Raw genomic sequence first — 270,237 nt, 5'->3', positions numbered from 1 at the left:
AATTAAGTAAGGTATTTGCAAATTTTCAATAAAATTACTAATTCACTATATTACGTTACTGGCTTAAAATTAAAATTGCCATTCGTATCACCTGCTGAAGTAACCGATGAAACAATAATTACAAAAGGTTAGACCTACCTTCGCTTATTGATAGCACGGGCGAGGCACATTCCATCCTCGAGTCGCTGCTATCCGAAGATATACGACGAGAACGCTTTTTGCGTTTGCGCAATTTCTTTTCGATTTTTCTCATCTTGCGCCTAATGTATTCATCACAGTCTTCGTCACTACTCCTTTTCGGCATTTTCTTTGCAAGGCGGGTAGAATTTGAATTTACGTGTAGACTAGCGAAGCACTAAAACACGAATGAAGTTTGAACGAGCGACCGTTATGACGATTGCTTGGGGATACCAGTTTAGGATTTTATTTTACCTGTGTTATTTTTTTATTACTTTAAACTATTGTGTATGATTAGCGAGTAGTTGCACGAAACTACAATTATTCTTCTAATTTCGAGGAATGAAGCTCGATGTATAATTGAGAGACTCCGCTATGAACTTGAACCTTAGATTATTTATTTGCATGTCACATAGTGAAGTCAGGTCTAAAAACTTCACAGATCACAGAAACTAAAGGTGAAGTATATCTCTATGAAAAACTCAATAGGTACTTTAAGACGTCATGATGGTGGGAAGTGACTGGATGCGGGCAGCGCTGGCTGTACGGTCGTTGTGAAAATCAGTGGGGGACAGACCTTTATGTGAGTCACACTTTTGGTGGAAAGGATCAAAAAAATCCAAAAATTTTACTTCTATAATTCTTTAAAGCATGCGTTTAAAAATCCCATGGTAGGTATGCAGGTATTTAACTCGGAACGTACGTGTATTTAACTAGGGAAGACATTAACTTATTTTCCTGGTTATAGTTTTAACAATAAAGGCATAACTTAAAAATTGTACACTAGTACAATAAATTCAAAAATCTTGTGCAACTTGCACGTTTAATTTGATTGTGTTTTAAATCATTAGATTAAATATCACAGATTAAAGTCTAAATGTTATCAATCTGTAGTGTTGAGTCATTAAATTACTGAAATTAATAATGAACGTGATAAGATTTGACTATCCCATTTATATTAGCGAGTGCCTGATGTTTGTTATTAGACGCTGTCTGTGTATGAATGAGTGTAGTTTATTATTAGTGTTTTAATTTATTTTAAAATGATCTTATTATTTAAATTATTTTTGAGTGCACTCTGTATAGTTGTTGTAAATTCAAACCGCAACAATGTCATGGATTGGGATCTTTATGAAGAAGTTATTGATTTGCAGCAATGTGGAGAACAACTGGCCTATATACAAAACCATACTTTGCTAATGAGTCGATGTAAGTTTTAAATAATTTAAAATCACTATTCAACTATGAATGCTAATAATAAACAAGTCATCGAAGTAATTTATTTCAACTGTAGCATTTTTTTTCTGTATTCTTTATGTAAAATAATCATATTATTATGGATTTAAATCACTCACATTCCTAATAAAAGTTAACATCCATCAACATACCAAAACTTAAGTCTTTCTTACTAGATTATAATAACTCCTTACGATTTTTTACAGTCATTGACGCCAGCTTCAGATTTCCCCCTAGAAGTATTCTCAAAGGCAACACGAGAGACACGGGGAGCTATTTCCAATGTCTCGATATCAGTCATCAGACAACAGACATGGACATCAGAGGAAAGTACTCTGTTGTACGAATACCCTTACAACAAGACGACTTCGAGTTCCCAACTTTACCTGATATACCTGAATGGCCTGAATTACCCCCTTTACCGAATATCACCTGGCCTATAATTCCAAATCCAAATAGCACTGAAGAAGAATCAGGTGAATCCACTGAGGAACTGTTTGCCAAATTCCATGATTATCAGATGATGCGGTATGGTGCGCATTTTTTGTTGGGAGACGGCATCGAACCAAGGTTAGTTTGCTTATTAACTGTAATCCAGTTTCCAGTATACCTACCTATCATGTAGTCTTTCAGAGTTTAGGTCTGAGAAACCTGTATCAGACTTTTTAAGTCACTAAAGATGTCTGAAATGACACTATCAGATCAACAGTTGATCTTAACCTCTTTTATATTTACACTAGCGGCCCGCCCCGGCTTTGCATGGTTGCAATGGAATTTCCCGGATTTTCTCTTCTATAATATACATGTTTTATACCCATAAACATTCCTCTTGAGTCACTCTATCTATTGAAAAAACCGCATCAAAATCCGTTGCGATGGTTCTAAAGATCTGAGCATACATAGGGACAGACATCGTAAAGAGACTTTGTTTTATACTATGTAGTGAAGTTTCAAGCAATTAAACGGAACCTTAGACTTACGAATAAGATTTGAAAAATCAGATTAATAACTTAAATCTAAATAAATAATGATGATTTCAGAGCTGCAGCGGATAGTCCTTTAGCTGGGATGCAAATGGAACTGGCTATGTGCATCCCAAAAGTGTGCACATCAAAGTACGCTTTGGATTTCGTGACTTACAATGCAACTAGCAACTTGACCATGACTGAAGCTTTCGTCCGACTTCCAAATGACAAGCCGTGGGTAGCTGCTGATTACGTGGCAATGTAAGTATTAAAATCAAAATTCGAATCAAATGAAAAAAAATAACATTTTTACACTATCGAGATTCATCGTTACAATATTTTGCTGATTCATTAACTAAATTTTATTTCAAAAGTATTATCTCCTTTTAGCACCTGCATGGTTTTAAAATTCCGAGACAGATTAATAAATGGTGGTGTTATCTAAAGTTTGAGGATAATTTTATTGTTTTGATTTGATTTGATAAGTTCAATACTATTACATATTCTGTGGTTCAATCTTATTTTACTATTGAAAAGGGAACATGCTGCAATGGTTGCTTATCCATATAAATATGTATAAGAATTAGTCTATACCTACCATAATATAAGCTCATTATTTTGTTTAGAAGTTATTTAGGTTTTTTTTCTTTTTACAGAGTTATATTCTCCATAATTGGTCTTTTGACTGTGTTGAGCACTGGATATGATGTCCGACATACAATACTACTTGAAAGAGGTAAGATATGAAAATCATACAGAAAAATAACTATCAAGAACAAAATCATAATAAATAGAACCTCTATTGCTTTAAAAATTGAATTTCCCAATCGGTTTAGGAAATAATATTTAGTATTTTATCATCAAAGATTATCTAAAAATTAATTGGAAATTCTTATTTCGTGTAAATTATTATCGTTAAAGATTAAAATTATGATTCACTTGCAAAAATTTTAAGAAGAATAGAAAAATTGCTGTAAGAACTTGGATGCCACCATAGTATTGTTTATGGGAATAATTCTACGTTTTTTTTATTTATAGATCCAAAGAGAGCCAATAAGATCTGCACACTATTTTCTGTCTACACTAACACGAAAAACTTTTTCGTTTTCGCTTCGAATCCCAATGCGATTACTTGCCTTGATGGAATCCGCTCCTTCGCCATGATGTGGGTCATCGTGGGACACACTTTTGTCACACAAGTGACTTATATTCCAGAGAATCCTTTGGATATACTTGAAGTAAGTAGCAGATATACTACCAAGAAGTTTATGTAAAATTCTTATTCAAACTTTCCCACATTTGCTCCCGCGTGACTTTATTGTATTTGAGATCTAAAATTTAGCTACTCGTGCCTATACTTTGCTTGTTTATTCATTCATCAGTGTGATTGAAAGCAGGATTTTACATATTTTATGAGATTTATTAAAATTTTGCATCTTTGTTTTAGTTTATGAAGTCATTTTGGGGCTTATGGATCACTAGTGCAACCATCACCGTAGACACATTCTTCATGATCAGCGGTTTGCTTATTGTCTACACGACAGCAGCAAAAGTATCAAGAAGTAAGTTGAATACACGTTTTCTGTTGTTTCGTAGTTTGTGACGTATGTTGATAATCATCTCCGTAAATTGATTTTGTGATATCTGGCGAAGACTAAATTATTTTCGAATCAAGGTAGATTTTAAAGATTTAGTGTTTAAACTGTAATTTGTTCTTTAAATAAAATCTAAAATTTCTAAGCAGGCAAATCTGGCAATTCAAGGCATGTCTTATCGTCACATCTTTTTTTGTCTCCATCTACCACTTCATCAATATTTACCTAAACTATCACTTGACTAATTTTTAATCTTTTCTTCCAGGATCTTTGATAAGAAAAATCCACCTCTTCTACCTTAATCGTATTCTGCGTATGTTCCCAATATTAGCAGCTATGGTTCTGATCGAAGCTTCGTTCCTTCATAGAACCACAGACGGTCCATACTGGAACGTGATGACCACGAACGTCAACGATTGTAGAACGAATTGGTGGAGTACTTTGCTGTTTATACAGAATTGGGTCAATCCTTTGAACCAGGTGAGTTTTGAAATTCTGTAGTCGTGTTTACTCTTGAAAACATAAGAAGTGTGTCTAATATTTTCTTATCTCAGTAGTCTGAGCAGTCACCCAGCAAGTTAAAGGTTGTAGATTTAAATCCCACCGCAGAAAATACTTCAAGTACAAAACATTAAAACTCCAATTTTTTTTCAGTGCCTGTACCACACCTGGTATCTTGCCGTGGACATGCAACTACATATTGCATCTCCCATCATATTGTTCTGGATCTTGGGACAGCGTTCCTTCAGTGCCTGGTGCGCCATGGTCGCATCTCTCATCGCGGCAATTGTTGGAGCCACAACGTACAACTTTATCAACAATTTCCAATCTGCCGTTATTCCTTTAGGGTATGTATTATTAGTATTAGGACGTCCACTGCTGAATATAGGCCTCCCCCAATGCTTTCAATGTTGCCTGGTTGGTAGCGTCCTGCGTCCAGCGCCTTCTTGCTACCTTTATGATGTCGTCGGTCCACCTTGTGGGTGGACGTCTCACGCTGCGTTTTCCGGTACGCGGCTTCCACTCCAAAACATTGCTGCCCCATCGGCCGTCAGTTCTGAGTACTATGTGCCCCTTGCCACTTCAGCTTGCTAATCCGTCGTACTTGTATAGTCCACATCAAAATAATAGTTTAAGTATTGTTAGCGTTACTTCCTTTTGCAATCAACGATTCTGTATCAATTCTGTGGCTTCACCAACTTGTTAGAGAAATGCCAGTTTTTAATATCTCGGACTATAGATTGACAGACTTCTTGTTCTGATACAAACTAGGTACTTTACTGTCTCCATCTATTACAGACGACCTGCTGGAGATTTACCTGTTTACTTGAGCAGTTATTACTTCCACACATTAAACCGAATTTCGCCATTCATCATCGGAATGATGGTTGGGTACGTGCTTCACCTGTATCGGGGGAAGACGGTCCGGATGCCAAAGGTATGTTTGAGTTATATTATAGTGAACAATTCATTCATTGATCCATCCAATGTGGGATAGGCTTGGCCACGGTAATACTAATACCGTGGCTTGGCGTCGTCACCGTCATCATCATCACAATTGCCACTGCAGACACTTCTATTTTTCCAAAAGCAAATGGAAGACTTGGTCCAGTTATTTGTCCTACTTGACAGGCTTATAAGGACTTCGTAACGCTTAATGAATATAAGTATAGGCCTTTATGAACCGACATAACTACGAGCTGTGGGTAGGTACAAGTACAGATAAAAATTGATCTGTACGATTCAATAGGATATTCAGTTTTATGTGTCATCAAACAATGAATAAGTTTAAACTAACCGTAAACCGTAATCTTAATCTTCTAATCAATGTTTACATTGTGCTTCCAATAAACGATATAGTTTCTAAAACTAAGTACCTAGCATTAGAAGCTCGTGAGTGGCATTAATTTTATCAAATTTCTCATAAAATTGATCCACGTGCCAAAATCTATATCATAATGGCCGATTTATGTCATAATCTGATAGATTGTGTAATGGATAAGAATAATAAAATTCAATATAATCATACTCGTACCTATCTAATAGATGGAGATATAATATTTGAATGTTAGTTTAAAGGAAACCATAAATATCTCAATTACGTATAAGCCCGCAGATTATTAAGGCCCAAAACAGACGGTGAAACGCAACTGCAACTGCTAGTTACTTTTGAGTTGCATCTAAGTTTCTGCCATAGCGTCCGTTGAGAGACCACACGTCATGACGCGACCAGTTTGAAAGTTTCAAACTGGTTTCATAATGCAACTCAAAAGTAACTAGCAGTTGCAGTTTCGTTGCAGTTGCGTTTCACCGTCTGTTCTGGGCCTTACTCTTAAGTTCCCAGATGAATATGTAGATTATGTACATGTTAATTAGTAAAATCCTCCATTTGCATCTGGAAAATTAGAGAGTCGTGCACCTGCGGCGGAGACTGAACTACCTGAGGATGATGATGTTAGTTAGTAGAATGATATTATTTGTTCTAAGAGATCGCAATTTGAAGCTTTACACAATATTAATTTAACACTAGCTATTCTAGCGAACTTCGTACCGTCAGTAAAAAGTTGTCTTAACTTATCTATAAAATCGCAATATTAATTTCTGAAGGCAGCTTTTGTTTAACATTTTTTAATTTTCCAGGCATTAGCTGGTTTCCTCTGGCTCGTAGCAGCTGTAGTGTCATTCATGATCATCTTCACCACGTACTTCAACATCCAGCCTGACTGGGACAACCAGCTGGCTGATAACATCATCAACTCTTCGATTAGACCAGCCTGGGCTGTTTGCATTGGTTGGCTGGTCTTCGCGTGTAAGAGCGGCTATGCAGGTGAGTTGAATTTCTTGGTTCAGTTTTTATAAGTGGCAACAGTGTGTTATAATATCAATAGTATGATGTTCTTCACTTTTGTGGTCACTTAACTGATGGAAGTTTCTTACCATGTAACTATCAGTTAGTATTATATCCGTTTGCCCAAAAAAGTATAGTATACATGCTACTTTTATTGTGCTGATTTTTCCATCGTCGGATAACTTTTAAACTGAAGAATAAGTTTGGGACATTGACAATTTCAGTATGGAAAATATGTCAAAATGACAAGTTTATTCTTCAATTAAAAATTATCCGGCGATGGCTAAATCAGCCCTTTTTGACACAAATCTATACTAATATTATAAAGCTGAAGAGTTTGNTAAGATGTATGCACTCGGCATATTATTTTTTTCAATTGAATGTTCATCCCAGTGAACAAAATCAAATGAAGGGTTAATGCGAAAAGAACATATTTAGTTTTTCACCCTCGGTAACATTTGTCATGGAATGACCCTTTATAGTTCACCTGTGCCCACGATAGTAGCCTTTCCCCAAAATACTCAAAAAACATCGCGTGACTGACACCACCCTCGATTGCCACCCTCCGAAAGTCAACAGGTGTCGTTCCATTGAATAATTAAAGACAACACCGACGCGGGCGTTTCCTTGCTTATTCTGGCATCATTATCCTATCGTGACTTCACGAGGAAAATAAGTAGGCTGGCTGCACAGACTACGCGTACGCAATATAAAACTTACGCCCGTATTCACAAACAATAAGGACATTAAGGACTCACAGTGCGCGTGGACGCACAGGGTGACACGAACAACCAACCAATCACAGAGCTCTATTCAATGCTGTGCGGTCGATTTGCTGCTTCACTTAAGCAAGCATCGTTTGTGAATACGGCCGTTAATATATTTTTTGTACACAAATCAAAGTCTTTTATGATACAGAAACTATGAATGATTTCATCGCGTTTTCAGATCTTACATGACGTGTTCAGCGGAATTACTTATTTATTCAACCTTGGAATTGAAATTCGTATGATAAAATTACAATGCATTATATTCAGACTACGAGTATTTGAACAAAGCAAAGTTGTTCAATATCCGCTGTTTCGTGAATTATCGCCAAATAAGAAGCTGGAGTTGGCCTTAATATCGGAACAGTAAATAAAAAGGCACAAGGCCAAAGCTCTTTCCTTGCTAAAGCAAGTTGTGAACACGAGTAAAATCTTAATAGGATTCTGAATTGGGTCAAGGAAAGTTATCTTCAGACCTCGGCTCCTAGTTTTGCGACTTTAGTTTTTAACGAAGAAGAAAGCGAATAACGATAGTCAAAATTTAGCGATGTTTACCAACGAATACACACGCAACGGTTAAGATGCGAGTAGGGCATGTAATATCGGAAGGTTTTCAATTCCGATATTGGATTCCGATATTAGATCTCAATATCGGAATTCCGATATTAATATCGGAATTGAGTTCATGTGTTATAAAATTAATATTTGGTTATATTCGTAAGAATTCTGGATTGTTTACAATAAAATAATGATTTTAATCAAAATATTTTATTTGGTACAAAACAGCACTTCATAAAATTGAAGTATTTTAAAACCATTTTTACGTTATGGGTATCCATTGCATTTGGTTTTTTATATGACAAGAGGCAAACGACCAGACGGATCACCTGATAATAAATGATTACTGATAATGAGCCTATATGGACTAGCAAATAATTAAAGTGTTTTTGTAAAACCACAGGTATCAAACAAACTTTTACTCCTTCATTATTATTACCCTGTTTTATGTTGGCGGAACGAATTTTAGAGTCATTCAAATCACGTGTTACAAAAATTGTAGAGAGTGGTAAAAAACTTGAATATGCTCGAGCATTTGTTCCTTTTTGATTATCGATGTACAACTCACAAAACCACGAGCCATCATCATCATCATCATCATGTCAGCCATAGGACGTCCACTGCTGAACACAGGCTTCGATGCTGATTTTCACAATGGCCGGTTGGTGGCGGTCTGCATCCAGTGCCTTCCTGCTACCTTTATGAGGTCGTCGGTCCACCTTGTGATTATGAGTCCTACGCTGCGCTTTCCGGTACGGGCCTCCACTTCAGAACCTTGCTGCCTCATCGTCCGTCTGTTTTGCGTACTAAAGCAGAACCATTGGAAGACCTTATCACAATGCTTGAAGACCTTAATCGAGTATCCCAACAGGTAGGCCTTCGGATGAATATGGAAAAAACGAAGCTTATGTCGAATGCCCATGTTGCTCCTTACCCAGTTTCGGTTAGGAGCTCGATTCTCGAGATTGCTGACAAGTAAGTATGTCTATTTCGGACAAACGATCAGCTAGGTAGTTAGATGCAATTTCGAGAAAGAGGTAAATCGTCCAATACGAAGACAAAAGTCTTCAATTAGTGTGTGTTACCAGTGATGATATACGGCTCGAAAACGTGGCCTTTGAATATAGGGCACGACGTGCTATGGAGAGGGATAAGCTTGGTGTTTCTTTACGAGATCTAATCAGAAATGAGGAGCTCTGTAAACTAACTAAGGTCGCTGACGTAGTCCGACGGATTAGCAAGCTGAAGTGGCAATGGGCAGGGCACATAGTACGCAGAACTGACGGTCCATAGTCCAGTAAAATTAATGTTTGAAAGGGAGTTGAGACATTGTTCTTTGTTGACCAAGTACCTATGGCAAATGCTAAAATTGATCTAGAACAAGTTAAATTAACCATTAATAGTAAAGATATTAAAAAAAAAAAGCGATGGTGAGAGACATGAGAAAATCATTGGTCGTTGCCAATCATGTACTTTGGGCTTTGTGGCAGGTTGTGGCGAGTTTAAACGCTTTGTTTAAAATCTCAATTAAAACTTTTATCTGATTCCGATATTACGATATTGGGTCGCTCAATATCGGAATTGAAATATCGGATCTCGCAGTCCGAGATTCCGATATTACGAGATTCCGAGATTCCGATATTCATGCCCTAGATGCGAGCAAAAAGGGGCTACATGTAAAATACCTACACAAAATAGTTCCAAACTTTAAATTGATGTCCTGTTTTAGAAGTAAGTCACACAACGAAGTAATTATAAAAATATCATAATTTAGTGTAGTGTATTTCCATCCACCCACATTGTAAATATTGTTTTTATCGCCCTAACTCCATGACATTGTCGTCGACCTGTAAAATTGGTCAGCGGATCTGAGTGAGACGATTGATAAACCCTCCGTCTATTAAACTAACTCTTTGTCCTCAGTCAGTCGTAAATAAAACTTCACTTACGTAAGAGATATACCTACTATCTAAGTAGCATAGTCAAATACCGAAGTAGGTCAAGGAATGTCCTCATCCCGAAGGCGACAGCCAGACGTGCGCTCGGCGAGGCTAAAGTATCGCACGTTATCCTTGTGAGGTCACCACAGCTATGTTACTGAGGACATTTGCATTGACGCCTCCAGCTATAAATCCTGGCCTTAATGCTTGTTGCTGCTTAATGTCCTTAATAAAATGATAAAGTCGTCCAGATAATATTCTGCTTGTTTGTATCGTCATGTTATTGTTATGATACTTTTAGACTTCTTCTTGGAACGCTGAATATGACCATTTGGCTGAGCAATAGCAACATCATCACATCATTAATAAACACCATGAATAATTCGTAAGTTTAGCTTCACATCTAACGATACCTAAAAACGTTTCTGAATACAAAGTAAACGGAATGATGTCAACAATGACTCAAAGTAATCGTTTCAAACCTATAGCAAGAAGGAACAATGGTGTTGATAAGTGTACGGTTGTGTTAAAATTGGCCTTTTAATCATTTATTTGCACTTTATGCGCACAGTGGGTGTCTGACGATGTAACTAGTTATCAATTGTTGTTAGTTGGAAGTACAGTCTTTGTACTTTGATGATGTTATAATAAAAAGGCACTTGTAGTCTGTGAGATTAGTGGAAAGAGTTGGCCAGTTAAACTGGCAAGCGAGCGTTGGCAGGATTATTTACCGCCCAAGCTTATAAACCCCAACGAGGCAGTCTCGGCAACAAGAAACTGGTTGTTACACCTAGTTATTCGAGTAACGCACACAGACGCGTTCTTACTACGTAGTGAAGTGACATCATCGACCGTCGCAGGCGACGCGAAGGCGCCTATTTTGACTTGCACGCCTATGGAATTAGGGGATATAACTTGGCTCTCTATTGCATTATCTAATTAATATTCAAACGAAATTACTTCGTTTCTCCCTCTATAGTCTTTTCAAGGTAGGAATTTATTCCAAATCTTCCTTATTAAACTTGCTAATCTAAGTTTATAAATCAACTGGTACACGCAGACTTACCAGACTCGGATAGAACAGTAACCCGTTTTACATCAACAGTAAACATCAAACATAATAAGTATGTATAATGTATAGGTAATACAATGTACGTCTCGTCTCGGTGACCTTAGAACATTCATTTCCATTTAAGCTGGGGGTAAAACTTGGATGGGGTCCTTCGGGATAACAAGTTTCTGATGTATGGGAATTTTATTATTAATGTTGTTCAGACACATATCGGTTGTGTATTTTTGTTGCAAAATCGGCTTTATTGCAACTTCTTGAGATTCCGCAGTGTAGAGCTTGATATCTTGTATGGACTTAAGTAAATCTCAGCATTCATTTTTAATATATTTGTAAAGAAAACCTATTTTGAGGTTGTCTTTGGTTTATTTTTTCTTTAAGAGTAAAATGTCATGTCACACGAGCATGTCATGTGTCATGGAGATGTATTTTATAAATTACCGATAAAATGTTAATATTGTTTTAAATCGGTTAATGAGACGGAATAAGAGCTTTGAATGTTAATTCTGTTATTTATTTTCAGGTGAGCTAACATTTTATTTAATAGAAAATTGAATTTTGTTTTGAAAACTGTAAAGTTAGGTTTTGAGCAATAAATCTGTTATTTATTTTCAGAAACGCATAAATGCTTTTATTTCGAACAATATCATTATAAATTAACATTCGCTGCAATTATTTCAAGAAAAATGGAGAAGTTGAGATTTGACTTTACTGTGAAGCCATCGGCAGATGGAAAGTCAAACACCATTTGCATTACCTCAATAGGTACACCTGAAGGAAAGGTTTTTGAAATGCCCCAAGAGTACCAACCTGTAAACCTACACCAAGTAATCTGCAATACGTCTAACTATGTCAAGGTAAAAAAAACATTGATCAAAAGACATCAAATAAGGAGAATTTGGATAACCTTGACGAAAGATATCTCAGATGTATATTTGGATGAGGAACAGAATTGTTATTTATTTTCAGAACGGCATAAATGCTTTTATTTCGAACAATATCATTATATTTATTTAGATAATTATATTTATCTATTGTCAATAAACATTTATTTTTTAAATAATTGTTAATGTCAATTACATGGAATTTGCATTGATTATATGTCAGTGTATTCAATGTCAAATTCAATTTATATCTTAAATTATTTTCCTCCTGTGGCAAGCTTCTACTGTAGGGGAATGTGAACAAAATTATTTTATCTACATTAAGTAAACATAAGCTATCAAAAATATTTAGTAGGTCTTTTTTGCCTACATTGCCTTTACAACCATTTACCATTTTGATTTACAACGTTCGTTCGTTCGTTCAATCGCTTGTTTATAATCGTTCCACATTGGAACGATAAATAAAAGGCGCGGATATGCAACAGACTGACTTTAATGACAGGAGGCAAAGACATTACATCTGGCGGCAAAGGCAATAACAATATACAGCCTAGATGGCGCAATAGTCGCCTCAACAACGTATCATCTCTCCCCACCTAATCTACATTAAACTGACTAATACTTAACTAAACTATCAGATTAAAATTACAAACTAAATCGCCAACAAAATCCTTAAATTAAGATATTAAATTATTCTAGTACAGAATTCAAGCGGAGGCGCCTTTCACGGTTAAAGGCACGCAGAGCCCGAGCAGACGCGCCTGGTGGCGGCGCCGGCGAGCTGGTCTCCGCGCCCGCGCCCTCTGCGGCGCCCTCACTAGCCCCCGGCGCTAGACCAGCCGCTTCGGCCTCACCACAAGCCGCGTCGCCGCGCTCTTCCTTAGTTACATCCTCATTTANACGTGTAGACTAGCGAAGCACTAAAACACGAATGAAGTTTGAACGAGCGACCGTTATGACGATTGCTTGGGGATACCAGTTTAGGATTTTATTTTACCCGTGTTATTTTTTTATTACTTTAAACTATTGTGTATGATTAGCGAGTAGTTGCACGAAACTACAATTATTCTTCTAATTTCGAGGAATGAAGCTCGATGTATAATAATAAAACAAATACCTGTTTTTCTGTTTCGGGTGTTACATCGCCGAAGTAACAAGAAAACACACTTAAAACTTGATGATTATCCATTTTTTTTGGGCTATGACGCTATCTACCAATACTATGATAAATACCCTCGAATCATATAGTGGCAAAACGTTTCACAGATTGATAGTTTTTTTTTAAATCGTATTACCAATAATTAGAGAGAAAATGATCATTCAGACAGTTGACATAAGTATAGACTTTGAAGACTAATAACTTATTTCTTTTTACTATATAACAACTAATAAAATTACTTGTTTCTTTCAGATTTTTTTTGTTGCACATTATAATTTGGAATGTTTACTTTCAAAATTCATCAGATTTAACCCTTAATTTGGCAGACTCATTATTTATCAAAAAATAAAAATACATCGTCGGATTTATGTTCTTAGGGTTATTTATAGGTCAGAAAAAAATATATAAAAAATCGGAACTTCACCAAATAGAAAAAAAACAATGTTCATCCCGATGAACACTGCCAAATATATGGAGAATTTTAACTGTTCATTGGGGTGAACATTGCCAATTTAGGGTAGCGGCATTAAATTAAAACAATTATTCATATAAAAAGTAAAATTTATATTATAAAACGCTTTTTGGTGCACAAAATAGTAAGAAAGTGACTATTACCATACAATTTTGTGTGATCGTTGAGGTAAAACAATGTTTAATGTTTTTAAAGAAAAATATCATAATTTTTTATTCATGTAACTTAAAAGTGGACAAGTCGCACTAAATAATAAAAAAACAGCTCCCACATTTATAAAATATATTCTTCAGGGTTTAAATAAAAAAGTAAAAATGATTTTAATCAAAAATATTCTTTGGAACTACAAACTTTGAATCTACAAACAACCGCTAAATTAAAATATGTAATTATTTTGCATGAAAATTTAGAAAACAATTATGTCCACTTCTACCAGTAACAAAACATTATTCTGATATTACATTTCATGCAATATACAGTATTAAGCTGCCAACATCCCAAACAAAATAAAAAATTACTCTAAATAAAGAAATTAGTCCACTGAAATAAAATTAAGCAAAAATAAACGTTTCATAGCCTATTTGACAACGTTCACTGGGATGAACAATCAAAGATTATTAGTAATTTGGCAATGTTCACTGGGATGAACACTCGACTTTGACCTGGTATAACATGGCTTATTTATTAAATGAGCATTGTAAATCAATCAAGTTATTAATCATGAACACTATGCAACACGTTAAAACCCCTGTCATTACTCAATTATAATAAAAAACATGTAAAGCTTGAATAAACACCTTGACACTAAAGCCTGGTCTTCGCTATGGCCGGCATTTTGGCTAAAATTAACACTTTCAGACTGTGACTAGCACATAAAAATATTTTTCTACCAAAACTTAAGTATATTTTCTAGTGAAAAAAAAAAAACTTACCAGAAATTAAGATGNAAGTCGCGAGCAAAAGCTATTTGTAAAATAATTAGACTAAATTATTAAAAGTGCCTACCCAAAGTCATTATTCCACGCGGACGAAGTCGCGGGCACAGCTAGTTACAAATAAATAAAGCGTTGTCCTCAGAGAATGAGTCTTGTATTTTATGTTTTTTTTTTTGTTTTGAACCTATCTGATGTATAGCGTCACGCTAAAAAAGCAGATGTGACTCTACATCGTATCATATCTACACTTTCTAAAAATCGTTACGTTATCGAAATACAATATTATCCTTTGTGTTTCAGGTCCAATCAACTGGGTGTTATCGCTGCACATATTCAAGATCCTTGGCCGTCTCTCATACGCAATGTACATCGTACATTTCCCGTTAATATTTTTGATGAACGCCACTACACTTCATCCTATTTACTTTGCTGTGAATTACTCTGTAAGTTTATCGCAATCAACATCATCATTTTAATTTTCAACCATTGCACGTCCACTGAACATAGACCTCCCTCAATGATTTTCACAATGGCCGGTTTGTGGCGGCCTGCATCCAGCACCTTCCTGCTACCTTTATGAGGTTGTTGATTCACCTTGTGCGTGGACGTCCTACGCTTCCATTTATTACAATATTTGAAATCTATTATGATATTTTTAATGTTTCATATGCACTTATTGAACAAGGAAAATAATTGAATTTTATTTTTCTTTCAGATGTACAAATTCTTTGTGGATTTCACACTGACCGTAATTGCGGCTTTCTGTTTGACCGTATTCATAGATGCTCCTTTGACAAGCATTATCAAGATCTTCTTGGGTGGAGGTAATATTTTTTATTATTCAGCAAGTTTTATATAGAGAACAGCTGAGCACGGCAAGCTAACACACTAGCATCTTACGTCCTTCTAATTGGTTTCATTTTGCAACAAAAAAGTATAGTCTAATGTGATGTTGGCTGTTCTAATCGAATGTGACCCTAACATTAAAAGCTGCCATAAAAATAGTTTCAGGTTACGAAAAAATAAATGTAACTACGGATAAAAAAACTGGCCTTAAACTTTATACAGAGCCAAGAATACAAAGTTTTCGTTTAACCTTAGCTTACCTGCCAAATCTTCTCTCTTTTTTTGCAGGATCAAGACCACCACTAAAAGTGGTACCACCTTCTGCACCGAAAGATCCAGAATTGGCTTTCAAAGCTGTGGACGTAGTGGACAACTCCTTACCAAATGATTACATGGCTAAGACGAGAATGTAACTGACGTTTTTACGGTTACAGAGAAACCACATTGATCTTTTCTCATTATTGGTTTAGTTTTGAAAATCAATATTGATTTTGTGGCAGGAGTGATCTGCAGTTTAATTACCTCCTTTTTATAAGGTTTTGTTTAGAAAATAATAAGTGACAATGATTTTGTACTCGTAGTTGCTTATTTATTATTTGACAATATGACGACGGCACCATAAGTTAAACTGTGGTATCATAAGTGTTATTTGCTTTTTTGCAACAAAATAATAATTATTTTGTCACAATTTGTAGATCTATTGCTATACAATGCAAAATATTTAGTCGTAAGTTTGTAAATATTAAAATAGTTCCTATTTATTTTAAGTAGTTGTTCATTTGAATTTATTGTAATAATTGTAAAAAAAATATTGTGATTTAGTTTTAATAAGTATAATAATAAATAAAAATATATTGTTATAACTCATTGTTATAATTTTATTACACCAAAACTCAGTAGTCTTTACTCATGTGGTAGCAGTAACAATATTTTACAAAGCATAATGAAAACAAATGATAATGATAAAAGTGATTCCTCATTTTCGGTATTTTAAATTGTATGACGAGTGACACTGATAGAGCATTGATTAAAAGTGATAATACTCGTAAAGGTTGGCCCAGATAACCCTATCTCTAATACATTTTTTTACTTTACAAATTAAATGACACCTTAATGTCACGACTAATGCTGAGCCAAGGGCACAATATGACACTCAAAACCATTTTTTGATTTTAATCTTATTATGTATTGTGTGCTAAATAAATTATATTATATTTTTCTATTTTATAAATATACTCAACGTCAAATAAATCGCACCTTCCGCGACGCGAACTTTAAAGATTTTCTTCTGACACAATCATGGCGCCCCAACAATACTGGTGTTATTTGAAAGCCCAAAAAATATCCTTAACCTTTAACTATGGACGTGAAAAAATAATCACACTCCCATGGACGTCGGGTCTCACAGACCCCTATCTAACATTCTTCTTATTTTCATATCTGAATTAATTTGAATTTATTAAAGAGTTGATATATATCTAATAACTATTAATAAAGGATATTTAGTAGTAAATGTAATCAAATTCTTACCATCATTTATTTTTTTTTGCAAATTTTAAAAACTTAGACGTTTTTCAGTGTTAATTGACTTGCCATCACATGTAGGCTCCTTGATTACAGTAGACTATTAATTAATAATAGTAATATTTTTTTCCTTGCTAATTAATAACCATGTAACTTAAAAACATGAACAAAATTTCTGAAGGACATAAAATAAAAATTTTGACAAGGGTTAAAGTTACAAAAATTATACACAGTAGCCTAGAACACTTAAGACAAATTATCTCTACAGGCATGTGTTAATCTTTCTTTGAGAGCTTTGATAGGCAAAATGTACACCATTCAGAATTGGAATCTGCAGCAATGGTGAATTCTAAGACATCTAAACTCAAAGGAAGAATCGTCTACAAGAAATACCTTACTCCTGAAATTTTCTTTAAATAGTTGGGCTAATAATATAGCTAATGTACTCAGATACTTTCTGCCATTATGTATTCTTAAACTAGAACAATTTACTTAATATTATAATAATATAATATAAAAAAAATATAGTTGACCAGTCACATCCATACAAGTATGTTTGTATGGAAATTATAGTCATCGGGTCTCCCAGGCCCGGACAAAATTTTGGATGGTTATTACTCACGTACTAAGTGCCGGAAGACGCGATTTTATGCCTCCTTGGTCCAAACACAGTTAAAACTGAAGCTACTGAGATGGTCGAGAGCAGCACGTGGCGGGAAGGTGTTTAAACCGAGAAATTGGAAAGGGGGGTGGGCCTCTGAGACCCGACGTCCATAGTTAAAGGTTAAAGAAGAAAAAAACAATATTTAATTTCTTAATAAATGATTAACATATTAGTATACCATAAGAAAAATGGCCTCACTTGGGGCTCACCTCTGGGACCAATTAGACCAATTTTTGTGGTTATAAAACCAAATAATGATCTTACGTTTCCTTTTTAACACATGGATAGCGATTAATCCCATTTTAACAGTTTTATAGCCATAAAAGTTGGCTCAAGCGTAATTACCTATTTTTGAAGAAGTGACTCTGGATCCTTCTAAATCCACATTTTTGGGGTAAAAACCTTTGCTTTAATGAATTAATTAAGTTTATAACTAGGCTTTCAAATGGAACCAATGTTGGTGGGAAGTGGGGATGCATACGTTTGAGAAGTGCTTGTAGGGGGAGGAATTGAAATTGAAATTGAAGTGTTGTAATTGAGATACGAATAGGTTACAATATTGATTTTTATTAAAGGTACGGGCAACCAAATATTTCTTAAATTAACATTAAGATTTATCATTATGAGGAAAGTTTCGTATTTTTATTAAATACCTATAACTTATCTGTACCCATGTGATGCCGGGGCGGGCCTCTAGTCTGGAAATAATTAGGTACCTACTTAAGCTAAATCCGATTAGTCGGAACTCAAGGATTAAGCGTGTCTGGGCGAAATTCTCGTCGCGTGCTAATCGCGTGTTTGTAGCATGCGAAAAATTCGCATTACTATGACAATGGAAAAAACTACAAAGGTACAAATTATATCGCACATCGACATGACAAAACAAACGAGCGTGATTTTCACGCGTTGATTCTGTTGGGGAGATAGCTATAGGTACAACAGCTTAAGATGTCCATCCAGAAGGTGAACCGACCTCATAAATGTAGCAGGAAGCGCCTTGCAGGCCGCTACCAGCCGGGCAACATGGAAATTATTAGGAGAGGTCTATGTTTAGCAGTGGAAGTCCTATGGCAGATAGATGAAGATGATTTATTAGGTAATTTATCTGATGATACCTAGGTGTAAGGTCTCGATCTCTTTGTTCCGGCGTTTCTTCTCAGCACTTGCCATAATGTTTGTTTCGAAGCGCTGGTGGGGCCCAAAAGATAAGGAGACATGTACAGTGCCCTACCTACCTACCTTTTGTACTGTATTTTGACGTTCATAAGTGCCACTAGTGGTCTAAATTGAATAAAATATTTTTGATTTTGATAGCCCTGTCTTCTTTTATCTTTGAGCGAAGCTTTTCTTTATTAAAAAGTGCATCACATGCGCTTTGTTTAGAGCTTTTTTAGTTTCAATACAACTTGGACGAAGCGTTTGGTTTTACTACTCTACTATACCTTCTTTTAGTATGAGCGATGTGGGTTGTAAGCTAATAACGATACAATATTTAGATTTTATGGGTATTGATTGACATTTGACATGGCAGTTAGGACCGAAGACCTTACTCCAAAGCATAGTTTCTCTCTGAATACTCATTTTTGATTTTGATTAAATCCTAAACAAATTATAAAAAAACTAGCTGCCCGGAAAATTTCGTACCGCTGTTTATCAGAAATAAGTAAGATTCTATTGGAGAAAAAAAAATCCAAATCACTTCAGTAGTTTCGAAACCTATTTAATACAAGCAAACAATGAAATCAGGAGAGATTTGATAATATTAATATGAAGTATGATTTGCGTGGAAATTGAACCCGGAATCTCTAGTACTGATTGCCAAAAATCCCTCAATAATCTACGATCTAATCAGTGGGCGTATGACCAGCTATTTCTATTATGATAAAATCTACAAAATACCTAGGTACACAGTTTAACTGTTTGGAAGTAGGCAAATCTTTTTAATATGGATCGAGAGTTCATTCTAGTTTTTTCTGTGCTGATCGTAATTACATCTTACTTGTAAAAAATCTTAAATTAAAGAGCATAATCTCTTTAATCTATGACATGACTAGTTTTTGGCCAATACATATTTTAATAATCATGTTTAAAAAGGGAGTTAAATAACAATTTTTAATACTACTGATTACATTATCCATGTCCGAACTTAAATTAATTGCTAAACGAATATAACAAAAGTCAGGATTTGATTAGTAATAAGTAGTTCAATTACTATTTTTTATTGCAATAAAACAAAGCTCTTTCTGAACTGCTTATCTTCGAGACGTCATCATACAGAAACTGTGATGCAAACGCCACGACCTATCTTTAGGACTTCGCGTCGGCTATAATATAACTACATTCATCCATAACCAACCAATGTACTAATCTTAAAATAATGTTTTTTAAGCGACATAATTATCCAACAGTGAACAACATGCGTGGGAAACCAGTTCAGGTTTCAAGGGACACAGTTAATTATTACAGTAGATAGACTCTTTTCTATCTGTTGTCAGACATCATGTTCGTGTGACGTCATCTGCTGACTAGAAAACTTACGTAAATCATTTCTGTGCCATTTTTCTGTGATGCGGATTTTGTTTCCTGTGGGCTACACGCACGCGGAATGGAAAAACATGTATCATGAAATAATGAAATGGGAACCAGATCCACACGCGTTTTTTTATGGGACAGGAGGCAAACGAGCAGACGGTTCACCTGATGGTAAGTGATTACCATAGAAACCCGTAGTCCCGGGGGCGTTACATGTGCGTTGCTGGCTTTTAAAGTGTAGATAGGGTAACGGCACCAGTGGTCAGCCAGGAACCAGTGATCAGCCTATTGCGTTGTTTATTGGCCATAAATATCGCTGTAATCAAAATAACCAAATCACGTGCACTTAAATAGAAGCTCTGTTTCCTTATTGGTTCATGCATCACGCGATAGGAGCGGCAGGGGGTCAGGGGAGAGAAGTAAACACGTTCATACAGGTGCTGTCCGCCGACAAGAGCAGAAGTGTCATGTCCGCCATATTTTTTGTTACACGTGGTGCTCTTTTGAAATGTGAGAAATAACATATTTTAGTATGAAATGTGATTGTGTTTTATAGATAATAACTTTATACATTACTTAGTGCATTTAATTTTATGAAATTTTATAAAAAATATTGTTTTTTTACTTAAAAATTTGAGGGGCTGACCATTGGATACTGATTTTTTATAAAAGATCCAATGGACAGCCCCCGGGGCTGATTACTGGGTTTTTCTATTTTTTTTTAACAGTAAAAGCAAAACGACCCATTAAAACCGTTAAATTTATATTTACATATTTAGTGAGACAAGTATTTCCTAATTGTTAGAAAACCCAGTGGTCAGCCGCATTTCAAAATATTATTTCAAGCGGCTGACCACTGGGTCTCAGTGATCCAGTATTCAGCCACGATGTTATTGAAATAATATTTTAAATATAAATGCGAACATATTATTATAATATTGCTGTTTTTATGATAAGTAATAAGAAGTTCCTAGAAAATAAGAAGATACAAAGAGATTGTAATAGTATGTTTAAAATAATATTTGTACAGGGTGGCCCAGAAGAAAGTTAACTTTTGAAAATTCAAGGAAACGAAAACTGTACGTTTTTATAGAACTTTAACTATTGCAATTCAAAGGAAATTTAATGCAATTTATTTTTAAATTTACCTTTATTAAATTACATCGCCCAGGAGATTTCCTTGACGCTTACAACATTTGATCAACATACATCAAAATCTTGAAATGCGTTCGTTAGAATTACTTCGAAACCTATTTTCAATTTTTTGCAGAACGCTCAGCTTGCTCTCATTTGAAGTGTAACACGTAGTCCCATCTTGATGAAACTAAGTGCTTCGGTCATAGCCTTGCGAATCTTGCAGCTTTGATCTCAAAAAGCTTTTCAGCCTACCAGTATAGCGCTCTCAAAAATTAATCATCCTTTCAATGCAACAAACCAATTATGCAGGGGTGAAATCTCACTGCCTCTAAGAAGCGCTAATCTCCTTCCAGTAGACTTTTCTTTGTGGGGTTACCTTATGAGCAGAGTGTACTCTCATAATCCAAAAACTCTGCAGTATTCATAGTTATTTAATTTTTAGCGTTAAGAGTCGCATCTTTTAAGTCGCAATTCCCGCCTTAGGCAGTTCGATTTTTCAAGTTATTTATAATTTTCAAATCTGCAGTATTCATTCATCCTGAATCCATTTCGAGGCAACTCTAACGAAAGTTTTCCAAAATTTTTATGTACCTATGTTGACCGAATGTTGTAAACGTCAAGGGAATCATGTACATGTACAATAAAATTTATAAATGAAAGTATATTTAAAAAAAATTGCACAAAATTTCCTTTAAATTGCAATAGTTAAAGTTCTACGAAAATTTACAGTTTTCGTTTCGTTGAATTTTCAAAAGTGAATTTTCTTCTGGGTCACCCTGTATAATGTGCGATATAAATTTTTGTGTGCTAAGTGAATCGTTGCTATAAAAATGTGATTAATATCGTTGATTTTGATATAACATTGTTTATTTTGATCTCATTATTAGTTATACTTACTATAGGCTGAACACTGGGTTCAACAAGGCTGTTTATTGGTTTTTAGAGGCTGTTCACTGGGACACTGGGCCATTTTTTGTTTAAAATTAATTATATATTTTACTAAAAGAATTATTGTTTTTGATAAACGTTGATTCGAAACTACAATAAACAATAAATCCATACATGTTGTACCTACGTTTTTTTATTCGACGATTGTTGTAGAAATGGCAATTGTCAAAACTTCAAAAAGCTGTTATGAGGCTGACCACTGGTGCCGTTACCCTAGATACGATCTGATTCTCTTCTTGAAAGTTTGCTTACTGAAATTCGCATCACGGAAAAAAGGCATAAAATATCAAATACATTATATACATTTTTCAGAAGACGTTTACCTGTTTCAAATCAGCACAATATTAATGTAGGTACCTAAGTAAGTATTAAGATAAAAAGATTTACAAGTCTAGGAATTTGAACCAGCAGTATGATTCAATTATTTTATCAAGGACGAGTGATAAAACCTAAGTCCGTGAATTAGTCAAACTGTTGCGCAAGATATTAATAATTATTTTTATCGAACAAAAATGAACCTTTAAAACTTGTTATCTATCTCGATCTAATTTTAAATGTACAATGTCCAAGTCAGAATAAAAATGCCGTTAACTGTAAACCGGTCAGTGATGAAAACATTACCTAGATTATTTTGAACTTAATAGTTTGGTGTTATGGTTCAAAAAATAATAATAAAACTTTGAAAATTATTATTTCCGATTAAGGGGTAATTCTATAATATTCTATCTTTAAATAGAGCCATCTAGTAATAAAACAACCAGAATCATCATTATGTAGAGCAAATGGGAAAATGGTTTGTTAAAGGACTGGTAGAGGGCGTTATTATTGCAGGGTGTGATAGCGCCATCTATGGATATATCTTTGAGATACAACTTTAAGATGACCAAAGCGTCATCGTTAGTTAACATCACAGTCCACAGATGGCATTAAAATATATTTTTCAGATGTAGATAGCTTTTATTTAGACTAGCTCCTGACTGTGGTTTTATCCGCGTGGATTTTGTTATGACTCTACTAGTCTACACTCTATTATAATTATGAAAATTAAAAATATTGTCTCGTTCTACGTCTCATGTTTTACAAGTTTTATTTATTGCGATAAAATATTAACTCTAACTTGTTAAGTGCTTCACAAAACTATTGAATAATATTCCCTAATAATATTGGCTACTATTATCTCTTTACTAAAATTACCAATCAATCCAGTTCTGACTTTAAAGTTTTCTGCTAATAGTCAACTCTTTCTTATACACTAAATGCTCGACGCATTGCCAAAAGTCATGGAAAGTTCAAGTCCTTGATTCCTTTTGGATTCATGACCTTAGTATGTAGAGACCCCCCTACAATATTGCACATGAGTAAAACCAATACTTGACACGTGAACTAATTACCATAACTCCCGCGTATCAGCTAACGAGGTCCAACAAATTTTCTAACAAAAACGCAAAAACTCCACAACGAGCGACTGGTGCGGTCAATTAAAACGATGTAACAAGACGCTATAACTTAAGTCGGCAAGCAAATCGGTAAGCTCGGTAATTATCGGCAGTGCTCGAGTATAATGTCTCATTGTTAATTGTTGGGGACGGATATCGCAGGCGGATCTCTTTGGGGCTGTCCTGCTTATCTTGGAGAGACGCAGAGAGGTTGCGGTAAGGCGGCCTACTCACGAAACGACTTTTTTACAAGACAAGTCAGCTTTTTGACCGCAATCGCACCTGGTGTTAAGTGAGATGCAGTCTAGGATGGTACATAGCTTTCACTGTCGCCTTGAAAAAGCCTGGGTTATAGTGTTCAGGAAAGACAGCAGCAGGCAACGTATCTTAGATATGACTTTGATATCAATTTACAAAAGGAAAAGTAAGACTAAATTATTTTTCTCAATTTAACGCAGTTGCCTAAGCTACCGTTGGTATATAGTTACCACATATAAAATTTTATACTTTCGCGTACTATTTCGACTTAAAATTCACTCAATCAATAATAAATGTCGCGTTAAGACCCGTGTCTTCCTATTTAAATATACCAGTTAGTTCCTACTTAGTACTTAAAAAAAACAAGTTTATTACTTATACGAGTATTATCTGTATCGGAATCCGTAAAAATACAATCCGGAGTAGTCGTAGAGCTATATGTATGGAATCTTTTCAGTAAGGTTGTGTTATAAAGTTCTACAATGGGAAATGATTAAAAGTTTTCGTGTTAAACGTAACCGTGAATAGGCAGCCTTATAAGTCCATTTTGCTTGCAATTAGTACGCGTAAGTGAAATGTGCGGGCAAACCTTTAAAGATCGTTTACTAACAAATAAGTATTCATTTATAAGTGGAAAGGGTATTTGGTGGTATTTAGTTAAAGATAATAATAATGCAGAATTCTAAGAATGTGGCATGTGCCTAGGACACAACAACATAACTGTTTAACTAAGTTCAAACAGCTGCGCTTTGTGTCTTGTCTTGTACATACTTTGTTATAATGTTAAATTAATAACGTAGAGTAGGAAAATTAGTTTCTTTTCAAGACGAGAGTAAATAGGCACTTACAGGGTAGATATGTACCATCCTAGACTGCATCTCACTTAACATCAGGTGCGATTTTGGTCAAATTACTGCCTTTTTATGCATAAAATAATATTTAGCTAAAGAATGATAGATACCATTTACTTTAATTTTTTTCCTCAGATTTTTTCGGCCTCAAACTAATAAATTATTCTTTTAAACATGAAATAACAGACCCAATCAATTAGATATATACTTTTATTTGAATTACTAGCGGCCGCCCGCGACTTCGTGCGCGTGGATCTCGTTTTACCCCCCCTTCATCTATCTTACGCGGTTCAGATTTTTTCATACAAATGTTTTTTTCCGCTAACTCCCGTTCCCGTGAGAATTTTGCAATATCCTGTTGTAACTAAGCTTTGAGTTTACTAAGGTACCTGCATGCCAAATTTCAAGCGTCTAACTTAAGCGGTTTAGATTTTTTCATACAAATGTTTTTTCCCGCTTACTCCCGTTCCCGTGGGAATTTTGCAATATCCTGTTGTAACTAAGCTTTAAGTTTACTAAGGTACCTGCATGCTAAATTTCAAGAGTCTATCTTACGCGGTTTAGATTTTTTCATATAAATGTTTTTTCCTGCTAACTCCCGTTCCCGTGGGAATTTTGCAATATCCTGTTGTAGCTAAGCTTTAAGTTTACTAAGGTACCTGCATGCCAAATTTCAATCGTCTAACTTAAGCGGTTTAGATTTTTCGTACAAAAGGATTTTCCCGCTAATTCCCGTTCCCGTGGGAATTCCTAAGTATTCTATAACCTGCCCAGGAGTATGAAGAATAATTGTACCAAGTTTCGTTAAAATCCGTCAAGTAGTTTTTGTTTCTATAAGGAACATACAGACAGACAGACAGACAGACAGACAAAAATTTTACTGATTGCATTTTTGGCATCAGTATCGATCACTAATCACCCCCTGATAGTTATTTTGAAAATATATTTCATGTACAGAATTGACCTCTCTACAGATTTATTATAAGTATAGATTTCAATAATACCGTTTGTGATATTACAACGCTATCACAAAATAACTACAGAAGAGAGGCACCAGTGCCAATTACTATGATTTCGGACCATAAATGAAACTGATTAAGAAGTCTCCATACTTTTGATCAAACTCTATGTGTACCTACCTACATTTTAAGTACCTACTGGAGGTACAGTACCCACAACATACTACATTTATTAGAATACTTGGACTATCAAAAATCAACAGAACTGTATAGAGATTTAATTCCAGCTGTTGATAGCTGGAATCTAAGTGTATTTCTTATATTTTTGTATGGTGTAATAAATGAACACTTACAAATAATTATCAGTCGAGCTTTTTTTGCAAGTAAATTGTAAGAAAATACCCTAATTTTATAACTAAGTATTTTTATAGTATCAATAAAGTTCTGTACATATTAAGTCATGATCTAAAAATTAATAGATCTTCCTTAACATCACCTCTCAAAAACGAACCTTCTATCTATACTTTGATTACAATCTAATACCGAAAGAATCGTGACCAATCGATTCGGATTCGTTGAAATAAGTTAAAAGTTTCTAATTCGTTATACGTTTTGCATACGAAACTCCAAATCTGATTGCCGATTACGGATTCCTCGTGCAACAGTAGTCATCATGGTATTGCTTAAATGGCGGTTGCCATTCCCCCACCGTCGGCGATGTTTTAAAAAATTGTTTCGATTTAATTTCGGGATGAATGCACGCGAGTATTTTTGCATGTTAAGACTGGAAAAAGAAAACAAGCGTGAAATATGTTTTGAGACTTGAGTGATTGCAGCAGCTCTCTGTTTAGCTCTATCAATCTCTATTTTTATCTAGATTATTGGAATGAGAGAGAAATAATATTACTGAATACAACAATGTTTATGAGAAAATCGAATGGAATAATGGAGATTTCTTCTTATCATCATCACCATCATCATTTCAGCCACAGAACGTCCACTGTTGAACATGGGTCTCCCTATGGGCTGTGGCCTGCTATTTTATTGATATTTTGAAGTCCATAATCAGTTCAAGTACCTACTTCAAATATCAATTAAAGCATTATCAACTGATTTAATCACAATGATAAATAGACTTGCACAACGCACGAACGGAATGGATGGGAGTAATCATTAACATCTGGTCTATGCGTTTTTAATGGGAGTCTGCGTACTGTATGGGTTGAAAAATAGTAGTGTGTGGTGGCTAACATTTATTATTTTTGTAGGCGGACCCGCCGACGGCGATGACTTAACTTGATGTGATGTTGCTACTGACAAGATGGGAGTTAGTAATGGACCGGGATATGGTAGGATTGTTCTTTCCTAGTAATCTGTAGATGCTGAAGAGCCCACCCTCTTTATTGGTTCAAATCTTTTCTCTACATTCAGAAGATATGACAACAGTCATTACAATGGTCATTAATGCCCTCTTCCGCCATCAATCTCTAATTTTTAAGAGACCTCTAGTAAAACAGGAATTTCGTTTCCATATGGGTCACTTAAAAATTAGGAATTGATGGTGAAAACGGGCATTAGAGTTGCTTTTGAATATCCGTTTAGCATGCTCCAGTTTAACATTGACTCAATCACTGCTTCATGACTATGAAGTAGGTAAAGCAAGTAACAGTTCGGTGCTCGGTGCAATTTCACACATTCTGTTTTAAAATATTGATTTTTAAGTTTATCGAACTATTAAATTAAAGTAAACTATTAATTGATGTCGTTGGTTCACCTTGTGGGTGGACGTGCCACGCTGCGTTTTCCGGCACGCGGCCTCCACTCCAGAACCCTGCTGCCGCATCGGCCGTCAGTTCTGCGTACTATCTATGTGCCCTGCCCATTGCCACTTCAGCTTGCTTATCCATCATAAAGGTAGCAGGAAAGCGCTGGACGCAAGCCGATACCAACCGGGTAACATGAAAAGCTTTGGGGGAGGTCTATGCTCAGCAGTGGACGTCCTATGGCTGAGATGATGATGATGATGATTATGAAACCATTAATTTGATTTTTAAAATATTTTTTATCAGGGTCGTATGCGTATTGTACAATCTTAAGCAACTTAAGAGTGGGTCTACTCTACTTACGTCCCTTACACAATATCCGTACATACCAGTAAGGTTACTGAACTTAATTTGTGTAATAGATCTCTTTATGGTTCTGTCTAATTAACCGTGGTAGCTTTGTGTAGAGATGATAATGTATTGGGTGGTACTACTACCATTTGACAAGAGTGACCACCAAAATCGTTTAAAAGATGCCTCACATAATAAATCCATTGTATAGTTTAAAGGTGGACCGACGACCTGATAAAGCAGGAAGGCGCTGGATGCAGGCCGCTACCAAACGTGGGGAGGCCTATCTTCAGCAGTGGACGTCCTATGGCTGATGATAGTTTAAAGTGTAAATCATACATATTATTGTAGTTAAAGCCAGTTTCATAAAGAACTGAAAAGTCTAACTAAACTCAACACTCGAGAAAGAATTATTCGTATTAATATTTAGTTAAACGCTATAGAATTCTCAAAGCAAAATCTTTTAATATCGTTTGAACACTAATTGGTGCATTTTATCATTTAAAAGAACGTACCTACCTACTTTCTACATATTCATTTTGTTTAGTCAAATTATTCTCAGGAAGACAGCACGTAGCAAGAAAGAAGACGTGGACGTCATTATTCGCTTGAATGTATAAATTTTTAACTCTCTATTAATCGATTTCATGCTGTGATCAATATTTTTAGCTAACACTTTGCCCTTTACTAGTTTTTTTTTTAAATATTAGTCATTAAGCTTAATACATAAACGTAGCTTTATTCTTTAGTCAAGTAAAAATATATTTTTTTATGTTTACCCACAACTTACTAATATTATTAGCAGAATTATTGTTAATTCATTTCCTTTTTGAAATCTATTTAAAAAAATATAATTAAATATAAATTCAAACTTTGTGCATAAAAGAACTACATACATTTCAACCTTGTTCGCTATAATCAATTAGTTGTTTAATCAGGCTATAGTTTTAGATCTGAACAAAGACTTAACAGGTGAAACAAACAGACAATATTCGCATTCCAAACATTAAGTATCATCGTAATTTAGCAGATCTCTAAGTGGTCTACAAAAACTAACTGATGGTTCCAGTGAATAGCGGCCATTTCACATTCAAATTTGCACCCGCGGCTACGCGGGATCTCTAATTGTTCTGAGACGAATTATAAATTCATTATGGCGGACCCCCGGTGGCTATGGATATTTTTCTTGTCCCTATGGAAGGTTTAACCGAAAATGGTTCTAAATATAGCCTGGGCTTACTGTTTTCTGGCTAGTCTGCGCTGGGGGCTTCGCTTGTGTGTTCCTTTAGGAATGGTATTCAAACTTAGGGTAGGCAGTTGAAAATACCTTCAGACAACAACAAGCTTATAGGAAGTGCCAACATTACACCGATTTGGTATCGGTCGATCCCTCATACAAATTCGAAACCCAACTATCGGCTGACAAAAAGTCTGTAGCCTAGACACAGACCACCGATTTTTTTATCAGTCGATAGTTTAGTCGGGCAGTTAATTAGTATAGGCATTAGGCATGTATGGAAGTGCGCACATTACACCGATTGATTCTTCATACAAATTAGAATCGGGCCCAACTGTCGGCCGACTAAAAGTCGGTGGTCTGCACATAGGCTTAAGGTCTGTGTCGTGCTACACAGAAATACTCTGTGTGTAAAGGGGATTTAATAGCTCAAATACCAGTGTTTCTACTCAATATCCATGACATACATACGAGTATCAGTTCAATTAGTAAATACTCCGTATGAGTATTCATACTTATTTAGAATGGCGCAAAGAGACGTTAAACGAATCCATACGCACGCACCAAGCACCCATGGCACTAATTATATTTTTTATATTTTTTCAGTCTGATATTTTCTGATCCAAGACTCGAACCCTAAAAGCACAATCGGTCAACTTTTTGTGCTGTTCAAAAAACAACCTTAAAAACTACACTCCTTAACTGGCTCCCGCTCCCGGCGTTACGCAGATCGCATGTGGAACCTTCGTGCTGTCCACTTCCGAGCCTGGGGCAAGAAGGATATCTATCGAAGACGCTCCAATATGCATCGTACCATAAATTAGGAAGGTTTTATTTTAAAGAGAAAGATATATTGGATAGTTCACAAGCAGATTAAAAGCTATGTGCATTGCAAATGATGATTTAGATTTTCCTTGACAAAACAAAAAAATAGACACGTACATAAGTTTTAGCAAGTGAAGTTGCCTGTATGTTGAGCACTCAATATGAAAACAAGTTAACAATGCAATAATAAACAATAGGCATGATGACTGGATAATGAAATCGAAATTGTAAAAATTCTACTCAAGCGTGACGTAACGCGCCATTTCAATTCGATGTGTAGCACTGTTATTATTTAATTATGAAAGAAAATAAAAAATATGAGTCTAACAATTTCTAATTACTGTCTGACGGACAAATAATTGAAATTTTGAAAGATAAAAGGTTTATTCAGTATCATCGACAATACACTTACAACAATAGGTACTTAAAATTATTTAGTGAGTAGGTAATTATTACAATGATACTGAAAAGGTATCCACTCAGTATCATCATCAGCATCATTTTGTCATCTAGCCTATTATAAGGAAGACTTACAATATTCTTAAGAGCGTTTACGCGAAGCGCGGCGTTTCAAGGGTCGTCATTGGAAATGATTCGCGCGCGGCGTTTTTTAATAGTTTTCAAATGTTTATAGCAAAACAATAACAATGAATTAAATATCGCTTCAAAGTAAATATTTTAAAGAAGATGTTGTTTTATTATATTAAGCTATTTTTATGTTGAATAAAGGAAGAATATTGGTAAAAAAATCACTTTGATTTTTGGGTATTTCACGTTCTTTTAATTTGTGATTTCTTATTGTAAAATGCTTAAATCTAAAAAATTTCTCAGATAACTATTTGCCCAAGGATCTATGCTATAGGATATAAATGTTTTTTAAATAGTTTTCACAGTATTTTTATAAAAATTTCAGCTTGTAAACTGACGCTAAAGTGGAAATTTACAAAACCTGTGTGGACTTATCTTGATAGAATTCTTAAATACTAAACTAATCTCAATATTTTCTCAATTAACTATTTAGACGACGAAATTGCCTAACTTTTTATGCCTATAACATAATTTTGTAGTATTACTGGTTAATGATTGTGAAATGATGAATGTTGAAAAATTAGATGATCAAACGAACTTACCAAGTGAAGTTCGATCTGAATTATCCTGTTTTCGCCGAAGAGATTTAATAACGTCAAAAACTAACAATCATTATTTTATCATAAAATCATTATAAAATATCAAATTTGTCAAATTATTATGAAAACAGCCTATAAGCCACTCGCTCAAATGTTAAATGTGTCCTATCCCGTACAAAACATGTTTTCGAATTGTACCTATTCATGCCCGTCGCCGCGCCGCGCAGTGACTTACTGGATGGCTTGTATTTTATTTGCACCTACCTGCTTTATAAAAATAAAAAATCACTTTTGATAGAACTGCTGCGCTAAATCGTTTTTGTAATGTTTTATTAAGACAAATTAATGTTTCTCTGTAAGTGATTGCATTGTAATCTTTTTGAGAAATAAATATCTTTAACCACAAATGCCTAATTCTGGTCAAAAAGCCAATTCTGTTTTGAAAGTATTTATGGATTTATTGGTTTTTAAACTATTTTAAACCTTGCTGTGACTCATTGTGTACCCTCAAATTTCATAAAAACGCTATTTTTGTATTATTAATAGTTTATGTTAGGAACCCCTAAAATAGCAATTTATAAATTTTTTAAGGACAGGTAGAGGCCTCAAGATGACAGATATCTCATTAAATTTAATGCTAATCGTAATCTATATGTCAAAACGCAATTTTTGATACCTCTTGCGTAACCGTAGCTCAAAAAAAATTTTTTCCCATACAACGACGGGACACCCTAAGGGACAAGGAGAACGGTTCCTTCCACCAGGACAGCAGGATAGTGGAAAAAAGATACCAAGGTACTGGCTGTTGGACTTTAATAAGTGATTATCCTGAACAAATCCATAACAGAAAACCTTACAGAAAAAGTTTTTGTAGGTTTTTTCTTTATTTGATAAAAAGCATATTTTTTATAGGGTAAGAGTCCCTATCTATCTAAGTAAAAATATTTTGAATGCATAAAATTAGTATTTTCATGTCGGTTTTCTCAGAGAAATAGCTAATAGTCTTTATTTTAATCTAATTCGACATATCTAATAATTTTCTAGTATTCAGCACCCTACTCTNCATTATGTTCTGTTTTTACGGCTTTTTAAAATGGCCGAAAAGAAGATACTTAACTCGTAAAAGTGAATAATATTACAATACCTGGCTATCTCGGTAGTTAATATCTCGTTTTTACTCGCTAGAGCAAAAAACGGCTACTGGTTAAAAAATAACCGAACATAAAGTGGCTGCTGGTTAATATCTCGTATTAACGCTACTGGTTAAAAAATGACCCGCAAAAATGACCGAATATAAAGTGGTTGCTGGTTAATATCTCGTATTAACTCGCTAGAGCAGAAAATGGCTACTGGGTAACATCTCGCATTACCTCGGAGAAAAAAATGGCTACTGGGTAACATCTCGCATTACCTCGGAGCAAAAGAATGGCTACTGGGTAACATCTCGCATTACCTCGGAGCAAAAAATGGCTACTGGTTAACATCGCGCGTTAACTTGGAGCTAAAAATGGGTCAAAGTTACGCGTCGTGTCACAACGCTTATAATAAAAATGTACAAGCACTTACACAAAATAGTTGTTACAACCAACCTTGTGTTGGGTCTAATTCTCGTCACTACACTGCACAACTTAAAATAATTACGTTTTTTGTCGGTAAAAACGTCCTGGTGACGTCACTTAAGCATTTTTCTTATACTGCGTGCGGTCGTTGCGCGTGCGCACAAAGGAAATGAGACCGCTCGGACACCGAGCCCACAGCGTGGTAGGGGTGGGGTTGCCCGCTCTTTTGTTTTTTACTACTACTGCGCTGAATATTGTGTGCGGATTGGCTTGTCGTACAGGGGTACTACACGGTAAAATAAATCTCGGAGGCGAAAGCAGGATAAGTACTGTTTTTGCGCCAAACGGCGTAAACGCTCTTAAGTGCATATCTAATAGAAGTTGGTTTTCACTTTGGCCAATGTGAGGTGTCAACGTATCGAACAATAGGTACTATGAGGAAAGCGTTGATGTCTAATGTATGAATTGGTTGAGCTTGGTATTTCCTTCCACAAGACGTATGATTTAGAGTTCAAGAAATACATTTAATTATAATATTTACATTATAGTACACTACTAGATTATATTGCAACTCTATGTAGATAATTTCAATGGAAATCTAGGACCTAAACACAAAAAATAAATACGTAGAGCAATATCTCTACATGAAGACGTTGCCTTCGTTTGATTGGAGGCGTTTATGGTTTGTTACATATTTTTCTTGGACGAGTAATTTATCACCCTTATTTTTATGAGACATGACATCTGGGTCTTCGGATCAATGACATGTGATTCTTATCCTGATTGTAATAGGGATGTGATTTGTTTGTCCTTGGGAACCGGTGTCAAGTTAATTTTACTGGTGTACCTACAGTTTGGTTAGTCAAGGAGTTATGTGTTGTCAAACTGAGAAGTGTGCAATTGTGCATCTTATGTAGTTGTAATAATAATGATTTGGCAAACACAAATGTAAGTATAGTCTGAAGAGGTATCAGTTGTAAGTTTTCAAGGGCATGGGCATTGAGGGGTTTGTATATTTGTTGTAATTCACTAAGGCGAGTGAGCTTTACATGTGTGGTAGCTCGCTACTGTTCGTTTTCTCAAAAGTTTTGATAGACATTACACTATCGTTATGTGCATATACAAGTACACAAACAAGTAAAGCTCACACTCGCCTTCGTGAGTTGCAAGAACTATATACCTACATGCAATATGTCAATTTTGAGAAGTTCATATAATTATCTCACAACTATTGTGGTGGTTCGAAAACATTTATTAAAAAATATTTAAAAGATTTACATTTTTAAATCCATACGCGTCATTAAAATTGAAATAAAATGACTTAATCGGTTCAGAGACGTCACAAGACTCCATCGGACAATACTGGTTTAAAGTGTTACAGTTGGAGTTGGAACAGAAAGACCATTGAAAGTTTACGACCCAGCAACAAAGAATAATGGGGATGTTGCCTGGGTCAAAAATCAAGAGTTTTAATTAGTCCGTCAGTTAACTTATAAAAAAATACTCTACACGTATTTTTCACTTTTTCAAACTAATGAAAATTTAAAGAGATAAAGCGCCCCAAAGTTCATAAGAAGAGGCCCGTGACGTCAACGCTTGCTTAAAAATGCCGCACGTTGTGACGTCGTGCGCAACTTCAACGCACCATAACTGTGTAATTATTTGTTAGATTGTCAAATAAAAATATATGTGTCCAATATTTTTTGATATTAAACATTACGGACTAAAAAAATTTTTTTAGGCAACTAGCCTATTGCTGGGTTGGGTTAAAACAAAAAAAAAACTGTTTTGAATAGGCATTTTTTGAGTTTCTATGGTGTTTTGACTTAACAAGTTATTAATAAAAATATTATTATGTTGCTCAAGATTTTAAACTTTAGCGCTCCATTTCGACGTCAAGCCATTTTTTTAGTTTATTATTTATTTATTAAGGAAATAAACAACAACATTCTTAAATCATATAAACAAAAACAAAATAATAATAATAATGCCTTAAATTATTTGCACTGTACATAATGTAACTCATTAATAAATTTCACGTTAAGACCCGTGTCTTTCTATTTAGTTATGCTATTTGCTGTAAAAACAGCCATTTTTAACCGCATTTTGTTTTGTGATTAAAAACCCATATTATCTGTTGTTGGTACTATGATTCAAGGGTATAAATTAATAAATAATCCCATAAATCTAGATTTGTATAGTAAAAACATAGCTAAGCGATTGAAAAGATGATAAAAACTTACTTTGAATGAACAACGAGTGTAGTGTCCGCGAAAGGTGAACCTTCTGCCACCAATTTCATTTATGCTTATAATCTTTCGGCATGTTGAATCGGGATCGGTGCTACACAGAAATGAGTCAAAATCAATGACGGTTAAGCTGACTGCACACCGGACGCGTGACGGCATGAAGCCGCTTAACGTCATTTCAAACGGTCAAGCAGATAACATACGGAATAATTTTTGGAGCGGTTCCGACACTCACTTAACATCATGTGCGATTGCGGTCAAATACCTGCCTTGTTCTGCATAATATAAAAAACTAATTTCGGAAACAATTTTTATAAAAGTTTATAAGTAATTATTTTTAATCAAAAGAAGCATATTTAATTTTGTACATTTTTCTTTTTTTTGTCTTCGGCACTTTTTGCGTTTTTGGTTGAAGTACCTACGTAAAAATGTGCTCAAGCTCAACTTCGGAAGCTCTGAGCGCAAAGGGCGTTTGATTGCAGTCTGCTAATGGATACAGTCTTCTACCAAACGTGAAATGCGAGAGATCAAACAATGCATTTGCATTGCATGCTATGTTTTGTTGATACTTTGAGTTGATGGACTATTGAGTTAATGAGGGCTATCATAGTTCATAGCATATTAATTGTACATGGCTTCATTTAACTTTGTTTTATTTTACATTTTTTGATTTCACTATTGAACTATAAGAAGTATAGTTTTGTAACTTTGCTATTAGAGTTTATTATTGAAATTTATTTAAAAGCAGCATGAAAACTACATTCAAAATTTATTATTTTCTTACTAATTTTGTAATATACTTACTACGCCTTTTGGCCTGAAAATAGCCATCCTGTAAACTTTTCAGGCAATAAATAAACTAATCAAGCCTCTTCTTGCATTCAATAACTTGTTTATACATATAACTCTACGTTTGAAGCTCAAAAAGTAGTCTGTGTGTCACCGGGACTAAAGTTGACACGGCTTCATTCATAAACCAAAATAAAAGACGCTATTAAGTACTGCAACAGGTAAAATTTGGATAATAATTTTGGTATACTTATTTGTTAATATCTTCACTATTTAAAATGACTTAATTCTGGCATTTGCTATACATTTGAAGCAACAACAGACCTGCATTTACGCTTTACGAGTAGTAAGTAGAAAGAGACGTATAGAAGACAGTGTTGTTTTAAAACGGTCATAATAAAAATGACTTAGGTAGTTTCTTAAATGCATGCATGCTTACGCCTATATTCACAAACATTACTATGAGGTCTCACAGTGTGCGTGGACTCACAGAGTCACACACGAACCAATCACAGAGCTCTATTCAACGCTGTGCGTTCGATTTGCTGCTTCATTTAGGCAAGTAACGTATTTTTTTTATTTTCTTCCCCTAAAATCTTCAATCTAATAAACATTGGAAAGATTAATTATACAGTCTCATCGAAATTAAATGAGAATTTTATTTAAGAAAAGTTTTCTATCAATTTAGATCAAAGATAAAATTTTCATCGCTATCTATTCCTCTAATAAACCCGACAAGTAAATCACCGAAAAGCAACAAAAACTGACAACAATACCGCACGGCGCGCGCGCAGAGGCCGGCCAGTCCAGGCCACGCCCTCCCGTTGACCCCGCCCTCGTGATACTTGCGCGGATGTGACGTTGATTTTTTGATCGTTTTGCCAAAAAACGTCACAACATGACGTTCATTCATCGACATGTGCAGTATTGTGCCGGAATGCAATACGTCGTGCATTGTATAGAGTTGACATGGTTATTCGAAGTAAGGACTTCAGTTATTTATGGAGGGTTGAGATTGTTGATGCGTTTTTGTTTTTTGATTATTTATGACTTGTGATTTTTAATGCATGCTTAAATTGTGGCGTCACATGCTTTTGTACTATTTATTTATTTATTCCAGATAATGACTAAAAATGAAAAACGATCAAGTTACCGCAAATATTTGTCAAGATTGTAGCGATATTTATTTCAAAAATGTTGAGGGATCTTCAAGTCTCATTTCAATTCCCCTTTCTAAGATCCATATTATTGAAAAACTAAATTTCTGTGAATTTGGCTAGAATCTAAGATCAAAATTATATAATTTTACTTGGCTAGCCTTAATTAAAAGTGGCGTATCTCAAAATTTTTCTTTTTTCAGTTATCCATCTTAGCATAAGCTGGAGCACATTGCATTAATTGTCAAGTCATTTATTATGTCTGTCCTGTCATTGATATTAAACTAAACCTGTTTTATAAGCTTGACTGGATGCAGTTCAGATTAAACTTTAAAATTCCGCGGCTGATGAGGTATAGTTTTTAAAATCGTGTTTGGATTAAAAATGCAGCGGTTTTATTGTTTTTTTTTAATGATCATTTTTTATCACTCGACGCACGTGTTGTAATGGATGTAAGATATTTTTAGTCGATTGAATGTCGTAAGTTACCTAATTAGTATGTATTTCAAATGTAAGTGAGGTACATCTCTATGATAGACTGAAATCGTCATTTAGTTCTTAAAATATCGTTGGACTTGTCCATATTTGGGTATCGGTATACATATTTAGTATCAAATCTCTAATAAGGGTTTAAAAAAATAATGAAACAATTTGACCACGCGAACAATTTTGAGTTTATTTTAAATTATTTAAAATAGCTCGTAGAGACGATGGCCGTTGGGGCAGGAAAGTTCTCGAGTGGCGACCACGGGCTGGAAGACGTAGCGTGGGCAGGCCTCCTACTAGGTGGACCGACGATCTGGTAAAGGTCGCGGGAAGAGCCTGGATGCGGGCAGCGCAGGACCGTTCATTGTGGAAAACCTTGGGGGAGGCCTTTGTCCAGCAGTGGACGTCATTTGGCTGAAACGAACGAACGATTTAAAATAGATTGATACTTTTATAAAATATTTCATTCTTTGTTTAAAAAAAGCTTTAGCGTAATAACCTGAACAAAAACGACCTTTAATATTTTTAACATCCATCTAGTTTAATAACTAATCATATTTTTATCGTGACGATGTTACAAAAAGGATGCAACACCAATTTTCATAAAAATCGTTATTATAATAAAATTTGCTTCTAAAGATCTTGTTTTACACTTAAAACTCCGACATATACCAGTAGCCGAGTGGTACTGCGGTTGGCGGCAGGTGCGTTTAGGTCGTCGACTTTCTGTATCATGTGTAACCTGTTTTGTTTTATGAAACTGAACCTAAAGTTCAGCTGTTTAAAATTGTAACTCGATCGTCACAAAACGGATTCTGCATTAGAGTTTGTGATGACGATGAAGATGAGTCTCGCGCAAATATGCCTAGGTTCATTCATTACATTGAATTATCTTACTATTTCCGTGGTTGTATGGGGTGCAATAAAAAATCGTCCGAAAAAGTTTTATTAGGCCGGTTTTTTTTATAACCCTAGAGTGAGTGCGGAGATTCACACGCTATTTATAGTCACGTGTAATTAATTGCAATATGACGATAATGATAAAAAAATTGAATATGAAATCAAAAAAGACAACAAGATAACAAAGTAACCATTTTTTGCGAAGTTTGGAAAAGCTCTATAAAATTAATAAACGTAAAAAGCCCTTTTCAATCCAAATTAAAGAAATATTTTGATATGGAAAATAAAATCATTAGCTTGAACTTAGCATATGCATTACCCCTAAATCAAAAACCCTATAATTAATTAAGATTGACCGTAACAAACACCCTAACCCGACACACGCCGTGTGGATCGCATCTAACAAAAGAAAATCACCTGCTCATTTCAAAATGTCATCGTAAAAAAACACGTTGAGATAGCTAATCGTTTAAAAAACGGACAGGTGGTATCAAGTGCGGCGACTGCGCACGGCGACGCTCTGTGCCGCTGTGAGACGGGAGGCGCGCAAAGGCAGGTGCCGCCTTTGGGGGGGCGCCTTACTATACACCTTACAAACTTACCTTCACCACTCCCAAGACTCTTAAAGTTATGGGAGTAAGGATGAGAATCAAACAGCAGAAAAACTCCTCGAGTTGTAGGGCTATACTCCTCTCCTTTTTATCGAACAAAAAATGAACTGTAAACGCGATCACGGCCGCCACTAAGGTCAATGTTAGCGCTTCCTTCAGTGCACGTTCAGAGAAGAACGCGCGCGCATCCTGCGTTGCGCACCGTGCAGTACCCGCCAAACTAATATTGTTCCGAACCGCCGGTCGGCATTGGACGGGTTAACGAACTTTTTGACACCTCCAAAGACAATTAGTGGCACCGAATTAAATCGGATTCTGGATCAGTGAATTGGACAGAGATAACACGTGATAAATACACTCCGACGTTTCACTGGGCGATCGATCACGCAACGAACCGATATTTGTTGGTGACATTCTCGTCCGATAATCGGAACGACGTCCCTTTTTTAATAAATTTATCCTCATTAAGTGTGATGGACGAGACTGGTCGGATTCTTAAAGATTACTCATTTATGACACGTTGAGGACTGTGGGTGGATTTGGAATAATTGTTTTTATTTTGATAAGAACTTTTTTATTTGGTTGCAAAGACGGTATGTGCCTGTGAGAATGGAGACGCTGGTTTTGATTCCCCAAGAGTTGAGTCTGGCCTTGACGCCAGGGGGTGCAAGGGGGCGCGAGGCCTCGGTCAGCGTGTGGACATCATCAGAGCTCCAGAGGGGGACACTGCTCTACCCCTTTCAAGGCACCATCAGGATTGATAAGCTCCATGTCTACTCGTACATTCCAGATCATGACGTAAGTATTTTTAATTTTTTTCGTATTTAATTTTAATATTCTTTTACTTTTTATTTACTTGCATCTTATTTGGACGTCAAGTGGGCAGGCAGTAACAATTAAAAAAATTTAATCATAACTTTAAGCTTAACAATTTTCGAAGAGAGCTTTTACGACGTTTTCAGGCTCTCAATACAAAATGGCATACGCAACGCATTTTGTTACCGTTTATAAAATTTCTTCAGCATTTTTTATTTTTCTCCCATTTTATTTTCGGACTTCATGTACTTGTAAGTGCAAGTAGCAGAGCCAATTTGCATAGTAATTTCTCGCTAAGCATTTCAGTACAGGCATCTTCAATTTTTTTTCAATGTTTGCTGAAAAAAAGTTTAGCTTAGAAAATAATTTTCCACGTTGATTTTTATCGCTTGTGCGATCATAATTATGTTAAATTAAACGCAAACGAGACCTTGATGAAGTGGTTTGTCATTTCAGACGACATCTTTGATTAATCAGTGAACCTGAGACTTCCTTTGATTTTGTTTTGCGTAAATATTTGCATGTCTTACAATATTTCTTGTCTTTTTAATCAGCATTCATTTTTTTTTCTATTGTTTTGGATTTGATATTATCTTTTGTTTATTTTAAGATATCAAACAAAAACTGTTATCTTTATTTAACGCGTTGTTAATTTGTCCCTCACTGTACCAACGTATTTTTTTACCCGTTTGACATCAATGAGATTTTTACGGTAATGTCGCAGGTCCAATAATTATTTCAACGATATTGTTAGGTATACTTTTGATTAGTTTTGATTATAATTTAATCTGCTTTCTACAAAAGTTAATTAAGAGCCTAATCAATTTTAGTGTTAGATAATTCTACAAAGGCGTGCTAATGAAAAATTTATCGCCAATCAAATTATGCGGGAAGCTGTCATTTTCTACATCATATAAATATTAACAACTTTGCCGCGGTTCGGTGAGAAATTGTCACTTAACTATTAAACCTTAATTAACAAGATTTACTTAAGATTATCATTACTATTATTAAATATCCATGTTCATTTTGTTTTTAATTATATCAAGCGTTACTTCATCGTAGATATTAGAAGCGTTTATTGCGCCGGCCTTATGTAAATGTAGTATAAAAATGCTAAATTATGCGAAACGAGCAAAATTAGTATAATTATATCACATTCGTGCTTGGGTACAGTGGACCGAATGTTAATTTTTGACAAATTTTCGTATTATCTCAAAGGGTAGAACTACTGGTTATGTTTTAATCAAATTGTAATTGCTTTTATGGAATGTGGAATATGGAGTTTTTATCGTGGTAGACATTTTATTACGTTTTTGCGCCCCGAAGACATAAATTGTATCTCTTGCAATGTTTCAGTAAACACTTTATAAGATTAATAGTATTTTAAAGTTTTTTAGTGTTATAAAATAGCTTTTACATAAAAGTTGTTTAGCGATCTCTCTCAATGTAGAGTTTTTAGCCACCACCACCACTTTCTATTAATTTTAGTCACATCGATATCTAAGTTTAAATAAATAAATTATATATTTAAGGTTTGATTTTAGTTATATTAACTAACATTTCGTAATTTGTGTTTTTTATTTGAATATAAGCACGACTTTACTAAAAGCATTCACTGGTTTAATTGCATCCCTAGTTTAGATTACGCACAGAACTTATACACTTTTTTCACAAGTTCTATTCTAGTTCTAGCAACGATTTCCTATCAAACAGTCGATCTAAAAGCTAGATGTACCCTCATTATCATTCAACCTTCTTGATCGCTGTTTGTTTTCAATCAGACCCTACAAAACGAACGTCTACTTGCCGTAAAACCGCAACGGAGGTGCAGTTAAACCCTTACACAAATATAACAGACAGCTCATTTCGAATGAAATGATAAAAAAAAGTTGAAGAGCACGGATAAATCAAAATAAATCAAATGGGGTTGCTTTAACTCTACAGTTTTATTAAAACTTAATCTTTTCGTCCTCATTGTTTCTTTTCGGTCGTTTGGTATAGTGGTTCACAACGGACTACTATGCCGAGAGGTCCCGGGTTCGATTCCCGGCCGGGCAGAAATTGAAATGATGAATTTTAATTTCTGCGACGGGTCTGGGTGTGACTATGTATAATATTTATGTATTTTAAAAAAAAAGTATAAAAGTAGTATATCCGTTAAGCTAGCACCCATAACACAAGCATTAAGTTGCTTACTTTGGGGCTAGCTAGCGCTGTGTGAAATTGTCCAAAGATTTATTATTTATTATTTATTATTTATTTATTTTCGCATCGGTCCAGTACCTACTTTTGAAGCCTATTCAATAAAAACAAACAAAAAATCTAATCTTTCCTGTTTATCATATTAGTATAGATGAGATAATCCCATTAAGTATCAAAAACACAAATATCTTCCAACAGTCCACACGACTCATAGGGTATGTCGACTGTATTGGACTGGCTGTTCTATTCGGCAGAACCCAATACACTGGCACGTACAGTGTGGTTACCAATGAGATAGAGCCTTTTTACAAACCAAACAAAAACTGCTTATCATAACCCAGACCGCACGATCATACGCTTACCGGAAATCTGCTTTTTATACGCATAGACTGGAAATGGGGCCCTTTTTTGTATGGGTGATATAGTTTTAGTGTGTCATATTTGTTTTTGGTGGCAATAATATTTGCCATCGGAATTTCGTCGATGTAGCAAAAAACCTTAATAGGCAATCTTCTTTTTCAACGAATTCCATGATGACAAAAAATTTAAAAAAAAAGTCTTATTGCTAGAAAATAGTCCCTGTCAGAAGAATCGGGAAAGAACAGTTGAAAGTTGAAGTAAATATTTTATGCTATTAAATATGATTGTATCTTTCCGAAGACAATAAACCTATAAATATCTAAGACAATAAAATCATTGTGATCATCACCATAATAAATCCAGTGGAAAAATCCACGGAAATGTTCATGATTAAGGAAAACTCGATTAATTGAACGCACGCTTGTAAAATATCGGTTGGAGTCGTTTTAATAATTGATTTAATATTGTGATCAGTCAGTAATAACGATTATTGTGTTTATTATTTTTATTTGCATGTTTACTTGGTACGGTCATAAATATATTATTAAGAACAGTTACAGTATTATCTCATTATTGTATAGTAGGTATTTAGCAGTTTTTGGTGTAGAAAAATATTTGTCAAAGTATGACAACACCCAACTTGAATTTTTCTTCATTGTTTGTTCTAACTAAAAATAAAGATGCGATTTGGTGTAATAATATTTTGTTTTTAATATTACTATGTCTTAATGCCTCGTTTTATTTGATTTTTTCGTAATGTACCCATGATAAAGAAGAATAATCTTGATAGACTTGCATAGTCACTTCACTAAAATTAAATATTAATTAGAATTATTTTAAAGAAACATAATTCACAATCTCAATAAAATAATAATATTTACTCAAGTACAAGATTTCATCGTAGTAATCTACATATTATTTACAACCGAGACAAATGTCAAAGGATTTCCGCTATTTCAACTGATTACGTTGGGTTTGTCAATGTTTATAAAATTAGCATGTCGCCCTAGTAAGTCAAATCACGTAAATGTGCTCACCAACTTGTTTCTAAATTATATCATTTTACACAATCTAATCTAATTCTTTATACCGATTGCCAACATGCACCAAATAATATATTTCAGGGCGGCTCTACACGTTAGTCCCGAAGTTAATCACAACGTCACTTGTCCAACGTGTGAATCTAGAAAATATAGCTAGCTAGTCCCTTTGGTGCCAATAGGTACTATTTTAGGTTTTTACGTTAGACAAGTAGCATTGGAACCAACGTTGGATCCAACGTGTGAAGCCGGTGTTTAGTGATCGTAGTATATTAAATTTTTTAGTCCCGTTAACCCCTTGTGGTATACTTAATATACTTATGTCACGAGTGGATTCACCACAATAGTCCAGCGAATGACTGGGTTTTAACCCGCGTTCCTCGGATCACGATTCGGCCAGTCTGACACCGACACCGTTGGGCTATTACATCCAGGTACTAAACAAAACGTCTAATTTTCTGTCATCAAAAAGACTGGTATAAAACGGCTATAGTTACAAAAACTTATTTGAGGAAAATCTGTCACTGAAGTAGTGGTAGGGCAAATCATAATGTTTGAAACGTGTAATGGGACCTTACATAATAGAATTTCAATAAAGTATTTTGTGCAGTCTACTTACTCAACAAGTAAGCGAAAAAAAAATAATAAATGAGCTCTTACTATGGCAGACGGTCTAAATAAAACCTTAATACAGTAGGTAATTACCTAAGTAACACCCAAGGCTCTAAACAACCGGAAACGATCAGGTGTCGAATGCACACGAACTTTCACTGAATGGACTGGTTTGGGCGAGCGCAGTCGGGGGCTCAGCGTAGTTCAGAGATGGCTCATCAAGCTAGCAATCTTATGTGGTAGCAATAAATGGTGTTTTGCTGCAAAAAATGTGCCAAGACTGATGCAGTATCGATTATACAAAGAGCGATATCGCAATTTGTAACCGCAGATTATTCCACCTAACTATGAGGTCTCATAGTGCGCGTGGACGCACAGGGTGACACACGAAGCAACCCCAGAGGTCTATTCAACGTTGCTTGTGCGTTCGATTTGCTGCTTCACTTAAGCAAGCATAGTTTGTGAATACGGGCGAAAGATACTTTTGATTGACTCAAAATGGCGCTATAGTTTTTTAAGCATCTAAAACTAATCTAGCTAAACTAAATTGGCAATTTAACAGACGTAAATGCAAATCCAAATACTGAAGCAATTTGGCATAGAATACGGTAGTAATGTAAGGTATGTTATTTTGTAACAACGATCATACGAGCCGCCGGCAGCGCCAAACAATTGATTTCCATTGTACCAAACACGCATGACGTATTATAAAATGACAAGAAAGTGCAAATCACGGTGCAAAGCGGAACATACCATCGCAAGTGGCTATGAGGCGCGCACTCACGTAGTACTATGTAAAAACAAAAGCACATAAGCTTTAAACTTTAGAACCATATGTTCTTGGATTAAGAGTTATTTTGCAATAAAATGTATGACTTGATGTGCACTGTATGAGTAAAAAGCTTCGCAGTAGCGTCACGATGTGTGAACTTTTGTTTTATTTTGAATACCTTGTTTAAGCCAGTCTACATAACACTTCCGATTTTAAATGATTATGCGTGGTTTGATCGTAACGGTATCTCATCATCGTTTATTATAAAAAAAACATATTAGCCGAATTATGAACCTCCTCCTTTTGTTGAAGTCGGTTAAAAACGCAAATGTTTACGATATAGTAAGTATGGACGACCTGCTTTATAGAAATGAAGCTATTCGTGCCATCGTTGCATGATAGGCGCAATTTTTCAACATAAATGTTATTAATTATTTAATTAAATCAAATAATTTATTCAGTACTTAGGTCCGTTTCAGGGCGCTTATACACATCCTAAATATAGCGTGCCCTACCAATACTTCTAATAATATACACACTGCAAGCATTGCAGTATGTTATGCTTGGCTAAAGTGATTAAGTGATCTTTTCAGTTAGATTTTCAGGTTCAGTTTTACACCAAATCGTCCATTTGCGACGACAATGTGACATCTTCTATGTTAATCTAATTGAAGATGTCACACTGTCGTCGCAAATGTACGAAATATTCTCTGGTATACTGAGGCCCTGATAATGGATAACTTATTAGATTGCAACTAGAATGAAAATGAAAAAACATTTATTCAGTATCTTTTAAGTTAACATAATTGAAGGAATCTCAAGTTGTTTTACTTCTCTCATTTATAAAACCGCCTCTGTGGTCTAGTGGTAAGACCACCTGCTTCAGACGCAAAGGTCCCGGGTTCGATTCCCAGTGGGGGCAGATTTTCCTGTTCGGTTTGGTTGGTGGTAGGGGTTGTTCTAAGTCCGCCAGGCTAGCTACCTGTCTGTCTGTCGCCATAACAACAATGTTAACAGCATTATTGTGTTCCGGCAGTTAGAGGTAAGATAGCCAGTTCCTCCGTGGTTAAGGATTCCGGGTGAAGCTCGCTTCCACCTTCGGCCTGATCGTCACTTACCATCAGGTGATATACAGGCCAAAAGCTTCCTCGTTGTGGATTAAAAAAAAAACTATTTTTAAATTCTCGAAGTCTGACAGATGGTTCACTTAACATAAGTCCCGCAAACATTATACCACTATTTGCCTAGACCGTCCATAATTAATTTACCTTCGTTAGCCATACATTGACTTATCTGCGCGATAGCACAGAACTAGACAGAGCGGAAGCGGAAACGGCTAATGAAATACGACATATCGTTTTCTATTTTTCGGTAAATAGTGAAATAGTGGCTGTGCTTAACGGTTGTTTGACGTGTCAAGTTGCCACAGTGCAGGTAGAGGCAGAATAGCAAGTTTGAACAGGAATAGATAAAATACACTTTATTGTACACATTGTGTTAAAAAAATGAAGAAATATACCTAGAAAACACTTTATTGTAGGTAAAAAAAAAGAAATATACCTACAACAGAATGTGTAGTGAAGCATTTAAAGGAATGTGTAACGAATTAAGTGGCAATTGCAGTGCTTTCCTGAAAAAAAAACACTCGTATTTGAAGGCTGAGATTTTAGTACTGTATTAAATAAATGTATGTAACTATAGTATTTTGTAAATAAGTAGGTTAAGTAAAGTAGGTACCTTAGTCAGAAAACCATTCAACGCATAGCAATACTATGTATAATTTGCTAATGTCTGTTAGGTACATAATAATATGTCAGTATCACAATGCAGTTGCTTTTGGATCTATCTGTCTGTAAGTATTATTTTTATTGTCACCATTTTGTTTTCTGGATACAAAAAAAAAACAAATTAAATAAATATTATACGCAAAAAAAAGGTGGAATAGTGTCCTTACTGTCAATCAATTTGGACTGTGTTAAAGTTGTTATGCTAGTGAGTGAGTCTAATTGATTTTATTTATAGAGTGATGATAAATTTTAGTTATTCGGATCTTCATGTGAAATTGTAGTAAATTATTGTTTATTTTATAGACTCTAAACAGGTATGCTTAGAATCTGTCAAATGACCATTAAAAAGTTGAGGAAGTGTACTGAATTTATAATTATAGTTTGAAATATTGGTGCTTGTTTAAAAATAATAACTAGGTACGTTCATGATTTAATATCTTATACAGGAACATACTAATTTATTATCTTTAAATGACAAAAAGGTAGAAAAATAGAAATATCACATGTAAAAAATATATTTAAAAAATCTGTCATCTAATTTTTTTAAATCGAAAAGTCCAAACTGCAAAGAAATATTTATTATGATCCCAATACCTACAATCCCTGATGCCTCATATGATCGGCATGATTACAAAAAATTTTAAATGGTTCAACAAATCGTCTCGTCACACTCGTCTAACTTTTTTGTAATACCTAAGCCATGTCTTTCTGTAGTGTTCGAAAACCACCCAAAATAAAAAAGCCTTTAATAAATAATTACACCAAGTTCGTGCAATAAAATCGCTCATCTCACCACCGAAGCCACACAGCCTGGTAGCTTTTTGTGCGGCGCACGCGCACGCTGATTACTGCGCGCTTTGTTCGGCACAAGGGGCTAATTACGATTGTTCCGAATATTTTGACACCGCCCATTTATAATGGCATTTATTGTCGACGCCTCAATGGATAGAAAGGTTTGGATGTTAGGTGCTTTGGTATGCTATTTATAATGATTTTTGTTGGTATTTTTTATTGTGGTGACGTGGTGAGGTTAGAAATAGGCAATAGGCTTATGTGACTGCACCAGACAGTCTGCCAATAGAGAGAGGTGGAGAGAGATCGTGCGGAGAGTTGTATCCGCCTCTACAACCGATTTGAACAACGCCTCAAGCCTCAACGTGACCACGACCGCTCTGCCAAGAACGTAACGAATAAGAAGAAGGAGAGGTTAGAAATAGGTACAACTTTAATTTAATTTATGTAGCAAATAATATTTTTCGAAAGCCACTTTTACTTCACTCCGGAGGTTCAAGCACAGAATAATAATAAGTACTACCACAGAATAACAATAAGTACTACGTACAGAAGTTTTACTTCGCGAAGGTATTTAAAAAAATGTATGCTCAATGTCATTAACAATATGGTGTAATTTAGCCTGTCTCAAGAGTCAAGCACCATTTTGTTGACAAACGTCAGTGATCGGCACTGCGCCGAAGCTATAGGGCTGACTTCGGTAAAACGATGTGACGTGAGGTGCCAAACTGCGGAAAATGGCGGAGGAAATACATGATTTAGCATGAATTATCATGAATAATTAATATAATGTCAAATTATGAAATAGTCAAATCACAAAAAGTCAACATACATTATCATTTTGGAATTCCGTAATACTATAATAGCATTTTTTTATCAGCCAATCTCGTAGATTCTTGGTCATCAGTTTTAAACATCCTTGTTTGAATTGCTTTGGGATCCTATTAAACAGTTTTACACACATGCAGTAACAACCTTTCTGGCAAAAAGTCGTTCGTAATTGACGATCCAGAACAAGCCTGTCGCTATTTCTTGTGTGTCGAGGATAGACCTCGGCGGCCGTTTTAAATAGTTCTGGATGTTGCTTGACAAATTTGAATACTTCCAAGATATACATACCCGGGACGGAAAGTATGTTCAGCTTAAGGAACAAAGGTTTGCATGATTCAAATGGACCCTTACCACAAATTGCTCGTATGCACTTTTTCTGTGCGATAAATACCCGATTTATATGGATACTATTGCCCCATAGAAGAAGACCATAATTGATATTGGAGGCGACATATCCATAATAGGCAGCCAAGGTTACTTTGAGAGACGTCACCTTTCTTAGTCGCCTTAAAACGAAGACAAATCTATTGATTTTGCTGCACACTTTATCAATATGGCCGACAAAGTTTAGATTCTCGTCCAATACTATACCCAGAAAAGTAACCCTGTTAGTTTTCTGGATATTTGTTTTATCATATTGTATATTTAGCATATTTGTTGTTGGTCCTTTTATANTACTTCGCGAAGGTATTTAAAAAAATGTATGCTCAATGTCATTAACAATATGGTGTAATTTAGCCTGTCTCAAGAGTCAAGCACCATTTTGTTGACAAACGTCAGTGATCGGCACTGCGCCGAAGCTATAGGGCTGACTTCGGTAAAATGATGTGACGTGAGGTGCCAAACTGCGGAAAATGGCGGAGGAAATACATGATTTAGCATGAATTATCATGAATAATATTAACTACTTATTTACCTCTCAGTGTCTTGAGGCAACTTAAACAAGTACATTCTGTGTTTTTATTATTATTTAGGCAGTTAAATACTGCACAGTATTTAGTACACCATTTTCTTTATTTTCTTCCATCATACACAAGAATACGCGTGCGTGAGTCAATGTTCGCTCGTATGTGAGGCCTTGTCGAATAGTATCCTGTAGGTGGGCCATCGTGCGTGTTTTGTTTTCGATGTAAACTCGCGGAGATGAACAGGCCTGGTTCTAGCTTCAATTCCTTGGCAGGACAAAAAAAGATTGTATTCTGTTAAAACTAAGATTATCACATTAACTATGAAGACTGTATCATGACAAAAACTACATTAATACATAAAAAAAAACATTTGTTTTTAAGTCGATTTAAACAGCGTGCGATTATCATTAACGAAATAACGAGTGAAGAAATTGTTGAAAGAAAATTTTATTTATATAATTAAGATTACTATATTAGGAAACATTATAAAACGCATTGTAGAAATATGAGAAAAACGTGGGAAACTCCATACAATAGGATTGGATTTGTTAACGGTGGACAAGAAAGAAATCGTAGAGCATTGACATTGGGAGAATAGTGTGATAGTTTGTTAGCAGAATATGACTGGTGTATTATTTAATACTAGCATTATCACGCGACTTTACTCGTGAAGATTTTGATCACATAAAATATAAAGTTAAAATAAAAAAAAAAACACTAACATGTTTTCTTTCCTTTAAATGCTATTAATTATTTTATTTGGAAAACATACATAAATATTTAATTTTTAGCGTTAAGAGCCATTTCACAAAAATATTCCGCGCGAATTTAGGTAAAAGCTGTCAACGCAACGTCAAAAGAGTAAAAAGAACGCTGAAATGGACAAAAAAATCTTGAGCCGTGACCGTATTAAGACTTGATTTAAGTTATTAATTTTATTCAAATTCAAATTCAAATTATTTATTTGCAATAAATAGGGTTTACAAAAAGGTGTTTCAAAGAGATAAATGTTGCTTTCACCTATTTAACTATGATGACACAGCATGCAAATTTTCGTCTTAAAACGACTTTTTATAAATTACAATAAGTTTTCAATTAGATAGTACAATATTATTAAATTAACGATTACCACTCATATATAATTGTATTCCGTATTAGGTAATTATTTATCATGTCAATTTAAAATTTATTATCCTTAATAAATCAATAAATTTAAGGTAGAATTGTTATAATATCTTTGACTTATAATATCTATGACTTGTATTGTCTGTGGTCTATAAAAATAAAGCGTCAGTGCGTTACCGAACCTACGTGTGTTTTAATAGGTTATGGGCCCAGTCCCGCTAAAATTGTGAAAAGTAGGTATTATATTAGTCTTTATACAGCACAAGGAAAATGACTTCAAATTATTCCTTAAANCAAATCACAAAAAGTCAACATACATTATCATTTTGGAATTCCGTAATACTATAATAGCATTTTTTTATCAGCCAATCTCGTAGATTCTTGGTCATCAGTTTTAAACATCCTTGTTTGAATTGCTTTGGGATCCTATTAAACAGTTTTACACACATGCAGTAACAACCTTTCTGGCAAAAAGTCGTTCGTAATTGACGATCCAGAACAAGCCTGTCGCTATTTCTTGTGTGTCGAGGATAGACCTCGGCGGCCGTTTTAAATAGTTCTGGATGTTGCTTGACAAATTTGAATACTTCCAAGATATACATACCCGGGACGGAAAGTATGTTCAGCTTAAGGAACAAAGGTTTGCATGATTCAAATGGACCCTTACCACAAATTGCTCGTATGCACTTTTTCTGTGCGATAAATACCCGATTTATATGGATACTATTGCCCCATAGAAGAAGACCATAATTGATATTGGAGGCGACATATCCATAATAGGCAGCCAAGGTTACTTTGAGAGACGTCACCTTTCTTAGTCGCCTTAAAACGAAGACAAATCTATTGATTTTGCTGCACACTTTATCAATATGGCCGACAAAGTTTAGATTCTCGTCCAATACTATACCCAGAAAAGTAACCCTGTTAGTTTTCTGGATATTTGTTTTATCATATTGTATATTTAGCATATTTGTTGTTGGTCCTTTTATATTAAAATTCATAAAATTAGTTTTAGTCAAGTTAACATGCAGATTTATTGTATTAAGATATTGAATTATATTTTTGATTGTGTCATTGATGTCATTTTCAAATTTATTTAAATTGTCATTATGGGTGGATTTAATTATAATAGAAATATCATCAGCAAACATTATGCACCGATGTTTTGTCACTCTCGGAAGATCATTAATATAAAGCAAGAACAAAACTGGACCCAGCACACTACCCTGAGGTACTCCAAATTTATTTACTTTATAGGTAGATCGATATGATGCATTTATATTTTGTTCATTTACCTTATTTATTTCTACGCATTGATGTCTGTTTTCTAGGTAAGTTTTTAGCCAGGACAGGCAAAGGCCTCTTATTCCACTCATTTCCAACTTGTCTAATAAGACCTCATGAACCACGAAATCAAATGCCTTGGACATATCGAAGAAGAGCACCGATGTATGCTGTTTTTCATCAAGTCCAAGGATAGTATTGTGAACTAGATCAAAGCATGCAAGGGTAGTTGATTTTCCCTTTTGAAATCCGTATTGTTCAGGTGTGATGATATTGATATTGATATTGAAGGTAAGTCAGATGTTAAATAATTAGAATTAAGTATGCACTGTTATTTGATTGTAACTTAATTCAGAAAATTATGAAATCAACAAGAAGTCAACAACAGTGAAGTTTAGTCACTTTCCGATAGGAGTAGTTGTGTTTTGTGTATGTAACATGCCCCAAAGAAGGTCCCCAGTCTCCGATTAGGTATTGTAGATTCATTTTTATCAAATCCTGATATTATTTCTGGCAGTAGCAAGTAAGTAGGTTGAAGACGGTTTTGTGACTAAAAATACCTATTATTCATAGGCCTTTCTCCTTTAAATCTATTATAATAAATGCCGAGGTAAGTAAGTAGCTTTCTTAATCTATGTGTAATGTGAATAAGATGTATGTGTGTGTGTTATCTGGCTACAGCTGGGTCTACTAGGGCACAATAAGTTCCATTTTTAAAGCCCAGGTAGGCTTTATTAGAAGGTTTTAGGAAGGTGTAATAATTGTCTAAAGTAAATAAAACAAAAACAGCATATAATTTTTTGGATTCATTTTATTTTCAATAACATAAAAATGTTATGTTTTTCCATTTTACACATTTCGAAATGTATGTCAGTGGGTATCAATCAGATTGCTAAAATGTTCACATTAAATTCAAAAGTTATACTACAGTAGGTAGGTAGGTACAGTTTGGCTGCATGAACTCTGGTCATGGGTCACATTTTACCTTATTTAGAATTCTTCTTTCACTTATTTCCAAATGCTGCATATTATTTGTACGAGCACAAAATCTACTACTCCACAGCAGTTCATTATAATTTTCAACAAAATATATTGTAATCATTTACTCATTTGGATGGATCATTCAATTTGATTTTTGTGCTTTTTTTTTAAATGTGATATGCTATACATTTTTTGTGATATTTTTGATTTTATATAAAGAAATTCATTATTTATATTACCTAAAACAGGTAAATGTGTAAAAAATTACTATTTGGTCTCACAAAAATCTTTATGATGATCCATCCAACAGCAATATTCACTACAATAAATAGAACTAGCTAACTGGAATTGAAGGTCCCTTAAAAGTATATATTTTTATGTAAAGCTGTGATCAACTAGACATACATGACAAACACTTAATTGTTTTAGTCAATTCATGAAACGATAATTGAATGGCATTTGGCCATTTGTTCTCACCCTCTTGTCTGAATAATTGACCACTGCTTTGTATAACACTAATTTTATTGTTTTTCGTAATATTTTGACTAACTCTAAAGAGGCGTCCATATTCATAGCTTGAAGTAAAGATGCGCAAATCACCAATTTTTACATAAGTTAGTGAAAAGATCGACAGTTTTACATACAACTCTAAGTTAGAGATAACTTTATAAACTGTTATTTTAAATCTTATAAACAGTAACAGTACATGCTTGATAATTTTACAACATCTAAATGAATTATGGAGTAATGATTTGAATTTTATGGGAACTTAATTCCATTTAGAATTTCTTTGATTGTTGACAATCATGCATTATATTAACAGTAAGCTTATAAATAGTATCAAAATAAGTATAATTCCCAATGTAAAACAAATATAGCGCATTCATGTCAAGATACAATAAAATGAAAACATTTGAAAATATGTGAATTAAGATACTTTTGTCTATAAAATGCTCATCATAATTTTTTTGTTGAAATCATACTGATTTTAGTTTAAAATTATTGACAGACTCATAATACTTTTGTTAAAGTTTTTACGATTTAATTTCAAATGAATTATATTTTCTCAAAAATATTCAAAATCAGGATGAGCATAATAATATTGACATTTTACTAATGTATGTATATTGGCATATTTGCACTTGTGGAAAGAAGAGCATATCAGAGCACAGAACAAATTTTCTTTTTAAAAACCATGTAATAAATATACAGTATAATTATGTATAATTGAATTCTAAAAGTTTTACTACTTCCATAAATATTTGACTAAAAATGCATAAAATGACGATATTTATTCAAAATTTTATACTATATATATTGTGAAATTGTGATGTTTTATAGCTATGATTAATTTATTAGAGAAAGTAAAGTAAGTACATACCAATACATAGTTTCTGTTATAAAGTGGGCAAGTAATTAAAGTTCAATAATGAAATGCTTTGAGATCACTGATAAGTATTATCAGAAAATTAATTAAATAAAATTAAATGTGATTTGTGATGATGATAGTTCTAAAAACTGGATAAAAGGAGATCTCCATGGTTCTTATGAGATTAGTCTGTGACTCTGTACTCTGAATGCATGTAGCCTTGAATTATATGGTATTTTGTATTATGTACATGTAAAACCATGTGTAGATTTTAAATTTTTAGTAATACTATACTAAACTGGCCGTCATATAAGTATCTGCCATGTTCTCTTAAATATAACTAGGTAATATAATATTCTTAACTAAATTCATATTTACAAATAATACAGTTCATTATTTTATATAGAAATTAAAATATATTCTATCATTCTTCGATTCACATAACGCAAAATAATTTAACAGAGTTCATTTTTGCACTCACATTTACAATATAGTTTTGTAACTAATTTGTTACCATTTAATTTGTTGATTTCAAACAACTCATTTAGATTATATCACCCATTATGCGAGTAGCGCTATACTCACTAATCCTATCGTTTCTTACCATTTAAAAATGCAGAATATGCGAAAACGTCAAGGAATATTTTACAATTAATGGCAATTGAACATTATAGTTCGCTCGCATCCAATAGGAACTATAAGATTCATAATGCCTCCGAGCGTCCCGGCGGCGCCTACGCTATATGTACACCGCACCGCGCCCGCTCTGGGTTACCAAACCAACTAGCACAATAAAATAACTCTTTATTTACACCCGGCGAATTATTCACAAATCATGGACACAAATCTAATACTCTAATCGATTATATTATATCGAATAAGAACTTGAATTATCAATGAAAATTTGTGTCACAGTTTATGCTAGAGTTTAGAATATAAGGAGCTCAGTAGCGCCGCCGTTTGCGGCGGTGCGAGGAACTATACATGCACAACACCGCAGTGTCTATGGCCGACGCGGCGCACGCCTCGCCTCAATACTTTACCTAAATACCTAATAAATGTTCTCCAACATCATTGTTTGAACAAGACGTTTGGTGCGACTATGTTGAACGCTGCAGTCAGGACTGTGCAGCCTGCGGTGTCAGATCCTGACAAGGTTAATTCACAATGTTCAACGTAGCCGGCAGCGGAGAAGGAACTAAAATCTAGTATCACAATGTCGGGCATCTCTGGCCTGAAGCGAGTTAAATCAACGCCGCAAGAACACAGCGATCGGACAGATCGCGTAACGAAATGAGTGAATGTCAATTATTATGAGTCAAGTGTTAGGAATATAATTGACATTGGTTGGTGATGCAGTTCCGCCGCGGCCCTACATTGGATTCGTGTGTAGATCAAAATTTCCGGATTAAACGTGAAAAACAACAATCAACTGCACCACGGTAATACTATCATACAGTATTGTAACTTCATATAAACGGACGAAACGCGAGCTTTCCTTCGAAATTCAAATCTCGGTATGCGCTCGACATGCAAATNTATTACTTATTCTGTGCTAACACTAGGTTTGATTGTTACCAAATGTCACATTTCAAAAATACGTAAGAGACTTCAACTCTAACCATTTGTCGATATATCGATAAGTTCGATAACATAGATTACAACGTGACACTGCACCGCTCGCTGCACATACTGAGATAGTAACATTCGGTGCACGTACCCGCTGCGGTCGGTACACTGTCAACAGATTAACGTGTCGTAGTTGGTGTGGAATCTTATATTTTCGGCCAATCGATAACCAACAGTGCCGGTACGCATAATATTTAATCTCTGCATATTATCTTGATCACGTTCACAGTGTCAGCACATTTAACACGTAGTGTTAGATGCTGTGACGTATTTTATCTTCAATCTAAGTAGGTATATCGTATAAATACTCACGTAGTTCACGTTAATAAACAGAACAATAACAAACTTTGTCTCATTCATACGCTCCCCTACCATGGCACATCTACCATAGACTGTACGATTCAGACCTGCAATAAGGAATCAATAGTGCCTACCCAAAAAAAAATACATCTCAAAATTAGTCACTTATGTGACAGACTCCAATAATGTCGTCAGTGAACCAGTCGTCGATGTCGATAGCATAGAATAACGTTCGATAGCACGTATTGACAACCATATTCAGTGCACGTCCTGCTACGGCCGCTGCACTGTCAACAGATTAACAGTCGTGGCAGTCGTGCGGTGTAATATCGGCCTGTGACGTCATTGATCGCAAACTTAATAGACGACAGCCTTGCGGATATACACTCGACATCAAATAAATCGCACCTCCCGCGACAAGCACTTTCAAACGTATGCATCCCCACTTCCCACCAATATTGGCACCATTTAAAAGCCTAGTTCTAAACTTCATTTCATTAAAGGAAAAGGTTTTTACCCCAAAAATGTGTCTTTAGAATGATCCAGAGTCACTTCTTCAAAAAATAGGTAGTTACGCTTTAGCCAACTTTTATGGCTATAAAACTGTTAAGTTGAGATTAATCGCTATCCATCTGTTAAAGAGGACACGTGTGATCATTATTTGGTTTTATAGCCATAAAATTTGGTCTAATTGATCCCAGAGGTGAGCCCAAAGTCACTTCGTAAGTCACATTTATGGTAGGTATATGTTAATGATTTATTAATAAATTAAATGTGTTTTTCTTTAAGGATATTTATTGGGCTTTCAATTGACACCAATATTGTTGGGTCACCATGATTGTGTCAAAAGAAAATCTTTTAAATTCGCGTCGCGGAAGGTGCGGTTTATTTGATGTTGAGTATAGTTGTACGCTAGTTGTAGTGTAGAATACGCTATTTCATTTGCGGAGCGAGAGACCTTTGGCTGAGACCGCAGAGGACCTAGATTTACCACTACAAACGCCGCCCCCATGTTACCAAAGCACGGAATCTTCATTCTTTTGTTTGATAAATGATAAGTAGATTAGGAATTCCCGCAATGAGTGGGAGGCCTGCCCACGTTTCCGTCTACATACGTGGCCATCGCGTAAGAACTTATCTGCCACAACGGTCATCCATTCCACGAGCTAAAAAACTCCTGAAACTCATTTATTTCTACAAATAGGCTTTAAAGAAGCACTTTTACACGTCCCAGTATTAACTCTACCACTGCTTCAGGACAATAAATGGGCCAGTGCTGAGAAGGTACCTACTAAGGGTTCCTAACCTGATTGTGACCCTAAATAACACCATATCACATTTTTTACTCTTTTTTACAGATTTTTACTGTTTACCACTTCACGTATAGATTTGGCCTTATGAGTTACAAACCTTAGTTATTTCAGTAACTAAAAGACAAATGAAAACTACCCAATACAGTCGGCTCAAATATTTCATCCGTGAAAGCCTGCCGTTTTGTATTCAAGATGTCACCCGCAATTAATATCAGCTGTGAGCCATCTCCGCCGAGGTGGCGTCCTGATTAATGGGCGGGATTACGCAGCATTTGTCCGCCTGTCGGCTGCGGACGAGTCATAACGCGGGATTGGGAGGTGCAGGCACTGAACGGGTTATCATATCATGGTGGAACTATCATGCCGGTTTGCTATAATATAATCAATCCCTATGCAATCCGTCCGTCAACAATCACATTTCAATATGTTTTTGATCAAATATCCACATTTTTTCTTATTATAATCTATCTTATACGGAAATGAGCAAACATCGAAATCTGAGGATATTTTGATTAAAAACAGATTAGCATTTGATAACTGACGGACGGATTTAAATAATTTTGACTGTCAATTGTTGGAAGTACTATACTTAAGCCGGTCAGGGAAAATAAAAAAAATCTCTAAAAATTTTAATGGATGTGATTCTTTCGGTGTACCATGTTCGATCCGTCCATGGTAGGTAAGTAACTATGTCATAACCGATTTGTGCCATTGCATTATTATTTATTAACACGAAAATTAAAACTCCATGAAAATGCAGTTGAGTAAAAAGAACGTTTCCTTTACTTTCTACATTTTCAGTTACTTTTCAAGACTTTAAAATTATTTTAACACACGGCTGACTACAACGGTTGGTGTGATAGTGAAGTGAAGTAAAATCTGTCGACTGTATAAAAATAAAGTAACTAAAAACTAAGTTATCGTAGATTATTGTAAATTAATTTGCGTTACAGTTCGAAGTCTTAATGAGTCAGCACATAGTTAAGTATCTAGTAAAGTAGTTGAAACAAAAAATTTTGCTGAGTTAGGCACCCATATCCTTAGAAGCTTGGAAAAGCTCCATCACCGTATAAACATAAAGATATCTGCCTACCCGTCGTAGTTCATTATAAACCATTACCTGTGCGTTCAGTGTGATGTAAATTAGACTATCTCCCGTAAACCACGGGTCATTTAACCACTGATGCGGATTTCCGACTAGTGATGGTACTTACTTACTGTAAATAAGATAAGAGTAACGATAAGTAGGTATATTAATAAAATCTTATTCAACTTTCTCCCGGGACAAAACTTGACCTGCATTGGTGGAGTTTTTATTGGCGGTCAAGCTGTACCTGTAGCGGCTACAGACGAATTGCAGCGGTGGGAACGTAATAGTAATTTACGTTACGACGTTACGTTACGAACTGTAACGTAACGTCGCGTAATAAAAACTTGTGGAATAATTAATTAAAGTATAATGTGTCAAATCTTTAGTGCCCTGAAAACGACCGAAAAGTAGTTTTGTTTTCAAAATACCTAACCAAAAGTGATGTTAACCATATCGATGTGACTGCCTAATACCAATGATGTCGGCTGTCGAGCTTAAAACCAGTTCCAAACCAGGAGAAAATGGACTGTTTTATTTTGACTTCATGCACATTGCACATTATTACGAATGCGGCTTGCGCTCGATGTCAATAGCGCTTATCGGCCATGTTATAATATTATCGATATCGGGACCATTGACGACATTGTCACATCACTACGCCTGTCCAGTTGAATATTGCTGATGCTCTTTGTGACCGGCGCTCTGTAAATCCGGGTACACCCGGATTGTCCGGTTTTGATCAAACATACGCAATAATTGATTAACAAACACTATAAAAGATGTGGTGGTCATTTGTCCGGTCTCTTGAAAAAGCTGCGATAATTTCTTGTAAATTAATTTCTTCAAACGTAACTAAGCACTTCATCGGAATCAAACGTAAGTAGGTACACCTTGATGAAACATAAGCAGTATAATACATACGTAAACTTAAATAGCTTTGTTCTGTATCCGTACGTCTGTCTGTCTTTTACCATTTATCAGTTAGCTCTCTCATTAACCGTATTTTGGGTAGACAGTTAATTTTCACAGCAAAATACTTATGTATTTTATTGAAGCTTAACCGTTGTCCATAGTATACTCGTATTTATCGCTATAACAAAAATAAATAAAAATATCACAAATAAAAGAGGTGAAAGGGGCAGGGGGCTTCAGTAGAACGTGCTTTTTCTATTCGATTTACGAAATAATAAAATTTATCGATCTCTTTTTGACAATCTGAGGAGATATTATCAGATGTTAAAGACCAACTTCACTGACAGATGTACAGTGTAAACTGTAAAAACACCAAAACTGGGAATTAAACCACTTTTTTAGTTCCAGGAGTCAATTGCTATCCTTTCCAAGTTAAAACTATGTCAACAAATAAGCACCGAATTAATCGAACAATCTTTATAAGTCATTACACAGTCAGAATACAAGCTTTGAAACTAATCCTATCGACAATCTCATGTCAAAGGAAGTTAAACAATAATTACTACACATTCTGAGTAAATGTAATGGTTAATGGCTCGCACTGTGAAATACTTACTGATCGTAATCGAGGGGGCTATTCTAAATGAGGAAAAGAGTAATACTTGTCAAACAAACCAAGTCTCGCAACTCAGTTGTTCTACGGTAAAAAGTTGTGAGATCCATGTAATACCAAGTCCAGGCCAGGAAATCTTTAACGTTTTACATAAATTATTGACTTGGCCATCGCACTAAATAATTTAATTTACACGTGTTTTAGTTAATTAGTAGTACAGCTGTTATTAGACAGCTTTCAAAAATCTCGTATATACGTCCCATTTTTTAAAATACCACAGCTTCTGAACAATAAAACTCATATTAACTAATTTTATTTTTGCAAATGGGCTTTTCAAAAGCACTTTTACACGTCCCAATATTAACCCTACCACTGCTTCGGGACAATAAATGGGCCAGTGCTGAGAAGAAGCAGCACAAGAAACTGCTACTCTCCGTTTTTTAATAGACATCATGCACGCGTACATAAACGACTCTGGGTGTTAAAAATTAAATTGATGATGATTCGTTAGTCTAATATCGAACCTCTATCCCTAACTATTTCTTATAAGATCGACCTTTTTTAAAGAGGGAGAGAGAGAGAAACGCAATGAACGAATACATCGAAATCGATTTACAGAATAGGGTCACAGATCGTAATCACTTGTAATAAAGGCTAACAAATATAAATGGGCATTCGTAATTATTGTTGTGGTTATGTTAATGACTGAGAACCGTAAGTTTAATTAATCGTGAAAGTAATTTGGTTAGTTTGGATTTATGGGCATAAAAACAATGAAACATGCTACACCAAAAACATAATTAATTTAATAAATTGGAAGCTTGTTAACAATAGAAATGCTAGATAGAATAAATTAAAATATTTGAAACTAGCTTTTGCCCGCGGCTTCACCCGCGTGAAATTTAGTTTGTCACAGATCGTCATAAATTATAGCCTATGTTATTTTTGGTTATAAACAATCATACTGTAAAGTTTTATTAAAATCCGTGTAATAGTTTTTGCGTGAAAGAGTAACAAACATGGTAACATCCAGACATCCATACAAACTTTCGCATTTATAATATTAATAGAATAGGATGAAGTCTTGTAAAAAAAGTTCTTCAATCCGTAACAATTTTATTTTGTAGAAAGATGAAATCAAAGATGCTCATGACAATCATTTTCGTAGCAAGACCGTAGCACGACCGTAGCTACAGCGCTACAACGCTACGAGCTCGTAGCGCCGTAGTAACAAACAGCAAATTAATGCTTCCTACGAAAGCGTATTAAATTCGTTAAATTAATAAATCTCCAACCGCCATTTTTCCAATTACATACAAAACGATAAAACTGAACATTTAACTGTTCGTGTGCCTACAAAAATATGGCTAATTCTGGCCACTATTCACCTGAGACCACGCTATTCTCGCCCTTATATCTAGGCACATAGTGACCTGTCCATGTCGTCAGTTCCCAAAGTTTATTATACGTAAACTTTGCGCTTATCTCACTGCCCGCAGTGCCTAAAATTCAGTCTAGGCAGACTGAAGTTAGCACTCCCTTTTGTGAGGACTGGATTTATTTTTTGCCTTGCGTGCCTTTAAAGTGTAGGAAGAATGATGGGGTAAAAGTGGATTGTGTGGTAAAGAGGCCAATTTTCTGCTCTTTGTGAAAAGTCTTGAAAGTCTTAATACAAAAATACTTTTAACATACATATTGACTGTAAAATATACATTTGATGAGATTCATACACATTCATTCGTAATGTAACTTTTTTTTTTAAATTATGCATTACTAGCGGCCGCCCGCGGCTTAATACGCGTGCATCCCGTTTTACCCCCTTAGGGGTGGAGTTTCGTAAAATCCTTTCTTAGCGGATGCCTACGTCATAACATCTACCTGCATGCCAAATTTCAGCCCGATCCGTCCAGTGGTTTGGGCTGTTCGTTGATAGATCGCTGTCAGTCAGTCAGTCACCTTTGACACGGTAATACTATCATACAGTATTGTAACTTCATATAAACGGACGAAACGCGAGCTTTCCTTCGAAATTCAAATCTCGGTATGCGCTCGACATGCAAAAGTCGGGGGTGTCGCGAATGTGCCACAGTAATAAACGGACGATGTGTTGTTTTTTAAACAGTTTTTTTTATAAAAAATAATTACAAGTACCTTTTTATGCAGGGTGTTAGGTTTTACAAGCCGACCCATGTTAACCAATAGTCATATCATTTGTTTTTTAATTTTCATTCAAAATAAAATTTATAAAATCAGATTTGTATGACAATTAAAATTATTAAAATGATGATATCAATTTTCTGACTTCAATACAACCAGTTATATGCACATGTTAACATGGGCTAGTGTCCGCTTATAAACCCATTTACCTAACACCCTGTATAATAATCAAGCATTTTGTACGCCTCAGTCGAGGCGCATACATTTAACTGTCGCAAATTCATAACATTTGTTACTAAATCTTAACACAAATATATTTGTTTAATTAAATCTACTAATGACAAGACAACATGCATTTTTATCCTATTTCATTCACAAAGTATTTTGTTTGTCAAAATAAAAAAAAATTACAATCACAAAATACATTCACAATACTAGATAGAAAGATGTGTCAGTAGGCAGATGTAATGAAGATAGGGTCTGCATATGGGCAGCCCTAGCGCATGTTGTCATACGGTGACGTACCGCGCGGCTGTTGACATTTATTTCAAAAATATGGCCGAGTTGGAATACTGTATAGATAGTATTACCGTGACTGCACTTCCCTTACCGTTATGGTATTAAAGGTAATTTACCAACTCGTCTCCAACATGAGCGAGGTGAATGTGTGGCCGCGGCATTTTGTCGTTACGTGTCTGCAAGGAGAATCTGTGTGTTGCAGGTTCACTCGAAGAGCGCTAGCAGGTCGTCGGAGGAGGGCGCGCGCGGGGGGTGCGACCCGGCCGAGGAGGACGAGGAGGGGGGCGTGGCGAGCAGCTCGCCCAGCGCCGGCGCATCCAAGTATGATAGCAGCTCCATCGGATCTACGCTCGTTTCCGGCAACAGCTGAAAATGGAAACAGGTGGGTGAGACTTGATTTTAATTGCTAACTTGCTTCATGTAACTAATGTAGAATTGTAGAATATCATCTGCAAATTCACTATTAGGCAAGGATTTCGCAAGATGCTGTAGGCGAATGTAGTTTAATGTCGCTTTGGCAGTGTGAAGTATGATTTATGACTTTAGACTTTCATATCAACCTTGGATGATGCACGAGACTATGCACCTATGTTTACCTTATATTATCTAATAAAGCTTTCCTATTATTATCTTCTAAACTGTGCTTATGTAGTTATTAAATTTTTAGCGTTAAGAGTCGCATCTCAAACTAATTTGAAAATTATAAATAACTTGAAAAAAATCGAACTGTTTTTTCAAGTTATTTATAATTTTCAAATTAGTTTGAGATGCGACTCTTAACGAGCTGTTTCATCTTAACTGACAGTTAAATATTTGCAACAATATTTCTGTTAGATGTAGGGTAGGTATACTCAACATTGATGAAACAAACGCTGGCCGTAACAGCGTATTACACTTGAAAATTTCGACGGGTTCATCCAGTGTGCTTATGTATTTTGGAAATAGAACTCGTTTCTCAAACCGCGCCCTTACAAATACCAAAACTACTTACATTGAGATTATCGGTGCCCTCTCCGTCGATGACGGCCGCCGGGTCAAAGTTGAGGTCGGCGGGTATATCAACGTCGGTCAGACTGTGGTGCCCGACAGATGGCGGGCCCGGCGTGTGAGAGGAGCCCGGCGTATGCGCGCCGCCGCCGCCACCCGGCGTATGCGCTGATCCAGGTGTATGTGGCGTATGAGGTGTGTGAGGCATCTGCAGGTTGAACGAATCGTCAGTTTTGTGCTGCTTTTTTCAATTTAGTTTCTAATTCAGGTTTCAAGCCTCATTACGGTCGAAGATATCCATATTTACACACGTTGGACAGATCAATGTAAGATATATTAGCGACATGATTAAATAATTTATCGGAGGTATCGTGTCGATGTAATTTTCGTTCTTAAGTGAACGTCGTGATTGCTCCCTAATTTCCAAGGTGTAATTTACAAGGTGGTTATGTTAATGTGAATATCCAAAGCGTTCAAAACATCTGGCCTAAGATAATTTGAAAATTAAATTAATATTAGTGATAAACACATTAATTTATTGCGTAAATGAGCTTAGTACTCTATGTAATTGAAAGGGAAACTTCCATTTATACACGCAATAATTAATAACAAAAGAACTGGATATCCTTTTACTTAAGGAGAATGGAAAACGGATTTGTCATTGAAATGTGTACATACCTGTTCGTTTAGACTCTTCTCCATCGCGTTCAGTGGGTCCAAGGAATTGACGCTGTCGTTGAGGTGTGATAATGGTCCATTGCCTGCAAACTCGTTGCTTCCAGGGCCATTATTCATCCCGAAGTCGTAATTCTGATTGTTCGACCCAGGGTTTCTATTCTGACCGCTTTGGTTGTACGAGGAGATCATAGAGCCGCTAGCAATGGTGTTCATGTCAGGTGGCAGGTAAGGAGATAACGCTTGGTTCATATCCCAGTTATTCATGGTGGGCATGTTCATGGAGCCTGGCGACACCGCTTTGCTCCTCTTTCCTACACTGTTGTCATTGCTATCATCTTCTTGCTGCAATAGCATAATCATTTTAGTACAAGAATCAGTGCAAAATCGCGATCTTCCTTTTAATAAATGTATGTACTCTTTACTTACCTTAATGCCACTATTGTTAGGACTCTTTGCCGCTTTCCAGTTCGCACCACTGTCGATAGTCACCTCGTCCACGTCAGATGTGTTAAGCGTGTTGAGAATGCCCCACATGTACTGGTCAACTTCTAGACCTTCTAGCTGCGCTGGTTTGCTGTAAATAGAACATCCGTTAGTACCAGGTTTACGAAATTCACAATTAACTATTAAAAAGTACAAGTTAATAAATCATGCTTACTTGCAAACTGGACATCTCCATGACCCCCGTTCGCAATTCAGTTGTAAGTACGACTCCAAATCGAAGCATTGTATGTGTTTGCACTCATGCCCACGCGCAGGTAATGTGATCTTTTTGAACGTGATTGGGCATTTTAATGACACTTTTAAGGCGGTTTGCTCGACACTGTCCCTATCGTTTGCTGTATTAGATCCATTGTTGTTTGCCGGCGCTTGGTTGAAGTTCATCTTAATTTTGGCAATGCAGTGATCAGCTGTCAGTAACCTCTTCCTTAGCAATCCTTGGAGGACACTTCGGACGCTCGGTCGGTGGACTAATTGCAGTACGAATAGATGTGACTGAAAAAAAAGAGTTATTATAATTTTTGTAATTAATCACAATTTGTACAGCTGGCTAGGTATTTTCTATTTATTATTAATTTTATCTATTTCATAGTTTAAGATACTTACACAACAGCATGCCGAAACAGTGATCTGTATCGTGTTTCTGCCAGGCTGGCATACTTCTTTCAGGTACAATGGTTTGTGTGATGTTTTGTTCTCGCCTCTATCTATTATTAATGGTGTAGCATTGACTGACACTTGAACACTCGCCGGCCAATTCGTGTTCATCTGTCGATCTTCGTGGTGGAAGCATTTTAGTTGTAATTCAAGGTCCGACCTGGAAACAACGTAAACTCAAATTAGTGCCATTTTACTAAGAGATGGATTTCAGATCATCTAAAATTGCAAGCATATCTTAATAATAAAATAGAAGTCAGTAAATTACCTCCACACTAACGTTGAATGGACCGTCTGCTTCAATTGGAATACATGATTGCTAACTGCTAAATTGTGTTCTAACCTAAATGGTGGTAGTATAATACCATCTCTAACAGGGAATGTTAACCGGAGCTCATCGTCTGTAACAAAAAATATAAACAAGTTAGTTACGATTCGTCTTCTTTTATTAAATGTAAAAATGTTTATCTCTTGTGGTTTTCAAAACTTACTTTGGATACCCATCGGTGGTTTGAGCTCGTTAAAATGGGGTTTAACATCGGCGTTAGGGCTGATGTATGGTGGCATACTGCTGGCTGGCGTTAAAGGCGGCGTAGGATTCCCAGGCACTGGACTATGCTGGTAACTCATGTTAGTTCGCATGGCCACTTCTTGTGCGAATTGTCCACTATATTGTCCTCCATATTGTCCGTTGCCACCTGGGTGCTGTGGGAATTGGCTCGGCACGCCACCATTGAAGTATTGCCCCTGGTTTGAGTAAGGTGGCGTCGACTGCCTCATAGTTCCTCTCATGTTACCACCGAAATTCCCAGATGGACCTAGCGGTTGCTGAGGTGGGTATTGGCCCTGGAATCCAGGCCGACCTCCGTAACCAGCGGGATATTGCCCAGGGCCGAAGCCGGGTTGTCCCCCCATGTATTGGGTTTTCCGGCTCATGATCATGGTTCCAGAGGGGTAAGGGTTGTGTCGCTGCCGGTACCCAGGACCCATCTTGGCTGAGCCTGTCATTTGCGCCGGGCCCATTTGCGAAGGCATCATGTTGCCGTGCATCCCCATATTGGCCATCTGCGCCATTGGGTTCATGCCGTTCATCCCCCCGTTGCCCATTTGGCCCATGCCAGTCATGCCGTTCATGCCATTCATGGCGCCGTTCCCGCCCATTCCCATGCCCGTCATGGCCGGGTTGTGGCTGCGCTGTTGGCCGTAGCCATTCATCGCGCCATATTGGGGATTTCCCATAGTCATATTGTTCTGCATCTGAAACAGAAAGAAGGCTTATGACTTTTTGAAGACAAATCATTGATTTGTTGTTCAGATTTAAAAGATCTTTTGTGTCTTGTCAATGTGCTGGTAGATGGTTACCTGCGAGAAGGGCTGCGAGTCCTGCATCGCGGCCGTGGTGGCCGCGGCGACCATTGCGGCGGTGGCGCCGAACTGCGCGTTCTCGCCCCCGCCGCTCATCGCGCCCGTACCGCCGGCGCACCCATAGCCGCTGATAACAAAATATAACTTTATATTTGCAGTTCCAGAAATTACCTATACCATCATCTTAAGTTTCACAACTCGTGTAGAAACAATGCCAGTCGAATTTCACATCTCCGAGGAATTAAGATGTTTGATTATCAAATGTTTGTAAGACGTTATTTATTAGAAAATACCGAGATCAGTTAAATATTTGATAGACGCAGTTTGTTCTACAGTTTTACCAGTGTAATGTTACAATTATCAACGGTTACTTGATTTCACAGCAAATCGTCGGTTAGTTACAGAGCAAGTAGGTTTTGAATGTGAAATCGGTCCAGTTAATTTTATTTCACTCACGATACAAGCAGTTTCTATTGCAAGCGGCCTTGTAGAGCCGAACATTCCACACGTTAACGCTTCGATTATTAATAAACTGAGACTCAATATTCGACCCAAATCCTATCGAAGCAAGATCTTTTTTTAAGGTGTACAGAGATTTTATTATTTTACTAACAATGAAAGAAAAAAATCAATATGGACGTAGAGTGACGCGCTGTTACCCCTGTGTTTCTCTCGGGATGTGTTTGATTTTTTGTATGGCGCCGCGGAGTGGGAGCGCGATTCATGTGAACTGCTTTTGGGGCGAATTCCCGAGCCGTCCCGGAGCCCTTCCTAATAATTCCCATTCGACAAATGCACGACAAACACTCGCACGGGCTGCCCATTGTTACCCGCGTCTCTGTAGTAGTGCAACAATATTGGGCTATTGTGCACTTTTATAAAATTATTTTAATGAATGGCAAACTCGGTTACATCACAACAAACATTTCTCGTATTTCGAAAATATGAGTTGAAAGTTTATGTTACTCTGCTGCTCGTTATCATCATTATCTTTTGGCCCTATCTATACATATTCATTCAGTAATCAATAAATGATTCATCAACGTGAATCATACAGCCATTTCATGCCTTCAACGGCTTGTACTTAAGTGTTCTTCAAAATTACTTAACAGATACTTAGTAGCGTCGACAATCAATAAACACACAAGTCAACAACGCTCAATCCGACGTCGCCTCTATTCATCGACACTGCGGATGATTTACAAGGGCCCTTCCTTAGGTAAACTCGGCCCGACCTGCACTTCTTTTATAGTTATGTCTCAGCCTTTTTCTTTTTGCCGACCAGAATGTGTAGCCCACAAAAAATCTGTGTATTCTGGTGCACTTTTTGTAAAAGTGGTACCACATCCGAATAATCACTTACGTTCTGTTCAAAATATTTGGGATCTTGAATGTAAGCGCTCGACCCAGGCGTTCCTTTTGCGACAATTCGTGGAACATTGTTTTTTTGATGCTTCTTTCGGAAGACCATGAATATTTGGAAGGTATGTACTGTATTCAATGTTTTTTTTTCGATTACATCAAATTCTAAATGCCTGCTTGTGATTACAAAATCGCTAGATTTTCTTCAAGGTGGACTTTGTATTTCTTCCATAACGCCCAAATAAATCAATATGAATGAGTAGGCATGTCGCTATTTCGAGAAGCTGGAAGGTGTTTGGCATAGTATTGAGAGATGTGCGAGTAACGCGTTGGTATTTTGATACATAGGCTGCAGTTAATTTTAGATTGCTGCGCAGACGTGTTGGATTCCTTGTTAATTGGCAGTGGGGATAATCGTGCACTGAATCGATAGTAACGACAGCTCTTCATGTTTTCATAGTTTGAAAACTTTTCTACTTTAGTTTTCATACTTCCAATTATTTTGTTAGGTGAGATAAATTAGAATAATTTGATATATCAGTTTTCTTATTCGTGTTAGAGTGTTAAATAAGGCATTAATTGTAAGTCCCGTATAGATTACTATCAGGCGGAGTGAAGCCGTGGCGTGTTCCACCCCAGTGTTTCGACGACAGTTGGTCACCCCCATTTAAATGCCACTTCACATTGTGGCTTGTGCGCACATTGCCATTGCTATAATAGCGTTAACGTTATTAACAGAATGGTTTTTGTGTTAACTAGTATATAATAACGAACCGTGAACTGTAATCCATATTTTTATCGTATTGATTTTAATAAAATTTTCAACAGTATAAGACCTTAAAGTTAATAAAACATCTATAATCAAATAAATTGGATTAAAAGTTCACCGGCATGTCAATAATTAGAAGATAGAAGTAATGGCGACGAGGATAGATTAGATTAATTGGTTAATTAATATTTCGATATCTATCTCATTCTTTTCAATTGATGTTGGGATCGGAGAGAATGAATCACGCTTCAAGGAGCGGATTCCGGGGGTTTACAAATGGAGGCGAGCGTTCCGGGGTAAATACGACACAATGGCCGGGGAAGGGTCGGCTAGACTCGCCCGCTTAGGGTAAGTGGGCCCGGTCACGTCAATATGGGGCTTTATTATTATGCTCCCGATAATAATTTGTTTGTCGGTGATAAAATTGAAACGAAAGTGTCTTGATGCGGCTTAACTATGTTTGATGATTGAAATTGATATGATTCGATTTAAATCAATATCTCAATTGAGCTATGAGTGAATCACACTGCTCTATTAATAGGTGGTTCTATAACTGTTATCATTTCAGTTTATGAGTCAATCAGGACATCATATTCACATCTCTTCGACCTTGCGAGTCACGTGGTGCAATAGTTGTCATTCTCGTGACAGTGCATCCGCCCCCAACCGCTCGGGCCGTTGAAAACATTTTCCCACGATAACTTATAAATCTGTTAAACTGGGCGTGTTTGTGGTTCGTTGTTTTATGTTTACATTGGCTTTAAAGTTTCATAAACCCAATTGTCCTTATTCATAATATTTCACTCGGTAACAGTTTGCCCTGTTACCACCCTTGAAATGAGGTAGACTTCCTGTGTTCTGTTCACACAATCTCGTTGCCGGTCCCGGTTTTATTATTATTTACTTATTGGTTTTGTATAGAGGTAGGCAGCCATCAACAATATGTCGTTTGTAAAGGTGACTACAAAACAAAGCCGTTGAGCGCTTCGACTTAGCACCTGCTCGGTTTTTTATTTATTATAATAATATTTTATAGTTCACAATAATTATATCGGCAACGGTTGGCGTTAAATTAGAAGTTTCTTGTTTCAATTTGTTATTTTATTTAGACTTTTTCTTTTATATCAAATTATTATTTTACTTTATGATTCGAAAAAAATGCATTTGCGTTTCGCGAAGCGCAATGTACTCGTAGTTTCAATTCTTTAGTTATATTTTTAGTTATTATGAAAATTTTGTTATTGTGACAAGTTAAATTGATTCGAATGAAGAATTCTGAGTTAAGTGAAATATTTTATTTGTTGTGTTTATTGTAAGCGCTTAAGTGCAGTCACCGCTTGCATTCCCATTGTGTGGCTGTGTGAGTGCGCACTCTAATGTGTGCGAGCTTCTTTGGCAGTGTGAGTTCGCTGCGTGTTTGTGTGAGTTCTGGGTGCCCTGAAGCGTTTGTGCGTGTGAATGGAAGAGCACATTTCATTTATAATAGCAGCGATGCGCGGTCGACAATGTCACACTTACTTGTATACTTTTAAATCACCCTCCGTTCATGGAGGGATTCCGTACGTTTAATTCTCTCTCATTTAAAGTTAACTAAATTATTTAATTAGGCACTTTATTAATTTGATTACCGTTATAATTTTTAATTGACAATTTCAAGTGTCTTTACAACACTAAAGTATTTACATAGTCAGTATTTTTGATTTTATTGCTTGTTAACAACGATAAGGCTACGCAGGTAAGCCGAGTCACGTTTCAGCGTTTTGTTGAAATGTAAACAAACTTGTTCCGGATAAGATAAAAACATGTATGGTGTTTTGGTACGTTACTGATAAAGATTAAGACGCGGTTTAGGTGCATTTACCGAAACTATCAAATTTACATGTACCTACACACAGTATGAAATATTTGTGAATATCATTTGCATATTATTATTTACTTATATAATGTATTATGAGGCTGTTTAACGGTCTAGTCATGTTCAAAACAGAAAATTTTTTTTATAAGTACCTACATATATTTTTTTCAGTTTCAATTTTGTTATTATTTTACGCGTTGGCAAATGGCATACCTACTACAATAATTAAAAATGTCATTGTCAAAAGTTTGTCTTATCAGTTTATCAGTAGCGTGTAATCGGTTAGTTAGATTAACGTTTAAAATTACAAACTGGATGATATTCGGTAGAACATGAAATTTCTCAATGTTTGTTTTATTATTATAATTATTTTGAGTTTAAAAAAATCTAAGCATTGCATTGCTTATATACTCGCATAAATTTTAATTAATTCATCTGACTGGCATTGCTCTAAATAAATTATAGTTAGCACTTACCTAGGGTTGTTGACTCTGTATCCAATTGTCCCTTGCTGAGGGTTGTGTTTGCCAGGGTCAGGAGCCTGCGCTCCCCCGTAGTGGACAGACGAGTTCACGTACCCTGCCGTGCTACCAGCGTTCGCCGTCCTGTCGGTGGTGAGACACCCCCTGAAACACGTTCCACGTTGTACCACCATACTCATCACAACAAACTGACAGCGGCAAAAAATCCATCCGATTCCAATTCCTTCCAATTTTGTATTCGTGTCTGCTGCGAGCGTAACATATTTTGCTGTTATCGAGTGGCACGCGTAAATTACGCTCAAGCCGTTCGCTATTGAACGTTAACCATCGTCGAAACGTTCATCGTTTACAGCGCATTTTTTGTTATTATTTTTGCATCGAATATTTTGGATTTTGTAAATCCAGAATTTTTTTCTCAGCACATTTTTCACTCTTTTCCAATTTACAGATTTTTTTGGATTTTTTCACTTTGTCACGCAAATAAAATACGTGTTATCACTTTCTTGAAAATTCTCCATTCAGGCAATAATTCACTCGTTTTGCACAACGATGAACGCTTCGAAGATCCGTCACTCGATCAGCTGAGGCAAAATCCAACGTGCGCTAGTCTATGACAGGTGGCAGATGTGCAAGTTGTTTTATTTAGACAAGTTTCAGGAACTTTTAAGGTGTTTAAATTTTCGTTACTTTGATTCATTATTTTTATTGAATCGGAAAAACACTTAGAGAAAATTTTAAACTTGTCCAAACAAAATCAACAAACTTCTTCCAAACTTTTCTAATAATTCACTGTTATTTACTTTGATTTTTCACTTCACAAGGCGGGCACCGTTTTCCAAAAAGCACTTCAGTTTCATCCGATCAAAATCCAATGTTTGTCACTAAGTTGCAATCCTTTTTTGTTGGTACACTGCACTGTTTAGATTCGCAAAAATCCAAATTGTCACTTTTCACAATCCATAAAAACATCCAAATCCAGGGTAGTTTGATTTTTATTTGTCACTGTGTTCCAGTATTTGATGGGTAATGAGTTAACGTCCACTCACAAGTCCGACTTTGAAATCACCGAAACATCATAGACGTGTTGCACGAGCGTCGACACCGACCTCACTGACGGCGAACGACCGCGCGTTCGACCGTCAAAGGTAACACTGGATGATGGCGATAGCGAGCCGGCGACGGTGAGTGAGAGGTTGCGGCGCGGGGCGCTCCCACCCTGATGGCGACGTTGCCAGCTCGCCGCGATAAAGTGGCGCACCCCCGCTTCCCCCGCTCGTACGACGTCTCGGCACTCGGCGATCGGCCGCGCTCGGGCGCCACCGTCGCGAGTCGCTGTATCGGCTCTCTGCCCCGCCCCGCGCGCTCGACGTTTTCACGTAACGGTCCTCAATCGAGCGCGATACTGCGAGTGCGATAGTTGCAGCGTTCTGTCGTCATTGAGATTAGTTCAATGATCAACTAGAATGCCTTTATAAAAAATGTATGCTTCTCCCCAAATTTTAGGTCGTTGGTTTTATTTATGATGTCGATGAGATGATCGTCGAGGACGCTGATGAATAAGGTCGATGACGAGGTGAATAAAAATAACTCATCGTATTATTCTCAGGTAGACGTGTATCGAGAGTTTTTGCGCAGCGGCTCGGCGACGCGGCGGTCTGCAAACGTCTGCGTTGGGGCATAATAATTAGCATCGATAAACAATGGGCATGTCGTCCTCTGGTCGCTACCTGCGCGTGACGATGGAGGACGGATGCTCGTCCTGCGCTGTCCTTGCGGGTTGCGACCGCCAGCGCAGCGTTGCACGCGATCGCAACACTATTGTAATCGGTTCATTTACATTCTGATTGATTAATTGAGACGACGATTTCGGAATTCAAAAGTCCAAATCTATAGATGAATTTGTCGGTGTGGATTCTATTATCTGACAAATCTAGCTGTTTAGTATTTTATTCAGTTCCTAATTTTCATTTAGACTCCTATAGTTCCCCATTCTCTTACTTCTTGGGAATTTTCCAAAAATACCAGAACACAATTATTCATGATGACCAAATTCCGTCTTTTTATGCTCAGTAAGACCCAGTTTCAATATTTGAACAAAATTTTGTATTAAAAACATTAACTCTAACCACAATGTAACTAGCTAATCAGCAATTAGGCTAAATTGGTCAGTCAAAACGACTTTACTGCCATTGTCAACTGGATGGGTGACATTAAATAAATATACACCAGATGGTAATTTAATATCAATAGCGACAAAACATTATTTCATATTGATATCAGTGGCAGTTCTGGTAAAATCTTTTTGTCTTTTATTTCTGGCTAATGATTTATAAGAAAAGAATACTAAAACCCGTCATTGACCTTGAAATCGTTTAAGCAAATCTACAAGAAACAAATTATTTGGTTATTTATTTTGCTCAAAATATTCAGTGTCACTTGTTTCAGTGTCGCATATATTTTAACTGCTTAAAGACTGATCACACTGGTCATTGATACCAAAGTGCCCTCTACCTGAGCGTCATTTTATTGCTCATTGCCGGTTAACAAGCTAACAATTAAAAACGTAAAGTTAACCCTAAAGTGAAATCTACCTGCCATGCCAGTACCTTGAAAAAGTGTGACGTCACTGTATCCTACACTTTGCCTAATGATTACCTGTAGTCGTACCTACTTTAGAAAGTAAAATTAGGGAATGTTTACATTCAAAGAAAGACACACGGGCTGGATCCGTCTTGTAGTGTAAAGTTTTGTTCTCGCACGAAGTTTCCTTTGATTTTAAACCTAACTTAGTAAGGTTAATTTTGTTAGGTTAATTTTGTGATAATGACCTATATTATTAAGTCATGGGATATCAGGCTAACAATTCCTTCTTCGGTGATTTAATATTTATTTCACGTTAACATGTGTAATTTGGGTGATGATTTATCATTCGGTTGCTATCCCAGAAAGATTTTCATTATTTCTCGAAGTTAGTCTGCGGAGAAATTCCTACATGGTTAATTTCAAGAATATGAAAAACTGCGACTATGAAGTCCCTTTTCCGTCCTTTCGCATCCAAACTATCCTGGCATCCATGCTTAGAACTGCGTCCGTATTTTATCAAGTGGTATTTTGCTAATTCGAACTTGCAATAACAAGTACCGTCGACTCCAGCCTGTCTACCTGAGTGAAGGACTGGACTGGTGAAGGGTCCGTTCCTTATCTCTGCAACAATAGACATTCCAGACCAGTTGTGGGATTATCGTGTTAATTTTGGAAAAGTACAACGTGATCTTCAAATGAACCGTCGGCATTCGATACTGGAAGACTTAAATAGACGACACAAACAAAAGAAGCTTGAAAAACATTTGTTATGAAATGAATAATTTGCACCTGAATCATAAATACTCTTATCTCCAACTGCAGATAAATATTTTTAAATATTACGTACTTAGTACCAACAAGTGTTTACTGAACCTTCTGCTAAGTCATTACGACTTGTGGAGAATATCGTAAAATTCTGCGTTATTATCGTTAAATAACTTCTTTGAATAACCAATGATTTATAACCAGTAGTAGGTATAACATCCGGAAAAGGAAGGTTTCCAATATAAAATAAGATGTTACAGTCATTGCGGACATCGTTGAGTAATGCTACCTCTTGCCTATTTAATCCAGTAGCTCAAGGAAATATTCATAAAAGTGTTATTTTTAAAACAATGCAAAGTAATTATTATAATAATAATTTGCTAACTACGAGTAGTTACTGGGTGTAATAATCAATGTTTGTGTTATCTACAGAATCTAACAATGCAGAGCTAATAAATTGAAATATATTTGTAGAACACAAGTTAAAGTCCTAAACAAGCTTGTAAAATAAACCTGAAAACAAGGGCGATTTATAGTTCCTTTACCCGTGAGCAGCTTCTATTTAGAAGTGCTACAGACCCGCTGAAGTGTAAGTTGTTGTTATAAAACTGTAAAAATAAAATATACAAAAACAAGTAGTTTATACGCGGAAGAATATTACAATCAAACTAAACGAGGAGATTCGATAACAATAGACTAGGAAATTGACTTTCTCGAGTGAAAATGAAAGAAAGGCCAACAGGCATTTTTCGTCAGCGCACACGCGCGGCCGGTGGAAAGTCGGGAAAGCGGCGCGGGCGCCGGCGCTCGTCCGTCCGCGTTCCGACGCGCCACGACCGCCCTCGGGCCCATTCATAAAAATATTAATAACCCACCGCCTTGCTGACGCTGCGTCTGTCACCAGGCTTTTATGGGGACAGTTTATAGGTTGACAGTTTGACACGTAACTTTCGAAGGTTTTTCTGCGTAATGGTATACTATGGCTGAGTTGCACCACCTAACTTTAAACCGGTGTTTTTTGTATGGAGTTTGACAGATTTTCTACGTTTGTTAAAGTCAAAGTAAGATGCCGTGCAACAACCCAGCCTAAGTAGTGCTTGATGCTTACTTAATAAGTAAGAAGATATTTAATGGATTCATTCATTATTTTGTTAAAACCAAATATGTATACTTCAATTGAAATATCAGTTAATAATTTACAGTGTCATTTAGGTACTAGAAAACATCTGCAAACGTTACTGTGGTAAAAATGTGATTTTTTATTACTTTGTCTACCTGGCTCTATCTGCCTTAAACCGCCGGTGGATATTTGCCTAAAAATTACTATAAAGATAATAAAGTGGATGGTAGACCAGCACAATTGTAGACTTAAACAAAACAATTTATGACGTCTCCAACCGCTTACCTGATACGGCTGACGTTTTGCTCGTCGTCTTCGACGTGGTATTAATTTTATTGTATTGGTCTCTCCACAACTTTTTTTATTTTATGACATCAAGAGCGGACTATCCCACAGTGATAATTAGGAACTGTGCTATTTTTCTCAGTTTGCTTAAGTATTTGAGGGCTTGAGTTAACTCGGTTGTTCGACAAATTATATTAATGCATTTTATGTCTAGGCAGCCATAGCTGTTGAAATCTCATATCCATGTTCTTATAGTCCACCACACGGTAGAAAAGGAAAAGAAGCTGAAAAAAGCCAATTGCCAATTCCGAATAAATATTCATTAAGTAAAATTTCAGGCACTATTTATAGATGTGACTATGACACTATGGGGCCGTCCATAAATTANTCAAGTCCAAGGATAGTATTGTGAACTAGATCAAAGCATGCAAGGGTAGTTGATTTTCCCTTTTGAAATCCGTATTGTTCAGGTGTGATGATATTGAATCTCTGAAAAAAGTCCATGAGCCTCCCTTGCATGGCTTTCTCAAATATTTTGGATATTACAGGTATTAATGTCACTGGACGATAGTTACTAATATCTAACTTGTCGTTCTTTTTGTAAATTGGTTTTACTATAGAGAACTTCAGAGCATTAGGGAAGCATCCTGTTTCAAAGGATAAATTAATCAGAAAAGTTAGAACCTGTGCTAATTCATGTTTACAAAATTTAATAACTTTTGTAGATATTTCATCATATCCACAGGAGTTTGAATTATTTAGAGATTGAATTATTTTGGTGGTTTCTGATATGTTCATAGGTTGTAGAAAAATAGAGTTTGGTACGCAATTAATTGTTGATTTTATTAATCGTTTTTTATCAGAATCATATGAGTACCTATCATCAGTTAAGTTTATATAATAGTCGTTAAATANCTAGCGCATGTTGTCATACGGTGACGTACCGCGCGGCTGTTGACATTTATTTCAAAAATATGGCCGAGTTGGAATACTGTATAGATAGTATTACCGTGCCTTTGAGTTATTATTTTAGTTAAGGACAATTAGTAGCCTGAGGCAAATAATTAGGTTATTAAGTTCATTATTATTTTTAGACAGACGAGTATTAAGAAAATGTCATGTTGTATTTGAAAAAAAAAACTGTTTCAAGCTAAGCTAAACATGAATTCTCCATAAGATTTTGCATAACGATAAGAACCAATAACACGTGTTTGCGAACATAGCTGACTTTATAGTAAATATAGTTTTACCTCGCTAATAATGGTGTCAAATACACAACAAATTTTGTATTGTGCCCAGAATAGCCGCAGTGAATGTATTAAAGAACAAAATTAGTTCTCCGCCACGAAATTGCGTTGTTCTGTAATAAAAACCGGGTCCTGACAGCGGTGATTAAACCGTTGGTTAGCAAGAACCGGGCCAAAATCCGGATTAAACCGGTGTTTAGAGTTAATTAGTGGAGTTTAATATCGCAGGCGCGATATACAGTTGCATTTTTACCAGCCTCAATATTGCAGTCTTGCACAGATTTACACCGTAATGTAACCTCTTTTGTTTAAATATGATTTATCTCACTTTATTGACTAGAGTTTGCAAACTGGTGACGTTATAATCTCTAATACTCTTTGCGCCCCAACAACGAAATGCGTTTCTAGAGTCACAAAAGTTAAACAGACGCATTTATTTATAAATCTAGGCTCTTAAATTAACAAAAACAAATGTTCTGTTAACATTTCACATGAAACTTAGGCATACAACACCTATTTGGGCTCATATCTGGTTGTTTAGGCTTGGGCCAAATTCCGTGCCGCTGAGTTTATTATAAGCCCATGTCTTCCTACAATGCAGTAAGAAAGTCCGCGTAGGGTCTACTTGTCCCCACCACATTACATCTTTGTTGAGAAATTGCAATAAGTATACTCCGACGTCCTCGTATATTGAAAGTACTAAATTATTAAACTCTACGCATGGAGAAACACTAGCATTTCTTTGATTTTAATCGAATAGGTACACAGTATTTTCCACACGCTTCGTTACAGTGACACGCTACGGTGTGACAGTGTGCCGGATTAATCCAACTAGCATCGCCACTCACTAATTTGGCAACATTTCTCTTTGTTGTTTTAATATGCCAAAATTATTGGTTTCGCGTGCCATTTGCGCTGCAGTGGTGCTACATTAGCAATGTAGGAATTGAGTTGAATTGTGTTCATCGTGAATACATGCGCAATTCGAATGTACTGATGTTGTTTTGTTTTTACAAAAAATTTAGAGAAGAAGTTAATGTTAACAAACGCGTTGACTAAGGCTGAGTTGCACCATCTTACATTAACTTTGATAAACGTCTAAAATCTGTCAATAGATACTTCAACGTTCGATAGCAAGTATGACACCCGTTTTTTACACCGGTTATTGTTATCGTTACGGTTAAAATAAGGTGGTGCAACTCAGCCTAACTGTCTCCCGCGACTTAAACCGCGTGAATAATTCGAAAGTATATCGGTTGGTCGAAGCGTGAAAGAGTAACATTCATCGGTCCTCGCAAACTTTCATATATTAAGTAGGAAATGGGAAAGGCAGTTAGTTTTTCATGTAAAAATATATTGAAAATATTGTTGTAGGTGAAGCCAATAAAGATAGAAAAAGATAACTCTCCTTCTGGCAGAGTCGTATTCATTTTAAAATCCTTTATTTTCTTTTAAATGTATCAATGATCAACAACAATCACAATCGATGTACAAAGTTAATTCACTAAATTAAACCCTAAACCAAAACTAAGTTCAAATTTTCCCCGTTGATTTCTCGAATCTCGAAATAATAAATAGACCTCCGTTAGAATACGCAAACAGTTTTTCATTAAAGCGAGAAAACTTCGAGTTAACCGCACTGTTTGTCCATATTAGTTGGCGTTACTAAACGCTATTGTTTGTCTACATGTGTGTACAGATCAAGTAAAACAGCCAGATCAATTGGCCAGGCACATATTCTTACTGGGGCAAAATACTGTGTTATTTAAAAGACCTAAAAAACGGTCGCCGCTCTCACGAGTTTGATGTGCGAGTAGATATGTTAAAAATACCAACTAAGCGTTCCAAATTATCTATCAATATCCTATAATAACTTGGGCTTTGTAAAACTTTTTTTTACAAACACAAAGAGCCCCGATTTTAAGCCCTCGAGCTAAACCAAATAACTTGAGTAACACAACGAATTTACTTAATAATGTCTCAGTCGGGTAAAAACAGACTCTAAAATAGAGTGCCGAATAGCGTTCGGTATTTAGAGATGCAATAATAATTATTTTTTGTATTTTTACATACATACTATTTGAATTGGGCTAGCTGTTCTCCTTGACCTGTGTCGTCTGTTTGTGCAGACGATGAGACGGAGTTGTTTGCGTCGACAAAGGACGTTAATAACGAATGAATGAATTACTCCCGGTTAATATTTTATCATTAATTTGGGAGTTTTAATTGACTCCCATTATACGTGTATTTTAAGTAGTTACAATTTATTAACAGTAGTTTATTTTTCAATCTACATAGGTACTACATTCTTATCTTCCATATTCCATACGTATTTCTATACATTATTATGTAGGTTTTTCCCACATTTCCTACTTTTTCGTAGCTAGAAAACGCAATCTGTAGTGAGTAGTAAGTAACTAAGATTCTTGTGGTCATATTATTTTCGATGGTTTTCAAGTGAGATATAAAAGGGACACTAGTTTAATTTTAAAAAATGCCAATATAAAGAAACTATTTGCGAGTTTCTTAAAAGTCCGCCGTAACCGCGTTAACCGCCTCTGTGGTCTAGTGGTAAGACCACCTGCTTCAGACGCAGAGGTCCCGGGTTCGATTCCCAGTGGGAGCAGATTTTTCTGTTCGGTTTGGTTGGTGGTAGGGCTTGTTCTAAGTCCGCCTGGCTAGCTACCACCATCTTACCTAAGTCTGTCGCCATAACAACAATGTTAACAGCATTGTTATGTTCCGGCAGTTAGAGGTAAGATAGCCAGTTCCTCCGTGGTTGAGGATTCCAGGTGAAGCTCGCTTCCACCTTCGGCCTGATCATCACTTACCATCAGGTGAGATACAGGCCAAGAGCTTCCTCGTTGTGGATAAAAAAAAAAGTCACGTCAATAAATGGTATCTTTTTCAAATCAAGAGCGTAATATGTTAATTTCAAGCTAGCGGTAATTTTCTTCAAAAATACGTATGAAATAAACGTGTAACCTGTTAAGCTCCTTCATTTCTGTCGTATAAATTGAGAATAACCCCCGATATCATTATCAGATAAACATTAGTTCCCGAAGTCCGTCCCTGGCCGCTTGAATAAGTAACACCGTCAATTTAACTTCGGAAATGAGTGCGAACAGTCCGTCCCTGGGGCGGACTTGGGGCCGGATTAAAAACGGATGAACACCTAGTCCGGCCCTGAAGAGTTTACTGGAAAAATGAAGATGAGCAGAGAAGCTCGATTAAGTAATAAATAAATAAATATTGTTGGACATTACACAGCGCCGCCTAGTCCCAAACTAAGCAAAGCTTGTACTACCTATACCAGATAGGTAGGTAGGTTCATAAATAGTCATTTTTAAATTTCTGTATGTATTTAGAAAACACTCAGATCAATAGAAACCAAACTGTCCACACGAAAGGCGGTACAAATATGCGTCTTCATCACACCAATGGGACCGGTAAGTCCAGAAGACGAGTAGGCGAACCACCAAATTGATAAAAACTTATAAAAAATCTAAATGGCAGAGGTGATCAAAATGGACTTCAGGCGACACTTTGGTGACCTTTGATCACCTATGGATAAGAAGTCACTTTTGATCACCTGGGTGATCAAATCCAGGTGATCAAAATGGAATAGGCCTTGCTGATGACAGCATGACAGTGGTACATGAGTACCACTATTTGGGAACTGTATCTACGTAGTCATTAGGTATGCTTTTGTAGTCTAAACACATAATGACTACGTAGGTACACACAACATGTGCAATAATGGCCCTGCCGGAACAGGCCGATTGCAGCACTCTGGGTCAGAACCCCTGAAAGGAGCCCTGCCAACTACAAATCGCGGTTCGCTCGCCCACCACCAATAAACAACCACTTACCGGTGGGAGCAGGCTTTTCTTCCACGTACGAGTGGACAGGGTGTTTTCTTCTGATCCTCTTCTAAATCTAGCGAGTGCGGTCTGCAGCCACGCGGTTTTCACGCGCAGGTCGGATCCCAGCTGGTAGTCTACGGATTCAGGTGCAAACGATGGGGCACAGAGATGGTTCACCCACACACCACAACACTTCTCAGATGGAAATACAGTCAAAATGTAGCGAAATTAAATATATTTGCAACAGCAATTTACACGTTGCAGCTCGCGGCGAGGACGGCCATCACACTCGTTTTCTCAGCCAATCAGGATCGACTTCCATCGATATGCTCGTAGGAACCGAGCGTTACTATTGGTTGAGTAGAACGAGCGAAACGAATGAACTTCTAAACGAATGTTGGCGCGGCATAATTTGAAATACATAGTTACGTTTACTGTACACAACAAATTACACATTTTCATGATAAAATAGCTTCTATTCCAACTGCTTAAGATCCCACAGTGCAGCAGTGTTTAGCTTCTGTTCTTAAATATTTCAGCTCTCAGCAACAAACCAAACTCCACAATGCATCGAGTGTCCATTACTTCGCGTTGAGCAAATTGTGCGATTGTCACTTCCTATAGACCCCGTACCTTTCATTTCCGTCTGCTCCCCCGAGTGGGGCGGCAAAACATGGGATAACACGATTATGAAGGATACATCAAGTTTGGGTGTGTTGGTGCCGTTATATTTATTGTTAATCTCTTTATAAAGTAAATGAGCAGATGTCTCCAGTCTTCTTCTTTTCAGTCGAAAAACTTCCACACCTGGACAAAGGCCTCCACCAAGGAGTTTACATCGACCGGTCAGCTGCCCGAAATCAGACGCTTAAAACTGGTAAAAATAGTATGTAAATTAAGCGCTTATTTAGTCTCCACTGCAGGAACATGGCCGTCTCTAATTTGCCAGGTGCAAATTCGAACTTCAGTTCCCTTGTTGGCCTGGAGGGAGGCCTGATGTTCCCCTACTTGTCCTTTTCACGACATCCCCAGGAATAATTGATGTATGTTTGTTTAAGTCTAGGCGCAGACCACCGATTTTTAGTAGGCCGATAGTTGGGCCCGATTCTAATTTGTCTGAAGAATCAATCGGTGTAATGTGCGCACTTCCATACATGCCCATACTGATTAACTGCCCGACTAAACCATCGGCCGGCAAAAAATCGGTGGTCTACGCCTAGGCTAAATGGAATAATAAATCGTTCAATTTAGGTCTAATATTACCTAAGTTTCAAGTTACAAACGTAAAACTGAGAATGCAAAGTTCCCAGCTCTCCTGCAACTTGTACCAGCCGTCATCTCCAGATAAGTAAGTTGATTTCCTTTACGGATCCTAGTTATAACTTTTTCCGAGGACGATTTTTGATTGATGGCCGTTTGATTAAGATCGTTTTTTCGTCTCTAATGGCCTTTGATTAGTAAACTTCCCGATTGTTAAAAGCATGTTAAAAGGCCCATTTCCGAAGCAAGATGGATGTAGCTTTCGTAATGCTTGCTATCTGATTGGAGACTTTGCATTGAGTTTTCGGTGGTTTCTTTTGCGTCATTATGTGTATCTTTTTTAAACCAATCTATCGATCAACATGGAAAGCATTGGGAGAGGCCTATGTTCAGTAGTGGACGTCCTATGGCTAAAATGATGATGATGATGTTTTGTTCGTTACCTTAAAGTACTGTTGTAATGAAAGTTTATGACAAACAATAGACGAAATTAGACGTATTGCGCAACTTTTCAAAACACAGCTCAACGTTTGTCTCCTGATGAATAGTAGGGACTTTATCTCCCATGAGGACGGAGTATATTTTTTTTAATATTAAGTAGCAAATACGTTTTAATGGACGTTAAAATAGCATAACAGTGTTAAAATCTAAGTCCAAACGTCATGTAGGTATAGATGGGAGTAAGGTATTAGCCGTTCACTATCTATCATCTCATATTCCCTTGGTAATCATAGATAGTTTAAGCAATTATTATAATTAAAGTTACAATAACCACCAACCGATGCGTTAAATAATTTGATTGAGGCACACAGCTGCGACAGCGACATTTGTGGGTGAACATGGCGATGCAACGGTCCATTTTTTCAGAAAATACTATTTGATATGAAAAATGTTGTGGTTATACAAAAAGGTTTCATTGCGATTTAAATAGAACTTTATTCTGTTAATACATTACAAATTCGTTGGTAATAAGCGACCGCTAAACCTAAGTTTAAAAAGGAAAACGTCTCGCATTGTAAAAAATATATCAGACTTCATGTAGAGCCTTTTAATTCTAAACGCTCTAATTCAACAAACTCTACACCTTAATCAACATTATGAGACTTGACCGATTCGTTACTACGTTACTAAAGAGCTATTGATGAGACATCTTTATCTGAAATTCCATATTAACCCCCTTACTAATAAAAGATAAACACATGCTGAACACAGTTTTAAAATCACTTTTCCATAATAAACGTCACTAAAGCGAGCGAGCGTGTTTTAATTACAAAGGGAGTAATTATTTCCCTTAACGTTGCGACTTATGGACGCTGAAAACAGCATGTAATATGAAATTTAATAAATATCAACCACCTTACTAAATCCAATCCAGAAATCCACCGTGGGCAGGTTTATGAAGGCTATATTCATAGCGGCACGGGCCGGCGATCAAGGCGCGCCATTTTCAAAACTCATTTGAATGCGAATCGCCTAACATCTGCGTTGATTCCATCAAAGCAACTTTAAAACGCCACCGAGAATCCCAATTCAATCTAATACACACCTTATTCTTTAAAGAATAGAGTCCTACGCTTTTGGCGGAGTGTAAAAATTTTGTGAAAACACCACGACAACGTAAAATCTAGTGTGAAATCTAAAGTTTAGGCGCGAGTGGGTTTCTTGTGCCTTACTATTCCTCGCGAGGCAGAAACTGGAAAATGGCGGAACGAAATAAATGTAACTTAGAGTACTTTACTGCCACGTTGCGTTGGAGGAATTTCAATCTTAAAACTAATATTCTTACACCAACAACTTTTAACCCTTTTCTTGGCACTGTATCCTTTAGGACACATTCAATTTTAAAAAAATCTCACTCAGTATTTATGCACGTAAAATGGAACGCAATGTTACTTTTTAATAGAATAGACGTTTCCGAACAATTTGTCAGATTTTATTGTCAAATTCATTCAAAATCTGTCAAAATGCCGAGCCGGTTAGATGCAACCCCACGAAAGAAGATAAATTTTTATTTATTTAAATCATTTGTGACTACTAATTATGGTGAAAACTGGTTTTATGATGCTTTTTATGTTTTTATGTGTGTTGTAAAGTAAAAAAATGCAATGAAAGCTGCATTTGGCTTCGCAAACACACGACAAAGTAGACTGTATCTTGCAAGATACGTTGCCAGGTGTCCCAAGATTTTGTTTGGACGGGTAATGTATCCTGTAGGATACGTTGCCAAGATCACTACAATTTTATTTATATACTAAATTGCGCGGAAAAGGCAATTTGGGTATACAGATAACAGGTATATGGCATCTAACAACTTAGTAATAATAACCAAATAAGTTTTAATTGGTATGTACTACTACTTACCTAATAGTTTTGCATAACCTAATGTACCAAAGCTTTGCATGGGAATGAGAATGGGTTTCTTTTTTAGAAGCAACCGGTCTTTTCACCGTGCTAGAAACATAATTATTATGTGCATTATCTTGTACCAAAACCGTCCAAAAAATCTGATAAAGATAAAACGGAATCCGAAGATGAACTTCAGCAACATTCAACTAGATTGCGCCATGTTGAAGTGAATGATTCTGATGCGAACTTGGATGATAATGATTCTTCACCTGCAACATCATTACCTCACCATGCAAAATTTGAATTTGTTGTTAGAAGTAGAAATAGTAGATGTTCATGATGCCCTCCCCTCAACCAGTCCAGCTTCTTTCTCAACCTCAACAAGAAGAACGACAATGCCCCTCTCTTTTGAATAAAGTCTGCTTGTCACCGATTTCTGCTCCATTGTCCCCATCTAACAGTCGATCACGAAGAACCTCATTAGTGGCAACAAGGACCTTAGTCCTTGCTATTACGAAGAACCGCATTAGTAGCAGCAAGGACCCGAGTCCATGCCGCTACTAATGCGGGTCTTCGCACCCACTGAGTTGTTTCTTTCTATTCTCCGAAGAATAGCTCGATAGCCAGTTATTCGTCAGAAGCTACTTGGTATTCTTCGCGAATACCAAGTAGCTTCTGAAGAAGAAAAAGAAGAAGAAGTCCAAATGCGATTTCCATCATTGTGCCGAGGTTTCCGATAAAGATCTTCCCCTACTTGAAGTAGCCAAAAATCCTCTTCAATATTTTAGCAATTTTTTTCGATGACATTTTTTATTAGATAACTGAACGAACTAAAGCGAACATCACTGATTTTATAGCCATAAAAACCTGATGGGAATGAAGAATGTTCACTAATTTTGTTTTTTAGCTTTCTGTATTCTCTGTTAAAAATAAAAAATACACGTGAAAGAATTATTTCGATACGTCAATTAGTTTCCAAGATATTGAATATTAAAAGTGCGGGCGGCGGCCGGCCCGCCATTTTATGCGCGTGACGTCATATTACAGTGACTGGCTCATATTTGTATGGGTGGAATCTTGCAAGCTGAATTAAGACCCACTTCCAGGCAACCGATTAAGCTGAAATTTCGCAAACACATGTGATTTGGATGACCATGCAATATTATGATGACATGGAGCTGATCTGATGATGGAGCTGGAAGGTGGCCATAGGAACTCTATAATAAAACGACTTAAATCCATCGAGTTTGGGCTCGTTCGTTTTGTATTGATGAGTACTTTAATTCTATATAGTAATCAGGGTCTAATGATGGAGCTGGAAGGTAATTCGCAATAAAACGACACAATCGCATCAAGTTTGGGTTTGGTTCAATTTTAATTTCTGTGATGGGTCTGGGTTTTAGTATGTATAATAAGTTTGTATTTACAAAAAAAAATTTATTTAAGTATGTTTATATCCGTTTTCTAGTGAGCGGACACTGTGAATGTACGTCACGCGGGGTCACGTGACCGTCGGCGGGACTCAATATTTAAGCGAACTTTGAATGCCTATAAAATCATAACTACTGGGTATTTTTGAATGAAATAAAAACTAATGTATTTGTAAATGTAAAATCCTAACTGTAACATAGGTTTCAAGTGATTTTGCATACCTAGTAACATTCTCAATTGTCGACTTCCCCGCATACACAGATTATAATTATTGGTCACATGAATTTCGCTACTATTGCTAATAATTATTATGCCACTAAAAAAAAATTGCAATATTTTTTTTAATTTTGCTATAATTTTCACTGATTTAAATGAGTGATTAATTTGATAATAAGTGCAAATTTCAAATAAATATTGTTATAAAATATCCTATTATTTTACTTCACATAACTTGGCAACGTATCCTCAAAGATACTAGTCTACTGAGTTATTTTTTTCTAGTGTCTTGGCAACGTATCCTGAGAGATACAGTTAGTATCTTTTTTTTTAATAATGTGAGTTTTTTTTATACATTTTTCCCTGGACTTTAGGATCATAAATAAGTTGTGTTTTAAATATCATTTGGAAATTCATTTTTTTTTATTCTTGCCAAGATTAGGGTTAAGACTGTGACAGACTGTGCTAAACTACGGTATTGCTCTCAAGTTGTTAATGAATATCTATAGCTCAATGATGAATATCAACAACGCATTTAGTAGTTTGGGAGTGAGCTAAATTGCCGCGTGGCCCGCGATGGTCGTTTTGTAGGTGACAAACTAAATACAAGATCGATTAAATATTGTCATTACTTATCTTACAGATGTTCATTTTTGGAATTTTGAATTCATTTTTCACTTGCATGATTGGAAACTACAATCGCTAGCAATAATAAAATCACTCATCACTATTATTTCGAACGATCATAAAAAGTACTCCATGATTCTATACTTTTGCTACGAGTAAAAGTATATTTTAGATAAATAGCACTCACCCGCAAATCCAGTAAGTGACACAATTAATTATTATTTAAATTCACACACACTGATAAAACACTCAAAGTAAACAAATAGCAATCTATTTTAAATATAATCACTACTGGCCGATGATAAACTGTCAACATTTTGAATAATAAAACAAACAAAACGCAAACCACTCTCAATTTAAAATCCGAACAAACATCAACTGCAAACGACCGCAATAAAGTTTCAATTATGATTTGCAATTCGAACCTCATTCGGCGCGAATTATGGCCAGTACGCGGCCAATTGCAATTAGCTAATGGATTTGAGCCAATGAACGGTATCCGGGTGGGATCCCGGACATTTTCGAAATACGAACTCTTTGTTCGAATTCTGGATTGAAAAAAAAAGGGAAAATAGTTTTTTGTTGTCAAGTATTTAATCTGGGTCCATTTAAATAAAAGACGTCACGTTACACTTGTTTACGATAATTTGCTAAATTACAGGAATTTTTTTATAATACGCAGAAGTTCATTCTTAAAATATGATATCAGTACAATTTAATGTAGGCTACTGTACAGTACCAGCAGATCAAGCGCCGCAAGTGGAACTGGATTGGCCACACTCTCCGAAGGGACCCTGATCACATCCCTAAGCAGGCTCTGGATTGGAATCCCCAAGGAAAACGCAAACGTGGTCGCCCCAGGCAAACTTGGCGGCGCACTGTAGCGGACGAGGCGAAGAAGATCGGCAAGACCTGGAGCGAGATCAAGCGAGAAGCTCAAGACCGAACGAGATGGAGGACTGTTGTGGACGCCCTCTGCCCCATCTAGGGGACATAGGACCATAAGTCAAGACTGTACAGTACAGTGTCTTTTCTATAATAGAGCTTTGTTAATCAAGATTCAACAAATATAGAGTAGAGACTTAATTCAAAGCTTTTTCACAAGTTTTCCAGCTCTAAATGTATTTACTTACTCTACATTTGATTTTCCAACTTAAAAGCAGTTCCATGTAAACATCAGTCTTCCTGGAAACGTTGCGAGTGTATATTAATTTCAATTTAATGATACTTTCGTAGTAAAACAGATATAAATTAAAACGTCTTTATTGAGTTCGTAGAGAAACTTTTAACAACTCAATTTGTTCATCCGCTTTTGACGCGACTTGCTTGGTACAGTCGAGTGCAGAAAGACTGGTAAGTTTGAAAAAGGATAATAAGTTCAAAAAGTTTTAACTGGTGGTGGACAAATTGATGCCATTCAAATTTTGAACTTTAGTGAGATAAGATAAGGTTCAACATCAAGAAAAATATGCTGTCCGCCTGAATTCTTACCAAACGATGGGTTTTTTCAATGCAATAGTCAGTAAGTTATGTGACTAGGCATGTGTGTTAGTATCTTTTGATGAAAGTCAGCTTCTTATTCAGATTGTCAGTAGGTAGTGCATAATCATAAGAATTAGGTATATCAGGCATTAATTTATCCAGTTACTTATATTATCAACCGCTGGACTAAATTCCTAACACAAGCATATTTAACTTACCAGGAGGCTTTAAGTTAAGAGGGAAAACAATTTGTTTACGACAAATTAAGAATTACTTTTTTAAAAAAGCCTTTTTTGCCTATTAAAAAACCTTGTAGGTATTTCCTTATGTTCTCCAATCCTTAACGCGATTCTTCATTACGCGGCAGACTGTACCTACAAAACATTTTCGTAGCAAAGTTACAGGCGAGTGCACAATGGTTAACTACTTTCGGGCTCATTAAGGGAGTTGTGCCTGTTTATTTTAAACCGATTTTTATATTTTTTCTCTCCTAAGGCACTATGTACACCAAGCCGGAGCGGAGCAGCGAAGCTTTTTGAATAACCAATCAAAGGTGGAATTGTGTAAAGCAATCATAATCATTTGACAGTTCATAACGTACGATAAAGTCAGCTAAACAAAGCGTTTGACAGAATAATCGTACGTTATGAACTGTCAAATGATAACGATTGCTTTACACAATTCCACCTCAGATTCCATTATATGCACATATCTCCATTTCGCTCCGTTTTGGTGGAGATGGATCGAGCGGAGAAGTGTCGGGCGTACTTGTTTTTCTATAGAATTTGACAGTGGTGCGGAGAAGAGTGAAGATGAGCGGAGCGGCGCGGTGTTTTATAGGTAACAAAAGACTGACAGCTACGCACTGGGGACGTAGTGTGAGTTTACGTCAAACGCTTTCGATGTCGACTGCGTAAAAAAGTGACATTAAATAAATGTATGACGGATTGTACAGCGCCCCTAGCGGAAACTTTCAAGAACTAAAATCTTCATTTTATTAACGCGCTCTCTAGTGATGACGTTTGCTGTAAAATCACACTAAGTCCTCAGCTCACACATCTCCTCTCGTCTCCGCACTGCTCCGTTCTTCTCCGCTCCGCTTTGGTGGAATAGCCTGCCAGCTTCGCCGCACATCTCCTCTCGTCTCCGCACCGCTCCGCTCTTCTCCGCTCCGCTTTGATGGAATAGCCTGCCAGCTTCGCCGCACATCTCCTCTCGTCTCCGCAACGCTCCGCTTGGTGTGAACCGGGCCTTAAGCCCAGCTCAGACTGTATAAGCCGTTTTCAGGGATTTTTCCATCGACTCGCCTACACAATGTTTAATGAAAGCTATTTTTATAAGCCGTGTAGGTTGTCCTTTATAAATGTAGGAGACATTTTACAAAAAAAGTTGTTTTGTAAAAGAGGAAAATCAGAAATATCTCTGTAATAAGATCTAATAAGAAAAGATCTTTTTGATGTTAGGTACGAATATTGCTCATAAATGTTGCAAAAACCTGCGATTGTATAGGTCTCGCTTAACTCAGTCCGTTCCTGAGGTGTAGAAGCGACACAGGGGAGTGACATTGACATTCATGACAAGACAGAGCATACAAATCTGAATCATCTGAAGCCTTGCTGACGTTTGTCTCAACACCCCTCAAACACCTTGTCGTGCCGCCCCCGTTAGACCTATAAGTAGTCCTTTAGAATTCACTGCAAAACAACCCTCTCTAATTACCAAAATCAAATGAAGGATTTGTCCCTTACTCTCCCTAACTGGCCAAATGAGTTAAGTAAGAGACGCCTTTACTACATCCACAAGAACGGGAGTGCTAATATCTGGGGGCACGGCAGTGCCCCCACTAAGTCGAGCAAAAAAGCGGCACGGCCGTACCATCCTTTTCTCGAAGCAATTCAGGCCATTTTCGATCGCCTGTAACTTCGTTGTGGATAAAACTAGAAGGCTGAATTTTCATTAGCTATGCAGGCATTGTAAAGACACGGTATATTTAAAATTTCATTCAATTTGAACCAATTGTAGTTTAAGAATTATAACGGGTCAAAGTTACTTAGTTTTGTCACTCACTGACTCACTGACTCACCGATCCGTTTTACATAAATATATTGACTTGGCCATCGCATGAAAACACGTGTAAATTAAATTATTTAGTGCGATGGCCAAGTCAATAATTTATGTAAAACGTTAAAGATTTCCTGGCCTGGACTTGGTATTACATGGATTTCACAACTTTTTACCGTAGAACAACTGAGTTGCGAGACTTGGTTTTTTTGACAAGTATTGTTTTTGATGGGATTTTACTTTGCCTGAACCATTTACTTATCCAAACCTAACTGGTTACTTATTCAAACCTAACTGGCCAGTTAAGAAATTATTTATAAAGGTCGTAAATATAGGAGTACCTTTTTTTTACGGGGAAAAAATGCGTTGAATCGCATACCTACCCTGCGGGGACAGGGTAGGTTATGTGGGGCTCACCAAGTCAGAAGGACGAGGCATACCCACTAAAAAGACCCCGGTGCTCCGTCACTCGCCATAAGTGGGAGGAAACTGTGGGTTTCCGGACAAAGCCTTCTCTACCACAGCCCCTCCCGAAATATAGGAGTACCTATTCCAACCAAAAAAAAATTACCATCACTAGTAGCGCCAACTGGTGGCAAAAAGCTGAGCTGTATCCAGCCAAGGATTATTGGGGTCTAGCTTTACTAAGATAAGTGTGCGTCTGTCTGCTCCGTTCATTAACAAATGGCGGCCATTTGTTCACTTTCGGCCGGTACGGCTGCCTGCCTACACGTCAGATGCAGAAAAGAAAAACCTTGGAGAAACGAGGTCTTTTTGCCACCAGGGCGGCGCCACGGAAACTTGGTCAAGCTTTAAATTTTTTTGTTGCTAACAATTACTAATAACAGTTAACCTTTTCAAGTAATTTTAAATATGCTTAGGAGTGGTTTAACCACATTTAGTGTTCAAAGGAGATCGGGGATTCTTCGATTCTTGAATCTGAAGACTATTGTCACCTCACCTATTTAATTCAGTTATGAATAAAGGTCCCGGAACGTTTGACCGCAATGAGGGCTTTCGCGATTGAAAAATCCGCCAGATGGCAATACGTAGACGTATTTTTGACATGACATTGACAGATATGTCAAAATCCACCAATCTACGTATTGCCATCTGGCGGATTTATCAATCGCGAAAACCCTCATTAAAAATGCCTGTAAACGTTCATCTTGAAAAGTCTCGTTTTTATTACAATAGGTGTGGTATTGTGTGTCTCAAATACAATACTGGCTGATCGAAATAACAACCGAAGAAAAAAAACAAAAACAATCTAGATCGCCTCCTACTAAAGAAAAACCTTGAAAAAAAAGAAAAGATAAAACAAAACACAACATTAACGAACTCTTTTGTGATTCTTCGTACAAGCAATACTTTTGTTAAAAGCAATCTAACCTGAACTCTACTACCTGAACATAAGAGTTAATGACTTTTCGAGGAAAATGTAAATAGAAAAATAAGAATTAATAGGGATTCCAATTTCAGGTAGTCAAGAATCAACAAGCCCGAATTGAGTAGCCTATTAAGATAAGGCAAAAAGTTTAATTCTGAGAGCTCTTAACTGTGTTGTATTTGCTCTGGCGGAGGTATAAATTGACCTTTCTTGTTTCGCGCGCTTGTACGTTCGACTTTTAAATGTTTTTTCTTTTTTTGCAAAGAATTAAAACAGCACGGTTTGTGTTTGAAACTTTTTAGAAACTTTCTTGGTAAATCGGTTTANCGAACTTTAGCGCGAGAACGGTTTGTCCAAAACATATGAATTTGGTCTTATTCAATGCAGGATTAAGTGCCCTTCAACCGTCATGAAGACCACTTTTTGATAGGGTAAGTCCTTTACGCGGTATAACCGGAAAACCGAAAAAATGCCTCTTTTGGGGGCCCCCACCACTTAAGCACAACTTCGTCGAAGTCGAAAACTTAGGAGAGTCTTAATGGGCAACCAATGAAGCCATTAAAACAATAAAATATTTTGTAGGAATTATTTCCGATTTAAAAGCTAATTCTACTGGACTATTAAAAATGTTACGTTTAGGTGTATCGTAACGTAAAAAAATAAAGGAATTCTAAAATGTTTTTTTCTTATACATTTTAAAATTGACCTTTTGAGTACAAGTCCGCCTCGCACTTGTCCAAATTTGACTCAAAACCTTCAAGGAAAATTAAACCTGCACTACCTAACTGAAATTTTTAACACAACTTTAAAACATTTGCATGTATATTTAAAATAAAACGGTTTCGTGTCCATCTAGCTGGATTAAATTACGGTTGAAACAATTACAAAATAAGCCGGCCGCACGCGAATCATGCTAATCTGATTTTAGCACAAACTGGCTTATGTCCGTCAGAGAGCCAGTCACATTTGATTACTGCCGTGTACGATGCAAATGCTGTCTTTCGCCGGTCACGGCAGCCACGTCGGCCACGTCGGGCACGCCGGGCACGTCACGGCTTGTTTGAACCTGAAGTGGTGGCCGGCAATCCGGTTATAGCACGGTACGAAGTAAACCGTAAATGAATTCTAGCTATAATTTCTCTTAGAACATGAAATTCAGCTGAGTGAATTAGGTAAAATAATACGTTTAAGTTACTGATGAATTACAAAAAAGGAATAACGACATAAAACGTCTTGACACCATTGTACCGAGCTGTCAGACTCAATACCCCCGTAGCTCCTGAAAAGCAATACGACTATATGATGTGACTGATAATTTTACATACCAAGCTGTTGAGTTTTCAGGGCAGCAAAGAAGTGTTTTCTGAAAAGAACTGGTCTAGTTAATACGTTCCACGGAATAAGAAAACACTAACATTAACTGGTCTAATAAAGTGTTTTATCGCTATTGTGCTTTGGAATGTGGTGTTAAATGCCCGATTTTTTGACACCACATCCCAAAGCACGTCATAGTTCAAAATATGCATCCATTAATTCAGCTGCCAGCTGTGGGCAGCGGCCATTTGCGTGGACAGATGCACTACTGCAATTTGCATGCACTTGTCGGTGCTATGACGACCGCATATTCATTTCTAACCACGGCTCCGAATTTACAGTGTTAAATATTCATCTAGCTGTAGAAATTAAGGTAAACTAAAATTTGAGTTGAAAAAGAATTAGCTACAAGACAGTATCTTTGTTCCACTTATTTTAACTTTTTACAATGGTAAACCTCGCAATCGCAAAAACTCTTGCTTCTTGGAAGAAATACAAAGGACAAACAATTAAGTAGGACTTACTTTTCCACAGAAATGTTTTCCGATATTAAAATTTAAATAAAGCGACAATAGCCCAATTGTTTCGATGTGGGACTGTTCGAACTAAATTCGAGGAACGCCGCCGGATTTGGTTCTGCTTTTGTGGTACACTTTCTATCAGGTGAGATGCAGGCCTAAAATTTCCTCGTGGATAAAATAATACTCCTGACACAAGCATATTTTGACCGTAACTATAACGATAATCTGCGTTTTTATATGGAGTTTGACAGATTTTGGACGTTTGTCAAAGTTAAAGTAAGATGGTGCAACCCAGCCGGAACCGAAAAAATCTGTGCCCTCCACTATTGCACATTGTTTTAAAGATACTGCAGCCTTAATATGCCATCTGTACTAACTTCCTCAGCGCTTCGTTCTCAAGACGCCACCTCTACAAATGGCTGGGAGCTCAGCGCTTTCGCTTTAATAGCTCCGAACGATAGCTCAATCTGTTGCCGCTCGTTTGGCAAACAAGAGCTTCCTCCGCTCGACCACTGGAATCAATGTAACATTTATAAGCCGGTCCTACTTATGCCACCTTAGAAGAAAAATGTGTGAAAACAAAAAACAGTTCCAGTAAAAAATCGAGATCTTTATTAAAATGCCTAGTCTTTAGTCCGCTACAACTAAAAAAATATATTTTTAAAAGTAGGTACCTAAATAACCTGGATATAATCTTTTGGACCAACGACAAGATTTCAGCGCATTTTTCAAATAACATTTTTTATCGAAGTTTTGTCGCATTTGACTATATAATAGGAACAATTTCTCACTTAAAAAGTATTAAAGCGAAAAAAAAAACAAATAAAGATTTACTTTTTTTTTCGATTGCAGGCTAATAGGGTAAGTCCAGGATAGATGCCCCACTTTTTGAAATAGCTCTGTAACTCAGTCAGTAAGTTTTTATCAACAATTTGACCTTATTATCTGTAAACTTTGGTCTTTCGTCTATGATATTACTATAATTATTTTAGTTTATGTTATACCGATTCTGAGTAATTACCATTTTAATTGACCTCTAAAAAGTGGGATAGACGCCTAATGTGGGGGATAGAAGACTCACTGTATGATTGCTTCAAAGGATAGATGCCTGATGCAGGGATAGATGACTCGTTAATACAGTTTTTGAATTCTAAAGATCAAATGCATTTTGAAATCAAACAAGCCAAGTATTATTATTTGAGATTGTTTGTTATTAAATGAATTAAAAATGAAATTTAATATTTTTTATTAAAAATAGTACCTACATAGTACATTCACCCGAAGTCGGGTAAAAAGGTAATTCGATCAGAAGGGCACCCTATTTATTACTTTCCTAAGGTTAGCCGTACTACAATCTTTTTTTCTTCTTACTTGCTACTTGTGACAAAAAGAGCAGGTTAGGATAGATGCCCCAAGGTGCATGGGACATGGCCCTAAGGGCATCTATACCCAAAAAAAATTAGGCAACTATCCTTTTAGCATAGGATAGGTGCCTTTTTTAATAAAAAATATAATTACACTAAAAATCGAATTAAACATAGCTATCCCGTCTAATTTATAAGATAGTATATCAAATTATATAAAAATCTGCTTCATTTTACAGCTGACAAAAAAATTATCCATTAGAAGATACTTACCAATTTTATTTCGACGCTCGCTAAGGTTTGGCCGCGGAAGATTTTTGCTCTCACTGGCTAAACGAACGCACTCTTTGATGGTTTGCGAGGCGAAAAGTGGTACAGGGAGATCCCTTTCTATTATACGTACTATAACTTTAGGCTAAGTTGCTTGTAACATAGTGTACTTAAAATCGCGGCACCTATCCCACTGGGGCATGTATCCTGGAATTACCCTATCCTGCAGAGTTGCGTCCTTGTATTCTCAATTCGACAGTTTAAAAATTGAGATTAAAGTATATATGTTACGGCTAAAGATAGGTGTGAACATAAACTTAAGATTAGCCGGCTAAACTTAAGTTTATCTTCGACGAGGTGTTAATGTTAGTTTCTTCTATCTTTAGCCGGCTAAACTTAAGTGTAACCGCAGGCCCTTGGCTAAAAATGTAGAAGTAAATGGAAAAGGAAACAATGTATAATGTTTACTATTTCGACACGAAAACTTACTTTTATGTGCCTATGTAGGTATTCAAAATTACAATTATTACAATAACAAAATATTAATTACTTAAAACAATATCTAACTAATCATTAAAATAAAATAATAAGGAACCATTTGGTCATTACAGAATCTTGTACTAGGTATTTAAAATTACAAAATAAAACAAAATAAAACTGCGCGCGCGTTGTCTCCCCACCGCCCCCTCAAGCCCTCCGCCGGCCTGGCGCGCCTATCGAATACATTTTTAGCCGTTTCGTTTTGGCTAATGTGCACATTAGCCGGCTAAAGATGGAATATCACGACGCAAACTAACATGTTATCGAACTTTAGCTGCTTCTCGAAGATAAACTTAAGTTTAGCCGGCTAATCTTAAGTTTATGTTCACAACTATCTTTAGCCGTAACATATACATTCGACCCTAAGTAGCTAAGTTCCAAAAAGTTACAAGCATCGGTAACTTTTGTTGCCAAGTCAACTGGGACTAAAATGTCATTGTTCTATTTACCCTTAGAACTTAGTTTCAAGAGGTTTAATTGACGTTTCAGGTGCCATCTTAACCCTCAATCAGGCAACGGAATTTGGAATTGTTAAATAATTTGGTTCTCTTTAGTTCAGGATAGCCTATTTAATGGTAGAAGCCTCCTACCGCCTGTCCCTATTAGGAAGAATTTGCAACAAACTAAAGTCTGGTCGCCGAGCACATAGAATTTTGTCCAATGACCCCAAGCTACCCATCCTTATCGCTTGCGCGTAATTATATTTCTGTCGCGACTGTGCGACGGGCGCCCGCAGTGAGTGTGCGAGCGCGAGGGTCATTGGACAAAATTCTACGTGCTCGCAGGCCAGACTATAGTTGGTTTGTTTGTGCTATTTTCTTCTCAGTATCAGCCGATTGTCATTGTTGTCCCGAAGTGATGATTCTTCTTCTCAGTCGGTACACTCTTGCCAGAGTGGTCGTCGTGCTCATCACTTTGAATCATGATGAGTGATACGGCGCCATTCCTAGCTGACTGCAGCTTTCCGCGCACTTTCGTTAACCGAGCACTTACTTGCGGCCTTGATCTGGTCCATCTCATTTGTGATCTGCCACGTTGTCTGGTGCCCTCAATCTTTCCCGGCACCACGGGACGCTCTGTGGAGTCATTACTGCGGCGAGATACATGGACATAGTGGTGATAGAGTGACCTGTATTGGGACGTGTTCTAAGTGCCCTGGAAAGGGCCTCGTTCGTTCGTTCGTTTCAGCCGTAAGACGTCCACTGCTGGACAAAGGCCTCGCCCAAAGATTTCCACAAAGACCGGTCCTGCGCCGCCCGCATCCTTCAGCAGATCGTCGGTCCAACTAGTGGGAGGCCTGCCCACGCTACGTCTTCCGGCTCGTGGCTTAATACGAGTACATACTAATAAAGAATTTTAATTTTATCCCCTGTTGTCGAAATAAAAAATTCAATTGCCCTACTCTAGAATACAAATTATTCTTTCTAAACAAACAAAAACTCCAGCAAAGCTGTGATTCATGTTTTAGTATTAATCACGCAACTTTGATGGTCCGTAAACTCCCGCGCCGCGAATTAGCCATTCAGAGTCTAATATCGCAAGCAATTGTTGGATTTATTGGCTGTTCTGTTGAATATAAAAATGCGTTAAGCGTGTTTTGTTTTTCAATTTATTTTTAACAGTCCACGCTCTGCTATTAATTCGAGATTTGTTTTTTTAATTTATTATATATGTGGTAATCAACGTCTTTATTGGTGGTAATTAGTTATACCAGGCCTGTTCATCTCCGCGATTTTACATCGAAAACAAAACACGCACGATGGCCCACCTACAGGATACTATTCGACAAGGCCTCACATACGAGCGAACATTGACTCACGCACGCGTATTCTTGTGTATGATGGAAGAAAATAAAGAAAATAGTATACTAAATACTGTGCAGTATTTAACTGCCTAAATAATAATAAAAACACAGAATGTTCTTTTTTAAGTTGCCTCAAGACACTGAGAGGTAAATAAGTAGTTAATATTATTCATGATAATTCATGCTAAATCATGTATTTCCTCCGCCATTTTCCGCAGTTTGGCACCTCACACGTCACATCATTTTACCGAAGTCATCCCTATAGCTTCGGCGCAGTGCCGATCACTGACGTTTGTCAACAAAATGGTGCTTGACTCTTGAGACAGGCTAAATTACACCATATTGTTAATGACATTGAGCATACATTTTTTTAAATACCTTCGTGAAGTACAACTTCTGTACGTAGTACTTATTATTATTCTGTGGTTATACGAGTAGATTGCATACCACGAGTGTTGATAGAATCCAAGCCAAGTAGAGACAAGTAGGCATTCTCATGCAAGCAGGCTCCAAAACCTCACTAACGTATTCACAAACGATGCTTGTTTAAGTGACGCAGCAACTCGAACGCACAGCGTAGAATAGAGCTCTGTTATTGGTTCGTTTGTGACCCTCTGCGTCCACGCGCACTGTGAGACCTCATAGTAATGTTTGTGACTACGGGGGTGAGTCTAAAGCCAGTTGTGCACGCTTCAATTATTAAAATCGCTCGTCAAGTCGTCACTCGATGCGCGCTCAAATTAAAAAAAATATTCGACAGCGTGATTTGCCATTTTTCGGATAATTTTGTTTACAAATGTAACCTTAATACCAAACGCTAAACAAGAATAAAAACTGCCATGTTTAGCCCATAAAACGCTAAATTGGCAACACTGACTTCAAAAGAGATATGTCTAAGCGATGGTTCCCATCTCCCCCGGGACGAGCACAATCCGATCGGCCGATGTTTTATTGCGTGTATTTGTTTCCGTAAACTCAATCATACCGCCGAATTGCTGGTTTTGAGAGATATACAGCCTGTAATGTTTGTGTTATAGCGTTTTTGTGAGCCACAAGTAAATGGTTTTTATTTGGTTTGACTTTCTTATGTTAGAAAGAGTATTGTTGTGATAAGATGTACTCGTATTATGATGCAATTTACAAGACAATATACCTAATCATAGAATGTTGCGCAATGACGCAAAAACAACAAAAGCAACGCGAAATGACGATACAAAACGCTACAAAATGCTAAAAACACGAGCTGTGCATGTGATGCATCCCTACTACGAGCGTCTTGTAGCGTTTCGTAGCATTTATCTTGAAATCAATAAGGGTAAACACAATGAGACAATTTCTAAAAGTATCAGTCGCAGCGGAACCTAAAATCTATGAATAACTAAAGTCAGACCTTTTAAACTGTCTGGTCTGACTTTAGTTATTTTCACGCATATACTTAGTCGTCTACTAAAACATTATCAATCTACAGACCCCTAAAACAAAACCTACGTACGGGGCTACTCCAAAAAACGTTATCCAAAGTTTCGAATGGTGCCATCCTTCTCACGCAAAGCGAGATACCAGCATGAGCGAAGGTGACACATAGACCCGAAACTACGTGAACAGTATTTCGGAGTAGGCCTTCTAATCTCCGCCGTCCAGGTCCAGGATGCATGCTCCCAATTTCCTGTCCCGAACGAGTGCCCAGCAGGAAAAACTGGATGCCTTGTGATGCCAGGATATCAAATGTTTTCCACCATCTCGATAAGCCTATGACAGTTGCTGACTGATAATTTTCAAGAATGTTTTCTAGTACAACCTGTATACAGTGTCCCTGATGAAATAGAACAAGTTCAAGAGATACAATGTTTTTTATTCCAAGGAACGATTAGTTAGTATAAGAATAAGTTGGAAAAACTTAAACAATGAAAGATCGGTCGAATTTCATTGAAATTATTTCTCCTTTCAGGGCACTTTTTACACGTCCCATTCAATATAACTTGCCTTTATCCTCGAAAAATAAATGGTTTAGCCCGTATTAAAAAACCAAAGTCCAGTTTTGCTGGATCCAGTAATGTAGGATCATCGGTTTTTTGCATCGTGTGAAGTGAACGTTTTACATCGCGTTTTTGACAGGTACACGTTTGCGAAGCGTATAGATTTTCTCTCTAAACTATCCTTACAAAACCATATTTTTTCACAAAAACGTATTATAACACCTTACTAAACGGGATTCTACAAAAAGCAGTTCCTGCAAAAAAACGGGATGTCTTCGAACAAGCTAATAGCCAGATTATACCTTTGTTTTCATATTAAAGTTATTGAATAGAAGTAACAAATAAGTAGTGTTGTAAGAAACACTGACTCTACTCTTGTAGTCTTATTTAATAAAACTTAGAGCTCAAGTCCTTAAGAATTTTGAGTCTTTTGTAAAAAGACTTAAGTCCTGCCAAAAGAACTCGGACTCATGTGACTAACGAGTCCTAGTCTTGAGAATGGACTCAAGTCTCGAAATGAAGACTCAAAGAGTCAATTTTCTACACCTCTACAAATAAGCCTTGAAATGTTAGGCCTTCACCCAGATTCCCCTAAAGTGCTTCGTGAAGCACAAATCGTATGCAATGCAATTTCCTGGAGCAGTCCCCAGGTGGAGACATTAAGCAACCCAAGTTGGCCGTTTAAGTCCGTTTTGAAGTTGAAAACTTTGCGAGTTATGTGTTTGGAGCACAACTATTTAGCATAGAAATCCTTTCTTGGGTTTGTTGTGCGATGTTCCTGTTGTAACTTTACAGTAGAGAGATTTGAGAAACGGAGAATATTAGACTACCTTAAACATAACAATACATACTTTACACGATTGTATCTAGTCCGAATATGTAAAGCTTGTGTTATGTGATACTATAGGGTTTGTTGTGACAATGATTTTTGATTGTTGCACACAAATGTTTAATGTATTGCGTACTTCTGCGCGTTCAGTGTAAAGTTTAGACTTCACTGATCCTAAGCTTGTTTCTAGGCTTTTCAACAGAAAAAAAAGAGTAAAAAGGTTACGAATTGTTTACTAAATACATACCTACAATTTAACTACTGTAATGTAATATTACTATAAAAAGTAAGGAGTTTATTCTAAAACTTAATTGTAGCTTACATACGGTCCTCAAGTCAATAAGCCGAAGCTTGTTGCACGTCCTAAAAAGTCTCACATGGCAGGTGGTGGGACATCCAACTTGGCAGTTCGCCGGCGGTCGCCGATAGATTCACTTGAACGCTGCACAATGCAGGCATATGTCAGTGACACTATTATTAACAAAAAGTCGCACATGGCAGGTGGTGGACATCCAACTTGGCAGTTCTTGAAAGTTAAAAATAAAAATTATCTAAATTTTAATTCTTTACAAATATTATGAGTTAGATTAAAATCTAAATTAGATTAAAAGTGTTTTAATCTATTGAAATTCTCCAAAATCTCGTGGTTCGGGTTCATCAAACAATTTTTCCCACATTTGCCCCCGCCAAGGGCCATGCCACATATTTTGACTAAGGTATAGACTATAGAGTTTGTGAAGTTAGGGCTTATAAAGTTAGAAGATTGGCTTTACATAAGCTCATTTGACAGTGCGAGCCATATGGTCTTGGCAACATTTAACATAAAAAGTTTTCGGTGGGATTCTGTGGGATGGATTTACTTTATCCAATAGAAAAACTAATTTTATTGTTCTACTGATATTTGACTCGATTATGTTTTCAGTCCGATTGTTCAGTTTAAGTTCGAAGGATAAGGACGTTCGCGAGGTTACCGTTGATTGAAATATTCAAGAGAATTGGATTGAATTTGAACTCCGAACTAAGGATTCGTTAATGGAGGCGCTTGACTGCTCCCTCGGAAACTTACCAGTTTCTGCACTATTTACCTACCTACCTACTTAGTAAGTAGGTTACTACGTAAGTAGGGTTTTCATCCGACTAGAATAACTTAACTTCAACTTACAGAAAGTTGTAGCATTACAGTCGAAACAATGCCATGTAAGAGCGCTTCACATTTAGGCGATTTAGCAGCGCAACAAACGCACGACAGACGCGCTGCCGAAAATTTCATACTATGTGACAGCTGATGCCTCCCTTCTCATTACAAAAACGCCGCTGCCGCGCCGCTGCCGCGCTGCTGTCGCGCTACTAACGCCCTAATGTGAAAGCGCTCTAACTCATTTAAAAGCATTTAGACCCATGTTTCTTTATTTAATTACAGAAATAAGTACGGCCGAAGATTTATCAGAAGTACATCACCTTTGACCTTAAAAAATCTTATTAAAGCTTACATTTTTTTTTAATTCAAATCAATCTTCAATAGTATGTTAGACCTTTTCAGGACATTTATAAACGCCCCAAATAGCTTGCTCTACCCCAACATCCAGAACCTACACAAGGCTTAAAAATGCTTTACGCTTCGGAAAAGGGAAATCCCCACAATCTTTTAAAACACATAGTCATGGCCGCATTCAACAAGTGAGCTATTTATGGCGTCTCTAAACCGATGGCTGCAGCTTGTTACAAATCGATTAGCGATAAATCTCCGTTAAGACACGCCGAGGGACGTAGCGAGGTCAGCGAGGCTTCTTTGTAACGAGTGGGAGGTGACAAGGTTACAATCCTGAAGACAGGCTTAGGCTTTTAAACAAAATGTGAAACTTTAACAAACGTCGAAAGTTTGTCAAACTCCATACAAAAACGCTGGTTTATAGTTACGGTTAAAGTTAACGTGATGCAACTAGGCCTAACTATTTAAATTTTAAAATATAGCGTTTCGCTCATCGACTCATTCGTGAACAGCTGATTCGAAACGAACGCTGCGCGCGATAACTCAATGTAGAGTTAGCGACTTACATGCCGTGAGTTAGCTCGCTTAATGGGAACATGGTCTTACAGCATGATGCCTATGATGGTGATGATGATGGAATTCTTTCATCTAGACCTTTAACACCGTCCCATAATATAAATAAGTCACAGTTAACTAGCCGTCTCGACAACTAGAAAACGATTTCCACGCATGCAAAGTCGAGAGTAGAGCTAATAATACGTATACAAATCTCTGCAAATTCGCCTCTATCACAACTACATAAGATACAACTATGTACACCTTGATGTGCTACAATTCTTTCCCCGTGTTCACCGCAGCTTAACACCGCTCTTAGGCTAAGAGTTGTTAAGTAGCTCTCCATCCTTCTCAAGTTTTGAAGGGCCAAGATTAAACGATCCGGCTGAGACGAGACCTCTCCAGTAGGCACTGAGAATTAATTGTATCGGTTTGTAGACGTTTAGATGGGAGATAAGGGAATATAGTTAGGGTGTGTTACACGGCTTCGTCTGACAAGATAAGTGTGGTTGAAGTTACTCGATCAAACGGCAAGAAATCAGGCTAATTACTGCAAAATATCGCACGGTTGGTAGCGGCCTGCATCCAGCGCCTTCCTGCTACCCTTATCAGGTCGTCGGTCCACCTTGTGGGTGGACGTCCCACTGCTGCGTTTTCCGGTACGTGGCCTCCACTCCAGGACCTTGCTGCCCCATCGGCCGTCAGTTCTGCGTACTATGTGCCCTGCCCATTGCCACTTCAGCTTGCTAATCCGTCGGGCTATGTCAGTGACTTTATTATGTCATTGGGGGAGGCCTATGTTCAGCAGTGGAAGTCCTATGGCTGAAATCATGATGATGATGATGATGATGACTGCAAAATAACACTTATTACAACTAGACACGGTTATAACTTATAGCAGTTAGCGTCATATGTCTGCAGTTTTGTTCGAATGCATATTTTCAACATACTAATATTATAAAGAGAAAAGATTTGTTTGTTTGTATTGAATAGACTCCAAAACTACTGAACTAATTTAAAAAATATTCCACTATTGAAGTCCCACATTATTTCTAGTCTAATGAACGTAAGCGGTACAAAGTTATCCCATGCAGCTAGTGTGTCAAATTGTAAAACATTTTTTATGTATAGGTAAAGATAAATCTGTCTCTTACTTATATTTGAACAACAATTCTGTTCTTGTGGCTATGAATAAAATATCTTTATTCACTAACGTAGGTACTTAAAAAAATGTATTTTTCTTTATCATCAAGTAAAGGTCTTTTACGAAAAATAAACTTGAAAAACAAGGTGACAATAAAACTAATCTCCGAAAATTCGCAAACAATATTTCGAGGCGAGAAAAACTTCTTAGGCCCGAGCAAACAGTGTATATTAATTAATAAAAACTGGCCAGTACACGTATTATTCTAGTGACAAAGGCTCCGTATATTGCATTTTTCATGGTAGTATGTATTATGTAGAGTCGACAGCACATATTATGTACAATTTGGTGAAAAATGTGTATAGTCTTTAATTTCGTTATACATAATTAAAATACTACATAGTTTTCAATATACATTTTTCGTAACTAACTTCAGTAAAAAGTAAATGTTATCTGAATGAAGTGATATAAGTAATATATAAATTCGATTACATTTTATAATGCCATGGATGCAGACTTCTGCTAATCGATCAACCTAGAAGAAGCTTGTTCAGCAGTGGACGTACGTCATGTGGCTGAAATGATGATAATGACTATGCCGCAACTTTGAGTTAACTCAACTTTAGTCGGCCGTTTGGTGTAGTGGTTCAGAACGGACTACTATGCCGAGAGGTCCCGGGTTCGATTCCCGGCCGGGCAGAAATTGAAATGATGAATTTTAATTTCTGTGACGGGTCTGGGTGTTTTCTATGTATAATATGTATGTATTTACAAAAAAAAAAAGTATATAAGTATGTTTATCCCGTCGTCTAGTTCCCATAGTACAAGCTTTGCTTAGTTTGGGGCTAGAGGCGCAGTGTAAAAATGTTCAAGGATATTATTATTCCTTTATTCATCTTACTTTCTTATTTTTAATTTTTTCTTTTTACAATGTAATTATTATCAAAAAATAAAAATACATTATAAAAACAAAAATCTTAAAAATAGTTAACCCGCTGGCAGCGGAGCAGGGCCCAGGCTACCGGTGGTCAGGGTCACAGGCTGAGGAACCTCCGGACAATGCGTGCCGTGCTGAGGATCACCGCCTTTTGAATCTGACCCTTGAGCCAACCATCTAGCAAGAGCTTCTTTAGATGTTGGTCGAAGCTCTTCGCTATTAGCCCGTTTGCCGAGACAACTATCGGGACAATGATCGTCGAGTCAATTAATATTATTATTATTATTATTCCTTTATTCATCTTACTTTCTTATTTTTAATTTTTTCTTTTTACAATGTAATTATTATCAAAAAATAAAAATTATTATTATTATAAATCAAGCAGTCAAGCTGCGCCAGAGCTACTGAGTGGATGTAAAAAAAGCTCTCTGAATTACTCATGTCTGTGGAACCATAAAAAAGTAAGAAATGTTTGTTTTGTCATGTCTCGACCATTAAATAGCGGGCCATTTGTGAAATTAAAGCTGAGCTTAGGGTCTTCTTAATGAAAGAAAAAGTGTGTCGGGCCAGCGGAGCGGATCAAATTTTTCTTCTCGCTTGCTTTTAAATATACATCTTGTGGCGTAAAATTAAACTTCAAGCGAGAAACGACTACTCAATAAAACAAAGTTCTCCGATCTGTCTTTTTGACAGTTTACTTTAAACTTAAAACCGTTGAATTTTCTGTCTGACTGTCGTCTACGGTGTTTTCGGACCGATACGACCCACAAACTTTCAAGAAAAGAGCGTATCTACATCTAAAAGGCCGGCAACGCACCTATAACGCCCCTGGGACTGCGGATGTCTTAGGGCAACGATAATCACTTTACTTACCATCAGGTGATCCGTCTGCTCATTTGCCTACTGTCATAAAAAAAAATATACCAAACTCCTTTCGCTTCTGACACGAGCCGACCTCGAGCTTAAATAAAAAATACTTGGAATTCTCAAGGTCACGGTCAAGCATCTCTTGGTCTGTGAAAAACAACATTCGTGATCTAAGTAGATTTAGCCATATAAAGTGTATGTTGTAATTTTTTTTTCAATTCAATCCTTCATTTTCAACTTTTTTTTTTCATAATATTTACAGTAAATTATTGGCAATAAGGCCCCTGTCTGTGGTCTTCCTAGTGGTTAAGAAATTGGACTCTGGACATGTAGGCCCAGGATGCGCGCCGCGTTCACGGCGGTTATCACGCCATTTTATCGATTTTGCCCATACCAGGCCTGTTCATCTCCGCGAGTTTACATCGAAAACAAAACACGCACGATGGCCCACCTACAGGATACTATTCGACAAGGCCTCACATACGAGCGAACATTGACTCACGCACGCGTATTCTTGTGTATGATGGAAGAAAATAAAGAAAATGGTGTACTAAATACTGTGCAGTATTTAACTGCCTAAATAATAATAAAAACACAGAATGTACTTTTTTAAGTTGCCTCAAGACACTGAGAGGTAAATAAGTAGTTAATATTATTCATGATAATTCATGCTAAATCATGTATTTCCTCCGCCATTTTCCGCAGTTTGGCACCTCACGTCACATCATTTTACCGAAGTCAGCCCTATAGCTTCGGCGCAGTGCCAATCACTGACGTTTGTCAACAAAATGGTGCTTGACTCTTGAGACAGGCTAAATTACACCATATTGTTAATGACATTGAGCATACATTTTTTTAAATACCTTCGCGAAGTAAAACTTCTGTACGTAGTACTTATTATTATTCTGTGCCCATACCTACATTTTGACGTCGATAAAATATCACGATGCGCAGCCTAGCCTGGCTGGCTTCGAAACCACCTTAAAATTTTGATTAATTTATTATGGAAAGTAAAAACAACTTTTATTACGGTTCTCTCCTTATTTGTTATTTTGTTTTACTGAAAGTAAAGCGCAAATTCCTCATCAATTATTTACCAAAACCATAACTTCGAACTCAACCTCAAAACGTAAAGTTTTGAAGTCTGGTAAAGGATTTCAACTGAATGGCTGAAGAGTTGCTAAAAGTGTTAGAGCTTGTTCTATTAATAGACGTCGAACTACGTACAGTACCTCTAGCACGAAAAACTTTCGAGTTCAAATCGTTAACGTATTTGAATCGCCATCGAAAGAGTATCAAAACTCAAACAGCGCCCCAGTGAACGTGACGTTAAGTGAACTTAGCATGAGAAATGGTAGCAGGAAATTAATTTTGACAATGGAAATCGTCTTATAAGATTTTAAACTTTCGCGTTCCATTTCAATTAAAATAGTAAGACACGGGTCTTAACGCGACGTTTATTAATGAGTTACATTATGTACTCACGGCTTGACGTTTCGGCTGCGATGCTGCAGCCGTGGTCACAAGCATGGTCATTAATAAACTTCGCGTTAAGACCCGTATCTTACTATTTTAATGGAAATCGTCATGTTATCGTTGAATTCAACGGCTGGGTATCAAATTTAGTCGAATGCGTATTCGAAGACGAAAGTGTTTCGTGCAAGAGGTACAGCAGCTAGCTTTGAAAATTCCCGATGGAACAGTTTGGGGAAATGTCAAGGGTGCCGTCCTCCCACGTTTCATGGAAAGTTTCGAAGCTAAAAGTAAAGAGAGCTTATTATATTTTACAGAACATAATAACTTGACTACGAGGAAGTTAAAATGCGAGTTATTAATAATGTTGCCTTGTTACTACCAGGTAGTAGGTCTAATATCCGTGTGGTTATTATGGATGGACTACCTGGTAGTAACAGGAGAATAGAATAGGTATGCTCCTACTCTTTGAGATATCGTAAAAGGCGACTGACGCCCTTTTCACAAACGATGCTTGCTTAAGTGAAGCAGAAAATCGCACGCACAGCGTTGAATAGTGCTCTGTGATTGTTCGTGTGTCACCCTGTACCTACGTCCACGCGCACTGTGAGACCTCATAGTGATGTTTGTGAAATGGGCGTAATAATCCGTGTGGTTATGGCAGAATAGATTAGTACCATTCTAGGCGACTTAGGCGGTTATCACACTCCGCCGCGGAGCGCGTGATTTTCATATAAAAAATCACGCGCGCGGACGCGTTGTCAGTGTGAAGTGCCGCGCGTGTTTTCTATACAAACTGAGGTACTTGCATACAATGAAAAAATCTGTCGCCCCGCGCTCCGCGACGGAGCGCGGCGCAGTGTGATAACCGCCTTAAGGACAAATATGCGAACATCAAACCTCTTTAATCTGTCTGGCCAACATAGAGAGTGTAGGACAAATCCTCCATTTGCCTTTACTCGTAGTATTATGGAGGGTCTAATTTTATTATGGCAGTGGAGACTGAATGGCTCATTATCATGATGACGATAAATATGGCACAATCCGTACTAAAATAATTTTGAAACTTTAATATTAAATAATGATCTGTTACTTTAATTTCAGGCGGGCGAAGCCGTGGGAAAGGCTGGTTTATACAATATAATTTCAATTTCAAATCAAACTGACTGAAAATGACTACTTTTGACAGTTAATGACTAGGTTTTGACCAATTTTACAATGAATGACAGTCAGTCAAATTCAACGTCCGTTCGTTACGGCGGCACATTTGCGACACGCCCGACTTTTGCGTCTCGAGCGCGTCCCGAGATTTGAAGTTCGAAGGAAAGCTCGCGTTTCGTCTGTTTATATGAAGTTACAATCACATGTTACAATACTGTATGATCTATGAAAGCTTTTGAAAAACGAACAGTAGCGAGCCACCAAACATGTAAAGCTCACGCGCCTTCGTGAATTGCAACAACTAAACGCTTGTTTTGAAAAAAATATCGGTATTCCTGAGCCGCTGGGAAACCAGCCAACTAAAAATCCCCCTCCAAATACTTACAAAGCATATTTTCAAAAGCCAACATAAGCGAATTATGCCTAAAATAAATTTGACCAAATCGTTCAGGAATAACATAATCTAATAACCTTTTTATGGTTATTTAAGCACCTCGCAAACACTGCTGAACGGTAGAAAAAACTATAGAAGAAGACCTCGATCTCGATTTTTATTATAATCAACTATTTCAAGCTACAATCAAACAGATCGCCATCGCCGACGCGATCATAGGCCAATGACAGGTCACGCGTCCTTTGGTCATTGGTTTCTTCAATGAAGGTTTATGGAAATCAAAATATAACAGAGACGCTGACACAAATGGACACAATGTAACATAGAAATCGATAATACTAGGTGCGTAAGACTGTAAAATCTAAAAAGATTTAGTTTGATTTGTATTTTCCATCGCCCCTGTTATGTGACAGGGCCTACAACAAGTAGGTGACAGGGCCTACAGCTAAAGCTTTGCTATTGCCATTTAATCCAATCAAGATCATTTTTCAAATCAATTCCTTGGTTATCAATGTGATGTATTCTCTTGACCGTTTAAAGTCCCACTGGTTCCACTTCTATGCCTTCGTCTTTCACCGCTAAGAACCAATTTCATTTCTTACGGGAGTAATTTCAGAAAGCGCATAACTTCTAATTAAAATAAAATAAACGGAATTCTGCGAAATAGCCGAAGCCGCTTCGAATACGCACTCTGTCTGGTTATTGTGGGAAATTACCGGGGCCATTAGAATTGCCGTTTTGGGGCAATTTGTTTGTTTGTCCCCGAAATGTCTGTAAATAGCCGCGATTTGTGGGAGACTGGGGTTTGGGGAAAATCTGTTGGAAGTCTAGATTATGTTTACTCGTTAGAATTTGAACAAAGGCAATATTATTATCATCAATAATTGTGACTTTGAGTTTGCTCGCGTATTCATTGTCTTTGTTTCTCGTATTATTATGCTCATTAAGGTTTTGTTTAATAATAATAGGATGCTTAATTAAACCTCACGAATGAAATTAAATATATATTTACATAAAACTTGAAAATGAAGTAACGAAGAGCTTTTGGCTGTAAATATCTTTATCGCCAAAATAAATAAGTGTTGTTGTATGGTTTCAAGTATTTTTATTATACCTATTTTCTTTAATTTAAACACCTTTTCGTACTTTCACCATAAATACGCACATCATCCACCAGTTCTATGTAAAGTAAATAAATAAATAAAATATCGCATCGCGTGCAATATCACAAAACTCGTGCCAGCGGTAAGTTTGTTCAGTCTCCATATCCTTTGGTGCTTATTACTAAGGACTTAGGGTTTAAAATGAGGTGGTTTTCTCTGTATTTGAGTATAACTGTGTTAGGGTGTATTCTGTACTGGACAGTAAACAGTGGGCCCTCGTGAATTATTCATACCATCCTCCTGACCTCTCGTGGAGGACCAAATTTCAGAACGTCGCGTAAGTTCTTTACCTTTATACGTCAATTTCTAGCGATTTTGATAATCGAGTATCGAACGATCCGTAGGTCAGGGCTTTTATCACTGTTCTTCAATTTACAGCTGTGCATGGTAAATGAGGAAACCAGACATTTCGCAACACTAAAGATTTCAAATAGGTATTTTTGCTTTTTACATTCAGGATGACAAATGTTTAGGGATAGAAAACTAATTCTAAACTTGACATACAAAAAAGTAAGTTAGGTATAAGTAAGTACCTACTTCCTTTAAGCATTTATATTACAGAGTGAAAACTATAACTGATCTCACTCGATTACTTCTAAAACTATACAAGATATCGAAAAAATGGTTACTGATCCTGAAAGTGCTTCACGAGCTCTATTTGAATCATTCAGCTACAAGAATGTTACCCTAATCTAAAACCATAAATCTGTGCGTGTTTTCATACGTTGTTCATAATAACACTTGTTTTCAAAATATGTCACTACTAACGCAGGAAACATGTACCGACATACATCACAACCGTCCAAACTACTGGAAACAATAACACCACTTTCATTTATTTCTAATTACGCACACATTCATCAAACTAATTTATGACCCTCTGTTCCTGGTTCTACTAAAAACTGACCCTCCATTTTAAACCCTATTTCTATAAAAATAAGGTGCAGTGCAGTCGGATGATTCTAGTAACTTGAGAGGAACAAACAACGGCATGTCAAGGTTGACACAGTGCCTCTTATGTACTTCTAATAAGGGTAATTTTACAGCAGAAATGTAGAGTCTGATTTGCTGTGGACGGTACATTGAAATGTGGGGCCTTTGAAAACTTTTTGGTCACCCCAAAACAAAGGACAACTAATTTAAAAAGTTCCCAACACGCAGTTTGGGGTTAATTACGCTTTTGTTACCATAGAGTACTCTAGTACAGTGTAAATAATAGAATATCACAACAGAAGGTTGAAATATTACGCTGTGCGTTAAAATAGTTGTCACAACAGAGTTATTATGATGGATGTCGGCAAAAGTTAGCTCGCTAGATCTGCATTGACTTGTCTTTTAAAGCTAAGTTAATAAGTTGCATACTTTTCCCTAAAATGGGCTCTATTAAATCTGTGCTATTAACAACAAAGTTATAAAATCTTGTTGAAAGGAAAGCTTAGTCGCAACTACACAATACCGCCCTAGTAGTTTTAAAATTATGAATGTCTCTACATATATAAAAAATGATTGAATTTTTTAAATATAATCTGTAAATACATAGTAACTCATTTTTTGAGAAAGTTAGTAGTTCGTTAACTTAGTACTAAGTACTAAACTAAAATAACTAATTGGCAGTAAAAACTTAGGGGTATCAGAACAGCTTTAAACTTGTTTAAAACTGGGTAAATTATATACGAAATTACTATTGTCGTGTTCAATTAGGCCATAGGAAAGTATGTAAATATAATTAATCGTTGTCTGCCATCTGTTGTCTCTGTTGTTGTTGTTAATTTAAGTATTATTAATATTTGTTAGTTTTGTAGTTCTTTTTCTTTAATATTGTTCCCTGTTTTAAGGTTTTTTATTCATAACAAGGCAGGTATTTGACCGCAATCGCACCTGATGTTAAGTGAGATGCAGTCTAGGATGGTACATAATAATATCTGCCCTGTAAGTGCCTATTCACTCTCGCCTTGAAAAGGCCTGGATTATACATAGTGTTTGGGAAAGCTAGATATACAAATTGTATTTTCATTGTTTTAATTAACAATAAATGTCTATTTGCTTGTACAAAGTACTGTCAGCCAGTTTAATGCAAGGAAACCTTTAGAAGTGCCTTTAATAACAATCATCAAATTGAAATTTTCATAAGAATCTTTCACAAAGACAAAGGATCTGCCATGAAAACATCATATACCTATTGAAAACTGAATCCAGAATTCAATATAAATAACTAGGGAATATGAAACTAGGACAGCTAAAATCAAGTATACACAGTTCTCATTCGATTTTCAACCTTAGTTACTAAAGATCAGAATTCAAATTGTATTGGAGGTATATTTCAATACAACACCTGTTGTAAAGTCTGTCCTTTTGTCACTGGAACTGCAAATTTCCTGAAGTTGGAGGACACACTTTCAATAAACTTTATTAACACGTCAGGTAAATATGGGGCGATTTATTAAAATCTAAAGTCAGGAGTTCAGGATTCAGGATATCACAGACTGAAGGGGTAAAGGAAAATCACTTTTGATCTATTGTATTTCGGTACTATACTGTACTAGATCTATTGTAGGTATATCAATAGGAGACGTAACAGCGCAGTTAATTGACATCCTATATAGCAGCTGTCAAAAATATGTAATGTCACTTGTAAGTTTTTGAGAGTTGACTTCTTTTGTTTTCTAACAGATTGAAAGGATTTCAAGAACGAAAGAGAAAATTCGGGAGAAAATACGGAACCTTAATATTTTGAACATGTGTAGTAGTGCCCACGTAGAAAACCGCAGATAAACTGTGTGTTATAATTGTAGGTTCTACCAGAGCATGACATAATTATGCTGAGTGGTTGCCATTTTGATTCTGAACTACCTACATCTTAATGTTTATGAACCAAATAATCATTTTTCTTCTTCCTCTATTACATTAATTTTCGCCCATCACCTATTAACACGGTAAATTGCTACAGAAAAGACGTCATTGTACCAATATGACAAATTACAGGGCGCGAGCTCGTAAAGCGTAAGATCGCCTATTGCCAGCCAGCCAGTCGTAAAGATAAGTGAATAGTCCGACGGCCATGCCACCATCAAATAATATAGCAATGGGGAAATGTACTTCGATTGTGGATTTGGGTCAAAGGAACTGCAATATAATCAAATTCTAATACTTTAACGCCCATATTGCCCATAGTGAAGCAGCAAATCGTTGAATAGAGCTCTGTGATTGGTTCGTGTCCACGCGCACTGTGAGACCTCATAGTAATGTTTGTGAATACGGACGTAAGTATTAAAAATGTCCCTTTCAGGGCAAATATCGCTTGCCCTAGCCCTACCACCACTTCTAATCTCTACTTCACTATAAAAACAATTGACTGATGTGAAGAAAATGATAAAATTTGAAAACCGAGCTATGACAAAAGACGAGCGATCAAAAAACCATAAATAGAAGGAAACAAAATTAAATACTTTCTCTATGTTGAATAGGTTCCATTTTCCAGCAAGTCAAGATCTTTGGAATATTTTTCTTTTTTGCAAACACCTCAAGTTGTCTTTCCAGCCAGCATTTAAAGTTTTTTCTACTAACTTTTTAATTCATAGCAAGGGAATACATTTTTAATTCCTTCGTGCATTATTCACACACTGACATGCTTCATCACGTTTTATTTTTTAATCCTCTAAAACAGCATTTTTTTAGTAGGTAATTTAGGTAAAGGTATAGAGTGACTTGGGTAATTTTATTGATTTCTTGTATGCGGCTTAATTATTATCTCATTGTAAATGAAAAACAACAGCAAATTATACGTTTTAAATCAGAATATTATGTTCTTACATCTTTTCAAAACTTCAACCACAACGCCACCTCCCGTGATTGCAATCATAATCATCACAAAACGTAGCATCAACTTATTTTCCTTTGTTTTTCTTTTCTGGCAAGTTTTCATTACGGCCAGCATTCTCAAACTCTAGTTTCTCAAGGGCTGAATAAACAAATCCAGGTTGAGAGTGTTCCCGTGTCTCCGGCAATTTGCTACTCGCTCGATAAACATTTTACAACGAAAATCGATCCGCCATGTTGGTTAAGGTTTTGACTACTAAAGGTGTACAGTCAACAGAGCAGGCTATAGTTTGATTACAACTATATTTTGTAACCAATTTCTGATGTGTCGACTTTTACACTAGCTGACTCGGCGAATTTCGTACCGTAAATAAAAAGTTGTCATAACTTATCTACGATACAAATCGCAATTTCAATTTATGAACGTATCCTGTTTGTACATTTATCGAATGGTCGAATCGAATATATGCATTAAAATGGCGGAGTAAATATCTAGTTTTTAATAAACGGTAAAATGTCGATGTTTATTGACTTTTTTTATATTTTAAAGCCTATATTTATCAGAAAAATTTTTGGATTCTGATGGTAAAAGTATTTTTGAAATCAGTCCAGCGGTTTCGGAGCCTATTCCCTTCAAACAAACAAACAATAAAATATTTCCTCTTTTTAATATCAGTGTAGATCAACAAAATATGCCAGTGTTTTTCTTATTGCTAGGCTGAAAGGAAAATAGGGACATTCGAAAATAATGCAAAACGCTTTTTCTGTCTTAATATTTGATTAATTCAAAGATTTTATTGCTACAAAAACAAATGGAATTTCAATTAAACAAAAAACTTTGTACGTGGTCGTCATACAGCACGTTTCATAAAATTAATTCATTTCTATTTGGGACCAAATAAAAAATGGTTTCTTTGTTTCAGGCGATGAGGCGACGCTGAATATAATTTAATACAACGGTATATTTTTTGGTTGATTAGTCACTCAATAAAGTTTTCCTAGAAACAGGGCAAAATATTATATTTTTCCCAAGAGAAAATGCCGTGGCTTAATACCAGGAAATGTATTGATAATATTGGGAAAATATATTTGTTAGGTAAGTATGCTTTATTAGAGGGTAATTGGATGGATCATCTGTTTGTCTTTTGATTGATATTGCGTATAATATGTTAGTCTATTTACTCGTATGTATCAAATAAAATTAAGCAAAGCAAGCTTTTGGTGTGATTTTGACGTGACAAAGCATACAAATCTGAAGTCTCGTTGACATTTGACGCAACAAAAACACCCTCCCTTTCCTCAGGCACTACTGACTTATGCGCTAAACTTATAGCTATATTTATTGGATTCAGAGCCACAATCGCGTCGCACCCTGTAAACACCGAACGCCGCTTACCTACCCCACAAATTCTGTTTGCCGAAACTTTCCCTTTCTGTATTTTTATTATTATTTAAATGCGGCCTTAACAAAACGCGCTTATAAAAGCGAAATGGTGTATCCAAAGTTTGGCTGCTTTAAATAAAATTGTTGTTATATTTTTTGCCATCGCCTTATCCGGCATAACTTTGGAAGACATCTGTTTCTGTGAACAATGAAAGTTTCGCAGTAAAAAGGTTGATAAAACGTCCACATTAAAATGGGGCTAGTGTTTGGGAACGACAAAAGCTTAGAAGCAGCCTTTAGCAAGGTAGGCATGCCATGGAACATGACGCGGATACAACAAACAGCACATACAAAAGGTGCTGTGTGTGTAAATTACTAGTAGATTTTTAAGCGATTTCTTTTTCAAGTCTAATTTAGAATGTAACGTAACTTTTTTTATCTACAAAGGAGAGGCGCTTGGGCTACATGTCATCAGATAGAAAGTAATGGCCATAATCAGGCCGAAGGGTGTCCCAACAGGTGGTTTAAACGTAAAAGTAAAATGCATTTTAAGTAACGCCTCTGTAGCATTATTGCAGTCACTTAAAAACTTGTGGCCTAATAAAGAAATAATTCTTCTCTGACGATATTTTTGAAATTTTCCATGCATTTCAAATAAAACACATCATCATCATCATCATTATTTCAGCCACAGGACGTCCACTGCTGAACATAGGCCTCCCCCATAGACTTCCACATCGCACGGTTGGTAGCGGCCTGCATCCAGCGCCTTCCTGCTACCTTCATCCCACGTGGTTCACGTGGTTGGACGTCGCACGCTGCGTTTTCCAGCCAAAGTTGAAGCAAGTATATTTTTCCATGTAAGTATAGTGCCTTACGCCTCGAATGCAAAACCACTGGCGGTTATAGATCAAGTTACGGATATGGAGGTACTTCTAATCTTTTGTCTTACTTCTTCTGGTATAACCTTTTCCTGTTTTGCAATTGTTAATTAAAGTTGAAGCAATAAAAAGTTCTGAGTGTTCTGTAACAATAGGGAGAGGGCATACTTTTATTTGTGTTTTGATCAAATGGAAGTATATTTTATAACGTAGACCTACATCTGTACCTTGCCTACTACGGTAGATATTAATTTTCATAAGACGGCTAAGTGAAAGTTATTAAAACATACTTTGATGAAGCAAAACCGTATGATATTTACAATTTATTTTTCATTAAGCAATAAACAAAAGCTTAGCTAAATTGAAACTTGTAATATCGTCTTTGTTAGACTTAAAATCAAACTAGACATAACTGAGTCGTGCGGCGTCTTTAATTTAATATAAGTGACAAGGCGAAAATAATTAAGAAACTTCAGAAAGTCTTGAAGACTGAAGGTTTGTACTGAAAATACCTTTATTAAATAACCTTGCACAGCGTCTTGTTTTATTTATTTTGAACGTCAACTTAGTTATTTCTAGTTCGTGTCTTAGCAAAATAATTCGATGCTATTTTGTTTTTATACAGGGTGACTATCTTGTTAGGGATTATAATAAGGTCATTTTCAACCAATTCAGCTATGTGATATGCCTAGGCAAGTCAACCATTTATGAGATACTAGCTGTGCCCGTGACTTTGTACGCGTGAAAATAGTTTGGATAATATTTTCCGTTTTTGCTAAAGAAACACATTACAGAAATTAATACGTTAAAAAATTTTTTTTAAATTATGCCAAATTGGCTTCCACTCAGCATACGACAGCTGTGACAATTTTCTTTACCTACTGCTAGATACGCCCCTTTTGGATGTAGGGTGATGTTATATAGCCTAAAAACCTTCCTCAGTAAATGGGCTATCAAACACTGAAATAAATTTTCAAATGGATCAGTAGTACCTGAGATTGCCGGTTCAAGCAAAAAAAACAAACTCTTCAGCTTTATTATTATTAGTAAGAAATTTTAATTTAATGTCGACAAATTCGCTTCTTAAATTAATTCGAAAAATTTGTAACGAGTTACAAGCCACCCTGTATAACGCTTTAGTTAAGAATACGAACTGCGACCATCGTCTCAGATTGTATTAGATGCTGGATAAGGATCAAAGGACATTCGGAAGGTCGATACCCTTCCCTAAATACAGTCGTTTGGCTCGATAGAGTCCTAATCAATTATTTCTCATCTAGACTAAGAGCTAGTGAGCGCCAGACCTACGTCATTTTATAAAAGCTGAAAGTTTGTCAGCGTATGCTCCCAATATAGGATATAATGTAGGTGAATTATGAAGTTTGGGTTATGGTGGCTTTGGGAGCTACCCTAAAAAAACTGTCTGGTAAGGAGTTGAAACTGTCAAAACTGTCCGGCTTTTGGGGAAAATACTTCTAATTATTACCCAAATATTATACATAAAATCAGATTTTATGGTAACATAACGTAAGTCTAACTTTTACGGTGGCTTTTTCTGTATATTCAATAGACTGTAATTCTACTAACGTTATACCATAAAATCTGACTTTTATGTATAATGTATCCTATTTTGGGAGCATACGCTGAAAAACTTTCAGCTTTTATAAAATGACGTAGGTCTGGCGTTCACTAGCTCTTAGTCTAATCCGTTTTCTAGGGCCGTGACTTTTTATTGAGCCATTTTGAGCGGTCGTGGGTAAATCTGACTAGAATTTGGCTTTAAGCGGATGGGTGACCATTTTGATTAGGGCTCTATGTATGTAAATGAGTGATTGAATCCACAATTTCTGTGTCATTCCAAATTCTATCGCTGAAAAACCTAATTCGTTTTCAATTCAATGGAATGTTTTCTACTTTCTTGTAGAACGAGCAAAACATGTAGAAAGAGCAAAATGTAAAGTATAACACGCTCACCGGCTTGATGGACTGACGGCGTCAAGAAAATAGCTGGCAACGAAATACACAGCTAGTAAATTGAGCTGGCGAATAAGGTATACCACTACACAATATTCCCCTAGTGCTTGGTAGTAGTTATACAGGGTGTTTGGGATACTTGATTTTTGTAAACTTTTTTTATTTTCACTGGACATAATTTGTTGCTATCTCTAGTATTATCTATAGATATATCTAGTATTACTCCTTTCAAGGAATAGGTCGACATTTTTTTTTCATAATCGAATAAATACAGTATCTGGGGGCACGGCAGTGCCCCCACCAAGTCGAGCAAAAAAGCGGCACGGCCGTACCATCCTTTTCTCGAAGCAATTCAGGCCATTTTCGACCGCCTGTAACTTCGTTGTGGATAAAACTAGAAGGCTGAATTTTCATTAGCTATGCAGGCATTGTAAAGACACGGTATATTTAAAATTTCATTCAATTTGAACCAGTAGTTTAAGAATTATAACGGGTCAAAGTTACTTAATTTTGTCACTCACTGACTGACTCACTGACTCACTGACTCACTGACTCACCGATCATCAAAACTCTAAGGCACTTCTAGCAGACCTAGAAGCTTCAAATTTGGAATATAAGTAGTGTTTGGTGTATGAATCAAGGAAAAACTAAAATATTTGGGGGCACGGTAGTGCAACCGCCAAGTCGAGTAAAATTTTTCAATTTCGGTCCAGTTTTCTAGATACATAACTGCTGTCTACAAAATACAAAAAGAAATGATATTTGGGGGCACGGTAGTGCAACCGCCGAGTCGAGTAAAATTTTTCAATTTCGGTCCAGTTTTCTAGATACATAACTGCTGTCTACAAAATACAAAAAGAAATGAGATCCCATCAAAAACAATACTTGTCAAAAAAACCAAGTCTCGCAACTCAGTTGTTCTACGGTAAAAAGTTGAGAGATCCATGTAATACCAAGTCCAGGCCAGGAAATCTTTAACGTTTTACATAAATATATTGACTTGGCCATCGCATGAAAACACGTGTAAATTAAATTATTTAGTCATCTAGCCTATTCATGACGAACTGTGACAAAATGAATTTCACGCGGTTAAAGCCGCGGGCAAAAGCTAGTTCTGCTATAATTAGCAACGATTAACAGCGTTGACGCACATTTTCAATCTCCACCATTACACAAATGACGTCATTTATCTCTAACCTCAATCACAGACTGATACGTTAACATCCCTTAGTAAACTCAATACCTGGACTTGAATGATAGATAACTGGCTGCCATCATTAACACTGCGTTCTATCAGCAGAGGCAATGGACGGCTGCCTTCAATGGCGAGCTCGTTACTCCGACCTCCTTTACCACAGGGTAGGGAAGAACAGAGAAAGCATTATTTTGTATTTGTTTGCATTGCTACAAAAAACAAATCACAAAACCCGTCGTCATCATTTCAGCTACTGCACATCCACAGCTGAGCATAGGCTTTCACTAATGATTTCGAGATTGGCTGTTTCGACTCTACTTAATCTACCACCATTGAATTTAACAACGAGATATTTAAAATTTCTCTTTAAAACATTTCAAAAATATTATATTTTATACTTGATGCTGGGGTGTCACTGGTGTTTTAAATTCATATATATTTTCAGTTACAATCTTACTTACTTAATTCTAGTTTTAATTCTGTATTTTTATATTTATTTAAAATCAAAGTACAAAATGCGAACTTATTGTCATATTTATGGCACTCTCTTCCAACCAACATTGAGGCCAAGCAGAAAATAATATTTTTATTACATTTTAAGTCACATCTGTTTCTGCCTACTCTGTGCGCTAGGATTGAGACGAGCACACAAACTAGATAAAGACCTGCCTCGCAAATACATGTTCATAACTGCGCTTACATGCTGTATGTACACCCTGAAATCTACGTGATCCCAATAAGGTCCTTAAAACAATGCAACACAGACCAAACTTGCATAAATCTGTTAGGGAAGCTGTTCCTTTGACTATTCTGACTGACATAACCATTATACTTAAACGTTCACGTAATAAGGTTTAAAAATGGTTACACCGCTTGTGGCAGACTGTACTGTCTGGCCAGCCCTGTTAGAATATTACATGAAATCGGTAATATGATTTTGCGTCCAATTTTGATTCGATATTCAGTAAGGTTGGAAGAACGTTTCGAATCGCACGATAATTTATGATGGGTGTACTTTGGCTCTACCTTTCATATAAAGTTTTGTGTAAATTGGTGCAAAACACTGCACGTTACACACACTTATAAAAACACACACAAAAATACAATTATTGGTAGATAGTTCATCATAAAATAGGTCCCCGTAATTGATGTTTATTATTCGTGGTGCATTACAAAGTAAAATCACTAAACCTTTGTCACCTGTCATCCGCTTTGCAATGGAGGGAAATCGAACCATCGAACTCCTCCTATGTTCTTCTGATTAATTTCGTTGCGAGTTCAATAACAGTTTAAGTTTCCCCCGAGACAAACTCGGTCAAGATGTAGATCCTGGCTTCACGGGAGTTGCAGCAGAGGGAACGAGAGGTGGGAATAGGCCATATACACACACACTGCGCCCAAGTTTAGCCGGGGAAAAAAAGAAAAAAAGAGAAACTCCATTTTCCCCCTATCCTTATGGCTATTTGGTGTCCCCACAGGTATAATTTATAAACTAGTTTGACTTCTGCAGATCAAGTTGGTTGTTGTCTAATTGCGGCCGCTTTAGTACGTTATTCTGATTCAATTGGAGTTAGCTAACTTCGAGTTCCGCAAGCGAATTAGCAAGGAGCATTGGCTAGTTATATTTATTAAAATATAAATACAATTGTTGGAAAAATTATGTAGTTTCTTGTAAAGACAAATATAAGCCGATAAGCTACTCGTACCACTAGAATTAGGTCTAGCTCTATTTTATAATCGCGATAGTAAAAAATAATGCGAGAGTGTGTCTATTTATTATTTTTGTCTTGTCCTAATATTCCAAAATTAACATACCTACATTTCTTTCCTTACCTTCCTCCACAGGACAGGCAATGCCTAGTGTGGAGGTCTGTCTTTTAGTTATTGTATTGTTTGATTCTGGCAATAAATATTTTCATTTTCATAACATACACTTACCAAAGTGTTACCCCCTTACTAATAAAAAGTTACACAGTTGTTGAACACTGTTTTAAAATGATATTTCCATACAAAACGTCACTTTAAAACACTGTTCAACGAGCGTGTAAGTTTTATTAGTTAGGGTGTAAGTCTTTAATGGCAGACCTAGTAACAGAAACTGAAAAGTGTTGCATGTCTATTTTAAATTGAAATTAAGCTCAGACCTAAATGTTTTAAATGAAAAGGTTTTAAAACTTAGTTCCTCGCCTGAAACCTGCGAGATTGTAACTCATTATAATTTTAACCCTTTAATGCTAACTGGGTTAACCTGATGGATATCAGTTACCGCAAAATACATTAACCGTTCGCGAGCCGGTCCCAAACAAACAATGACGTAATAAAAATAAAAATCCTCTTTGTGTGTTGAGCCCTTTTGCTAATAACGAGGATAAATACAGAAAAGATATGGTTCATGACCGGGCTAGTGTCAGATTTAGGTTACTTAGGTTTGAGGATTTCTTATCTGAAGGGGCTAACATGACCTTATTATTATGCCTCCATCCTCTCAGTAAGTCTTTCAACACCCCTGTCAGTTCTAAAATAAATCTTGAGCATCGTATGTTCTTGATTCCAGGCAAAACGTCATCAAACCTGTTAGTACACCGTAGATAGAAAATCCTTTAAATTGACGTAACTAAAAAAATTTAGAACTTATGTTATTTTTTTCCGAAACTCAAGAAAGCGGCCAAGAATGCTCTTAATATTTTGATTAGGTACATAAGTGTTAACTTCTATACACAATCTTCTTCTTATCTATTCTTCGCTCTATCAATTTATTGCATCGTCTAGCTAGATATTTTTTTAAGACTTGTAAAAAACAAAGAAGTCCCAAATTCCTAAATATTATATCTTAAAATCTTAATTAACTAAAAAGTTAACGCCCCATTAGCAATGGCCTGCGAAGAGAAATAAACGTAATGACGCCGAAAATTAACCTGTAAAAATATTAAGAACAATTAACGTAATTAATCGAAATTAATTCCTTTGAGGGTTAAGGGATTAAGTGGCTGAGCAGTAATAGCAACTAGAATAGCAACTGATCGCTTTCAACGTAAAGCTCACCTAACAAGGGATGTTTCCTTGGTAAAAAAAGCAAGAGTTTTATTAGTCCATCGGTTAACTTACCAAAATTTTCACTTTTTAAAACTAATGAAAATTTGAACAGATAAAAAGCGCCAAAGTTCAAAAGAAGAGGCCCGTGACGTCAAGGCGTGCTTAAAAGTGTGGCACTTTGTGACGTCACTTGTTTGATTAAGAAATAAAAATATACGTTTCCAATATTTTTTGATAATGTAATTGACGGACTAAAAGTTATTTTTAGGAAACTAGCCTCGAAATATATTCATAGAATCTCCCTAGCTTGCACTTATTACTTATCTTGTATTACATTTACACTTGGAAATATTTACTGTAGTAAATAAGAGGCTGAAAAGGTGACTGAGTTTACCACCAAATGCACCAACTGATTATTGTCTTGAAAGTCAAGCTTGACTTGCTTGGTAGGCCAAGCTTGACGTGCGTGACGTTGACGTGTATGAAAGTGCTCTGAAAAGATCAACTAATAAATATGAAGTTGAGTATAAAATACAGTCGCTCTCTCTTTCTCTAAGCTTATGTCTTTTAAACTATGAAAAGAAATTCAAAGTTGTGTTAAGGTTTCGGGTCAAAAATAATCAATATATAAATGTTTTATTAGTATGTACGCCTTTTTCAGGGCACAACTTACACACAAAATTTGTTGTGTGGTAGGTAATTCTTGTAAAACAATAGTTGACAATAGTGACTGAGTTTCTTGCGCTGCTTCTTCTCAGCACTGGCCCATTTATTGTCCGGAAGCAGTGGTAGGGTTAATACTGGGACGTGTAAAAGCCTATGTGCAAAAATAAATGAGATTTATGAGTTTTTTGAGAGTTTAAGAAAAATCTAATAGCGAAAAAGCGAGTCACGTCATAGTTATGACGTCACGTCACCCAGAATCCATTTGGATTTCCTTCACGTAATGGGCCCGGTGCCTTTACGGATAATTTATGGCGATTGTTTGGGTGCAATTAGAAAGCTGTACCGTGAGTACCGTGACGGGGGTCGAACCTGGGAACGTCGCCGCATTACCTGCGGTCATAATTTGATTTATGTTTGATGCCATTTTGTAGACTTGTTGATTACGTTACATTAAAATAATTTAACTTGGAGTTTATCTGATTCCTGAAAAAAATATTATTATTATTTATTTTATGCTAGACAAGGCAGGTATTTGACCGCACTCGCACCTGGTTACATTATAAAGTAAATTACAAATAAAGGTTGATTTTTATTAACCATCGACATTATCTGTCCTCTCATCATCATTATCTTTTCCTATCTGAGACCTATGCCACCAAAAGTTAAATTGTACCTATCTGGTAGATAAATTTCTAAAAGACCATTTACATTTAATTTTGTCTAGCAGACATCAACTGGTAAATCAAGATATTGGTCTTCCTTACTGTGGTCTTACCTACTGGATATTTTCATAAATAGTTATTTAACTATTTATGCATTTGGCTGATTCCATCAATAATTTATTTTGCCTTTATAAAACTGTTTTAATGCTCGTATATTTAGGAGATATAATTTCAGTTTTCAGATAAATAAATAAATAAATAAATCTTTGGACAATTTCACACAGCGCCAGCTAGCCCCAAAGTAAGCAACTTAATGCTTGTGTTATGGGTGCCAGCTTAACGGATATACTACTTATATACTTTTTTTTTTAAATACATACATATTATACATACGAGGGCTGCACTAAAAGTATCGGGAATGGAATATTTCCACTGTTCCAGTCATATTAAAATCTATTTAATTGCAAACTCCAGGGTTTCAAAAATCGTATACCATTTATTTATTTAAAAAAAGATTCTCGGTCGTATCACAAGGTCTTGTCAAACTTGTTTAGTCGTTGAGAAAATGGAATTGACTCGAGAAAATTCAAGAGCGATGATTTATTATGACTTTTGAAGTGGTTTAACACAAAAACAGTGTGTTGACCGGATGATTTCTGCATTTGGTAATGAAGCCCCATCCAAAACCACAATTTATCGCTGGTTTCCTGAATTTCAACGTGGACGTGTCAAGCTCAGTGATGATCCCCGTCAAGGTCGTCCAAAAACTGCAGTCACCTAAGAAAACGTTGATGCTGTGCGTAAGCTGATTGAAGAAGATCGACATGTGATATACCGCGAAATTCAGGCAACTTTAGACATTGGCATGAGTCAAATACAAATAATCTTGCATGAACAATTAGGTGTAAAAAAGTTGTTTTCCCGATGGATACCGCATTCGCTCTGTGAAGAGCAAAAAGCGGCTCGCGTTACTTGGTGCGTCAGAACTCTCGGGAGATTACATGCAGGATCCTCAAATGCTGTATACAACATCGTATCAGGTGACGAATCATGGATATACGCGTACGAACCCGAAACAAAAAACCAGTCACGAGTTTGGGTGTTCGAAAATGAATTAAAGCCAACAAAAATTGTTCGTTCACGGAGTGTTGCAAAAAAAATGGTGGCCACGTTTGTCTCCAAAACCGGCCATGTTGCGACTATTCCTCTTGGGGGACAAAGAACGGTTAATGCAGATTAGTATGCTAGCATTTGTTTGCCACAGGTCGTTTCTGAACTCCGTAAAGAGAACTGCAACCGCCGCATCATCCTCCATCACGACAATGCGAGTTCTCACACCGCGCACTGAACAAAAGAGTTTTTAGAGCAAGAAAACATAGAATTATTAGTCCATCCGCCGTACAGCCCCGACCTAAGCCCTAATGATTTCTATACTTTCCCTAAAATAAAGAATAAATTGCGTGGTCAGAGATTTTCATCACCTGAAGAAGCTGTGGAAGCCTACAAAACGGCCATTTTGGAGACCCAAACTTCCGAATGCAATGGTTGCTTCAATGATTGGTTTCGTGTATGGAAAAATGTGTCAAATTTCGCGGAGAATACTTTAAAAAGCAATAAATACATTTTTAAATAGTAATGTTGTTTCACTTCCTTGATTCCCGAAATTTTCAGTGCCGCCCTCGTAGTAACACCCAGACCCGTCACAGAAATTAAAATTCATCATTTCAATTTCTGCCCGGCCGGGAATCGAACCCGGGACCTCTCGGCATAGTAGTCCGTTCTGAACCACTACACCAAACGGCCGACAATGATGATCAGATGAATCCTTTGATGCCTTACACTTTTGGAAAACGGCATTCAAACCGAGATCCTCAAAATATAGACTTTTGATAAATTTCCCTAAATATTTGGGCGCAGAGGCGTTGACATTTGAATACCGTATGCAGAGGCTAAGAGTAGCCACAGCAAAACAAGAACAACCAATTTATCCCGCCACATTTTCCCACCACTGCGACTCCTGAATAGCCAGAGCTCGTCCTCCAATGAAACCCAACCAGTGAAGGTTGAGTAATCCCAGGGATAGCTAACTGTCTATCAAAGAACAACCAGGCGGGATTGTTAGTGACAGCCAAATGATGTCCACTGCTGGACAAAGACCTTCCCCAAGGATTTCAACAACGACCGGTCCTACGCTGCCCACATCATCCTTACTAAACTATTTTTATAAACACCTATCTAATTTAACAAAGTAACTTTGTCTCTGTTGCTTTTTCACGCTGTAATCATTGAATGATTTACTTACTTACATGCATGAAATATGAGACATTTAGCTTAAGACCTAGGGAAAATCGTTGAAAAGTTTTCATCACGGTTTTTGATAAAGGAACACGCGTGCGGAAAAGTGTTTCTGCGGCTGAAATTCACGCGGGTGAAGCTACAAGAAAAGGTTCATTCATACAAAAGAATTCACCCGCTAATGGTCTGGCCGTTTTATTTTTCGGATGGCGCAAAGCTAAAACCTCCGTAAAAAGAAAAACCTCATTAATAAAGCCTAAGGGAACGCGAGAATTCCCGCGAATAGAAAGGTACTCGTTAACTTTACTTAATGAACGCGCTTTAAAAAGCCAAGGAAAGTACGAGACCCACAGCTAGCTTGTTATTTATGTGCGCTACTCCAGCTATGGCGGTTAAACTGTGTGTTAATGCTAACAGGTAAGAAGAAGCTAAAAGAAAAACCAGCGGTCGCGCGTTTGTATCCAGAGAAAATGACAGATCTTTGGTGTCATAGATTACAGATCATTGGTGCCATTGATGACAGATCATTGGTGCGCTATGATTAGCTTCTACGACTACGCTAAGCAATAAGGGTTCCGGAATTTTGCACTCATCAGTTGGCGTCACTGTAGAGCAAGGTCCTGTCACTCGCTGGTGACTTAGGCGGGTTGCACCATCTTACTTCAAAAATCTGTCAATATCCATACATCGGTTATTGTTATAGTTACTGTTAAAGTTAGGTGGTGTAACTCAGTCTTAGACTGTAGTACCAACGGGTAAGCGCTGCAACGGTAGAGAACTATCGCATTTTCACTCACTAGTTGGCGCCACTGTAGAATAAGGTCCTGTCTAGGCTAGGACAGTGGTGCCAACCAACTGGTGAGCTATTGAAGAAGGATTATCGCACTCGGACGTAGAGTAGTTTTAAACCTTCCCAAAAATCTACAACATAAAAATGAATCGCAAAATGTGTCGGTAAGCGCATAACTCAACAACACCTGGACCAATTTTACCATTTTTTTTTAAATGTTCGTTGAAGTCCAAGGATAGTTTTAACGGCGAGAAAAATTCGAATCATTTCCGGGAAAACCCCGAGCGAAGTCGCGGGCGGAAAGCTAGTTTCAAATAAAAATTATCCACGTAAAAAGACAAATCGCTATCAGAAATATGACGTCGCATAGCGATTACGTCATGCTAATAAGCAGACGTTAGTCATATGATAAGCGACAGCACTAATAAAATAGTCATGACGTCATCACAGCTTTAGCCTTTACAAGGTTAGAAGAATGTTCTGGATAATGACCATGCTCCTTTATACATTATGATCGGTCATGCTAAATTAGGCTTAATGCTTACGTAGACAGGGGTGAATATTTTACATGCTTGACGACTGTTTGTAGCACTGTACGCGTCGTTAAGTAAAATACTTCTTCCTGATAAGGTAGATGAGATAGATTTGTCCGAATATTCACTTATATTATACTATGAGATCTCACAGTGCGCGTGGACGTACTCACGGGGTCCCAAAAACCATATAGACAATACTTGAGTGAGTGCGTAACCAATCACAGAGCTCTAATCACTTCGCATAGCGTTGCTGCTTCACTTATGCAAGTATCGTTTGTGAATACGGGTGTAAGGTACCTATATGTTTCGTTCTTAGTTTTTGTAGCGCTCGAATAAGTATAGTAATACGTTCCATACACCATATTATGTTCTATACACCTTAGCCACGACACGACTTTTGCCATGTGGTCTTTCTGTGATTGCCACAACGCGTCGTGAGCGTTTTCATTAAAGCCATAACACGAATTTCGTTATGAGGATGTTTTACTGTGACCACAACGCGTTGTGAGCTATATTTTCACTCAATGAGTATTATCGGTCTTGGAGCATAATTTATCCATCAGATAAAGTTAGAGGTGAACAGTAACCTTTGAGGTAGCGTTATATGTATGTTAGATACCTATGTGAAACTTATCAGGGACCGGGGAGACGGCCCTTAATGTCTGTGACGCTTAAAGCTAGCCACTTAAATAAAAAGTCTACGTCTCTAGCTCTTTAATAATGAATACATAGATTAAGAAACAATATGGACATTCCATAAACAACAATTACGAAAACAAATTAAAAAGCTACATTTGATTTAAATACATTCTTATCTAAGTATTTTATTAATTGTAGAGCTACACAATCCGAGCTCAGTGCGCTCCAATTAGTAACAATTCCTGAAAAAATGTAGATTAAGTAACTATCATAATTTTTATTTAACGCTTTTTAATAACTCAGGTGATTCGAGAATATGTTTCTATTTCTTCGGAATTTCGATCAGTAAACTTCTGTAGAGTCAAGTAACACGTCTAATGAGTATTAGAGGGAGTCCTCAAATGTTACATCGGTGTTACAGTACCTTTTCTTTCTTTTTCAGCCAAATGACGTCCACTGCTGGACAAAGGCCTCCCCCAAGGTTTTCCACAATGAACGGTCCTGCGCTGCCCGCATCCAGGCTCTTCCCGCGACCTTTACCAGATCGTCGGTCCACCTAGTAGGAGGCCTGCCCACGCTACGTCTTCCAGCCCGTGGTCGCCACTCGAGAACTTTCCTGCCCCAACGGCCATCGTCTCTACGAGCTATGTGCCCCACCCACTGCCACTTGATTTTAGCAATTCTGCAAGTACCTTTTCTATAACAACAATTAACTGCAGATTGACTGTAAATAACATTTTCCAATCTGTATTTTATAAGCTTAACTCTGACCTTAAAAAATCGTTGTTTAATTCACCAATGACTTTTATGACACTACGCTTAGTTAGTTAAGTATCCCGTAACACAATACGTCCGTATTCACAAACACTATGAGGTCTCACAGTGCGCGTGGACGCACAGAATGACACACGAACCAATCACAGAGTTCTATTCAACGCTGTGCGTTCGTTTTGCTGCTTCATTTAAGCGCATCGTTTGTGAATACGGGCGTAAGGCAACTTTGTGTGTCTACATAGACTAGAAAAGAATCTCTTAAGGTTAAGTAGTCATACTTTAAAACACCTCGGTTTATACGATAAAACAAGAGATTGCCGCTTTTATGGCTCGACATAACCGTAAGGCACGTGGATGTATAAAAATATACGAAAGTTGTAAACTTAATAAACGTACGTAGACATTTTACACAACGCCATCTAGAAACAAGCAAAGTTTCTACTATGGGTAGGTACTCATCGGGTAGGTACTTGTTATAAATAATAATTTAAAACCTTTTTATAAAATATACACACAATGAAGACCAACAGGTTATTTATGTAATTATTTTGAAAATAACCAAACCACCTTGCTCTACGGTGATTCTCTACGCCATGAAGTTCCTCACCAATGGAATATCTGTTTCAAATTTCTTTCCCAGCTAAAATATTAACACCGCGGTTTAGAAAACTATATAACAATGCCATCTATTGGTCAAGTTTCGTACTACATGCTTTACAAATAGCAGCAGATATGCCTTATCCATCCACTTCGTACGCGGCGTATCGTCGGCAGAGGCGAGTCTTTAATCTCAGCAAAACCACCAAGATGAATTTAATATTAATAATTTGCAAGTTTGTACGGCATCGTAAAGATCCAGCTATTGTATTACTACTTTATTAAATCAGTCACTTGATATCGTCTGTCATATTTAGTTGAGATAGGTGACACTTGTTTAAATAGAAATCCCCGCAAAGCAGTGGTTCGTTCGTTTCAGCCGAAAGACGTCCACTGCTGGACAAAGGCCTCCCCAAGGTTTTCCACAAAGACCGGTACGCCGCCCACGACCTTCACCAGATCATCGGTTCACCTAGTGAGAGGCCTGCCCACACTAGGTCTTCCGGATCGTGGTCGCCACTCGAGAACTTTTCTGCCCCAGCGGCCATCAGCTCTACGAGCTGTGTGCCCCGCCCACTGCCACTTGATTTTAGCGATTCTGCGGGTTATGTCAGTCACTTTGGTTCTGGAAACTCCGAGCATAGCACGCTCCATCGCCCTTTTGGTGACCTTGAGTCTTCTTATGAGACCCATAGAATAAGCAGTGGTACAGTGACTTATCTCGAACACAGTACATAGGATCCGGATTTCGTTATTTGTGTTTATTTTGTGTATAACGTTGTCTAGCGTATTTTAGAGAATCGAACTCATGGCTTTACCCCTATGTAACTACTAGACTTAATTTGTAGGAAATAAAAGGCTTTTTTTATTTTTTTTTTATTTTTTTTATTTAACTACTAGACCGTACTTTCAAATATCTTGTAAACGTATAAAATACTCGTAGGTCACGTGCTGTACTCCGAGCAAAGAGCTCGTAATGCACGGTATTTCAATCCACTAATAATTTTAGTATCCTATAAAAAAGTGCTGTATCCATGCCATTTATTCCGAAGAAACCAAATTACTTTCGACCTTATCCCATTTTAATAAGAACGCTAAGACCCAGTCACTGACCGTATCAAGGGCTACCCCTAGGGAAATCTACCGCCTTTTACTTATTTGCCCAAATCATATTAAGCATGTTTCCTTGCAATAAATAGTATACCTACCCTATTTGTATAATGAGATTGAGATTTGTATCGCGAAGCGTTACCCATCTACATTACGGGATGACACGAAAGGGATAAGTTGAAGTAAAAATGTATAATAGGCCGCAAAGCCGAGCCCTTTGCGTTCCCTTCGTCAGTGTCAGCGCGACGCTAGCTACGCGACGCGACGCTACACGGTGCTACACAGTGTAGCACATACGTAGTATCGCGTAGCGCAGTGTTTGTGTGCGTACGATACCATAGATAGGTTAAATTGATAATACAATATTATATTATATTGTTTAATAATGTATAACAGTATCTCAGAACGCTACTTTAAACGCTAACAATACTTTAAGGACAAACAAACAGACGGTAAAATTACGGCTTAACCTTTTATGTAACCTGTAACGTTACGTCTAAAAGACAAAAGCAATATTAAAAATATCATTCAATTTGTTGTCCCTAATAAAATAAAATAATAAAATAAAATAAATAAATCATATCACTGAATAAATAATCCATGGCTTAACATAATTGGATTCGTGATTCTTTTCTTTTATAGAGTCTTATTTACTATTATTTATTTTGAGAAAGGTTTTTGGCAATCGACGAGTAAACATATTGGAGTCAAAGATGACAAATATGATGACAAATATAACTATTGGATCGAAGAAGTGACAGACTACGTGTGGAAGGCATTAGGGCGAAGTATATCGGATAATAATATCGCCAGTTAGCCGGCGAGTTAATAGAAAAGCTAATGCTTTATTTTCTTAGCGAAGCTCAGGGGATCGGGTGGCCATGATTTAAGATTTTTTTACTTTCCATTCCATCTCATACGCATTTGACTAGATTTTTTCGTGATTTTGTTCCTATTTTATTGTTGTAATACTAACTAAACTCTTTCGTTCGTTCGTTTTAGCCAAATGACGTCCACTGCTGGACAAAGGCCTCCCCCGAGGTTTTCCACAATGAACGGTCCTGCGCTGCCCGCATCCAGGCTCTTGCCGCGACCTTTACCAGATCGTCGGTCCACCTAATAGGAGGCCTGCCCACTGGCACTATTCCACAGGCTGGAACTAAACTATTTGTCTCTAGGAAATTCGAGAATTACAAATAACAGAATCTATTCAAAAAATTCAATCAATAAGTATAATATACCTATCTACCTTAGGTTTCCAATTTCGCTCCATTTATCAAAATAATTTGCATACGAAAAGTCAAATTACCATTTTGATGAATTCTACTTTCTTATTAAAAAATTGTCCAAATTTCGTAATTTCCTTTGTTAAAATTCTAATCTCTTTTGGATATTGCGCGCCCTTTCACCTACTTATTAGCAGTGACCTAAAATTCCCGGACGCAAATATGTATCCCGGGGGATTGAGGACTGAAATACTTACGATACTTGTGGCTTGTGCCGCTTGTGACCCCGACCTTTAGTGTTATTATAAAATAGACGACGCTTTTATCTTGCTAAGTAATGTAATTTGGTAAAATATTTCTAGATAACCTTTTCTACTTTTACTACGTAAAAGACATGCGAAGGTGAAGCATAATAGAGCATGATTTAAATATGAAAATTGTCTGTGGAAGATCTTTACAAATAAAAGCGTTGATTTGACACAATAGGTACACGACACGCCTGTTACGTAATAATTTTATTAAAATCTTTCAAAATTGCGCTACCTATCCCTATGAAACTATTGAACGTTTTCATTTACTCATCATCAGGACATTAATTAGCTTGCACGCTTATAGAAACCTCTTTTAATTTACCAGAGGCAAATAAATAAAAGATTTAGCTTACACTCCCCACATAAGCCAGACGGGCTGCTTGACCTTGAGGCTTGATGTTTTTTTTATGCATAACAAGGCAGTTATTTGACTGTTACTAGTTTATTTTTCCCTAAATCGTCTTTTTCGAGAAGAGTGGGTGATCCTATCCAACTCTCACTCAGTTTTACAGTCCTGAAAAACCCTCAGAAATCATGGAGTCACCACAGATCCGTGCTGAACTTGGATGCACGCGACTTAGCCTCGGTGCGCCGAGATAAACCCATATTGGCCATCTCGCCCACTCTGGAATCTTGCTAAAAATAATATTTTATTAGTTAACCATCATTCCCTTTATGCTTCTACTACATCAACGCTTGCAGATCGCCAGCGACACTCACTGACTGACTGATCAGGGGTGTTTGGAGGGGTAGGAGTGACAAGACTAGATTTTTCAACACGCAGCTTTATCAGATTTTTTGAACCAAAAAACAAAATGGCGGCATTTTTAAAAACAGAAACTTTTTTGTCTTTGGTCCTGAATTTTTACTTGTTTAGGGGTTGGTAGAGGTTGCCAAAAGGTGTACAAAAATGTGAGAAAAAAAACGGAAAAGCGAGCATAGGCTTCAATTCAATACCAAATATAAGCAGGGTAGACCCCAGTCTACACTTTACCAGGCCAGGGCATACGGGCGACAAGTCCATACAGCCTTACCTACTTATTGTCTATGCCCACATTGCCCACGCATGACCTTCTCTTTGTATCCCTCACAACAACAACCGCACCCAGTCTCTCCTATAGGGACCGACAATAAATAAATATCCTTGGACATTTTACACTACGCTTCTATAGTCCCAAACTAAGCAAACCTTGTACTATGGGTACTAAACAACGGATATAAACATACTTAAATAACGTACATTTATACCTACACTAGCTTTTGCCTGCAGCTTCAACCGCGTGAAATTTCGTTTGTCACAGATCGTCATAAATTATAGCCTATATGTTATTCTGGTTTATTTATTTATTTATTTATTTTAAGGACAGCCAACAAAGCATACACCTTATCTAATATAACCTTAATACATCAAACATTATGTGGTCTTACCATGGCGTGCCATGCCGTGGTAGCCTTACTTAAAGGCTGCCACGGCATGCAAATAAGTGTACTACTAGTAGAAGGCAAACACTATTTCAATTTTCTTTTCTCTTTTACATAAATCATGTTTAGAGTCTACAGTTCGTTTCGGATACATAGTCCAATCTTTAGACTATTTATCCGAAACGAACAAGTCATGCAATACAGCTTTAAATTTACGAAGTGAATATGATATTATGTCGATACTCCCAGAAGATGACCGTGACAGGCGGCTAAACTGCGATTGGATTCTATTGATTGTTGAAAAATGGCCCAAGTTAGTCCTAAACTCTTTTGCTCGGAAAGCCATATACCTAGACGGTCTAGCCAGTTTGTATGGAGTGTAGACCTAAGACAGTAGATCCCGGCAGTCGATTTGCCCATTAATAATTTTGTACAAAAAAAAATTATAAACAATAATACTGTAAAGTTTCATCAAAATCCGTTTAGTAGTTTTTGCGTGAAAGAGTAACAAACATCTAGACGTCCAAACTTTCGCATTTATAATATTAGTAGGATAGCCAACACCCAGACCCATCACACAAAATTCATCATTTCAATTTCTGCCTGGCTGGGAATCGAACCCGGGACCTCTCGGCATAGTAGTCCGATCCGAACCACTACTCCAAACGGCCGACTACAATGTTATACCTACATGCGAGCTGCGTTCACTTTGACCATATCGCAGAACGCATCCACTGTGACAATACCTTTACACAGTGACTTAGTAAGCTTCTGCTTAATTACATCATCTTAAAGATTTCCTTTAAGTTGACCTCGTATTATTATCTAGGTACGACGATCCACGATTAAAAGTAACCTTAGGTTGAACAATAAGGACATATCTTTGTCAACACTTATTTATAGTGACAGTTATGTACGTCCCATGTATATGGACTTTACCATGTGGGATGTAGGTAGGTACGTGATTTTTAAACGTCAATATACTTAAGTAGTTATTAAAAAAAACTGCCGTTTAGAGTCGCCTCTCGATGTAAATATTTTTAAAATAACTTGAAAAAAAAAATAGAACTGCCTGAGGTGGGAATCGAACCCACCCAGTTTCTAAGTAGCTCAGTACCTCTAGCATGAACAACTTTCGTCTTCGAATCGTTTGCGTATTCGATAAAATTCGATACTCAACCAAAACGATAACGTGACAATTTTGATTCTCAAAATAAGTTTCGTGCAACCATTTCTTACACTAAGTTCACTTTACGACACGTTCACAAGGACGCTGTTGTAGTTTTCGTACTAAATCTTTTGATGGCGATTCGAGTACGCAAACGATTTGAACTCGAAAGTTTTTCGTGCTAGCCGTACTGATGGAAGAACAGTCGCCCGGCAAGCGAAAGGTCGTGGGTTCGATTCCCACCTTAGGCAGTTCGATTTTTTCAGGGTATTTTAAAAATATAAATAACGAGTCAGAATTCGACACAGAGGGTCCTTAAAAGTAAAAAAAGGTAGATGCTAAGAGAGACAATATTTAAATAGGTATTTCTTTAATTAAAAAGCACAGCCTTTGGAAAATATTACAGACCATTTTATAGGTATTATAATTTCTCATCTTAAAGTAAAATAACACAGGTAAGCAAATACTAAATATTTAATAGCATCACTGCAATGTATCAAGTCCCAGATAGGGCCAGAAACACTGGAATTGTATTGATACGTAATACGTAAGTCAGAAAAGTATACATTATCATCATCATAAATTGCTAATACAATAACCGGATGGAAGGTAGTTAAGTTAGTATATAGGGTGACTTTGCAATTAATATCCAAATTTTTAGGAGCGACTCAGAATCAGTAACATAATCGATTTACGTAAAGAAAACAACATTTTTTCCACTGCGTGCGCTGGATACTGATAACAAAATCACCCTGTATTTCAGGATATAGTAATAGGTGCCTACTTTAAATTATCAAACTTCTCTCGTATTGTTTTCAAATCAACAATAACCTACATCCGTAAAGAATTTAATTATTTTCACTCAACTACAAGAACAAGTGATAAAAAGGTCAGCACTTTTGTTGAGTCTCGTACGTATCTCGTTTTACATCCGGCACCTCGAGATAGCAATACTCAATATACCTAATTACTGACTAAAGCACATCATAATATGCATTTTTGTTGCAAAATAACACCTATTACAAAATGGATAAGATACCACAGTTAAAAAACCTCGATGTACCGTCAACTCACGTAAACAACAACATAATTAACGCAAACAATTAAACTTACACTTCTTTCTTCTTTATCTTTTTATAACTTAATAAAATTTAATTGTTTTACACGTGCGTAACTACAGTGGACCCGCGGTAATCCAAAAACGTTTTGCAAGTCGGTGTCGGATTATCGAATTTGTCAGACTATTAGAGTACTGCCCTGTAAGACCCTTAATAATCCGGAATTATTCGCAGAAGAGGCCCTTGTAATCCGACAAATTACAAATCAAAGAAAATAATTTTCCAAAAATATACAATCAACATTAAAACATGTCGGACTAAGTCCCCTGTCCGGGGCGCCAGATTAACCAGGGGCGGATTACTACGTCCACTGTACAGCTTAAACATATTATATTTCTATTACTCCAAGTTTTATAGCCTCTTCTTCACACTTCCATTAACACCATCCACGTGGTTAGAACTTAAAGTAACACCAGTCAACTTCTCCCCCAAGAAGTATAAGAACAAACCCATGAGTATGCTTATGGTGAAGAATACAACAATTGAAGGCCCATCTAGGACTTCTAGAAGCGGATAAGGCCAAGCTCCCGTCCGAATACGGAGCAGGCAGGCAGTAACTATGTACCCAAAGTTAAACAAAAATGAAAATAGTAACCCACTACTTCTGGGAGGGAAGGTGATCTTGGCATATTTAAGCTCTATGCAAATAAAAACACTGTTGAATACGTGTAAGACTAAATTTACCCAATGGGGAACCAAAATGTCTATTTCATCGGGGTAAACCAGGTTCTTCTCGTAGAAATAGAGGGCCCAGAAGGTTATGGTGACGAAGAGAGCCATGGGGAAAGCCAGAGCGAAGGTCAGGTCCTTGATGGTACGGATTAATGGCTTCTTCTGCGGTGATGGCGATAGTTCGTTTGTTCCTATGAGATCGTTCAGCAGGGACAATGTGAAGTACACAGTCTGTAGACCCTGAAACAAACATTTAGCTTTTTGAAGACAATTTTTCTTTACATGGAACATTATTGAATACTTTCAAGATTTAGTGAGATTCTCTTAATATTCTCTTAATCAGAGGTAATGGATTAGAAATCTAGCGAAGTCAAAATACTACTACAGCTAAAATGTACCTACTAAAACTAAAATCACTTGCCTGTACATTACTATGTAAGTACGAGTAAACATTTTCACAATTTGGTTAGAATAGGACAGGACTTTCAGTTATTTTTCATAAAAAAATATCCAATCGTATGACTCTTAAACCCAACCCTGTGTAGAACATGCAATACACACTATTGACTTTATAACATGCTTACATTTCGAAAATCTTAACTTTAGGTTGCTTAAACTATTGTAAATTAGGAAGTTTTTATCTACAGGGTGGAATTTTGTAATGCCACCTGGAGGGAAAGTACCCTTAATACTGTAGATAGAAAATTTTACTCAAAGAAAACATTCCTTTATTTTTAAAAATAAGAAAATTTACCACCATAGGTACCTACCATTACAATTTTCTGTAAATCCCAACTATCCCAACTATCCCAACTATATAATATTATAAATGCGAAAGTAACTTTGTCTGTCTGTCTGTCTGTCTGTCTGTCTGTTACGCTTTCCCGCTTAAACCTCGCAACCGATTTTGATGAAATTTGGCATAGAGATAGTTTGAGTCCCGGGAAAGAACATAGGATAGTTTTTATCCCGGTTTTTGAAACAGGGACGCGCGCGATAAAGTTTTTCTGTGACAGACAAAATTCCACGCGGGCGAAGCCGCGGGCGGAAAGCTATATTAATATATTATTAATATTATAAATGCGAAAGTAACTCTGTCTGTCTGTCTGTCTGTCTGTTACGCTTTCCCGCTTAAACCTCGCAACCGATTTTGATGAAATTTGGCATAGAGATAGTTTGAGTCCCGGGAAAGAACATAGGATAGTTTTTATCCCGGTTTTTGAAACAGGGACGCGCGCGATAAAGTTTTTCTGTGACAGACAAAATTCCACGCGGGCGAAGCCGCGGGCGGAAAGCTAGTAATTACAATAATTTAAGATTTCATGGTTTTCCTTTCATTTGATTTATCAAGTTTGTTTGAGAGATTTCATCCTTATACTTAACCCTAACGATCGATGCAATAAAAATACAGTACCTCTATTACGAAAAACTTTCGAGTTCGTTTCGTTGCGTATTCAAAGTGTCATCGAAAAATTTTGTATGAAAAATTAAACAGCGCCCCCTATATTATAGCCGCCCTAGGGGGCGCTGTTTAATTTTTCATACAAAATTTTTCGATGGCACTTTGAATACGCAAACGAAACGAACTCGAAAGTTTTTCGTAATAGAGGTACAGGGTGTAATTTTGAACAGATTTTAGTAGGTAGGTTAGATTCCCGAGTGTAGCAAGCAAATTTTTGAAAATCTTTGAATGCAGTTCTATTTCTTTTCAAAACTAAAGGAATGTTTTCATTGAGTAAAATTTTCTATCTACTGTATTAAGAGTACTTTCCCTTCAGGTGGTATTACAAAATTCCACCCTGTATAGTATCGCTTAGCAGTTTTAACCAAATTAAATCTAACATCAGACTTTTGGAAACTATCTTTGGTGGATGAAACTGAAACGCATGAAACGGCTTATTCCACTATTCCCCGTTGACAATCCCCGTAAACGCCAATTGGAGCTTATAAAATAATCCCCGTTATACAGAAGCCCAGAAGAAAATTCACTTTTGAAAATTCAAGGAAACGAAAACTGTACATTTTTGTAGAACTTTAACTATTGCAAATTAAAGGAAATTTAGTGCAATTTATTTTAAAATTTACCTTTAATAAATTACATCGCCCAGGAGATTTCCTTGACGCTTACAACATTCGATCAACATACATCAAAATCTTGAAATGCGTTCGTTAGAATTACCGTGCATAAAAATAAACTGCAATAGTTAAAGTTCTATAAAAATGTACAGTTTGAATTTTCAAAAGTGATTTTTCTTCTGGGCCACTCTGTATTAGGATTTTATTTTTAACTCAATGGGGATTAATGAACTTTTAGTGACATTTTCGTCTTAAAAAAATGTTAGTACTTACCATACACCAAAATGTGACGAGCGACCATCGCCCTTTCAATATCAGTTCTCCATAAAGCTCTCCAGTGGTGAAAGGCAGTTCCAAATACATTTGATCATACATGATCGTATACACATTTATAGAAATAACCGCAGCGTGGAATAGAGTTAGCGCCATTTTGTTCGTCACTTCTAACACCGTTCCTAATGGATGTACAGCTTTCACTGACTTAAAAAAGTTTTAGCACGATTTTAAATAGCTCTGTTGTTAAGTTATCTATTTGGCCAGTTTGATTGGTTTTATTTATAAGACTGCGATCACACTTGAGTCAACATCTTAATTGTTATCAGCTCGGGCTATTGTTACTGTTTCTTCGATAATGTTACTTTAGTTATTATTATTTTCAAATGAAACCGCATCTGAAACTATTATTAGTTATACTTACTACTTTCACTATTATAACTATTATTTACTATATACAATTATTGAAACAAAATGCGTACAAGATCTTGGTACCTACCTATTTATTTAAATATTGTAATATGTAAAAAGTGTAAATATAAAACGTCGTGTGGCCACAGCTTAATGTAATATGAATCAGCCAATTAATCTTCAGGCGGTGCTTAAATTGTTAATAAATTTTTAACTACTGTATGACACCAATTAGGTACATAGGTACCTAAGTGTATCTAAAAGTCGTATGGAAATTTTCAGTCAAAATTACATTAAATTGTTAATATCTACACTCGTGAGCAAAAATATGGAAACGCCTTATTTGTTCCGAGCGATTTTAAGAACTAAATGACTAATAGAAAATACCTAAATAAAATGGTAGTCCATTTTAAAGGCACATACAAACACTTAAGTAGGCTTTCAGTTCTTAAGATCACTTGGAACGAAATACAATGGTATGATTCCATACTTTTGCTCGTAAGTATGCTATGATTACATAAAGTTGCTACAATACTATTATTCATCAGATAAAAATACCTACGGAAATGTATTTAGATGGTTTAAGGAAAATTGGCTAATGTTATTAGCATTCCATTAACGTTCATTTGATAGCAAACAAACGGATATATTGAATCTCTTGCTCACTTATTCAATTCATACTCACCTTTGTATTTTTTATGACCCTGGACATGGACATGGACCCTATTTCAAAGGTTGGCAATAAAATATAATAATAGGTTTTAGCGGTTCGCAATGTTACATAGATTCCGGTACCTATTAAGAGCTCATATCTCCTTATTGCGATGTTTTTAAAATTCGATTAGGTATTTTTACCCGACTGCGCCAGAAGGAGGGTTATATGTAAATGTAAGAGCACAATTTGTAAATAGGAACTTGTCATACCTCTTAAAATAATGTAGCACACAATTCTCGCGCCTGTGAGTATTGCTCAGCGCCTAAACGCAGGCGTTAGAGTTAGTAAGGGTATTAATAAATTCATGCTAGCAATCTGCATCAAACATGGATATTTAAGTTCAAAATATACGGCACTTAACTTGATAATCCAATTTCTTAACACCATAATAAACCAACTGCATTTGAAACATGGATGTGTTACATATAAATGCATCCTTATTAAGTTATCTTCATATCATCAGACAGACAAGCCATATCAGCCTATCTAAAAGTCCAATGTACAAATTGCTAAAACTGTTTAACTAAATCAGAAATACTATTTAGGTATTAATAAACCTACGTAGGTACTTATACCTGTGCTTATACTCAATTACATTACGTGTCATGATGACATGGCTTATTCCAGTATTCCCCGTTATATTATTATTTTATTTTTAACATTATAAGCTCCAATTGGCGTTAACGGGGATAATTGACGGGGATTGTCAATGGGGAATAGTGGAATAAGCTGATGACATGATCGCACGCGCAGAATTTTTATTAAGTTGTATCTTAGTCCGAGCCTTTCGCTGTCAGTGTTCGACCGGCCGGCACCGAAGCAACAGTGTCCAGTTATCCAGTTAAAGTGAAACAAACAAAATGTTGTTAGCATTATTCCATGCAGCTGTGGTCGGGATCGACGCATTTTCACTCTGGTATGACCAGATGTACCTGGATATCCCGTTACCTGCAAACAAATATGGGGAAATGCCGTTCAAAGGACGACTTATGTTCCTCACGATATGGGGATTGGTGAGTGCAAGTTACAAAATCATTTTACTGTGACCTGCTTTGTTAGGCTTGGATGACTTGATAACGGTGTAGTTAGTGATCATACGGGCTGGACCATAAGTAATTAAATAGTAGTACGATATTAAATCAGTGTAGATAACTCTGATAGTAGAAAAATTGTTCATGGACATTTTATGATGATAACAATTCTATATTTACACAAGTTGCTACGTACAAAAATACCTTTAATATTATCATGTATTACCTACTTATAAGTAAAGTAATAATTCAATCATTGTTATGTCCCAGGTTATCTACGGAGTAGGTAGTATTAATTACCAAACAGATACTTAACTGCCACTTGCAAACTTTAGCTACCTACAAAAGTCCTACTTAAGAATTGTGTCGTTGTCGTTAACTGCTAAACTGATTTTGATATTTTTGCAGATAGATTAGCTAGGACTTCGGTAAATTAACTTTTCTTGATTACTTAGAATGTAGGTAATACACCTACAATGTACTGAAGGTTGTCTGTCTAATGTAGGCAGGTAGGTATTAGTCATCATCCAAATTAGTACCTGTGTAATAAAAATACTATTGTTTGTTAACTTTAACACAGTTTATTTACCTCCTAATAATAACCTGTTTTAGTTGTTTACCAAGTTGTAGAGTTTATTCACTAACTGAACCTCTTATACCGGCATAATCGTCGTCAGTAAATCTGATATGTATCCAATATCTTACCTACTTAAAGTTAGGTATCGCCATCAGGGGCAAAGTTCGTAAACAAAACAAGTTTTTATATGATAACGTTTAGATAAGTAGTGTATATTGAAAAAATGAACAATAATTATGAAATAGTTTGGATATTACCCGTTCTTGCTACATTTTTCTTTACTTATTTGGCTGTAGGGTAATGTCATTATAGCCTAGACTTACTCGATAAAATGGGCTTCCCAACACATCAAACTAGTATATAGGTAGGTACATTGATAATAAGAGCTTAGACCTCAAAGCACAATAATGACAACACATAATTAACCTAGGTACATAAAAAAACTTACTCTTATTCTTGCTAAAAGCTTCAGTAAATTACCTAAGATGATGTGTCAGACTTTTAAAGCTTTTTGTGAGCTCGATTGAAAGCACAAATAATTTTAATTTAAGTAGGTAATACCTACTACATATTTACACAATCAAGCAGCCTAACTACCGTGTTTAATGCTAACAATTAACTGGTTATTGTGACAACACTGGTCATTGACCATGTGGGCCGAGGTCTCCGCCAAAGGCAGTCTAACCGCATATCTGCTGCGATACGCCGAAACTAAGGTCGATGCACCGTCGAATCGAAAGATGTGAAACAGTTAACTTTACAATCTAGTTAAGTAGGGTAGCTTAAAAGCTAGCTAGACACGTGTCAGGCAGAGAAAAAGTACTGCTAATTAAAAAGATTGTCGTTCTGATGTTTTACATGCTACTTACTTAGGTATCTTATTTACTTGTAGCTAATTAACTTACCTACTTAGGATTAAGTAATTTGGAATCTTCTTTCGGTTTCACCCTTGCACCCATCTAAACAGCTTTATCTGAATTATGTTAATGTATGCTAATCTAGCTATGCTGTACTGTACACTAATACACTACAGGCCCCGTCGTTAAAATATTGTTGTTGTTAATTTTACTACTATCCAATTAAATAAAGTATTAAACGAAGGTACCTACCGTTTATCTTGATTGATCCGACCGAGAATCGAACTCTAGTGTGATCCGCCTCGCTCAGATGGTAACCAGATCGTAGAATGCGTCTGTGGCGACCCATATTTTTGAAGTTCTAAATCGCCGACTTTTTTGTTTCAGATAATGCAGACCGTGTACTTCAGCATTACATTATTGAACGACTTGTTCGGCTCAAATGAAAAGTCGCCGAGGAAGACTCCCTTCATACGAAGAATCAAGGACATCGCTTTCGCCATGGCTTTCACCATAGCCGTGTACGTCTCAACTTCGTTCTGGGGTATCTACTACTACGACAAAGAATTGATTTTCCCCGACCGCTTGGAGAAAGTGTTCCCGGTTTGGTTGAACCACACTATGCATACTTTCGTGGCTGCCTTCATTCTTATAGAACTTCTAGTCACAAAGCGCTCTTATCCGACTAGGAAAGTTGGTCTAACTTGCGTGACACTTGTAGTCATAGGCTACATAAGCTGGATGCACGTTCTCCACGCCAGAACTGGTGCCTGGGTGTACCCTATCTTCGAAGTACTTAACTTGCCCATGAGAGTAGTGTTCCTGAGTTTCAGTGTTGTATTCACAGTCACTTTTTACCTGTTAGGAGAGAAATTAGATAAAATCCTTAGTCCCGCTCCTTCAAAACAAAGTCACGAACCGAAGAAAAAGAAACGCTAAAGTAAACTTGAATAGATACTTTAATTTTAATAAAATATGAATACAGCCGTTTTTTATTTACACTAAACTTGTTTTCATTTGCCCTTAGCTAAGCATTAGAGGACGTCAGCGTAACATAAAACCAGTACCCGGAGCACGAATAACATTATATGTCGTTCTCGTTATGGTATGGTAATCGTTTTTTTATTACCTTACTAGCTTTTGCCCGCGGCTTCATCCGCGTGAAATTTAGTTTGTCACGGATTGTCATAAATTATAAGGCTATATTATGTTATTCTGGGTTATAAACAATAATACTGTAAAGTTTCATCAAAATCCGTTCTGTAGTTTTTGCGTGAAAGAGTAACAAACATCCATCCAGACATCCATACATCAAAACTTTCGCATTTATAATATTGCCTAGTAGGAACTAGTATTATATTATCTGTGGTAGGAAGGATTTATTTGTTACGTTATTCGTGCTCAGGGTACTGATGATTAATTTTAATGATAGAAGAATATTGAAAGCAGGTCTTCTATCCTGTACAAAAAAAATAGAGCTGAGAGATTAGCAGTGGACGTCTTGAAACCAGGATAGGTTAGCTAATAATGGGATTTATAAGCATAGCTGGGCACCGTTAATCAAAAATTAACTTCGTTAATCGTTAAAACGTTACATTTCGCAAGATTTAACGCAAGTTAACGTTAATCGTTAATCCGTTAACACATGATAATAAAACGAAAAAAATAATTGTATGCAAGGTTCAAATAATTTGTATCGCGCATGGAATTTATTCTTCTTTTATGTTTGCGCTACAAGCTTTCGAAATTATTTGAACCTTGCATAAGTACCTACCTACAATTATTTTTTTCGTTNCCCAGCTATGTTTATAAGCATGTTTTGAATTGAAACAAACTTTTTAGTTATGTAACAAAAGTATATTTAGAAAAATTCGCATAAAACTACATTTCTCAGAGCCATCTTTATTTTTACAACACAACTGCAGATGCAAATCCATTTATTATGAATGAATTCATTATTTCATCTACTTCTTCATTAGTTTTATTCTTTTTCCTTCTACGCTTTTTCCTGGACCATTTAGCTGTTGATAAACTCATCTTATCTGCACATTTTTCAAAAATACTACATAGACTTTTGTAAAACATCAACACTGTAGTTGCACCATGAAGATATTGCTCCAAAAATTTAATAGGTTCTGTCTGATTTTCCAATTTTAGTGAAATGTTGTAAATGAAGGTCCCATTATAACATTTGTGATATATTGTACTCTCGTATGGATTACGACATAAGCTATTCAAAGAATTAAATTGGTGCAAGCAACATTGGAATTGGGCAAAACTGTGTATCTTTTTAACATCATATGTTTTTGGTCTCTTGCGTATGGATTCATCAATCTCAAAGTGCTTTATAAGCGAATTAGCTGCTATCAAACAATGCTCATACTGGACTTTACATTTGTTCAAAAACAATTCAGATTCTGGATCAGAGTTTTTGTTAACTTTCTTCTTTAACTCTTCCACTTTCTTAGAGTATTGATGAGCAAACTGGTGGTGTCCACGAAAAGAGCCTGTCCTTTCATCTACCACTTCCAACATAACATAACACAACAACAAACTGTGTACATGAGATAAAGGCACATTACATTTGGCTACCCACCAAAGCAATGAAATCATAAACAACTGAAAATTTGCGGGCAATGAACTTATATCATTCAAATCTAAAGTGGGTAGTTTCTCCTTTAGAAAATGACTGAAATATAAAGACAGTTGTACATCTGTTAAATCCTGAAATGGCACTTCAAACAGCCTCGATGTAGACAATTCTCTACCCAGAAGTACCCTTTTGTAGTTGCAGTCTATTTCTCGACTGACATAGGTGCAATGATCATGAGCGTAGTCAGTCAAGATATCAAAAATATACCTCATGATCGGCAGAGTGCACAAACAAGAGTCTTCGTCTTTATAATCTTCTGCCTGTGGATTACAGAAATACATGTGATGTGTGTATAAGTTGAGATGAGACTGTGGGATGAGCTTGTTACGTACTGCATCAGCGATCCACACTGGTAAGCCTAAAACCATATCGTCCTCAATGTTGTCATCATCTGAACTGGCTTCATCCTCAGATGAGTCCTCTCCTGACTCACTTTCATCATCATCATCATCATCACCAGAATTCTCACTATCGAGCCCTTCTGGAAATTGAAATTTTTTCTCTTCACCCTGTGATTCATCACTGATATTGAAAAATTTAAGAGATCTGCAATGTTTTTTGTTATATCCATCTATACTTTTCTTGATAATAGCAATAACTTTATCTTTGCCAGCTTTTTTGACCCTGCCAATAATTTTAGAAATGGCAGAATCTAAGGTTTCCTTTTGCAACCATTTGAAAACTCCATGAATACATCTTTGCTGGTCATTTTTGCATCGTTTGCTTTTAGGAAGTTTTAACTGCGAGAAAAATTTATTGAACACTCGTTTTTCAACATAGTCATTTCCCAATAGTGTTGCTAACAATGGCAACATTTCCTCTTTTAATCCACCAAAATTTTCTGTCAAGAATTCTACTTTGTAGAGCTTACACTGTAGGGCATGTATTCTGTTTCCATCTACATCAAAGGGCTTCGGTTTCCGCTCCAAAGTATTAAATGGGATATACAAAACATTGTAAATAAAGAAGTCTGAATCGTAACTCAAGACTGGGCAATTCAAATGTCTAGCCATAGTAGCGATTTCATCATCTGCTTCAAACTCGCATATAGTGTATGGTATGTTCATTTCTACAAGAACTTGCTTGAATACATCTCGCACAAGTAGAGGGAATATTTGTAGGCTCCCCTGAGTCACTGGGTCTAGCCTGGAGGCACCACTGATCTTAGATCTGAGGCGACTAAACACTGTGCGCAGCTTCCTGCTTTCATGGCTTCCATCGAAAATAACATAAGGAGTAATGTTACACTTGCGAAATGACTTCAGAAAATTCTTCACATAAGCGGCGAATTTGTCGTAATCACCACCGAAGGCAGAAAAACAATTCAATGATCGATACAGCTGAGCACACATACTGTTTCCATCGACGACGAGGTTGGTGTCGTGCAGAAGAAAGAATTGAAGGAAAGCATCTTGATTTAAATTCACGTAAGTAGTTAGGCCTCTTACACCCATTGTTATGCTAAATTAACAATCGCAATCACATTAATCACAACATTTTAGTTTTATGATAGATGAGGTTATTATTTGTTTCACTTTATTTATATCCTATCTCTTTTTCTCACTATGTTGATGTCAAAATGACGCCAATGACTGTATAAATCAATAGGCACACATAATAACAAATCACACAAATGCGTATGCGCAAGCAAATAATAATCAAAACTTGTAATTATTCATTTCATAAAGAGATTTACTTACATTCCCCATGGAAAATTTAAGAAAATACAGTCCATCCCACTGGATGCTATTTTGAAAGTTGCAGATACTGTAATTTCCGAACGAATGGTGAAAGATGGCGACCGACGTGTTTCTGAACGAAACGATGAATTTGACATTTCCTCCCCTCCCACTTCTTCGTTCCTTTCGTTCGCGCCGGTCGCGTGGTGTAAAATTCTTCAATTTACAACACGTGTTGTTTTTGTGAAAATTCTGAATCAGGGACAGACGCAGTGCGGAATTTTAGTGTTTTAACGCTGGAGGCACACTCTTCTCTTAATCTTATCGTATTTTGATTCCCGTGAGTATTCGTGAGTGAATTTTTGCGCACCTATCAAACATGTCTCGTATTTTGAGCGTGTTTATTTTATGGGCTGTGTTGGTTATTTTCAGCGAAGCCAACATGACTGAGGAGAAAGAAGTAGCCGTGGAGAACGGCCAAGAAAATAAGGAGACGAAAGAAGTGGACAGCGAATTGGAGAGCGCCATAATCCGGCAAGTGGAGTACTACTTCAGTGAGTAAATCAATACTTTTTTATTTATGTTTCATTTATTGCTCCGTTCCAGATTCGGCAGTTAGTTTACATTGTATCATCATAACCTATACAATATGAGTCAGTAACACTGTATGCTTTGATACAAGCATACTGTTACTGATGAAATGGTATTATTACAACATAATTTACTTTGTGACTACATACTTTATCCTTTCTTTATTTATCAATGCATTTTCCACTTGTTATTTCGTATCATGTATAAAAGACTACAAAAGGAAATGAGCTACTTTTAAAAATCTAAACTTATAAAATAATTGGGAAAACACCATCTTATTTACTAAATTTTTACCAAATTCTCAATCCTATTTTGTATGAGTATAAAATCACTACTCTCTGTGTCTAGGTGATGCCAATTTGCCGCGTGATAAGTTCCTGCGGGAGCAGGTGAAGCTGGACGATGGCTGGGTGCCGCTGGACGTGCTCACCAGGTTCAACCGTCTCGCCAAACTGTCCACCGACACAGATCTCATAGCCAACGTCTTGAACAACTCTACCTCAGGGCTCTTGGAGGTAAATATTGATATTTGGTCCTTTTCACAACAATGACTAATACCCACTAAAGCCTGGTCCGTGAGCACCTAGAATTTTGTCCAAAGACCCCAAGCTACCCATCCTTAGCGTTCGCCCGTAATTATGTTGCTGTCGCGCTCGCACACTCACTGCGGGCGCCCGTCGCACAGTCGCGACAGCAATCTAATTACGTGCTCACACACCAGGCTTTAGCTGTCAGTATCTGATCTGACAGAAATATTAGCACAGAACTTTGCTATTATGAAGAAAAAATCCAGTTATTTATGATTGATTTATTAGGTTTCAGAGGACAACAAGAAAATTCGTCGTAACCCTGAGCTTCCCATCCCAGAGATGAACGAAGAGCGTCGCAAGGAGATGACAGCTCGTACAATTTACGCTAAAGGTTTTCCCAAAGAAGCCCTTCTGGACGACATCCTCAAGTATTTCAAGCAGTTCGAAGAAGTAGAGAATGTTATCATGAGGAAATATCTGGAGAGGTCTACCAAACGTCGCCTCTTTAAGGGATCTGTGTTTGCCACATTCAAAACTAAAGATCAGGTAATTTGTACAATGAAGTTTTCTTAGGCTGGGTTGCATCATCTTACTTTAACTTTGACAAACGTCAATAATCTGTCAAACTCCATACAAAAACCACCGGTTATCGTTATAATTTTTTAAAGTTTGGTGGTGCAACTCAGCCTTAGTCTACTTCTGTTATAATTTGTAGCAACTTTACTTCACACATGGAAATGAATTGAGCCGAGCAGAATCCATGCCTACACTACGTCTGTTATGAACTATCAATGATACAACTTTTTTATACAACTTTTTCTTAATCTTCATTTTCAGGCTACTAAGTTCATGGAGACAAAGGATTTGAAATATGAAGAGACTCCATTGATCACCTTCTGGCAAGACGAATATCTGCAGCAGAAGCAGGAGGAATACCAGGCCAAGAAGGACAAGCGCGATAAGAAACACAAGGACAAAGAAGTAATTAAAAAGTAGTTTTTTACAATAACGTCCCAAATGGTACCTAAAATCTAAATTCAATGTGTAAACAGCTGTATTTCTACTTGGGGAGCAGGGCATCGGTGTGTCGGTGTATTTCGTGGAATAAATGTTGTAATGTGAATTCCAAGATTATTATTATTCTTATGATACTAAATTTTACTATCTTCTTTCAATTCGCAGCTGAAGTTGAGTAGGTATTGCTTGTGACAACCCAATGTTGAAACAAGATAATGATAAGTTCTATGGTTTCTACTTACTAATCCTAACTAAGAACATCATATTATATCTTTACAAAGTGCTCAAAAATATCATTACATGTGTATATTGTATGAAATGTGTAAAGTTATATTTGAGTACTTTCACTGATAAGATATTTATGATGTTGAGACATAAGTATAATAATTATATTAAGTAATGTTTCTTGATTTCTTTCCTAAGGAAAAAGATGATTTCAAGTTGCCAACGGGAACAGTGTTCCACTTCAGTGAGGGTGCAGATACCATGAAGAGAGAAGATGTAAAAGAAGCTTTGGTGAAATTAGGTATGTAAAAATGGAACTAACATTCTCAGTCTTAACTCTGTATCTTTTTTTATTTTCTCTTCTATAATATTAGCTATCTTAGAAAACATACAAAATGTTTATTTCTAACTAATTATTTTGTCATACAGGTGCTGAAGTAGCATACATCGACTTCAAAGTAGGCGATACTGAAGGTTGGGTACGTTTAGCTAAAGAGAATTCTGCAAAAGAAATTGCAGAGAAAATTACTGACGGCAAGATCAAAATAGGAGAAAAGGATGTTGTATTCAAGATTTTGGAAGGTGATGAGGAAACAGAGTACCTAACAAAAACTGTTGAAGAAATGGTAAAACGGCGCAAGAATCAGAAAAACAATAGCAGGCAAAATAAGGGCAAGAACAAGGGAGGCTACAAACAAGGAAGGAAGCGTCGACAGGATCAGAATGACGATGGACCCCCGTCTAAAGTGAAGGCTGATAGTTAGTCATAGTTATAAGCTAAAATATTTTTTACAAATTATAAAGTACAGCTAATTTCTTATAGACTGTACTATTGTTACATTTAAGACATTTGTTTATCTACTTGACCCATGGAAATGTCATTAAACTTAATCCTGCATCAGCAACTAAATTTTTTCTACTAGTAATGTAGATCTATGTTTTTTGCCTAATAATGTATGGTTACTATAGGATGAAAGGAAACTAGGTAGCCTTTTCATCATGATGTTGATTAAAGTTTATTGTCAAATAAAACGTCTTTTTTTCCCTACAGTATAAATAACCCATAATACATTAATTCCAGTAGATAGCAATTTATATCTTGAACGCAAACAGCAGAATACATAAGAAATGACTATTTAATCCTAGTGGCTAGTTAGGTGACCCTCTGCACAGTGCAGGGTTGCCAGGCGTCCGGATAAAGCCGGACATAGTTAGGCTTTTTGATTGCGTGTCCGGCCAAAATAACCGATGTCCGGCCTGTCGGGCTTTGCGAAAGTCGAACCACAGAATAAGGCAGGCACGCATCAGGACGTTAGGCAACCGATGATGAGGTGAGAGAGATGAGGGTAAAATGTCCGGCCAAATAAAGCACATAGTCCGGCTTTTGTTTTTGGACCTGGCAACCCTAGCAGACAGACTGCACTTAACATCAGTTTTATTCAATACAATCAAATGGGTATTTTTATACGAAATTACGTGACGCGTTTGATCCTAAATTCTATTCAGTGTGATAGCATCTTTTTATACTTATTTTTGTTTGAGGGGATTCTGAAGTACAGATGAGTTCACGGGGATCCCCTGGGGGATCGGGTTAGGGGATCATAGTGGACGACATCCAAACCTACTGAACGGATTTGAATGCGGTTTTCACCTATGAAGGTATAGGTACCTATTTAATTTTTCGATATGCGTACGATATTCTCGCGGGAATAGCTAGTGGGTATACAATAAACCTATCATGGGCCATACTCATAATCCTTAACTAAGCCATAGGCATCTGATCATTTGAAAATCTACCTCACTAAATCTGAATAAAGGTGATTCTATTAAAAGAAATAACTACATTTGTTCAATTTAAAAATATTTATTACACATCTACATGCTCTTTTAACCTAGTTCTGTAGCTGGCTGTCCTTTTAGAAACATTTGATAGCAGTTCCTTATCTTCTAAACCACCTAGAATGTTTTCATAGTCCTCTTTAGTAGCATCTAAAACAGTGTTCAAGTTACTCTCTGAGCAATGCAACATGTACCCACAAAGCAAGTTACTTAGTGGTGCTTTAATCTTCTTCAGAAATTCATCTCTGTCAGCATGATCCTCTTCAAAATCACCTCCACCATTTTGATGATCCTTTAAAGTGCAAATAGCAGTCCACATACAATAACTAGGTATAAAAAATGTGCTCGGCTCACAAATCTCATTGAGCTGTACAGTGTTAACTATTGTGTTAGTAGAATCAATTATATCAACCAAATCTGTATCCATTTCCTTCTGGTTCAGGAACTTATCTTCATAGTAAAGAAGAATGTGGTTGATCATGGTCGCTAAACATTCTTTGTTTTCATTGTATAATTCTAGGGATTTGTCGAAACCTATCAGAACCAGAGTTACCTGCATACTTACTACAGATACTCTCTCTAGCTCGTCTCTTTCGCACAATGTTTTTTGGTTATCTATAACTTCAGTGCAGGCAGTTGTCAAAGCTTCCAGTGCATCTTTATTTACGAAATGTGTAAAAAATCTAGTCCTAGTTTTTTCAGCGTTTAGGTATGTGCAAACAGTGTTGAAGTTCTCTAAAGCTGTGATTAGTAATTCCTTATTGGAGGAATTCTTTAACATGAAATAGAGTGCTTCAGAATATGCTATAGATTCGAAAAACCCCATCCAAATGACTAAATCTTCATCCTCCGCCAGGAATAGTGCTGAATTAATCAGACGTAGCAACTGCACAAGTATTAGACTATCGTCGGTCTTGACATACTCCAGTAGGTTCTTGATAAACGAGTCCATTGTTAGAAGCGTACTAGTTGTTTCTTTATGGCAGCACATATTTCCAACGATGCCCAACATAATTTCGATGATCCGTGGAGAATCAATGATGGGCAAAGCGAAGTTGAAGAGATTTAACACGTCGTGTTTTAACAGAAAGAGGACCACGTCACGCTCGGCAGTCATGTCCCACAGCAAGCATAAGTCTTCTTCAAAGGGCTTCTCCCGAAATTCGTCTTTTAGGGAATCCAAATTGGCCAGTTTCAGCAATATTTTCAAAACAAAGCGCTCACTGTAAGCGGTGTCACCAATTACGTCCCCAGCTGGAGCAACTTCGTCCTCCACGGCAGATTCTTCTTCAGGCTTCATGATCAGAATTTTAATTGTTTTGTGAACTGTTGATGACTTATTTTAGTTATTTTCCGGCATGATACAAAATAAGATTCGATTCGAGCAACAAAACATTTTTTTCTAAAACACAAATTGACAGCCTCAAAAACGTCAATGTCATTGTCAAAATTGCCTTTTTTTTTCTTTTTTACGGCATTGTCTACACTAATATTATAAAGAGGAAAACTTTGTTTGTTTGTTTGGTTGTAATAAATAGGCTCAAAAACTACTGGACCGTTTTTGAAAATTCTTTCACCATTCGAACGCTACATTATCCACGAGTAACATAGGCTAAATTTTATTTTGGAAAAAATGGGGTACGTAAAATATGTAGGTAGATAATGTAGTCCACGCGCGCGAAGCCGCGGGCGGAAAGCTAGTCATGGATAACTTGGCCTACATGCAGCTCGCGCAACGAGTTGCAATACTACTCAACTCTCGCTGCGCGACCTATAAGACTAGGCGCAGACCATCGATTTTTAGTTGGCCGATAGTTATTGTTCCCGATTTTAAATTGTATGAAGAATCGGCCAAATCGAATCGGCGTAATGTGCGCACTTCCATACATGCCCATACTGATCAACTGCCCGACTAAACTATCGGCCGACAAAAAAATCAATGGTCTGCGCCACAGATATGGATTAGAGGTCTGCGCATAGGCTAATTGATACTGTCTGTTGTAGCTGGTAATACAAGAAGTAATCTCTAGGAAGCTGCTCTGGGACCAATGTCACCAGTTTTTTTGAAGCGTAATATCATTATTCATAGTTCAGGATTCATCTCCAGATAAGCTATCAGCAAGGCCAATAAAATGAAATGAATGAAAATTTCATGAGTCTTCCACATCTCACAATCATAACCAAACTACTAAAAATTTGTAATGTATAGTAAAAATGCTTGAGCACTAGCGTGCAGGTTGCGTGGGGAATTGTTGAGTTTGAAATTTGTGTTCAATCAATGTTTAAGCTTAAGCACAGTAATAAGTTCCTTTTCTTTCTGTTCTTTGGTGTGCAATAAAGAGTATTTAGAGTAGAATACATTTGTCACCAACCCCTACTCTTCCCGCGGGTGTCGTAAGAGGCGACTTAGGGACTACACATCAAACAGAGAATGGGCAGCAGCGCTCTCTGAAAAACATCAATCTACTGCGATTTCCAACCCGCCTGCCAAGCGTGGAGATTATGGCAAAACCCTCCACTATAGTGGAGGAGGCTCATAGTCCAGCAGTGGACTGTAAAGGGCTGTTGATGATGAAGCGTAAGATTTAATAAAATTACGCAGAATATTCTGCCCTCCCATTAACGAACACCAGTCATGATGATAAGAAAAAAAACGACAATTTGTATACAGGATTATATATTTTGTAGACATTATAAAGCAACATTTACATTACCATAAACGAGTTGCACCGCCACTGCGGCGGCCTAAACCTACTCGAATGTAACAGTACACTGTAACAAAACAAAGCTCGCGCTCCATATGCTCTCACATAAAAAAACATACACCACAAATACTGAAAGGGAGAATGGAGATTAATAACTGTATTATTTTACATTAAATGTACTTATACACTAACTAACCACGAGCCTACTTGTTCCTTGAGCGGAACTAAATCGCACATTTTATTTTAAATATCGATTCGTAAATATTTAGATATAATTATATCGTTAGAGATAAAAAAACAGGATAAAGACTAGACTTTACACTGATCAACGACGAACTGGCTAACAGCAACATATCGCGAGTGGCGCCGCTCTGCGGACGGCGGACGGAACTAAGCTAACGAACGCCGATGCCACGTCACACGCGGTGGCAAACACAACCGCCTTAATAATACATAATAGTCAATTAACGCATCGGGCGATAGTCTTCCCTCCGCCCGCACAAAGACGCTAGTTAACGTACATAAAATATTACATGTTACCTACTCAATAAATTACATAAATTATCTGAATTTAAAACAAGTCTTAGGCTTTTGATAAACATATTGTTTGTAGTACCATGACAAATCCCATTTTCACTACATTCAAACGTCAATGCGCACTGGACCGACGCGACGGCGCGATGCAGCGCGCAGCGACCTAACTCAAATATTTACAAAACAAAATAATAATAAAGTAGGCAGAATAAGCCGCGGGTGATATGAACGCAGGTCGACCCCTTTGTACCAACAGGGATATGTATCTTGTAAAAGTTGTGACTTTGTATCGATAATACGTTGCATTGCGAACGCCTAAATTACATAACACTCGTTTTGCCATTCCATACATAAATAGCCAATCATAATCCTCAAAAAAAATCATCCACTAACGCTTCGTCAAATCAATTTTGATGTAAATTAATAATACACAATGTGCGTGTACGTAAAATTAAATACTTTTAAAATTAAAAGTTATAAAAAAATGAAATCCTTGCAATACTTTAGACAGGCCATTCCAACCAATTTATATCCAATAATATAGGTCCAATTTTGGCACATAACCTTCGAATACGCGTTAAATAATACTATGAACTGCAAATGGCAGTGTTATAATCACCGACATATTACAAAGACGGCGCGCACGCAGGCAACTAAGTTTCAGCTACGTTGACTTATCTGGGCGACAATCGGTTGATATAAGTTCTAATAATTGCGTTGAGTAAACGTAGAAAATACACCAGTTTACCGTACGTGTGCAGCCGCCTTTTTAGAGGGGATTAATGAAGAAAGTCAATCAGTCAATCGATTACCTACTTTTAAAGTTTATTCATGTCAAATACCTCGATTTTGTCACTAAACATTTGAATGACTGTTCAGATGAATGATATTTAAGTGGCGTAAAGGTATCGACAAAAATAAACTTTAAAAGAGCAACTTTTTTGGAAAGAAATAAAAATATTTGACAAAAAATGACTCCCCAATAACCCCCATTTGCCTCCCTGTTAGATATGTTCGACAAATATGGATCAAAAAACGTGTGCGTTCTAGTTCTTATACAAAACATGCGACGGTGATATAAACCTTAACGATCGAACATACGAACAGAAAAGCAAGGCTCTCTACAATTAATTTCTTTGGTATATTTTTGTGAGCAACGACAAGTGATTACAGTTTGAGTATATTATTACATTTATATATCTAAAAGCGACAATGATATTTCATATGATACCGAAATACTGACGTTTGGACCAATTAACAGTGCCAATATTGGTTGTTCCATTTTGAATGCGTTTTGTTTTTTTTTTTTTTCGGAAAGAAACAAGGCGCATTGTCTATGGCGTAGTTTATGACCGCACCCGCCAGCCTTCTGAGTCCAAACGAGACGAACAGAGGTTGTAATGGATGTTTCGCGGCGACCGAGTGCGTCGGGCACGGCCGAGTCGCTGGAATGTTCACACGACGCCGGCGAAACAACTTCACCGCACGGCTAGGCCCCACAGATACATATTGCTTTCATATAAGCGTATTAAATCCATCAAGAGTAGGTACGATACACTCAATTTGTACTTACACTCAGACATCTAAACACGAGTAAATATACATCGAAACAACCTACTTTCCCCGTCTTCGTTGTCTTAAAAGGACAGCTATGTTCACATCGATAGGATAGCTACGGGGCCACACACAGAGATTTACGATTCGTAGAATAAATATAGGAATACAACTACACAGTCTGTTAACGGCAAGGGACTATCAATACATCGAATAAAGTTTTTCACTGTCATACGTAATTTTCGCGAGAGTATACAATTACATGAGTTTGCAACAAAAATATTGCATCGGCTAAGTAGAAAGACACTTGGAGAGTGCGTTTTTTTGTTTATTTCGTAAAAATACAATATGATTATTTCGATGTTCACGGATTGGATAGGTCGCGAAAATGGCGGCGAATATTCCGGAGTCTCGACCGGCTTGCACAGCGGCCCCGATCACAACATTATCACACTCGGGGATATGACACCATGTAACAAAAGTAACTGTACAACATCCCGATTACAAACGATTTTCACTCATCTGCTTTTTTAATAAAGGCATTTTTCAACTGAAAATACTGTCAATACCATAATCGTGTTCAAAAACAAAATTCAAAATAATGTATTCTTTGCATATTTCTGAACTTATTTCCTCAGTCAATTTTACATTGTAAATTATAATCAAAACTACTGCAACAGGGTAAACTTTGTCTATGTAAAACCATAGATCATCTCCAAGACTGTGTTGCCAGGTACAATAAATAAAGTACAAAAGTCTTCCGATTAGAATTCTTTGAGAAAACAGTGAAGCAATAAGAAATGAACACATTGATTTCAAATTTGGCTTAATCTGAGGTGTTCCACTGCAAATGCCTTTTAAAAAAGCACATGGGTGTCAACCGTAGGGATGTGGCACTCAAATCACGTTGATATCGAGATTATATCACTCCGTGGGCGCTCATGCGCCAGAGAAGCCGTAGACCTCCAAAACTCGTATCTCGAAGTCGCCGCTGGGGCACAGAGGCGGGTTGTTGAAGGTGGAGCAGCGGTCAGTCTTGCCGAACCTTATGTTCTCGTCCATCCAGATCGCTTGCCCGTCACTGTAAGATGATAATTACTATGTTATCGGCAAATTCGAAGTCTTCACAACCATACTGGAGTAGTTTGTGATACTAGTGTCGTCAGATCGCATCGCATCGTACCTTATTGGTTCTCTTCGAGATTCGTAGCGTTGTCTCACTTTTACTTTCGGGTCTTTTAACGAGCAAGAGCGACAACACTGTACAAACTTTCAAGTTGCTATTAAGGTGGCCATCCACTAACTTGCGAATATCGTACGCTCCTCTCTCCTGCAACTGCTCTAGAGAGATTTGCTCATAAACTACACGCACGACTTGAATGAGGGCTATCGTTTTTATACTCAACAGTTGGCACCCCTGGCGATTGACAGGACCTTACTCTACAGTGGCGCCATCTTGATGAGTGCAAATGCGATAGTCCTCTTTCGTGCTCACCAGTTGGCGCCACTGTCTTCGCGACTAGCAAGTGACAGGACCTTACTCTACAGTGGCGCCAACTGGTGAGCGCTAAAACGATAGCCCTCATTGCGTAGGTTTGTCAAGAAAGTGGATATCCACCTTAAAAGTGTTTGTCAACTTGTTTCATACATCCTTTACCTATGTTAAAAGGGGTGATAAGATCTGAGACCAGTACCTCTAGTAGGAAAAACTTTCGAGTTCGTTTCGTTGCGTATTCAAAGTGTCATCGAAAAATTTTGTATGAAAAATTAAACAGCGCCCCCTAGGGCGGCTATAATATAGGGGGCGCTGTTTAATTTTTCATACAAAATTTTTCGATGACACTTTGAATACGCAACGAAACGAACTCGAAAGTTTTTCGTACTAGAGGTACTGTTTCCCAAACTATCAGTATGGTCGCAGTTCAAGGTTTAGTAAATGGGAGAACGTCACATAAAACAACGTGTATTAGATAAATTAGAGCAAAATGTACAGTAAAACAAACACAAATCAAAATTCTTTAAAACAGTCAAGTATCAAAGTAGGTAATATTTGCTGAAAAGTTAAAAATGAGTGGGAATGACATTACGTCGTGACGTCAGCTAACACGATTCGTGACAGTTCTAACATCACATAAGTCATTTTTGGAGGTTTTGTCATGCCAATCACTCTATGCTCAGCTGATCAAAAGACAAGTTTCGAGGTCATAAGTTAAAAAAAGGATTTCCATTTTTTTTATGTGACAGGAGGCAAACGAGCAGGCGGATCACCTGATGGTAAGTGATTACCGTCGCCCATAGACACCCGCAGACCCAGGGGCGTTACAGGTGCGTTGCCGGCCTTTAAGGTGAAGATACGCTCTCTTCTTATCTGCTTACGTGATGTTAGACCTCAAGATATAGCATCATTTAGTTAAGTGCTCGCCAGCGAAGCTCCACGCTTCGTGATTCACTCAAACACCACACGACATACCCCCCGCCGATGGTGACCATAGTGTTATCAGCCGCCATGAACAGTGACCTCGCGTGAGGGGTGCGAGGATCCTCGTCTTCTTGGAGACATCCCACCCAGGGGTACTTAGCTCGGACCGGGTGGAGGCTGCAAGTGGGAAGGGTTACTAATAAGTGGGAATAAAATGACTGACCCGCCGCCGATGGTGATCATCTTGGAGTCGGCCGCCATGAAGAGTTCGGAGCCGTGGGATAAGCGGGTGTCTTCGCCCTTACTGTCTGGAGCGGCGACGCCCACCCATGGATATTTCGCGCGCTCCGGGTAAAGGCTGCAAGCGAATCACGTTGGGACACTGCTCGGTTGTGCTGTTAGCGGTTCGTTAGTGATGTGCTTTGCTCCAGATTCGAGTGGTGTCATATTTTGATGACATGATACTTTTTTGGGCCCATTATACGAAGCAACAATCTGAACTAGTTTCAAATGCAAGCAGAGATTCAGACCTTTGATTGACTGATTTCAGTCTAACGCCCGTATTCACAAACGATGCTTGCTTAAGTGAAGCAGCAAATCGAACGCACAGCGTTGAATAAAGCTCTGTGGTTGGTTCGTATTTGATGACCTTGTGCGTCCACGCACACTGTGTGACCTCATAGTAATGGTTGTGAATACGGGCGTAAATTTTAGACAGTAAATCGCTAAGCATAGTCTACGCTTGATTTTGATAAGAGTTTAGAGTTGTTTTGTAATACGGGCCTGAACTTAGTACAATTGATTTGTTACGGAATTTGGAACATAGTAAGGTTCTTTTAATTGAGTATAAAATCATAAATCACATTATGAATGACGAACTGAATAATATTAGATTCAGGTTAATTAAAAAACCAAAGCATGACGTGAAGATAAGTTATGTACAATTAATGGCAATGCCAGATTTTGTATGGAAAGTGGCGTCTTTTTTTTTCGCGCGGCCATCGATCAAACTTTGTTTTTTGATTACAAAATAGTGTAATAAACCAAACTTACTATGGCATGTATACCTCTAAACTCAGTCTGAACTGAGTTACGAGCATTAGAAGTTTGATGATTTTCATACTAGATTTGCTTTTTGTGCGCAAGTTTTGTAAGAAATTGCAACAAAATATTGCGATATTTTTTTATTGCGCTGATTCTGCTCCATACTGATGTCTGGAGCATTTAATGGATGGTATTGTTTGTTTACACATACAATCTCACTAGTTTGTTGCAATTTCTTACAAAACTTTGCGCGCAAAAAGCAAATCTAGTATGAAAATCATCAAACTTCTAATGCTCGTAACTCAGTTTAGACTGAGTTTAGAGGTATACATGTCATAGTAAGTTTGATTTATTACACTATTTTGTAATCAAAAAACAAAGTTTGGTCGATGGCCGCGCGAAAAAAAAAAGACGCCAATTTCCGGCATTGTCTTTTCAAAATGGTCTCACATTTTTAAATCAACAAACCGCAAACAGCACAAACATTATTGTATACAGAATGACGTATACATTATAATCGATGAAATTGAAATATTAATTGTCATGCACAAAAAGATAAAAATAAAAACAACAAACAAAATAATAATTAACTATTACAGATATCTAAATGTCATAAACTATAAATGCAGCATTAAACAACCAACAAAACACACAAAAGACCAAAACAAACTAGTCATATTTTAGATATCAGTACATACAAAAACAATAAAAACAACAATATTTTTGTAAACAAGTTAAAAAAAACAAGTGTTGCATGCAAAGAGTAGTAAGTCCACCGTGATACGCACAAGTGAACAGAATAGCAAGGACTGGGCAGCTTTTACTCGAAGGATCCGATTAATGTAAATAGAAGTCTAAATAGATAGACATAAATTAAAAATATAAGCCCCAAAAATAATACATAAAATATTATAAACTATTTCATAAATTAGGTAATGGCTACAAACTAAGCAGAGCTTGGGCTATAGCATCTAATAACATACATATACTAAATAAATGAGAAAGGACATAAGAATCAATGTAACGATGTGGTTTTGTTGGTATACCTAATAAACAAATACATAATCATAGAAATCCGAATAATAATACGACAGATTGCATTTACCCACATACTAATAAAAGTTACACCCATGTTAAACAGCTACTTTTTTATTATTTCCATACCAAAAGTTACTTAAAGTAGTGGTCTAGCGGTTCAACAATATTTTAACTTCCCTCCGGGATAAATTTTGCCTTCACTACTTGCATTTATATTGACAAGCCAATACTGCTGTGTAGCCAGAATCTACAATCAGCAGTTACAATGGGTACGAAAGTAGAAAATAGTGAGTTGCACCATCTTACTTTAACTTTGACAAACGTCAAAAGTGTGTCAAACTCCATACAAAAATCACCGGTTATCGTCATAGTTACTGTAACAGTTAGGTGGTGCAACTCAGCCTAAGTGATTCAACGCGTAACTTTTATCAGTAATTAGATTAGACTATAGGCTTCATCTAAAGCCCGGTCTGCGAGCACGTAGAATTTTGTCCAATGACCCCAAGCTACCATCCTTATCGCTCGCACACTCACTGCGGGCGTCCGTCGCATAGTCGCGACAGCAATATAATTACGCGCGAGCGATAAGGATGGGTAGCTTGGGGTCATTGGACAAAATTCTAAGTGCTCGCAGACCAGACTATAAGACCTGGATTAAGGATCTCACTCACCTGAACAGGAATGTCTCGCCGGTCCCGAAGTAGGCCTGCCGGTTGCCGCGCTCGTCTTTCTGGTTTCGTTCGAACCACCGCGTCGAACAATATGCTCCGAACACCTGTGGGAACATTTTAGTATAATTCTTACTTGATAAATTTTTATAAATTAGTTGATTAAGCTGAGGTGTGGATTTTAATTCTGGATTGTAAGTTCTTCTATGGTTCGAATTGTAAAAATTGTGGTCACAAGTCAGCCATCCCTGATGACAGACTTATTAAAACGCTCGATTCCTGGATCTGATTCAGAGGTGGTAAGCACTCTGAATCGAACTCCCACGGTCACAGCAAGCTCCTGGATGCGGGCAGCGCAGGACAGATCGTTGTGGAGAAATCCTTGGAATAAGCGCTCTTCAGTGATATACAGCAGGTGGTAGTGCACGCTACCTGTGTTGTTATGCTGCCTACCTCGTTGTTGCAAGTCTTGATCATCAGCAGCGTGGGCTCATGATGCTCCACACGCACGTAGAAGGTAGTTAGTGAACAGCCGTGCTCCTCAGTTGTATAAAGCAGCACTGGCTGATACATCGTGATGCGGACCGGGAGCCACGACCAAAGAGTGAACAGCTGGAATAGCGAGGGATATGTCTTAGAATTACACCTGGATTCTTTGGTTCACAGTTCTACTGTTACTCATGTTTAGTGATCTAACGTTATGCAATCAATGATGGTTAAAATTTAGTAACATGAAGTTCACTTGACAATGTCTATTCATTGCCATTTCATGTTTTAGTGTATTAAAAAAAATTACTTATACTTCCAAGTCATATGACTAATACAAAGTGTTGATTATTAATAAATTGTATTAATATGGCTCATAGAAGCATTTAATATTCAATTGAAAATTAAGCACAAAAGTTGTAAAGTTAATGAATTTAGGAGGCACGGAAGTGAAGGCCAAGTTCTATATCAAATATGGTAAATATCACAAAGTTCGACTATTTTAGATGAGCCTTAGTTCTCGGGACAATTTATTTAATTCTATCACAGTACTAATAACAACAGTAATAATAAATCAGTCTAAGATAAAAACTAATAACACAGATGGACGTCACAATATTAGTGGTGTCATATTAGTAAACTCCTACAGTGTGGTGCGGTGCATACATCAAACGGTCCATACGTCATACATGTAGTAAAACTGTAATACAACTACGTAACAACTAATAATACGGGACAAACGACATCGCATGCAACATTAACGACATTCGTAGATAACTAACTTTGTAACTCACTATCGGAGCCAAGTTTCGCGCCTTTAAATAGTGTAACAATAAAATTTAATCACCCGTGAGGATTGTAAACAAAAACAAATGGTTTGTCTTAATTATTTATGATTTATTTTTAGACAAATGTAACACAGATCATTGTAATGATTAACAGGCAGAAAATTTGGCTCGACATACCTAACTCTGCTCTCTTGTACGCCAATTAAAATTACCTTTGCTGTAAATCAAAACTATATCAAGTGATCTATCAGTCCACCTTTGTAGACAAGCTATATTAATTTTTTATTTGTACAATAATTTAATGAACGTGCCAGGAACAGAGATAAATATGAATATTAATACTTACTTTATTAAAGTTTTCACAATAACAATACGTTACGTTACATGCCTATCAACTGTGCTACAGATGAGATAAGTTCTAACTAAGCTAATGTTGTGTCTAATAATAAGGTTTAATGTTGTGAGGTGGGTACAACTGGCCTCACGGACCCTAAGTTGCGATATCTCTCAAGGAACGCGCACGGTACAGATAGAACATAGGCCATATACCTAATACAACAGGGTGTAATTTTGAAAGGTGCGAACGTATAGCGTAGCGGTGTTGCCAATTGTGAACGTTTAGAAGTTTACGTCAACATTTAAAAATTAAATTTAACTTAATCCATTAACTTCACCAGAGTTATTAAAATAATTAATTGGATCGATGTAAGTGAAACCAATTTTTTCTAACTTGGCTGGACTCGCTACCGCGTGTCTTGATTACATATTTGGTTTTTCAATCAATAAAACTGCTGACATTACCATACATTACATGTGACCAGAGAAACGTTTAAAAATTAATTTAAATTAAAGAGAATAAAACTGAATGCCATAAAGAATAGTAAAACATTTTCATTAATAACAAATCCTTATCAATACATCTACTTAGTACATGATAAATTAACGCGGTACCCTACTTCTTCGATAAACGCAACGCGATACAAAACGCTACACGACGCGACAAATATTTCCTTTTGATCGCGTCTCATTTCAGATTGGCACGAGTCGATGTCGCGTTTGTCTCTAATGTAAAACAAAACAAAGAAAATTGAAAAAAAAAAAACAAATGTTGACGCAAACATCTAACCAAAAGATTACATAGAGAGATATCATAACATGCACGAACTGAGTGCCACCACATCTACCCCCGATTAGTTGTATTAACATCAACAGCCAGTGCTAATGTTGCAACGCTTCGATAGCTCACGATTGTAATTCGAAAACTAGAAACGATATCGACAAAGAGCTTCCAAGTAAAAAATGCTTTGAATTGTAACTTTTTGTAATGATTGTGATTCTTCGCACCCTTGTTTTTAATCTATGAAATCTCTTATCGATACCACCCTAGTTCCCAAGACATCGATTGAACTATCGATAGCGCGGGCAGCACTAGCCGGCGGTCAAACCTTCTGCCTGAGGTCGGAGGAGTGTTGGCGCTGGTCCTTGAACACCGCGTTAGGGAATGGGAACCACAGGGCCAGGTGTGAGGAGCGCGGGCTCTGTAACACCGCACTGTATGATGATGACCAGGCGATTTGTGGCTATTTGGGGTGACTGGACGTGGGTGGGTTTAGACTTATTTGACAATAACATTTCAAATCAAATCAAATCAAATTCGTTTATTTGTGGAACATAGGTAAATAACATATTACAGGTGTAATAAATTTGACAGTGCAGAAGACTTTTCTGCATTGCATTTTACTACTATAGCTGTAGCGCTTAACTGAGAGTGTCTGAGGTATGGTAGCGGCACAGGAGGGGTGATTTTGACATAATTATGACGTGACAGAGCATACAAATCTGACGACTCGCTAACATTTGACGTCAACAAAAGCACCGTCCCGAGCCAATCCCATACCCAGTTACTGACAGAGTTAAGCGCCTATAGTTTTCATACAATTTCTAGAAGGGCAGACGCAGCGCCATTTCTGTCATGGTGCGTCCACACTGGGCGAACGGGCTCGCGCGGCACGCTGGTCATCCTGCTCACCCTGCTCTTGTTGAGTGAGCAATATGTCGAGTTTGCCGCGCGAGCCCGTTCGCCCAGTGTGGACGCACCATTACACAAACGACGTGTGTCGCGCTTCTAGAAATGCAAAGTGGTGTCACTACCTCACGCCTCTAAATTGAAGGCACCCAGGTTCAATATAATGAGAAATTTTGACATCGTAATCTATGATTTGTGACATCATCTCTATTCGATTCTTTTTTATGACGTCAATCGTGCGCATGAACATTGGTTAGGTCAATGTCAAGCTTTTAAAAAGACCTAATGAATTATTATTTACCTGTGTCACCCGTCAAAGTTGTTTTTAGAATGGTAATTCTCGGTTAAAAACGGTAAATCATCATGTTACATTCTTGTCGGGTTGCCCATTGTGCAGAATGCGCGTGTAACCGTCAATTGTTTCAAATTGTGATAGGTGCACGCCCAGTCAACCCATTAGGCCACGCCTACTTGCTCGTATAGCGTCTACCCACAGTGACAATGAGTTAAACACAAGTCTAACGGCCGAATACTGAAACGCCATTTAAATATTTGACGGCTTCTCAAATAGTTAAGCAGCTCCTAAACTTACATTTCGCATACTCAAAACAATATCTGAGCAGTTCTCAATTTTTAAGCACCTCTCAAAGTAAGTTGCACTCAAACGCCACTTAAATGAATTTTCGAATATTGAAACGCCATTCAACGCTAAGCATTACTCAAACAACTGTCAAATCGTCTTGAGCAGCCGTTAAATTTGAGAGTGCTTGCGCGGTATCTTAAATCCTATTCTTATACCTAAATCGACCTAAATAGTGGTAAATAATGTCTGTGTCATCGTTATCATTTCTTTCGAGCCTCGAGGAAATACCTAGATCTAATCGCAGGAACGCAATAAGGCTGAACGCTATTGAAAAATATTATTATAATGACATGCAATTCCGAGCGAGGTTCCGCGTCTCAAAAGAAACGGTGTTGTTTCTGGATTCCTAATTTGGAAGCTCTTTGAAACCCCTCACCAAACGCCATACAACCAGTGGACCAAATACTTATTATAACCCTACGGTTCTACGCAACGGGAAGTTATGAACGTGTGTACTAGGTGATATCTTCCACATCGAACAGCCAACTGTGCATCGTATAGAGCACAAAGTAACAACCAAAATAGCTGCTATGAAATCGCTTTACATAAACATGCCTACTTCTGAGGAATATAATAATATGGGGACATCGCAGCATTTCCAAGAGTTGTTGATTTGTCAATTTGATGCTCTGTCAACAATGATAAATGTCAATTGTGGTTACGTTTCGGTCCACGATCGCCACTTAATAGATTTCAACAATAAAAAGTTTCACCTTTAAAATTATTTTTTAATTAAATAAAAATGCAAGCGTTAATTATTTTATATAATAAAACGAGAATTATGTATAATAGAAACTAAAAATAAACTGTTCTATGTTAAGTTGATTGAGTATATTTCCATAAAAGACAATACATAACCAAACGATGCTGCGTGTAATGGATAAAAAACGTAAAGTTATCATTTGTGTAAATGAAAACATACTTTTTTTGGTAAATGTTGCCACTAGGTAAACATTTGAGAGCTGCTTAGCTGATCACGGCTTCAAATCCTTTGAGTGGTGTTTGAGAATACCATTTAAAATTGAAGGATACTTAAATTTAGGAGCCCGTCAGCTGAGTGAAAGATTTGAGTAGTGTTTCAGTATTCGGCCGTAAGAATCATGGGTCATGTATAACAGTTCGTTTTATGAATGACGAGCTTTAAATGTGTTGATCTAAATTGCTATTTCGTGACTGCTAAATGTCAATGAGAATTGAGAATGTTCTTTCATAAACGTCAGGTTAGTACTATATCACTTAATCGTAAGGAAGTTCGGTTTGAATCAGAACTTTTTTGCACCCATAGTATTTGATACATTTGTTTTGTCCGGTATAATGACGTCCTGTAGAAAAATCTGCTATAGAGACGATATTTTAGATAACTTTAAAAATATTAAATACAACAAACTGTACAAACGTCGACAACGGTCATACTCATAACCAAACAGTCATGAAAGAAACGCAGCTCATGCAAAACTAGCTGGATACTTACCACGGATCGCAAACAAAACGTAAAAACAAAAGGAAGCAACGTCTATCTGGTCTTGTCAAGCGGAGTTTGCCTCCAAATGTAAAAAAAAACACCTAAGTGACAAGCGGTGCATCTAAACATCGATATTGTCAAGCTCGGATTGAGCGACACTGAGCGAATGTTGTCTCTTACTTCACTTTGGTCAAGTATCTGGGACTTGAGCGCTTGGATAGGATATACGCCCATCGACAGGGCGCGCGGGCCCGGCGAATGTGAGCCCTAACGGAAAATCGACACACAGTTAGCACTCACAAAGTCACAAACAATCGACGCATGCGACGTCACAACCTATAACTCGCATGTTAATCAAATCTCAAGCTATGTTCATCAGTTGTTACTGTTACACTAATTTACATCGGTTTTTATCTTTGCTTTATCTCACACGCATGCCATGTTCAAGTTCTTAACACCTGCACGTAATTCATTTTTAAGATAGTATCTTACAGAATAGAAACAAAAACACTGAAACACTGAAAAATAAAAGTAATTCAAACAGTCAAAGCTAATGAGATGATATTGAATATTCCCCTCTTTTATCGATTATGAAGATTATCGATTGAATGATCACATAGACGACAACATGATAATCATTCGCAAAACTTGCCGCTACACAGACTGAACATAACAAAACTGTGGAGTCGGAAACTAAAATAGGAAAAGAATTTACAAGTTACAAAAAAGACTGGACACTCAATGCGTCTAATCGTGTCGAATTTGCAAACGAATTCGATTTGAAGTTAGTCATGTTAGGATCGCAATCGGATGATCGTATGATAAAGAAAAGCCAAAGCCACGCCTAATGCCTCCGTGTACGATACCATCTGTTTGCCCGTTTCCTCAGGCATTTTCTGCAAACCAAGTAAAATCATCTGATATACAATAACTGACAATATAAAAAGTATTGTGCGTGTGTGAGTTAGGATATCTTTAGTGTCTGTTAGAAAAATTACACCCGTGGAATTTAAACCATCCTAAATTGTATATTTCCCTATTTTATTCGTTCTTAGCGAAAAAAACTTCAGTCGAAATTGATAAAAAGTTTCCCTGTAAGTGTTTTTGCATTATTATAAAGGCGTGTACAGACGCTACGAAGCATGTGGCAAAGAAAAAAGGTTCTCACGTATCGCAGCACTGATAACTTACTATTTATTTACTTGTCAAGTTTATTACAATAAAGCTGTATATTAATATTTGCCCGACAGTGAATATTATCAAAATCTTAGCGAGCGTTAAATAAATCAATATCGATTTGGCGATTCCCAAAATTAAATAGTCAATAATATTTTTGACCGAACGCAATGGAGGACTGTTGTGGACGCCCTCTGTCCCATCTAGGGGACATAGGACCTTTATGCCCGTTTTTACCATCAATCCCTAATTTTAAGTGACCCCAATGGTAACACATAACAGGAATTTTGTTTTCAAAGGGGTCTCTTAAAAATTAGGGATTGATGGTGAAAACGGGCATAAGTCAAGTAAGTCATAATATTATCTGTCGAGTCACAACTTTTACATTTTACGTATAATCAAGTCTTTAAAAAGGCATATTTAAAAAATCTACGTCACAATTTTAGCCAACAAAGTGCTGGTTAAATAAAATAGTGCCACACGCTCCGCATCCTGCACCCGGCTTAACTTTATGATACAGTAGTGTGCGTAACCAACCTCTCGTATCGTGAGTGTGTGCGACATCATCTGGATGTTGACCTGCGACTGGCTGGTGGGAAGGTTATCAGACGACCTGGATCGGACGAGCCGGGAGCCGGTGATCACTTGCTTCGACTTGAGGGTCATCTCGGTCTTAATGAACACCCTGGATATGTACTGTGAACTGGAAATGAGAATTGGTTAGGAGGTATTGGAAACTGGGTTTGAAGGTCAGCCTCTTTAGGTCCCGTTTCCGTCAAAGAGGACAGGAGAGAAAATGTGTCTGAATAGCAATTCAGATTTAGTTTCTAAATCATTTCTCCGCTCAGCTTCTGTACAGAAATCTATTTGGTCATTCAAACACATCTCTCCGCTTTGGTGGTAAAGGGGACCTTAGAGTAATATACTTGTTTTAATTGGGTAGTGGACTCTAGTCAATCGACGTACTTTCTATGTCAGTTTATCTGTCAAAACTCAACTTCTCATAGAGTTTTTTACGGCAAATGGCAAGTCTTACGACGTCATCAGGTTTTATCCATATATTCATTGGTTTTAACTCATAGTCATAACATAATCAAAATTTTCATTGTTTTTGACCTTAAGACAAGCGAATAAGGCTCAAAATATGGTGGGAACTATATTCCCACTGCCTTTCAAAGGCTTAAAACTAGTAAAAATCTTATTTTATAGACAATTGAAAAAAATGGCAGTGTACTGGTAGATAATGAAGATTAATTACACCTGAAAAAAATATCAAATATGCGACATTGAATTTACGTAACATTGGATTTTTACGTTTACGTCAGCAATGCGGGTGTTATTTTACATAATAAATTAAATACAGTCACGCAATGTGCCTGTTTATGTCACAAGTATTCCAATCAAAATATGAGGTTCGTCGTTTAATTAATTTATTATTAAGGGTTATTACTATAATTAATAATTACGATTATTGCTTATGCTAAAATTAATAAATTCATCGGAAAATTATCAGAAAATTTCTCGAAGACTTCTTTCGACAGCTTATAAAAAGTATCAGTATACATATTTTATAATCCGATAATCCGGGCCTCTTCAAGGCGAGAGTGAATAGGCACTTACAGGGCAGATATGTACCATCCTAGACTGCATCCCACTTAACATCAGGTGCGATTGTGGTCAAATACCTGCCTTGTTATGCATAAAAATAAAATAAAAACAGTTGACTCACCAGTCAACTACAAAACAACTTTTTATTAGGTTTAGGTGATCAAACCAAAACACTGTTTCTCCTGCAGGGATTTATCCACATTCAACATCACTTGTATGTTCTGTCTCAAATTCATCTGACCAAATTAAGAATTTAACAAAGAACGAACATTCGACACTTTTCACACATAATTTTCAAAATCGTAGTTTTTATTACTCAGTTTAAGGATTTTTTTTGGTGCTGGACAATCGGGAGGCTGTTGTCTGATTTTCTTGGTCTGAAGATGAAATAATGCTGATGAAGACTCCTACCTTAGAGCTCTGATGCTGAAAGCCGTCCTCAACAGCTTGGTGGGAGACGCTGGCATGTTCCTGCAGAACTTGTCGATGGCGTGGTCGACGCCGTTCTTGGTCGCCTCCGCGTACCACTCCGAGTTCTGATTCGTCGAGTGCTTGTTGAAGAGGATCAGTATCGCTAATGCCACCCTGTAGAACACCTGTAGGGGAAGAAATGAGTGGGTATCATCTTGATGTATAATTGTGAACTATTAAACAAGAGCTGTACAATCGACAACACATGAGGCTCTATATTTTTATTGTACTTTATATGTGTCACCTCGTGTATTGCGTCGCCTGTACATGAAATGATAAATATCAGCTTCACGGCAAGCTGTCAAAGGTTACGTTTTTGGGCGTTTCTTACATGTCATAAGTCTTCATGCGTAATGCGACATTCAACATGAGAGACTTCATATGCGAAGAAGATGCGAGAAGGGCAGTGCAGAGAGGATCCTTAATGCCAGTCGGTGTAGATGACAGCATTGGCACCTAAATGTCATATCTCGCGTGAGCGGCTCTATCAGACATAAAGGTCTCTGTAGCTACGGTTCTGGTGGTCTGGCCTTGATGCCCTCGTGGAAGAAGCAGTCTAGGACGCGTACGAGGTGCGGGAAGGGCAGCGCAGCCAGGATCCACCACTGCCAGTCGGCGTAGATGCGCTGGGAGCCAGTAAACATCTACACGCATCATTGCGCCCACTCTAGCTACTGCTCTGGGGGTCCTACCTTGATGCCCTCGTCGTTAGAAGCAGTCTAGGACCCGTACAAGGTGCGGGAAGGGCAGCGCAGCCAGGATCCACCACTGCTAGTTGGCGTAGATGCGCTGGGAGCTAATAAACAGCTACGTCCACTAATGCGCCAACTCTAGCTACTGCTCTGGTGGTCCTACCTTGATGCCCTCGTGGAAGAAGCAGTCTAGGACGCGTACGAGGTGCGGGAAGGGCAGCGCAGCCAGGATCCACCACTGCCAGTCGGCTTAAATGCGCTGAGAGCCATTAAGCAGCTACACACATCATTGCGCCTACTCTAGCTACTGCTCTGGTGGTCTTACCTTGATGCCCTCGTCGAAGAAGCAGTCTAGGACGCGTACGAGGTGCGGGAAGGGCAGCGCAGCCAGGATCCACCACTGCTAGTCGGCGTAGATGCGCTGGGAGCTAATAAACAGCTACGTCCACTAATGCGCCAACTCTAGCTACTGCTCTGGTGGTCCTACCTTGATGCCCTCGTGGAAGAAGCAGTCTAGGACGCGTACGAGGTGCGGGAAGGGCAGCGCAGCCAGGATCCACCACTGCCAGTCGGCGTAGACACAATAGGAGTTGCTGAGCGATTTTATCCATCTTAACCGTTCTCTAGTAGTCTTACCTTGATGCCCTCGTGGAAGAAGCAGTCTAGGACTCGTACGAGGTGCGGGAAGGGCAGCGCAGCCAGGATCCACCACTGCCAGTCGGCGTAGATGCGCTCGGGACCGATCGCTCCCGACAGCCGCGACAGGTGCTGTGCCGCCGACTTCTGCAACCAATTTATGACAGTGTACGGAAACCGTAACCACCTATTTACCACATTATGGCTACTAGTGCTATACTTGGTTGATTGGGAGTTTTGTATTTTAATAAAACAAATATCAAGTTTAACTAATCTATCAACTTAATTTGTCAAGTAACACGCTACGTAGTTTAGCATGGGTCTTTTTACCATAATATTAACAATCAGTGATGTAACCTGTCCAAGATAATAAAATAAATTATTTTGCGTTTACTTAGCCGTCAGGCATTATAATCTTAAAATCAATATGTACCTATAATCCTGCTGTAGGAAACATACTCCTAATCTAGTAAATATTTTATAAATCTTATGTAACACTTAAGTTTACGCATTGGATTTTGGATAACCCCAGCCCAACGCGACAAGGCTCTTATCAGTAAATTATAGTGATTCGAAGAAAACTTTAATGGAACTTAAATCAACTTTACCACCACTGCCGTACTATTTGCTTGTCACAGCTGTAGCGATTGATTGTACCAATTAGTCGCTATAAAAAAGCTATTACATCACGTGATCGTAGTATTAGTGTAGGCGCACACTAGGCGACACGCGACAGCGACTAGACGCCTATTCTTGTCAATTTCATTTTTTTTCAACCACAACGAGGAGGCTCTTGGCCTGTATCTCACCTGATGGTAAGTGATGATTAGGCCGAAGGTGGAAGCGAGCTTCACCCAGAATCCTCAACCATGGAGGAACTGGCTATCTTACCTCTACTGCCGGAACACAACAATGTTTTTAACATTGATGTTATGGCGACAAACTTAGGTAAGATGGTGGTATCTAGCCAGGCGGACTTAGAAAACGCCGTACCACCAACCAAACCGAACAGAAAAATCTGCCCCCACTGGGAATCGAACCCGGGACCTCTGCGTCTGAAGCAGGTGGTCTTACCACTAGACCACAGAGGAGGTTGATCATATATCAGCTTGTCGTTGCGAGTCAGCGACTCTGACGCCAACTATGCGAACTTTGAACAAAATATGTTAAATTGTCAGCCGCAGCCAGTCGTCGCATCTAAGTCGCCTAGCTGTTGCTGTCGCGTGTCGCCTAGTGTGCGCCTATGCTTAGTCGCATAGCTCTACTCGCCCTCGCGTGTGGCGAGGGGTTTACTCATCGATTACTTTAAAGAACCGAGCTAGAAGTTTATGTTGTAGAGAACGTGAAAGGTTTACATGTAAATAAATCGTTCACTCAAATGTAATTAAGGAGTCAAGTAACGCAATGTTTCACGGTGAAAACTTATTCCTAACTAACATCATCCCTAATTAAATTTTCTAAGGTAAAATGCTCCAAATACGTATGTTTGTAAAAATCTAATCGGAGTATGCATTTGCATACATATACAGGGTGACAGGCAAAATAAGACTGTTCCTTGAAAGGGTTATTTTAGAGATCATTAGCAACAAAAATCTAGTGAACCAATGGTCAAAACTGGATGATTACAGTGTGACGGTTCTTCGAAAGCTAAAAACAAAAGTTGAGCGACTTTTAACTTCTAACTATGGATGGGTTTTATAATTTAGTAAGTACCTGTGGCGTTTTTGTACAAATCCCTCAACACTTCGATATATCGATAGTCAATTTGGCACCTTTGGAGAGACTGTAGCACTGCCCAGGTCTCGACCGAATCGAAGGCTTTCTCATAATCCACAAACGCCAGGCAAAGTGGTTGATTATACTCCTCGGTCTTCTGTATAATCTGCCTTAGCGTATGTATGTGGTCTATGGTACTAAAGCCTTTTCGGAAACCGGCTTGTTCGGGAGGCTGGAAGTCGTCGAGCCTGCGAGCGAGACGATTCGTAATGACTCTTGAAAACAGCTTGTCGGTCCGCCTCCAGGATCGGGATTCGAAACCTATCCAGTTGCAGCGAGGGGTAAGACAGGGAGACGTCATATCTCCAAAACTGTTTACCACCGCCCTGGAAGATGTCTTCAAGCTTCTGGACTGGAACGGATTTGGCATAAATATCAACGGCGAGTACATCACCCACCTTCGATTCGCGGACGATATCGTAGTCATGGCTGAGACCTTGGAGGATCTAGGCACAATGCTCGATGGCCTCAGTAGAGCCTCTCAACAAGTGGGCCTCAGAATGAACATGGACAAGACAAAAATCATGTCTAATGTCCGTGTTGCACCCACTCCTCTGAAGGTTGGAGACTCTACACTCGAAGTTGTCGACAATTATGTATACCTGGGACAAACAGTCCAGTTAGGTAGGTCCAACTTCGAGAAAGAGGTCAATCGTCGAATCCAACTCGGATGGGCAGCGTTCGGGAAGCTTCGCCATATACTCATGTCCGAAATACCGCAGTGTCTCAAGACGAAAGTCTTCGAGCAGTGTGTGTTGCCAGTGTTGACATATGGATCCGAAACGTGGTCGCTTACTATGGGCCTCATAAGAAGGCTCAAGGTCACCCAAAGGGCGATGGAGCGGGCTATGCTCGGAGTTTCCCTGCGTGATCGAATCAGAAATGAGGAGATCCGTAGGAGAACCAAAGTAACCGACATAGCTCGCAGAATTGCTAAAATCAAGTGGCAGTGGGCGGGGCACATAGCTCGTAGAGACGATGGCCGTTGGGGCAGGAAAGTTCTCGAGTGGCGACCACGGGCTGGAAAACGTAGCGTGGGCAGGCCTCCTACTAGGTGGACCGACGATCTGGTAAAGGTCGCGGGAAGAGCCTGGATGCGGGCAGCGCAGGACCGTTCATTGTGGAAAACCTTGGGGGAGGCCTTTGTCCAGCAGTGGACGTCATTTGGCTGAAACGAACGAAGTACCTATTTGATTCTCGTTATATTTCACCACTCATGAGTGCTATTTTGGGCGCCATTAATAAATTCAATCCCCAAACCCCCGAAATGTTCGCACAAGGCACTCAATTTTCATGTTTTTCATTATAAATGCACAGTTTGCTATGCCCGGGAGCGTGTGGCATAATTTATTGCCTCCATATTTTCAGGTTGCGTTGGAACAATGTCAAAAAATGGCGGGCTTAAATTTAATAAAGTATGATGCCATCCAATGTCAATGGTTTTGTCAAAAATGAGAGTTTTGACTAAGGGAATATTAACTTTCTATTTAAAAAAAACACCCCCTAGTGTTTTCTTTAATATTGTCATCCTAACCCCTAACCTATACAGGGTGGGAGTTAAGGGCCAAAAGAGTATAATATATATGTTGTTGGTATGCCATATGAATAAAATAAAATAAAAATAAAACAAATAAATAAATTAAATAAAAGATATCGATATTAAAACATTGTTGAAGATGTTCTTTAATACCTGTCTCTTACACCCTGTTTACTTTCTTATTCATTACTTCTGTTTTCGGCTTTAAATGCACATCGACTACACTCACTGATAATAAATTAGTTTTAAATAGCCCCGTAAGCCACCCACCCACATGTTATTGTCTACCACGGTCAGCCGTGGTGCCATTCACCCAGTAATCACTATCGAACGGCCCCGATGGTTCAGTTACCTATGACCTGAACTTTATGTCATTGAAGATCGATTCAAATAGTAAGTTCGTTTAGTTAAATGTAACTCAAAACTAGAGTCAAACTCCAGCGATTGAAAATGTGGTTCAAAACTCGATTTCAACTCTAGCATAAGTTATATATGGTAATATACAACGTGTCCCAAAATTCAAGGATAAGCCAACACCGCAGGGTGGACATAGTCATGACTACTTTAGGAAAAATAAGAAAAAAAATCTATCTCAATTATTTTTGAAGTTACACAATAAATTATGAAATTTGTCGAAAATTGACACCCCTTATGATATTTTACATTATCACGACCACAATTTTTCAAATACTTCTGTTTTTTTGTTTGTATCGGCAACTTAAGTAGTGCTGCTGTCCACTTCAATTCTTAAAACCCTCAGAATCCTTGCAGTTTTTACACAAAAGTTAATCAAAATATGATATTTCCTTAAAATTTTAAACGAATTTTACTTTGACTCCACTTTGACTCGTCCTTTTGTAAAAAAACAGTATGAACACTACTGCGGCAAGTTTTTTATAAAGTTGACGCAACTATCCAAGATTCCAAAATGGTATAATACTCTAAGAAAACTAGTCGCAAAAAAGATATGCGTACCATTTTTACAAGCACTTCGCTTGTTAGTTAGTATGGGATAAATCTTGCAATTAAATTTAAAACCAGTTCTCCTCAACCAATTGAGCTGAAATTTTGTATACTTATGTAAGTACGATGACATTGCAATATTATGGTATCATTGAGCTGGATGGAGTCTGGAGGTGGCCATAGGAACTTCTAAACGAAACGGCGGAATCGCATCTAGTTTGGGTTCGTTGGATATCTTTTCGAGCACTTTAGTGCTAGATGATGTCCAGGGTCCTGATGATGAAGTCAAGAGGTGGCCAGGAGCTGGCCAAATGAACTCCTAATCGAAATGGCGGAAGATTATCGAGTTTGGGTTCGTTGGATTTGACTTCCTGAGCACTTGGACCATGAGATTGAGAAACAACTAAAAAGTATAAAATAAAGTTTAATAAAAAAAAACGTTTTTAAAAACAAGCATTAATACGAAATTTTACGAAAGAATTTAACGATAAAAATAACTGTATGCAAGGTTCAAATAATTTCGAAAGTTTGTAGCGCAAACAGAAAAAAAGAGGAATAAATTCCATGCGCGATTATAACTTTATTTTAAACTTTTTAGTTGTTTCTCAATCTCATGGCCCAAGTGCCCGAGAAGACAAATCCAACGAACCCAAACTCGATAAGCTTCCACTATTTCGTTTAGGAGTTCCGATGGCCAGTTCCTGGCCACCTCTTGACTTCATCATCAGGATCCTGGACATCATCTAGAACCAAAGTGCTTGAAAAGACAAATCTAACGAACCTAAACTACATGCAATTCCGCCGTTTCTTTTAGAAGTTCCTATGGCCACCTCCAGACTCCATCCAGCTCAATGATACCATAATATTGCATTGTCATCGTACTTACATAAGTGTACCAAATTTCAGCTCAATTGGTTGAGGAGAACTGGTTTTAAATTTAGTTGCAAGATTTATCCCATACTACTAACAAGCGAAGTGCTTGTAAAAATGGTACGCATTTATTTTTTGCGACTATTTTTCTTAGAGTATTATACCATTTTGGAATCTTGGATAGTTGCGTCAACTTTATAATAAACTTGCCGCAGTAGTGTTCATACTGTTTTTTTACAAAACGACGAGTCAAAGTGGAGTGAAAGTAAAAATCGTTCAAAATTTTAAGGAAATATCATATTTTGATTAACTTTTGTGTAAAAACTGCAAGGATTCTGGGGGTTTTAAGAATTGGAGTGGACAGCAGCACTTACTTAAGTTGCCAATACAAACAAAAAAACAGAAATATTTAAAAAATTGTGGTCGTGGTAATGTAAAATATCATAAGGGGTGTCAATTTTAGACGAATTTCATAATTTATAGTGTAACTTAAAAAATAATTGAGATAGATTTTTTTTCTTATTTTTCCTAAAGTAGTCATGACTATGTCCATCTTGCGGCGCCGGCTTATCCTTGAATTTTGGGACACGTTGTATAAGATTTTAAGTCAGTCTGCTTGTGACCATGGCTACAGCATAGCAGGCCAGACGCCAAGCCGTAAGTACGTTATGTAATTCATATAAAATGTCGCGTTGAGTACCGTCCGTGTCTATTTTAGATAACCATGTTTATATGATGATGATGAGAACACTAAGATCCGCACAATGAAACTACACTCTGAGATCAAGTTCTGGGGAAGATTCACGCCTGTGATAGATCTTAATGATTTAATTTATCCAATCACAGGAATCTGTGCTAAAAAGGAGGTTTTGATTGCTCTAATTTCAATATGTAGAAAAATTTAAAAGCTAATCTATAATTATTTTTTTATAGAATTCGATAGCAGTGGCGGCGCGGCGCGGAGAAGAGAAGTGGAAATAATGTAATCTGATTGGTTATTCAAAACACTTCTTCGCTCTGCTCTGCCTTGGTGGAAACCGGGCTTAAGTAACCTCCTTCACGTATCGTGGTCAAACATTGACACCCCGTATGTCATTGTCTTGAACTGGCCAGTTCAACCCCCAGTAATTACTCAACGGACGGCCCCGGTGGTTCGGTAACCAATGCCCTAGAATAGTACGGACAGCACATCAAGCTGACCTGAGCAGCATTTTATGTGGTCGTAATAGGGTCTATTTTCCAACAAGAGTGTAGCCTAATGTGCCGTAGATTACAAATAAATCAATCATATATTGTGTCTACTTGGAATTTTAACCTTTCTAGGAATGTAGGTAATTGATATTACAAGTTTTAATATTGATTGAACATTGTCGTTTAACATTTCATAAAATAGGTATCAGCCGCGCCTGAAAATAATAATTACTTGGAACAATTTTTGTTAGATAATTGTATTTGTTGTATAGAAATACAAAGTGACAAGAAGGAATCTTCCACTATTATATTGACTAAACTATGATTAAGCACAATTTCGATTATAAAATCTTCTTGTTTTCTTTTAAATAATGATTAAAATAGGAAAATTTCAAAGCATAAGTAATAATAACGCGATGTAAACAAGTATTACGTAAACGCATATTAATGTATTGTTTTGTTGTTTGTAGGGCTCTATCGCCGAGTAATTACTGGCAGGTATAATAACTTCAGATGAGATTTTAATTCATTTATATCGGCTGATTGCTTTTAGTAATTATCTTAATCATTCGTAATTGTAAAAGAAATTACTAGTTACCTATCTATTACTATTCTGTAAAACGGTAGTTTGTAAGTTTCGGATGTAAGATTTCTTGTTTCGTTCAATTAAAATATTTGTGGTTATAAACACGTGACGTTTGAGAAGCTTGCAAAATATTTTGTGAGACAGTAGAGAAGATCGGACATGCACCTATCTCATACGTCAAAGGGAATTAGAAAAAACATTATCCATGCCACATAGAGAGCTCACCGACGAGCGACATTATGTCGGCGACTAGACTGCTTGCGATAATGGTAGCGCAGGCGACGGTCAGCGACTTAAGGCGACTGTCGGCGACAGTCTCCGACTCACACCTTTCGCTGTTATGACATGTTGACACTCTGACTCTATGTTAGTGACCCGTCCGTCTTCGAGAGTCGCGATGCATCGGCAACTATCAGCGACCATTGGCGATATTCGCGATGCGTCGGCGACAGTCGTCTAAATAGACATGTTGACACCACAGCCAATTGACGTACTTTTTAAAACTGTCAAAACGAAACTCTCCCACAGATTTTGTATGGCACTACAAGCAAGTGACGTCACTATTTTGTCAACCCAATTACACTACTTTTTTCAATTACAATTCGAACAAAAATCGAAATTTACAGGTAATTTAAAATAAGTTAGGTTTTAAGACCAGAATGAAGAGTCTTTTTAAAACAGTAGTGGTTTCGAATTATTGGGGTATGGTGTCAAACTGTCTATTGACCAGCGTTGCTAGTTTTTTTTTTTCGCCAAGTCGGGACTTTGGTACTTTTTGAGTGAAAATAGCGGGATTCTTCCGTCAAAAGCGGGACATAATAAAAAAACGTATACAATCAAAGGTTTTCAAATATTCATCTTTTTATTTGACTTAAAATTACGTTTACGTGACAATAGATAGCAAAAGTAGCCATAGAAAATGTATTTTAACAAAAAAATAATATTTTAAATCAGATTTACTGTATCGTTAAATTCGTCTTTAGAATAAAAAAAGAAAAAATAAACCAAAATCGAAATAAAAAAAAAATTCTTTAGAATAATATGGCGTTTCAAACAATAGTCTGGTGAAGTGAGTGTCTCTCTCCGAAAAGCGGGACCGAGCCTGTCCCGCGCGGGACATATACATTTTATTTAAAAATCGGGACGTCCCGCCAAAATCGGGACGTCTGGCAACGCTGCTATTGACTATCTGTCGTCGGCGACTGTCGCCGGCTTAAGTCGCAAGCTGTCGCCGATATACTGTAGCTCGTCTGTGTGCTCCCATTGGCTCAGGTGTGAATAAGACCAGAAAGCATCTCATTCTAATAGTTTAACATACCAATCAGTGTGAGATTGCAGTAGCGACCGCAGCCTGCTTTTCTCATACAATCGTGCGATTTCCAATTTCGCGTACGTGTTACAAACGAATCTCTCTCCACTCTACAGAAATATTCCTTTGACATAGTCACAGAGTTGTAAATAACGATTCCTTATAACGAGTGACGATTTGCAACTTAAGATAGTTACATAGTTTAGTAAATAAGACCTAGAACTGAAGAAGCGACAGCAAAAGATTTATATGCTTTCACATGGTGATGGTTCAGCACAATCCATTATATTGACGTGTCACTGTGTGGCACGAAAACAAGTGATAAATCCAGAGTTTGTGGCGTCTTTACGAGGCCGAGGTAAAGAGGGAGATACCACATACAGGGTGTTAGGTAAATGGGTATAATAATATGAGCCGACACTAGCCCATGTTACCATGGGCATATAAATGGTATGGTGCAGTCAGAAAATTGATATCTTCATTTTAAGTATTTTAATTTTCATACAAATCGGATTTTATAAAATTTATTTTGTACCTGTATGTTGCTCTTCAGCCAAATAAACAGGCGTGCGAAATAAAACGAAAAAGCTTTGCACGGTGATAATAATATGAGTGCCTGAAAGTTTCAGGCACTCATATTATTATCACCGTTAGGTCATTTATTCAGTGCCCATTGCAATTTGCAGGAGCTTTCATACCTACATTATTTAATTTAAAATCACTAAAACAGTCTCAATAAGATGCACCTGATGTCTTGCCCTGCGTGCCCAAGCAACTGCACTTAGGAGGATTTGATGAGTGCTGCTGACAACGCCACTCTTGTGGCGGAGTTTTGGGCTGACACTGTGTAGGTTTGTTGTCGACACCAAAAGAAGAAGTCTCAATAAGATAGGATCAGATGTTTCTATGTTTGGAGCGAAGCCCTTCCGTCAGACACCGACAAAAGTATCCGCAAATTTTATCTGATGTACGTGACTACGTTTCCAACACTCCAGTGACGTAATACGAAGATGACGTCACTCTACCCATCCTCCTTACTAACAAAACAAAAACGTCAAAAAAGCGAAAAACAAATATGTAATTACAATAAAAAGATGTTGGTGGACGTTTAGCTTTTTTTACGTACTTTTATTACGTATTATTATTTCCTAACTCTAACTTATGGAAGGGATTGTGCCACTACCATGCACTTGCTTCCAAAGCATTCCAAATTTCCCAACTGCCCCCCTCTCGCGTGCTGCATAGCATGTAACGATCACGAGTGTTTCGGCCGGACGGGTCACGCGATCGTAAAGGCCCTTACATTTAATTCAATTTAGCCCGCGCTCGACCTATATCGTCTAATTGGTATGCACTATTTTGCAAGATTGGTCTTAAAAGTAAATCAGCGTACTGTTCGTTTTGCTTTGAGTATTTTTCCATTGCTGGTGTTTAGATTTGATTAAACAATCATTTGAATTGTGGTATCAGGATCGATGTCAGGGGTTTCCCGGTGAGTCAAGGAGTTTTTTATAACGTGAGAGCCCCATGTCGGTCGATAGAGGTTACATTCTGTGCGCAATCCGCGATGTTTACGATTTTAGTAAGAGACGCGAGCCAGTGCATCCTTAAGCCCTACTAGGCAACTCCGCAGTTTTAAAGAGATCCAAAATTCCATATATATTTTAATGGAGGAAATACCCAATGGAGTATAAAATCGAATTTTAAGCTCCAACTTCCCGAAATCTACGCTTTACCTTTAACCCTTTATACGACAGTGGGAATATAGTTCCCACCATATTGTTAGGTCTAAAAACAATGAAAAATTTTAACTTGTTATGCCCGTCAACCTAACATGTGTGTCACTAGCCGACAAACAACAATATGTAGCCGACTTTAACCGGCAATTTGCTTTATTTACCCGCATGCAGATCAAATAAAGATTGGTAAGACCGACCAGGCACGCAACGCTGATAACGCGCGACGTAAGTTCAAGTTTATCGTCGGCGTTACGTTATGTTGTGTCGTAATCGTGAGGGGCTACTTTGTAACGATGTCCGTATTTTTACGTGTATTTTAACCACCTCAGAGCGAACAATAGCGACGGACAAAGACGAAAATACGAAAAGCTTCTCTCAAGTGAGTTGTTACTTCCCGAGACGTATTTTTTGCGGATAAAGGTAGCAGGAAAACGCTGGATGCAGGCCGCTACCTTTGTGGAAATTATTAGGGGAGGCCTATGTTCATCAATGGACGTCCTATGGCTGAAATGATTCTGATGATGATAATGATTTTTTGCGCTGACCCGATATCTAGTTGGTATTGTTGATCGAAGACGAAAAGTGTCTTGTTTAGAAGGCAACCGGCTCAGACTTAAATCTATGCGAGTTCCCATCTCTCGTTCCCACTCTCACCTTTAAACTCCTGAACTAGGTACAGCTTGACCGTCAATAAAAATATTACATCTATAGCCACGATTTAAGGCCACGATAGCCGAACGGTGAAGGGGTCGGACTGGCCGACTCGTAATCCGGGGCACGCGGGTTCGGTCCCCGCCGCCGCTCGACTATTGTGGTGAGCTCACTCGTGATACAAGCATATTTAGCTTAGTACGAGGGGCTAACGGGACTATTAGTAATTTGTGCAATAACAAATTACTAATAATCTTTTAAAAAAAAAAAAAATTGCGAATGTTTGATTTTCTAGTTAACAAATATTAAAAACAACATTTGTCATTTTTAAAAACGAGTGTAAAATATATTTTTTCTAAAACATCGGTCCCAATAAAATCCAACTGTTGACGATCAAGTAACATTCATCGGGGTTAAAAAATAACTCGATAAAAACATTTAGTGCAAATCCATTCGAAAGCAATAAGCCGATCGTTAAATTGAAACTGAGAAAAAGATTTACGTGAATCCGCATCCAGCGAGCATCCCAACTAATATTATAAATGCGAAAGTAACTCTGTCTGTCTGTCTGTCTGTCTGTCTGTCTGTCTGTCTGTTACGCTTTCCCGCTTAAACCTCGCAACCGATTTTGATGAAATTTGGCATAGAGACAGTTTGAGTCCCAGGAAAGAACATAGGATAGTTTTTATCCCGGTTTTTGAAACAGGGACGCGCGCGATAAAGTTTTTCTGTGACAGACAAAATTCCACGCAGGCGAAGCCGCGGGCGGAAAGCTAGTTCATCATAATGTTTGATATTAACGCCGCTGTATTTTTGTAATCAAAGCAAACTTATCTGAAGGTTGCCATGAATGCTGCTTGATTGATGCGTAATCAACAGAAAGATATGCTGACGAAAATAATCACAAAGAAGCACTCGCATTGCTTAAAGATATTTACAGCTTGGATGGAATACAAAAATGGAACGCATAAAGAAAAATATAGTTTTAAGAGAAAAGAATGCAAATGTCGTTAAAGAAACAAACTCTAAAGATCCAGCTAAGGTAGAAGACATGCAATCAATTAGCATCGATGATAAACGATTTTGAAATATAGATGTTACTATGCGTTTAACTGACTATCTAAATTCGAAGCAGAATCAAGATCGGGCGATCAAGTGACTGATGATAATGTATCACGTTTTGAGGATTCTTGAATACTAATCCCTGATGCTGCTATCATATCTGAAGACAAAGTAAAATTCGATCGTACAGTAGATATGGCACGTAATTTCGCTACGTGAAATGATAGCGAATCCAAATTCACGATCTGATTCAAACTCAAATCATGTTTTTTGAATGTCACTTTGTAAATACCAATTAACGGCATATAAGAAAAGAAGCAGAGTGAGATGTTCACCCACAATGTGAACCGACAACATCATAAAGGTAGCAGGAAGGTGCTGGACGCAGGCCGCTACCAACCGGGAAACATGGAAAGCATTGGGGGAGGCCTATGTTCAGCAGTGGACGTCCTATGGCTGAGATGATGATGATGAAGAAAAAAAAAAAGAGGAAGCGAAGCGAAGTTCAAATGCCCACCAAAATTAAATGGCAGTGCACAGCTTAAGCTTAACCGTGCAAAGTTAGTAGGTAGAAGAATATAAAAAGTCATTCTTACGGCATGTTTCTTGGCGATCTGCATCACCGTCTTCCACGTGACCTCGTTGAGCAGCTTCGTCTGCGTGATGAACATCTTCTCCTTGGACGCGACCAGGCTGGCCATGCAGTGGTAGCACTCCTCCTCTGCAATGGAGAGTCTATGGTTATTATAACAGATACCGATTCGGGGTGGACTGGCACGATAAGAATGTCAAAGGAATCCTAGAAATAAATCGTTTCGTAATTACAAAAGATTATACTCGTAGTATTAATGCAATTATACAATGACAATATTGACTATTTAAGTTTATCGACATCGTAAAAGGTATTTTCATTGCTAATAAAACAAATACTGTGACTTAACAATGAATTGAAAGCAAAACAGATGCACGAGTAGTAATGGAGTAAAATAGACATTAAAAGTAAACCATTTAGTACGAAAGGAGTAAAATTGACATTCATTTAAAAACCATTTACGTAGATATTATATCAGTTTTGTATGGAAATGGATTAAAGAATTTCCATCAATAAAAATGGTCTGCTTATTGTTTGTACCTATGTAATGAGTGTGACTGCTACAAAATGTTTAGTCACATGTGCTGAAAAGAAAAAAAATCTGAAGATTTAAGACATGTCGGAATATTCCCCTCTGTTCAATGGGTACATCCTCGACAGTAAACAAACACGTTGACATCCAGAAGCGAGATCTTCGCTAGGGGGCGAATCAATCACGCGTACTGAGGAGCAATTTGCCTGCTAACCCACACACGGGCTCCCGGGGGAACCGGAGATGTGAGATCAATTACTGCTGTACATTGTGTTGTAATTGCACATATAAATCAGGAGCTTCCGATGGGATTGGCAAGTCAAAATACAGCGCGTTTAGTGAAATTGTGAAATTCCATAGGTTTATATACGCATTTCGGCGAGACGCACCTCGTCACAATCCGGGAAAGGAAATCCTTGGGGCCTTTGTCTAGCACTGGACGTTTTTTGGCTGAAACGAAGCCATGTAGGTAGAAGTAAAAAACGTTGAATATAAAATACAGGAAGGTATTAAAAGAAAATATGTGACAAGCGGTGACTGGTACTGTGACTGCATCGATTAATAGACGAAATAATAATTCTTGAGACGGGTGCTTGGCCTGGTGAATCGCTTACCGGACTTGACCTACTGTGGTTTCAGTACGAAGGGTACAAATGTCAGCGAGACCATTAAGCATTTAAACCAGGAGTCAAACACCAAAGAGGAAAGGGAAAGTCTATCGATATTAGTAATTCTTTAAGTAAACAATGAAAATTACCAGGCCTAGAATCTTTTTATTTTATTTTATTTTATTCTTCATAATTATACCCTTTTCGTTAACGGTACTAATTACGAAACACCTGTTCATTTTAATAAAAGAAGTAATTGGGTCAGTGAAACCGTGAAGCAAGGCATTTACACAGGTGTGAAAACTCATATGTTAACGAAGTATGTGCTGTGTACAAACACGGCAATTATTATGTTATGAGTGTTATGTTAGGCTGTTGTCCCGGAGTAGACGTCTTTTGGTTGAAAATAACGAATGGATGATTGGGAAACATACTCGTACAATTAGTATTGTTAAAACTTCGGAGTACTTCTTTTATAATGCGAACAGCTAGGGACTAAAAAACTTGCCTGCTGCTGTCTTTCCCGAATACTCTCTTAAAAAGGCCAATAATCCGGGTCTTTTTAAGGCGAGAGTGAATAAGCACTTACAGTGCAGATATGTACCATCCTAGACAGCATCTTACTTAACATCTTTAGTTATAATTGCGGTCAAATACCTGCCTTGTTCTGCATAAAAAAGAGACCCCCGAATTTGAACTTCTTTTTCCCTCGAGTGTTCGTTAATTCTGGCAAATCCTCGCTTTAGATTTATTTTACAAGGATTTCAGAATACTTTTTATGTAATTTGTAAAAACCCAGTCCAACTTTAAGTGCTCACGTTCAAATATTAAAAGCATTTCCTTGGAACTTATGGTACATTTCTGTCTGAAATATAGCGATGTACACTTAACGCCTCGGAGCTTTCACATTAGTCCAATATCCGGCGCTTTAATAACGTTACGGGGTCCTGCGGGAGCGGGACGCCTGGGGCCCGACTAAGTGATTCGTTCCCGACTCTAGGATAGGGTTGGCAGTTGTGCCTATTTTCAATCTTAAAATTTTAATTAACAAGTCCGAGAGGACTTTCGTTCACTACTTAGGGTGTATTCGACCAAACAAGAGTAAATATTAATCTCAGAATAAACTTGTAATTTTGACATATTTCCCATACTGAAACTGTCAATGTACCAGTTATACGAGGAGTTATTCTCGTATAAAAGTTTGGTCGAATCGGGCCTCAGTCGGATTTAATAGTGACCAAGATGAAAACATGGTGAAAATGAGTAATGGGCTCATAATCAAATTAATCAAGTTTCTTGGATGTCACTTAAAAAATTAAATGGAAAGTAAATTCTATATTTTCACAAAATCAAATGGTAAGAATTAAGACGATGAAGTTAATTGAATTGAGTCCTATACATTGGCTAGAAGTACTCCTTGATATGCTGCCTGCCTATGCTTTTAGACTACAATCACTATGAGAGTGCTTACGCTACACTGTGCCAATAGGAATAGGACACACTCAATGTCTTGAATCACGTCCTTATAAGGATTTCCTTCTCTCGAGCGTTCATTAGCGAGATCCTGTGAGACGCAACAAATCCCAAACTAAGTGATTAGTTGCAAGAAACATGAGCCTAGTTCGTTTCAGCTAGAAATAATTAAACTTCATTTCGTCCGTTTCAGCTAGAAATAATTAAACTTCATTTCATTCGTTTCAGTCGGAAGACGCCCACTGCTGGACAAAGGCCTCCCCCAAGGTTTTACAAAAAGACCGGTCCTGCGCCGCCCGCATCCAGGCACCTCCCGAGATCTTCACCAGATCGTCGGTCCACCACTAGGTGGTCCCACTAGGGAGGCCTGCCCACACTACGTCTTCTATTGACTGATAACTTTACATTACATAACATTACATTTATTTTTTATTTTATTTATATTTCATGCACATAATAACTGTACAGTTGCGGACTTAATGCCAAGTGGCATTCTCTACCAGTCAACCATAGGTCATGCTGAGAAAGTAATGCGGTGCAAAGTTTACTAAAGTTCTGGAGCTTTAGAACCACTTTACAAGTTTCATCCCACTTTTCACATCACCCAACCCTAGAAGATCACGGGTGTCAAAGGAAATTGAATCTTGGCACAGAAAATTAAAGTACATAACTTATTGGAAACTTGGCGGAGTTAGCTGAGCGGATAAGTGAACCCACCCGAGAGACGTTTGCAAAGAAAATAAGCGCTTGACCTTAATCTATACTTAATTATATTATAAATGCGAAAGTAACTCTGTCTGTCTGTCGTCTCTCTTTCACGCCTAAACCATTGAACATTGAAAAATTGATGAAATTTGGCATAGAGATAGTTAGAGTCCCGGGAAAGGACATAGGATAGTTTTTATCCCGGTTTTTGAAACAGGGACGCGGGCGATAAAGTTTTTCTGTGACAGACAAAAACGTCGCAAACATTTGTTTAGGCAAACGTGTTTTCAACTTTAGGACATTTGTTCTGAGGTCTGACTAGCTCACCCTTTATTTGCTCACTCAATGTCAGAGTTCAAGATCAAAACGTTAAAGGGCTTTGTGTACTATAAAGAGGCCCCGGCCGGTGATTCAATGGGCTATAATTATAATGCGAAAGGGTTGAGCCCTTCATATCCTATTCAATTAAACACGCAAATCTTAATAGGGTTATGTTTTAGTTGTCAAAGATTCGGGAAATAGTGCGTCGTATATGTAAATAAATAATACGACTTACTTGATGGTAAGGTACATTTTTATCGCTAATACATTTTATGGTGAAATTTTGTTTCATGCACACCAACAACCCACATCATTCTTTAATTGGCTAGCAGTTGTACCTACTAGCAGAGCCGTATCGTACAGAAAAACAGACACCCATAAAATATTAATCTACAAAGTACAGTATAAATTCAACTTCCCAGGCCTTTCAATTCAAACATTGTAATATCATCCTCGCTTACTATATTCATATTTAAATGACCCCAGGTTGTCTGACTCATGTTTGCTTAGTGGACAAATCGTAAAATCAACTTAGCTTCTCGTACTCGTACATACACGGCACATCAAGGTAAAAACTATGGCATCTAATACCGTTGTGTTAGGGGTGATTTTGCAACAAACATGTATATTTTGATGTGCTATCTATATGAATAGAAGAGTATTCAAATGTGGAGCAGCTCTACATTGGCACATGGCATAAAGAACAGCCTCCTCATGGTCAACACAGTAAGTATGAGAGAGTCATTCATTTCTCTTCATTCGACCTTTTCTCCGGTTTCGAGTCGTAGAAATTAACGACTTCAGACACTCTTGGCAACTTGAAGAAAGGAATGCGAAGGTACCTTGTAGAAGCAGATTTCAGAAATTGAGAAGTAGCTTTTCATTATCCTATCACACAATGAGAGCCAAGACAAGGAGGATGAAGCAAAATTTTTACCATAAGTGTTGAATTGTTGATATTTTATGATTAACTAGCGGCCGCCTGCTACTTTATTTATTTATTTAAACTTTTATGCCAAAATAAATTTGTACATAAGGCGAACTTAATGCACTAAAGCATTCTCGACCAGTTTACCTTTGGGTTGAGCAGAAAAGAAATTTGTTTGGCGGTACTTCTAGTGCAGGAAAGAAATACAAAAACAAATAATAATATGCTACATACATAAATAATATATAAAATATATAATAAATAAATACATGCATAAAATAGATGATTGAGTTAAACTGAGATTACAATTCATGAAGATGAAATCATTTGGACTTTGTACGCGTGGATCCCGTTTAAGCCCCTTTGGGGTGGAGTTTCGTAAAATCCTTTCTTAGTGGATGCCTACGTCATAACATCTACCTGCATGCCAAATTTCAACCCGATCCGTCCAGTGGTTTGGGCTGTGCGTTGATAGACCACTATGTCAGTCCGTAAGTCAGTCACCTTAGACTCTAAGGTGACTGACTGACGGACTGACATAGGACTCTAAGGCTTAGAGTTTAAATAAATGTGATGTGTTGACTAGTTTCTATTTATTTTAGTTTTAAGATCACCAACAAGTTTAGACCATAACTAACATGTTTAGAACATAATGTCAATAATCTATTGTGTATTCTACTAGTGACCTGACTTTTCTCCGCGGTTTGTGGTAGAGATCGTTGATCCCGCGCTGAAAACTATGTAACCCACTTCTAGGCTGAAAGACATTCACCCATATTATTATGTGTTGAACTAGTACTATTCGGACTAACTAGTCATCATAATTCTATACTGCTCGGTGCTTTAATGGGGAAAACAGTTGTCGTAGAAATAACAGTTGAGAAATCGAAATGCTCGTTTAAATAATCAATATAGGAGCCATTATTTGTAGTGAATCGGCAAAATATTACGGTTTATTACTTAAACTTCACTATATTTTTTCATCAAAGCAACATAAGCCTTATACGTTACACTACATGCTTGTGATCAATATAGTACAGTTAAAAAAAGTAATAAAGAAAATACAAAGCGAAATATTAAATATTGTGTACTTTATTGAGTCATGTTTACCGAGTATGTCTATTTTCATGAACAAACAAAATTAAATATTCAAGATAATATTCGGAATTTATGAAATACCTAGAAGAAAATTAATAATCCATTTTGTACATTTTCATAATAAAGTATGTAAACATGAAAACGTAATACGTGTGCTTCAGCGAAAATTGGATTTTCTCCAAGTACTTACTTACTTGAATATTAATTTACAGGCAGCTTTGATGTAAAACGAGTGAATTATGTAACTTTTTAGACTCAAAAACATAAATTGCATGCCTAATGTGACAGGCAGTATGGTGAAAACATTTAGCTACTTCTTCAAACAACTGTATAACCCATACTATTGTGCAAATAAACACTTTGATTTGATTTAAAGGAAAAAAAAATATTCAAAGAAACGTCTGACGTCATAATAATAAATACAATTTGTCGTATGAAAATCTTAATATCTACTTATTACATATCATGAGAAATAAGATGGATTTCCGAACTTAGGAGTAAGAATTTAAAACTATATTTTCTTCAAAAAATATGAATTAGGTAATTATTTTTTGTAAATGCCAGATTATAAATACAGACTCAAAACTGTGATTAGCCCAAATTGGTTCGAATTCAACAGTTTGAAACAAATTCTAAGCGTTTTTTCTAAGTTATGGGCCTTGGCGTGACAATATACTAGGCATTACATAAATACATATCTCAAAGTATATACCATCGCGTTATTGTATTGACGGCACATAAACTGGCAGTCGTTCGGCGGCATATAAGTTATGACGCGTATAAAACAGCTGGAAGTTTACGCCGACTCGCCCACTTATTACGTCTGCCCTACACAACTCTTCATAAACGCGAAGGGTATTCGCTATATTGAGAGACTATGGCATATTGCAGCATTGGTAAGTAACTCCTAAATATATACTAATATTATACAGGCTGAAAAGTTTGCTTGATTGAACGCGCTACTGGACCGATTTGAAAAAAATACTTTTGTGTTGGGTTCGGTAGCCCAGAGGAAGGTTATGGAACCACCCTATAGTCAATAGGGGCGGAGCAGTAAAGAAAAATGTTGCAAAAACGGGAAATATTATTAAGACTATTTTCACGCGCAATACGGAGTCACGGGCACAGCTAGTAATAAATATTTTTATGAAGTTTTTGTGAAATAACACGAAATTTCAGGACGAATATAAAACCCCTTGATATCTCCCCAATTTTCATGTTGACCCTTGTCATAACCATGTGACCAGAATAACATTCGAAATCATGGTTAATTTATAACTTGAAAATTTTAATTAAATCAACTCTCGATTGTATAAACAAACTCGGGAAGGAGATAACTGATTAGAATCAAGATCCAATAAAGATAAAAGACAATAGGGTCTATTTACTTTTATCAAAAGATTAAAGCACTTCGTTAGATACTTCGATTAGCAACTATTGATATTGAAACATTCAAACAAATACTTTGTAACACAAGATGATCATTGATCATGAGGAAAACAATGCATTATACAAATACAGTTTAAAGGGTAAATTATATCAAAATTAAAATGTTTTTAAATCTTCATGCAATCTGGGCGGGGCACATAGCTCGTAGAGCTGATGGTCGCTGGGGCAGAAAAGTTCTCGAGTGGCGACCACTGGCCGGAAGACGTAGTGTGGGCAGGCCCCCTACTAGGTGGACCGACGATCTGGTGAAAATCGTGGGAAGTACCTGGATGCGGGCAGCGCAGGACTGATCGTTATGGAAATCCTTGGGGGAGGCCTTTGTCCAGCAGTGGACGTCATTTGGCTGAAACGAACGAACGATCGCGATCGCACAACCTCGTGCGTCATTACGTTATTATGTATCTGAAACTGAACTATATAAACCTGTAAAACCATCATGAACCAGCGTCATTTTTTCAAAACTTGGTTTAGTAAACAATAAATACTAGTTTTGTCCAAGTGTAACGCCTCATTATGATTCTAAGTTACACTACAATGTGCTTCTGCGCACTTATGTAGGTATAAATGTCCAAACGAGCGAAGATAAATAAGTATTGTGTGTGCCTGCGTTTTAACAATAATAATATGCGATTATGTGCAAATGCAAAACGCTCTTATTTGACTAAACTACGCGTGATTTAGTAATTACGTCGTTTGTTTTGGTTAGTTACGTAGTTTGGCAGTTCGTGTGCTTTAAGTGAATATTTATAGTACAGTATTGTTAAAAAATAGTTTTACCTATACCACTAATGAATAAGTAGTATATCAGCATATAACAAACTGCGGATTTTAAGCTGGAGAGGAAATGTGAAACATATGCTAATAAAATGTAAAAATAGTAAAGATGACCTTGAATAAATGACAATCTACACTAATATTATAAAGAGGAAAACTTTGTTTGTTTGTTTAGTTGTAATGGATAGGCTCAAAAACTACTGGACCGATTTTAAAAATTCTTCCACCATTCGAAAGCTACATAACTCACGAGTAACATAGGCTAAATTTTATTTTGGAAAACAATAGGGTCCCGTAAAATATTTGGGATTTTCATAAGACGTGGAAAAGCGCCATCTATCGTCATTGCTTAAAATCTTCTAGCGCCTGACAAAAAATTTTGAGGTACGTAAATATTCATGAAGGCAAAGCTGTCAAACGCCATCTATCGACATCATTAGTAAATTAGTAACTAAATATTACATGTACTATGAATAGCGCTGTTCGTAAATAATATTGAAAATTTAATAAATAAAGATATTTTATGTAATTGAACCATTCACTGTATGTACCTATTTGAATCATTCACTGTGTTTAAACGAGCAAGTCAAAGTGTTAATTAGTGACTTTTTACAAACTTCCTTGCAAATTCTTACTATGTGCCGCCATCTACCGAGATGAATATTAGGGTACGGTTCAGCGGCGGACAAATGGGATGGGCGCGTGGGCGATTGTAGTTAAATAGGATAAGAATTACTTCGTTTTTATTTTCTGTATGTAATTTGTTAGTTTTTTGGTAGGGTCTTTATTTTAATTACTTAGGTTGGTAGGTACTTACTTATTTGATTTTAATGATAATTACTATAGGTACGTATAATTTTAGTAGAAAGAAAGGTCATTGAATGACTAAGTGACTCACTCACTCATCACGAAGTCTCAGAAACTACAAGTCTCAAGCCCAACGGATTAGCAAGCTGAAGTGGCAATGGGCAGGGCACATAGTACGCAGAACTGATGGCCGATGGGACAGAATGGTTCTGGAATGGAGGCCGCGTACCGGAAAACGTAGCGTGGGACTTCCACCTACAAGGTGGACCGACGACATCGTAAAGGTAGCAGGGAAGCGCTGGACGCAGGCCGCTTCCAATCGGTCAACATGGAAAGCATTGGGGGAGGCCTATGTTCAGCAGTGGACGTCCTATGGCTGGAATGGTGGTGGTGGTGGTGGTACATATACTAAAATGTATCATTAGAAATCAACCATGGGGGCTAAGGAGATAAAAGGAGGGTCGGAAGTTTATATTATGAAAGTCCTATGTGTTTAAAGTAAGAGAGTTGAAATTTAAAATGTATGCGCTATAGATGCTAAAAGCGGATTTTACGAAACTCCACCCCTAATGGAGTAAAACGAGGTCCACGCGTACGAAGTCGCGGGCGGCCGCTAGTATTATATAAAATGACAATACATCATTGATGAACCCAACAAAATATGATCCGTTTTTCACCACCGAAGAATCTCCCTACTTTTTTTTTCATGCATAACAAAGCAGACCATAATCGCACCTGATGTTAAGTGGGATGCAAATCTTTCCTCTTTATAATATGAGTGTATTGTGTAGATAAAGAAATAAACATTTCGCAATGTCTACGGCGACTTCATCGGCAGTAACAATAAATAAATGACAATAGTCCAAGTTTTTATGAGCGCAGAGTGAATTGGTGACATTTCCGCAGTCGGTTGAGCGAGTTGACTTCCTTTGAAAGCGAGCACATTAATTTTAAAGGGTAGATAAAAGTAAAACGACGCTTGAACCAATAAAGGCTAACAGAATATCGGTGTGGTAAAACTTTTGTAGATGGAGTAGTGGCTTTCATTTCATAAGAGGGATAACAATGGATTTACAGAATGGAATATTGAATGGCAAAAATTCAGCTGTGTGAATCTGAACTTAAATCGAATCTAGAATCTGGCGTGAAACTACAAAGACCGAAGCAAATGGCGACATCTCTTCAGAGGCCAAGACACACTTGGGTCGCTGAGCCATCGGAACAAGAAAGAATCTTGACAAGGAATTACTTCCCTATGGAACTTGTCGTTCGACCTATTTTGAAAGCACCTATTTTTCCGGCTAGGTCAAAGGTTAGACATGAGCCAGCTGCCGCCGGGACTATAACACAAATAGCGGGTCGCCAACTGACTATAAAACATCGGTGAATTTATCGAGCTACGCGTAAGCGCAGGTTTTACTAGGGCTGTGGTTTGCTGAAATTCGGAAAGGAATCAATATTCTGTAATCACGATTTTTCAAACTCCTGTTCCGTAACACTTGATCCGAATCTTGACAAGGAATTACTTCCCTATTCAAGATGGCATTCGACCTATTTTGAAAGCACCTATTTTTCCGGCTAGGTCAAAGGTTAGACATGACCCAGCTGCCGCTGGTGGGACTGAAAGACACAAATAGCGGGTCGCCAACCGAGTATAAAACATCGGTGAATTTATCGAGCTACGCGCAAGCGCAGGTTTTAGTAGGGCTGTGGCTTGCTGAAATTCAGGAATGAATCAATATCCTGTAATAATGATTTTTGAAACTCCTGTTCCATAACACTTGATGAAGTAACCACCGAGCTCTACCTACGTTAAACGAAAATAAGGTTTCAAAATAATAAGAAGAAGGATTCAAAATCGTGACATTAGACGGTAGGTACGACAACCAGCAAGAGTTCAATAACCAAGCTTTTTAGCGATTTAAACTTTTATCTAGATTCTGCCAGAAGGCTCTATCCGTAGAGGACTTTTGCTATTTCAATTGTATCCGTATTTCTCTCCCCAGAATAGATAGGTACGAGGGTGCGTGAGAAATGGGTATACCTAGAGCTGTTTAAAATTTTATCTGACAAAGGCAGGGTAGATTAGAATATATTTAAGACAACCCTACATTTGACGACAGTCATAAACGGCAACGGTATAAGCCGTAAAACGTTGGATCGTTCGTCACTGTCTCTTTCATCAGACGGGTCGTGGCGTGCCGCGTACGCATGTCTACGATCAGTAAAACAAATAACGTTCGGTTTAGGATCTAGGAAAATGTAGAGGCTTAACGCCCGTATTCACAAACGATGCTTGCTTATGTAAAGCAGGAAATCGAACGCACAGCGTTGAATAGAGCTCTGCGATTGGTTCCTGTGCGTCCACGCGCACTGTGAGACCTCATAGTAATGTTTGTGAATAAGGGCGACACTCCACATAAAAAATACGTTTTAACAAACTCTCTCTTCTCTTTCACCGTTCTCAGGGGTTTATTTCTTCCATACGCTTGCGAAGTTCTTCATCATTAAAGGACTAGAATTAAAAGTAATTTTGACAGTGCACAGGGAGCGTCCAAGCGCGTTGTGAGACCTCATAGTAATGTTTGTGAATACGGGCGTAAATATTTATAGATCTAATATCACTCTGTATTAGTAGTTTAAGTTCTAACACCACGTTAACTGAAAAAGAAGCCTCTAAACGTAAAGAAACAAACGGACCAATTTGAATTGGACGTTTCTTATTTCTTGTTGGTCAAAACAATGCTACGTAAATTTTTGATTCTCTACCTAATGACACAACATGTCTAAAAACAGGTTAAAAATCAATTACTTAAGTATGTGGTGTTAAAACTTACGCGATTTAACTTTTTATAATAAACTGTTTAAAACAGCAGTCCTATCAGTGTTGGCGCAGACATAATATGGACATTAAAACTAGAGAAGAAATGGTTCAAGTTCACTATAATCTGCACATATTTCTAAAAATAAAACATTGCTAATTAAGTAAACCTCAGTTTAAATAAGTAGTAAAATTGATAAGAGAAAGTAATGAAGATTTATTGTTTCTTCCAGACGAATACTAAACAATGATAAAACCAAGTCTAGGCATTGTATCACGAATGCATTTTTTATCAAATGGCTCAACTATTTTAAATACAGAGCGTCTCTGTTTTATATTTGACGTAAATTAGTAGCCTTTGGGAGTTTAACGAAAAACAATAAGTTCTTTGCTGTGTCGTCTTTGGGGAACCGTTTGCGCAAAAATAACAAAAGAATGGTAATACAGATTAATAAGGTAAAGTACCCTTGAAGAGTCTGGAAATGCATTATAACGATATGCTGTATGTAAAAACCTTGATATTGTCCTTATTTAAACACTGAGCTTAAGCCTAGGCGCAGACCACCGGCTTTTAGTTGTCCGATAGTTGGACCCGATTTTAATTTGTATGAAGAATCGGCCGATACCAAATCGCTTTCATACATGCCCATACTGATTAACAGCCCGAACCAACTATTGGCCAACTAAAAGCCGGTGGTCTGCGTCTAGGCTAAGTGTAACTTTAGTGGGAAAAGTATCTTCATTTACTTCCCTAAATCATGCTTATACAGAGTTAACTAAAAAACTGTCATTATCAATATTATTATCAACGAAACAGAAGCGTCGAAAGAAACCACATTAAATAGCTTGCTCGTAAACACAAGGCGTACTTTATTATACTGTAATTCAGGAAACAATATCTTGCTTCGGTATACAGTCGGCCACAAATATTTTATGCTCTAGAAAGCTGACTCAAATTTTAGCACATTATAGGTAGAGCAGATTAAAACTAGGACGGGCTTGTAAGCCCCTGTCGCTTCCAGAGAACAAATTTCAAACAAACTGCCCTATATGAAGAACTGTGTTTGCGACTTCAACTTGACAGTTTTATAAATGAGAAGTTTATTAAATTGCCTGCTTTGGTGAAGTGCCTAGACTTTATAGATTTAAAAGGGGCTCTGTAACATTTTTAGAAATAACATACGAGTTCTAAAAGCTATTTAAAACTATATTTAGATATTTAAGTACTTAGTAATTAAAAGTTAATAAACTCTCATTAAGAACCATGTAATTAAATAACTTTAAGATGATAATAAACTCATCATAGGTAGACATTTAATACGGCGACTGGTACAACGACTACTTGTCCAACTAGACACTATTTTCTTAAGTAGTTGTAACAGGTACTATTCTACAACCAAAATGTATATTATATTTGTTGTTGACTGTACATTATTAACAAGAAGGATGTTTGCGGTTACGTTTTATCGCTTTATTTAGAAACGGCTACATATTTTATGTTTCTGGTCGGAATACCTAAGTTTGAAAGCGAAGATAAACCACAAAATGATAATCGTTAATGTTTAACAATCACATAAATATTGTCTGTATTAAGATTAAGAATACATGTCAGTTGGCATAGAAGTACGTGTAGATTTATTTTAGCTACCTACTACGTAAAAATGTCTTTACAGCCTTACTTATAAAAATCAACTAATCAACGTCTAAGCAACTAATTAACTAATGACTCGTTAACTTCTTAATCAGTAATTAAATATTTCTCACTTATAAACACTGCTTAAGCGTCACTTAACTAATCAACTGTTAATTAGAATTTTTCTTTTTTAACTCCACCTGAACCGAACTTCAGACCAGTTCTAATGCCAAAATGTCGAAAGCCAATGCTAAAATTAAGAATAATAAACGTCAAAGTTATGTCAAATGAAACGCTGTCTGTCAGTCAACTGTCAAGTCTACAACAACAAACAAACAAAAGTACTGTGGCGACTATGTCCCACATACGCCATATTAAAATTATGTACCAATTGTAATATTATATACTAGATAATTGTAATACTTCTTGTACAAACTTAAGATGTAAATGCTTTGTTAGTTTTAGCGCAATTTTAAGGCATGGTAATTTTAGTTTCTCACGTACATGCACCCTTAGGAAGCCTTTAGGATTTTGTTGTCGGAATGTTTAACTCAAGTCTTTTTAGTGTTTCGCCGACGTAACATGTGGTGTATTATTAGTCCATTGAATTATTTTTTTAACTGTGTAGGTATTAAGAAACACCAACCGTTGTAATGTCTATCTATTGTTATACTTTCACTTTGTATTATGTTTGCGCCAACCTTTGCCATGTGTTTCATGCTTTGTTTTGTGTGTATCTTCGCGCAGCGCAGCAACACAGCGCGTTGCATGGCACGTCACGCATCAGCTGTTAACTTTTTGATCCGCCATTTTGGTAATTAGGGCTTTAAACAAGGGTCCGACGCTGTTTAACTTGACAGTTATTTAAGCAGTCACTAAGACGTTGGTTAACACTAATTATCGTTTTTAAGTTAAGATATTATTTAATAGACCGTTAAACTGTGTCTTAATTTTAATAAACGTTTATAAGTAAGGCTGTTAAATGTAAGGAACTGTTTCTTAATTCGTAGTTAAAACAACCAATAGTTTTTATGACCACTTGTTAAAATATCAGCTATGCGTTTTTACAACAGTTAGCTTGATTTTAAGTATTTGTTTTACCAATTAGTTTATAGTTATCAATTTTATTTAACCATTTGTTATGAAATAGTTAACTACGGATTATAAACTGGCCCTAAGTGTAGTAGTGTTTTGTTTACTACAGCCAGATGAACTTTTTCTATTCTATTGTAAATAGGAAGTACAAAAACCTAACGGATCATGAGTCACTGTCTCACTGTCGGATGACATTCAATTCGGACTTTGTACTGACAAAAAGCCAACTCATTCTGACTTTGTTTAGCTGGAAACGGACTTTGCATCATTTACGAGAACATGAAATAATTAATTTTATCAAAGAGTTTGAGGTTTTTATGGATGATTCAGTTATTTCAAAGTTTTTTTTTACAATCGTGCTAAAATAACCTTGATGATGATTATGAACTAAAAGAAATACCTTATACTTTTCCAGTAGTGCACAGGAGTGCACTTCAAGATAAAACGTTACTATTTCATTAATTTGTCAAAATATGCAACTTGCGAGAGCAGAGCTTGGAACGCGTTCTGTACCTATAAGTCATATAACATTAAAATGTATGTTATTACCTAAGAGTTATCTTTATTGCTCCATAATATTTTTATAACTTTATCACATCGCAACATGCATGTGAATATCTTAATACGTTTAAGATATGGCTGAGACATATCAATACAAAAGTTAAGTTTATTTTAAAAGATTTCCATTTTATGTTAAAACAAATTCAGTGGTAATTGCATAATAGTTGAGACTATTTTTGGTAGTACTTATTAATGTAATCGTGATGCATCAATGAATAATGTATCATAAAGCATGACAGGCCAGACTTAATCAAGATAAAGTAATTTTACGTCAGATATTACTCGTTTACGTGACTCAACTAAAGAATGTTCGCAATCGACGTATCATAAAATATCTTCATCGTCACACACCACAGTGTAAATTAGTAAAATCATTGTGATATTGTCACATAATTACAATTAATAAGTATTTTATTGTCGCGTAACAAGTGACTAATTGTAATTTTCACCACAAAATATAGAAGTCATAACAATCAATTACTAGTATATCTTCTCACGATGACTATTACTCATCGGATTTTCTTGTCAAAACTGTGGAACATCGCACAAATCAACTGGACTTAATGCACTTACGAAAGATATAGCCAAGCCTTTGGATAGTACAGTACATATGTGATACACTCCAAGGTTGCTCAAATGCACGTTAATGCGGCAAAGCACGCCAGGTCACATGGGCTCCGCTGATGGGAGGATCAATTCAGACGACAGCGTTAGACTCTAAATTTTCGTTGCAATATAGCATTTATTACAACTCCATAACATGCTGCTGTGTTTAGCTTGACTGCTGTCTTCTGTCGGGTGGTACCCTTGTTGCGTCAGCCGAATCTCTAGTGTCACGACACTAGCCTACGTGATGATTGACACGGGTGACTAGCAACGGACTTGCAGCCTTTATTTGGGGATTTCCTTGTACAGCCGACGGCATAAATTAATAAGTAATTAAATATTATTTTGTTGCAAAATAACAACATAAGATGCTACAGTGTTAAAACCTTGGCGTTGCTTGATGAGAAAGTTGCTCTTTGTCTAATAACTAACCACGTTATTCTCAAGTCCTCGATACAGACTTACAAATTCGACATTTAAAGATTATAAATAACTTGAAAAAATCGAACTGCCTAAGGCGGGAATTGAACCCACGACCTTCCGCTTGCCGGGCGACTGCTCTTCCAACTGAGCTACTTAGACACTGGATGAACCCGTCGAAATTTTCAAGTGTAATACGCTGTTACGGCCAGCGTTTGTTTCATCAATGTTGAGTATACCTACCCTACATGTCGAAGAAGGAAGAGCAGTCGCCCGGCAAGCGGAAGGTCGTGGGTTCAATTCCCGCCTTAGGCAGTTCGATTTTTTCAAGTTATTTATAATTTTCAAATTAGTTTGAGATGCGACTCTTAACGCTAAAAATTAAATAACTATTTAAAGATTAATCTTATCAGTTTCATATAATCTCTTATACCATTTTATCCCAGAATAGCACAAAAATTAACGTATTCAAAATATTAGTACAATCGCGAATTCGCAACTCACTCGCAAATAGGTACCGAGCTGTCTGGCACTGGACGCATTATCCAGCGTATTTATTTTCAAACGTCACTTCGTATAAACCTGTTTTTCTTTGTGCAGACAGAAGTGTAACACTTACACAGAGTGCTCACGTCATCACTACTGGCTGATATCGCGTGACGTACCGCCACTGTCACTGGAGGCAGATTATTGTTATCAGTACTCGTACGATTGATCTGAGTTAATGCCGGGTTTGACGCATATCCAGTCGATAGATATAGAAATGTTAATCATATTTATACAGTGAATTCACAGAGCCGTAATTCCATTAATCAAATGCTCTAAGACCTAAATGAAAGCATGTAATCTGAAATTTAATAAACGTCACCCAAATCAAATTAATCAACCGTGTAGTCTCTTGGGTGTCCTTAAATGAAATCGCATAGAGATCTGGCTTCAACGGTACCCAAATTAACCCTGTTCAAAGAAGGACGCGTCAAATCTGATAACTTGGGGGGGTTTGAAAGGGTCGCTCGTCACGTCCGCGCGGTACTTTGGTCCTTTGAGCCGGATACTTGGTCCTTCGGGCCGGATACGTCCCTTTCCACAACGCGCTTTAGCGAACAATAAACGAAATATAATTTGGGTTTTCAATGTCATCACTTTTATACAGAGCTGATTTTTACTCGACGAAGTAATGTGATTTAAGTTATCGTATAGTTAGAAGAATAAATGTTAAGGAGAAGTAGAAATCATATTCATGCTGTCGAGTTTTCCGTGTCTTTAAAACAAAACAATAAACAAATGATAAGAAAATGAATTCTTGGGACTGACCGCAATACATGCGTAAACGGGCATAAAATTATACAGCACCATTAACATATAATCCACACAGACTGTCGACGGCATGCAGTTTTGTTCTGTCGGTCAACAAGTTGTGTAATTGTCGAATTGTCCCAATGCAAATGCTAATCAACTGGCAGAGAACATTGACCATGCTATTGTCTACATTTAGGTACATGACGTTAATCGTTTATTAATCTGTCATAATATTATTTATCGATCAGTGACCTTATGTTTTTGTTGCTACCACGAATGTGTTGCCAGTTAGAAGACTGTTTGAAATAATAAGGAATGAGGAGCACAGGTAAATCCTATAGTGATTTAGAATAACATAACTTTTCATATCGATATTCTTGAGATTATTTTCTACCTCAATACCTCGGTCGGAATATCAAAGTTCTTGTTCGCTTGGAAACTTCCCCTCGCCTGCGAAAGGGTAGAATTACCCAAGTTTATTTGATACCAACAAATCCTATTAACTCAGATCCTTGGTCCGAGGAGAAACTTTCAAATTAGAAACAATAACTTGGGGGGAACTCACTCGTGATATGTTTATTTTCATTCAAGGCCTTATCAACTTTAATATCGCGCGTAATGTACAAATTAAATATTTTTGCAAAGAAACAACAATCTGAGCCTAACAATGTCTCAGCGTTGAGTAAATTTTGCATTTTGATGTTTGCTGAATACTCAACACCTATGTGAAAATTGTTCACGTACGCGATCGTAGATATGGAAAATTTTGGGTACAGCAAAAAATATTTCCGTAGGGCTTAGAACCTAGTCAATGTTTATAACAATCAAATGATGACGTATGGGCTGATTTCCTCGTTGCCGTGATGTTTGTGTTACACTTAATGGAGTCGGAAGTGATTGTATGATGCTTATTAGTGGCAGTGCTATGGTAGGTACTAACCATTATGGACCGCCATAATGAAGCTGAATAACTCTGGCCAAAGTCAATATTAGTCCACATTTTTTACGCCAATGAATACCCATACTGTCATTTTTCATCTACAATATGTCTTGAAGACCCAATGTCATATAGTTTAAACGTAAGTATTAAGAATTCATTGACATAAGATAATTATGTAACAAAATTACTCAATCGACAATAGCTCTATAAATAATTGTGAGCTAATTAGAGAGGAGTTAAAATAAAACACGATAAAAGAGCGACCTTGACCCAGGAGGTCACAAACTAAGCGCAGACGCCGGCCGATGACACACTAATTAGATCACGTGAGCATTGATAACGCGTCGATAACGGAGTAAACATAGCGACTGTCTTAGGCGGAATGTAGCGACTTTTGTGGGCGCATTGATGATTCTTTAAATTTTAATCATAGATTTTGTAACATATCATACGATATACCTAAATGAAAAAAGCGCCAATTAATCTCAATGAACTTCTGTACTGGATGCAAAAGGGGTAAACATAGCGACTGTCTTGGGCGGAATGTAGGGACCGATTTTTGTGGGCACATTGATATGATTCTTTGGATTTTAAACATTGTGAATCGACATCTCGATGAAAATCTTAGCGCAATTCTGTATCAATGAAATTTTGAATTTATTTCAACGGGATAAATAAGTATAGCGACTGTCTTAGACAAATGTAGAGTGCGAGTTTTGTGGGTACATTATTAAAACACTGGAGTTGGGAAAATCAACGGGCAGTAAGATAAGAGTAAGATTTACTTAGAAACACATAATATTAGCAAATTGATGGAGAACTGTGCATATCAGCAACGGTAATCCAGGAACTCTTAAACCGATAAGGGTTCTAATGATTATTTATTTATTGATAAACAAATACGAAGGTGTAGTTTGTTTTCTATCTAAAGACACACATTTAATAGAGCCGTCAAAAAATTCGAGGATGTTTTCTAGGTCAATATTTTGTGTTGTTTTCGTTATTACTCACATAACAAATTAACTGCGTAACAGTTTCTTTTAAACTGTCAATGTCAAACATGTCTTTAACTTACAAAGTTTTGGCTTTCGTGCTTGTAACTATTAGGCTACAAGTTTAGTAATAAAGTTGCTTTATCATTTCTTACCAAAAGCATTTATGGAGTATGATTTTTCTTCTTTCTTTGGGAAATATTTTGTTTCTCCATTCACATATCTTATCCCCCTTCTTTAAAATGTAGTTTTGTTTCAGCTTTTCTTTTTCTTTCGATCCTATTTACGAAACATCATCACAACTACTTCAGTGGTAAGATTCAAAACAACAGACGAGTTACTTCAAGAGTCAGTAGCAGCAAGATGGGCAGATTTTTGTAACCCCATTATCGTAAAACCAGTCCTTGTTATGCAATTTGGTCGTTCATTGATATAACTGGCACTGGCAGTTGATGGCTGACAGGTGTGTAAGTATTTGTGAAGTGAGATCATTATGATTATGAGAAACGGGCAAAAACTCACAACCACAACCAATCTGGGCTGTCCAGGGTCGCATAACGTAAATGAATCATCTGCTGTTATATTGGTCAATAAATGTCTTCCATATTCGTACCTGACCTGGCAAATTTGTACAGACAGCGGCATATCAAGCTAAACACTGAAGTATCTTATGAAGTCGCAACAGGGGCTATTTTGCTACAAAAATGTAGTCTGATGAAGTGCTGTGAACTGTACTTATTTCATGGTTTATTTTATGTAATTGGTATGTTCTGAGAAACTGAGTACGCGTATGGTTAATTTCAACCTGTAATTATTTAATGCGCATAAAATTCAATGATTATGTGCCTATTGTAGCATTTGTAAATGAGGAACCAAAGCCATCGTCTTACAATCCGCAAAATGACCTCGAAGGATATCCTAAAATAAAATGCAAATATTATGTGCCTACAATGGGACATTACCATACTTGAATTTTAATTTTGACAACATTCAGGCATATGTTACTATGTATAAATGCTTCAGCAATTATACAATGTATTCTGTCTGTTATCTTTGTTTATACTGACTGTATTTAATTAATTAAATACATGAATTCGGAAAAGTATGTCACAGTAACTACACTGTTCTTAACTTCTAGGGAAGGTTTCAAGTAAAAGACTGACACATAACAAAGTTCGAAAGACGCTAGTGTCATTCGAAACTCTATTTTTTGTAACGATTATCATCACTAATCGCAGACACACCCTAAAAATCGATACATATCAACATCGACGACATAAGTGTTACATTGAACTTATTTATACCACGGCTATAAAAAACTGATACACATTCTCACTGAGACTAGACCAGTACTTGTACAAGTAAAAGTCCTTGCACTATTACCAGTCTGGTCTATTAAGGCCAACGGCATACGCGAACATAATCGCGATGTGTGACAAAGAATTGTGCCCTCAATGATCATAACTTTGCTTTTACACCGCACGACTCTACATAATCTTGTGCATAAGATTTTAAACTTTCGCGTTCCATTTCAACTTATGGTATGCTTGTGACCACGGCTGCAGCATAGCAGCCGAAACGTCAAGTCGTGAGTACATAATGTAACTCATTAATAAACGCCGCGTTAAGACCCGTGTCTTGCTATTTTAGTTATAATCTTGTACACTCTAAAATTATTATTTTTACTACAAAATTTAATAAAGCTGTATCGTTTTGCTCCTTTGTGTAGTTTACATAGGTGTAGAGGCCGCTAAACTTAACACATGTTTAACATAAAATTATTAAACAAATGTTTTTCTTGATTCAATAGGTCTACATTAAAATGGACTGGTTGGTACAACCTTCTGGCGGGTCGATCGCCTCGTTGTTTACATGTTTCATTATCGCCATGTGGTCGTGTCACGAGACTCGACCGTACTGTAGCCGTTTGTAACGCGATTTCATGTGAATACAACATTATAACGCTTTCAAACTTTCATGGTTAACGTTCAGTTAGAATTTATCGGATCGGGATTTATATTATGTCATGGCCAAGTCCGAATATTTTGTTACAAGTAGGTATGACTCATGATCTGTTCTTTGAATCAACTGACCATGACTTATCTAACTGAGACGAAATAGGAATTCATTTGATAAAATAAGGCGTATAGAAATCCAGTTCTTATTTTCATTTTTTTTTTCTGATTTAGGCGATCGACTTTGTCAGTTTGCGAAAACAAAAACGACATTATTTGTTATTTTTGTTTGATATAGGCTGGAATAAAAATCGTACAGTGTAAATCCCTGACATAATATGCGATCAATGTACATGCAGCGTTCATTTTAAGACATGGGCACCTTACGTGTATTGCAAGCTGCCAGTCATTCAGTTTAATTTTGAGATCATTGCATTGTACACTTGTATAGAAATTAATGGATAGGATATGTGATTTAAAGCCACTACAATGACGATGCTCTTAAATATTAAATACTCTCATTGAAACAGATTACACTGGTCTGACATTAGGTATACTACCTCTTTTTACTGCCAGGCAAACGGTCTCATAATGAAGAGAACAGAAAAATAAAACTGTAAACAAACATGTTAAAGATTGTAACTTTTGTCTTGGGGTTTGTGGTCTCTTTTACGTACAATAATCTGGGCTACTGCAAACTAACAATGATACATAATTATAATAAAAAACAAAAATCCTTTTTTTCCCGGAGCAAAATTAGAAGAATTAAAGAAACAATTTCATAAGTGAAAATGGGATAATTCATATTGGAAATGTGCCCAGATTCCGATATATCTTTGTCGGATCACCCTGTATAAATACCTATATGTAACACAACAGCATTGTTTGCCTTTACTCTGTATGCTAATGTTTCCGAGCAGCCTTCGCGTCGTGTTCCACCCACGTACGACGGAACGGAACAACAAAATGGTAATGCAAATTAGCGATACTATCACACCTGTAGTAGGATGATGCTGTGCTGATAACAAACAAACGAACGCTTTAAAAGGTTTTACAGTGGATCTGCATAGAGATAACGCAGTAACAGAGGCAGTGGTAAAGATAGCAAGTGAATCTATAGACACTGAAAATAATATGATCAAAATTGGCACGCCCTGCGCAAATGACCTTCTAACTATTAATAGATACAAGCTCAATAACTTAGATGCAATGTAACCGATTAAAATAAGACCTAGAGCAGTCAATCAACTATCACTGAATGACAAACCCGAAGGAGGCTCAAGCGATGAATGAGCACGTGTAATGACAGCGCCATCTGTAAACAGTCGCGGTTCCGCCGCGGATCGTAAACCCGCTTTGATGTATGGCGCTGGCGTCGCCTCTGTTTACATGTGTGCACGACTGGAATTTCGATTCGCAAGGTCGAATGACTTTTCTTGTTGGCTTCAATTGCAAAATATTACTACAGAATATGGTTAAAAATAGGGCGTAGCGTAATGAATCGCATTCGTAGGAACCAAGAGTGCGACAAGAGCAGGTCGTGACCTACATTCTGTAACGACGCCCGCAGGGAGCCGAAACGCGCTCAAATGCAACGTGCCGACTCTATGGGAGCAATACATACCCTCTCGGTCATAAACCGCGAACGGAGGGTAGATTGCCATTTTCCATCAACAGGCAGGAAAGTTTTACCCAACAGTAGAATAGGAAAGTCCGTAATGTGGCACTCGTAGCTGGTATTCATTGTAAAGGAAAAACTAAAACTTTTTGCTTTAAAAGTTTCAGGATTACAGAGGATGGACGAGACATGTTCTCTAATGAAATTGGGTAAGTTACTAAAAGAGATTTTGGTGAAGTTTTGTAATAAGATAAAAATAAATTACAACGCCGTAACGAGATAAGGTTAGGAAAATGTGTAAAAGTTGACAAAATAAAAAGTAATGGAGATGAAAAAGACTTCCACGAGTTCATTAATCTATCCTAAATTTCCTATCGATGGGAAACAAAATAGCTGAGCCAAACACCACGCTTAACTCGAAAATTTTTAATTACAAAAGTGTTCCAAAGAAAAGGGTTACTCCTCAGATCATAGAAAGAGAATAGATATGAAGTCGCGCGTAACTACAACGAGAACCAGTGTCCCCACATTTCCCCCACCAAAGCTCCCACACACACATTCAACTGTGTAAAAACAAAGCGACTGAGAGTCTACGACAACATGTGCAACCGGCTTAAAAGTGCTGTGATTGGCCAGAAGGCGTGCCTTATGGCCAATCAATGGCCGCGTGACGTGCTGAAGATTAAAGGTTAGTTCATTTATTTTTACTTTTACAAACAGAATTAATGATATTATGTAGTTCATATCTATCCCTTAAACCTTATTTACCTACTTTCAAACCCAGGCAANTCTGAGGGTTACTCAGACGTACTTAAAAACTCTCGGAAGCGTTCTTTCAAACCCGCTGACTGGGAAAATCGTGAGCAAGACCCGAGAGCACTGTAACTTGACCCACATCAGGGGGCTAAAGTTAACGAGCCTATGGAAATCTACAAAGTTCGACGGAGCAGAAACATAAAGGTACTCTGCGATAAGAATGCACGACGCATTGCGTTGGGCCTCGGAAATCTGGTCACGTACCACGAAGATGGGATATTGATTTTAATTTCCCACTTGGAGAACTGAGATTGAGAGTTCTTTGAAAATATACAACAATATGTACACCTAGGTACAGTTACTTAAGTTAAAGAAGTTATTTGTTTGTGTCATAATGCTTTTGACTGATTGTGTTTAACACAGGATTTTGTTTTTAGTGTCAAAATTTCAAAACGATTATCACCATTGTTTTTATTAATGAAAACAATCAAAATAAAATACAGTCTTTCAGGATTCATGAAAACAAAATCACGTATTTTCCTGCTTTTCTTCTATGTTTATTTAGGTCGGCATAGTTTGTTTTTCCCTTTAATTCGTTCTTCATTGATTTTATCGATTTCCCCTTCTACCGCCTCTCGCTAATCATAGTCAGATTTACCTACTTGATTCCAAAGAGAGGTTAAGGAGTAAGACAAAAATGCAAATTTCTCGTTTCAACAACTGTGCCTTTCCTAACACAGATAGCCACATCGATCGTCAGTCAGTGCCAGAAATAGACCGCAGGTTTAGCCCGAGCGGCGTCTGTAAATTTTAAGATCGCGATACTCGAACAAATAAACGGAAACACCGAAATCACTATACGAACTACACAAAGAAATGTATCGTTACACATAATGGACCTTTACATAATGGTTTGTCCGTAAATGAGACTCAATTTGTAAAACAAATGAATGTGTTAAGTGGAATGTACGGTCTATGACAGTCAAAATGGTAACACAAGGGACCAATGGCTATAATGTTTTAAAAGGCCAAAACAGTCATGTTTAAAATATTTGTATTTTGAATATATTATATGCAATGCTACTTTTCTCGTACCATTAAAATTACAGATCTACGGTCAGAAACATGCATTCTTGAACGCTTGGACAAATTTAGTCGGGTTTATCAATTACAACGGCTTGGATTAGGATAATGACGATATTGTATCTGTTGTTATCAAACGCAACTGGAAATATTTCGTAATCTATATCAGCAATCTATATTATTTCGGTCACGTAATACATTATTACTAATTCAGATTTGTATTGCTAAGAAATTTCCCAAAACTGTAAAATTTCAATAAGGAGATGATAAAAGTTAAGTTGCTGAGTTAGAGAAAGTAAGCAAGAAATGTTCGTAGGAGTTCGCAAAATAAGTAAATAGGTCATCAAGATAAATTGAGCCTAGTTGCATGTCGTCATTCAACCATGACAATACAATTGGATGTCACGTGTGCTTCTGAATGGCAGCTGTAGGCGGCTAATGTGCAATAAGGGATGATAAATGGAGCACGAAGATGTGGCACGCTAGCGAGGACTCAAAATTAATGCCCAGTTTTTATAAATTAATAAATCCTCATTGTGTGGATTTTAACAACCATAATGTGGCTGAATCGCACTGTAAGTTAATTTAATAGTCATATCAATTTAGTCGTGATCAGCGTGAGATTAGTCTTATTACAGAATGTAGCACCTAATTGGAACCAATAAGAACTGTAAACGATGATGCACCTCTTGATTATGTTATGTCATTTCTGAGTAACAAAAATAACTTGTTACAGCACCGAATGCTGCCCAATCCGAGTCATTTGCGTTCGTTTTAAACTGTGATTCACTAGCCTTTATTATTAGTGCATTCATTCTTAGCCTCGCATGTGTGATATCATGCACTATCTCGTGACAATGCGCTGGACCTCAGCATGGAAATCGCTCGGCCTTGTTGCCGTGTCAAGACACTAACCAGTCATTCTGGCGGGTAATAAAATAAGATCTGTTACGTGACGTTGATAATGTTTACCGATTTGATTCATCGGCTAGCTTTTCACGTTTGTAAAATAAAACCGCTGAAAACGATAATATTAAAAGCAGATGAACCAAATCCGAAGAATTCAATTTACAAATTCAGCAATCTCGATCCTTCAGACTTATGGAAAAGGGATATTGAAACGAACGCGAATAAATAAGAATTGGTGGTAATAAAAAGGTATAAAAAGTTCTTTACGACGGCAAAACCCTCTCGAAATGCGAAGAGAGGTGATACAAAGGTAAGGGAAGGTCGGAGATTCGCAGAAATTGGGTAAACGGCACGCGATACCGATACACATCTATAACCGTCACTCCTAGAGGCTTGTACCAATAAAAATCGTACTAGGAATTGAGTAGAGTCAATTTCATTTCAATAAACTTTAATTTGACAAAAGATATTCCAACAAAAAATTAAAGACCCTTACAAAACTTAAGAACGAAAACATCAGAGGTACAAAACAATAAGACGTCAAAAGTTGTAAAACACAATCCCGATAAGAGTCACCGAGACTCAGCCCGCATCACATTTCAACTCCGGTGTGAGTTCAAATAGGAAAAGTGCGCTATCAACGTATCCCGCCGCGGAAGAGGAAACTTGCCGCTCCAATGCGCGTTCAACACAACAACATGTAATGGACGTTTTATTCGAGCTTTTTGCGGCGCCCTTTGACCTTTGCCGTAATCAACTTTTACATAGCTTCCATTCAAACCGTGATTGACTAAAAAACTTTGGATAAAAACTAGTGTGATGGTAAACAAACAAGTACTCAAGAAATCCATTCTAAGATAAATGAATAAAAGATAGAACAAGCCCACTCTAAAGGTGTGCAAAAGCAAATTGTGTTATCAGTAATTGCTGATAAGCACTAGTTGTTTTTAATGGTTAGATAACAGGCCACCAGCTGAACGTAGATTCCATGACGGTCATGAAAGTTGTAGCGTGATGTGAGGACCCAATGAGTGTTGGCAGCTTCTAGATCAATACGCCGAGGGAGTTTCAACTGGCGGTTCGCCAACCACTAAAACACAGGCCCAAGTTTATGTCGACGATGCGAGAGGCGCGTTGTTTTCAAGCGAAAACTCGGGGCCGTGAGGCGTGAACTCTTCGCTTTGAACCGGCTGGAACCGCTGTCCGGGTGCAGTGTCACGGCCACTCTCTGTTGCCACCGACAATAATAAGCCCGGCGACATTGACACACGACTAGTCGATAGCAAAAACAATGTTCGACACGACCAAGCCGGAACGCTTCCAACGACGCACGTGAGCTGAACGCACGTCATCAACTATTTCAGTACCATAATAAAGCACTTGAAAGATCCATGAGCACCATTTTATCCGAATATGGTGGTCAAATATTTGTTTTTTTTTTTAAGTAACATGTCGACGAAATCTCCAAGGCAGTGAAGTTGCAAAAGAGTCCCAATGAAAATTAATTGTTGTCTACTACGTTTCCCAAGATAGCCTATTGTTTAGATGCATAACAATACATATCAATTCAGCGGTTTACGAGGGAGATGACATAACACAATCTGTTTACGACCGTGTTAACGTTTGGAAATGTGACGTATAACACTAATGGAAGATGAATTTGTGATAGCAAGACAAAAGGCGTTCGCCTTGAACATTCTCACAGTTCATTTAAATATTGGCCGTACAAAAATAAAGGCACAATAGCTCGACAACGGGAGGAAATTGTCACTTCTAAGTATCCGGCTACTAAATTGCTACTCGGGCCGAGTGCCGCCACTTCGCTAGCCATCATTCACGTCCAGACGGGCCAGTTCAGTTCATCGTTTAGGTTATTTTCCTTTTACAGCCTGCAAGTTCTATTTAAAAACAACCTTGATAACAATAGATGAGCAGAGTGCTTTCGCTATTGACAATAAATACGTCTGGTCGCATTCCAGCCAATTATGAAAACGTGCGACAGAGGAAGTGAGACGTACGGAATTGACAGCACGTCCGACGCAATGCAAATCTGTGGCGTGCCGGCGACGTCCATTTGTCGTGTAATCAGGACGACCCGGTCAGATCGCATGGGCCGTTCCATACCTTGTCACGAGGTGGGAGAGTTCAATTTAGATTGTGGTGACATTAATCTGGGATACGGTGGGAACGCAGCGAATATCGGGTTGTATTACAAGGCAATACAGTGGTGTGTCGGCTGCATCTAGAAGCGGTAACTGAGATACAGGCGAGAGACAGCCTCGGCAATTTGCCTATTGCTGCGTTCAATTATCGCCCCCCGCACTCATTACTGAATTAAGGCGAGAGCGACTGTAAATTTTGTGACGCCTCTGTTAGATGGAAGGATGCTTATGTAACCGGTTGTTACCTGACTGAGCTGACAGAAGTTGCATTCAATAACCTAAATGAATCTTTTGTGTCGATACATAAAGGATATTTTTAGCAAACTTGAAAGAAATTATACGAGTATATTGATCTTATGGCTTATATTAAAATATTTTCGAAGCGAATGACAACCAATAAAGTGGTGGCTACGGTCGGGAATCGTTCATAAATCGAGAAAACCACAGCAATAAAATTAATGGCTCATTCGATCGTCACTAACTTTATCGATAATAATATCGATTATGCTTTTAGTTCTAGTTTGTTTATTTTGTAAAAGAGAATGGAAATGGAAACATCCAAGATGTTTTGACCTCTTTGACAAAAGTGCCATTTATGAACCACCTAAATGTAAGATGACGAAATAATTTTAATATCCCTGAAATCATTGGGCAATGATTTGTTAACATTGCGTGATCGTGTGATACATAAACATTGTTAAATTATTTTTCAGTTTCATGGCGAAACAAGGTGTCATTGAACGAAACAAAGAAGTACAAAGAAGTACAACAGAAATCTATCAAGGAGATTGTACTCGCTAGTACCTCATGATGCAGCAGTCGTAACTGCTTTAAGGCAGTTGTCCCCAGACAACCTGGTGATACAAATACCAGTGTAACACTCACCAGGCATGAAGTGCAGGAGCGCGGCGGTGATCGGGTACAAGCTGGGGCTGTACGTGATGTCGGGACACGCATAGCCCAGCACGGACACCACGCGGTCGGCCACCGCGCGCCCCTTGCGGGTCAGGTGGTACCCGAGGCAGTGGTCGCCAAGGGCAACATGATGAATACAAACACCAGTGTAACACTCACCAGGCATGAAGTGCAGGAGCGCGGCGGTGATCGGGTACAAGCTCGGGCTGTACGTGATGTCGCGACACGCATAGCCCAGCACGGACACCACGCGGTCGGCCACCGCGCGCCCCTTGCGGGTCAGGTGGTACCCGAGGCAGTGGTCGCCTCCACGAGGCATCATGATCGGATACAAACACCAGTGTAACACTCACCAGGCATGAAGTGCAGGAGCGCGGCGGTGATCGGGTACAAGCTAGGGCTGTACGTGATGTCGGGACACGCATAGCCCAGCACGGACACCACGCGGTCGGCCACCGCGCGCCCCTTGCGGGTCAGGTGGTACCCGAGGCAGTGGGTCGCCTCCACGAACGGAGGCAGCATGATCGGCTTGTCGGGCAGCTCCACTGTGCCGAAAACCTGTGGACAAGTAACAATTGGTCAGTACGGTCATTCATTTAAGTCTTTTCTCAACTCCCGTTCCTATCACTGTTCTACAACCAGGATCCACAGCTTGACCATGATCCACCATCAGGTAATTTGGTCTCTACAGGAGCACGACCCATTGTATTTTATATCATTATCATTCAACCACAGAACGTCCACTGACAGTGGAGCTCAAAGGCCTCCCCCAATGATTGGCCGGTTGAAAACGAACTGCATTTCAACGCCATCATATCAGTCTGCCTAAATCTCGAAGACTGCTATTTAGATTCAACATTATAAGCAAATCTAATTATAAAATACTTATTGTAAACCATAGAATATGATTACTTTGTATAGTAGAATACAGACAGCTATTTTTAATACGTTTATCAAGCTACTTCATAATACCAATGTGTATTGTATTGACTTGCTATTAACTAGCTAGCTAGTTTTTTTTTCAAAGCTGTCTTAACCTACAACCTCGTCAGTTTTATCTGTATGTACATAAATAGAAATTAACGCATTATAACAATGTTTTGTTTCTAGAATTTGCTCTTTGTCACATCTAGTTTTTAACGTCCTCTCCGAGTAAGTTCCTTCTATCTTCAATGCTTTTAAATTTCAGCCGCTTCAAATGCTATGCCTTGTTTAAATCCCATGTTCTACTTACTACCAAAAAGTGCTTACACCAATAACGATATCTGTCTGATCTACTTCAGTGTTTTCTTTAGGCTAAAGCACTCAACTCTCAGCGGATGTTATTGAGACGTAAAATTCTGCAGTCTGATCAGTTATATGCGAATTGATACAGTTAACACATAAAGATTTGTTATACCAATCTCCTGTTGCTGGCGCGTACAGTGCACATAAAACTATGCTTGATCCTTGGGTCTTTACAGTAAGGAACAGATTGGGATATGCAGTGATTTTATCGGGGCCGACTGTACGATCCGGCGTGATTATCCACTTTGAGGCAAGGCCGTCGGCCATACTAGTCTAGTCATACGAATTTATACATTTTGTCTACGTGTGTACTAACTACGTTATGTACTACATTGCCAGTACTGCCACTGCCAACCGACTTCCTTTGAACGTAATGACAGACGGAGTACCAACATGGAAACTGTCTGTTTTCCAATTGAATATGATGTCAAAAAGGCTGTTCAGATCGTAATTTCTATGCTGCTTTACTCAAAATAAAGTGAATAAAGATTCGCGTACCTAATAAGCAAACTTTTTGTGGCAACAATCCACCATTTTACATCATAAAAATAACAATGTACCTGACGAACCATGACTGGAATTGGAATAGCTGATATGATCCGATTATACGACATCCCGCTTTAAATTCAAATTTCAATTAAGACTTTGCACAGCGTGAAACAACTATCAAATAATATTTGCATTGCAAATACAATTTACTTAAAATTGTATTGGCAAAAGTTATAATCCCGAGTGATTGTGTGAAAATGTAGTACAATACAAATCCAAATACCAAACCCATATAGGAACTAATATTCTTATCTTACACGAATGTGGGAGTCGGCGTAACACAAAGGTTGATAACGATAGACATAGCTGCGCCCGCGTCTTTTTGACCGCCGAAAACTGCGGGGCAACGACCTAATCCGCCATCACCGTCTCTATGACAAATAAATACCACCAACGAGCATTTTTCAAGTCGTGTCACAAAAAATCCCGAGCTGGCAAATGCCGGGCACGCTCTATATTTAGATATCGGCACAGCTCGCGAATTCGCAAAGATAATATTGGGATTAGGAATAAGCTCATCTAATCCAGAACGCGATAATTTTAGAATAGAATACGGTGTCGTACATCTTAGTGCTCTAGTTATAATGTAAACTGTAAACAAACATCAACGTTGAAGACTAGTCGGCGGCGGATCTTACAATATGTCAACATGGTAGCTACTTGAGTGATTTGAAACCGCAATAATATTAGCAAAATTATTAATCTCTCCAAAAGCTGGATAAATTAAAATGGTAATCATTCTTAATTATTAAAATATGCTGTAAAGTTTGGTTGTCTTTAAGTCGTTAAGTCGTCTTAACTTTTACTCAAAAGTCAAGCAAATCAAATTATTTGACAAAAGGTATTAATATTCAATTCAAATAAAAAGCTAGTCACCTCAGTAACAATGCTACGCCTACGCTTAAGTTCTGAAAAAGTAAATACGGGTGATCTACCTAAATACTGAAATGCATAAAACAGAAAGTTCACTCAAGTAGAGTGCTTAGCTAAGCAAGCATTACTAATGGAAGTTTTCCAGCGTTACGGGCAACTTTGAGAAGTCCACATGAATAATTTACTACCTGTTTGTGTCAATGTTTCGCAAGCTTTGTATGGGCTGTAGTACGAGTAGGTTTTGTTGTACAAAACAAACGTATGTGTACACCCCAAGGTCATTTTACAGCTTATAGTAATACAACTTATGTATTCTATGACAGTAACTATTTACATTTTACATTCATACTCCGCTCTACAAATGCAAAAAAAACTCAGGTATGTTTCGTTTAAACCGCCGAGCTATGTGGATAATCTTATGCCTTTGCTAAATATGGGAAACGAATAATTTCTCAAGTAAAAAGTTCGGAAAAAACATATTTATGTAATTGGATAGAAATCTAATGATGTAAGTAATTGATCGTGTGAAGCGATATAGAGGTTTTCTGTGACAGACAGAAGGTAATGTAGGTAAGTGGACGAAGCCATGGACAAGGTAGTATAGCAATATAGCCCATTCATTTGAAGTGCCAGATAAGTACTGTTATCGTCACTGTTGCGATTGTTTAACATATTCTTCAGAAATAGAGTGTTATCTTAGTCCACTGCTGACTTTCTCAAAAACTTTTAATCGTAAGTCATCATCAGTAGTTTCCACAATTTTTTTGCCGCAATCATAGTCTTTCTCAAATGAAGCAGCAAGTTTTTTTGCTAAGCCTGTTTTTATAACATACTGGCTTCTTTTTGTACGCAGAAAAACGGACATACTTCGAAACATTTCTTTAAGATAGATTGTAACTCAAGTGTTTACGCAACTAAGTAAAGGAAATCAAACATCTAACAATTTAAAAAAAGTCCTGAATTGGAAATACTAAATGAAAATAATACTTTCGGGTGTTTATCCGTGTCATGGAAACATTTTGGGAAAAAAGGCAGCGATTTAAACGAATTTTTTTCAAAGAATAAAGCAGACATTACAAAAGACTTCGGACGAATAAAGGCTGTTGTAGCCTATCAAAAAATATCTGAAAAATATGAACACAATCAGCACATTGTCGTTGAAACCCCGGGTCGCTCCCGTTGTATTACCCCGCTTATTATTCGCGACGCGTACGCATCGTCCGGGCCCCTTGAATAATGAATTCCGTCGAGTGCGTCGGTCAATTTTTTGCAGACTACTCGTAGCTCCGCGAGTTGGTTGGCCTCAGCTCTAATGAAGTAAATTAATGATACTTGATACTAGGGNGAGATTCGTTAACGAACTAAAGTTGCCTGACATATAGCGATCGGATTACCAAGCTAAAGTGGCAATGGGCAGGGCACATAGTACGTAGAACAGACGGCCGATGGGGCAAGGTTCTAAAGTGGAGGCCACATACGTGTACGTGTTTGTCGGAAGGCGCTTTCTTTTTTTAACCAACTCCGGAACTAGAACCCGAATTCCGGAGTTGAGTGCCCAATATCGGAAATCAGTTCCGGAGTTGAAAACTATCCAATATTGCAAGCCCTACTTGATACAGTTGAAATATTAGTAATGTACCATAACGATAATCTTTGGTTCAAGTTCCGCTTTGCAAAGAACACCGCGGTTGTTCAATCAATTTAATTAAAAAATCCTTAAAATGTCGTCAATAGCGATTTAGCGAGCTAATAAATTACGCATTGAGTGGAATTGGATTCGTTTGGAAAATCAGATCGCGTGCTTGTCTTGTCGGCAAAAAAGTTTGAATTTCCATAACTCGATTAATTGCAAGCGTACAAAAAGCCAGCTATCGTCCATGGCGGTTCGCGTGAGTGCCACGCCCCCAGCGTGCGCGCTCCGGGCGTCCTTCTCGCTGTCAAGGCCAACTACGGATCTTCTGCAAATATTAGCTCACATAAACTAAGCTAGATTCCACAGGTTGAAAAAGTAGAGGTCCCAGTAAGGAACCTTGAGGCACACTCAAACGAATTGAGCTTTAGAACAGTTATGTAATTATTATTTGTTTCTAGCAGGTATGGCTCATGTAAAGCATCATAATTTTTCTTGTTGAATTACGAATAGGTATATATTTTGTGAACGACAATATCGAACGCTTTTGACAAATCTCTAAGTAGAGATCATCCGCAGCGGTTTTAGCGCGCACGCGGCGTCCTTCGCGCAGTCAAGGCCGCCCACGCGCACGCAACCTGTATCCCAGAGCTTTGTTTATCTCCAAACCAGTTTTCTTTAGGTTGGTTAGGATTTTTTGCTCACTGATCGACATCGAGATTAAATATGTTACAGCCGGTTTTGAATACGCCTTCTTTTAGAGATTTTACTGTTCCTGTCGAGTTCAAGTTGAAATCGTGGTTTGCAGTTTTAAAACACAAAGCGTATAGTCACGAATAGACTAATAAGATCAGTTGCCGATAATAGCGTACAGATTTACTACCGCAGTAATTCAGTAGAAAAAACACGCGAAAAACAAACTGTAAAATTTAAAGATAACAGATCAGTGATTCTTGGCAATTGTTCTCACGCGTCCAATAACAATATCTACGAGTGTAAATATAAACATTGAAGTATGTATCGTGATGCGCTACGATTGAGGGCGAAGTTCGGACACGCGTGGGCGCACAATTTACTCCAACTAGCTAATAAAAATTATGTGGCGTGCACGACAGTAAATAGTCATGTAATAAATAAGCATAAGCAAAAACATTTTCTTTTCAAGTGTTTATCGTTATTGTTCAGATAATAATAAACGTATCAAGGATAATTAGTACCTAGCTGTAGTATTATTGGTGTCTAATTAATTTAACTGCACGCGTAATGATAAAGGCCTGATCACAATTAAGTTACATGAGGAAATTGGAGACTCATCTCGTCTACAACAATACAGATAATGTACAGTGAGACCTAATACAATTCGCACAGACATCTATTGTTGAAAAGCCGAAACACGTGAAACAAATGGAAGATTATACAGGAGGTTGACAATGGGCACGTGCGTGGGCGACGCGCTAACGTTTAATTAGCGCGGACACAACCCCAACGCGACCTCTAGCCACCGACAATCAACGCTTAATTGAATAAAGTGGACCGACGGACGAATCGCGAATTTGATGCGGCTCTTGCACGTCTTACCAATTGAAATCATCCAACAGACTTTATTAACAGGATTTGCTGAAACCCCAACAAAAGCTTATGAATATGCAAATGAACTGAGAATAATGCAAAAGTTTTCCTACATGCCACTGGATAAATAAATATGCGGCTGCTGTTATTCCCGCGAATAAGATCGATGATACTATTTTCGGCAGAGCAAATCCACAAGGCAGATTCCGTCGGAAATAACTCCGTGTTTTACCATCACACAGTGCGCGACTGTAAATCTTTCGCGGTTGCGAGTCGATTGTGAAAAACACTTGTGTTATCTCGCTGCCTAGATGTTCGCGTTGTTCAAGAACGGGCGCTCTTAGCAACTATGTTTTGGTGAGACAATGGGAACATGATTTTAGGGAATATGTTTTTGAGAGTCAGTGCATTTGTTAAATTAATGAGTTCAAAGGTGACAGTAAAGTCGAAAAACAGCGTTTTGGGACGTTTATTCTTCAATTCCAAATTGAAAACAGATAATTGTGTAACCAACAGGAAAAGTTATCTTTCCTACTTTTGACATCAGAGATTTATTTCACAATTTACTGAGATAAAACCTAGCGAATGAGGCAGCCAGAACATTAGTCAAGAAAAAAAACGTAATCAATTAATATGAAATTGTGAGCAAACTGTAACAAAAAAGTAACTAATAAGAAGTAGAAAACAGATTTAACTGAATTCAAATGTTATCACGTAAATGCAATATTAATAATCATCTCGACTCTTGAGTACAATATTCAAGACAAATTGAAAAATAAACATTGCGATCTTGAGTAGAATATTCAAGACAAATATTCTTAGGCAAATTCCGCTGCTCCATTTCGATAGCCACGACACAAGACATAAGGCAGCTCTCGTATAGCTAATGTGTTTGTCTTAGAAGACAATTTCCGTATCACTGGCTCGCCTATAAACAGTGTTGAGGAGCTCATCTGATAACCCCGGGGCTTGTTTTGCTGCACCTACTGTGATTGATAACTTGATATTAACAGCGCCAGGGTTATCGCGAATGCAACCATCTCTTACGAATATACTGTTTGCATAAGATTATTTTTAAACTTTATTAATGGAATGATATTATTATATTTTTGTCGGTCACGAGATTAGCAAACAGATTATTTTTACGATTCCGGCAACGTGTTGAGTTTTATCGGTCACACATGAATATTTTTATGGATGATTATTTTAATAAACTTCCGAAAGACAAGGAATAAGACGAGCGGAGCGGCACGTTTGTAATACACAGTAAAACTTTAATAGTCGCACATTGCCATACTGTTGAATTACGAAAAATTTTCTACGTCATTTATATTTAAAAAAAATTATATCATATCACTATCACTGATAGTAGAAAGTACAGATTTATACCTCGTGGTCTGATGGAATCTGACAGACCTGATTCGTATATTTTGATTGATCTGATTTATGATACTAATAACGTATGCCTTTGTCCAGATCGTCGATTGCAGATAGGCGGTACGCAATGGCAGGCCGATAACGCTTGAAAATAGATCGACCTAATAAGAGGAACGTAGGTCCGCTGCGCTTGCGCAATGCCACGGACGTGAATGTGCTGCTAGGATGGAGTGTTACACAATGTGCGGCTTAGTACAGACGACAACTCATCAAGCTATACTGTGGCTTCTTAGGACTTTAGTAATAGATGCTTTTTGCATTTATAGTATGCTGTGTGATGTACTGCCGACTGTACCATACGATTTCTTAGAAAGATCAGATTAAGCGGAAGCTTATCTGACATATAAATTAAATGGAGCATACAAGATTAATGAAGATGTACTTATAAGCGAAAATTCCAAAGAAGGAAGACAAATGTTCATCCCCTATGGGTGACCCAGTAAATTCTGCATGAATGAGTGTTCAAATATATCTTTTATATCTTCAATATAGGACTATCACTCACACAAATCCCATCTCCTAACTAACGAAACTTTTTCAATAACTTTTACTATCTGATATTCAGTACACGAAGTTGATACGATGCCAGTTTTAAGAGTCCAAAGAGAAATAACCACGTCTATCTTCTTCTCGTTAGTCATAAAGGGAGTAAACACTGTCACGTGTCCGTTAATTAGCCCCGAGCGGAGGGTCTCGTATAAATCAGAGGGACATCAACACATAACTCCTGATAACTTGATAACTCAAAACCGACCCCGCCGGGTTCGGGGACCGCCAACACAATTAAACAATAATTGAGATCTACTCGCTCTTCGCGATATACTCATAAATGTACAGTTCTCACACATATCATTTAATCACAAATATACATTTTTGTTACAAAATAACACCTATTATTATCAGAAACTAGCGGCTGCCCGCGACTGACGCGTGGATCCCGTTTTATCCCGGCCCTTTGGGGTTGAATTTTGCAAAATCCCGTCTTAGTGACCACCTACGTTCTAAAAGGAACCCCCATGTAAAAGAGACTCCTAGCACTTGTAGCACAACTTATAGTTTCTGAGATTTTGTGATGAGTGAGAGTGAGTCAGTCAGTGACCTTTCGCTTTTATAGATATAAATGAGGAGATCCCTAAATTAACTGTCGCTGTCATAGCCTAATTGATTAGCAAGTGGCAATGTTTGGTCAATGGTCAGGGCACATAGTACGCAGAACTGACCGTCGATGGGGCAGTTAGGTTTTGGAATGGAGACCACGTATCGAAAAGCGCAGCGTAGGACGTCCTACCGGGTGGTAGACCGACAACCTCATAAAGGTAGCAGGAAGGCACTGAATGCAGGTCGCTTTGCAATAACTTTGCAATATGGAAATCATAGGGGGAGGCCTATGTCCAGCAGTAGACGTCCTATGGTTGAAATGATGAATGAGTTTTCCTTCATGTTCTGTTGACTGTACATGACGTATACTTTCTAGAAAACAAGCGATAATACAAAGAAATTATCGACTCGATGTTGTTATTTATTATTATTGTAGAGTGTTATTAATGCGAGTTTTCATTGGCGATAGATAACGAAGTAGGTACCTAAATAGGTAGCGTATGTTATTGTAATTATTTACTACAGTAAAATAGGTTTTGATTGAAATTATACATGAGTCGTATAAATAACGGATGTCCTCAGATTACAGTATATGAAGGAACATGATAATAAAATTCAAAAGCCTTTTTATAATAAAAAGACTTGTACATCGATTTAGACGGTTGATGATTAACCGTATGAATAGTTGTTCAATGACATTAATAGCCCTTTGGTTTACAAATGTTTTACATTAATGGTCCTTTGGTCTGTTTCACTTCAGAGCTATCTTTACCATTACTTACTCTGTAAAATTTTAGTTCAAATAACTATCTAAGATGAGTTATGAGACCAATTTCAAAAGTCAATAATAAATTAAAAACGGGGAAGCTCTTGGCTGCATCTCACCTGAGGAAAGTGATGATCAGGGGGCGTAGTGTGAGTTTAAGTCAAATGCATTCGATATCGACTGCATTAAAAACATATGAAATATATTTTAGTTCTTGAATGTTTCCGCTAGGAGCGCTGTACAATCTGTCATACATTTAATGTAATTTTTTTACGCAGTCGATATCGAATGGTCAAGGCCCATACTTCATGTTAACATTACTGTTGGGTATTTTTGCGAATGCCTCTTTCGATCAAACATTTATTTCCAGCCTATCCAATTATTTTGTAGCTTTAATTACAAGTTATTTTGATGCAATATTAACCGGCGCAGTGTGCATTACGTAATTGCACCGCGATAACGTCGCGATAAGAATGCATGCACATTGTTCCGAACGTGATCGCAATAATATACCATTGGATAATATTGGCCTAGGTCGGCGAAAATATTTACGATTTTTTGTTCTACCGATACCGTTGACCTGCGAAAACACGCGTGATATGTTATTGCGCCTCAAACATTGTAAAAGATCAATGAAATGTTTGTGTTTATGAAGGAAACTATTAAATAACGTAGTTATAAACAGAAAAGTCAATCTGTAATAACGCAGTGTAGTAACGGAAAACGCAGCGTGTGACGTCCATCCACAACGCGGACCGACGACATCATAAAGGTAGCAGGAAGGCGCAGGCCGCTACCAATCGGTCAACATGGAAATCATTGGGGGAGGCCTATCAGCCTATGTTCAGTAGTGGACGTCCTATGGCTGAAATGATGATGATAATGAACCTGCAATGGTCAGGTCGCCAGTTCGCGTTTACCGCCCTGTTCACGTCCATACTACTCTCAGATCATAGAAGGGAATAGATGTGAAACGGGGGCGTGGCGCGTGTCTCCTCGATATGCCCAGAAACGAACATCGGCCGCGTAGCTACGTTAGTCGCGATTCTGTCGTACTAAGGAAATGTTCTCCGATATTTTGGATAATGCGTCGTTACGTGCAATAAAACAAGTGAAACGAAGAACTACAGGAACAATGGAGTCATTTACTACATGTAAGTATTGCAAATCCATTGGTATTTTGCTTATAAATAAAAAAAACTAAACATTTTTACGAACGAATTCAGTGCCTTAACAGTTACTGTGATATCGAAATCAGTGGTGATNAATATGCGGTACGCAGATCGCCATAATTAAAAAGTAAATGCTTGATAGTAGTTAATAATAACGTATAATAATAAAAAGGTTTTCATTCATAAGCATTTTGTGAAACCAGTTTCGAGCCTTGTCCCTAGCGATTTAAAGTATCGATATCTTGTCGACTTCATTTTATCTTTGTTCTCTCACTAGCGTTTTCAAAGTGTGCGTCACGTCACGCGGCCATTGATTGGCCATAAGGCACGCCTTCTGGCCAATCACAGCACTTTTAAGCCGGTTGCACATGTTGTCGTAGACTCTCAGTCGCTTTGTTTTTACACAGTTCAATGTGTGTGTGGGAGCTGTGGTGGGGGAAATGTGGGGACACTGGTTCTCGTTGTGGTTACGCGCGACTTCATATCTATTCTCTTTCTATGATCTGAGATACTACTCCATACGAACATACCTATACTTTTTACAAGGATATGGAAGATTTCACAATTTTATGCCAACAATTTCCCCTTATTAATAAAAAGTAATGCCTAGGATGAACTCTGAATTAAAATGACATTTCCATACTAAATGACAACTTTAGCCAGAGTTCAACTTTTATTAATAAGGCCCATACAGTATTGGAGAAACATCTTGAGTAAGGTAAGATGCTAGCTATAGACTAAAGCGTATGGTAGAATTTGATTGTCTGATAAATATTAATTTCGAAGGCCACGTAATGCGTCAATTTTTTCTTTTCAAACAAAACATCTTTGGCATATGTAGTAGATTAATTTGGAGACAATATTACAAACGTAAGATCGCAGTTAAAGATAACTAAAGATAAATGCAGCTTATCTATTCAAGGCAAAAACAGAACAAGCAAATGCGGAACATTGATCACATAGATAACTATTGCATTGATTTATCAATAGCGCCGTTGATTGTATAATAATTGTTTTTACCGGTATCATATACCTACCTAAATTAAAAAGAACGTCAAATCTAAATACATGGATAGTATATTGTTTTGAACTGTCATGATCACTATCGCTCACGGGATTGCTACCATGTACCTTAATTTTGAGTTTCCGAGACCGATATTATGGCTGCCCATAACATCTCACCCACAAGTTTTCTCAGTTACTTCGTGACCATGGCGCTTGCAACAGTGCCGAAATATCGGAAACTCAAAATTAAGGTAGGTATAAGGTAGCAATCCCGTCAGTAATAATAATTAACATGGATAGTATACTTATAAAAAGACATCTTGTATTGCCTGTTTTTCTTTGCTTATCTCAGATTTAAAACGAGCTGTTCACACAGGTTATGTGATTCGCTGGACCGCAAAGAAAAAGGGTCGGTTAGAAAATGTTTAACATCTTTAAAAGTAACAGACCTAGCTCTTTGAAATTAAGACCAAACTAATTCAAGCTTTTTCTTTGCGGTCCAGTGTATTTAGAGTAACCTAAGCCACTTTCAGAAAAGAGGTTTCCATAAAATCTGTGACAAACCGAAGCCGCGACGAATATTGTCAAAGGTGTTTTTGCAAACTGTCTACCACCACCATATTTACCTCCTCACTTTTGAAACGAAGCCCTAAGGCGATATTAAATTAAAGACAATACTTTCCATCGGTAGATAGACTACAGACGACAAGTACGACAACACATCAAGCTATAAAGTATAAACCCTCTGGCATCTTATGTAGTTAAACGGGACTATTCCCACCTCTCGTTCCCACTGCTGCAACTCCTGTGTACGGGACTATTCCCACCTCTCGTTCCCACCGCTGCAACTCCTGTGTAGCCAGGATCTACAGCTTGACCACCAATAAAAACCCAACTAATGAAGGTAAAGTTTGTCCCGGGGGAAAGTTAAACTGTCATTGGACCCGCAACGAAATTAATCAGAAGAACATAGGCGAAGTTCGAAGTTCTTTGTAGTTGGGATACGTCCCATTTTGCAACAAAATTGTACAGTCTGATGTGCTTCACCGTACATGTAGAGACGAGGTCACGTGAGCAGGTGCAAGCGCAGTCATTAATCGAGTCTCGTAAAACGATTAGCTACCGTTTGATCCGCGGTTAGGCCCTAGAGGCGATATCAAATCATAGCATCTCAAAGACAACCACTTTCTATCAGCAAACTTTATCAGCAGTAGAGTACACGTAAAGACGTCACGTGAGCAGGTGCAAGTCATTAATCGAGTATCGTAAAGCGATTAGGCACCGTTTGATCTGCGGTTCTCGTGACCTAGCTAAATACAAAGGCGGTCTAACTTAATTACTTGTAGACTATAGGGTAAACGGTTGTATAGGACATTTATAACATTTGAAGATAATTATGAAGAACTAAGAGCGGTGAATTAGGAATTTCTTCACAAGAAACGGAATATGAATATTGAATTCATTACTCAAAGTTAAAATTAAAACTTTTATTCAATACCTATGCCCTTTCCAGGGCGCTTACACGTCCCAAATATAGCTTGCCCTACCATTGTGTTACATAATATTTTTGAAATATAAAGTGAGCCACATATAAAATTAATTTCACGTGATTTTTCTCATCTAGTTAGGTTATTTATTGAACACATTCAGTAATAAAACAAACATAATGATAAACCTTCGAACTAAATCAACCTAAACAGAAATGTAAACTATGAAACTAGAAAATCCAAATTCAAATCAGAAATGTTCGAACATCTGACTGCTGAGACAAAACATTTAGAGTAGGCGCACATCGTTGATTTTTCATCGGCCGATAGTTTAGTCGGGCAGTTGATCAATATGGGCATGTATGGGAGTGCGCACACTACGCAGATTCGATTTGGCCGATTCTTCATACAATTTAAAATCGGGCACAACTATCGGCCAATAGAATAGAATAGAATAGAATGTATTTATTGCTTTTTCTGTGTACAGTTTGCAGTTGTTAAGGCATAAAATTCGTTACAACAGATTGCTCATATTGAGCATGCAATATTAAATTGTACAGACGATGCCACATCGAGACAAAACTTATTTCGACGTAGTACTGGTGACTTTGCAACAAACACGTATAGTCCGATGTGCTACCGACCGCACTTATAATAATTTTCTTAGTATGTAACTTAGAATATAAATTATACAATAACTTATACATGCTTTATACTAAAATATTCACTTAGGTTATAGAACACATTTTTCATCAGCCAAGACTTCAACTTTGATTTAAATTTAGGCATTTCCATAGCTTTGATTTCTGTACTAAAAATCAACGGTGTGCGCCTAGCCGCCTACTCTTAACCGGCAAAAATACGGGCTCACGTGCTCTGAGGCCGATTAATCGAGTTATTGTGTAAACCGTTTAGCCGGCTTTTAATCCGCCTGCGGATACATGTGTCCTCGCCTTTATGACATTTTGACACTGGTAATGCTATTTATTGAAGCGACAATATCCGAATGGTCTCGGGGTCGCGGTCGGGCCGGATTCGAGGAACGCGGGTGGAATCCACCCTAGTGCCGCTGGTCAGGTCAAAGTAATACGGGCTGCGTTCGCTTTGACCTAACCCCAGAAGGCATACTGTGTGGCAAATCCTTTATGGTAAAGAAATAATAACCAATTTAGATATCTGTTTCAAAGAATCTACTATATTCAAACGTTAATTCTTAGGGCACCTGACATTCACAGCACCGGTAATGAACTTTAGTGACATTTAGAGCTTTGCAACACTCGTGGAATTTTTCCAGCCACTTGCGATTTTTCATGAAACAAATAGTTGTGTTCCTTAAAAAATGAAAACAAAATGTTTGTCCATTAGTCGCATAACAACCCTAAAGGGCTTTACTAACGACAAATCGACAAGTAATCGATAGGTCAATTACCGAAAGGCCTGATATTAAAGTTAAGCCGATACTATTTACTAAAATTAGTTGTTGTTCAAGTTATTTACTTCCAAAACATGAGATTGGCATTCCTTTAACGTAAATATTAAGGAAATAAACTAGTTGGTATTTAGTGCAGTCCATAACTTTCCTAGATGTTAATTAATCGAAAATTTTCCACTACATACTATTAAGTTTGAATATTCACAGCGTAATAGGCATTCCAGTTTAATATTCAGGCTGCACTTGCCCAATCATTTCTGCCCTGACTGCTTCATTTCTATTACATTCGGTTTATGCAAAAGAATTCATTTTTATACAGATTTCCTAGAACAATATTTTACAGAAACAGTGGATCTCTACCAATTTTTTTTTTAGTCTTCGGCTCTTTTTCGATTTTGGTTAAAGTACCTAATAATGTGCTCAGTTTTTATTGAACTTCGAAAGTTCTGAGCTCCAAGGCACGGTAATAGTATCATACAGTATTGTAACTTCATATAAACGGACGAAACGCGAGCTTTCCTTCGAAATTCAAATCTCGGTATGCGCTCGACATGCAAAAGTAGGGGGTGTCGCGAGTGTCTACCACAGTAATAAACGGACGATGTCTTGTTTTTTAACAGTAAGCGCTCATTTTTTTATAAAAATAATTACAAATACGTTTTATACAGGGTGTTAGGTAAATGGGTTTATAAGCCGACACTATCCCATGGTAACATAATTATGCATTTAAATGGTATGGTGAAATCAGTGATATCATCATTTTATTTTTTTTAATTTTCATACAAAATAAAATTTATAAAATCAGATTTGTATGAAAAGTCAAAATTAAACTGATGATACATTTTCTGACTTCACCATACCATTTATATGCACATGTTAACATGGACTTGTGTCGGATTATAAACCCATTTACCTAACACCCTGTATAATAATCAAGCATTTTGTACGCCTCAGTCAAGCCGCATACATTTTACGGTCGTAAATTTATAAGATTTGTTACTAAATCTTAACACAAATATACATTTTTTTAATTAAATGTACTTATCACAAAACAATATGCATTTTTATCCTATTTCATTCACAAAGTAGGTATTTTGTTTGTCCAAATAAAATAAAAATTACAATCACAAAATTAGATAGAAATTCTAAGTAGGCAGATGTAATGAAAATAGGGTCTGCAGGTGGGCAGCCCTATCGCATGTTGTTATAGCGTGACGTACCGCGCGGCTGTTGACATTTATTTCAAAAATATGGTCGAGTTGGAATACTGTATAGATAGTATTACCGTGTCCAAGGGCGTTTAGTTGCAGTCTGCTAATGGATACAGTCTGCTACCAAACGTGAAAAGAGAGAGAGATCCAACAATACGTAGCTTACAAGCTATGTTTTGTTGATCCCCTTGAGTTGATGGACTATAGAGTTAATGAGGGCTAAGAACGTGACGATTGGTTGGGATTTTGTTATGATTTGTTGTGGTTTATAGGGGTCAATCCGTAAATTGTTGCATGTCATCTCGTGCTCATGCCGGAGTCTGCTAAATATTGGGCAGTCTCGCATGAGATGGTGCGCGACGTAGCTATATCTATGCCTATACAAATGTTAACTTAAATCTCTTACTTAAATGTCAGACATACATAGTGTCGGAGTTGCATATTATCGAAGAAACGTCTGTCGGAGTTCAATTTTTGAGTCCCCCAGTGACTCATATCAATAAAATGCCACAGTTGACAATGAAATGATGGAGTCTAGTTTTAAGAAAACAGTTTCTTATCATTCGAAATTTCGAATCATGCGATTGAAATTACAATAAATCTTGACAGGGTTCAGTAGTGTCAACAAATACAAATCTATTAATCTACTATCCAAGGTTGGAGAACGTATGAAATCTCGCAAATGTAGGAAGTAAAACTATCAGATGTTTGTCGACTTCCTACCCAGCCTACAGTCGACCCTTATTATTTAGGGTCTTTGTTACACAGTTAAGTCTGCTGCTCTACGTGATTCAAGTCTCTACATGCAGCATAGCATGGCATAGCAGCAATAAATTAAAATACTAATATGAAGATTCGGTTTTCGCCAATTTTTTTTAAGAATAAATGATGATTGTTATGAAGAGTAGACCTTATCGAAACCAAAGAATGTTGTTAGTGAATAACCGTTCATATAAATAATCATAACTATAAGCATCGAGCGCTATCTTAAGAAATACATAGAAGCTAAGAGCAAATCGAATACTAGCGCAAAGCTTCTAACACCACCGTCTAATGTAAGTATGACGTCACCGTAACAGTACCAAAACTCTGAATAAGAAATACATAGAAGCTAAGAGCAAATCCAATAGTAAAACCAACAAAAAGCTTCACACCAGCGTTTAATGTAGGTACTATGACGTCACCGTAACAGTACCAAACTCCTCGGAACAAACATCAGCTGACTGCACAAGGACGTGCTCCCTCGAGCGTGCTGGCCAATTTTCATTTTCACGTGCTTTTCAGATTTTTTCCGTTTTCCAATTACCAATTTCTGGCCCATTATACTCTGTCGCCTAGCAATTTTCCGTTTGGTGCGTGGAGTTTTTGTTGCATTGTCAAAAAATCGCTAGGTGCTGTGAACTCAACACTGAACTAACTGATGAATAGTATTTACGTTGACAATTAATCGTAATAGTTTTAAATAAATAAACACCTGTGAATTTGTGTGGCATGATTACACCTAACCATTGCCAAAACTGATAAAGACGTAGCGCTTCGAATGATTGCAATTTCACACATAAGCATTTCATAGTACTGTACGACAAATTGCTTGTAATATTTACTGAGATACAAAGCACATCAGTGGGAGACTCCTCGCGATTTGGAAACATCAAAATAGCGCCTTGTGAGGTCTCACTATCGGCCATTGTACTCATAATTCTCCAATATTGCTTGATAAGATTATATCAGGAAGAATATGTACGCAGGACACACATTAGGATGAGATATTCTTGGGGTATTGAATTTGAGTGATATGATAGGATAAACAAATTTTTAGAAGTTTGAACATTTCAACGCCTGCCTAAAGAATGTGGTAATCCTTATTCTTGTTACATTTCAAACGGAATTGAAGCATTAATAAAACGAGAGAGATATTCAAAAGCCAACATTACGGATGTCCGCGTGTGTAGGTGTTACGATGCCGATGCAACCAGAATCCACAACACGGTGAGGAACGACCAACAAATCGACATAGCACGTGACCACAATGCAGGAGGTGAGAACCGACCGACTATTTCGGTGCTGGCAGCAAGCCACGCGTAGCCTGTACCTATATACAGGAGTAAATGACTTGACCCTTATTTACATATGCGTAAAGAAAAATTATGTCGAGTGCGCGGAGCAATTGCGAGTCAAACCTGAAGAAAACAAAATCCTGCCGACTGCTGTACAGCAGCAGAACGCAACATTTATGTAGTTTGACATTTTCAACTTTGCGGTGTTGATTTAGGAGTAAATAAATGACTTGACCCTTATTTACATACGCGTAAAGAAAAATTACAGTCTTTAAGCGGAGCATTTGTGAGTCAAACCTGAAGAAAACAAACTCCTGCCAACTGCTATACAGCATAACGCAGTAGTTTGACAACATTTTTAACTTTGCGTTATTGATTTAGAAGCGTAACATCTGGTGGCGATTGTCCGTATAATCAATTATCGGCCTCTTTATAATGTTTATGGGACATTAAAATTGACGACCACAAGTTGAGCAGCGTATCTTTAGCATAGCTCGAGTATTGGCAGCGTGATATTTACATATTTGGCATTAGTAGATGTAATTTCTATTCTAGATTTTGTCTACGTAATTTTACATGTGTACTAAAAAGAAAACAAAAGTAATTTTATAAGTCGTTAATGTGATTAAAATAAAACACAAATCATACTAATAGAAAGGAGTTGTAAATGGAAGTGGAGAACGTTTGACATTGATCTAATATCCGTCAGTCCGTAATCGTTGTTTCATTCATTAGTAAGACATAGAAATTGCCTACAAAACAACTTTTATTAGATCCGGTCCTACAATAGGAACAATTGATGGGACAGGCAAAGAACAGATAATGTCCTATTAAAAATATTTAAAAAACTCATAATTTAAAGAAAATACTTAGATTACTAATTTATCAATCTCATAAAACATGATTATTTACATAGCGCCATTATAATAATAAATTACTTAACCAAATAGAGTCATCTTTTGAATAAACATAGGTAAAATAAATGTGAAACAAGTTTTATGTAGTCGTTTCAGCTTATCCTCTTTCATACTTCATCATAGTAAGTCGTAGATGCGGATCTCGCTACTGGCTTCATTAAGAAATAAAACCCCCTGTAAAGGATCAAATTATATGTGTAAGATTTCGAATATTTACTGAACTGATTTCCACGGAAAACGCAGCGTGGGACGTCCACCCACAAGGTGGGCCGTCGACATCATAAAGGTAGCAGGAAGGCGCTGGACCCAGGCCGCTACCAAGACCAACCGGGCAGCATGTAAAGCATTGGGGGAGGCCTATGTTCAGCAGTAGACGTCCTATGGCTGAAATGATGATGATGATGATGATGATGATGATGACTGAACTGATAGGTACAAAGTTAAACAGAAGCTTTTAAAGAGACTTAATATTGATGTAATTACGTTATATTTAACGACATTAATACATCTTTTGAAACCGGTATTGAGTACCCATCAAATATAATTGGTCTCAATTTCCATCGATATCAAGTCCAACCGACTTCATTTCCATTTATTCCCTTAAATTTTTATGAAAATGTCAAAAGCAAATGCCGCCAAATCTGGAGGGATTTAATTAGGGACGTATTTTATGAAATATCCCGTTTAATATAAAATTGTCTGTTCTCCGTCCGCCATAATCGGATTTGGCATAATGAGATTGCGGCGTGACGCAGCGGACGGACTGACGTTTGCTTTGTTATTATTTATTTACCTTTGTGGACTTATTTAATGAGATTAATTGAGACTGAATAATTGTTTAAGCCGCTTTTAGACTTGGTAATGTTTCAGCTTGTATTATTTTATGTAGAATCTGAGCTCGGTGATGAAAATAACAGATTGTCAAAGCAATGTTAATTGTTTTGATTGACACTAGTCTCATCAGCCCAACGTATCTGTTTAAATTGATATCACTAACTAGCCTTTTTTAAATCGGGACAATAAATGTAGCAGTGTATATTAGTCACAGGAAAATCGACTGATATACAGGAAACTTTGAAAGTACATGATGAAGCTGAAAGAAATCTCGACAGATGAAGGAGGAGAGAAGAGGATAGGTTTCTGAAAACATCTGCTAAACATTTTATTCTCTCAAGGCCGAATCAAAAAAGGGACATCTCTCTTTAGAATTATTAACATAAGCATACATACGACAATTTATGTTTTGATCTATAAATAAAAATAACGTATAATCCANCGGTTTTTGAAGATGGCTCATTCTCTGCTTGTACCAACTATTTGCCACTTAACTAATCTTTGTTTTCAACAAGGAATATTTCCCGATACGCTAAAACGAGCTCTAATTACACCAGTGTACAAGAGTGGTGACAGAGACTGTGTCAGCAATTATCGTCCTATATCAGTTTTGACCTCAATCTCAAAAATCTTAGAAAAAATTATAAATATTCGATTAATCAGCTACCTAAATAAATTTGACATACTTTCTGATTCACAATTTGGATTTAGACGAGGAATATCAACTGAGGATGCAGTAACTTCTCTAACATCATTAATAATAAAAAACGTGGACTGTGGACGGAAATGCGTTACTGTATTCTTAGACCTCAAGAAAGCTTTCGATACGGTCTCTGTCCCCATTCTTGTACATAGGCTCGAAAAATATGGCGTTAGAGATGCCCCTCTAGCGTTACTCACTAGCTATCTTCTCAATAGGAAGCAACAAGTCAAACTAGGTAACTACACTAGTGAGTTAGCTAATATTTCGTATGGCGTACCCCAGGGAAGTGTGCTTGGCCCAACGCTTTTCTTGTTATACATCAATGAGCTGTGTAGCCTTAAAATCCCTAATGCTAACATCTTCTCTTATGCGGATGATACAGCTATTGTATTTTCTGGTAACACGTGGGCTGAAGTGCAAAAGCACGCTGAAGAGGGTCTGGTACTGGTTGCTCAGTGGCTGAGTGCGAATCTTCTTACTCTTAATGTTGGTAAAACTAACTTCATATGCTTCACAATAGATAAAAGAACACAACCTGCTAGTGATTTTCTAATTAAAATACATAACTGCGGAAATTCTAAAAACACAACATGCTCTTGCCAATCCATTGAGCAAGTTACTACTGCCAAATACTTGGGGGTGGTTCTTGATCAGCGCCTGTCATGGCATCCACATATTGACTTGCTTATGAGTAGGATCAGGAAAGTTATCTGGGTATTTAAAAAACTTAGACATGTTGCTGACAAGAAACTGCTCACTGGTGTCTACATTGCTTTGGCTCAATCCGTACTATCGTATTGTATTCCTGTATGGGGGGGTGCTGGTAAAATAAAGTTCTTGGATGTAGAAAGAACCCAAAGATCTTTACTCAAAGTAATGCACTTTTTACCCTATAGGTTTCCCACCGACAGACTATATACCTATAGTGACCTCTTGACAATAAGACAGTTGTACATCCTTAACTGCATACTTAAGCTACATAAAACCATACCATATGATCCTGACATACTGACTAAGAGAAGGATAGACAGAGTCTTCACCACTAATCCTGTGAAAACAGCCTATGCTGCTAAACAATATCTAACACGCTCGACATACCTGTATAAAACAATAAATAAAAAAGTTAACATATACAATTTGACATACTATGACTGCAAGAAAAAACTCACAATCTGGTTAAAATCCCTCAGCTATACAGAAACAGAAAATCTACTTATGAATATAACATAACAAGAACTATCTAATGAATTAACACCTACCTAGTTACTAATAAATATGATGAATTGATTGATATCTGACTAGATGTATGGGATGGCATGAATTAAATTAAATTAAACTATATTGCTACACATATAATACACACAACACTCCACTCACAACACAACACACTAATTCACTCAATACACCCACTCATAACACTACACACAAATTCACTCAATACCACAAAGTCCACAAACACACTAACTAAGAATGTATGTTAATACTTTTGGAAGAGCGGTAACCTCCTACTACAGGTATTCCTATACTTAAAAGGATGGTTACCAAAATATCTTGTAATCCACTTTATTTATCAAATAAAAACATTTTCATTTTCATTTTCATCCATATTTGTCCACTATTGAGGACGAAAAGGTGAATTTGGATTGGGACTTCACGATGTCGAGGCATCCGCTTGTAAATTGGATAAACTGTATTGTACACAATGTTTCTATGACGTAAGCGACTACACAGCGTGGCTAACCAACGATGAGGTTTTATTATTTTGGATATGATTTATCGCAGACGTCATTCTAAATGTTGCCACTGGAGTTTGTGACGCGTGACAGTTACTGACCCGCTCAAACCGAGATGTTGCCAGCATCATCATCATCTATTGTGTCGATGGAGGCTATTAAGATAACCATGCTCGTTTACATGACCATAAATTTAATAGTGCTTAGATAAAGTCACGATAACACATAAAAAACAAGCCATTCAAGCCACGATAGCCGAACGGTGAAGGGGTCGGACTGGCCGACTCGTGATCCGGGGAACGCGGGTTCGGTCCCCGCCGCCGCTCGGCTATTGTGGTGAGCTCACTCGTGACACAAGCATATTTAGCTTAGTACGAGGGGCTAACGGGAGTATTAGTAATTTGTGTAATAACAAATTACTAATAATCTTTTTTAGAAAAAAAAAAAAAAAAAAAAAAAAAAAAAAAAAAAGTGACACATTCAGTTTCGCTATCGCGCATACAATGAGATTCAGTAATCCAGCAGTAGGAAATATGATTCCACCAAAAACATTTTCATGTCAAAAAGTTATCAGAACTCTTGTAGAGCCACGCTTCTAACTCTACACGCCTTAACTAAACAAACTCTACACCTCAGTCAAAACATGTGGCACAGCCGTTGCGACATCCTTTAGCTGATCAACTTACTACTAGTAATGATGATCCCTGCATAATATGTCATCACACCACGGTTTCCCTACGATCAGTTCCTATTAATTTTCACACTTTATCGCCGTGAGGTCAAGGCGTGGTCGTTGGCACGGCACCAGATCACATGTCAACGGCTCCTGGCGCTCGTTAGCTCTGGTTTGGACTACTTACGAGTGGAACTACTTCGGGATTTGGGACTCGTTAATTACGCGGAATCAGCACACTGGTGGCCATTCTTTAAGTGAATGAATGTCAGAGTACTGGGTTAAGAAATTCATTCTAGAATTAGTAAATTGCCTTATCTTGAACATAACATGAGTAATTCAAATTTAAAATATGCCTGCATGACTTCTTGTAAATGGAATTGACAAAAATATCTGCACAAAATTCGGTTATAAACAAAGAAAAACTCTTGCAATTTATTAGGTTGATTCACAACCAAATTGTTTGTGATCTTTTCTAAGATTTCCCCGAAACATTAATAGTCCAGTAGAATTAGCTTTTAAATCGGAAATAATTCCTGCAAAAGATTATATTGTTTTAATGGCTTCATTGGTTGCCCATTATGACTCTCCTAAGTTTTCGACTTCGACGGAGTTGTGCTTAAGTGGTGGGGGCCCCCGAAAGAGGCATTTTTTCGGTTTTCCGGTTATACCGCGTAAAGGACTTACCCTATCAAAAAGTGGTCTTCATGACGGTTGAAGGGCACTTAATCCTGCATTGAATAAGCCCAAATTCATATGTCTTGGACAAACCGTTCTCGCGCTAATGTTCGGCAAAGTAGAAAATATACGTATAATTAATGACCCTCTCCACGTCCAATGGTTTGTTACCCACAGGCTTCCAAGTCTTGAAAAGGGCCACCTCAACCAGTGTAACCCTATCAAGGCTTACGAGCTTGATGCGCCTATCCTTGTTCGTCCCAGCCGTTCCTTAACTGCGGTTGCTGCACCTCTTCCTGGCACTCACCTGAATAACTCTGTGTTACCTACTGTGGCTTCCCCTCTTCCTTGTATCCTCCTGCATGACTAAGTTGCCTAGCCGTATGCCTGGTCTAAGGTTCGACGCCAAAAATCAACAACAACAAGTTCATATGAAAACGCTGAAGAGCTTTTTGTTTGTTTGTTTGAACGCGCTAATCTTAAGAATTACTAGTTTGATTGAAATCATTATTTTTGTGTTGAATAGCTCATACATTGAGGAAGGCTATAGGATATATACAATCACTCTACGACTAATAGAGGCGAAGCAGTAAAGAAAAATGTTGCAAGCACGGGAAATAGTATTTAAACTATTTTCACGCGTACAAAGTTTATGTTGTGGCGTCGAACCTTGGACCAGGCATATAGCTAAGCAATGCAATCGTACAGGAGGGTACAAGGAAGAGAGGCAGCCACATTAGGTAACACAGAGTCGTTCAGGAGAGTGTCAGGAAGAGGTGCAGCAACCGCAGTTAAGGAACGGCTGGGACGAACAAGGATAAGCGAATCAAACTCGTTAGCCTTGTTAGGGTTACACTGATTAAGGCGACCCTTTACAAGGCTTGGAAGCATGTGGGTAACAAGCCATTGGACGTGGAGAGGGTCATTAATTTTCTACTTTGCCGAACTTTAGCGCGAGAACGGTTTGTCCAAAACATATGAATTTGGTCTTATTCAATGCAGGATTAAGTGCCCTTTAACCGTCATGAATACCACTTTTCGATAAGGTAAGTCCTTTACGCGGTATAACCGGAAAACCGAAAAAACGCCGCTTTCGGGGGCCCCCACCACTAAGCACAACTCCGTCGAAGTCGAAAACTTAGGAGAGTCTTAATGGGCAACCAATGAAGCCATTAAAGCAAAAAAATCTTTTGTAGGAATTATTTCCGATTTAATCAATTTTTGTGTTTAATTCTACTGGCCTATAACAACTCAATATCGCGTTGTATCGCGATGTCGTCACCTAAATATATTTTCAGCGCCATCAATTGTCAATGAACTCGGAATTATTCTGAAGGTAAAAACAGATGAACGCACACTTTAATGGAAGCGCGTATTTCGGGAACAAAATTCCTGTCACTTGCACTCGCGTTGACCATTTGGCTCGGGCGCAAGACCTGGACACTTCGCGTACCTGAATCACCCAGAATTGTTCTAGATAGAAAACAGATTGGTCAACGGGAAGACATCCTGAGGATGTCCGGTGAATCATTGAGGAAAATCGGAATTTTCCTTGCGGTAATTGCTGAAGATCGGAAGCTTTGCTTCTGATTACATTAGTCACAATTTTCTCCCGAAATTCAGGATTAATACTTTCCTCAATCTTAGGAAAACTCAACAAACCATTTCAGATAATGTTTTAGCATTTTCTTATCTGAAAACATCTGGTAGCAATCATGCCTAATAAATCATTTATGATCTTCGAAATATTTGACATTTTGTTACAACATGTGTTATCTCAAGAGCTATTTTAATTTGTAATATTTTTTATAATCTTTTATTCAATGTAACCTTCGAAAGATAGCCCGGATGAAAAAAGCGGAAGATCTTTCTTAGTAGCCTTTCGAAGCGTATGTTCACCAGTGTACGATGACGGTAAATCTTTGAAATATCTTAGCCAAAATCGACAGCTAAAACCAAACACGTCTTTCAGCATCTCCTCCAAATACCATAATCTCGTAACACCTAAATCCACAGATGCTAGTTGCTACAGATCCCGTGTAGAGCCGATGATCGCGTGCGCAAGGTGACCGAGCCGCGTTGACCGTGCCAATGGCTACATGTCCCGGATCAATATTCTATACCAATAGAACATGTTGCTACTGGACACAAATCAAGATATCCGTTATTGAATTAAAGTTCTAGAATATTAAATGAAACACGTGTAATCTCGTGAATTTCACCTGAAGCACGATCGGTGGATACCGATATGTAGTAGAGTTTCTTACAACTGAAAGCTATTTCAGCAAGCTGAAGTGGCAGTGGGCAGGGCACATAGTACGCAGAACTGACGGCCGATGGGGCAGCAAGATTCTGGAATGGAGGCCGCGTACCGGAAAACGCATCGTTGGACGTCCACCCACAAGGTGGACCGACGACCTGTTAAGGTAGCAGGAAGGTGCTGGATGCAGGCTACCAACCGTGCGATGTGGAAGTCATTGGCTGAAATGATGATGATGAAGCTATTTCCCAGCTACGATACTAGAAAAGGGTAGTTGACAAGCAATATTCCGATTGAGCCATATCAGACGCTATGGGTTCATTAAGTCTGACGCTAGGGTTATGACCTCAGTTTCAATCCACATGATATAAGAAGACTATTAGTACCAATAGCACACCAACTCTATACAAAATCTTAGCAAAATCGCATCTATCCTAACGACATAAGACGCCACAGTTTAGCACGATTTGCTATCTTCCTAAAGCTTGCACTTGCGCGGGCGCAAGGTGAGCGGGCCGCGTTGACACCGTGCCAATCTCGCAGAAATAATAACGACAAACATAATGCATTCGCTTAAAAGAACAAAAACAAAACAAACACGAATGTATTTTTGAATCCCAACGCTCTGAATCCGCGGATATTTTGAAGTAATGTGGGTTTTTATTTACTGAACCAAATGGGATTTACTACCTGCTAGGTAAATGTTTGGGCTTCGTTAATTGAAGCAACCTAATGGGTACACTAAAGATGACGTCATCAGTCTAGTGATATGCTTTTAATGAGTTTTCAAGCTGGTTTTAATTAAATACTAAAGTCAGTCTTCGACTCTACGCGAGGAAATAATTAGTTTTCTAAAGTAGATCTTCAACATTCACGATCATATTAATTTCAAATCTATCAAGACTTATATGAGATAACTTAATGTATAATAACGAAGTTTTATTTAGGTAAGTATAAAAAATAATCTACCGACGTTAAATGTATTGTTGTATAACCCTACGCAATGAAAGCCACCCCAGGCAGTAATTACTGCCGATCTATTGAATACAGAACCAAACAATACGGATGCTGAGCGATTGAATTGAAAAGATAACAGGCGGATATCTATTCAGACTGTAAGTACTATTTCAGTTTGTTTCATGTAGATACAGTCCACATAAAAAATATGTTTTAACAAACAGGATAAACACCCGTATTCACAAACGATGCTTGCTTAAGTGAAGCAGCAAATTGAACGCACAGCGTCGAATAGAGCTCTGTGATTGGTTCGTGTGTGTGCGTCCACGCGCACTGTGAGACCTTATAGTAATGTTTGTGAATAAGGGCGACTTAAAAAATTACGTTTTAACAAAGTCGGTCTTCTTTTTCACCGTTCTCAGGGTTTTATTTCTTGCATACGCTTGCGATGTTCATTTATCATTAGGACTAGGGTTAAATGTTTGTTAACATTTGTTTTTTGACAGTTTGTTAAAAAAATGATTTAATTTAGTCATGACGGGATTACAAACATCTTTAAAATGCTTTTAATCCTCTAAGTGTAACTACAATCTTAGCTATTATCCTATCGCAACAAAATGTAATATAATGTAAACATCCAAAAATTAACAAGATCGGCTCTTAAAAAGGTATCAATTGAATACAGCCTAAAACAACACTCAAGACTTCTTCAAAAAGCACTCTAGTTTAACTTTCTGGGTAGAAATGAGTAATGGAGAAATTTTCAGAAACTATCATACATAAACAAAGAGTTTAATTGAACAATTTTCAACAAATCCCACTTGTATTTTAGCGCGAAAAAAGAGTTTAAGTGGATAATTTTCAGACTTATTTTCCCACAACTAGGCACCCGTCAGATATTTTTTGAGTCGAGTTAATAATGAGGAAACTAGTTGAAGGAAATGGTGAAAACAATTACGGAAAACAATCCATAAGTTTGTGATCAAAAGGTAAAGTTCTAAATAAAGTTTAAAATAGCGATTCGTATTCGATTTTGGTTTCAAAACGTAAGTCCTCACGCGACATCAGTCCGTCATCTCGCATCCTCCACAGAACAGAGCGTCGCGCGCATCTCAATTAGACGAACAATGCCGCTAATTATACCGCAGGTGCAGTTAACGATTTGAACCGATTTACGAGTCTATTGTATCTAATACTAGCTGACCCGGCGAACTTTGTTCCGCCTTAATGGCAATAAATAAGCAGACTTTTTTTTAATTTCGAACGGGATAAAAAGTATCCTATGTCCTTCTCCTGGCTCTAAACTACCTCCCGGACAATTTTCAGCTAAATCGGTTCGGCCGTTCTTGAGTTATAAGTGGAGTAACTAACACGACTTTCTTTTATATATATACATAGATTGAAAGAGAAATAGACAATTTAGCGGAATTCGGGCAAGAACGCAACACGTGTGATTATTTGACATTGTATGATATTTGATCAAATCAGTAATAATAATATGTCACGGTAGCAAGGATATTGCATGATCGAATATTTGGTTACAATTCGGACGCGATGAGACGAGAGATTTGCCGAGTGCCGAATAAAAATAATACCCGGCCTATCATTTTTGGCTCCTCAAAAACTCAAAATTAGCCTATTTCTTAAAAAGGCAATAAAAAATAGTGAAGAGATGGATAACGATGATAAAAGAGTTTTTCGTTTAATAAGAAAAAGGATAAAAGAAAAAATCAAATCGTAACTTGGAGCATCACGTGACGCGTTTTATAAATCGCTTAGGCGCTCTATGCGCGCGCGCCTACCGCGTTGATGTCGTACGTAAGAGCCCGATGGCCTACAGAACGCGCGAACCCCCGCCCGCCCTGGGATGACAGAGCACTATACATTGCTTGTTCTCTACGCCCAACTGTATTCAAACATTTTGCCGTCTGAAAATACCGGCTAGTTCAGTGATTCGTCCCACAACAGTTTCGCCCCACTGGGACGAAACACTGAATTCAAAAAAATATATTTTTTTCGTTCTGGATTCGTCCCATTTAATTTATTCTTTAACATAATAAGATTTAGTACCGTCAGAAAGTCAATGAAATAAAATAAAACATGAATTTGCTAACAATTTCTGTATTTAAAAGAAAATCAACACGTGAATATACTCATAGATCAGCAAAAAAATTTAATAAATAAAATTTAAAATCATTGATAATATTCATTCAGAGATTCATTAAGCTGTGATTTCTTATTAATAGAAGTAGTTAAGATTTTCTATTTCCTTTTAAATACAGACATTGTTAACATTCATGTTTTCTTTTGTTTCATTGACATTCTGACGGTACTAAATCTCATTATGTTAAAGAATAAATTAAATGGGACGAATCCAGAACGAAAAAAATATATTTTTTTGAATTCAGTGTTTCGTCCCAGTGGGACGAAACTGTTGTGGGACGAATCACTGAACTAGCCAAAATACCTACCTTCAGTACGTTTTATTTGAACAAGGATAAACAACCCAATGTTTATTTTCTTTAGGATTTGTTAACTGTCTCTATCTATGTACGCGTAAGTTATTATTTACATTTATTACACAAAGTAGATAAGAAAAATGAGAAAATGTTTACATAAGAGCCAACGATTGATAGCAAAACAATAGGTACAATCTGCTCATTAAAATATTGCAACACGATTGCGGGTGAAAAAATTCTTTGGTCCTTTGTTCTTGGAAACTTGATGACATATCGAATACTATTTTTAAGCCAACACAACGTCAATTTCGCACGTTTGAAAAGCAATAGGTGTCTCTTTCTTTAAGAAATCGTCTGTGTCGTGAACATGACGTGAATTTTGATAACCGATTGGCGAGCGAGTGCGTCAGTCACGGACGCAACAAACAATACAACGCTAGTACTGTGGTCTGGAATAAGACACTAAGCATATATTTTCTTTCACCTGATGGTAGGATCTTATGACAGACAGGATAATGGTATGGCAATACCGAGGTGCAAATCCTCTTACGCCACCCCACCGTGAAAGCCGGAACACAATACGGATTGACAAGTTACAGGGAGTGCAATCAGCTTGCACTTATACCTACCACATTAGCTAATACAGATAAACACTTGAGCGCAAACGTCCGACTTTCACATCCTCGGCCAGGACGGCACCTCGCTATCTTGGATCACGATATCTGACAAACATTCAGGTGGCGTTGCGCAAAGTAAATACACATGACCTTGGGCACAAAAGCGCGCCGGTTTCGCGAGATAGCGGCGTTATCGCCACACCGAAAAATGTATATGGTCAACGAGAGTTGTGCACCTTGAACGGCGCCGTGTGACGTTGCGTAACTTAGAGATCACTGACCTGTGTAACCATGTCCCAGTAGAATCCGTCGAGCATAGACTTTCCATGTTGGTGCTGCCTGCAGAGCGCGGGCCAGAGAGCGGCGCGCACGGGGCTGTTGATGGGCCAGGAGTTCTCTCTGATGAGTATCTTGAGTTCGCGCTTGCGGGCTTGCTGGATCAGGGGTTGTATCTCTTCGAAGGTCTTGAGGGGCGCTTTCTTGCCTGCGAATAACGGGGTGGGTAAGCACTGTGTCCAGACTGTGGGGTGCTCGGAGCCGGCGAGGGACTCCGCGCTGGGCGCGCGAAACGCGGCCGGTTCTATGTACATCGCAGAGGCGGCGCGCAACACATGCTCCGTCTGCGCACGCGACGGCGGCACTGCCGCCCGCCGCAGCGAGCCTGCCAGCCTCCGGAAAATGCGATAGCACGCCGGCACTGTCACACTTCGATTGTTTATTTGACCGTGTGACGCGGCACGGCCTTATCGACCGCGCCGAATTTATTTTTTTCTGAACTCATTCTAAAAATATCTTTATTTTCTTTATGATGCTATAAATAACTTAATGATGTTAATTTACTACAAACATTAATTAGAATCTTTCCATCGTTGTATTTTTCCTATGTCAGATAAATTACAAGTAAACAATGTGTACCTACATTGTACATAGTCCAATATCATCACATCATGGAATCGTGTACGAATCTAAAACAGTTATCAAATCATGGCGAAACGCAATATTCTGGCTGCGCGCCAAGCGAACGAAATTTTCGTAGTGCATACGTAATGCTACCCAGACTACATACCGGTAAAAGAAACATACCGGCTAATGCTAAACATTAAAAACTTGTATTACAGTTGTCTTGAATTAGTCAAAACAATGTCATTAAATGTAATCACAATATCGTAAAAATAAATTGCTTTAACATTAAAAAATAATGATGATTAGTTCATTGCTTCTTTACTAGTCATTAACATTTTAAACAAATATAATGGACTAAAAAAAGATTCCCTTGAAAGTGCACAAGTTAACCGAGATATTCTTATAATGATAGGATATACTTTTAACGAAATCTCCCAAATATTTACCCTAAATTAAGGTCATAAAGACCTACCACTAACATTGCAGCGTTAAGTAAACAAGGCTGTGATAACGCTCGCTATCTGAGCGTCTCAGAGGTGTACCGATTAACGCGCGGCACTACAAAATATTTAAACTATTTAATAAATGAATCACGACGTTACATTTAGATGCCGGACGATAATTATAATAATTAGTTTGCACTGCGCTTCCTCACCTTTTACCGCATCTTGTAATTGCTGTGCTAACATTGGTTTGGTAAATAAATATGGAGTGTTTCGATTTGATCTAGCATTACCGGTATATATTATTTATACATCGGCCTAACGAGAGGACCGAATAATATACTATCAATCAATCACAGTCAATACCGTGGAGAGTATTAGGAAAAATCTTTATCGATATTGTCGATTCGATAGCACAAACGTTAATAATATGACTGATGTAGGTGAAGTGAACGCAATATTTTTCTGCAACAATAATTGAACGTGGATCATTTCTGGCCATTACGCTATCTAGTGCAGTGTTTTTCAACCTTTTTCATTTTGGCGACCCCCCGACCGTTCGCTTTTTTTTCATGCATTTTATAATGTTGCAAAGATGTTTGTAGGGACCGAATACTTCAATCCATACAACATTTGCATAATTAGATTTCGGATTAATCTGTCTTTATAATATTTTTTTAATGAAGCAGTTTTTACGACCTCTCGCGACCCCCCTTTATAGAGGCTTCGCGACCCCCCAGGGAGTCGCGACCCACAGGTTGAAAAACACTGCGCTAGTGTATGGTTACTAGCTGACCATGACTGATCAAACTAACTAACCGCAAAGACAGTCTTTACGCAACGTGAAAAATTTGGAACTCGAGTTACCATTAGCCCTCCTAAGGTTCCATTGATAGTCTTCACCGATTTTGTATTTTTTGATTAAAAGATTGTGATCACGTTTAAATGCATTTTACACGTCACACGTCGCATTTTTTAGATAAACGGGTCTGTCAAAGTTATTTGGAGTCGTCTGTGAATGTTACCGACCGATGAATAAAAAAGTTACTTGATCGCATGTCACGAACGATGCGTCATAATTCTTATATCCGGGTAGAAAAGATACTTCAAGAAAAAACCTTATTTTATCATTTCTAATGTTACTGTATGAATTAAGGAACACCGACCGACACGTTGGAAGATGTTTGAAAACGCTTGGTGCTCTCCTTTGAAGAAGAATTAGCTAGCTATATGGGTTTATCTCAAGAGCCATTTAACAGTATTTTAATCCGGTGGGAAAAGAACAGTGTAGTGAACTCAGAGGATTAGAATAAAATCACAATCAATTAACTACTATCAGATAGGGAATTTGAACCTTAACTTCGAACTTATATGTTCTTCTGATTAATTTCGTTGCAGGTCCACAGTTCAACTTTCCCCGTGGACAAACTCTTTCACAGGGTGGGTTTTTATTGGCGGTCAAGCTGTAGATCCTGGCTACACAGGAGGTTGCAGTAGTGGGAACGATATGTAGGAATAGTCCCGTGTCGGATCGAGAGAGGGGATAGTGTAAATTGTCACACTTCGAAGTAATCTAATGGGAGGCTGGACGTTCTAGATAGACTTGTTTAACAATATTTAATAAGTTTTAGTCATCGTTAGTGAATAATATCAAATATTGCAAAACATTATTACATTTAACTTTGTTTGTATTTCAAAGTACCTAGTAGCCGGATTTACATCACAAAGAAGGAAAATTATTATTAATTTTGAATGACGTATTTATTAATTATTATACCATTGTGATTATTTACCATGCATTGTTGATTATTATTTTCTATTGTGGAATACAGTTTTCACCTACTCAAGCTATTTCTATCAACTAAATTACCTACTAATAGGAATTTATTTCAGTTTACGTTAAGAAAACTTTCAATATTGCTCGTACATGTACAAAAAAGAAATAATTTTCAGAAGTTTCTTTTAAATGCCGTTGCACGTCATCAAAGTCGAATGTAGCTGAACAATTAATCAAAATTAATGAAGATCGCCATGTACCTTCATCTTTCATGAAATAAGATATTTTAGGATTTAACTGTAACAAATACAAATACAATTATTTTACTTATGCAAACACACCGTTTACGCATACACCTTCAAATACAATAAACAGAAATAACCCTTCATTTATCTAATAGAATAATTGATAGAAATACTTTTTTAAAAACAAACAAACTCACCCATTAACTTAACCCTAAATATGGCACCGTCTTTTGAAATATTTTCGTTAAGGTCTAAAAATAATGAACAATTTGAACTTATTCTTGTTAATAAATAGTATTACATAATTATACAGTTTGCATAACATTAGTGATTAAATGTTGGTTGAACCAATTTTCCATTACATTTTCCATACAGTAATGAAGTTTGAGAAAGCGAATAATAAAACAGATACAGAGCTTACATCTTCGGTTTGTTAGTCCGCAATAAAACTCGAAATACATTCAACAAGCGTACAGAGATACTTTTAGCCTAGACAGTTTGTTTAGCGGCCTGAAGGAAAACAATTAAGCAGGTGGCTGTTCAGTGGTTTAGGAAAAACTAATAATGTTATTTTTATTTTTATGTTACAGTAAAGTAATCTTACTGACATAATGTAGTTCGTTCCTTTGTTTGGGGGCGTCCATTAATTACGTGAGACGTTTAGGGGAGGGAGGGGGTCAAGAAAAATCTCACTAAATCTCATGTAGGGGAGAGGGGGGGTCTCGACAAATATCAGGTAATTTTTTTCAGCGAGAAAAAAGGTCAAATTGTGAGAAAACTGGGTTATTTTAAATAAAAAAAAAAATTAAAATTATAATGATAAATTATTATTTTTTTATTCTGAACCGATTAAACAATAAAGAAATTAGAAGAAACGGTTTTTTTAATATTAAATCCTAATCTAACTAACCCTTACATTGCAAATATGTATTTTAAGAAATCTCACGTGAGATTGTGGGAAGGGGGAGGGGGTCTGGAAAAATCTCACCAAATCTCACCAAGGGAGGCGGGGGGGTTTAAAAATTGCCAAAATTGACTCACGTAATTAATGGACGCCCCCTTTTAGCCAAATCACGTTCACTGCTGGACAAAGGCTTCCAGGGATTTCCTAAACGACCGGTCCTGCGCTGCCCACATCCAGGTCCTTTCCGCGACCTTCTCCACATCGTCAGTCCACCTACGGGACTATTCCCACCTCTCTTTCCCACCACTGCAACTCCTGTATAGCCAGGATCTACAGCTTGACCGCCAATAAAAACCCAACAATGACGTGAGGCTGACAATAGTGTCTGAGTTTCTTGAGCTGCTTCTTCTCAGCACTGGCCCATTTATTGTCCTGAAGCAGTGATAGGGTTAATACTGGGACGTGTAAAAGTGCTTTTTTAAGCCTACTTACAGAAATAAATGAGTTTTACTGAGTTTTTTTTTACAACCAGTGAATATCAAGTTTGTCCCGGGGAAAGTTAAACTGTCATTGGACCCGCAACGAAATTAATCAGAAGAACATAGGAGGAGTTCGAAGTTAAGGTTCGACTTCCCTCCGTTGCAAATGACAGGTGACAAACAAAGGTTTAAATAGTAACTTTTATGAAAAGATATGCGCCACGGACAATAAACGTCAGTCCACCTAGTCTTCCACTGTCTTCTAACCCGTGGGCGCCATAGACTTTTCTACCGCAGCGGCCATCAGCGCCAATTTATTATAACAATTCTTCGGGCTATGTCGGTCACTTTGGTTTTCCAGCGTATTTCTTAAGGTAGCTAGGTAGATTTTTTAACTAGGCATATACGCCCGGTTTCCACCAAAGCAGAGAAAACGGGAGATTCAGTTATTTCCACATCGTCTCTCCGTCCAGCTTCGGTTCAGAAATCTGATTGGTTATTCAAACATTATCTTCTCTCCGTTTTGGTGGAAGCTCCACTTATCGCGGCCTCCACACTTACAGAATTTATTTATTATCTATAGAGGTAGATAAAGAAAAGTTCTCGAGTGGCGACCACGGGCTGGAAGACGTAGCGTGGGCAGGCCTCCTACTAGGTGGTCCGACGATCTGGTAAAGGTCGCGGGAAGAGCCTGAATGCGGGCAGCGCAGGATCGTGCATTGTGGAAAACCTTGGAGGAGGCCTTTGTCCAGCAGTGGACGTCATTTGGCTGAAACGAACGAACGAACGAGAGGTAGATAAAATTCGAGATGCAGATAGCACCCAATTCATCGATAAACTATTTTAGAAAATACCTACTTTTAAGTAACATGTGCAATAATTACAGCGTCCAAAGAATTCAGAAAAACGGTCGTAACCGAATTAAAAGTATTTGGCAGTGAGTTGGTCACACATTCTTTTTGACAATAAACAAAACGTAATGCACAATCTCTTGCGTAGAAAATTTCCTCAAACTAGAGGGGAAATTAAAAATGAATTTTATCTCTTAAATTCTGTTTGTTTCAGTTACGGTACGTTTTGTTAGAAAACTCTTTAGCTATCACAAATCTATGATTTAATATCATCCATCATAGTCTAGCTTATCGTATCAATAAGTCATCATCACAACAGATTTTATATAAATTACAGATATTGGCCATGCGATAAACGTTTGCGAATTGCAACTAAGATGTTTTTAGGGTTCAACGGTGGAAAAAGAACGAACCTTCTTAACCGAACCGAACTTTCCAGTAAGTTCTTTAGCAATGAAATTCTGTAGAATTTAATGGATATCAAGTAAATCCATGTATGTAAAATTTCAGCACATCGGATTAACTATTTTTGTTGCAAAACTAATCAAGATGCCACAGAACAGAGTATAGCTTCCTATATCGCTGTCGTCCGTCGTACAATAAACAAGATTCTAAGCTTTATGCCGCATACCTCAAACTCACTAGTAAATCAAAACCTATTGGATACTTCCTGCTGACCTAGAATCATGAAATTTGGCAAGAAACAACGTCTCACAGTTAAATGAAAATATTCGAAAATCGTTGAGTACAATCACCGTGTTTTGATATTACGAACTTACATTCGCGGTTAATAATATAATTGGATACTAAAGAATTTTTTCAATTCGACTTATTAAAGATACGTCCTCATAAATTAAACCTTCCTATCGTGACGACATCTTTATGTATTAATAATGCGTACTGTATGGCTATTAAGGTTTATAATAGGTTGGACGAAGAAATGAAATCTTTGCCGTTAAATGTTTTTAAAGAAAAATTAAAATCATGGCTGATTGGGAAGCGTTTTTACACCATTAAGGAATACTTTGATGCTTTTAAGTTTCAGTAGTATGTACCCACATGTTTCCTGTTTTGTTGCATGTATCTATTAAATTGCGTAAATTAAGTAGTTGTAAGCTATTTGCATGCCAGTTGTGGTGATTTGTGCGAACTATTTTTATATTGACATCTGCTGTACGGTGTACCGCTTATCAAGCAAATAAATGAATTTTGATTTGATTTGATTTACTGCGATATGAAAATTTGTAAGGGCACGGAACCCTCAGTACCTACTACACAAGTCCGACTTGAACTTAACCGGTTTTTTATTTCTATTACCATTTTAAATATTATGGTCTTGTCTTATTAATAGTTACGTGCTGCAGTCATTTCTGTAGATGACTTTAAAATCTTTAAATTCATCTACAGTTAATATAATTTAGCTATTGTACCTATTCATTAAGTTGTTGTGTTGTGCAATAAACTTTCAGGGACTTTCCGTGAAATTGACTGGCTTCTTTCGAATTTCACATTTTTCTGTGTTTAGCCACAGAATAATCAATAAATACCTTCAGCTTATCATTTACCGAGCCAATAACGAAGTGTGCTACAACATTTTTAATTGTAATGTTATTAACATAACATTTGCATTAAAAAATATTATTGAACATGATAATGCTTACACGCTATTTGCATCAAAACATTATTAAGTATTATTAGCCATTTTAAATTCGCTCTTTGTTCATAATTTCGGCACAGTTTTATTGGTTCAATGCAGACGTCGTAAATATGTTATGTCACATAAACTCGTCAGAATCGGTGCTTTGGCATAATTCCTATTTAACTCGCACTTCGGCTAATGATCTAACGTTCAAAATTATAAATTGCGTGTCGGACAGATGCTGTTGTTACGGTTAATAACTAATTAATTTAATATTACACTTCATTAGTAGATTGGTAAGTTAAATAAATGATGCGACGATTTTTGAATCTAGGAAGATTAGAGGTCTCCGATTTGTAATTTTCTCTGGAAGGGATCCGTGGGATGTAACATTTATAGGTTGGGATTTGGGAGAAACTTGGGAAACACTTCTGGTTAGGTTTTTATAGGCGGTCAAGCTTGAGCTTGGGCTACAAAGTAGTTACAGCGATGGGAACGGGAGGTGGGAATAGTGAGGCTCGGATTGCGAGGCTTATTCACAATTTTAATCGCCTACCCAAATGATGAACAGATCGAACGAAAGATCAACAGCCAATTTAATATCAATTCAAAAGGGTCAGATAACTTGGATCAAGGGTAGAAAGGCCAGCGTACATGATGGTAGTAAGTAATCATTTGGTCAAAAGGCAAGAAACCCCATTCGTTGTTTCCGACGTTATTGTATCCAAATCAACCAGTTCTTTAGAAAGGTCTGCACAGACCGTGCGAAGTGGGTCGGTAAAAAGGAAGCATAATATTGTATTAGCTAGCAGCAGTAAATAATAAGTAAATAAAGGTAGGTACATAAATACAATAAACAACAAAGGAAAAAGGGGATTCATTAATTTGTATGTGTGTACTATGCGACACATTAATTAAAGTCTGGCACGATAAATAACGATTATTACATTATAATAATATTAAATGCAATACTACTAATAATATTAAGTACCAAACTATTATTTTGGCGAGGTTTGCTGTCTGAATAAAATCTTGCATGTCGCGTTACCGTCCCACAAATACTATTTAATTAGGAAACATAGCGACTGAAGTCGGTCGTTAAGCAATCGCCATCTAAGCTGATGGCGACTGCCTGGATGCATGCCTTTCGCCAGGTGGCGTGATCTCCCCCCACCGCGGGCGCATGGTATTGGGCCGATAAACATCGCGCCATGATTTCTGCGGATCCGCGTAATAATTGCGCAAAACATCACTCTTTCTAATAGACTCTGATTACACATGCTGGGTTTTTGTGAGTGAGACACAGTTGATGACTTGATAATAAATGAACTAGACCATGAGTCTTCTAGAAAAGGAAGCATTCAATCTTGTACAATAAAGCATACCAAGAAACACTCACTTCAAGGAAAAGCTATTGTTAAGTTAAGTAACACTGCTACTTACTTCCATTTATGACTATTTTGTGTTTAAGGCAAGTAGCATATCCCCTACGAATATTAAATTATGTTAATTGCATAAATTATATTTAAGCCAAGAAGAAGTTCTTGGGTTGCATTTGAATATTATTTAAGAAGTTAACTCTATGATAATAACACTCATGTTTATCACACAGATTTCTCACTGATAATGTTATTAATAAGCTAATAATTAATTGTATCCAGTGTGCAGAGATAACAGAGTTTAACCTACTTCCAGTTAGAAAGGTATAAAATAGGGATCTCTAGATTTACTACAGCAAAATCGCACAAATAACGAAACTTTCACATTCCAGTAATGAGAGTAGGTATTTGAAAGATAAAATATAATTTACTGCTTTGATGCTAGTGTTACTTGCTCATTAGCAAACTTTCTCTGAGTGAATCTATCATGCTAGAGACATTATAATAATATATGGAACAACTCAATTTCATAACAAGTCACAAAAACATTAACATCATCTTGAAATGTTGGTGAAGCTTATTATTGTAGTAATGCTGACATAATCATAAAAAATATGATTGCTAATAATGATCCTTAGATAATTATAACTGTTTAAATGTAAAATGAGTAATAATGAATTATAACATTCCTTCTAGTATTTATCTGCTTCTTACTAAAATCATAGTCATGTGACTGATAAATTTTATTAATCCAGTTTATTTCAAGATTATGAATAATGATTACACAATCAAGTGATTTTACATAACATCCATGCCTTATATTTTTTTAATACCTGAGTTAATGCATTTTTTATTCACTCAATTTTGTGATAATAAATAAATAATAGTTCTAAAAACTGTAGTTTTTCTAACAATGCCAAATTAAACATGTTTTAAGGTAAAATCCCAAGCTAATTGCTATAACCGGTAAGTTTAAGGAAAACGGAACCAATATTATGGAAAAATAATAAGATGGTAAAGATTTAAGACCAGGTCCAAGTGAAACGCTGTGCAATCTCATTGAAAATGGTTGCGGTTCTATTGTTATGTCAGAGTGTTTGGACAACACGGGTCCACATTTCACAAACAACCCAGCATTGTGCACTTTCAAGGAAATCATTTATTGGGTTGAAAAGCAAGAAGTCACTGAAAATTCTATTAAACTTTAAATATTCTGCCACAATAACTTTAAACCTTGCTGTGCAGCTCACAATCCCAGAAGCTATGCGGCGACTGAAGCGACGGCACATTCTGGACATCATGGAGAGCCAGAATTGACCATGGAGGGAGTCCCAGTGGGGATTCTGCTTTCATCGCCGATAATCACAGAACAAATCTGTTCATAGTCTTCTGACTGATCGCATGATGGAATAAAGGAAAAAAAAAAAAATATTCTGCCATAAAAAAAGCAAACCGGATAAATAATAGTTGTAAAAAAAATCTTAAGTTTTCAAACTTAATTTGATGCATATTTCATTAGATTTTTAATGAGGCTTGTTGTTTGAAAATTAACAACCAAATCACTATGAAATAATTACCATCTGATAGTATATTGAAACATACTTTGAATATATCCTTGCAAGGTAACTTTTTTTAGGAATTTCATGTAAATTGAACTGCAAATTATTTTTACAGATCAAAGGACATTGAAAAAGAACTTTAAACATAGAGTATAAAATAGTGGCATGTTTCATACATTAGCACAGTCATGACAAAAGGACAACATTTGACAAATTATCAAATTTTTGGTAAAAAACATGAAATAAAAAATATTCCACACTGAAAATATTGAAATGAAAATTGTAAAAGAATAAATTTTTAACAGCTTGGTAAAAAAATATTTTTTAACACGAATTTTCTACAGAAAAAAGTGAAAAGTAATGTAAAATTGTAGTTACCTGGTGGGCTATCAGTGAGAATGGTGATGCCAGTGGGGTCAACGTGAGGTGGGAACGCCTCGTACAGGTCGGGTTCCTCTTCAAGCACTGCCGACAACATTGCGGAGGGCATCCCGGCTCCACCGTCACTCACACACACGCACTCACTGTGACTAGACACCACACAACACTACACTGTCAGTCAGTGTCCACAGCTCACACGGAGCCGCCTCGAGCCATTCCTAATCGCTTGTCCATACGACAGCGGCCCACACCTAAGTCAAATCCTGCTGCACCATCTTCAAATCTGGAAAACAAAGTTCAAATCACTGACACGGTGTCAACTCTCAAGATAACAACACTACACTGAGAGCATTATCAGCAAACTGAAGGCATTATCGGGCGATTATGTTGACGGCCGAGATAACTGATCTTCAGCACTAAAACAAATCCTTTAGTTATCTAATTAGTTATAATTAAAACTGTTTGAATCAGCTGATTGTTGCGCTGCCAGGGCAGACTTGACATTTTATAGCTATTTTAAGACATCGGGCAGCTGATCGGGCGATCTTCAATGTCAGATGCCAAGTACGAAACGTGAGACATTGCACACTATCCAGTATTATTTAGTAAACCATGTTCTGTAATTTTTTTTCTGCCGTTCCGGTGGGAGGGCAATGTGAACTCACCGCAATCCTGACGATAAATGATGCGGTGCAGGATCTGCGCCTCCGTATTTGCCGCTTTGGAGTCCCCGCGGCAACTAAGCCCGCTGGCCCGTTCCCGGCCCAACGTAATCACGAATAGGATAATAGTCTCGAATGGGAGCCGACGCTTTTGCTTTGTCACTTAAACGAGCACAGTACATCACACAAATATATCGGCAACTGACCATACACACGGGGACATTGTATCAGAAATTCCGAATTTGTGGGGTAATTTTACAAGCCCCCTTCTTCGTAATCTAATTATCGATGTATCCGGTGAAAGTAGTTATTTTACAACACGTAATTTTCATTAATGAAGAAAATATTTAACCGATGTAAAAGTTTTTCGCTTTTTTATAAAAATCCCGTCCGTCAATCAAAATCGCACGAAATCCAATCAGCGATTTGTGAGAACGCGAGCTCGTTGCCTGTCGTCGTCCAACAGGAAGACCATAGACTAAAATACTGAACATGTTACAGAACGGACACACTGTAATGAGGAATAAGTAATCAAAAAACAGAATGTTTACTGCCTACGAACTGGTAACTTTTAAATGTTTTTTATGTAATGTAAAATAATGTTATATTAATCGATTTGATATAATGCTTAATTAAATCTTTACCTTTCTATACTAAGGAATACAGCAATTTATTTACTATCTACAAACGTTGATCAAAATATTTGATTTCTTGTTAACATTTTCTTTTGATAAGATAACACAAGATCAACGGAAGATGTAATAAAGTGACAGTGAGTGAATAGTTGTGAATAAAAATAGTTTAGATGGGTTATTATGTAGATAAACCAATAGTTTTTACGAATGAAAATAATTTCAAACTGCGTTTGTAATGATTGTAGTGAATGCAGAAAATTGGACGACATCCAATAAAACGCTCCCAAAAGGGTATGATGATGATGACTTCTGGATCTTCATAGGACTTTCGTTTATTAAAAATAATGACAAATTCCTCTATGTGATAAATTACAAATCGACTAAAAAGAGAAATGTTTATTTATTAAGAAATACTGCAATTTTGTAGCTTTTATTTAATCGAAGTGTTTAAGGAAAAAGATGGAATAAAAAATGCAGAATGTGTGGGCACTACAATCTAAAAAACTGAATTGGTCTATAAATCCATTGTGCCAAGCTTTATTTGCGCTATATTTAAAAAATTAAGTATGTTCCTTTGATTTCATACTTTGCAGCCTTTTGCAGAAAACTGCCCATAGAGAATTTTATCTTGTTTTTTTTTGTAGGGTTCCGTAGCAAGTGAGCAACTAAGGTTGCAACTGTTGCAAGAGAGGAACTGTTTATTATTTATTATGTATTCTAATCCTCAGTTAAGTTATTCGAGTAGTTTTTCGTATCATTATGTTTCTAATGGAAGTAAGTTATTGTTAAAAATCTATATTTGGTAGAGAAGCTATTTAATGCTTGGAGCTTGGCAATAGGGGCCTTTCTCGCAGAAACTTTCAACGATCATTGCATTGCATCATCATCATCAACATCCCTTTCTTTACATTCCACTGCTGGCTATGACTATGAGCCTCCTTTCTTTGCAAAATTGATTACAATTTTATCATTTATTTACGATAATGGAACACTCTTAGTTGTCACTGTCAAATATCTGACTGTCATTTAGTGTTGGTTGTCACAACATACTCTCTAATCTGTGGTCACAAAACGTCACCGTATTGTTGTTTTGGTTGTCGATTCTTGGTTGTCGCACTTTTGCAATATCTTCTTTAAATCAGTCTCGAGTGGAAAACTTTACTAATGAATATTCATGCGCAGTTCTTTTAGGCAAAATCTATGTGAATCTTAAAATGTCTTCGAAAGCTGATACCTTAAAAGGTAAGACGTAAAAGATAACATGTTTTTTTCTGAATTTGTATGGTTTCCAATGATTCATCGTAAACATATTTACTTACAGAAACTGTGACTGTGCTAATAAATGCTGCTAGCGATAGTGATAATTCAGTCAATAATGTAGTTATCAAGTCCTTGACCAAGGTCGCGAACTCGTATCCCAATGAGGTGATAGAAATATTCTGTGAATTCTACAAGAACACAATCAAGGTGAACACTTCACAGCTGGGTAATATTATAAAGTAAGTAAATTCATCCTTATCATTAAATTACCAAAATTCTTAATCTATGCATTGTTAATTACTTTACTCTAGCTTCCAGAATGATTCAGCATATTTTATCACAAATTTCGCAATTATACTTCCTTTATCTATCTAATGATACTGTTGAACTAAAAGGCACAAAAACGATTACATTAAAAAGTATTACCAAAAATAACTTGCTATACTTACTACTACCCTCATAAAAAATATTAATAATACGAACCACCATTGCAGAGTACTGGAACAAACATGCGTCAACCAGGTGAAGAAGCTGGAGAACACAACGGCAACGTTGCTGGTGAACTCCATGCTTCGGGCCATGACCGAGAACCCGCAGTACGAACCAATAGTCCAGATAGGAGCGTCTTCAGTGCTGGTCGCGGTTGGACATGAACATTTGGACTTGGTACGTTAAAGTTTAACATTTTTCTTTTGGTGGACCGACAATATCATAAAGGTAGCAGGAAGGCGCTGGATCCAGGCCACTACCAACCGATCTACATGGAAATCATTGGGGGAGGCCTATGTTCAGCAGTGGACTTCCTATGGCTGCAATGATGATGATAATGTTGATGACTTTTCTTTTAAATTGAGAGATGACAATCAAGTAAAAGTAATTATGATAAACTGAGCTCCTATTGAAACAGCTACCACCATATTCATTGTTTATTCATACATTTCTTCTAATTAGATTATACTTATGATTAGACAAAGAGCCTTCTGCCTTTAGCTTTTGCCTGCCTCTTGTGTTTATTTTAGTTATACAAATATACATATTATAATAATATCTTTGATTTATATCCTGGCTTATGATTTATTACATTTGTACTATATTATTGTAATTTACTAATTTTACTCTTCTATTTTAGAATTTTGAAATTTGATGTAAACAAATAACATGTTGTGGCTGGAAAAAACATTCATATAAGAGCATAGTTGTTTCAACATGTGCATGTGAATGTTTTTATGGGAAATTAATATTGATTCTGTTTTAAAATCACTTTAGTTTATTGGTTATCCAAAGAGTTTGAATTGTGATTCATGTTCGCAGACCAGATATTATGTTACATGTGACAGATTTATCACTCTTTGTTCTCCTGAGTTACACATGATTTAGTATAATTGTAATCAATAACATGCTATAAATAGTATTTCAAGGTGCAAGTAATATTTGCAATTAATAAATCCTATTGGAATATAATGGGAAACTGTTTTCAGTTTTGATGTTTTCCTTTTAACTATTTTGTTTACATACTCTACTTACATACCAAATGAAAACATTATCATGTTTGTGAATAATAAGAATTGAAGTACTTATAGGTGTAGTTACCAGAATCTCATGGCAAATGGAGAAAATAAACTTTGTTGAGTGCAATACTGGGTAAATATGTCTGTTTCTTTTACACCTTCATAAAGAGAAAAAGAGAGACATACTGTCACGGTGACAAAAGTCACCCGTACGCTCATACCGTAAAGCTACGTAAGAATACGATTACTATACAGGGTGTTAGGTAAATGGGTATATGAGCCGACACTAGCCCATGTTAACATGGTCATATAAATGGTATGGTGAAGTCAGAAATTTGATATCATCATTTTGATTTTTTTAATTTTAATACAAAATAAATTTTATAAAATCCGATTTGTATGAAAATTAAAATAATTAAAATGAAGATATCAATTNCATGGTCATATAAATGGTATGGTGAAGTCAGAAATTTGATATCATCATTTTGATTTTTTTAATTTTAATACAAAATAAATTTTATAAAATCCGATTTGTATGAAAATTAAAATAATTAAAATGAAGATATCAATTTTCTGAATTCACCATACCATTTATATGACCATGTTAACATGGTCTAGTGTCGGCTCATATACCCATTTACCTAACACTCTGTATAATTATGTAAGTCATTTGTGCTCAGGGTATCGTACATTAGTTTTACATACTTAACACAAAGTTTATGCCACAAATAAACACTACACAGCATGATGGGCTTGTATTTAATTTTACACAGCACAGTGACGTCATAAATGTTTTCCAAAAGGACATAAAAGTATAGGGACTCCAAAAACAAAATAGAATCAAATAATAATAATAATAAAATCTTTATTTAAGCAAGACAGATTTACAAAAAACGGAATGACAGTCTTAAGCTAATTACATGCTATGGTGGATTGTGAAGAAGTGTTGGTAGCGGTTCTCGTTCTAAATGCCGGCGCATGATTGGGAAAGCCGACCGCGCGTAGCGTGATAAAGCGAAGCAGAAGAAAAAGTGACGTCATGAATCACATTCCACCTTCCCAGGTACTCCGTCTACTAATTAACCAGCTGACCCCAGCGTCGGTCCCGCACTACACCATCGCTCGAACCCTCGGCACCTTAGCCGCGGTCAACACCTACGCAGTAGTGCCTCACGTCAAGGAGGTCCTGGGCAAAATGCTGCCACTCCTGCCGCTGGTCCGACACGACGCTGTGAAACAGGCCTTCGCTTACGGTAAGTAGTAGGCTAAGTCACAAAAAATACTACAAAATGTAATTGTTTTTGGCCAAAGACAAGGGAATAAGGCTAAAAATGAGGTGGTAACTAAGTATATTCCCACTGCCTTGGTTTTAAACTCTGACTCTGAGAAACATTTTTTTGAAAATTAATTTTGAACTCTATTTCATCTGTATAATGTGCACAATATTATGTTGGCAACACTCGGTCGCTCAACCAACTAACAACAGGTTAGCGTGCCTCGTCTTTCTTATTGGAAAATAAAATTGACTCATGTTTAATAATTTATATTATGATGTTTGACCAGACATTGCTTTTCCTTACATTATCATTTGTGTTCCCCATCTGGCATCAATAGACGAATGTTGTTAAGTATTTGACTAAGTTCTTTTGCATTCACAGCTTTCGGCCACTTCGCAGTTGCGGTCTCGGAACAGATCGGCGATAACGTCGAAAACGACAACATAACATCGATCAAAGACAATTTTGTCACAGAGTTCTCTATAATCTTCGACGTGTTGTACAACCAGTGGCTGCCCTCGAACGAGCCGAAGGTGTCAGAGGCGGTTCTCGAAGCACTAGGTCCCATCACTAGACTCATACCCGAAAGGCAATTCAACGAGACGGTTAACAAATTTGTCCTCTCATTGCTGTCTTTGTACCGCAAGCCAACTATAAACGCCTACTACATCAGTCAATGTATCTCGTACCTACTGTCGCCATCGCCTCTCAACCCCAAACTGAGCTTAAACGACAGCGTAATAAACTCAATCAACCACGTCCTCTTCAATTTGATCCTAGTAGAGCCAGATTACGATCAGCCGCATACGGTGAAAAACCATTTCGAAGTATTACGCTGCTTCGATCATATGGCAGGGCAGTTTCCTGACCAAACCATTGAGAGTCTTCTCCACCAGTGCAAGAACAACCAAGAAAAAGACCGGATGAAAGCAGTTATCATCTTGACCCACTTGACGACGTCGTCCCAAGTTTTTGTAGAAAATTATGCCGTCAAGTTCATCGCCATATTAAAGGTCATGACGGCAATGGAGCAGGGCTTGAAAATGAAAAAATTGCTCGTAAAGGCCATCGTCGGTTTGGTCTACAGAAACTGCATTACATCTGCCGAAGATTTCATTATGGTTGAGTTCATCATAAAACACTGCGGCTGTGAAGGCCCTCCGAATGTGCCGAAGAATGAAATCGAGGATTTGCACAATACGTACAAAAGTTCCCTTATTCTCATGTGTAACACCGTGACGAGTGTTCGCACACAATTGAGAAGTTTACTCCTGGCTGCACTTACCGTTGATGACTTTACCTCGTCCATGTCGACTGTTAGCCAATGCCTGACATCGCTGCTACAAAACAATTCTGACGCTGGTGAAGATGATCAGAAAGAAACACTAAAAGATTTGAGGTACACCCCCGACCAAGTCTTCACAAGATGCATAACTCACATAGCAGACCCTGAACAAATAGAACGAAACAAGAATTTGCTCATATTCCTTGAAGAATATTCAGGAGATGTCCATAAGAATTTGAAAAACTCCTGGACTGTTGAGATTCAAAGACTTCTGAAGTTTGTCGATAAAAGCGAATCCACGGAACAGTGGCATAGTATGCTTATAGACCTCTTAGAATCAGCTATAGAGAATGTGAACAATAACAAATGGGTGGAGAACATAGCCGCTTTGATAACGCAACAAGTTCTGTCCAAAAAGCAGTCGCCAATTATCAAGGGAATGTCTTTACAATATCTGGCCATATTAACGTGCCATATGACTAACGCTGCCGTGATAGAAAACGTTTTGAAGATTATTCTCTTCGCCCTTAAATCCATTCCGATGGAAAGCGTCGACTACGTCAGCAAAGCGATAGGAATAGCTTCCAGACAACATGGCGAGTTTGTTCTCAACGAACTCGATGCCACTTATAAGGAGAACGAATCGAAGAGAGGCAATAAAATCCTTAACTTTTTATCATCTAGAAATTCTAAGAGCGAAGTGGAGCTTAGCTCTGTAAAATACGCAGTGATCACTTGCTACGGAAAAGTAGCTGAAAACTGCTTGGATGTGCACGTTTTGGCGAGGTTAGGTGATAACGTTACATCAATTTTATTCGAAATTTTGAAGACCAACCCTCCCTTTGATTTGTGCAAAGCAAGTGTCACCACCCTTTACCAAATTAGCAAGGCGTTGTATCCTGCAGCCCACCACAATGTGGCTCTCAGGAATCGCTGGCAACTCCTGAATGCTGTTCTTGAACAGATTTACAATCCGAATTTGGACAGACGCAACGTGGAGCTGTATCCGATTGTCGTAAAAGCTTCGAAGAGTCTAACGAAGTTACAAAAGGGTATCCTGCCTGAGGAGAGAAACACGATCCTTAGGGTGCTGTTCAGTAGCATTTTTGAGGAATTGTCCTCATTCAAAAGGAAATACGAAGTCGAAGGGAATGGCGACAAAAACGATCGTCTTGCCAAAACCCTAAACGACAGCTTGACTTTACTTCACCATCTGATTAGGGAGCTGATACTCCAGTCGACCTGCCTGAGCACGATAGACGATCTGATCGGTTTGCTGATAGAGTGGCTACGTCACGAAAACGATGAGATCCGAACTGCATCGGTGTTGATTCTGCAAGTGATATTCGACACGTATATCAAAAACGTCAAACTGAACTACGAAACTCCCAGCAAATTTGGTCAGATGGGCTACTTGTTGGGTTTGGTCGTTCCAGGAGTTGCGGATACCAATTTCGCGGTGAGGCTCACAACGATAGATTGCATTAAACTCGTGATACAAATCCAGGATTTGTATGAGGGGCATACTATCGAGCCGGATGACGAGTGCATGGCTGATCTGGCGAATCTTCAGAATAATGTGCTGACAAATGACATAAACATGATTGTTGATTACTGTGTTGCCTTATGCAATGCGATATCGATGAAGATTCCTCATCATCATACGATGCAGTTTGTGGAGAGCCTGTTGGAAGGTTACGATGACCAGGAGTTCAGGAGTGTAGGGATAAGCGCAGTGCTGGACGCTTTCTTCGTGAAGAAGGGGCAGGACTTGTACCAGACTATCGAGAGGATAATTGAAGTGATGCTGAATACTATGGATTCAGTGGGTGAGGAAGCGCAGCAGCGCTTGATGAAGCCGCTGACGTCACTGACGCGTCATCATTCGAATGCGGTGACGGCCGTGCTGTTGGCGCAGAGGATTCCTTTGAAACCGTAAGTTCTTTATAACTCAAACATGAAATATTGTGATGACTCAGACCCTCGACCTTTCGTTTGCTTTACCCCAGGACTTCGCCGAAAGAGTTATTTGCCATGAACTTGTGAGTCCTAAAATTTCATGTGAATTGGAAAGAGTTTTATTCTCAGTTGTTGTGTATAGGTTATTGCTAAAGGTTACTATAACCAGTAGGAATTGGAGCATTTTCTTGAAGCTTGGCTCTACATGAAATCTGATAACTTTTGACAGTGCGAACCGTCTGGTCTCATCTGAACATGTATCTGTTTTAGTGGGATAACACCATTTCTTCCATTCGTAGATGCGTGGTTTCCTGTTGGCGATACCTGGCGCGCGACGAAGCGTTGTCTGGAGCGATCGTGGACAACTTCTTACGGCTGATGACGTCAGTAGAGCTGTACGAGGACCCTTACCATATAACTGACAACCATATAGCCGCGCTCCAGCCCTTGACTGTGAGTATTACGTCACATTATCTACGGTGCGATCCTCATTCATAGATGCGTGGTACTCCTGCTGGTGAAACCTGGTGATACGTTGAAATCCGGGTAAAACATAGGATAGTTATACTGATGTTGGAAAGGGGGACACGCGCACTATAAACTCTGTACTGTAAGGCCCAGAACACACGGTGAAACGCAACTGCAACGATACTGCAACTTCTAGTTACTTTTGAGTTGCATCTAAGTTTCTACCATAGCGTCTGTTGAGAGACCACACACAGTGGCGGCGTAGCATGGGTTGGCACCCGGGGCGGTACACTATGATTGTGGTTGCAGCGTGTATGTGCATGTGGATTGAGTGATCCTTGCTTCAATCTTAACAAAAATCGAGGAAGTTTTACTTAAAATATGTTAAAACATTGCGATGAAGTTTAAANAATCCACATGCACATGCAGCGTGTGTAGAAAATGGTTGAAACTGGTTTCTAATCAATAATTTCAAAAGGGTTTCGTTGCAGTTGCGTTTCACCGTGTGTTCCAGAACACACGGTGAAACGCAACTGTAAAATTCAAAATTCATGCGAGCGAGTTTTGGTGGATCAAGTCGTCACGAGTCGGTTTATTCGAATCATGCAATTACTCGATTCTGCGATTTGAACCCGTACTCGAGTTCTGTGTTTGGTATTCGAATGTTGACTCGAGTGTAGAAGTTCGAATACAGAATTCTTCTAGGATTTTGAGTCCAGAACCCAAGTCCGTTATCGATTTTAGAACAAAAGGCAAAATCGAGAAGGAGTAACTTGAAATAAAGATCTTTCTTGACCCGAGTCGATTAGCTAACGTAATATACCAATTATTCAAATAAGGCATAGCATAAAACAGTGATGGCTAAGAGGTCGGTCTACCGGTCGACCGCGAAGCCGAGTTTGGTAGCCCACGATAGTAAAACTGAACAGAATGGTTGAAAATGAAAAATGATTTATTTCACTTCTCTAAACTGTACCTTGCAGTCGACCGCAAGAGATATTTTCGAGCATAAGTAGACCTCACAGGTCAAAAGTTTGGCCACCCCTATCATAAAATGTACCTTTTGTTTCAGCTAATAAGTGCCTTAGGAGAAATGTTGCAAGAGCAGACCATGAACGAGACATGTGTGGCCAAGTTTGCAGACCTTTTCTCCGTGCTCTACACAACACTAGCCTGCTACATAGAAGCGGAACCGCCCGCGTATTCTCTACCAGTCAACCGCGCGCAAGAGAGGCTCGGTTTTGTTCCTAACAGGGACTCCATAAAGATGTCTCCGGCCAAGATCACTGTGAACACTTTCAACGCGTTTTTGGAGAGGGCTAATTGTTATAAGGTGAGTTTTTGTTGTCGACCTAATAAGTGACGGAATAAAGTTGAATATTGTAAAGCACCCTAGCAGATCATGTGCCCACATAATGGCTATATTCGCACCAAGATAGGTGTCTAAAGCCTGGTCCGGGAGCACGTAGAATCCCGTCCAATGACCCCAAGCTACCCATCCTTATCGCTCGCGCGTAATTATGTTGCTGTCGCGACTGTGCGACGGGCGCCCGCAGTGAGTGTGCGAGCGCGACAGCAACATAATTACGTGCGAGCGACAAGGATGGGCAGCTTGGGGTCATTGGACGGGATTCTACGTGCTCACGGACCAGGCTTTAATCGAGCAACCGTTTAATTCCAATTTTCGGCAGTTCTCCAGTAAATATTACCGATTGACACTTTCCACATTTTAGAACAGTTTCTATTTGGCCTTCCACCTAATAACCTCGTTGCTATAGAGGCCATATCTCGTCAAATGTAGTATCTGCTCGATGGACCGACGACCTCAACAAAATTTGCATTTCTGGATGACAAAAGCGGGAGATCGTGCTTTGTGATATCTTAGGACTACGTCCATTAGTAGACTGCCATAGGCTGAAATGATGATTATAGTCTAGGAGCCATTATACCAATATGTTTCTTGTACATACAAACAAATGTTACACTTCTTCCTCTTGAAATACGGTTTAAACTTCCAAACACTTGACAAAATTATTTATCATCAGGATGGCAGCAAAATGGACGAGAACAATCAATTTGTAAGCCATCTTATTGTACGGTGTTTAGACAACTAAAATCATTCCATTTTCCTATTGCTTCGCATTTTCGTTCCCTTGGACAATTCAGCGATGCATTTGAATGAATTTGGTTTTTAACAAATTACATTTTGCATGAATCCGATCTTGTGTCATTTAGTTAATTTTTTCTGCTTTCCTTTCGAACATTATACATTTGAAGAGTTTGCTCTATGGCCCTGAAATTTCCTTGGATGTTTACTTTATTATAACTAGACTTAAAAGTACATGACAGCATATCAAGCGTAACAGTTGCAATGCAAAAGTAGTTCTTATTGCGTACGATATGAGGTTGGTTTTAACATGTTTCGTTTGATATGCTTCGCAATCTAGCTTTGAATATTATTGTCTTGAATGAAACAGTACATATTGAGAAAGAAATCCTTCATGCCCTCTTGAGATATCATTTCATAGGAGTTAAATATCTACATGAATATAAAAACGAACGGAGACAAAGCTTCTTTTATTTTAAATAATAAACAATGAGTTCTGTAAACTTTTAAAGTAAGAACCAATCAATAAAAAGAAAAATAAGTCAGAAAGTTAGTGAAAAACTTTAATTTTAGAAATGTCTTTATAGATAGATTGAACATTTAAATTTTCTGTTTCCTACCCAAATATGGTCCACTTAGCTTAGAAGCTTTCTCTCTTTTATTTCATTCAATTCTCAACCAATCAATACATCAAGAAACTCATCCCATTCAGGTGAAGGAAGCTTGTTCGCTCTGCCTGAGCATCGAGCACGGCGACTCTTCCACCACACTCCTCGAACTGGCTCCTATCTTAGGGGGTTCCCTGAGCAGGGAATGCCCCCAACACTTGGCGAGGGTAGTCTCAAAGATTGCGACCTACGCGCGATCGCCGCTACCCCCTCAAAGATGCGCTGCGCTTGCGCTGTTGGCTGATCTACTGAACTATAGGTGAGTTTGTTTATACATAGAACCCAGCTCTACACGTTGGCTCCAATATTGGTCCCAAATCCAACGGCGTTTTTCCAACATGTGGATCTAGAAAATACCTGATCTCACAATACTATAGTCTGGTCTGTGAGCACGTAGCACGTCTGGTTTGGATCTCCACGTTGGATTAGTGGCGTTGGAACCAAAGTTCGGGTCTACGTGTGTAGCCGCCCTAATGTATAAAATAATTCATAATGGATGTTAAGATGGAGATGGGACTAGTCTGAAATGCTGAGCGGGCGCCTTTTTGGCACAAAATTAACGTGTTTTAAATCTCTTTGTTCTTTTTAATTAGTTTTTTGTGTCAAATGAAGTTTTTCTTATCTCTTATTTTATCTGATACCACTTTTCGTTCTCTCCGCTGTTATTAGATAGGATAGAAGCCGTAAATGAAACTAAACTAAGGGAAATTCAACGGAAAAGCTGAGTTGAGCCCTGAGGAGTCCCGGGGTTTAATAGTGTTGTTGAGTGTATTTTGTTTCGTCTATCCTAAACCCAGAAGAGTTTAGAATCAGTTAAAGTTGAGTTTAATTTTAAGATTAGTTCATCTTTTTGATAATAAATCACAAAGAAGGGGCTTAAAAGCATATTACCAACTCCTTTACAGATGCAACAACAACCCAGTTCTCATAGAGACCGTCTTAGCCACTCTGAACACCGGCTGGAAGGATGAGCATCCTCGCGTGAGGGCAGTTTGCCTCCGCGGGGCTGCTAACGTAGCCCGTCTCTCGAACTCTCATCGCGCCATTGCCCTCCCGCCCGCTTTAGCAGCCCTAAGCCAAGGAGTCGACGCACCGCACACTCAGTAAGTAACACCACAGAATAATAATAAGTACTACGTACAGAAGTTTTACTTCGCGAAGGTCTTTAAAAAAATGTATGCTCAATGTCATTTCATTAACAATATGGTGTAATTTAGCCTGTCTCAAGAGTCAAGCACCATTTTGTTGACAAACGTCAGTGATCAGCACTGCGCCGAAGCTAAAGGGCTGACTTCGGTAAAATGATGTGACGTGAGGTGCCAAACTGCGGAAAATGGCGGTGGAAATACATGATTTAGCATGAATTATCATGAATAATATTAACTACTTATTTACCTCTCAGTGTCTTGAGGCAACTTAAAAAAGTACATTCTGTGTTTTTATTATTTTTTAGGCAGTTAAATACTGCACAGTGTTTAGTACACCATTTTCTTTATTTTCTTCCATCATACACAAGAATACGCGTGCGTGAGTCAATATTCGCTCGTATGTGAGGCCTTGTCGAATAGTATCCTGTAAGTGGGCCATCGTGCATGTTTTGTTTTCGATGTAAACTCGCGGAGATGAACAGGCCTGGTAACACCAAGAAGATTCCGCTAAAAAGATAGGTTCCTTATCAAATTTATTTATTTGTAATAATTTGAATAATGAAAGTAAAAAAAATGCCGTATGTAGACCTGTAACCATCAGTCGTCTAGAACGTTTTAAAAATAATCTTGAAAATAAATTGCATTTAGTCCCGTATGTGCAGGGAGACCCAGATGCTCTTTTTCAACATATTACTCCATTAGATATCACTAAAACTTTTAATCTTTTAAACGTAAAGAGTACAACTGATATCTGGGGCATCTCTGTCAAGATAGTCAAACACATTATTGATATAATTTCCCCACAGTTAGCGATAATATTCAATAATTGCATAGAGAAGGGAATCTTCCCCGACCTCATGAAACATAGTAGACTAATGCCATTATTTAAGTCTGGTAGCAAAACCGACCCTGGCAATTATAGACCCATTTCTATCTTGCCCGCTCTGAGCAAGATTTTTGAAAAAATCATACAGGAGCAACTTATGATTCACTTTGGCTCTAATAAACTGTTTCATAGTGAACAATATGGTTTCACCAAGGGTCGTTCCACCACCGATGCAGGGGTTGCACTACTTAAACATATCTTCGAGGCTTGGGAGAATTCTCAAAATGCACTAGGGGTCTTCTGTGATCTCTCAAAAGCTTTTGACTGCGTAGAACATCAAACGCTAATTCGCAAACTGCACTATTATGGGGTAAAGGACTCGGCTTTGGATTTAATACAATCCTATTTAAACTTTAGAGTTCAAAAAGTTGACATAAATGGTGTTTTGTCTTCTGGGTCACCTGTGAAAATGGGAGTTCCGCAGGGGTCCATTCTGGGTCCATTCTTGTTTCTTATATACATTAATGATCTACCATATTTTGTTAAGGACTCTTGCGAAATCGTGTTATTTGCTGATGACACATCTTTGATTTTTAATATCGATAGAAGTAAAAATAACTTTGACGATGTAAATAATGCACTAACAAGAGTTTTAAGTTGGTTCACTACAAATAATTTACAACTCAATGCAAAGAAAACAAAATGTATAAAATTCTCTTTGCCTAACGTAAAAACAGTTAGTACTCAAATAGAACTTAATAATAATGCAATCGATCTGGTAGACTCTACTGTATTTCTGGGAATTACCCTGGATTCAAAACTCCAGTGGGGCCCCCATATAGAAACTCTGGCGGGAAAGCTCAGCTCAGCGGCTTTTGCAATAAAAAGGATACGGTCATTAACCGATGTTTCAACAGCTCGCTTAGTCTACTTTAGCTACTTTCATAGCCTAATGTCATATGGAATCATGCTATGGGGCAAAGCTGCAGATTTTGAAACAATATTTATTTTGCAAAAACGTGCGATAAGATACTTGTATAAAATGAAAGCAAGAGCATCCCTTAGAGAATTGTTTAAAGAAATTGGCATTCTCACGGCCGCTTCACAATACATCTTAAACTGTATTCTATTTATTCAAAAAAATATTACTGAATTCAAAAAGAAAAGTGATATTCACCAAATTAACACTAGAAATAAAAATAAATTGGCTATACCCGCTTTTAGACTTAATAAAGTGTTTGCCACTTTTATGGGACAAGGTATCCATTTTTATAACAAAGTCCCTGATAAATATAAAGAGCTACCGTATAATAAATTTAAAGATATAGTTAAAGATCACATGCTTAAAAAAGCCTATTATACAACTCGAGATTTTCTTAATGATAAGTCATCCTGGGAGTAGGATTATGGTCCTCTCATGCTCGCACTAAAAAGAATTAAAATGAAAAGTAATGTATAAACTCATAATAATTTCTCAAATGTTATAGTGTCATGCTTCTCAATCTGGACTGTTACTTAGCTTTATTATTAGTTTTTTTTTTTAAAGAGATAACTTGGAATTGTCATTCTCACTAAAATGTCTCTGGGGTGGTGGCGTAGTGAGGCGGGTCGTTACATTCCCTCTAATATGGTCGAGTGAAGCGATGGCTGGTTCACTCGTCATGTCTGTGAACAGGCGCTGCTTTCGGGGACTGGTCAATCCAAGTTATTCAAATTTATGTATGCGAGTCATTTCTACTAGTATCTTAATATGTAAGTCTAGATATTAGCACGTCACTACCTTGTTTAATATACCACGCAATCTTGTATACCCATTCTTATAAGATACACCATACAAGAATGCATGGTAAATTTCAGTGAACTGCTCCTGAATCGAATGTACCTACTACTACTATTTCTATTTATTTATATTAACCGGCAGACAGTGGTGACTGAGTTTGTTGCGGCGCTTCTTCTCAGCACTTGCCAAATGTTGGTCTCGAAGCGCTGGTAGGGTAAAAAGATTATGAGACATGTAGAGGCTCCTTAAGAGCAAAATGACGATTTGTAAGAACTATTTATTAGTCCAAACAAATAAAGAAATTTTGACTTTGACTTTGACTTTGAAAGATTATTCTAGAGAGAAGATTCTAGTAAATGAGCCCACGATGGTTTCAAGAGCAAGAGATCGCGTCACAGACGGACATCTCATGACTAGAGACAACTTTACACAGGTCTTTATAGAGTGTCAAGTGGAACCCTAGAGCTAAAATCTAACTAGAGCCACCCAGGCACCCGAATCATTCCCATGTTCCGCGATATTTGATAGTTTTAAACTTTTCGAGTTACGTTATTATTTGATAAATTTTATTAAAGAAGTTTTTTATACTTATGCTTTTTTTTACTCGAAATCCATAAGTTCTTCGGTATAACGTTAACTCACGGGCTCATGCCAAGTGAGTTACGTGTTCAGAGTTGATTGCGGAGTTGGAGTCGTATATACTATATACTTATTATTATTATAATGATTTTTATTTTGTTCAAACTAGACCAGACTTATCGGAACCGTACGCGTATCGGTCCCGTGCCAGGTTAAGGTAAAACTGGTGTTTCTATAGCAACGCTATCGCTCACGACTTTAGGCACGCATATTTGGTATTCTAGAAGAAAACCACAATCCTACAGCACGTACCAGCTACATTCCGCGTAGTAATTGTACAACACCAGCAACATTTCGTGTGGTAAACGTCTGGCTTGGCACAATACGCGACCATTAAATATGACTGCCGTGACACCTTGTTCTACCAGCCATGTTCTTGAAGAGATTCTACTTACCTTTTTCCTTTTAATATCTATTAGGGATGTTATGGATATGTAGTTTCAGTTATGGATACGGTTACGGATATAGGAATAATATTATACCGGTTTCGGTTACGGTTACGGATATTTTTTATTTCGGATATCCGAAAGTTTCGGTTACGGTTACGGATATCTGTGCTTTAGAATGCAATTTGCAATAGTTGTCCAACATGGTTCAATTATGGCCACACACTTTACATCGAATAAAAAGTAATAAAAAAATAAAAATTGATATTATGTAGATGGCATTATAAAGGTAATAATTAGGCTATTATAACTTTACATATAATGCTATATGAAAAACAATTTAAACTGCCTACATCCGAAACTTTTGAATCGGTTACGGTTTCGGATATTTTTTTATTTTGGATATCCGAAAGTTTCGGTTACAGTTACGGATATCCATAACATCCCTGATATCTATTCCTGAAGTATAACTGAATTTGAAAGTGAGCTAGTTATAAACACTCGTGACACTTGCAAATCTAACGCCTTTTTAACCATGCGTTGACGGTAGTCTTACTTTTCTTCAGTATTACTGGTCTTTTTATATGTCAGTGGCATAACAGAGATTAAAAAATCATATTACTCACAACTATGTAAGATCATTGATGATTTTTGCGTCGCCCTAAACAGGGACTTAAGCAGTGGGACCACGGGCAACGCATGCTTCTAATATTGTGGCGGCGACATATTTTAGTTTAGTTTTTCAAACTGATGCAATAGTTTCCCAACCCTTGCTTGTTCCAAGCAAACAGTTTTTGCACACAATACTTTTAATATCAGGAATTGATCTGAACCGTTATTTGCAGATCACCATCAGATAACGTGCCGTTAGCAGCCATACAAGGCTTAACCAGGCTTCTAGTAGAGACCGAGAAACTTGACAAGGATTTCGAACGCGAGCTCTTGTCTATATCCCAGAAAATCCGGCCGTTTATGAACACTGAATGCGCCCAGCTTAGGGAGGCATCCATTAGGCTGTTCGGAGTGATCGCCGGGAGGGTCAACGCGGAAGGCTTGGCAGAGCAGTCGATGGCATCCCTGCCTTGCTTCCTGCTGCATTTGTGCGATAACAACCCTGCTGTCGTGAGGGTAAGATGTTTTTTTGCTTGATTATCTTCATAAATCTGTTTCAGTCCCATAGAAGTACTATTTTCTAAGAAATATGATGACTGAGCTAAGCTGAACTGTTATCTCATTTTCCCTTTAAACGATTACTTCACTTCTGTCTTGGTTCAAATATGATTGTTAAGCTGTCGTTTACAGCGTTATAAGCATAGCAAAAGACCTTTTGACATCACAAAGACCTTTCTATGTGTGTTTAGGAATCTTTTGCCAGTCCAGCCTTCGACAAAAACTTACCTTAAATATGTAAATTTTTGGCGTTTGCAGGCCAGCAAATTCACAATCAAACAAGTGTTCAAAACGTTCAACGTGAAGAAATCAAACGACCTGGTCCAAACACACCTCCTTGATGAAGGCCGTCTATACCTGGACGAGTTCTTATCAGCACTGGTCCGCCAGTTAGCTGAGGAAATGCCATCCAGCGTGCCCAAGTGTCTGCAGACTGCTGTCAACTACCTCCACTGTGCTAAGGAAGAGATGAAGCCACACCCACCTTTACTTCTTGGTAAGTTTTACTTCTAGCCAGTCTCAGCAGAATAACATTCAGCTATTGACTGAAGAGATGCCATCAAGTGTCAGACAAGTCAGTGCAGATGGTTGTCAACTACATTCACTGTGCTAAGGAGGAGATGAAGCCACACCCACCTTTACTTCTTGGTGAGTCTTACTCCTTACCTTCAACAGCAGTATTTGACAGAAAGAGATGCCATCAAGTGTCTGCAGACGGCTGTCAATTACCTCCACTGTGCTAAGGAGGAGATGAAGCTACACCCATCTTTACTTCTTAATCCTTAGCTTCAACACAGAAAAACATTTGATATTTTTACTGAAGAGATGCCATCAAGTGTCTGCTAACTGCTGTCAGCTACCTTTAATAAATTAACTATGATACCTCCACAGTCCAGCAGTGGACGTCTTTCGGCTGAAACGAAAGAACGAACCTCCACAGAAGTGATGAGAGAACTATCAAAGGAACTCCTACATTCTTCAGATTTTTCACCTCCTAAATTTGTTCGTGGATTTCGAGACTTCCTGAGATCTCAACCTTCACTGGTAGAGGCAGTGTCGTAACTATACCCCTTAAGGCCTGTGGAATATTGATTGTCCCCTCAGTAAAAATCGTGCCATTGAATTCTAACACTTTATTCAGATTCATTTGGGTTTAGATCGTGTCTATATAGGTTGAGCTGTTATATCCAACCAAACCTTTCAGGCCTCCTCTACGCCGAGTTATACCGCATCAGAGAGAAGGCGTCCGAAGACTCGGACTTAGACCCGGACGTGACCAGAAGCGCCCGGACACGTCTGCTCCAGCTCATCAAGGATTCCAACCCTCTGGTGCGACAGAACTCGGCCCTCGCCCTGGCAAATATCAGCCTGGTAATGGCTCAAGACGGATGACTGGGCGAGAGGATATGCTTGGAGTACAGTCGTGGAAGGTATGTGCTGAGGATGAAGTAGTTTGGGTTGGGTACAGTGTCAAACAGTTCGTGACACAAAAAGTGTAAAATTTGATAATACAACCTTATTCTAATTGTAACAAAGACGTATTGCGAACTTTTTGGCTACTTTGGGCAGAGTAATTACAAATGAGTAGGTCATCTTCATAGAAACGCCCGAGCGCGGTTTGTATGTGAGCGCGCCAATACGTATGCGGCGCGCACGCACACACTGACAAAATTTAGCGGGGATTAGCGGAGAGTTGCCCCG

General features: G+C 37.4%; 10 protein-coding genes across 22 annotated transcripts in view; 4 read left to right on the top strand and 6 right to left on the bottom strand.

Annotated features, from left to right (window-relative positions):
• The window catches only part of LOC114353199 (leiomodin-2-like), a 1,779-nt gene extending 1,469 nt beyond the window's left edge, over window positions 1–310 (bottom strand). Inside the window, exon 1 of the mRNA XM_028305081.1 lies at window positions 139–310. Coding sequence (XP_028160882.1) covers window positions 139–304 — 166 coding nt within the window. The 5' untranslated portion in view covers window positions 305–310. The remainder of the gene's footprint in view (window positions 1–138) is intronic.
• An 853-nt stretch (window positions 311–1,163) lies between these two features.
• On the top strand, window positions 1,164–16,203 carry LOC114353194 (O-acyltransferase like protein-like). The gene is made up of 13 exons (XM_028305066.1): window positions 1,164–1,386; window positions 1,620–1,983; window positions 2,454–2,639; window positions 3,035–3,114; window positions 3,417–3,616; window positions 3,826–3,940; window positions 4,239–4,453; window positions 4,628–4,821; window positions 5,273–5,411; window positions 6,614–6,800; window positions 14,906–15,048; window positions 15,321–15,429; window positions 15,740–16,203. Exons 1-13 carry the CDS (start codon window positions 1,221–1,223, stop codon window positions 15,862–15,864), a joined length of 2,223 nt encoding a protein of 740 aa, XP_028160867.1. The 5' UTR covers window positions 1,164–1,220; the 3' UTR covers window positions 15,865–16,203.
• A 37,702-nt stretch (window positions 16,204–53,905) lies between these two features.
• tna (Zinc finger MIZ domain-containing protein tonalli) lies at window positions 53,906–72,078 on the bottom strand. Of its 2 annotated transcripts, XM_028305084.1 has the most exons (12): window positions 71,686–72,014; window positions 70,880–71,029; window positions 66,415–66,544; window positions 65,544–66,309; window positions 65,321–65,453; window positions 65,002–65,212; window positions 64,553–64,890; window positions 64,321–64,468; window positions 63,895–64,236; window positions 63,221–63,424; window positions 62,312–62,595; window positions 53,906–55,134 (listed from the first exon to the last, which is right to left on the bottom strand). In XM_028305084.1, exons 3-11 carry the CDS (start codon window positions 66,511–66,513, stop codon window positions 62,434–62,436), a joined length of 2,403 nt encoding a protein of 800 aa, XP_028160885.1. In that variant the 5' UTR covers window positions 66,514–66,544; window positions 70,880–71,029; window positions 71,686–72,014; the 3' UTR covers window positions 53,906–55,134; window positions 62,312–62,433. The 2 variants fall into 2 exon arrangements, with proteins under 2 accessions (XP_028160885.1, XP_028160884.1); XM_028305083.1 differs by having other exon boundaries at window positions 63,895–64,468; window positions 71,686–72,078.
• A 62,119-nt stretch (window positions 72,079–134,197) lies between these two features.
• LOC114353198 (androgen-induced gene 1 protein-like) lies at window positions 134,198–138,207 on the bottom strand. The gene is made up of 2 exons (XM_028305080.1): window positions 137,984–138,207; window positions 134,198–135,874 (listed from the first exon to the last, which is right to left on the bottom strand). Exons 1-2 carry the CDS (start codon window positions 138,137–138,139, stop codon window positions 135,314–135,316), a joined length of 717 nt encoding a protein of 238 aa, XP_028160881.1. The 5' UTR covers window positions 138,140–138,207; the 3' UTR covers window positions 134,198–135,313.
• Window positions 138,208–139,829: 1,622 nt separating this feature from the next.
• LOC114353197 (androgen-dependent TFPI-regulating protein) lies at window positions 139,830–142,575 on the top strand. Its single transcript, XM_028305079.1, has 2 exons — window positions 139,830–140,122; window positions 141,962–142,575. The coding sequence occupies exons 1-2, from the start codon at window positions 139,970–139,972 to the stop codon at window positions 142,511–142,513; spliced, it is 705 nt and encodes a 234-aa protein (XP_028160880.1). The 5' UTR covers window positions 139,830–139,969; the 3' UTR covers window positions 142,514–142,575.
• An 850-nt stretch (window positions 142,576–143,425) lies between these two features.
• On the bottom strand, window positions 143,426–145,888 carry ast (single-strand DNA endonuclease protein asteroid). The gene has a single exon (XM_028305063.1). It carries the CDS (start codon window positions 145,679–145,681, stop codon window positions 143,483–143,485), a length of 2,199 nt encoding a protein of 732 aa, XP_028160864.1. The 5' UTR covers window positions 145,682–145,888; the 3' UTR covers window positions 143,426–143,482.
• Window positions 145,889–146,070: 182 nt separating this feature from the next.
• Window positions 146,071–149,241, top strand: La (La autoantigen-like). Of its 2 annotated transcripts, none has more exons than XM_028305065.1 (7): window positions 146,071–146,256; window positions 146,339–146,460; window positions 146,846–147,012; window positions 147,313–147,573; window positions 147,865–148,008; window positions 148,468–148,570; window positions 148,699–149,241. In XM_028305065.1, the coding sequence occupies exons 2-7, from the start codon at window positions 146,349–146,351 to the stop codon at window positions 149,031–149,033; spliced, it is 1,122 nt and encodes a 373-aa protein (XP_028160866.1). In that variant the 5' UTR covers window positions 146,071–146,256; window positions 146,339–146,348; the 3' UTR covers window positions 149,034–149,241. The 2 variants fall into 2 exon arrangements, with proteins under 2 accessions (XP_028160866.1, XP_028160865.1); XM_028305064.1 differs by having other exon boundaries at window positions 146,072–146,246.
• An 878-nt stretch (window positions 149,242–150,119) lies between these two features.
• On the bottom strand, window positions 150,120–151,538 carry LOC114353200 (uncharacterized). The gene has a single exon (XM_028305082.1). It carries the CDS (start codon window positions 151,406–151,408, stop codon window positions 150,137–150,139), a length of 1,272 nt encoding a protein of 423 aa, XP_028160883.1. The 5' UTR covers window positions 151,409–151,538; the 3' UTR covers window positions 150,120–150,136.
• Window positions 151,539–152,768: 1,230 nt separating this feature from the next.
• Window positions 152,769–251,893, bottom strand: sky (GTPase-activating protein skywalker). 11 transcript variants are annotated; one of them, XM_028305074.1, is made up of 14 exons: window positions 251,424–251,893; window positions 250,756–251,041; window positions 240,480–240,682; window positions 211,148–211,352; window positions 182,339–182,463; window positions 170,132–170,205; window positions 169,261–169,333; window positions 168,671–168,855; window positions 167,189–167,354; window positions 166,342–166,371; window positions 160,524–160,682; window positions 160,074–160,177; window positions 157,372–157,497; window positions 152,769–155,982 (listed from the first exon to the last, which is right to left on the bottom strand). In XM_028305074.1, the coding sequence occupies exons 2-14, from the start codon at window positions 250,865–250,867 to the stop codon at window positions 155,841–155,843; spliced, it is 1,704 nt and encodes a 567-aa protein (XP_028160875.1). In that variant the 5' UTR covers window positions 250,868–251,041; window positions 251,424–251,893; the 3' UTR covers window positions 152,769–155,840. The 11 variants fall into 11 exon arrangements, with proteins under 11 accessions (XP_028160875.1, XP_028160872.1, XP_028160870.1 ...); XM_028305071.1 differs by lacking the exon at window positions 166,342–166,371 and adding an exon at window positions 162,790–162,882; XM_028305069.1 differs by lacking the exons at window positions 157,372–157,497; window positions 166,342–166,371 and adding exons at window positions 157,544–157,678; window positions 162,790–162,882 and having other exon boundaries at window positions 170,132–170,202.
• A 1,217-nt stretch (window positions 251,894–253,110) lies between these two features.
• On the top strand, window positions 253,111–270,098 carry c11.1 (maestro heat like repeat family protein c11.1). Its single transcript, XM_028305061.1, has 12 exons — window positions 253,111–253,297; window positions 253,377–253,554; window positions 253,810–253,981; window positions 255,887–256,076; window positions 256,482–259,320; window positions 259,644–259,797; window positions 260,885–261,145; window positions 262,632–262,846; window positions 263,493–263,690; window positions 268,212–268,494; window positions 268,795–269,032; window positions 269,741–270,098. Exons 1-12 carry the CDS (start codon window positions 253,270–253,272, stop codon window positions 269,926–269,928), a joined length of 4,944 nt encoding a protein of 1,647 aa, XP_028160862.1. The 5' UTR covers window positions 253,111–253,269; the 3' UTR covers window positions 269,929–270,098.
• The last annotated feature ends 139 nt before the right edge of the window (window positions 270,099–270,237 follow it).

The sequence above is a fragment of the Ostrinia furnacalis genome, unplaced genomic scaffold (assembly GCF_004193835.3).
Source record: "Ostrinia furnacalis isolate ACB-3 unplaced genomic scaffold, ASM419383v2 OfSCF1635, whole genome shotgun sequence".
Classification (NCBI taxonomy): domain Eukaryota; kingdom Metazoa; phylum Arthropoda; class Insecta; order Lepidoptera; family Crambidae; genus Ostrinia; species Ostrinia furnacalis.
This window is presented reverse-complemented; position numbering and strand designations above follow the sequence as displayed.

Coding starts and splice junctions, on each gene's coding strand:
- LOC114353194 (XM_028305066.1), top strand. CDS start 1,221: ATGATCTTATTATTTAAATTATTTTTGAGTGCACTCTGTATAGTTGTT. Junction 3,617..3,825: donor ATCCTTTGGATATACTTGAA/GTAAGTAGCAGA, acceptor TCTTTGTTTTAG/TTTATGAAGTCATTTTGGGG. Junction 6,801..14,905: donor GTGTAAGAGCGGCTATGCAG/GTGAGTTGAATT, acceptor TTTGTGTTTCAG/GTCCAATCAACTGGGTGTTA.
- tna (XM_028305083.1), bottom strand. CDS start 66,513: ATGAGCGGCGGGGGCGAGAACGCGCAGTTCGGCGCCACCGCCGCAATG. Junction 64,891..65,001: donor CTGTTTCGGCATGCTGTTGT/GTAAGTATCTTA, acceptor CTTTTTTTTCAG/TCACATCTATTCGTACTGCA. Junction 62,596..63,220: donor AGGGCACCGATAATCTCAAT/GTAAGTAGTTTT, acceptor TTCCATTTTCAG/CTGTTGCCGGAAACGAGCGT.
- LOC114353198 (XM_028305080.1), bottom strand. CDS start 138,139: ATGGCGCTAACTCTATTCCACGCTGCGGTTATTTCTATAAATGTGTAT. Junction 135,875..137,983: donor TCGTCACATTTTGGTGTATG/GTAAGTACTAAC, acceptor TGTTTGTTTCAG/GGTCTACAGACTGTGTACTT.
- LOC114353197 (XM_028305079.1), top strand. CDS start 139,970: ATGTTGTTAGCATTATTCCATGCAGCTGTGGTCGGGATCGACGCATTT. Junction 140,123..141,961: donor TCCTCACGATATGGGGATTG/GTGAGTGCAAGT, acceptor TTTTTGTTTCAG/ATAATGCAGACCGTGTACTT.
- ast (XM_028305063.1), bottom strand. CDS start 145,681: ATGGGTGTAAGAGGCCTAACTACTTACGTGAATTTAAATCAAGATGCT.
- La (XM_028305065.1), top strand. CDS start 146,349: ATGACTGAGGAGAAAGAAGTAGCCGTGGAGAACGGCCAAGAAAATAAG. Junction 147,574..147,864: donor CATTCAAAACTAAAGATCAG/GTAATTTGTACA, acceptor CTTCATTTTCAG/GCTACTAAGTTCATGGAGAC. Junction 148,571..148,698: donor AGAAGCTTTGGTGAAATTAG/GTATGTAAAAAT, acceptor TTTGTCATACAG/GTGCTGAAGTAGCATACATC.
- LOC114353200 (XM_028305082.1), bottom strand. CDS start 151,408: ATGAAGCCTGAAGAAGAATCTGCCGTGGAGGACGAAGTTGCTCCAGCT.
- sky (XM_028305078.1), bottom strand. CDS start 250,867: ATGCCCTCCGCAATGTTGTCGGCAGTGCTTGAAGAGGAACCCGACCTG. Junction 211,353..240,479: donor ACTGGGACATGGTTACACAG/GTCAGTGATCTC, acceptor ACTTGTCCACAG/GTTTTCGGCACAGTGGAGCT. Junction 166,372..167,188: donor ACACACTCACGATACGAGAG/GTTGGTTACGCA, acceptor CTTGGTTTGCAG/AAAATGCCTGAGGAAACGGG.
- c11.1 (XM_028305061.1), top strand. CDS start 253,270: ATGTCTTCGAAAGCTGATACCTTAAAAG. Junction 253,555..253,809: donor CAGCTGGGTAATATTATAAA/GTAAGTAAATTC, acceptor CCACCATTGCAG/AGTACTGGAACAAACATGCG. Junction 262,847..263,492: donor GCTGATCTACTGAACTATAG/GTGAGTTTGTTT, acceptor ACTCCTTTACAG/ATGCAACAACAACCCAGTTC.